This window comes from Pagrus major, chromosome 6 (genome assembly GCF_040436345.1).
Source record: "Pagrus major chromosome 6, Pma_NU_1.0".
NCBI lineage: Eukaryota > Metazoa > Chordata > Actinopteri > Spariformes > Sparidae > Pagrus > Pagrus major.
The window spans coordinates 29,174,753-29,457,652 of NC_133220.1; the positions used below are offsets into that span (position 1 = coordinate 29,174,753).

Consider the following 282,900-nt stretch of genomic DNA (forward strand, 5'->3'; position numbering starts at 1 on the left):
AAATGACATGACTTTCTTGAAACTTGCAGTTTGAGTTTATAAGGATTTTAAATTTTTATAAGGTCATAGTATAATTTTAGGGCAGAATTTATGGTGGAGACATGTGCTTCTAGTCTCAGTAACTACACTGGACACAATTTACTTTCTTATTTGTACATGCTATATTTGGGCTGCAACTAAAGATTTATTATTTTATTTTGTTCTAGATGAATGGTTTAGTGTGTAAAATGTAATGTAATCACAATTTCCGAGGGCCCAAAGTGACATCTTCAAATTGCTTCTTTTTTCCAACCAAATGTCCAAAACCCAAAAACTCTTCATTTACTGTCATGGATGACGAAGAAAAGCAGCAAATCCTCACATCTAAGAAGCTGAAAGCAGCAAATGTTTGACATTTCTGCCTGATTAATTTACTTATAGTTGCAGCTCAGTATATACTGAAAGACGTCAATGCGATAATTTTATGCCGCGTGTGCACAGATGTTACGTTGGATGCATCCTCTTTTATGGATTCAGAAATGTAAAATATGCTCTTTGTATATTGTGAGTATGATTATTTAAAAAATGTTGGAATAGTGGAATAATTATGACAAATTACAATCCAGTGATGAAATGGATAATTGTGCATGTGAGGTAAGTGTTTCTCAGTCGTAATGTAATTCCATCAGCAGATGAGACACGGTTTTAAAAAGTCACAATAGGTTTATTGATCCATAGTAAATGAAAAACATAGTAGATGAAAAACAATTTGCATAATTATATATATTATCTTAAAAAGAAAAAGCAAATGAGGAACACATCTGTCCAGCAGAATCAGCTTCATAAAAATAATAGAAATGTCATTTCTAGCATCATTCTTCTTCTCAGCATGTTTTCTATTTTAAGGAAGCGTGAACACAAAATATCATTTGAGCTACAAAAACTAAGCAAAGCAAAACAAATCACCAAAATGAAGATTGAGCAGTAACTGTAGCAGAAGGATTACAGCTGTATATTCATAATAAAAAGGGAATATTCTCTGATTTCAAGTATCTCCTGTATAAAATAAACACATCTCATACATGTCCTGCATGCATGCATTGTAATTTTTCCATTCATAACTTGTTGCCTAGTTGTATCTATTACAATTATTTGAGTGAAGTCCATCGTTAATTAGAACTTGGTTGAATCCACGGGACTGTTTGTTAAGGAGCTGTCATCATAATGCCTCCACATGGAAAACCACCAGCTCTGCAGGAAATTAACAAACTCACATTAAATACTCTGGTGAGGAGGGATTGTCACTGGTGGACCCAGTTTCGTGGTAACAGTTTGCACCGGACAGTTTCTCGCATTTGAGTTTGTACGCATCCCTCTCCCGGGCCAGTCTGTTGAGTTCATGTTTCAGCTGCTCCACCTGTGACACCAGGCTCGTCTTCTCGTGCTCCAAAATGTGTTTCTGCTGGACGCGCTTGTGACGGCAGGACTGTGCGTAACCCCTGTTTTTCAGGGTCCGGCGCTTCTGCTTCAGACGCATCACCTCGTCCTTGCTGAGGCCTCGGAGGAGCCGGTTGAGCTCCCTGACGGACATGGACACCAGCTGGTCGTCTGAGAAGTGGGAATCGGCGTTGGATCGCCTGTCGTGGCGGCTGTGCTGCTGCTGGAGGTGGTGGTGCGCACCGAGGACCTGCTGGTCGTCCGGAGACTCCGGGGACTCGCACCCCATGTCATCTTTTAGATAAGGGTCTTGGCAGTGACTGCTGGGGATGCCTTGCATGTCGGGGTGACCCGGGAGACCCGGGTAGTGCTGGACAGGCTCGCCCAGGTGGCCGTACCCGTCGTACTCAGCTTGGAAAGGTGGCTGATGGTGGCTGTGGGGCGCAGATGGGTGTCCCTGCTGCGCCGTGGCGCCGATTAGGGCCTCCATCGCGTCCTCGGGTGTCAGACCAAAAGCTTGAGGGTACATTTGCTGAGGGTAACCCCCGTTGTTGGGTATCCAGAACTGGTCGGGGTTATTTCTCTGCTCGTTTGGGTTCAGGTTTGGCGATGACGGGACTGAGTTGCAAGGTGTGCTGCCAGGGGTGGAGGAGACGGAGTCTGGTCTCTGGAGCTGGCTGCATGGCCCGATGAAGGAGCGGTCTATCCCCTGCATCGCCTCCTTCTTGACGCCGAACTTCATCAGGTCGAAGTCGCTGACGAAATCCATGGTGCTTTTCTGCAGTCCCAAATGTGAATGCGCCTCAGCGGTCATATTAAATAACAAGCTAGTCTCTCCAAATATCCACAGCTAGTTCATGCAGTCAGTGACAGCGCGCTTACTTCAGAAAAAAATAGTAATTCCAAACTTTGAATTCAGCTCAGAAGGAAAAAAACATGCGTGCGTAAAAGCCTCCCACCTTCTCAAACTCGGTGCGAACTGCTTGTTCTTCACCGCGCAGCCTGTTTGGCTTCAGCAGCCTCACACTGAAAGTCCACAGATGCCAGCGGGCTGGACGCACCTCTGCCTGTTCAGGAGAAGCGCACTTTCTTCATAAAGCTGCATTGGCATGATGTCACGCCTTCCGGACTACACCTCCACGCTGCTCTCCAATGAAAACACGCGCAAGAGGGCCATTTGCATAAAAGCTGCTACGAGTGTGTCCCCACGAGCTGTTCGTGACGATCATTTGACCAAAACCTATAAATGCACAGCAGCAGCACATTATCATCTGCAGTATGTTCTTATTTGACCCTCCATTTTACATTCAGGCCTCTTTATCCCACAGTGCTGTTAGAATGACTACAGTCAAACACACACACATACACATACACACACACACTTGTATAAAACTACTTTTAATATTTTCAAACAGATTCACTAGGTATATGGGAACATTGTTTGCTCACTCCAAATAGCACAAACAATATTATTATGAATTAAGTACAGTAAGAATGTATCTTTCAGCCTTAATTTGATTTATATATTTATGTCTCAATTTGTAGTGATTTCGACATGTCGTCATAACCACCTAATTTAATTTAAACAATAAAAAAGAGGCTGCAGACAAATTGTTTGACACCATTTTTGTTGCTGTGTCCCTTGTGTGTTAGTCCACAGGAGAATACTGACATCTTGTGGCTGTTGTTCTACACTGCACGACATCCACTCAGCTCTGAAAGCTTGAACCATCACAGGCCTTCATGAGTGCAAGAAAGTGCACAAAGTAAGTGTTTGATTATAAGCAGAACATTCATGTTGTACAATCAGGTCAGATGAAAACATTTTAGAAATCATCATATCACATGACCCAACTCCAATGATTTTTTGTGTTTTGTTGTTCTGTTTTTGAATAAGTTACAGTGCTATGAATTCTGGGTTACTCTCACAGTCTGTAGGACTGTGCTCATACTAAACACTGATCCAAGATGGTGCTGGAGATGGCGACCTCTGTGCCGCACTCTCCCCTACTTTCTGTTTTCATTTATTTGGTGCATCCTTGTTCCTAGCTCTATGTCTATTTTCTGTCTAAGCACACAGAGCAATGTCAAATCAGAGTAAACTTTCTTGTACATGTACACACACTTGACCAATAAAGCAAATTCTGGTTCTGAACATCTCAAGGGGAGCCTTCAGACTTTTACAGTAGGTTGGCTCTAAGCCCCAGCAGCCAGAGAAGTGGCTGAAAGTTTTAACAAAGCCTCCCACCAGAAATCATGAGCCCCCTGACAACAGCTCATCTCTGAAACAACAAAAACCTCTGGCATGTTCCAGGATCTGCTGTCTGATTCAGGAATGTCACCCCTAGTGGTGTCCAGAGGTGACACAGGACTGCACAGGATATCGAAGGGTTAAGCGACGCTCGTGCCCTGAGCTGACCTTCTCAGGCAGCGCTTGCTCCAAAGATAGTGAGCACTTCGCTGACAAGATAGAGGACTGAAGCCAAAAGCAATAGAAAGTGCTGTCTGAGAACGCAGTGGCATTGTTTCAGTCCGTTTTAGTTGCTGGGAATAAAGGAAAAGAGGAGACAGTGTGACTGAGTGAGGATGGCTCAGGGACACATGTTGGGATTCATGCCAGCAGGGCAGGGTCACACTATGTGCTATAACTTATGCTAATGATAGGATGCTAACAGCTTAAGTGCACATCACCAGCAGGGACTAGGATCATATTTCATCACAAAAACACATGTAGTAAAACAGTCATACCTCCTAAATGTACATTTATATTTATACACACAAGAACAATCAATAATAATCATGATATGTTTACAGCTCTTGGAAACAAGGACTCACTTATTTGCACCCATTAGACAGATACGGATATGAATTTGATATCAACCTCCCTACAAGCTCCAGCAATCACATAGCTACTTTATAGGTGGCTAAGGCTGCAGATAGTTGGGGTATAGATCTGCCAATTCTATTAAAGTAGGGAGGATTTATATGTTGCTGAGAGGCTGGAAGCACGGATGCTCTCACATCCTGAGGCCCACTTGACACTATCTGTGTTGCCATCGATTACGACAATGCAGAAAGCTCATACAGTATAAAAAAACACATATAACAAAAGACTAGCACGGTCACTAGCATGTTTTGCTGTTGCCAGACGAGGATATGACGCGCTAACAGGCTGATTGTCACATTCACAGACAACCCAAATAATCCTGAGTTTCATCTATTTATTATTTTAAACTTTCTTGAAAATGATTGCAAAATGCTTCTTCAGTGCTACTTTTGGTACAGAATTTGACACTCAAATGAACAAACCATTCAGAAGCAGTCGGAAAACACAGCCTGGATCACAACATCCTGTAGCTGGCTGATTAGCACCATGAAGGCAATTAGCAAAGGGTAATCATGTGGGCATCAACAGTCATTTGTTTGTTTCTCTCAATATCCTTTAAAACTGTGACTGCTGGATAACAGGAGGCAAACATGTGCTGTGTGCTGTCACAACAGGCAAGAAGAAAACCAGTGTTAGATTCAGCCTTAAAGGAAAAGTTCACCCAAAAACGAAAATTCAGTCATCATCTACTCACTCTCCTGCGGATGGGAAGTCGGATGAAGTTTCATAGTCCACAAAACATTTCTGGAGCTTCACAGCAAAACAGGGTTGCAGCATTCTTCTAAACGACTGAAAGCGATGAAGGCTTCTTGTTTTAATATGTAAAAAAACAACAGCGGTGTAATCCAAGTCTCCGGAAGCCCTGAGATCGCAAATTGCTTTGAAAAGAAATTATTTACACCCTTGCAGTTCATGCACCCACGTCAGACGGAGTGAACGCTAACGCCTCTAGATCAACAACAGTGAAGATTTCAGCTTTTAAAAGGGTGTAAACATATTTCTTTACATTTGAAAACACGTCCCCACATGCTTCAGTTGCTTAAGAGAATGCTGAAACGCTGTTTCAAAATGAAATGTTTTGTGGACTACGAAACTTCATCTGACTTTCCATCGGCATGGGGGTGAGTAGATGATGACTGAATTATCATTTTTAGGTGAACTTATTCTTTAAAAAAGGAAAGAGAGTTTATACTACTTAAGAATTCTAGAAAATCCATTGATATACAGTAGCTCTTGCTGTTTCCAGGATGCAGTGATTTGAATTCCCCCTTTCTTTCTTCAAAATGGATATCAGAAAATCACCTTTGTCCTTAAAACAGATATGATGAACACATGGAGACACTGTCACCTGCAGACTCTGACACTTTGAACTGGCCAATGCTAAGATCTAGGTGCAGTGGTTGAGGTATCTCACTAACAAGTATGTCAGGACACAACAACTGTTTTTGTTTTAAAATGTAATTATTAGCATTACTACTGTTATTATTTATATATTTTATTTTACCTCCTTGTTCCGTTGTTGCCTCTGTTCTGTATTATTCAGTTTGTAGTGGGTATTAAGCTGTACTGTTCTTGCATATTTGAAAACTATTACAAAGAAGGAAAACATGAATTTCAACACTGAACAGTTTTCTTTGGACGGATGCCTCCGGCCTGTGGCATCCTGACAGAAATGTACCATGTCTTTCTCTCTCTCTCTTGCTGTATACACAACATCTTTCCCACATGGCAGTGGAGCTCTGTGTGTTTCAGCTGCTATTTTGTAAACACAAAGGGCCATAACTAACAGTTAGCTTCACTTACTTTCTAGTCCACAGATAACAAACATGGAGCGAACAAGTAGCATTAGGAGAAAAGCCATGGCCAGACAACACAAAGGAGAAGTCATGATTGCCGGAGAACAACTCAGGTATGAGAGGGAGAGGGAGAAACATGATGGTCTCATGGTCAGGTTTTTAGGAAATTTGAGTTTAAAGGTTAAATATATGTGGCTGATTTTAAGTTTTGAGTTCAGGATTAGGGTTTCAAAGGCAGGTGATTTTCACAGTCTGATAACCATCTCTGTAAATATCACGGTTTCATCATATCACTGTATTTCACAATCATTATTGTTGTTGTTATCAGTTGCAGTGACCTTAAAGGAATGATGAGTCGGATTTCTTTCACAAAATATCATCCTGACAGCCATGAAACTTGATATAGCTTGAAATATTATCTTTAAAATTACACTCATACGGTAGAATTCAACACTGTAGATAAGCAAATGTACTCAGTATGATAACCGTCAGTTTTCATACCATGGCATACCTTGAAAACGACATGTATCGCTGCAACCCTTTTTGGCATTGCGGCTAATCTGAATTAAATTTGAAGGTTGAGGCTTCATGACGGGAAACTGATCAAGGACAGACGCTACCACCTGCGAACCTATCCCAACTGCTTCGTGGCACAGGAACTTATAGACTGGCTCGTGAGCCATAAGGAAGCTCCAGATCGAGCAACTGCTGCCTGCCTTGTGCAGCACCTCATGGATCACGACATCATCCACCACGGTAAGAAGGAAGGAACAGCACAAGCTTCAGCAAGGGCATATTGAAAAAAAAGGATTGTAGCTTTATTAAGAGATTCACTAATTTTAAAAAGTTATTTGAAACTGTATGTTGCCTTTTCTCAGTCTGTGATAAGAGGCCAGTGTTCAAGGATGCCAAACTGCTGTACCGTTTCCGCAAAGATGATGGCACATTTCCCTTCAGTACAGAGGTGAAAATCTTCATGCGAGGACAACGACTTTATGAACAGTAAGAGCTGCAGTTTGTCTTTGTGCTGTGATTCTGTGGTTTGAACAGCTAACCTTGAAGTGCAATGTCAATCACAGTCATGATCACACACACTAATATGATTAAGATAGGACGGGGTTACAGTTTCACACAAAGCAGCAAATATATACTGTATGTATTGGTCATTTGAAGAAATGCTGCTTTCAGTATTTTTCAGAAGTAATTTGCATGTTATGAAGCATTTGATTTGTGTTCTTCAGTCTCATAGCAGACAAGAACTCCATCCTGCAGCTGAGAGAGGAGCACGGTGTTGCATTTCAGCGCTCCTTTCCTGGCTGCCAGTTGATTGACTGGCTCCTTCAGAACGCAGAGGCAGAGAGCCGGCGTCGGGGACTGGAGCTGTGCCGCGCATTGCAGGAGCATGGCATCATTCAGCACGGTGAGGAGCGTCCTCATATGCCCTTTGATGTATGGCAACAGCAATGAGTTTTCTGTCAGTGGCTGCAAGCAGTGGGTGGCCAGCTGGGACTTTTGCAATCTGAAGCAAATATACTCATCAACCTCTTTGTGAAACATCCCATTAATCTGAAACCTGTTGTTTTGTGCTCTTTTGCTCTCTTACACTCCCATCACTAGTGGCAAAGAAACATGACTTCTTTGACAGTGGACTGCTCTATCGGTTCTGCATCAATTTCCGCCGCCGCCGCCGTCTATCTGAGCTTTTAAATGAAAGTGAACAGGACGAAGACGAAGGTGTGGCAGTGTCGACACCCGAGGACAACCATCCTGAAAGTCCATTTGTTCTGCGCAAAAGACGACCTCAGGGGGGCAACAGTGCTTTCCAGTCTGGTAAAAAAAAAAATCTCTGGGCTTTATACACTTTGTTTTGGACGCTGATTAATCGCATGATAATTTCACTACTAATTTATAAACAGTGGAGTCGAGTAAAGACCTGAAACAGGTTACCAGTGGGCGTCGAGGCAGCTTGAATTCCCTTCAGCTTCACTCAGCTGGATTCCCACCTCTTGTCCAGTCTTCAACTTCAGTGGTGAGATGCAATCCTAAATCAGGCAAGTGTGTGATTAATATTCATGGGAAAAGTGTTTCAAAATGTCTTTGAAGCATTTGGCGTTCTGAGGCCTGCTTGTGTTTCATTGTCCCACACTGGGAAATGTTGAAATCTTTTCATAATTTTACAGTCCTTAGAAGAACTTTTACATGTGAAGAGTTACTGGCACCTGGTGCACCCTTCATCAAGAAAGTGTTGACGGTGAGTTACTGCAAAACCATGGCTATTGTAGAGCTAATCACACTGGTGTCATCTCTAGGATTTGACAGCATTAATCAAGTATAACCTGGACAACATCCCCCCCAAAGTCTTACAGTGGATGACTGAAGTATGGGACAAAACTTAAATACTCCTTTAGATTGGGATCTTACCTGAGCTTGTGCCTACAGGTCTGTTATAAAGGAGTGACACATTTAGGCCGTTTCATACTTCATATGAGAACAAAGACATTATTGGAGAGGTTTTTCCATGTGGACTAATGATGTTGTATTTGACCAAATCATTTCTACAGAATGTGTAATTTACCTCACCCATCCGACCACCACAGGTGATAGGAGATGCCCTGGGCTGGGGCTTTGTTGTCAGAGGCGTGGCTCCCTGCTATGTGCAGGCTGTTGACCCTGGAAGCCCCGCAGCAGCTGCTGGAGTTAAGGTTAGATAATATGTTACACACACGGCACTGAAAGTCAAGATGCTATTTTTTAACTATTAATCTGAATTAAAACCCATGTGCCTCCTGTTCCTTAGGTGCGGCAGTTTGTGTGCCAGGTGAATGGAACGTGTGTTCTCTACCTGGACCACAGGACGGTCTCCAGACTGGTGTTGACAGGAACCCGCATTGTTGTACTGGAAGTAATGGAACCACTGGAATGACAACAGCAATAAAACTGTCTTTAATTATGTCAAGCTCTTGTTTTTAAATATTAGTATATAATCTGTCCTCAATTGTTCTCTAGTATGTGCTCGTTTGTGGGAATCAGTCAATGAAAAAGCATAAGTAGGCTAGATAACAAAGGGTGTGTGTGGTATTTTCATGAACCTAAATAAATAAATGTTAGCTTTTTATGACTGAAAATAAAAAAATATATTAATACGACCACAATTAATACTAACTTTTGGCCATCCAGCCATTCCCCAGCTCCCTGATACGACTTCCGTTGTTCGGTCGCCGCCATTTTGGATCGAGAGTTGGCTCACTTGTAAAAGATAACATTAGCGAACACTGGCCTGACCACCGGTGAAAGTACAAGAATTGCTCAGAGGACACTGGCTGGTCCTGGCACTCATTATCTTTGGAGTATACTGTTTTAATGAGATGTGCACCACTTTGTCCTGCCATTCGTTCTTCCAGCCAGTTAGCAGCTGCAGCAAAGCAGATGTGACAGCTAACTAGCTAGCTCAGTTAGCTAGCTGTGTTGGAGCATCAGCACCGGCTTTGAGGAGAGCGAACATCACCATCAGTCTGCACGCCCCGACCAGCCAGCCAACTTCTTTGTTCGCCTTTTATATGGTGAGGCAACCAGTGTAAAGCTATTCTCCAGACTCATCATACGGTGAGTAAAACGCATCGCTTGATAGTCAGTGCAAATGAAGAAATAAATAACGCTAACCGGCTATGCAGCGCTAGCTTTGATGCTAAGTACAGTAGGTGACCAAGCCTGCAAAAGCGGGCAACGCAGCTAATGTTGGCTAACACATCAACGCTAGCACACAGAGCTAACAACATGTCCTGTAAATCGCTGATCCCCGAAATCGGTGGACACAGCGGAGCAAGAAAGGTCACAGATATGTTTCAGTCTCAGTATTTGTGGTCGAACCAGCACTTAGTCAGGAATGAAAGCTAACTTGCAGCATGGCTACTGAAAAGGCATGTCCGCTGACAACAGTACCGTTACTGGGCCCCCGAAGAAACAGATGTCTTGAACAGATAATGATATCCTGTCATCATAAGTAAATATGTTGACTGTGTGTTATTGAATGGAAATGTGCTGAAGGGGCGTGCCGTCTCTTGTGATGTTTGTGATTATTGATTAGCTACTTACAACATCATATTGAAGAATTGAGTGGCTGTGATTTTCCTTATTAATCATGACAAACTAATAAGCACTTCATCTTCTGTTTGTCCGTAGAGATGTATCAGCTCCCAGTGAACAACCTTACAAGAATCAGGAGAGCGAGGAAACAAGTGAAAAAGGCACTTGGAGACATTGGACTGGAGTTCTGCAAAGAGGCAGCAGAGGTGAGTGGGATTCTGTTGCATGTGAGTAGAAAGTCATAATTTAATCAACAAACTTAACTTGCAGATGATTGTCATTCATGTTTCAAAATGTAATTGTAAGTGTGAAGTTATTACAATATAATTATATGATTTTATCTCAAATGTGAAGAAAATATCAACTTGATTCTCTGTCAGCTCAGGAGAATAAGTCTAAAGCTAGTGTGACATTTTATATACACATCACTGTAAAAAATATATTTTACTGTATATTATAACATTTTATATAAGAATATATTTGTCTTAATCTTTCCGATTCCCTCCACAGGAATTCAAAGACTTTTGCCCCAATGATCAATTTGTAAAGGGCACTCTTTGCCTTGACATCTGCGGGTGGGACCCATCATACTCTAAAACACAGGTAAATCTGACTACACTGTTCAAGGCCTTTTCAACTGCTTATGCACAAATCACATTTGTCTTAATCCCATTGTTTTCTCCCATGATGTCTTTTAGGAATACCGATCGAAGCCATTTTGCTGCACAGAGTGCCCCTTTTCTTCCAAATACTACTCAGGCTACAAGAATCACTTCCGCAATGTGCACAGGAAAATCTTTGACAGCAAAATTTTGCTCAACTGTCCGTACTGCACATTCACTGCAAGCAAGAGAACTCTGGAGACGCATGTTAAAATATTCCACATGCCCAAATCAGCACGGCAGAACTATGGAAACTCACAGGGAATTGCACTGGGAAAGAATGACAAAACCTATCTTGATAGAGCCAGACAGGGAAATGGTGTGGAGAAAGCAATGTACTTTTGTAAAAAGTGCACGTTCCGGGACTCTCTCTACAACGTTGTGAGAAGGCACATCTACAGGGAACATTTTCAGCACATTGTCTCACCATATCTTGGTATGGTTTCTGAATCATTGGTCAAAAATGGTGCTAATTCTGTCAATGGCAACAACATCCTATGTAAACGCTGCCAGTTCTCCACTCGTAGCTACGAGGCTCTAGTACAGCATGTTATAGAGTACCATGAGCGCATTGGTGCGCAGGTGACCACCATGATTGGACATGCTAATATTATTGTCTCAAGACCCCAGCCCTTACCAGATGTGTCTCAGAAAGCACCTGTGATCGTCAGCAGGGGGCTTACACATAGAGCTGACCCAATACCACAACCAGTAATCGGCTATTTAAAGCCAGTGGGCCCTGTTGTAAAAAATCAGTCTTCCATTGCAGCCAGTAAGGTGCGTGTCGCAGTTCCTGGCAACCCTATTGTGGCTGAAAATAATTCAGCAGGTGTAAACACAGCACAGACACAGAAGTGGAAGATATGTACAGTTTGCAATGAGCTTTTTCCTGAAACCCTTTATAATGCTCATTTTGAGAACGCACACAAGGCAAAGAAAGTGTGGGCTCTGGCCAAGTACATCATGAAAATCCACAACTTCACCAGCAAGTGTTTGCTTTGCAACCGCTATTTGCCCAGCGACACGCTGCTTAACCACATGCTAATCCACGGGCTCACCTGTCCACAGTGCCACTCTGCTTTCCACAATGTTGAGAAAATCATGGAGCACACGACTCAGGCTCATCCCGATGACTTCGTTGGCCCCCCAGGTGCATCACCTCTGACCTTTGATCTCACCATCAAACAAGAGAAGTCCAGTAACGTACAGCTTGTCGTTCTCACTTTTAACATGAAGGAGTCCATCAATGGTCAGGATCAGTCTGCACCTGCTCAGAATCCTGCTCCACCGCTGGTCAAAGTTAGCGCTCCCAGAATGATTGAGAAGAAGACTGACCCACTTGCTGGTAGAAGTTTCCCTGCAGTTACTCACAAGAGTGAGGTTGGAAAGACTCTGTGTCCGCTGTGCTTCACCATCCTCAAAGGTCCCATCTCCGAAGCTTTGGCCATGCATCTGAGGGAGCGACACCAAGTGCTCCAGACAATGCATCCTGTAGAAAAAAAGATGACATACAAGTGCATTCATTGCTTGGGGGTGTACACCAGTAACATGGTGGCCTCCACAATCACGCTGCATCTTGTACAGTGCAGGGCAGTTGGTAGGACCCAGGCAAGCCAAGGCTTCAAGTCTGCCTTGACTCTCAACTCGTCCGGTGCTGGCTTCCTCAAGAGACAGCCACCACCACAGGCCATGACCAACCCTAAGAAATTAAAACTGAGCAAGGAGTCAAAGATTTCCACCACAGCTGTTGGAAATCAGTTTGGATCTGATGGCCTTGCTCTGGATCCTAGAAGCTACGAACACAAGACGTATGAGGCCAGGAAGAATTTCCTTACGGCCTACTTCAACCGGCGACCATACCTTACTCCTCAGGAAGAGGAAAGGCTGTCTGCAAGTCTGTGGCTGTGGAAATCTGACATTTCTAGTCACTTTGCAACCAAGAGAAGGACGTGTGAGAAACTATGTGAGACCAAGAAGTTGTCTGTGCTGCTTGGCTTCGACATGCATGCAGTCAGGAAAGTTAAGCACGACTTAATATTTGAGGAGAGCAAGTTAGACGGCACCTCAGTGGGGAGACCTGGAGGCCTCAAGTTTGGTACTCCAACCACAGACCAAAACAGGCAGTGTGAGACTCTAAACTGTACCTTAAAACTCAGCACATGCACAGAGACCATTTCCATTGACTCAGACAGTGAACCAGAAATAGAAGAGGGACCTACTGAGAATGGAAATGTTGACACGAACCAACAAGAGAATGTTTTATCCCAGGAGCCGGTAATCCTGACAGAGGAGACAGAACCTGTGAACATTGACGACTCCCCTAGAGAGCAGGAGAGCGCTTTGCAAGATGGGGAAGCAAATGCTGGGACGACATCCTGTTAGTGTCCCTGCTTAGCAGTGTGCCTTGGTTGAGTAACAGTTCAGTTTTAAAGAAGTGTATAAAATTAAGACGACAAAGAAAACAAAACAGGTCGACAGACCATTACAAACCTCGAAAATTTGGCGTGAGTCATGAAAACTCTTCAACTCCAGATGTTACCAGTGTTGGAAAGAAGGACAAACAGTTACACTATAGTGCATAAGTATATGGCATATGTAAGTGACATTGTATATATTTTAGCCATTGTTCTTTGTTAGGATCTTCATACAATCTGTGTTATTCACCTTTCAGCTGTCACAAGATTTATGAAATGATTATGCCAACTTCCCTACTTGCATAGTTTTGTTATCTCAACTGTGACAATGCTGTATCATACTGTTATTTCACATTTAGAAAGTGTAGGATATGCTAATTGCTTATGTACACGTTTTAATAAATATGTTTGTTTAATAAAATCATTTGCAGTTCTTTCCTACACCAGTCTGTGATAATTATGTGTTATATCAATATCTAATTGATCCCTAAATTTCTACAGGACAGGAAACGAAGATAAGCCTCAGTCTCACTTTTAGTTGGATGACTATTTACAGCAAGCACATAGAGGAAGTAAAATAAATAAAGTAAAAGTAAATGTTAAGTGGACTGAACATTTTCACATTGAGCCTCTGTGTCTATTCATACAAAAATAAAAACAAGCTTTCATCATTTGCAAGTGGTAGGCTACATGAACAACAAAAAACACTGCAACTTTACAAGCTATGGGGTTAGCCTAAGTCAAATGAATATTCTAAACGCACAAACCTCACATCTTTAATCATGGTGCTTTACTGTTAAAATAAAACGACCAAGAACAGACTCGTGAATGTGGGATTTATCCACAACAAACGAGCTTTTACCAATGAGTTTGCTTTCATTTCACGGGCCCCTGAACTTCCGCCCTCCCTCGACGTTGATTGGTGCAGAGGCCGCAGGAGGCGGGACTTCTCGCTGGTACAGTAGCAGAATTGGCCAACCGCCAGCGTGCATCAGTGTTGAGGCCACAGAGTCTGCAGCTGCAAAAATGTCCATATTGTGTCTGTATTCACAACTACAGCTTTCTGTAACTCCTTAGCTGCACTCTTAAAGGGAAAACCAGCTTTTAGCAGTCGTGAGTATACCTGTCAATAATGATAATCTCATATTAGCCCCGTGGCTGTAGTTTGTAGTTTTTGATGCGTTTCCTACACACTGTTTATAAACAGCTAGTTAGCACCTGAAGCTAAAGCTGGTGGTATCTACGTTGTAGCCAGAGCTGTCAGCGGTGGCAGGTTGGCATCCTGACGCACATTATTGACTTGATATACATCGTAATTCATATATGTTACTGATTTTTTTTTATTGCTGAGCTTACAAAGCTGCTATTAAGCTAATGTGTGTTAGCTCCTGTTTATTTACGAATGTTTGCTCCAGGGTTAGTTTCCTGACCATCGCAGGTATCCATCAGTTTCCCATTTATTTCTGTACAGTAGGTTAAATCTATCATCAGCATGCTGAATCATGCAGCACACTTTTTACATAAAATCATTGTGTGCTAATACAGTGCAGATATATATACAAATCCGTCTCCAGTTAAACTGTGATGCAGACTTGATATTCACTGTGATGGATTACACTATATTACAGTATAGAGCCTCCTGATAGATTTGTATAGTCTGCAGAAGTGAATGTAAACCGATGGATGCTTAAACACAGCAGCATGTGATGCAAAATGTTTCTGAATGTCACTTTTCTCTGTGTTCTTCCAGGATGCTATTGTGACAGCTGAGAGGAATGGCACGAGAAACCACAGGGTTTGATTAGGCTGGCTGTGTGTTGGAGGTTCACAGTGTGTAAATAATGTCGTACAGTAACAGAGAGCTTGTGGAGTTCTTTATAAGCTACAAACTGTCTCAGAGGAACCATCCAACCTCCCTGCTGAGGCCAGAGGATGCTGGTGGAAGGACTGAGGCAGACAAGGCCAACCCAGCTGCCACAAACGGCCTGCTGGCCAACAGCAGCAACGGGGGCGACCAGCCAGGTGCTGACATAGAGGCTGTTAAAGCAGCTCTTCGGGACTCAGCTGAAGAGTTTGAACTGCTCTTCACACAAGCGTTTAGTGACCTCTCCACGCAGCTCGACATCACTCCTGACACAGCCTACCACAGCTTTAAGAGCGTGATGGACGAGGTGTTCAAGGACGGAGTCAACTGGGGACGTGTAGTGGGCCTGTTTGCTTTTGGCGGTGTGCTGTGTGTGGAATGCGTTGAGAAGGATACGAGCGAGCTGGTCTCCCGCATCGCAGACTGGATGACCATGTACCTGGATGAGCACATCAATCCGTGGATCGAGAGCCAAGGAGGATGGGTGAGTCAGCAGGGAGGAAGTAGACACGCAGCTTCATTTGTGGTTCTGTGACGATCAACATGTCGATCTGATACTGATCAGTATCTTCACCAAAACTCATCTGTTTTGCAGAATGGGTAATGACCATGACACGATTAAAACAATACAACTTCTTTGTCAGTGCTATTACAAAATTCTGTGCGGTGCTATAAGTTACAATCATTCACTTATGGCGGGCTGTGGAATCATGTTTTAATGCCACAGCTATCTCCAACCTCATGTTACTTTGTATAAAAGAGTCCCACACAGTGAGGTTAACAGATCACTACTACTGACCCCGCTATCGGCTCAGTAGTAGTGATTAGCAGATACCCTGAGTTAAGGTATTGTAATTATCTGGAGTGAAAAAAGTTGTATCATTGTATCCCTAACTGTATCAAAGATACTTCTGAATATCTAACATTTTTTGTGTATCAAACACTCACTGCCTGCAAAGGTGGCTCTGAAGAGTCTGTAGATTGAGTTTCACTGAGGAAATCAGCTGCACTGAGAAACTACTCAAAGTAAAGGCACAAAACTCAAAACATCTCTGAAAACTTCTCAAGCTACTCCTGTAGCATAGTGCACTTTGCTGCTGTTGAGCTATATTTGCATGCTAGATGAGACTATTTCTTACATCTTCAAAAAGGTACTGTAGTTTTGATATAATACATCATAGGATTTCTAAATATAACATTTGTTGTATTGAACTACTCCTTGTTCATATCTCAGTCATAATATGTTAGATAACAAATAAAATAATGTATAAGAAAAAAAAGAAAGAGAAATGTATGTACATTTATGCACGTACATTATATACAGGCATAAATACCCATATACTGTGTATACATGCATAATAGGACTGTCAACACAGTGGATTTTAACTAGATGATTATTGTGGCAAAACAAATTAATGATAACGATTTTACTGCAAAATCTACCACAATTTGAAAGAAATATGCTAGTAACAATCAGACCTATCTTCAACTTTGTTTACTCTGTGTTTTGTCTCTTTTTTTGACAAATAATTTACCCTCAAAATACAATTATAGGGAGGTGGAGGTAACCATAACTGTAAACAAAAAAAAGTGGACAAAAAGAACAATTACTATCAACTTCTCAATTACTAATAAAAAAGGAAACCAGATAAACTCATAAACAAAAGAGGCACAAGGCTGAATATCTTTGCTGGATTATTCACATGATATATTATCATATTATTATTAACATATCAATATTTCATTGTCTATATCACTGTTATCATGAATATTGTGATATTGCGACACCCCTAATGCATACATATCTATAGTCAGTAAAGATATATTAAGTACTACACTGATGACAAAATGCACACATGCAAAATGATTATCTAATATATTGTAGTTTTGTAGGAAGCCACTTTCATTACTATTTCCTTAAAGATATACAAACATTTATTTTTTACAAAAGTGTCAATACTTAGATTACTTAAACTACTGATGTCAGTGCAGTATTCCTTTAATGCGGATGGAAAGAAGCCAAGACATTGTCTAATTACAAAATTCCTCTCCCTCTCCCTCTTGTTTTTGTTTTTGTCTGAATCCATGTTTGATTCCAGGACTCCTTTGCTGAGGTTTTTGGGCGAGACGCAGCTGCAGAAGCGAGGAGATCTCGGGAGACTCTGAGTAGGTGGCTGCTGGTTGGAGTAGCGCTGCTAATGGGAGTTGTGCTCGGTGTCCTCATCGCTAAGAAACAGTGAAGGTGCTGCATCTCGTCCACCGCCGCACACCCTGTGTAATGCCAACAAAAAGAAAACTTAATAGTTGATGTTTACAAAAAAGCCCAGTCTGCTTGTGCACTGACAGATTGTGGATTGGCTGAAGCCGTTTGTGGGAGTATCCATAATATGTAGCTTGGTGAGCTGTTATACTTCTCACCCCGCTTTGTCCTGTGTCTTTTATTTTTTTAACACACAGCAGAGATTATCACTTGTTAAAGGGTGTTAACTCTTCAGACTGGAAGTGCTTTAAATGAACCTGATAAGCTAAAAGACAGTGAAACAGATTCAGCTGGTTTGATGAGACTGCCTGTTTTTTATTTTTCTCCTTTGTGCGTTATCCAAGGACCAAATTTTACTACTTACAAACTAAAAAGCTGACAGAGAATATAAGTAATATTTCCTTTTCACTGTGTAATGCTCAGCTCCTTCTGTTGGCTGTACTGGAGTTTTAGGCATGCTTCAAAAATAAATATATTTATGTTTTTCTTGTGTCTTTTTTATTGGTTTCTTTGCCAGTGAAAAAATACATTCACATCTGCAGTGCCAAGCTGAGTCGAACAAACTGTAATAAGGACCCACAGCACTGTCCCTGTTAGTTCCTTTGTTTTTACATCGAGAAAAGTACTAGTCTGGTCTCTCAGATTTATTGAGCAAATTCAAAGTCTTAGAATGAGGTGAAACGAAATGGCAATTCAGTTTGATCATCCGTCTATAAAAGTCCAACATCGTGAGCCCATAATGGCTCTTTTCAGGTACAGAGGAATCAGATTTACGTGTAATAACTATGACATTTTAATGGGAGCAGATGAAGTATTACGCATCCTTTGGGAGATGTAATGGATTATCAAGATCATCTATAACACTGATGCTTTATCTAATGGATCAATTTATATTGAGAACAGACAAGAAGAGCAATGCCTGCACACTGACTCCAAACTACAAATGTATGTTTTGATCCCAGTGAGAGCTGCAATTAGTCAAATAAATGATTAGTCAACTGAAAGAAAACTAATAATTGATTAATAGGTTCTATAATTTCTTTCTATCATAGCATTTGCTGGTTCCTGCTTCTTAAATGTAAATATTAGCTGCTTTTCTTTGTGGTTTATGATAATAAATGAGGAGATTTTGCGTTTTGAACTGCTGGTTCAATTTGAATTTGAAGACGTTAGAGCTCTGGGAAACTGTGATGAGATTGTCACAATTCTTTGACATTTAATAACTAAACAGTGATAATACATCAGATATATCAAGGATACCAATAGGATCTTAATTATATCAAATATATCTCAAATATTTGCGAGTCACATGAAGGGGGACATAGAGACATAATGGATATATTGAAAATATTATTTAACCAGGTGAGAGCCACTCATGTACTGTACGTCATACTCTTTATATACATGTATGTTATTGTTGAGACTATACAAGAAACTATGACCAAATATGTTTGAATTTACAGAATCTCAGTTTACAGGAAGTGTTTTATTTCATTGTCCTGGTTCAGTATCTTGGTATCGTGGTCTGAAGTGTAAAGTCTTCCTCAGATCATATTCAGTTCAGCTTCTTCATGATGTGCATCAGCAATGGACATGACAATATGAACGACACACATACACATAAATGCTGTTATCTCTGAACTGCAGTGTTCAGGGTTTTACATCCTGTGGCAGTTGGGGGTGGGGGGAACTGGAGCTGCAGTGTTTAGTTTGTACCTTTTGGGGGTGCTCATATACCACTTGTTTCAACAGGAGTGTATTATACATCAAGCCGTGGTAGGTGCTTTTAGTTAACAGTTCATTCTCGCTGTGGATGGAACCGTGTAGTTTTATCATGTGTTCTGTCAGTAAGAGATGCATCTGTTTCCTCCTTCAGGAACACAGAATCAAATAAGCCCAAGGATGGTTATAGTCTCCCAGACTGTCACTGATGAAACAACACATCATCAGATCACTTGTGATCTGTTAGTTTCCACCACAACTAATGACATAGTACAACTCATAATGCAGGATGAAACGGTCTGAGTGGGAAAAGTGGCAAGTTTCGAAGGGGTAAAAGAGAGAGAAGGCCACTAACGGATGGCTGTGTGAGCTGGCCTGTGGTTGCTAATCTATCCCCGGCATTTGTTACCATTTCCCCAGAGCAGAGCTGGCGGCTGCAGCAGATAAACAGAAGATAGAGACAGTTAAGGAAAAGAGTATAAATTATGGATGTGCCTGCCAAATCATCTTTCATGTCTTTTTTTTTTTTTTTTACTTATTATTTGTCTCATGTTTGTTTTCCTAATTCTGGTCATTCAGTCGAGGTACACATTGTGGATTTTAAAGGTTTGTCTTCTCTAGAGGGATTTATGGTAAACTTTAGGTAAATGGTTTCAAATAGAAAACACCATTGCTTCACTCTGTTTCACGGGCCATTGCATTCCCATCATCAAGGTGGAGGGTGAATCTAGAGAGTTTGGCCCAACAACGGTTGACTGCCACTGACATTAAGCTTTATTAAGAAGAGGCTATTTTAATTGCTCGATACATAACCCGGCCTAAATGCGTATAGTCAACATTTGTGCCTCACAGTTGGTTTATCCCCAAAACACTCAAGGGAGTGACCCTGTGTGTCCTGCAGTGTCACGAGTGGGTGGCGTGCCCAGATGTTCACAGGGTCATGCTCACTAAGCTGAAACCAAATGCATAAATGAAAGCCCTTTTCCCCCCTTAAGTCTGCAGTGAAGCATGTAAAATGTACTGCAGCAGTGTGTGCGATCATTTATAGCTTTGTCTCAACTGAAGCGTTCTGTGTGCGTCCTCAGATTATGAAACCTGACTGGATTCATTTGAGCTGAACATGACACACTGATTTTGAAAGTATGAGTGAGGAAAACAGATGGAGTTCTTCGACCCGCAGCAGTGTACTCAAATGAAAACAGTGATATGTTTATTGTGTTTGTCCTCACTCTTTTGGTGCCCCTCGCTGACTAACTGACAGGGAGTGTGAGAGTGGCGGTGCCAGCAGCAGGTGGATAGTTTGGGGTCTGTGGACTCAGTGATAACATATCAGTTATCCCCCAGTCTTGAGTGAGCAACCCCAGCCCTGCTGCTTGGCATGAAGTAACTGCAATGCACATACAGCACATACCACTGCACTACTGTCTGAATGTCATAACGGAGGAAATGGAGGGAACACATTTGTTTCCTATATATTTTCAGTTGTCCTTTGCTGCAGAGGTTTGTCAATGAAGTTCCGTATATAGTCTAATCTAATCAGTTACTGAGCCACTTTTGATCAATATGAAACAGTTATCTGTGCTCCACTGAGTAGGATTACCTAGATATAGACAATCACAGTAGCTCAGCATGTCTGCGCTACACAACTAAAGTACTGCTGGCAAGTTAAACATATTCTTTAAAAAATGTAATATATAATATAAACTCTGAGATGAGGCTTTCTGCTTTATAATAAATGAATACAATTGAGTAATTTGCTGATTATATTTAAAGGTGCAATATGCCACCTGTTGAACTCATACTTTCAACAAATAGGGGCAGCATATCACCAGAGTAGCTAACTGCTGCTAACTGTATTCTGTTTATAACTGTTGCTATTGTTAGCTTGTTAGCTCAGTTAGCCATCCAGCTAGCCAGGGAGTTGGTGTTTACACTGCTAGCACAGGACCTTTGGAGCGCTGTGAGAAAGACGTTTTAAGGCCTGGGGCTAGCTAGTTAGGATGCTAACTACAGGAGATATTTCTAATAATAATAATTAGAGTATGAATAATAATACATTCGAATTGTATATTGTTTTTGTAGATACTCAAAGGCACTTTGTAAAGGAAACAACACAATACATAGACACCTTTGACATTACTTAAACAATTCTCTTGATAATCTGAGTTCATTTTTGAGTCTTTTAAACAAATATTCTCATATGTCACACTATAAGTAAGATTTAGGACTTTTACTTGCTTTGGGGTATTTCTACTTGGTATTAAAATGGAGATATTGCTACTTTTACTTAAAGCGACTAAAAGGAACTTTAATTTTTTGGTGATTCTGGCATATCTTTAACGCTCCCCCATGAAAAATGGTTTCATTTTCTGACTTATCCGACCTGGATAAGTCAGAACCTGGTGACAGGCATTAAGATTAACCATAATAATTGAACAGAAATAGATAATTTGTCTCACTGATGATCTTATTTGCTTCTGTACGTCAGATAGAGGCATCGGTTTTAAATTAAGACTGTTCCAGTAACAGTTTAAGTTACAGGATGTGAATATTTTTTCCACTGCTGCTCATATCTGCTTCAGTCAGAACAATGACAAACACAGTTCACGTGAAGACTTTCAGTGTTCTGACTCAATCCAGACTATTTTTTATCTTTTTACTATCATGTTACATATCATAACTCATCATTACTTAGCAGGTTCTCTGTAGTGTCTTGCCTTTTGCATTCAAGCATGAAAGTGGAAATTCTTTGCATGAAAAAAAACCCCCTTGTGTGATGAGTAATAACAAATACAAACATGACCTTGTGTCTGTGTGTGTTTAAACTTGAAGCCCAGTTGCTCATCAACTGGCAGCTCTGGTCTAAATATAAAAACTGTGGCGTAAGTGATGCACTTTAGTTAAATGTTTGTCACTTCTGCAGAATGGAGAATTTGCATACATGTACAATGACACTGTCAAAGTGGAGCGCTGCCTGTACAAAGGGACCAGTGTACCTGAGCAGGGGAGTACAATAACAGCAGTCAGGAGGCCTCGCTGTGGTCAGTTCACTGAGCTGAACGGATAAACCCGAGAATTCAAATGACATCAGAAACAGAAGCCTTCATAACTCCAGCAGAACCAGTCACACATTTTATTATTATCTCTGTAGAGTTTCAAATATCAACTTTGCAAATACAAAACCCATCTCTGTAACACAAAAAGTACAATTTCACATTATGAATAAAAGATGAGGGATTACCCAGACAAGGCAGTCAAATCAGATTTGTGTTTGTATTTACAGCTGAAACAATTCCCTTAACTGACTTCAAACGAGCACTGGATTAAGATAACATCAACAGAATTAGTGCTTCCTCTTAAAATACAGTTGAAATAAACAGAAAACCTCATTCGTGTGTAGAAACACATATGTACAAATTCACACAAATAACTGACAAGCAAGCAAACAATCTGGTTCCTTAATATTCACAGCTTTCAAGTCAAGCCTTCTTTGTCATTTCACACCAGTGTGGGCACCATGCCAGAGTTGAGGTGGTGTGCGTAGGGTAAGGATGCAGAGGGATGCAGGGGTGATTGTGTTGGGATAAGGTGTGGCGTGTGGCTGTAGGTGAGGAGGGTCCCGGGGCCGAGGGAATAGGGCCCGCCGTTGGCGTCCAGGGAGGATGGCTGAGTCATGTCTGAGTATGACTCAAACATGGCCGCCTTCTTGTTCTTCTTGTTCTTGTTGGACACTTTCCTGTTGCGAGTTTGGATACCGTCCTTCTTCATGGTGAGGGGACGGTTGACCTGGAAAAACACAGAAATCAGCTTCTTAGAAATGTTGTGCAGCAGCATGTGGGTTATTATTGAGAATATAGTTATGACTGACTCACATTGTGCAGTTTAAAATAGAGTCCACAGGCGTTACACACAGGCTCTCCATTGGCATTGCGTCTCCACAGTGTTGTTGTGCTGGTGTGACAGTTGGCACACAGTGTGCCGGCCCGCTTGCTGACAATCTGAAACACAGAAAAGAAATCATCTTTGGCAACAATTTATTATTTGTTGAATATATCACAAACTAGTTTGCCACCCAGAAAAGTGTGTTAGTGTGTGTGTCACTGGGTCATACCAGTCTCTTCTTGGGTCGGATCAGCGGTCTGTTCTGGCCATTCATCTTGTGGTACAGTCCACAGGCGTTACACAGGTAGTGGCCTGTACCATCCCTGCGCCACAGAGGGGTAGCTGTGGCTCCACAGTTAACACACTCTCTGGCCTCTGTTTAGAATTAGAAAATACACATTTATCACTGCACATGTAGCATTTTGTTATCGTTACAGAATCATATCTGTACATTTAAGTGACAAATTGTACCTGAAATAAATTTGGCAATATTGGAAACGGCTTCTGTCTTTAAAATAATGCCTCATAATATTGTGAATATGGGAATAGCTTATATCTCATTATTGAACAAATGTATTTATTTGACAAAACTATCAGACATATAGCTCACATTTTGTCCATTCATCTGCTCTTCTGGAGCTTTCAATCATGATCTTCATCAGTGGATGGATTTGCCCAGTTTTCATGTCATTGTAGATGATCAAATTGTGTTTTTTCTTTTCTGTTTTTTTGTTTGTTTTTTTTTTGCCCAAGTTTGATTAAAAGTTCATTCTTGGACCTGTTTTGTCAACTGCTGTTTCCAAGGTCAAGAAAGAAAGAAAGTTTTGATCTTAAAAGTCTTTAGTTTTCTCTGACTGACCTGTCATGTAATTAAATAATGGACTCAACAAAATAAAATCAAAGAAAATGGCATATCTCAGTGTATTTTCACCTGGAGTGGATATCCGCATCTTATTGTGGAGTTTGGGCGAGTATGAGGGGCTGATCCAGGACCCAGGGCTCGAGTAGAGGGCGGCAGAGTTGTAGTCCTGTGGGCCTGTCATGTACGAGCTGTAGGGGCTCAGCATGTGTGGGTGGGAGTGGGACGAAGGAGTGTACACACTCCCAGCAGCAGGGGTCAGGTTCAGGAAACTGCTGCTGGCCCCCGAACCCCCCAGGGGGCTCAGGCGCTCGGCCTTCAAGGCCTCCTGAAGCCGGGGGCTCTCCCTGCCATCTCTGCCTGGAGACGAGTATCCGTCTCTGGAGGTGGTGAAGGAGGAGATTCCAGGGGTGTAGAGGGATGTTGGGGTGTGTGAGTGCAGCTTGGTGCTGCTCCAGGTGGAGGCTGAGGCGCTGTAGGGTGAGCTCAGAGAGTGGCTGACCGGCCCGTCCAGCAGCTGGAGGTTGCTGAGGAGGCTTGGCGAGCTGAACACCTGACGGACTTTAGACAGAACAAAGTCATGTTATTTTTTGGAGGCTGGACAAGAAGATGGATTTGATGGGTTACAGTGGGTGGGAACACTGACCCGAGTTGTGTCTGTAGCTGGATGGCGCTCGGCTGTGGCTCGGGTTGGAGAAGAAGGAGGGCAGGCTGGCAAGGTCATGGTCCTGGCTGGAGAAGAAGGCCTCTCCCTCTTCTCCTTGAGGCAGCAGGCCGGGCTCCGAGGAGAAACTGGCCAGAGGATCTGAGCTGAGCAGAGCCGGAGACACCCAGTGGGACTGCTCTGATGAATCATCCATGCTGACAGAACAAAGCTCAACCTAAAACACTGCCAAAGCAGGGATGTCAGAAATCTACAGTGCCATCACCTCAGGACTCTTTTTCAAAAACTGAGAATGGGTATTTTTGCCAGCCATGGAAATTCATGCCACCATCAACAGTTTGTGATTTACTGTAACTCTGATTGAAGCAGAGACATTATTACTACTTCACCTCACAACAACCAATCTGGGACAAGATCTCTCGACAGCAGGCTTCTTTAAACTTCCTTTTCTAGGAAAAGGAAGTTTGACAGTGGCTGAAACTCAAAACTAAAAATAATTGGGTCTATAATTGTAGTGATGCAGTCAGTGACCAAACGGTTACTAGGTGGCCTTTCTACAATAGGTGTGCCAGTTAGAAGAATGCAAAAGACGTGTCCTCAGGGACGCCCCAGCAGGCAAACAACACAACACTCCAAACAGCTGAGCTGCGCTCGGAGGCAGACTTTCTAAGTGAAAGTGTGAGCAGAATGTGACAATTTCACACCTGTTTGTGGCATTCATCAAATAATTCTTCAGTGGTGTTTTTTCTTTTTTTATTCAATAATATAACTCAGACTTGTGATACAAATTTAGACATGAAAAGCTAATTTGTAAAAAAAAAAAATCCTGCCTCACAAAACTGATGAAACTTGCATGAGAACTGAGAACAGCGACAACAGACCAGACCGCTCTGGCTCCATATCTTTAGAGGAAAGAGAAGAGGCTGATAGTGTCTGATAAAGTCAGAAAATCTGATAGACGGCATTATTATAACGCTAAATATATCCAGCTCCACCGATACAACATGACCCTAATCTCATCTGATTAATAGAAATCTGTTTGAGACTAGAAATGTGACAAATGTAAAACACAGCAGAGTGAGACAGAGACGCTGATCACGTGAGATTGTATTGAGAAATTAACAGCCGGCAAAAATCACATTTAGATTTAATTGTTTTAGACTTAACAGTTTTTCAGATATAAGCTTCACACAAAATCATGCTTAATTAGCTTGAGGTTTAATTATTATCCTAATTGAGAGATTGATCAGTTGACATTTAGCACAGTTATTTGTATTAATACATATACATACATATAAAGTAGATGAGATATTTAATGAGACATTAATTCATTTGACCCCAGGTCACCTAAAAGCATGACGATCATAACGACGATTGAATAAATCAAATAATTAAATAAATTAGATAAATTCGACCATTCAGTCACATAGACCGATATAAGAAAAAATAATGATACAAAAATGAAAAAAAAATACACATCAAAAAACGCTTAAGTTTAAGAGAAACCAGACTTTTTGTTGAGAAGGAAACCTGGTCAACCCAAAGCCAAGTCCTCACCTCTCATATCTCTACAAGTCACAGTCTATCAAGCTATAAATGGCCTAAGATAATATTAAACCTCAACAGTAAACGTTTTCAATGCATAGATATGCTTTCATAAGCCAGATATTGTTCAATATACTGGTGTCTAGAGAAGACCAACAGGAGAGACAATGAGCCGAGGGGTCACCTACCTGAGTGGATGCCACAGATGAGCGAGGTGAGCCGCAGGACTCTGGGTTCGAGTTATAAAGCCAGGTGGAAGGTGTCACAGCTCGCGTGTCTACCTCAGTATAAGGCTGATGGCTACGAGTACTACTTCTTCAACCAGCAGCAAAGTTCAGGGCTAAGAGACAGTCCGTGGGAGGGGTTGGGGACAACTTTTTGAAAGACACACCTCTTTGGTCCAGGGAGAAACAACTTGTATGAAGGCAGATGAGACCTATTGGCAACTTTAAATGTAAAAATGATGTCTAACTGTGTTATTTATGTAGAAATAGTATAAATAATTTCTGGTTTGTCAGAGGGTTATGGGACCTGAAGCAAGAGGCAAAGGTGAAGGTGTCAGCTTTAAATCTTGCTTCCTTCCTCTTCCTTTATGGCTGACTGTGCTGGTGGTGTAGTATTGATAACATGTCTGAGAAGGCATCATATATAAGAAGCATATCAGCACCAACTTATTATCAAACAATTAGTTGGTAGATACAAATATCAGACTATCACATACATGTAACATAAAGAACATTACACAGCTGTGGCAGCAGGGCCGTGAGCCTGCAGGATGGGTGCTTTTTGTCTGTTGATGAAATGTGCATACAGCCCCTGATAAGGCCGAGCCCACATGGAAAAAAGTCCACGGACATTTGAACAAAGCAATTATAAAATGCAAAGACCCAATTTCTTTGTGGTCCAGTAAAGCTTAGAGTGGAACACAGTAATGCAAATCGGGAAAGTAGCTGCAATCATGGGGGAGAGATATGGTCTGGACACGGCCTGGCTGCGCACAAGCCCGACACTGTCCCAGTCATTTGATAGTCAAAGCAGCTTCCCAACTTTCCTCTCTCTTTGTTCATTTACAGTTTTCAGGGAAATCAGGGGAGGAAAACAGTTGGAAAAAATTAGGCCTTTTTTTATTGTGCATCACTGGGCTTTTTTCTGCTACTTAAGAGTCCACAGCAGTTAAATGAAAATTGAAATTATATCCTGATCAGGTAGTGACGGAAAGATAAACTGCATCAGTTAGATGCAAATCAGAATACAGGTCTTTGGAACAAAAATTCTAGTGGAGTCATCTATTTCCCTAAACATGTCACTCTTTCTACAGCTGCCTGGAGTGAAGTTTACGTTGTGCACCAACAGAAACAAACTGCAAAGTACAGGTCACCGAGGTCACAGGAAGCACTGAGCTGCACTAAGATCTCCTCTTCATCAGGGCTGTAGCTGCCATGAGGACACTGAGCTCATGTCCTTAGTGTGTGGGGGAATGTGAGGGAGTTACATTTTTAAGGGAACTCAGATGTGAAAGTATTCTGCCAGCATATTGATCACTGAGTGTGTAACTTATTTTCCTTTATGTCAAATCCTGTAGCACACTGTATATGGTCTCATCTAATCATATAGATTATAATGAAATGGTCATTTTGAGAGGGTTATCTATGCTTGCATTTTTTTGCCAAATATATATATATATAGCAAATAAGGAGCACCATATCACAACCGCTAACTGTCAATAACTGTAGCTGTTGTTAGCTAGTTAGCATAGTTCGCTGTGTAGCTAGCGGTCTGGACTTGGAACTTGGGGTCCAGATGTGTGTTGGTGTTTACACTGCTAACGCGGGAGCTTTAGAATGGGACGGCTGGGGCTAGCATGCTAACTTTTCTGTCAAAGCTGTTTTTACTTCACATTCTGATTATGATTTAAATAGATTTTTTTTCAAAATTCTTACCTATTGCCCCTTTAACTTTTACTGAAGCTCAACTTTTGGGTCCTTTTTATAACACGGGCAGCCTCAGTAACAACATGAAGGTCATGGGTACAAAGTTTGCAGGTAAACTGAATATTGCTCTCAACCTGTGCTGACAACCCTTAACAGAAAATAAATGAAAAGATGGTTGTTGATGCTAAAAATATTATCTACTTCTTCAATGTCCATTTTCCACTTGCTTTTATGCACTTGTCTCTCTCCTTTCAGAGATTAAGTGGGGATGAGCTGAACTGCTCGTGGAGCTCATTGGCCTGTGTGAATGAGAGTGATATTATGAGAGTGAGAGTGAAATGAGGTGGCAGTGCGGACAGCTGGGCAGGGATGTGGCTGCTGCCACTGTGTGAGCAGGCTGCTCTTCTCTGATAAGAGGTTATCAAGATGAAAGGAGGAGGCCAGGAATTACAGGCCCCCCGCTCACTGTCAGACAGAAGCACAGACATACTCACGGACATACAGGACATTGCAGCATGTCTGTGGTCGATACATATAACTCATAAAGCTTGCACACACACAGACAACATGCGTGCTCTGTTGACAGTATCTCGACAGAAGCAGTTGGAGGTGACACTGGAACGTCTTGTTGGACAGTTGGGAGGTTGTGTGAGCCTGTTGTAGCCGGCTGACGGATGGTGTTGTGTGTCACCAGTGGACTTTGGGGACAGCTTTCTAATTCCCAAGAAACAGGCTTCTGTGTAGGCGGTGGTCTTATCTCTGCCACACAGAGCTGCAGAGACATACCCAGGAGAGCTCTCTCTCTCTCTCTCTCTCTCTCTCTCTTTCTCTCTCTCTCTCTCTCTCTCATACACACACACACACACACACACACACACACACACACACACACACATGCTCTCACACACACTGTCCTCTCCATCGTCCTTTAGTTTCATCAGTTACTAACATTTTCAGTCCACAGAGAATAACTAGTATCAGTGTTGCTTTCTTGGCACAAACCTCTGAGTTGCAAGTGATGTTTAGTGTGTCAGGCAGTGTATGAGTGTGTATCTCTCCAATGACTAATAAAGTGAAGTGGCTGAGTTGCCAGAGTTTGCCACTCCAGGTTCATTCCCTGAGATATTGTAGCTTTTTATATTGCTGATTTTCTGTAATCTTAGTGCTCTGCTGCAGCTCTAACAGCTCCCCCATGACACAGATATGCAAAGGCACATAAGCATCATCTCAATGAATGGGACAGAAATTAGTTTTCTCTCTGTTTTTGACTTGTGTATTAATTTGTTGTCAGTGCAGCTCAGGGGTGCCAAAACATTTTCTCTTTGAAGGACAAAATGAACAGCTGATGGTGGGCCACAGGCCAAAGCCAGCAACTGTTGTATTGTATTAAGATGCAGAATGGTACCAAGTCACTGACTGTCTGCCACGCTCAGATTATGAAAACAAATCTAATAATAATAATTATAATTAAAGAGCATTTTTGTCTCACAAAAATAAAACTGCATAACATTATTTCACTTTTTTTTATTTCTTGCTGGAAGCATCTGGTGGGCCAAACTGAACCTAACGCAGGCTGACTTCGGCCCACGGGCACTACTCTGGGCAGTGCTGGTGCAGCTGCTTGTTCTTATTACTTGTTGAATTACCCTCACAAAAAGCAAAACACATTAGGTTCATTTCTTTGAGTAAACTTGAGTCAGGTTCAAGAAAAGTGTACAAAATGTAACGAGTACACTTATATCAGTGTACTAGCAGTAAACTTGTAAGTGGAGGTACTTGTCGGGACTAAATTGGCCAACTTTTTAGTTTATGAAAGTATACACTCATCACACTCAAACTACTAGTTTAATAGATTTATACTGCAAGTATACTTGTACGCTTTCTTTAAGTGTATCACACTTACTAAATAGTTTTAATATTTATTATGTTTATAACAGAATATATGATAATACATTTCTTCCCCAACACTACATATTGCACCTTTAAAGTACACTACCAGGTTATTATTGAGGTATAATTTTTATACTTGAAATATATCCTTAACTGTACTTGAAGTAGACTCTAAGTGGTCTTGAAGTAGACATTAAAACATTTGTTTTCTTCACTTTATCTTGAGCAAATTATAAAGTAGATGTATAAGCTAAATATAGCTATACACACATTTGAGTAAACTTATTTAACATATTTTTGTCTTTACTTTTTGAGCACCTAGAGTCACTATTTGAACATTTCATGAATGTACAATGTATTATATATCTGTATGTCCATGTCTGTGTTGGTCAATCTTATTATTCTATGGTATTATATATTATAATTTTATTTTATTATATATTATAATATTATATTCTATACTTCATCTAAACCCCACCTTTAGTACTGCTATAACACTTATATACTGTACAAACTATCTTCCTTTAGTACTGCCAGTAATATTTATACACTGTACATACTGTACCTAGTCCTACTACACTCTATTTATTTATATACTGTACATATTGTAATATCTGTATTTGCTGCACTATTTATACTGTACATACTTTGCACTTTACTGCTTTTTGCACTTCTGGTTAGACGCTAACTGCATTTCGTTGTCTCTGTACCTGTACTGTGCACAGTGACGATAAAGTTGAATCTAGTCTATTATTCTCGTCTCTTCATCCAGTTTTCCACTTTTATTTATCTGTAAGGATGTTAAAATCATCTTCCTCCACTTAATCTGGCAGTATACCATATAGTGTATATGTAAATTGGCTTGTTCCAGCTCTTCATTGAAGCTTTATGATGATACAAAACAAAGACTCAACATCATTACATCAGATGGAAATATTGTAGATGGCACCTGCGCCATTTTATAAACACATAGTTGTGGGTATTAACAATGTTTGACTGCAGAGGATGACTTTGATGGTACACAAACATTATTAACCTACTGAATTTTCAAACACATTTTAAGGTTTTATTATGACATTTGTGTAGTTTTATACCAATGATTTAAAATAAAGTTACATTTATTTTGTGAAGGCATATTCATTAGAATGTATTACTCGTGACTCTGATTGAGGGGAAATGCTGAAACAACACAAAACAAAGTGTGAGTAATTCTAGTATTTGAACTTGAGGTTGTGTTTCCTGCTAACACGGCTTCACATTCAGTTTGTGAACAGCATTGAATCACTAGACACCCTGTAGATAACAGCACCTGACTGCTGCAACAGAGAGGAGACCCAGGAAGACAGGAGAGTCACCTGAGGCATTTCTGCCCCCTAGTGGTAAATAAAGAACGTATTCAATATAATATATAGTAGACTGACATGTTAATTGATTTTATTTATTTATTTATTGTATTGTATATGTATAATAGGTTATAAAACTAAATCAAGCAAACAATATTGTCTGGTCTTTTTTTTAATAAATGCACATTTTTAAAAGCAACAGTCTCAGGTTCAAATTAAATACTATCTATCTATCTATCTATCTATCTATCTATCTATCTATCTATCTATCTATCTATCTATCTATCTATCTATCTATCTATCTATCATTATGGGGGTATTAAGTGTTATACTCTGTGCTTTATTCAATTGTTTATGGTCATTTTTTCACCTTCATTGTATAAGGTGTGTCTCCAGCTGTGACTCAGAGAGGACAGAGGTCAGCTCCTGTATGTGCCAACAGGACACAGCGACTGTAATATGGTGCCTCCAGGGGCTGTTTAAAAAAATGGAATTATGAAGACAGAGCAACGAAGGACAATGACACCTGAAGAGATCAGGTAGTCTTGGACAGGGTTATCTCTGAAATAAAGCATTAGCCACCAAAATGCTCTAACTCTAACTTTGTCTATTAAAGACACTGAGGACACGGACATTTCTCCTTTTTTTAAATATATCTTTTTGTTAGTTTAGTTTAATTAGTTTGTTTTTTGAGTTTTAGGGACTAGAGGGAGATTACACACACACACACACACACACTATATATATATGTATATATATATATATATATATATATATGTATAGATAGATAGATAGATAGATAGATAGATAGATAGATAGATAGTATAGTATAGTATTTTGTTTTTTTAGAGAGGGCTTTGACACAGCCTTTGGACTTTCATGTTAGGATTTTTTTTAAAATGTAAAATACAGTGAAAGAGTTTATCAAATAAAACAATAACAAAAGGGTAACTTTGAAAGTGGGCCGCACGGCAACTAACCGAAAGGCAAATTTACGAGGAACACTTAAAGGCAGCAGCAGCAGCAGCAGACGCTCCGGTGAACCGAACCCTGACAGACGTGAACATGACGGAGAGGAAAAGTCCAGTTACACTTAAAGTGATCCTCATAGGAAACTCTGGGTAACATTAACCAGCTTGTGTTAACTTTTCTTTCACTTGTAATGACAATGTTGTTGTGTTTCTCCGGAGACATCTGTTTCACTTTCAGTTAACCCTTGATTTTAATCTGTCAATCTCGGTAAATCCTGATGTATAGACACAACAGTGTTGAAGTATTTGACAGAGCAGTGAAATAACGGGTCAATAAAGACAGATTTGAGTGTTGTCCCTTTACCCGTGTGTGTGTGTGTGTGTGTGTGTGTGTGTGTGTGTGTGTGTGTGTGTGTGTGTGTGTCCATACAGGGTTGGGAAATCCTCCTTCATGAACAGATTTGTGAATCACCGCTTCACCAACATGTACCGCAGCACTGTAGGGACTGACTTCCTCTCCAAAACAGTCAGCATAGACAGGGACACAGTGACCCTGCAGGTAATCCTCAGTGCACCTGCTCAGCCACACTGCAACACACCATATACACACCATATATGTCCATGTATGGACATTCAGAGCACTAACACATAAATGTCCCTCAGATGTGGGACACAGCAGGGACAGAGAGGTTCCAGTCTCTGGGCACTCCTCTGTACAGAGGAGCCCACTGCTGCATGCTGGTGTTTGATGTCACATCCAGAGCCAGTTTCTCGGCCCTGGAGGGCTGGAGGAAGGAGTTTCTGATCCAGGGCGAGCCTGAGGACCCAGCTGGCTTCCCCTTCATCGTGCTGGGAAACAAGACTGACCTGAGCGACAGGGAGGTCAGTGGAGGTGTCATCTTGTAAAAGAATGAACCACAGACAGGCTGCTAGGAGTCTGTGAGGAGTGGAAGTCTTATCCAGTGACAGTTTATCACTCTGTTTTATGATTCACAATCATTTTTTGCTTTTTCCGCCCTTGAGGCCACATGCTTTAAATGATAAATAACATTTTTGTCTTGTGAATGATGAATGTAAGACGGGGAAAATGATGAAACATGGCTGTGATTTCATCATACCAAGACTGTTTTAACCAAATCTGCTTTAAAGTTGCAATATGTAAGAATTTTAGTTTAAAACCTTTAAAAAATGAAGTGAAAGAAAGATCAACATCCATGTATTGTGTTGCAGACATATCAATTGACGTAAGCATGCTAACCAGCTAGCCTTTAGCCAGTCTGTACCTCAACAGGTGATAGTCCAGCCAACGTTTCCCCGGTGCTCCGAACTCCCATTTGGAACAGAATCAGCTAATACTACCGCTAGCTGCATGGTTAACTGGGCTAACTAGCTAGTTTTGCTCTTTCACGTCAGGGATTTCCTGTCAAATTTTGGTCAGTGAGCTCCACTCTGATAAAACTGGATGCAAAACAATTAGTTTATTAATTGATGAGTTAAAAATGAATCAGCAACTTCCCTCAAAAATTGATAATTACAGTCATTTTTAGCAAAATCTGTGATCATTCTCTGGTTCCATATTATGCAGTATGAGGATTTGATGCATTTCTCTATTTCATTTCATTGTAAAGTGGATGTTTTAGGGTTTTGGATGGATTAAGGGATTATTTGAGGAAGTTGTAGGCAGATTAATCAATAATGAAAAAACTGTTGCAGCCTGCATGGCTAATGTCGAATCCAGGTAATATCCGTTTTCAAATGGTTATTTCTAAATGGCAAATTTCACTAACGTTGACCGGCTCTGTAATTCTTTTAATTCTTAATTTTACCAGGCAAGACATTTAGACCCATTTCATTTTCACAGTGACGGTCTGGCAAGTGCCAGAAGACACACAAAAAAAATAAAATAAAATAAAAGTGACAAATTAATTAAATCTAACAAGTAAAGCGATTACAAGTATAGTTTAAAAAAAAAACAACTAAAATCCATTAGCAGGAGCCTGTGGGAGCAGTCACTGAGTTCAGTTTTATTGTTTTTCTAACAACTTCCAATCATTAGATTGAACTGGAACGACAACAGACCAAAGGATGTAGAAGACTTTTTACTTGGCCACTAATATTTGCTGCAGTCACTGATATAAACAGTGGGTTAAGTATCCAACAAGAGCTATATAAATAAGTGTATGTTAGAATTTTGTATTTGTTGTTTACAATACTCCTTTTAAAAGCTTTTAGAAGGTATTTGAAATGTTTCTGTTACACTGACAGCAGGTAAAGTAATTACTGGAGCTCACTGCTTTTCACCAGACTTCTGTAGAGAACGTAACATCTGATTTTGTTCTTTTTTATTCAACATCATGTTTTCTATCCTGCCATGTCAGCGCTGTTTGATGTTGGTGCTATGATCAGTGTCTTTGCTCGCAGGTGTCTGGCAGGCAGGCCCGGCAGTGGTGTGAAGAGATAGGAGCAGAATACTTTGAGGGAAGCGCCAAAGACGATCACAACGTGGAAGAGCCGTTTCTGAGAGCGGCTCAGGGCGGCTTACAACAGGTGATCCACCGTTTCATTAACCTTTGTGGTGAAAAGAAGAAAGACACAACCTATCTCTATGTTTAACATGTTTATTTTTTGATGATAAAAGATACATTACTCCCTACAGTACAAAAAACACACATTGGAAAATACAGGACATTTCCAGATAACCTGCAAACAGCCGAGAGAAACTCGCAACACCTGTGAGTGCTGAGCGGCACTCGTCCCAGTGTGGGAGGGAAAGTTCAGAGAGACCTCGGCACTGCTGATGATGACCTATCTAACGAGGGTGCAAAAATAGTGACCCAGCAAAGGTACTGTGGAAGGAAAGGACACAATTGTATACCACATGGAAAGAGGAACAAACTCATTAAATGTTTTTTCTTTTTTTGAGAACCTTCAGCTTATGGTCTAACTTAAGGCATCACTACTAAAATACACTGCTTTTGCATGCATGTCTAGTTTTGTTCAACAGACACACTGACACGCACAAAAATCATGAATGCATATGAAGAGAAAGTTCATTTCTAGAAAGAAATCGGGAGAAACCACAAACGGAGACCAAGGTGCCGGCCGGAGAAAAAGGCGGCAGGCGAGAACCTTGGCTCTGATCTTCCTGGCTGTTACCATCACAACTGAATCCGCCCTTACAAAGTAGATATACACTCATGTCCAGTCAGAAACCTACTCCCTGTACAAGTTTGTATTGTAATGAACCTAGCAGTGATTCAGACTCCTACAGTGAATCAGCTTGACAGAAGCAAATTAGAACAATCAGGGAGACTATATATATTTATATATATATATTTGTTTCTTTTATAAGTAAAGACACAAAAGGCAATCAAGAGATGACCAACATGTAAAAACTGTTTGTTACAGGTAATTATATAAAAGGCCAAGATGTTTTTTTTGTTTGTTTTATTCTTGCTCTATGAACGAACTAATTTACAGGTGAGTACACTCCGGCTGTGTAAGCTTTCTTCCCAAGACACCCCCATTCAAAGACATACGGGTTTACACGTCACAGTTAGCTTGCACATCATCTGTAGTCTGAAATACAGAGCCGTGGAAGGAAAAAATTAAAATTTATTAAATGGATTCACATACATCAATAGGATAGGGAAAATATGTCTACTAATATAATTTGCCATTCTAAAAATTAAAGAAGAGGTGAGACACCACATTCATGAGCATAAAAAGTGTAGGACAACTGATCAGGATATTAGGGGGGAAAAGGTATGAAAAGATCCGATGTTATTTTTCCACATACCCCTGGAAATTCCATGTTTGGCAAACAAAGCAACACAAGCATTGAGTAGTAAACAAAGTAAAAACTCTCCTCTCCCTGGGTCCACTTCAAAGTTCCCTTCAGTCCTATAACCTCTGCGGTTCTACTTGGAACAAATACAAAAGTCTTTCTCTCTTTCATCACCATCTGTTAACAACAAGAACATACAACCAACTGAATGAAGACTTTTAAAAATATAGTGGCAACCTCAACACAGCCACCCATCTTCCCACAAACACAAACTATGGGGATGAACAACAGTTAAAAAAAGTGATGTTTTTAAAAATGCACACAACATACACATACACATAGGAGAAAAAAAAGCTTAAAAAATACAAAAATAAACTACACAAAAGATCTTCTGCGTCATTGCTTGCTAATTTTTTGGGAAGATTTTGCAAGATTTTTTTGTGTGTGTGCTGCAAGTCTCAGTCCTAGCAAAGTCTGTCGTTCATTCTCTACAAATCTCTTCCTTTGTCACTCTTTGTCGTCCACTTTGAAGTGTCGGCCACCAGTCCTCATCTTGGGGTAAAAAGCGCACAGTGATGACATTACCAGGAAACTGGAGTCCAGTACGATGACTATAGACTTGGTTCTCGATGAAGCAAATTTGTTTTTGAGCAAAAAAAAAAAAAGAAAGGAAAAAAAATGATGTCCTCTGTCTTTGAGGACAAGTGCTTTATTTGTTTCCATACCGATTTTTCCTCTCATCTAAACTAATGCCTCCACAGCCTTTTTCAACACTGTACATGTAGTCTCTCTCTACATCCCCCCAGGATTCACAAAACAAAAGACAAAAAAAAAAAAAAAAGGGTAACATTGCGCTCAGGCTGGCTCCCAGTTTGTGAAAGATGTAAATGCTTCTCTATACTGCTCAACTACTGAAACAAGCCAAAAAATAGATGTTAAACGATGGAAGGGGATGTGACTGAAAAAGATAATGTGCTTCTAAGTTTGTGTTGCTCTAAAAATAGTACGACCAACAGAACGAGGAGGAAGGAGGGTTTTTATCTACAGAAAACATCTCTCAGATTGACTTTCATCTCTGCTTCATTTGCTTGTTCTGCCTCCGTTGCTGTCTTGATCTGAGACTTGAGGGTGGAGGATGAGATTAGGATGAGGATGAGGAGGTGGAGGAGGGGTGAAGGTCAGTCTTCCTGATAAAAGGACAGCGAGTGGAAAAAGGACAAAAGACTGGGAGGGGTCTCTGGGCAACCTCACTGGTCCGTCCTTGCTTTCTTTGGACCAGTAGTCTTACTGCAAGAGCACACATAAGACCAGAGTAAGTACTGTTTCATTCATCAGTGTCATGTTAATGTCTGTTCCTGCGTGCAGAGTGAAACATGAACACTATACTTACGTATCTGGAGAGGTGCCTGGTCTTTTCGGGGCCGGTTTCGCAGAGGCGGCATCTTTCCCAGATTCTACAAAGCAGACAAATGGTTAAGATATGTATTTTTCTTTTTAATTAATGCACTGCTCACTTATTAAAATCTGAGTATCGATTTGTTATTCTATGTACTCACCTTGGAGCCATCGGACTTGGGTGGCAGGACCGTAGCCCTTCTCGTTGCGGGCGGCGATGCGGAAGATGATGGCTGGCTTGGTGGTGTAATCGATGTGGGCGTTGGAGAGGCTGGACGACTGCACCAAGCAAGAGGGGTTGGGCCCACAGTACACACGCATGAAGGCTAGCTGTGCCGGGGTGGAGGCCTTGGCTTCGGCCGTCTGGTTGCTCTGGATGGCCAGGTACACGGAGTACTCGATAATCTTCCCTGAAGTCACCGAGGGCGGCTCCCAGGTCAGGTGGGCACCGTCTGGGCTCTGCACAGGGACAGTGACAAATGCTCATGAGAACAGCTGCTGTTGTGGTCATATTTTACACACTTTTATGTATTATGTACATCTACAACTAAATAAGAAGATGAGAAAGTGCTTTACAGCTATGTTTACCTTGCTGATTTTGATGGCGCAAGGTGCCCCTGGGAAGCCTGGTAGGCATGTCTTGAATGCGGATATCTCTGAGAACGATCCGCGACCACAAGCATTGATTCCAGCAACACGGAACTTGTAAGCTGTTCCAGGCTGCAGCTCCATTTTCTTCATCTGGCTGTAATCTGGCATGATGCCAGAGTCATCCTATCAAAAAAACAACAGATTAATATTTATTGAGCAAACCCACATCCAGGCCTCGAAATGTGAAAAAAGCCTCCTAAGACACTCACATCTCCATGAGAATCATCGGCTGGCACATAGAAGTGGGTGACGACCATATTTGTCACTTTAACAATTCCAACATCAAACCACTGGTTCTCCTTCTTTACAACAGGCTTCACTGGGGTTGGCTGAGGGCCTTGCTTCTGTAAGACAAACAAATAATACATTGTCACATTTATTCAGTTCCTTTGACCCAGCAGAACCAGCCAAATGTTCAGTAATACTACAATGACTCACCTCTCCCTCTATGCCATTGGCGACCTCTGCTAGAGCGGCTGCTGCTTGCAGTTTGGCTGGGCTTGCTACCGATACAGACGGTGCAAATGTGCTTGATGGAGCGAGTGCTATGACGTGTAAGGAACAATACACAAAAGTCAGTCTACTGTACAAAAACACATCCAGAGTCATTATCAAAATAACCTCAAGTCTTACTCTCAGCAGTTGTACGTGGCAGCAGTGACGCCACGGCGCTGGTGACAGCGGCAGCCATCTCGTTGTGTCCATTGCTCTCGACAGAGGGGTCGTTGAGGCTGTCAGCGGGCGCGAGGCCCTCAGTGGGTAGGCTGGTGTCTACGCTGGCCTGCTGTGCAGCAGCCTGAGCCTCCTGGAGCTGCTGCTGCTGTTGGACCAGTGCAGCGAGCTCCTGCTGGGTCAGCATGATGGGGATGCTGGTGGGTTGCTGGCTCTCTCCAGTGGAGTCACCCTCATCTGTTAACAGAAAAGATTTAAGAATTCATACAACCACAACATGAAAGCATCGAGACAACTAGTACAATCACTGTAGAGGTTGCAGTAGCTTCAGCCAACCTCTGACATTTCTGCAGACGCTATGCTAATGTTAATTGTTTGGACCATCACATGTCCCCAGTTAACTACAGCCTGACCTTGATCCTAACACTATGGTTCATAATAAATAAAAAAACAAGTGAGCAATCAGACCATACAAGACTATGGTTGAACTCACTCATTACGGCTTGCTGAGCTGCCTGGAGGACAGCCTGGATAGCGAGGGCCTGGGCTTCTTCAGTGGCTGCAGCCTGAGCAGCAGCCTCTGCTGCTGCAGTCACGGCCAGCTCCTCGTCCGACAGTCCTGTCACCATGAGCGTGGCCCCCTGACCCTCAGACATCAGCTCTGAGGGCAGATTCAAGGCTGTTGCTGCGGCTGCCTCTCCCTGAAAGAACAAATTACAGCTCATATACAAACTGAATTCATGTTTGATTGAGTAGCCAACAGTGGCTTTTTGTGTGACATCACACTGTATCTACCTCTGCTTGCGTCTCCATGGCGGTGGCTCCCTCCTCTGCAGGTGCAGCTTCTGCTGATGCTGTCTCATCAGTCTGCATGGGTTCCTCTGTGGAGCTGGCAGCAGTGCTCACACCCTCTGTGATCGATGAGATTGACTGCAGAGAATAAAGACAAATCATCATCAGACATGCAGCCAAAAGACAGACATTTGCTCCTTAAAACTACTCAGCAGTGGTGGTCAGATCATTTGCTTATTCTGAAAGTACATTAGTGCATTACTTACAGGTACAGAGGGTCCAGGGGCGGGTGTAGACTGAGTGACGGTAGTGATGGCCCTGCCCTGGGTGGTGGTAACCATGCCAGTGGCTGCAGTGGTGGAGGCTGCTTCTGTGCTGCTGGTATCTTCTGCTCCCTCCTCTGTCTGTTGCGCTGTTGATTGATACAAATACAGAATTTAAGTTTGACATGGCATGGCATCTACCACCTACCAAAATAAGCACTTTTGGATGTGAAATTATTTCAATACTCAGATAATAGACATTTAAATTACATCAAGAAAACACGATGACATGTATCCTTGTGAGCAGTGACAGTTATAGTATATGTGGTGGGGTACCTGTGCCTTCGCCTGTCTCCATGTTGCAGGTGGCAGTGGTGGCTGTGTTGGTGGTTCCAGTCTCGTGTGTTTCACAGGGCGGGTTGGAGCAGACTGTCTGGACCATGCCTGTCGCAGTGCTGGTCTGGTCACCTCCCATGCTGGAGGTGGCTGTGGACGGGGTGTTGGTGGTCCCCGTCTCATGTGTTTCACAGGGTGGGTTGGAGCACACCCTCTGTGTGGTGCCTGTCTGGCCTGCGTTCATGCTAGACGATGCCTGTGTGGCTGTGTTGGTGGTCCCTGTGACGTGGGTCTCACAAGGTGGGTTGGAGCACAGCTGCTGGACTCCTCCCATGCTAGAGGATGCTGTGGTAGCTGTATTAGTTGTCCCAGTTTCGTGGGTCTCGCATGGTGGGTTGGAGCACACACGCAGGGCCGACATGTTTGAAGATGCAGTCGTGGCTGTGTTGGTGGTGCCCGTTTCATGGGTCTCGCAGGGCGGGTTAGAGCAGACCTGTCCTGCTCCAATTGTAGCAGAGGAGGTGGTGGCCGTGTTGGTGGTTCCGGTCTCGTGGGTCTCGCAGGGCGGATTAGAGCAGACCTGTCCTGCTCCGATGGTGGCAGAAGAGGTGGTGGCCGTGTTGGTGGTGCCTGTCTCGTGAGTCTCACAGGGTGGGTTAGAGCAGACCAGGGTGACGGTTCCAGAGCCCTCTCCAGCTGCTCCAGCCTCAGTGGAGCTGGGCTGCTCAGAGGTTGGTGAAGCCAGGATGGACACTGGTAGATCCTGCACTGGTTGAGCTTCTACACCGCTGGGAGTTGTTATTAGAGTCACCTGGGTGGGCTGGTTCTAGGCAGGAGAGAAAAAAACGATTACAGTCACAGCATGCTTTTAATATCAAATCCACTCTTTAGCTTTTATCCCGTTGTTTTTCTCATTGATCTGTCGTGACAGAAATAGGCATTAATGCCCTAACCTTTGCAGTATGGCAGGAGTTCTTCCTGGGTTGTAATGGAGTAAAGTAAGGCTTATGACACACAATGCTGCCATGATTTACTGTCCTCATGACATTGAATATAAATACATCTGCAGGGACAACAATCTGTGGGGTTTTACCTGCACTGTCATGGTAGAGGAGGGCAGTGTGGAGGCAGAAGTTAGGCTGGTCTGAGCGGTTGACACAGTTATGGCAGATGGGCTGATGACCTGGCTGGACAGGGTAGCGATGGTTCCCAGTGTGGTGATAGGGGTAACCAGAGAGGCGTTGGAACTGTCCACAGCGCCTCCTGCCAAGCTGGTGGAGACTGTACCAGTGACTGTGCCAAGAGTGGTGACACCTGGAAGGATGACGAGGGTAATTCAAAAATGAAAACCAAATATTTCTGAATGCAAAGTAAAAAAAACCCAACTGAAAATAAGATGTCATCCAGTGTATATCACAGAAAACAAATCACAGGAACATGGCATCTCTTACCAGTAGTCCCCTTGACAACCAGAGTTGTGACAGTGGGCTTAACTGCAGACACAGTCACTGGTGTAACAAGTCGAACACCACCCACTGTGCTCATTGGCACAGTGCGCAAAATAGTGCCAGGTTGTCCAGGAGCACCCTTCAAAACCACCTAGAGAAACACACAATACAGGATTAGACTCCTAAGTTTAAACATAAATGAGCAGCACAACAAAGATGAAATCTATAAATACTATTGTACGAACAGAGTCAGTTACCTGTGTCAGTCCCTGCTGGCCGGCTGCAGTGGCAAGTTTGGGCACTGCGGTGATGATTTTACCAGGAGTTCCAGTGGTCATCACCTTTGTGGTAAGAATTGTGATAGGCGTTTTCATGCCCGCACTGCTTGTCACACCTGCAAGAACAGAAGCGTGTGTGAAAATCAATTTTCAGCCAATTACGTCAACAAGACACACTATTCTCATACCTATTTTTTTTTTTTATTCACGCTAACTGCATAATATGTTAAAGCCATTGTAGGAAACAATAATAAAACAATCAAACACTACAATACTATTTCTGTTATGCCATCATGCCATCAGCACAGTTGACAACAGGCACAGAAGTTCATTTGGTTCAGATTTCATTTAAACTACAGTAATTGTATGAACATCACTTATTTTGAAGTACTGATCTCATTCATAAATGTGTATGCTGAAGTAGTTGTGACACTTATGTGAGTTTAGACCTGTAGCGCCTGGCTGGGTCATGATGGCCGACATTGGGATGGTCTTAATGATGGTGGTTCCCTGCTTCGTGGTGGTAGGAGAGACCCCGCTGATGTTGAGGATAGTGGGCTTGTTTCCTGTGCCTCCTGCCTGGGAAGTGGTGATGATGGTGGTGGGCTTGCCATCTGCGGAGGTCACCAGCTTCAGGATGGTGCCGGCTGGGAGGGGACCCTTTGTCTGGAAAAAAGAGGCTGATGTTATGCAAACCATTTGCAGAAAGACATCTGGTGCCTGTCTCAGGAGTTTTAAGCTACCTCCTGTTTTTTTTCCTGCACTCATGCAGATAGCTGACCTGTATGATCTGTGTGAGAGGGTTAGTGGAAGCCTGGCCTGTAACAGCTGATGTCTGCACTGGCTTGGTTTGTACCACAGACATCATCTTGCCAAGGTTGGAGATCTGCCGACATAGGAGAGAGACTCAAGTTCATGAGTCACCAGAAGACATCTGACAGCACAGGGGAGGTGGACCACCAAACTGGTGGCTATATGAATCATCCTAGCACTAAGTGACTGACAGTCATGCAGATCACCAACATCATGCTCCCTGTTTTCTTAGAAGAGTTCTCCAACAGTCACTGTAGGCCAACCTTTACTCCCTCCCCCACTGGTTCATGCTCAATTCAAGTTGTCACCATCTTGTGACAAGACTTAAAAAACAAAACACACACACATCCAGTGTGAAAAAATATTTACAGATCCCATGATTTACAGCATGTGTGTGAAAGCACCAAAGGGTGCTCTCAGAGTGTCAGTTTGACATTGTGTTATACAATTTCCACTGAGTCCTGTTTTCTTACCAGGGTGCCACTGCTGCCCATGGTGAGGGGACTCTTGACCAGGGTAATGGTCTTGGTAACTCCTCCCACCACAGTGGTTACCACCTGGGCCTGTTGGGCCACTGTGACGGCACCAGATTTGTGCACGGTGATGATGGGTCTGGTGGTTGTGGGAGAGGATGCAGTTGCTGTGCCCACCTGGGCTGCTGCGGTTTTCAGCATCCGGGTCGCCGGGTTACTGACCTACAAACAAAACATTATTTATAGAATTGACCTTGACACACTGAATGCATACAATGTTAGAAATGAGAAGGTTTAGTTGGAGTTTTACCATAACTGGTGAAGCCATTTTCACTGTGGCTGTGCCAGGAGAAACAGCTACTGTCTTGAGAATGGTGGCACCTGCAGGAACATTGAGAACAGTGCCTGCAGAGGAGGGTGGGATCTTCTGTGTTGCTGCAGCTGCTGCTGCTAAAGCTGCCATGCCACTCATCTGAGGGCTGCTGCCAATTGGCTAAAAACAGAAAAAGTAAACAATTGTTGAACACAGTCAGACTCCACGCAGAATCTTAAACAAGATAAAGTGAAGTGCAGAATTTGTCATACCGATCCTTGTGTAGTCTGGGCAGGCACAACCATTCGGACACCTGGAGGAAGTGATGTCACAGTGAGAGGGGATTTCCCGGGCTGGCTGGGGCGGACTGTGACAACAGATGTGCCTGTGGCAGACTGTTGAGCTGCAACCTTCAAAACAGCTGTAAAATAGGGTAACCAATGATTAGACTGTTGCAGTTGGTGAGCTTACTTTTGTAGGGACAACAAAGGACATGGAAGAGTTGGAAAAGAGGGATCATTGGTCACTAGTGTAATACCTGTCTGTGATAGGCTCTGAGCAGAGGGTGCTGCAGCAGCCGGTGCGGGGCTCTTCGGCGAGTTCAAAGGCTGTGAGGGAGTTGCACTCATGGCTGGCGAGGCTGCAGCTGGAGTTGCAGGGATGTCATATTTCTGCAGCTGCAGTAAGTAGGTGTCAGCAGTTGAAACGGCACCCCAGCTAACCTCCAGGGAGTTTGTGTTGGCACGGACTAACTGCACTCGGGCTGGTGCGTGAGGCCGCTCTGGAGAGGTGGAAGGCAAGACATTTAACAACAACATTTTAAAACCTGAGCCACTTAAATCACACTTAATGACAAAACCAATACATTTAAAGCAAACTCACCTGTTTCCAGGTACCACAGGTCTTTACAACAGACTTGGTTGTTCCAAGCTTTACGGTAACCGTCACGGCCACTCCAAACATAGAGTCTGGAATTAATGGCCACAGCACAGTGGCCAGCACGGGCCCTGGGGATGTTGTCTTCAAGGGTATCCATCAACACGGTCTCCCAACACATGGAGTCTACAGACAAACACATGGTTCAAAAATTAACATAAAGCCCATTTTACTCAAACCTCTTCAAAGTGAACTAGTGTAATAGATATAGAGTTTCACAAACCAAGATTTAGGCAGGCAAGAGTGTTTGTGCACTTCCACTCCTTCTCATGTGTGGCCACTTTGACATCGTCCATTACCAAGGGTACCCATCCTCCAAAAACATACATCCTGCACATTGAGAAATTAAATGAGATGCTGCTACTAAGCACAGCGTGCTCTACTGGGAATTCAAACATGATTAAAAACAACATTCAGTAAGTTATTGGTTAGGTGCAGCAGTTCTCTTACTTGTTTGTGATGGTGGTGGCAGAGTGAAGACTTCTGGGGAGTGGTGCTGTCCCGCTTACTGAAGGTTTGTTCCATGTCAGAGTATCTGGGGACAAACATCAGCCGTAAGATGTTAGACAACATGCAACCAGGTAAAACATGGCATCACAGATGAGGCAAATTCAAACACATCATTGTCAAACATGGACTTTTTATCCTCTTTGAAAGTTTGATGATGATTCAGTCTTCTTTAGTCTGATTGGGTGTAAATAGCAACAGTGTGTCTGACTGGCACAAGCAGGGAAATTATAATTCTGCGCTGTCATTTTGCCATTCACACTTTTAGAAACCTACCAATATCAAGTGTCCACAGATCTCCGAGACGACAACCGCTCATCCCTCCATAGATTATCAGGCGAGATTTCCTGCTCGTCTTTTCTGTGTATACCACAGCAGTGTGGCTCTCACGGGGAGGAGGCAGAACTCCGTATGTGATTGGTATATCCCATCCAACAACGCTGGAACCCGCACGAAGCTCAAGTGTGTACAGATCATTCAGGTATCTGAGAACAACAACAAAGAAAAACCCCAAAGACATCATGAGTCAAACTCGCGTTGTAGATTCAAGTACAATCAGTCAGCGGTCGCAAGCGGCCCCAGAGGCTCCTGCTTGAAAAAATCTGTACCTGGGAATGTTGTTTTTTGGGTCCTCGCTGTCATTGGCCAGTCCACCGAACAGGTAGCATTTGTTGCCAACCAGGGAAAAACTGTGGCCAAGACGAGGACAAGGAGGGGGTCCATTCTTTGGGTTTTTTGCTTTCAACTTCTTCCATTCCCATCTGCTGGCCTGTAACAGAAACCAGGGTCAAAACATCATAGTATTGATTTTTTTAGGTCACAGCCAAAGCTGTAACAAACAAGTCATGACTTGACCTCATTCCCTATTTAGACAATCTGATAGTGAGGGCTTTATTTTACTATTAACCTTATCTTACAGGTTGCATAATTATGTATTTGTTATTTCATTTCCCAGTGACCACCTGCATTAGAATGTACCTATATCATAACCAGAAACAAATAGTATTTATAACTTTAACTTCCTTCACTGTGTACAAAGTGAAGCTTTTGTAAGTAGAAGAATTTAAGATATGTTCTGATAGATAGATAGATAGATAGATAGATAGATAGATACTTTATTGATCCCGAGGAATGATTGGTTAATTAAATATGGTTAAACTAAAAACAGGCATCGACTCCATTAGCTCTTCAGATTCCCCCTTCCTCATCAAAATGCAACTTCACTGTAGTTTTTACAAGCAGCAGCTGAGTAGTTTGCTGTTCTGCTGGAACTGAGTGAACCATCTGAATTCTGAATAAGGACATTATTATTATGCAACTTATTTCTGAGAGAACCATGACACATCCAAGAATAGACTATTTTTCACACCCATAACAGTGTGAGATTCTTAACATTATCATTTAATTTATTTTTTTAAAGTGCACATTCAGAACGAACACATTCAATGGCACCCCAACAACTATTCAACGCATCCAACTACATGTAGCATATTCACTTAACATGCATAGTGAAACTTGAATCAAGATGGACTTAATTACTTTGATTTACCTGCCCTGTACTTATGTAAGCAACTATTAAATAACATTTAAACTATAGTGACTTCACTTGCAGTATCACCAGGACAATCTCGTGTTAAAGGTTTGTTAGGTTGGTCTTTGTTGATGTTTGCATGACAGTAACAGTTATTTTTAAAATACAACTAACATCTGGAATAATTCTGGTTTGAGGTGAACTATATTTGAAATGTTCTATTATATGACTAAAACTGTACTTGCTGCATGACACAAATGTTCTGAAAAAATGTGTTTATTTCTCATGTGTCTCACTCTAATACATTTATCTCAGTGTTTTACTTCCCTTATAGCACAACGTTGCCCTGAGGCAGATGTAAGCGTGAAACTTTTGATTACTGATATATTATCAGGGAGTGTCAATCTTCCCAAAAAATATATGAGGGAATTTAATTTAGAAACATTTCATAATTTGAATGCAGACACATTACCTGTAGTTCATAGAGATCGTTGCTGTACTTCCCATACTCCACCATTCCACCAAACACCAGCAATCTTGTGCCATCGCAAACAAAACCATATGCAGCACATCCAGGGGGGATATCACCACGGACGGCTGGGATAAACCACTGGTTTGTTGCTAGAAAAAATAAACACAATAATGGCAGTGATGTTATCAGTTAAGGCGTACGAATAACAAGTCATTCAAAATATGAGAGAAGTTTGTTATGACCCAAACAAAGCTGTTAGTTTCTGACTAGTATAACTCTCTTTTTAACAATGGAAAATAAACCAAAAGTTGTTATAAATGAATGGGACATAAACTAGATTTGCTGAATGTTCCTGTGCTTATTGGTTTAAGTGCAGGAAATTGGGGCAGATATGCTTAAACCAACCAGCATCATCCATTTTATTTTAGCCCGCCTTTTTTAACGTGCATTACAAGCCTTTCTCCAGTAGAGGGGGCCAGATTTAATCAGACACGATCAGCCTGGCCTACTGAGGCCTATACACTACTTAGTTCTGCACGTCACGAATCGATCATTACAAATCAAATTGAACTGTTTCAAGATGAAAATTCAATGTGAAACTGCACTGTATGTTATTTTATAGTAGCAGATTAGTTCAGTAAAACATCATGCTTGCTGCAAATAAACAGTCAGTAAAGTTACACATACAAAGTTCATCTTACCAGTGTTGTATACATGTAATTCATCAACAATTCCTTCGTTTCCACCGCCAAAGACAACCATAAGCTCCTTTATAGCCACAGCTCTGTGTCCATGTCTGGGCCGGGGTACAGGACCGGACCATCCGAGGACCCGTTTCCACCGCGGCTGCAGAACCGACGCTGTGGTCCCAGACACCGCGGAGCCAGGGGCAGACATGACTTCTGTCAGAAAAAATAATCAAAGCACATTTGTCTTCACCGCCACAATAATCGTGATGTTTCACATCAACTATCGTAGAAACTCAAAAGCAGCATCTGATCGTGCACTGTAGCTAACTTCTTAAACAGTTAGTGCGACCATAGCGGCTGAAAAGCTTAACTGTTAGCGTTAGCCGCTAGCCGCTAGCTTTGGCTAATGCATTCAATCAAAGGAACACAATCGAAGAAACTTTGTGGAAATTAGAGCGAGTACTAGGTCGCAATCCTTCAGATACAATCGACGTTACAGTTGTGCTAAGGGATACAGAACATCTTCCCAACATATAAGTTGTGTCTTAGCTAGCTATTAGTTGTTTCTAACCATTGAATTCAATCCATGGAAGCAGCCATCTTGCAGCCAAACAAACCCCCGCTAACGCTACTGCCAGTCTGAAAAATGGCGGAAGCGAATGAGAAAGAAAAATACATGATAGCTAGCCAAGTACACCAGCGAAGCGATACGTTACAATAAAAAATAAACTCAATACAATAGTAGCGGGGGGACAAAGCAGAACAATACATACTTCCAACACAGAATTAACCCATAGGTGAAACCGTTATCAAGAGTCGGCTATTTTCATGCTGCTCTGGGAGTCGCCATATTGTAGCTATCAAGCTAAGCATTCTGTGCAACCGCTTTAACGCAAATAATACCATAAGGAAATAACTAAAGCTTACTTTAACAGTCAGAACCGTGTAGAAATCACATGTCCTAAGATCAGTCGAAATAATTTACTGAAATATACTTAAACATTTGAGTGTAATCGCAGTATTCAAATGGTTTCTAACGTTAGCTGTACTCCGTTAGCACTAGCGGCTAGTCGCTCAACCTAATTTGCACAAGCTAACAGCGTTAGCTTTGCGGCTGGCATCTGTCAACGCGTCGCCGTATTTTACAATTAAATGCAATGTGATTTCGTCTTAGTCTGACATGCATATTTTACCTGATACAAATGTAGTTGCAACACCACTCTTTAAACGCAGCTAAACTGAAATAAACTGCATAAACAGAGTGTTATTATGTTTCATGCCGTCTCTGGAAGCAGCCATCTTTTCGACATCGGCCTAGTTCTACAGCTCCCACAAGAAAAATGGCCGGACGGTATGCAACAACAAAACATAACAAACCGAAAAAGGCGCAGATATTTCAGATCTCTACTTACTTCTTTCGATGCAGTGATCGCAAAAACACGGGTATGTGGTCTGATCTTGCGGTAATAATCCAAATTCATTCGATTTTTGAAGAAGTATTTCCTCTCATGCCTGCCTGGAAGCTGCCATCTTCTTGACAACCAGAGGCGGAGGAAAATGGAAGAGAGTTGGCGTCACCCAAAGTAAACATGGCGACAGAGACCCGCTCGCTAATCATTTCAGACAGAAACACACATGCAGTTTTCGTTATTTACCATTCTGAATAGGCCAAATATGCTATGTATAGTGAGGTGCTTCAAAGGACACTTGAAATATCTATAAAGCAAACAAACAGCAGTCAGTATGAGGAGTTTCAGCAAATTACAACAAGTTGTGTTACAGCACTGGGCTTATTGTCCCTTACTAAAGATGGCGACATCCGTACGGTAACAACTTTTATTTTAACACCGATGCCGGTGATGCTTTTAATCCGACATAAACCTACTTAGATATGTCCATACATGCACAATAATAGTGTACAAACACTAATTTACAGATTTAACGCTCGCACGTATTAAAGTTGCCACGCCCACATCCACCATCAGTGCGCCCTCCTCTGATACAACTACTGCATTACTGGAGCACCAACATCAATAAACCACAGTGCAGTGTGCCTCTGTTTCAAAACAGTGTGTGTTCAGCCACATGTCTCTGTTAGTTAATTTTGGAAGATTAATACATTTCTCTGTCTATTTTAGAAGTAATAGAAGAAAATAGATCCAATTGTGGTCCAAGGTCTGGTTGTGTAAAAGTGTATGTTAAATGGCTTTCAAGATAATCCACATTTATTTTAAAACTGACCTCTTTGATGCAGAAAGGATTACAAAAGGCAGAATCTAATTTAGATACACAGAAATTAGTACCATTATTGTGGGCCCCAGTATGGGGATGTTTGTTTACAATTGACACATTATTAGAAGGATCTGCATCCTGCCTTCATGTCACTGGTAGATTCTCAGCCCCCTTCACTGTTTTTCAACTCACTCAGGCAAAACCTGAACTAATATATAATCCACATTGCTTTCTGTTATTCCTATCCTCAACTCAATCCTCAAAATATTGAATTAAAAATATTGCACAGAGCACTTGATGCTCTTCTTCTTCTTCTTTTTCTTCTAGTCCTCCTTTTTCTTCTTCTTACGACAGAATAATTTTAATAGTCTTATACTATATGGTATAAGTATATATAATTATAAGTAAATTGTTATTATTATTATTATTATTATTATTATTATTGATAAAAATAATAGCTTGTAATGAATGTGCTTGCAGTATTTAGCACAGTCTCATTCAAATGTTTTAATGTGTAATTTTGTCTGGAAAACAAATTTGTCCTTTTATGCAATACAGCATGTGTCCATTAGATGACACACTTGCAGTGTTTTGTCCTGCTTTGAATGTGGTCTGCAGCTTGAAATGAACATTTTATGTATAAATAAACAGACATTGGCAAAGACTGGGTTTTGGTTCTTATCATTCACATAATCTTATTAATGTAAATAGTCAGTTGGAGTTTAAAGTCCCTGCACGCCCACTCAGATGTTGTCACTTATTCTGTCTGATTATACTTGAAGGTTGAAGATGCACTGAGCTGTGCTGGGAGTTGGGCTAGGTGAGGTCACCAGACTCCATGTCCCAGTAAGACTGATTGCTGCATATTTTTGTCCTGACCTATAGGTGCAACAAAGTTAAAGGGGAGTCATGCGGATGTCAATCAAGCACAGTCTGTAGGCAGCTCCATAGCCCTGAGAAGAGGTCTAATCACTTGTAGAAAGAAATCACATGTATGGGTATTCGGTACCTTTGGCGTGGTTGTGAAGAAGTAAAAGCAAAAGCATGTCACAATTTACTCTATACTGACTGAAAGTTGAAAAGATCACAGCAGAACTGAAGACCAGACAGCAGCTACATTTCATGAATTCTATTATGTAAAGATCTGAGCCACTCCTGGCACCTTCTTCAACCCATCTCACATAACCAGAGAAAAAAATGTCTGCATTGTGTCATTTTATATATTGTGCTATGGTTGGCACTTAGCTGACCTCTGACCTGCTGAGTCTCAACCTAAAGACACAGCTGATTTCACAATAAAAGTCAAAACAGGTCAGGAACAATGAAATAAAGCAGAGAATAAAAAAATGAATACCTAGATAGATAGATAGACAGACAGACAGACAGACAGATAGATAGATAGATAGATAGATAGATAGATAGATAGATAGATAGATAGATAGATAGATAGAGCCTAGTTAAAAAAGCAAAGCAAGGTTATTAAAAAGAAAGTTTTATGATCAAAAACAAAATTAAATACAACATTACATGTAGTTTTATACAATGCTCTTTGCAACATACAGCGTGCTGTGTATAATTTCTCCTGTGTCAGGCTTCAAGGCAGCTCAGCTCAAAGCCTAATTGAATGACATTCCTTCCCAATTAGGCTGCAGCCTCATAGCTCTACAGCACCATCAGACGGGCACTCTGAACCATTACTCTGATCAATACTTGATCAATCCTTCATCAATAAGAATCAAAAAAATCAAAAAGGTTTATTATGCCTATACTGATTAATTTACTGAAAAAATAATACACTATTCCAATAAATGTACAGATGAAAAATGTCAATAGATGAATTTTCCAGCCGGTCGGCTCAAGGACTTGTGACATGTAGTTCTATGGAATGTAATTCTTCTATTAAAATATCTCCCTCCTCTGTTACCTTTAGTAGAAACAAAAGACCGGAAAAGAACATGAAATAAACTTTAGATTACTGGTCAATCGTCACCTTTTTTCTCACTTCATAAAATGTGTTCATTACAACATGCTTGTTGTCAGACGCGGATTAATGCACAGGCTTCCCTCACAGCCATTTGACCAAACCCACTAGTCCCGCCCCCCGGGAAAGTAAACACTTACATGTAACACGGAGCTGCCGTCACTCGCTGCCGCAGACAGCGAACAGAGCAGAGGTGTGAAACGGTTATTTAACTAGTTAATAATGTAGAATTTTGTCTGTAAATAACTAAACTATGTCTTGCTTTGTGGCATGTCCGCTAATATTAAGCAAGCCAGGTGGCAAACACAGTTAATGCAAGCCAGGTAAAGTTAATGGTAACTGACAGATAGTTTTCTAGAGACAGCCACTGATTTTGATATTATTCAACATTATCATTATTCTTTTTGTTAGGAATGCCAAACAGGAAGAGGCAGCAGAAGATTGACTTCTTTTTCAAGTCAAGTTGTCATTTAATTGGAGTTATGTGACAGGAGGGAAACAGAAAGCTAGCTTTCAATCCATAAATGCACTAGTTCAATTTTATGGTAGTACATTCATATTCTTGCATTAATGCCATGTAGGTGTTCATTTACGTAACTTAAAGCTATTTGTTGGAGCTTAAAACCTTCTTTTCAATGAAGAAAATCTCCTACATCAACTCATCCCTGTTACTGCTCTCAGAAACTAGAAAGGAATAGAAATGAAGACAATGACATGCAATAAAACTATTAAAATCTTAAATAATAAGAGGAATAAAATAATATAGAGTACAATAAAGGCTAGGATGAAAGATTAGTTAAAACAGATTAGAACAACAAAATATATGTAAAATAATTAATAAAAAGCAGATAAAAGAACAACAAAAGAATTGAATGTTTCCTAATCAAAATCAAGGCTGTTTGTTCTAAGTTTACATAAAATATTTCAACACTTCCATGTTCAGGAATATTAACATTGAGTTCTTTATGTAGGATGTTTCTGAGGAAGGGAAGTTCAGGAGTCAGGACAAAGGAGAGCATGGAGAAGATGAGGGAGAGAACAGGAGAGAAGTTGGAGAGAAGACAAGAGGGGGAGAACACAGGAGAAGAGAGGGAGAACACAAAAGAAGGAGAAGGGGAGAACATGAGAGAAGGAGAGGGAGATAACACAAGAGAAGAGGGAGGAACACAGTGTTCTTGCCAATTTCACTCACTCACACTTGTTCTTTAATAAGACATATACATTAATTTCTTAATACCATGGTATGTGATTGCTTGTGAATATATAATATCTTAGGTTAAAGAGCGTTGTGCTGTAATGTACATTTTGAATGCAATATTATTGGCATATCCTAGTGAAGAAAACCTAGAAATGCATCGCATTAGTTTTGGAGACTGAAACAGGGGCCAAAGGTGGTTGTGGTGCTCATGTGCTACCCCAGAACCCCCCCACATTTAAAATTGCTGCTCCACCCCTGTGGAGGGGTCCTTGAATTGGTCAGATTATTTTTTAAAAATTTAAATACACTTGTATAATTATGGTACTTGTACAATAATGGAAAAATTCATTGACCTCTATTGGTCCATGGGGTAATAAACAAACAAAACAGCACTGATTGGGCAGACACGGGTCACCTCATCCAATCAAGCTCATCGATTAGATTTGACCTACCTGTGTGCTAACTGGAGTGTATGTGGATCATGTTTGCCAAATATTCTCCTGCACTGTTACACATGGTGCAAAATTACATTTTTTCTGGGAGAGCATTATGCATAAGGGGGGGCCCACATAAAAAATAGCCTAGGGGCCCATGACTACCTTAATCCTCCTCTGCTTGTTGTAATGTTAATGTTCAGAGTTCCAGTGTTTCGACCATGCCACATACAGTTTTGTCTCCTTCTCAGTCTTGTAGCTGGTGGATGTGTGTCCCTGGATCCACTGACTCCACTGAGTCAGTAATAAAATGGTCACCGCTGGGTCGCTGGGTGTGACATTGCCACAAATCTGGTTGAGATTTCTCTTCTCTTCTCTTTCTCTTCTTCCTCTTTGGTGATTATGTTATGTTATGATTTTGTAACATAGTTTACATGTTTTGATTTCAGATGAAGTCAAGAAAAGCATAAACAAAACTAAGTTGGTGAAAACATGTCAGTGTGCTTCTCACATGCTCTGTGGGAAAGGGATTTCTTCTGATGTCTTAAAAACAGATTGGAGAGTCATTAGTCACGTCATTGAGATAGTGATTGGATTAGTGGATGAAAAATTCTAAGCGAAGCAACCTGGGGTGAGTCTGTCTACAGACAGAAATGGAGGCAGTATAGAAACTTAAAAAAAAAATACATAAAAAAATAGGGCACCTTTACCTTTAACTGAGTGAGCAGTCTATACAGTTAAAACCTTCTACTGTAAATCATTTTTAGTCATTATTATCATTATTATGACTGATTGGACATCATGGCACACTTGTCATTTTCAGCAATTCGCGTATTCAAGTATTGGTGATTTAAAAAACAAAACCCAGATTCATTTGTTTTAATTCACAGTAATGTAGCTCATCTGTCCTATACTGAACCTATTGGGATTTGAATCAAGGTTGTGCATGCGTCATCCAGCGAGAGCGAGCACAGCAGAGTTATACAGGTCAGTATATCTCAGACAAACACCTTGACCTTCACCACTGATCTGAGCTGCCTGTAATGGTTTATACTCAGTAAGAGTCTTAGGAAACGGCTGGAGGACTGAACATTGAAAGCCTAAAGAGATCACGATGCTAAGCCTCACAAGTGGCATGGTTCAAGTATTATAGCAGCAGGAGGTGGAGGGTTTTGAGGAGGTGTATGTAGGGTTTCACCCACCATAGGCATCACAGCTAATCAGTGTGTCAGCTTTTTCTAAAAGCAGCATTTTCTTGTGTGATATAGTGTTAAGTTTGGATTACATTTTGTGGCTATGTAGTCAAATGATGTAGGGGATTTGTCATAAATGAAAGCACACTAGATGGCCAAGGTTGCACAAAGAGAAGTCTTAACAATTTAATCATCATTATACACAAGTCAAAACATGGTTCCCGCTCCACTTGTCACTGCAGATCTGTATGGAGCACCTGTCTCAAAAAATATACATAAAGGATTTTGCTCGTTAGCCACTTACCTCTCTGACGCTGACTGATGTCATTGTGGAGGCGACTGTTTACTTTGCTTTTGACATTTGTGTAGTGGTGTATGTATACCATATAAACTCAGTGGCAGACTGTTTATGATAAGAGAACAAACTTCCACCCTAATGCTCTTGTGAGCCTGTGTTTTCCTACTCTACAGCTCTAAATGCCTATTATCCTACATGCTTCTGTCCTCAACCTATTTGTGATGGCGTCATATGCAAATCCTCAATAACCTACAGGAAGATTTGGACAATGACGTACAAATATTTGCTATATTGATGATTGACTGATTTTCTTTTTCACTTGTGACTTTTAGGAATAAAAACCTTCCTAAAGTTTCCTGTTAGGTTAACATTGTAACATAATCATCAATTATAGTTAAAACCACTTCTTTGTTGTTTTTGTCCACCTCATAAACCTATTTCAAATATTGTTAAATGAAACAAGGTTTTTACAGTCATATTAGTTTTCCTAACCAACCTTTTATTCTGAAAGTCTGTTGCCTTTATGATTACAGCGTTCATCAGAGTGATATTTAAGGTTGCAGTGTGGTTAGGCCTGAAGGGGTGTCTTTTGCATTTGTAGTCTCAAGGCACTATTATTTTTTTCTCTTTAATATAATCTACTATACCTTCTAACAGACTGAAGTGTATATCAGTTAGATTTTCGGACAACATACTGAGACCAGGAGCTGAATCAAACCATGTACATCTTCAGGAAATCACTATCCAGCTGAGCCATTTTGGCTTTCCTGTCCCATTTGACCCTGCTCACTCTCAAGACCTTGTTGCTTCATAACATAGGCCTACTACAATAATATTAATAGTAATGATGGCTGACATCATTGATAGTAATGATAATACTACTACGTCACAAACACTCAAGTGTCTACCTTGCAACTTTATAGCTTATTGAAGAATGAACCATCCAAAATCAAAAAGAGAGATAAATAAATAACTCAATAAATATGCTGTTTAATGCACCAAAAATAATATGTTAAAACGTATATGAAGGTATTGATTCATTTATAAAATTTGACATGAATTGATATTTCTGTTTTATTTTGCTTTTGTATTTATTTATCATTTATAAATATATTTTTGTGCATATTTTTTTCCCGTTTCCAATTTTCCCTTATTCCCTCTTTTTATTATCACAAACATGTTTATTTCTGTGTTTTATTTAATTATGCAAATGAAGTGTTATGTGAGGTCAACTTTTTTCTTATTGGTTGATTAACATGAGAGTGCATAGATTGACTGCACATGCCTTGTTTTATGGCATACTTGTTTATTTATTCATTTAGTTAGTTAGTTAGTTAGTTAGTTAGTTTACTGGGGACGTTTTGATCCTCCATAACAGCTAACTCTATCACAGCAGCAGCATTTTTCAGAGTGCATCTCCTCTTCACCTTCTTGTGCCAGTCCTCTATTAATCGGTCTTTCAAAATGGAGGAGGAAAATTGGGCAAATTCCCTGTACACGTGTTGCATTACCTGTCTGATTCAGTTCGTGCTGGAGAAACCTTTCTACTCACTATGTAAGCTTTTGTTCGGCATATAATTTGTGTTTATATCCAGTAGAAACATGTAGAGCTCCTCGCATCAGAGTTACAATATGGTCACACAGAGGCGGCCCCCACTTCACATATTAATAAGCAGATGGTCACAGAATATTCCTTACTTCATTTAACACGTCACTGTCTCCAAACTGAAGTTCAAAGTTAACCTCAAAATCAAGAATGACCTTTGTGTCTAATTCTGATGTGGAAAAATGGAAATGCCCTTAGATGCTTTGTACCGAGGGCCACGCTCAACATGGAGTAATCCTTTCTTGATCCTGATACGATAACGAAGGTAGAGATCATCCATCCTAATGCTAACATCAAGCAGGTTACCCAAGGCCAGATTGAATGTGATTAGCGGTCGTAATAGCTCTGATGACTGGATTATCAGAATCCAAAACAATGCTCTTCCTTTCCGACTGCATCCTTTCTGCCAAAATGCTAGCTAGTAATGGGATCGGAACAGGATACGATAATATCCTGGAATCCTGTGTTGGCTCCTGACCACTGTTTTATATCACATGTGCAATGTGTTCCTTTGCTTCCCGGGTATCTAATCGCCTTGAATAATGTTGGGGGCTGTATTTGTTGATCAAATTAGGCAATTAATTAATCAATAGTTCAATTAAGTAAATGTCCAGTCAAGCAACCCTATAAATTCACTAGCAGTCCTCTTTAATGGACTGCCATAGACAGACAAAGTGCACCTGCAGGAGACACTGGCAAATTTAAATTTTTATTAGTTACTTTCGTTATTTATATAGAGGACAAAATGAAGCACGGCCGAATGATGGAGCTCCCAGAGGACTTCTATATCCCAATTCCTCTGGATACGGACAACATCACGTCTCTCAGCCCCTTCCTGGTCCCCCAGGACCATCTAGCAGGCTCAGGCACCTACTACGCAATGGCAGCATTCATGTTTTTTGTATTTGTTGTGGGCACTGGCATCAATGTGCTTACAATTGCATGCACCGTCCAGTACAAGAAGCTGCGGTCTCACCTCAACTACATCCTGTTGAACTTGGCTGTGGCGAACCTTCTTGTGTCCTGTGTGGGCTCCTTCACTGCCTGCTGCTCCTTTGCAAACAGATATTTCATCTTTGGAGCGCATATGTGCAAGATTGAGGGTTTTATGGCAACACTTGGTGGTAAGACAAACTCTGAGACACAGATTTATAAGATTATGATACTTGAGTTTTAATGAGCTAAAACATGGTTTTAATCCTACTTTATATCATTCCAGGTATGGTCAGTCTGTGGTCTCTAGCTGTGGTAGCTTTTGAAAGATGGTTGGTCATCTGCAAGCCACTTGGTAACTTTGTTTTCAAGCCCGACCACGCTATAGCTTGCTGTGTGTTCACCTGGGTTTTTGCACTGATTGCATCAGTCCCTCCACTCTGCGGATGGAGTAGGTTAGTATTACACACGCACCTTTACATTTGCCCTGATCGTACTGCAAAGTTGCCATGCATACTTAATGTGCTTGTGATGATCTTTCTAGGTACATCCCAGAAGGCCTGCAGTGCTCCTGTGGTCCAGACTGGTACACCACAAACAACAAATACAACAATGAATCCTATGTGATGTTCCTGTTCTGCTTCTGCTTCGCTGTTCCTTTCGCCACCATCGTCTTCTGCTACGTTCAGCTGCTCATCACACTGAAAATGGTGAGGGCAATAATCTAGGGATTGTGTCATTGCTGCTCAACTACCACTAAACATGCAGAACCCAGAAGTCATTAGTCTCATAACGCTCCTCTCACTCAACAGGCAGCAAAGGCCCAAGCTGAGTCTGCCTCCACCCAGAAGGCAGAGAGGGAGGTGACCAGGATGGTGGTCGTCATGGTGCTGGGCTTTCTGGTGTGCTGGATGCCTTACACCTCCTTTTCTCTGTGGGTCGTGAATAACCGCGGGCAGCCTTTTGACCTGAGATTTGCATCTATACCATCCATCTTCTCCAAGTCCTCTGCAGTCTACAACCCAGTTATCTACGTTCTCCTTAATAAACAGGTCAGCTGGATGTACTGTCAGGTTGAAAATGCGTTACAGTTATGGACAGGCACTGTGTAAATGATGCACAAAAAGACAGGTTAATATGCTTTGTGTTTTGGAGGCACCTGGGAAGTACAGTTAATGGCTGTTCCTATTGTAAAGCTGCTAATTTATGATCTACTCACAGCAAGCTTAACTGAAAATGCCACAGCAACTTACCTAACTGCAGTTAAAAGCAACAATTCTGCTAAATACAAAGAGGCATTGGTATAAACAGCTCATGCTTAATTGTTAAAAAAGGGAGTGTAGAAGCCTGACAAGCTAAACATAAAAATAACAATTTGGTGCTCGATGGCCAATCGATTTAGCTTTTTTAGCATAAAAGAACAGATGTATTTCTAAGCGTGTTTTTCTTCTGATGTGTTTCAGTTCCGCTCATGCATGATGAAGATGCTGGGGATGGGTTCAGGTGAGGATGAAGATTCATCAACAACATCTTCAGTGACCGAAGTCTCCAAAGTTGGACCCGCTTAGACTGAACAATGAGACTGTTGACCTGTCTGCCGCCGATGATTGTGAATTGTAAATAAGAATAAATGTACGTGTTTTCTCATATGAAATGATAAATATGTTTTAACGGAAAAGATACTGACATTATAAATAATCTGCAAAGTGAAAAATAAAAAAAAATATACAAACATGTATGTTTGTGTGTGTATGTTGTTGCTTCTGGAAAGCAGCACATTCACTGGTTCGGACTACTGTTTCCTTTGATTGGTTTTGTGCTGTAAGGAACACCTTCACTGCCACATATAAGTTACACAAACTGTGTTGTCAAAGTAAGTCATCCTTTCCTGATAAATTCAAAGGTTATTTTTGTCACTGTTCATGATTTTAAACTCATGATTTTATCTCCCCCCCCCCAAAAAAAAAAAAAATAATTCAGCTGCACATGCGCCTGATCATTTGTGAACTATAAATATGCCCACATGATGATGTTGTTCTTCAATGGATTGCACAGATATTGAGTGTTACTCCTTCAGGTGATGATCACGTGTTCAGATCAAATTGTTTATCAGTACCAGATTATTACTGCTGTTTTGTATGATTGCATGTGTGAGGCAACTCAACACAAACAGCACCTTGTGGAACAAGACTATGTTCTCAATGTCATATGTGCCCCCTTAATCTCAGGGAAGGAGGCAAAATGCCAAACAGGTAACACAAAGTTTGAGTTAAACCAGGGAAGTGGATTACAAAGGGCTACAGTGCCTGAGATTACCAGACTTAATGTAATTGGAAACCAGATTAGCGAGCAAAGACCTGCTGCGCTCTTCCTGAAGAAAGAGGGATTAATCTGCTCAACCAGGTTTTGATGTTAAAAACAAGTGATCATTCAGTGCACTGTGTACACATTGGTACAGTTCATGTATGTCCATGTTTGTGTGTGTGTTACCTGTATGTATTCACAAATGATCAAATCTTGATATTCGTACTATGAGCCCTATGCGTTGAGGTTCTTAACAGACAGGATGTGTGTAACAATCAGCGTTCATATTCATAATTCAGATCATCATCTGAAACAGCAATCTCTTACAAAGACCTGCTGAACCTCAATCTTCTGCATCACACATGCTCTAACCCAACCATTAGCACATGAATGTGTGTGTATTTACCAGTGACAATAAGACTTAATATGAAATTTGCAGCTTGTGATGACTGTTTTCTGAAAACAGGTCACAGAGGTTGTCCTCAACTCTTCTCCCAAGCTGGTGTGCCAATTATGGGAGTGCAGCCAAGACAGGAATCTACTAAATGACTTATACCAATTAATACAACCCTAATCAATCATTCAATTATGGAATTCATTAAGGTTTAAATGGGGCTGAGTGGCATCCTGGCTGGCTTTATAAAAGTCAGTCCTGCACAAGAGCTGTTATCAGAGATGTTAGGGATGCAGACTTAACAGCTTCCATGTCTGCCTGTTGAACATCTATTCCTTATTCTTATTATTTGATATAAGTGATATAGGGTAGAGCGAAGACATCAGCGAGGAGTATTCTTGAAGTATAAAGATTGTGATCAATAGTCATATAAAAATGAAGGCAAATCGCGGCATGGAACTCCCGGAAGACTTCTGGATACCCATCCCTCTGGACACCAATAACATCACGGCACTCAGTCCCTTCCTGGTGCCTCAGGACCACTTAGGGGGCTCGGGTACCTTCTATGCAATGGCAGCATTCATGTTCTTCGTATTCACGGTCGGCACTGCCATCAACACCCTCACCATTGCATGCACCATCCAGTACAAGAAGCTGCGTTCTCACCTCAACTACATCCTGGTGAACTTGGCTGTGGCGAACCTTCTTGTGTCCTGTGTGGGCTCCTTCACTGCCTGCTGCTCCTTTGCAAACAGATATTTCATCTTTGGAGCGCATATGTGCAAGATTGAGGGTTTTATGGCAACACTTGGTGGTAAGATTTATCTGTATCTGTTTTGAAATAATATACTAATTCAATCTGAGCTTGAATATAATGATTTAAATGATCTGTCTCTGTCATTCCAGGTATGGTCAGTCTGTGGTCTCTAGCTGTGGTAGCTTTTGAAAGATGGTTGGTCATCTGCAAGCCACTTGGTAACTTTGTTTTCAAGCCCGACCACGCTATAGCTTGCTGTGTGTTCACCTGGATATTTGCATTGATTGCCTCAGTTCCTCCACTGTTCGGATGGAGCAGGTAAGCAACAGAAACCAACCTGCCCGCTGAAACTCATCTCAAAACTGGGAAACTGGATACACACACAATGCTTTTGTGATGATCTTTCTAGGTACATCCCAGAAGGCCTGCAGTGCTCCTGTGGTCCAGACTGGTACACCACAAACAACAAATACAACAATGAATCCTATGTGATGTTCCTGTTCTGCTTCTGCTTCGCTGTTCCTTTCGCCACCATCGTCTTCTGCTACGTTCAGCTGCTCATCACACTGAAAATGGTGAGGGCAAAAAATGTAACAACATCGAGCTCAAATGTAGTTTTGAGAAGACATAATTTTTTACTTGTGACACTAAAAAAGTCTTCTCAAGATTGAGCAACATTTATATTTGAATGCACGTCTTCTTATGTCTTATGAAGGATGAAGTTTATCAGAACAAATCTATCATCCCAAAATACTTATAGTACATGTGCAGGCACTGCAATTGCCACTGGTATAAGTGCTGACTTAGTAAGAACTCCTCTCTCCTTCAACAGGCAGCGAAGGCGCAAGCTGAGTCTGCCTCCACCCAGAAGGCAGAGCGTGAGGTGACCAGGATGGTGGTCGTCATGGTGCTGGGCTTCCTGGTGTGCTGGGTGCCTTACGCCTCCTTTGCCCTGTGGGTTGTGAATAACCGCGGGCAAACGTTCGACCTGAGGCTGGCGACCATACCCTCCTGCTTTTCGAAGGCCTCTGCAGTCTACAACCCAGTTATCTACGTTGTTTTAAATAAACAGGTCTGTTTTACAAAATACAAAAATTAATTTTACAAAAAGTACAAATCTGAGGTACTTGTACTTTATTTCTTCCTTACCATTTTGCACAATTGTATACTTCCACACCACTACATCTCAGAGGGCATTAATTATACTTTTTAATCAACTACATCGCCTGACAATTTTAGTTACTAGTTACTTATCAGATTGCAATTTTCAAAAACTTCCTTTCCAGTGAAAAACATGTATTTCCTAATGTGCTACTGTGGTGATTTTGAATGTGAGTGGAATGAGAAAAACTCTCCTACTTATTATGCTAAAAAAAACCTCTCTTGGATTAGTGGATAAATGTATTGTCACAAAGCTGAAAATAGGGCTGGCTTTCAGAGTTCATGAAAAGTTGACTGCGGCTTGTTGAATCTACAGTGCTGTAGATTCAACAACCTGTCAGTACAGTTACATTAAGTAGTTTACATAAGCTCAACCTTAAACATTGACATCAGTTAAATGTAAATACACATTCATGCCTCAGTAACATTAGTCCAAAACATCATATACCATATTTTGATATGTTAAGTACATTTTACTGATTATACTTTTACTTAAGTAATGTTCTGAGTGAAGGATTTTTACTTGCAGATGTTATCGCAGTGTGGTATCACTACTTTTACTTAAATAACGGATCTGAATACTTTACCCCTCCTGATATGGAAGCCTTGAGGCCTTAAACTATGGGGCTGAAAATGTGCTGAAATAGTCTATGTGCATCAGATATGTACTGTATCTTATTATATTGTGTACTTGTGTGTATTTAGTCTGAGGCACTTGAGTGCGACTTTTTATGTTACATAATGTTAAAGTTTCCTCCTCTTAGTTTTTAGCAGACCAAACAATGACAAAATGACTTGATGTGCAGAGGCTTTAAGTCAATGCTGTATTATATTGATTTGAATATACCTACAACATTTTTATATCACATAAAAAATAGGAATGCTAAATCATGAATTCATCCACTAGAACTGCTATATTGTAGAAATATTTAGATAGCACAAGTTTTTGTTTGTAGAAAATGATCCCACTGAAAACTGGGGCCTTATTGATACAACCATTGGAGTGTGCACATTTAGCTTTTAACCTCTCAGTTCTCTAAATGGATGGTGATTAAAAAAAAAATGGAGAAGAAGAAGGAGCAAGATGCCAGATTTTGCACTAGAGCTGCAATGAATAATAGAAAATTATTCACCAGCTACTATAATCAATTAATTGTTTCATTCAATTTAAGCAAAAAATGTCAAACATTTTCTAGTTCCAGCTTCTTAAATATAAGGATATTCTGCTTTTCATTTATAACAGTAAATGAAGCGTCTTTGGGTTTTGGACTGTTGGTTGGACAAAAGACCAATTTGAAGCAGCACTTTGGGCTCTGGGAGGTTGTGATGAGCAATTTTTAGACATTTTATTGACTAATAATGATATATAATCAGCAGATGCACCGATAATTAAAATAATTGTTAGTTGCAGCCCTGTCTTGCAGAGACTTTTTGTTGTCTTGTTGTCTCTACAGCATCAATGACATTAACTTCAACAAACTGTCTTTTCCCTTTCAGTTCCGCTCGTGCATGATGACGATGCTGGGGATGGGTTCAGGTGAGGAGGAGTCCTCAACAACATCTTCAGTGACTGAAGTCTCCAAAGTTGGACCTGCTTAGACTCAACACTGTGACTGTTGACTTCTCTGCCACTAATGATTGTGCATTGTAAATAAGAATAAATGGAGTATTTTGCCATATGAAAAGATGTATACTGTATATGTAATGTTGCAACTCAAGTAAGAAAGCATACTATCTGCAAAGTGAAAATAAAATAAAAATTACAAACACATATATATATATTGTGTGTGTGGTGTTGATTTTACAAAACATCAAAATCACTAGTTTGGAAACTAACAGTTTCCTTATGAAGGTGATTGTGTAAAAGGCTTTTACACACCCTGTGGTGAAAGTATGTCATTATTTTCTGAGAAAAGAAAGCTATGCAGTGACAAGAAGTTTTGCTAATCTGTTGCAATCTAAGTTTCCAGAAGCCCAGAGGTCTTAAATTGATTTGTTCGAGTTATGTTCCCTCCTCACGTTATTTGGTTTCTGGCTTATCGTCAATAATTTCCTCTTTCTGCTTCCATATCAGGCAGTATTTTGTCATATTACTCCCACTCTCAAACTTCCTAATCTCCTCTTAAAAGACTAGGATACCTCTAAAAAACAGGGAAACTGTTTCTTTAAAAATATATATAATGTGAGGTGAGGTAGACTGGTACAACCTGGACAACAGAGGGCCAAATGCATGTGACTGACCTCCTGAACATCACTGATGATCAGATTATGTGTTAGATGAACAAAAAGGCTCTACAGTAGGATGTAATGAGATGAAGCCGGCCAGTTCTGGTACTGAGAGACTTATCTCTATATTAGCTCTAATGTGACCCATGCTGTTATAGGAGTGCAGGATGTGTGTGCAGGTACACAAATGCAAGTATGTGTGGTTTGTGCGTGTGTGGTCTGTAAAACAAAGCTTTGTTGTTAATCCCTTCCTGAGCCAATTATGTTTAGCCGGAGTAATATTCAAAGTTCCTATAAATGCGGCATTCAACCCCTCCATCAGAGAGACAGCCCTCTGTTAGAAGACACTCAGGACATCAGTGTTACTTGAAATTAGATGTCAGTTATTTGTGGTTTTACACACAGTAATACTGTTTAAACAGCTTTTTGAGAAGTCCTTGATTTTTTTATTTGACAAAAATGAGGGGGAATCGTCCGACAGAGTTCCCAGAAGACTTCTGGATCCCCATCCCTCTGGACACCAACAACATCACATCCCTCAGCCCGTACCTGGTTCCCCAGGATCACTTAGGGAGCCCTGGCATCTTTTATTCCATGTCAGCATTCATGTTTTTCCTATTTGTAGCCGGTACAGCCATTAACACCATCACTATCGCGTGTACTGCTCAATACAAGAAGCTCCGGTCTCATCTGAACTACATCCTGGTGAACTTGGCCGTGGCGAACCTCCTCGTCTCCTTCGTGGGCTCCTTCACCTGCTTCTACTGCTTTGCCTTTAGATACATGATTCTTGGTCCACTGGGGTGCAAGATTGAAGGATTTACAGCAACTGTTGGTGGTAAGGATTTTAACCAGATGTACAAGATTGATGCTTATGTGTGTTGTAGTGTGTGCATGATTCTTTTATTTATTTATTTTTATTTTGCCAATGGTTATTGTTCATAAGTACTCTTGTATTAAAACTGTATCCTATTTGGAACTGGGATCTTTCTTGCAACCCCACTGTACTGATTTAATTGTCAGGCAAAACAGCTTCAAATAGCATGATGTCATGTCGTCCCAGGGTAAAATAATCTATAATGTTAAATTGTGTGGTTAAACCATCAGCATAATGGTATTACATGTCAAGATATATATGTCAATATATATTTATGAGAAAACAGTTTTATTTTATTTTAACAGCAATTGGAGCATTTTTAGTTTTTAGAGTTTGAACCAGGAACAACACTCTGAACTTCGCTTTCTTATCTTGTACAGTTTCTTCACTATTGGTTTCCTGTAGATTTAGGAAGTGGGATGTACATTTTTCATCAATCTCAAAGCAATGCTGGCTCTGCTCAATTGTTGAACTTTCACTTTCACGCTTATGAAGCTGAGTTTTTATTTTACCAGGAATTTTCCCAATGAGATTCAAAATCTCTTTCACAAAGGAGTCCTGGTCATGACAGCAGCATAAAACATTTCACATAAAGTAACATGCAACAAACTTAAAATTAAGAACATTAAATTTTACATATAAGAAACAAGGAACAGACATAAAACAAGCAGCAAATTACACCAAGACAGTTGATTTACCAGTGCTCAGTAACAGGACATGCATTCAATGTTCAAATAGTCCTTAATTCTATTTTTATGATCTTACACTTGTCAAGTAATAATATTTGAGGTGTCTCTATAGCTCACACCAAGATGAAGGCACGCAAACTTTAAAAGATTGTCAACTGTTGTGTAAGTCTTTTATATCTCTTCTGTCTTGCTGCAGGTATGGTCAGCCTGTGGTCTCTTGCTGTGGTAGCACTTGAGAGATGGCTCGTGGTCTGCAAACCACTCGGGAACTTTGTCTTCAAGCCGAACCATGCTATCGCTTGCTGTGCAATGACTTGGGTCTTTGCCTTGTGTGCTGCCGTTCCTCCTCTGGTTGGATGGAGTAGGTCAGTGTATAAAGACCAAACACACAACAGTGTTTCTATGGTTTTAAAAGTTGTTATAGTAATCCTGTTATTTTGAGATGTACAACTTCTGCATCTGACTTTTTTTATTCCATAATCTTTAAGTACAAATCTTTCTTACTCATATGAGAGCTCTTGTGAGGGTAATGAGTGACATTTATTTATTTTTATTTATCCCCTGCCCCTAATTCCAAACCACACAGGCACCTACATGACATATGGCTACAGTACTGATTCATGTCTGTCTCTCCAGGTATATCCCAGAGGGCATGCAGTGCTCCTGTGGACCAGACTGGTACACAACCGACAACAAGTATAACAATGAATCCTATGTGATGTTCCTCTTCTGCTTCTGCTTCTCTGTCCCTTTCTTCACCATTGTTTTCTGCTACTCACAGCTGCTCTTCATTCTGAAATCGGTAGGTCTCAAGTTAACGAGGTTGATTGTATGATTGCAGATAGGAATAATATCTCACCTGATTTCATAGAGCTGAGACCAACATGTATGTACTTCTTCTTCAACAGGCAGCGAAGGCCCAAGCTGAGTCTGCCTCCACCCAGAAGGCAGAGAGGGAGGTGACCAGGATGGTAGTTATCATGGTGCTGGGCTTCCTTGTGTGCTGGATGCCTTATGCCTCCTTTGCTCTGTGGGTTATCAACAATCGGGGGCAACCCTTCGACCTGAGACTGGCCACCATACCATCCTGTCTGTCTAAAGCCTCCACAGTCTACAACCCAATGATCTACATCCTCCTCAACAAACAGGTTTGTTCATTCACTCTGATATGAAAAAGCTATTTGTAGACAGGAGGGTAACTTTGTATTCACTCAACTGAACTGAGGCTGTACTGAGATTAAACAGAGTGACAAAACAAGAAAGAGCTTGTTTTATTTGGACTTTATCACTGGCCAGTGGCGCCCTCTAATGGTGGCTTTAAAAACATACACAAAGCTTGCTCCATCCTTGGAGGGAAAACCTGATACCACATTAAAACTTCAGATTTTCAGTCCTGGTAACACTTTATTATAACCATCATTAATAAATGTATAGTTAATGAAACTTTAGTTAATAGTTCCTTGACTGTTAACAAACAATTAGGTGTTTATAAACATTTATTGTATTTGTATTTACATGTGTTTAATAACTATTTACAAAGTATTGTCAACATCAGTTGCAATACAATAAAAAGATAAGCAAAAAATGACTCAAAGGTGAATATGTAGGAATTTTAGTTTACAACATTGAAAAAAAAAGAAATATCAACAGAATGGGAAGAAATAACAGTTTTGACATGTTATGGTGTCGAGAATTGTCCTGCAGAGTTACACACAATATAAAGACACAAATGTTCTTCTGTTGTTTTTCTCTTTCAGTTCCGTGTATGTATAAGGAAGATGCTGGGGATGAGCGGAGGAGATGATGAAGAGTCATCAACAACTACATCAACCACTGAAGTCTCTAAGGTCGGACCTTCTTAGTCAAAATCATAAGTTACATATTGTAAATAGCGCTGAATGGACAAATGATATGACAAATGGATTATTGTTATTGTTACTGATTATTGTCACACATAAGGAGTTATATGCAAAGAAAAATGTAAAAAAAAATCAAATTTTTATTACAAGATATGAAGATGGTCACTGAAAACCCATAGTAGTTTTTACTCAATCAGCCTTTGAAAGCAAAGACTTATAAGAGTATATTAGACATTTTTGTGAATGAGTTTGAAAAGTTGTACTGCATGTGCATGTATACAACCTGCAATTTAACAGAGAATCAATAAACAGTTGACCTACAACTTTACAGCTTACATCTGTGCTTGAGAAACAATCGCAGACATTGTGGGCAAACACTCTGGGATCAGCTGATCAGATAGTTTGTGAGATTAGCAGGGTTTACTTGTGACAAAGTAAAGCCCACAGATTTCTGCTCTGTCTACAATCCCTGGATTCATTTTGGTGTTCAACAAAACCCCCAAGCAGCATCATTTTCCTGTGAATATTTTGAAACTTAACACTGTGGTATTAAATTGAGTAATTCCTAATCCTAATCCTTATCCTTCTTATCTATATTAATGAATTAATTATACTTATTAATCATTAATAAGTATTTAATAGCATTACATTCAGAACACATGCACAATAATTTGACGAGTGGTCTCAGCCTTTTTGACCCTCCTGTACGTTTCAGAAACATCAGCAGTGAGGACAAGAAACTACGGAAACCCTAAAGGGCCATGCATTCATACATTTTATTTCCTCCGTTTTCCCGTGATAACGAGTTAATTTCATTTGTTTTCTCGAGATCTCGAGTTATTATCTCAAAATAACAACTGCCGTTTTCCTGAGATAACGGGATAATTTTCTCAAGATCTCGAGATAACGAAACTTTGTTTTCCCGAGATAATGATATAATTAATTCAAGATCTCGAGATAATGACTGTGACATGATAGGCCTGAGATTATGGAGATGCCCGGGATCTCGTAGCTGATCAGCTATGTAGTTAACGACGACTTCAGGCTCACTGAGATTGCGCCGCCGACATAGCTGAAGCCTTGCTAACGTCTTTTTAGATTATGCACACTAATGTGTGTATTATCTGTAATAGCAAGGCATAATGCTATTTCAGCCTGTGTCAGGCCTTGATTGAAAAGATATGTGACGCGGTGATCGATATGCTCCTGCTCCTCTGACATTGCTACACTTAATGACGTTTCCTGCAATGATTTAATATACTACACTATCATTTTGTTTTCTCAAGATCTCAAATTAATTATATCGTTATCTCAGGAAAAAATAGTTTTGTTAACTCGAGATCTCGAGACAATTATCCCGTCATCTCGTCAACAGCAGTTGTTATTTCGAGATAATAACTCTCTAAAATCTCAGGCCTATCATATCACAGTCATTATCTCGAGATCTCAAATTAATTATATCATTATCTCAGGAAAACAAAGTTTCGTTATCTCGAGATCTCGAGAAAATTATCCTGTTATCTCGGGAAAACAAAGTTTCGTTATCTCGAGATCTCGAGAAAATTATCCCGTTAAACGGCAGTTGTTATTTCGAGATAATAACTCGAGAGAGGAAATAAAATGCATGAATGCATGGCCCTTTAGGGCTTCCGTAACAACATGACAGCCAAGATAATGAAGAAAACACAACGTACAAAACTTATTACCGTTTCAGAGTCTAAGTACAGGTATGTAAATGTTAAACCGACATTGTTCACACTAAATCTTTCCATTTGATCGCGATGCTGAGGAAGTTGAGACGAAGGCTACAACTAGATTTTATGGAGATGAGTGATGAGATCATTAACAAACCGTTGGCCTCTTTGCATCATGCAAACTCTTTAGCATGCAACAAAACCTCGTACCAGGTCTATTCCACTCTCCCATCTGAACACCGTCTGTCCATCTGGCACCGTTGCTATTGTCAGTAGGTCCTTCAAATCTGTGTAAAATTAACAATTCAATCAATTAATTCAGGTACATACAAAATACACAGTGGTGTGAAGCTGTCTTTGTCAATCCTGGTCCTGGGGGCCTCCAGCCCTGCATGTTTTAGATGTTTTGGGTTGTTATCAGGCTTCAGGAGCGCTTGATGATGATCTGTTCACTTGAATCAGGTGTGTTTGAGCATGAAAGCAGGGCAGGAGGCCTCCAGGAACAGGATTAAAAAACACTGGTGTAAAGGATAAAAGTCCGACATTCAGCCTACAGATGGCGCCATACTTCAAAATGAACAAGCCTGATACACAACAGTTCCCATGTGTGCTGTTGGATCAGTCAGTCATTCTTACCTGTTGACCACAACACTGCAGGTATGTGGTTCACTAGTTTACTCACCAAGCAGAAACTTAAAGGCTTTACCCTGCAGAGTTTAAAGGATAAACTGACAGATAAACACACACACACACACACACACACACACACACACACACACACACACATCATCTTTGCATGGGTCCAGTTTGATATGTGATAGTAAGAGCTAGAGAAATAAAATGTATCATTGTTACTATAAATCACAGTTTAAAGTAGTTACATGCAGTTGTTGTTCTCAAATGCATTAACACAATGAGCTAAAGACGGTTAGCTTAATAGGATTACCAATTAACCTCCGTGCTGGAACTCACACATTGACACTGTGTTGGCAGAGATCATAGGTTTAAGTGAATCATCTCTACTTTATGGGAATATGCTTCATCTTAATGTCAGAAAAACGCTGTATTTGATCTGAAACACCATCCTTCCTCACCCCTGTCACCAACACCACCAGAACAACATATGCACAGAAATCTGAGAATAGGATTATTACCTGATGTAAAGTGAACACAAGCCTATGTGAGCAGAAATGGTGGACTCTGTTCACCCTACACCAGTGTAATCATTTACAGTCACTACACATTTAGATCACCTGCTACTCAAACGGAGACACATAACCCACTTGTCTCCTGGTCAGGGGGAACGTGGAGAATCTCGTTGGTAGTCGACAGCAAATCCGAGTTCTGCTAGTAGTGAACTTTTACCAAAAATGAATAGTTCAGAACTAGCGGAATTCCAGACATACCCTCGAAACATCACAGCATCGCATCCAAAGTCAGATTCAATAGTTTCAATTCCACCTGCATGATCAGGGAATTAACATTAAGATACTGAAAGCAGAATACTCTCCCCTAAGACATTAGTTAACTTTACAATTAAAGAAAAATCTTCTTCTCCCTTCTTTAGTTTTTGTCAAAAGGAGCATTAAAGCTGCTAAATGCAAATTCACAAAATAGTCAAACAATTTAAAAATACCAGTTTGATACTTATGTAGATAGAAACATATTTGAGAATAAAGGAAAATGTAAGAAAAGTTTACAGATTTCTTGAGGTCCAGGATCCCTCCTCCTCTTGATGTGCAGTCCTCGTCCCACACAGAGTTCTTATCAAATCTGCGGTCCAGCTACCTGTGCAACAAGTGCACTCGAGAAAAACACAGAATCAACAGATTAAATAAACCACTATAGCGACTTTTGTTGACCTCTGCTTTCTCCTGAAATGAACTGTTGTTCCGGAGAGATTAACGTGTTACGGAGTGAGCATGCCAGAAGTAATTACTGTGCTCTGTGTTAATCTGTTTTGTGGAGGAACCTGAGTTGTCCGTATAATCTGCTTTGGTCTACTGGGACACGTTTACCTTAATTTCACTTGATCAACAAAGTTCTGTTGAGACGTTCAATATAAGATAGATAAATCCATATAGTGTCAGTTTGATCAATGTTATATCAATGCTCATCAATAATCTCATTAACGATGTTGAAATTCTACCCAATTTGAGACACAGGGGAGTCTCAAAGTCTAGAAGTCTTGCATGTTTGGTCTTCACACATTCTTTCTGAACAGGACACAGTCACGGTCTATTGCACAACCTTGGAGAACTAATTAATGAGTCATATCTCGACAGCAAAGTACAGTAATGCACTTAGATCCTTTGTTATGCACAGGATGGTTGTTCAGGGTCCATTCCTCTTCTTCCACACTCAGATAAGATGAATGAAAAATGCTGTTTACGATTGATTTCATGTGGAACAAGGGAACGTTTCACATTACATGCAGTAATTTGTCACAGGAAAATACAGTTTTTCTTGTGTAGCATTGAAGGAGTATTGCTTGCATTTTGTGTGCAACCCTGTGTTGCTGAATGACAAAAAGGTGAAGTTTGAACCTTGCACTGGACCTGTTGGAAGCTACCTCATTGCCAGCACCAGCTGGTAGCTTGGACCCAGTGAGTGTACGGGTCTCAGTTAATTGTTAAAAGTTAGGACACCGACCCTGGAAGTGTACATTGTTCTAGCCTTTCGCAGCTTACTAGCTGGGGTTAGCCATGTATTTGTGTTCATATAGCTACAGATATGATATCAACACTCCAACAAGGTTTCCCTTCGCGGACTGCTGATCGGTGCAGATAATCTTCTGTTGAACAGTTGTAGTCTCTGATCTCATTTTTACTCGGTCTTGTCTCGGTCTTGGTGTTTGTTCTAAGACCAGTCAAGAACACAACTGCAGTGATACCTCAGTGGAGCATCATTGATGTTGTCAGTTCCACTTGTGCTTTTCCTGCTGTGACAAGTCAAAATGTCTGCCTTGAAAAGGGCCCTGAATGTTTAGCATCACTTGTAAATTTGTTTGCAAGGTGAGGCCATTTATAATATCCACTGCTCTGGTACACCGGTACTTAACATTGCTGGTCAATATGGTTGTACCTTTTTTAACTTAGCTGTTAGCCGCACATATAGTAATATTTCATGAGGCAGAGGAGTTGAAGCGTCAGTATGATTGAAACAAACTTTACACCCTGCCACAAACAGTGGCAGGGTGTAAAGGTTGCCATCATAGCCTCCTCCTGGCTGCGTTTCACTGGCTGCTAATATGACCTCTAGCTTTCTGTGTCTTTTTATGTCTTTGTAGTCTCTACAGGATGAACAGCAAAAATAACAATAAGAGCGCGTACTTTCGGAAATACAGTCTTTCCTTCAAAACATCCATGTTGTTGCCCTCGGTTTACATGAAAAAGTGGCAGAAGTAGTTTTGTGAAGAATTAGAAATGAGAGCAACGGGAGAGAAGAGAAAACTTTTACACTTAAACCCACCTGGTTAAATGTCTGCCTAAAGCTGGTGTCATAGCAGGATTACGTGTTTCACAAGCATTTTTACTGAAGAGGACATGAAATAAATCCAATTTTTAAAGACCATTGCTGGGACCATGTGACATTACATGCTCAAGCCATGTATGTTGGCTTGTTGGCTTTTACTTCAAATAATTGTAGATAGGATTTTAACTGAAAGCATGATTTAAATGGTCTTTTTAATTAAAGTAGAAAGCAGCACGTGCTGGCAACTATGTCAGAGTCCAAAAGAGTGGCTACTCTTATCCCCTAAAGACATCCTCTTGAGAGTACTCAGAACTGAAGAGCTTTGGACGGATGCACCTGCCGCTCAGAGTCACACTGCAAAAATGTGTGCATAGCGGATGTATCCAAAATTCACAACTGAAAATATAAAATACACTATGTAGTGGTCCAGTGTCCCATTTCTCACAGCAAGTAAAACAGCTTCCATCCGACTCAATATTAAAACTTTGATTATCCGGTTTCCATAACCAAAATCAAGCCTGTGCTTTAGAATAAACCACAACAATTAATACAAACAGCAATAAGATTCTGACAAGACGTCATGGACTCCACTCCAGTATCTCACATGACTATCCTCCCAGGGCGGCCAATGCATGACCTTGGCCCTTAATCCTTGCCACAACGATATGACGTGTTGTAGGATCAAAAACAAAAACCTATATTCTGAGGTGAACTGTTATTTCTGGTGGGATTAAAGGTGACTGACTTCCCTTACATGTCAACAACTGCTGTCCACTAATGCCCATCAGGGTCCACACGTATACCTATCAGGACCAACATGTCATACATAATATGAAATGTATCCGCAGTTCTGCTGTATTTGGTTTAATTTCCCAAATGAACTTAATATCAAGCAACGGATACCATTCCTGATATTAAAGTCTGAATGTGGAGTTATTGTTGTGGTTCTAATGCACCAAATTTACGTGTTAGCCAAAGGTCTGCAGCTAATCCCCCTTTTGAATAGAGAGGACAGAAATCCGCTTTCAAGCAAGATTATTAGGTCATTTTGTGTCTTACCTTGATAAGCTGATAGTTTTAATACAGTTTAAAATAAGTTTGCTTATGCTTGCTTTGCCTCTGAGTATCCCTGCCAAGCGGAGCACCACGGCTGTAATTCAATTGTGACCTAATCCCATCTAAAGTCTCCGAAGTGTAAGTATAAAAGCTAAAATCGTGTGGCACCAGTCACCCGAGGAGGCTGCGAGTGACAAGAAAGGACCTTCTTGTAAGATCAATATGGCAGAGGAGTGGGGTAAACAGGTGTTTGCTGCCAGGCGGTACAATGACGAAACAACAAGGGGATCTGCGTTCACTTACACAAACAGCAATCATACAAAAGGTACAGTACTATCATTTTAGTATTTATTTAAGAATGTTATGGGCATGTTACAGTAATTATAGTAAATGTACAGTGTCAGACATACATCTCATTTTATTCATTATTGAGATATAGTACCTGCAGTCTTTCCATTTTGGTGTCTTTTCACCTGAGACAGAACCAGAGTTTTTCTTTTTTTCCCTCTTTTGCTTCCAAGGACTTAAACAAGACAAAGGAAACTTGGCCAATCTTAATATGCGATACTGTATTTTTCCAATCCTTTGGATGACCTCTTAACACCACATTCTGACCACACCTTGAAGCATTTTCTTTCCCATTGTGATTAATGCCACAAACTGATTAAATTGCATTTCAGTTAGTATTGTTACCCAGGAAGAGGATTAGGGCCACTGTGAAAAATTTGAGTTCTGACTTTTTTCTCAGAAAAAAATAACAACCCTCACAATTTAGTCTCAGAATTCTGGGAGAAATTCAGAACTCAAATACATTTTTCACATTGGCCCTCACATTTTACAAAAGATTCAATCAGTTGGCTGATGAGGACTTTACATCTTATTGTACAGAACTGCTTCAAAATGGCAAAGAATTTGACATTTGTCTAATATCTAATCTATCTACGTTATATTAGATATCATATATTTAACAATAATAATATATAACTGCTGTCTAATATTGCTTCCGAGACCCTACAAAACTACACAATGTGGACTTGTGAGATGAGATTGTTTTGTTTTGTTTTCCCCAGATCCCTTTGAGGGTCCCAATTACCACATCGCTCCACGATGGGTTTACAACCTTTCCACATGCTGGATGGTTATTGTAGTCGTCCTATCAGTCTTCACCAACGGTCTCGTGTTGGTGGCCACGGCAAAGTTCAAGAAACTCCGACACCCTCTGAACTGGATCTTAGTTAATCTCGCAGTTGCTGATCTAGGAGAGACAGTTTTTGCCAGCACTATTAGCGTATGCAACCAGTATTTTGGTTACTTCATTCTCGGACACCCAATGTGCGTCTTCGAGGGCTACACTGTCTCAGTTTGCGGTAAGTGGTCACAGTTTTTTCTACTTGATGGACTCTTGGTGCTGCATACGTTATCAGGCTGTGAGTTAAGTACTGAATATCCTGCTTCCTCACACAGGAATTACTGCTCTCTGGTCCCTGACGATCATCTCCTGGGAGAGGTGGATAGTCGTGTGCAAACCTTTTGGTAACGTCAAATTTGATGCCAAATGGGCCATGGGTGGAATAGTGTTCTCCTGGGTCTGGTCAGCAGTGTGGTGTGCTCCCCCCATCTTTGGATGGAGCAGGTAGGCTAATGTTACTCTTAAAAAACCTACGTTTTGAATTTTTCAATCGGAAACATAAACTTAACATCTTCTCGCATCAGGTACTGGCCTCATGGACTGAAGACTTCCTGTGGACCTGATGTATTCAGTGGAAGTGAGGACCCTGGAGTCCAGTCCTACATGATTGTTCTTATGATCACATGTTGCCTCATTCCTCTGGCTATCATCATCCTCTGCTACCTCGCAGTCTGGTTGGCTATCCGTGCTGTAAGTTATCTTCCTGCAGTTTTATACTGTATGTAAAGTAGACCACAGCTTTAGACTCACACTGGGTTGTTTTGTCCATCACAGGTTGCCTTGCAGCAGAAAGAGTCAGAGTCAACCCAGAAAGCTGAAAGAGAAGTATCCAGGATGGTGGTTGTCATGATCTTTGCGTATTGTTTTTGCTGGGGTCCTTACACCATTTTTGCCTGCTTTGCTGCGGCTAACCCCGGATATGCCTTCCATCCCCTGGCTGCTGCCACACCTGCATACTTTGCCAAGAGCGCCACCATCTACAACCCAATTATCTACGTCTTCATGAACCGACAGGTGGGTCCCATTGATCCCATTTTCTTTTGTCTAAATAATGTGTTTGTTTTACATTTGTAAAATGCTTTTTCTTTATTTCTTCGATATCAGTTCCGGCAGTGCATCATGAAGCTGTTTGGCAAAGAAGTGGATGATGGCTCTGAAGTATCCACATCAAAGACAGAGGTCTCCTCCGTAGCTCCTGCATAAACCTCCATGTTCCATGAGTTGGCTCCATGAGGGCCTTTCTGATTTGTACAGTAAATATTTATTTATTCATTCATTCATTCATTCATTCACCCATTCATTTTTTAGCAAATATAACTTTCTGGCAAATGAAAAAACAAAAACATATATATAAAAAAGAAAATTGTGTGATAACATCATGGTGTTTTTCTGATATACATAAATAAAAAAAATCAAACACATGAAAAGTTTTGGTCTTTTGGTGATTCTTTTATCGAATGGTTCAGTGAAAGAACCTTGAACATTTTCAGTGGCGGTGTTACTGTTTGGCAAAAGACCTAGCAAAACATTTTATACAAATTTTTATAAAGAGGACTATGGAGCAGCTCCAGATTGTACATCTTGGTAGAAGCTCTCCAGTTGAACCCTACAGGGGTTGACATAGTATCAGTCATGTACAGTGGCTTGATTGATTCTGAGAGTCAGAAGAGTAGCCCTCCAGATTTGTTTTGTGCTCCACCTGGGAGTTGGCTGAGAAAAACGGCATGATTTGCACAACCTGAACCAAATTGAATTTTGTTTTAATTTGTAAATTATGTTTAATTTCAGGTGTCAGTTCTGTTTGTTTTTCTAATAATAACAAGCTTGATTACAAGTCGAGGGTGTTAATAACAACTTTTCAAATTTGGGGTCTCTGGGCTTATGGAGACTTGGATTTCTCCAGATTTCATCAGTATGGAGCCATTTTATGTTTTTTTTCCCCTGTTGTTTTAAAACAGGTCCCATGTACTTATATTGATTAGGAGAATGCTGCAACACTGTTTTGCTGTGAAGCTCCAGAAATGTTTTGTGGACTGTAAAACTTCACCTGACTTTCCATCAGGATGAAGGTAGACAATGACTGAATTTGCAATTTTTGGTTGGACTTTTCCTTTCACAAATATATGGGGTGGTTTCCCTGTGTGGAAACTGTACTTGATAATAGCACTGACACACCAGATTAAACCATTATAGCAGCGTTGGCAAACCTCTGCATTCCCCTGAAGTGAACTGTCCCTTTGGAGAGATTAAAATGTTATGCGGCAAACATGCAGCAGTTATTTGGGCCAATCAATTTATTGGACAACCTGAGGCATCCCTCTTATGTCATTTAGTATGTGGAGCTGTGAGAAATCTTTGCCTACCAGAACAGGAAGACACCGCTTCGGCTGCTGAATACCCAAAGGTATAAACACACACAGATCTTTAGGACAAAGTTGACAAATCTCAACTTTACCAAATTATTCTGGCCAAGTCAACAAACATGCTATCGTTTTGTCAGTGTGGCCTTCATCAGAGCATGGAGGAAAATGGAAGTATAAACAGGAGTTGGCAGGGGGCTGTCTTAAAGGGTAACATAGTAACTTCCTAGGGTCCCATTTTACAGTAAATCTTCTCTTGACAATGACTGAAAATGGGTGAAATGGTAAATCCCATACAACTTAACAGTTCAAACCAAGTTTACAGCTTCTATAATATATATTCTATGTTTCCAAATTTGGAAATGTGGTCAGAGAAAGTATTTGAAACTGAAATCATCAGTCCAGAAGGTGCCATAGTGTCAACACAATACATCACTTCAATAAATCAAATGCTGTTACGAAGGACATCATAAAACATCGTCACACAGCATGGTCTGAAGATTAAAAAGAGAATGATTTCACCAGTATTCAATCTGAACTGAACATTGCAGTTTTGTTTACATCTTTTCCCGTTCTTAAAAACAGTGGTGAATCTATTTAGATCCTTTCCTTAAGTAAAAACATTTAAAGTAAATAAGTAACATTTGCTAATTACCACTATAAACAAAGTACAGATGAGGCTGATTCATGTATGTGGTCATAAACCAAGTACTCGACAAATTAATTTTTGTTTTGATGATGGTACTGAAAGGGCAGAGCATCACCAATGTTATTATTACAAATGTCTACAAAAATCAAAACAATTCAAAACAAAATAAAAAATCAGATAGTTCTTGAGATATTTCAGTCAGAACTAAACTGGAGGACGGACAGACCGACATAAAGCAATTCAGATGTTTTGTGTGTAAAGTGTTCTTCTGCAAAGTAACTAAAAACTTCAGCTGTTGGATTAATATAGAGGACTGAAAAGTACAATATTTGCAACTGGGATATAGTGAAGTATAAAGTCTCGGGCCTCAGAATTGTATTTAAATAAAGCACTTGCTTAAATCTACTTAGTAACTTCCCACCAGTACTTATCATATATCTTTTCATACATTGTCGTGCTGCCTGCCATATTAACAATTACTTGAACTACTTGAAAAGTGGATTATTTGTTAATGCATGATTCCTTACAATCTATTTGTTGCATTTGATTCACTAACACTTCAGATTTTAGCCTATACATAATACATTAAGGGTACCAGTGGATTTGCTGGGTATGGAGGCTACAGGTAGGTGCACGGGACTCATTGGTAACAGAACTAAATTACTCTATAAGTACTAGCATCAGAGCCAGCGACACTAACAGACTTGATAAAATCATCAAGAAGGCTGGCTCCGTACTCGGTCTCAGGTTGGACTCTTTTGAGACAGTGGTGGAGAGGAGAACGCTGAAGAAACTCTTATCCATCATGGACAATGATCAGCACCCTCTCCATCACACAGTAGACAGACAGCGGAGCACCTTCTCACACAGGCTGCTTCAGCTCCGCTGTCGAAGGGACAGATACAGGAAATCTTTCCTGCCACATGCCATCAAACTGTATAATAACAGCTGAAACTCTGGTCATAACACACAGTCACTACGCACTTTATATGTTTTTTACACTGTTCTGCACCTCATCTGTTCACTGCACCTTATACTTTATGTTGCACTACCATTAATACTGCTTGTGTATACACCAACACTGCTCATTTATACATTTTTATACATATTTTCTGTATATATACATACTTATATTACACTTTATATTGTTATGTTAATATGTCTAGGTTGTTCTATTTTTTTTTTTACATTTTTTTATACTGCTATGTTAATATGTATAGGATATTCTCTTTATTTCACTGTGTTGTCATTCGTCTCTGTGTGTAATGCTGCTGCTACACCTCAATTTCCCAGCTTGGGATCAATAAAGTATATCTATTCTATTCTATTCTATTCTATTCTATTCTATTCTATTCTATTCTTTTTATGTACCTGGAACATATATATTAAATACCATTGGGGGGGTTACACACCCTGTAACTATGAAGTAAATACAGTCAAAATAATTTAAAAAAAAGATGAGCATGAGGTGATGGTGTGGCTGTCTGTAATGACTTTGTTAATTGCCTAAATGCCAACATCAAAACGCGCTTTTATTTTGATATTTAGCCGGATGTTATGGCTGACGTCACTTTGTGCGCATGTCCAGCTTCATGCCACACACGTGAAGTCAGAAACAAGACTCGGGTGAAGTTATGTCGAAAGCTAGTACGTATTTTATGGTTATTTGCGAACTGTGTTCACTCATTAAATAACTGTGGCTGGTTTTAAAATGGATTCTGTCGTTTGTCACTTTTCACAGAACAAAAACGAGCCAAACGTCTCGGCTTCCTCGGGAAGTTTAAGGTAAGCTAGCGAGCTAATGTTGTCTGTGGCTAGCTGTTAGTGCTGGAGCTACATGTCAGCTCCTCGGTTGTCATCTGGTGTGCTGCTCTTGGTCTGACATTTTAAACAGAGGTGTGTTTTCAGTAGATAACAGCTGCCAAAACGACACTTTTAAACATAGTTCAGTCTTTATTTTAAATAAAATCTCAAAGTCTGACGTCAGGACAACCCAAATCATTGAAGGCGCAGTTATTGTGAGAAAACAGTTGTATTTTCCAGCTACATGTTAAGTCATATTGTAATGACTGCTCAGAGTTATGAGTAGCACTGACTGGTACCAGTGTCACTGTGCATTTCTCCATAAACAAACTAAAAAACTATACAGAGTTTATGAATCAGAAACTGACATACAATGACGTATCTCATGCTAAAGCATACACACACACACACTCCCCAGGGTAGCAGAGTAACACTTGTCTGTCTAAATGTGAACTTAATCCTTGTTCAGTTCACATTGAGGCATCTGTTCTAACAGACATGAAATGTTTAGCTCCCCATCTTGCATTGTGATGCTAACGATGATCTAAAAGAAAAGACGGTGCACAAAACATGACATGTTTTCCTGTCTACAGAATACAGATGGACGAAAGGCTGATTCTTCGGGGCGGCCAAAGAATTCAGAGCAGTCATCTGTGCAGCAGGTCAAAGCCCACAGAAATCCAGAAGAAATCAGGAAGCAACGGGTGAACATTTGAAAGCCTTGCTTATGATTATATTTTCATGGTGACGTTGCTGATATTTTAACCAGTCTCTCAATTTTGCATATTTCCTAATTAGCTTCAGGAACTCCAGGAGAAGCAGAAAACCTCTAGAGAACGAGAGTTGATGAAGAGGAGGAATTTGCAAAGCTTTCAGAATGACATCCTACAGCGACAAAGAGAGTTTGAGCAGAGGGTAAATATCAACCGATTCTGTGGCCTCCAATCAGAACTGCTGCACACTATGCAAATTTCCAGTGTAGTAATTTCTGGGTTTTCTTTCTTTGTATTCACAGGAGATGGAGATGCAGAGTTTGGAGAAGCATGTTAATTTTGAAAATGAGAATTCAAGAAAAGCATATTACAGAGAATTTAAAAAGGTATGTAGATGCCCCATACATGCCACACACTGGCTGTTCTGTTGAATATTAAAATGAAAGAGGCATATACATAGAATTATCACCAACAATTTAAGCACTTTTTCTCTTAACCTTTTTTCGAAGCAGTCAAAAGAGAATTAACTATGGAGGAATAGTCAATAACCCACTACCATAAATCAGCATCTGCCGCTGCAATCTCCAGTCAAAGACATCCTGCACATGCATCCACACACAGACATGTTCTGACTTATAAATCACCCTGTTCCTACTGCTATGAGCAAGGTGGGGTGGACTTTCAAACATGAACACTGTTTTTTAAAAATGTTTTCAAAGGTAGTCGAGGCTGCAGACGTGATTTTGGAGGTTTTGGATGCACGTGACCCTCTTGGCTGCAGATGTCCTCAGGTGGAGCAGGCAGTCATTCAAAGTGGAACGAACAAGAAGATAGTTTTAGTGCTTAATAAAATTGGTAGGCTAGCTAAACACATTAAGAAAGTATACCTGCATATATTTTATTGAATCACAAAGTGTTTTATTTATCGTGTGAAATAGTCTATGCATGACATACGTGGTTTTGCTTTGTTACAGATTTGGTGTCTAAGGAAATCGTGGAAAAGTGGATTAAGTATCTTCGTAACGAGTTTCCTACTGTAGCTTTCAAAGCATCTACCCAGCAACAGACAAAGAACTTGGTATGCAGTTGAATATTTGTCGTTATTATATATTTCCAAAAAGTGCAAATTGAGATTTAAATAATTAGAACTACAGAATTACATAATTTCACACTTTTCCTTTCGTCTTGTCCCACGCACAGAAACGCAGTAACGTACCAGTGACACAGGCCACCACAGAGCTTCTCAGCAGCAGTGCTTGTATTGGTGCAGATTGCTTGATGAAGCTACTGGGCAACTACTGCCGCAACCTAGACATAAAGACGGCCATCACTGTAGGTGTTGTAGGTAAGCACCGCATCCAGCAACATGCCTTATTCTTGCTGTATTTAAGTCGATGTTGTCTAAAGCGAAATTAATTTGCCACTCCTGTTTTGTAGGCTTTCCAAATGTGGGGAAGAGTAGTTTGATCAACAGTTTGAAACGAGCACGAGCATGTAGTGTCGGAGCCACTCCTGGTGTCACCAAGTAAGTAGACAGGAAGTTGTTGATCTGTGAAGTCCTTCTTGTTTCCAGCCAGTCTCGCTGATTGAGTTTGATGGATTTCAGGTGCCTTCAGGAGGTGCATTTGGACAAACACATTAAGCTGTTGGATTGCCCCGGCATTGTCATGGCAACTTCAACAACTGATGCAGCAATGATTCTTCGTAACTGTGTGAAAATCGAACAGCTTGTCGATCCCCTACCACCTGTTGAGGCCATCCTTCGACGGTGCAACAAGGCGCAGGTACGTCAGGGCGTAGTTATAACCTTTTTGTATTTTGCTTAATTATGTTGTACTGCTGTCACAGTGATTTATTTTGTGTGGACAGATCCTGGAGCACTACGGCGTCCCAGACTTCAGCACAGCGCAGGACTTCTTGTCTTTGCTTGCTCGACGTCAAGGCAAACTAAGAAAGGGAGGACTGCCTGACACTGACAAAGCAGCTAAGAGTGTGTTAATGGACTGGACAGGGTGGGTAAAAATACATGTTTTGGAAGTTTAACAAATGACAGCCACCCAGTGTGCACTGTGTTAATTTCAGCCTGTTTTGTTATTTAGAGGAAGGATCAGCTACTTCACGCACCCTCCAGAGACGCACACTCTTCCCACACACGTCAGCGCTGAGATCGTTACAGAGATGGGTAAAGCTTTTGACTGGGATGAGTTGGAAAAAGGAAACCAGGAGGTGCTTGCAGGTAAAAATAATGGGTCTCTTCACCCAAATCACAAAAAATATATTTTTTCTCAGTTAGCTCCCGTGGTGTGTAGAAACAATGTCTAGTTGAGATTACCTTGGTCTTCATTAAAATACCCAACAAAAGCGTTCCTCCAATGGTTAATTTTTTGTTGTGTTTCAGTGTCATCTTGTCCTGATGTCCAAATGGGATTCTGCATGGAAACTACTGGAATGACTCAAGGTGGACAGGGTGAACCACCCTCTGACCTGGACATGGTGGCAGGGTCCTTGGAAGAGCCTGAATTTAAAGACGAAATTGAATCTATGGAGGATGAGCAGGATCCAGAGGTGTGAAACATGGCAGTCCTTTCAAATTAACTTTATACTTAAAGTATGTTGTGTGCTTAAAGATTTTAAAATGTGGTTCATTTAACTAATCATTGTATCTCCCGCTCTAAATAGTTTGGACCAATGACAGTGGAGATAAAATCCCAGAAGTCAAAGACTGACCAACCTGCAAATGATGCTGCCCCAAAGCTTCCAAGTTTGAATGATATCTTGAATGTAGATCCTCTACAACAAGGACAGGCACTTCTGGCTGCCGGCAAGAAGAGGAAAAAGCAGCAGAAAAGAGCTGGTTTGTATAAATATTGGTCCTAGTCCAATACCCGATATCATTTTGTCTGTGGTGTCTTCAGGCTGTTTCTTAAAATTCAGTCTAATCTAAGAAAAAGTAAACAAAGAACGATCTCCTAAAAGACTTGAAGGTGGCTTCATCAGTTGCTGGTTGGGACATGAAACCCCCGTGTTAATGTTCAAAGTTGGCCTGAGATGTGGCCTTTTCTGTCTAAAATGTTTTATAGGTTTGTAGTGTTTATTTTGCCTACCACACTTAGCCTAGCATCAGCATGTAATCACAGACAGGCTTCTGTTATGAGTATTGTGCTGTTTCTAGACTTTGCGCAGATTATATGTAATCATGCCAATGATTTTCTTTTCCTTGTTTTTCCCTCTGCAGATAAAATTGCCACCAAACTCTCAGACACCTTGACAGCTGCAATGGACTTCTCATTTTCAGATAGCTGAAAATAGATTGAAATAAAAGATTAAAAGAATAAAATATTTGTGTTTTTGTCCTTTTTGGATACAGCTACAGTATTCTGGTTTGTGTAAAACGTCATCACATTTCACCTGCAAAAGATTAAAAACCAATACTTCTGATCTTTGATCATTTCTCCATTTTTGAAACTGATTCAGTCTTTCATGAGGGTTATTCTCTTGGTAGATTGTATTCCTGTTCAACCTCTTTTCTCCACAATCACTGGAAAAGGTTTTTCTTAGTACAAATGACATATTGTTTTTCCCATTTGGCACCAGCAGCACCCTTGAAGCCTTCACATGCAGGAGCTATATTTAAATTACACTTTAACTCGAGAACAAATAAAGCTTTTATTTTATTTTAAGATTTTGTATTATCATTATTATTATTATTATTGTTGTTTATATATATATTTCAGTTTTACTAGTTTGCATTTGAATACCTTAGTTTTATGTTACTCTACCTCAGGTAAACTGGCTCTATGAAGGCCCTGTTGAAAATGTAGGCGCCTCACAGCAGTCAACAAGTTCCGGGTAACTTCCGTCAGATGACCTCAGCCCATCGGCCCGACATAAACAACACTGTTAGGAGCGGTGTGTAGCGACTGCTCGAAGATCTTGTATTCACCGACCTTAAAATGGCTAAGAAAGCGGAGGACTTCGGAGATTTATGGCAGTGATAACGTCAAACAAATCTATTGCAACAGTACGTGTTTATCTCCACTCAGAAATATACTGTTTAGCTTGGTAGCATTAGCTTTAGGCAACTATCGGATGCTAGCTAGCATGTTAGCTAAGCTGCCACTTCCTATTTTTACTTTGTCTTGTGTCGTGATACACCGCTTCTTTCAACACATATAGCCAACTTTCTCACAGTTGCAGCTGATAGGTATCTTAAAAGCCACTGTAAGTCGTTCACGGTGTAAATATTAGCTTTGGTTGTGTTTCCACACTTAGCATGTTGATGTGGGCCCGTTAGCCGCTCTGAGCTGTCAAGTGAACTGCTAACTCATGACGCTTCATTAGAGCTCGCCAAAAATAGAGATTACGAAAACAGCTAAAGGAAAAGCGAGCTAACCAGTTAATGTGCGTGTTATAAAGACTTGTAATACTACCCAAAAAAGTGACATGAAGTAACCCAGCCTTTTTAACGTGACGGTAAGTTGTCAGTGTGGTTGTCATTAGATATAACGACCATGTTAACTAACATAACGGCGCTGACAACTTAATTTCGCGCAGTGATATGACTCCTGGGATGAAGCCACACTGACAGCCAGCTGTGTGCTCGTATTTTGAGTCGTTTTGGAAACGTAGTGAGTAAACCTAATGTTATTTTTTATTTTAGAGAGTGAATATAACGAGAGGTCGCGTTGTGCAAAGTGATAAATCATGAGTGTGTAGATGCACAGACACTTACAGACATGCAAAGTTATGTAAGAACCGCTTCACACTGTTGAGAAGGTAGGATAGAAGGTACTGAAGGTGGAGGCAGCTGTGAGGTTGTAATGAGTGCACACTACATATCAGGAAAGGTTTAGTAACAGAAGAGACATAACTATACAAGATGACAGGAGATGAGATGATGTACAAGTATGATTAAATTGAATAGGAATTGAATAAAAGTATGATCAGTGCATGAAAAATAATTAAAGATAAATGAGAGATCATAGTGAGATCATGATGATTATTATTTAGGACCTCTGGAAGTAATTCTATCATTTTCAGTAATGTTTTTGAAATACGTTTTCATAAGTCTGTAAGTTTCAGCAGCAGTTTAACTTGCTTAATTAAAATTGGCTGATACACATTCAGAAACGAGAGCACTATTAAGAAATGTGGGCATATTTAGGCCAGTGAATGTGGTGGCGCTCAAAACCATTTTAAAACGCAGGATGTTTGGCAGTTGTTTTGAGGAATATTTAGCTTAACACTGTATCAGGCTCTCTGAAGTCTCAAATTCGGATAGAGAAAGTTTTAAAAAAAGCATTGCAGACAATAATTGTGGAAGTGAAAGTCACTGTTTCTGAGCCAGTGGTTTCCTGACTAGATCTTCATATCTTTTTCCCATAGCTTCTCAGTTTACGCAGAGAAGAATTAGTCGTGTATTAAGCCTGAAAAGCCTCTTGTCTTGGTGTATAATGTTAATAAATGAAAAAAATGTATTGGATCTGTCCCGATGATATCATAACCATTTTATTTATATAGAATTTATTTTCTTAAATACATTTTAACCAATCACTAATTTCAGTTTATGTTTTCAGTCTGGTTCCATACATTCAAAGATTTCTCTGGATTCTTTGAATTTTTTATGATATTATCAATTGTAGATAGTGAAATCCCTAAATTCCTTGAAAATGTGTGGCAAGAAATGTTCTTAAACTGTTGGACTGTTTGCTTTTCCAGTCTTTTGTTGGCCTTTTCCAACTTCTTTGAAATATGTTGCAGGCATCAAATTCAGAGTGATTGTATATTTACATATATTAACAGCTCGTCCACTGTTTTCTTCTCTGCTCTGCGTGTGTAGCTCAGCCCCACCCTCAATCAAACAGACACACAGATCTGCAGCTCTTTATGACAGACTGAGAGCAGAGGAGAGCGATAAGACAGCGATATAACCTGTTCACTACGTCTTTACAGTCACCGGCATCATACCCTGCGTTCATTTATTTCCCAGTGGCTACTCGCCACTGCCCAAAGGTTGATACCCAGAAAGGTCCCAAACACAGTAAAATACTAGGAAACTAAGACAATACTGGCTGAGGGACAGCGTCTCTCACACACTTCTAGTGTGTCACACTTGATGATAAAGTGTGATTACTTTTGAATAAAGCTATACATTGTTTTGTAGGAAAATACTGCATAGTATAACCGTGGACTACAGTTGGATTTTGAAAGGGGCGGCCTCGTCCAGAGTAGATAAACATTCCAAATCCAAAGAACAAATCAACCGTCATCTGTATCTGAATGATTAGACATAGTGTCACTTCTGTTTAAAGGGGAGAGCAGCATTCAGGGTTGCAGGATGAGCCATGTCTTCCACATGAATAATACACACAAGGAAACGTTTCACTCACAGTCTTGAGTAGTTTGTTTTCCAGGTTGCTGGATTTGCTGGGTCAGTGAATGTGGTGGCGCTCAAAACCATTTTAAAACACAGGAATATTTAGCTTAACAGTGTTTCAGGCTCTCAGAAGTCTCAAATTCATATAGGGAAAATAAAAAAAAGTTTAAAAAAAGCATTGCAGACAATAATTCTGGAAGTGAAGGTCAGTATATTTGAGCCAGCGGTTTCCTGACTAGATTTTTAAATCTTTTTCTCATAGCTTCTCAATTTATGCAGAAAAGAATTAGCTGTGTATTGTGCCTGAAAAGCCTCATGGCTTGGTGTATAATGTTAATAAATGGAGAAAAAAAAATGTATTGGATCTGTCCTGATGATATTATAACCATTTAATTGCTATAGAATTTATTTTCCTAAATACATTTTCACCAAATACAACATTTCTGTTGGAACCCTGCTGTAGAACAGAGTGATGGAAATAAAAATCTGGATAGGCTTGTTTTAAGTATTGAGTTGTGTCATAACAACAAAACATTATATACTTTGAAATATTGCTCTGTAATGCTTCTTTGTCCTGTGTTTGTTTTCCAGCTCCATCCCTAGATCTGGAAAACACTCTTCAGCCATGTCTGGTCGTGTGTTGATGCGACAGCAGCTGATGCGAGAGCAAGCCCAGGAGCAGGAGAGACGCGAGGCCCAGCAGCAGGCCTCTGTCTCTCAGCTCCGGGCCACTGACTCCACACCAGCCATTTCTGTCAGTCTGCCCCCAAATGCTGCCCGTCCCCCTCCAGCACAGGTGCCTGTGGAGGTGCTGAAAGTAAGAGCATTGTGTTCTTATGTTCATCACTTTTGTTCTTAATTTAGTGAAGTCTGAATTTGTCAGAACATTAGCCCTTAACATCTTTAAATAATTAGGTGCAGACCCACTTGGAGAACCCCACCAAGTACCACATCCAGCAAGCACAGAGGCAGCAGGTGAAGCAGTACCTCTCCACCACTCTGGGCAACATGGCGGTTACTCAGACCCTTGGTGTGTCCCCTGTGCCACAGTCCAGTTCGGCCCCTGAAGCCGCTCCTACTGCCAGCAGCGCCCCTAACAGTCCCATGGCTTTGCTTAATATCGGATCCAACAAGGAGGAAGTATGGGAAATTCCTTCTTTAATACCACTGGTTTAACTTCTTGTGTGTCGGTTTGTGTGCTGGTACAGCAGATTACACAACCTTGTCAGTAGTTGCCTTTCTGCAAACATAGGGTGCATTTTTGGAGAAGTTGAATGTCTAACCCTTCGCTCACTTCTAGCTTAATAACTTTTTGTTTGCTCTGCAATGATGTGGCCGAAGGTCCCACTGTGATGGTGCATGCCTTTTGTTATCGTACCCTTGTTGGCCTGTTGTCACAATAAGATGTTAAATACTGCACCTACAGTTTAACCATGCCAGCACTTCTTCTGAACACCCCTCTCTCTTTGAAATCAGGCCTCTTTCCAACTGTTACATTGCTTTACATTTTCTGTGTTGGCTTTCAGTGTTCACAGAGTATACCTGAGACCCTTCAAGATAACAAAGCACACTTTAGACACACCTGTTGATTGCTTTCACACATTTAACCCTGAGGGAATTGACACAGGACTACTGGTGTTTTCTCTCATCTGCTTTATCTAGATTGACGATGTGATCGACGACATCATTAGTCTTGAATCCAGTTTTAATGACGACATCATCACGTTGATTGACTCAGGTCTTCAGTTGCCGAGCACGGTATGAAGAACAATGTATTTATTTAACCATGAATGCTTCCTCTTTAGAGTTTCCTCTAGAGTTCACAGGTTCTTCTTTACATGTACAAGATAACAGTAGATTTCAGACTAGTCTTGACTAACTTATTACACCCAAAGTCTTTTTCCTGTGAATGGACGGTCTCTTTTCTGTGTGGAATTCTGAAGTTGTAGGAGTAAATATACACTTTTGGCACTCAGATACTATTCGTCACAAAAGTGCTGCCTGGGCGGGGCAAAGCTATCAGAGGATACAAGACCGGGAGAAGCGAGACAACGTGGATTGTGCTCATATAGAAAGCACATATATAGAAAGCTGCTAGGTTGACAACAAATTTGTCAGATAGAGAGTGCTTGACAAAAAAATGAGGATTATGGTGATGCTGTTGGAGGAAAAGAAAAAGAAGCAGATTGAGGTAAATTACTTTTGTGATTTTTGAAAAAGCAGCAGGTATTCTTGTTCACCATTTTAATATGCAAACGTGATGTTAATGGATGGATTTTGTCCTTTAGTCTTAAACAGCACATGCTGTTTAAGACTAAAGAAATGTCACAGAAACCAGCTTTGAACTCGTGGAACTGGTTGCGCTTAACATTTAAACAGGAATCAGGAAGACATCCTTTTTACATATTTGCTTCTGGGTTTCTGACAATCAATGAGCATTTATGAAATGACATTTTAACATGTTTTATTTCTGTAGCTCCCAGGAAATCTGTTGGATGTGTACCATAGCCCTGGAATGGCAGCACCTACTCTGACTGTTAGCAACTCCTGCCCTGCTGATCTTCCAAAAATTAAAAGGGAAATTACTGGTACGGTAACTTTTATAAACACGTGTCTTGACTTTTTTAGTGTTCAGGATAGCTTTTATTTAAAATTAATAGGGTTTTAATTGTATGAAACACTATGATTTTTTCTTTCAGATACAGATGCCAAAGCACTTATGAAAGAAAGGCAGAAGAAAGACAACCATAACCTCAGTGAGTCCATCTTTATTTCAACCAGTTTGACCACTTGTGACATACAGTGAAGTGCAGATTCAACACCACATCCTTGCTCCGTAGATATGCTTTTTTGCTTTTGGTTTGAACTCATGTTGTCCATGTATATCATGTAATGCTTGCTTAGTGACAACCGACTGGTGAAGGTGTTTTTCTTTCGCTTTCTGCCTCATCATTCTTGCTTGTCTACAGTTGAGAGGAGGCGGAGATTCAACATCAATGACCGCATAAAGGAGCTTGGTACTCTGATACCCAAATCAAATGACCCGTAAGTTTTAAGAATACTTGTTTTCCTTTTCTGAATCACTCAATAAAAATGAAATTAAAGTATTTAAATTTTAGAGTGGAGTCCCTGTAACTGTAAAATTTTAATTTTGTTTTTGTGTATCGTTTCCTTTCTTTGTTGCCTCTACAATTTATGATTACTGATATCACAATGATAACAGTGAGATGCGTTGGAATAAAGGCACCATCCTGAAAGCTTCCGTAGACTACATCAGGAAGTTACAGAAGGAGCAGCACAGAGCCAAGGATATCGAGATGCGGCAGAAAAAGCTGGAGCAGGCAAACCATACTCTAATGCTGCGAATTCAGGTCAGTGTAAAGCAAATGTGTGGTGGGAATAAAGTTGAAGTTAGGATGTAGGTGCCTCTCTGCAGGCTCTACATGTTTTGATCCTAAAGTATTTAATGTCTTTAGGTTGTATGACAGTCATGTAGTCCCATATATTGACAGTTGGTCACATAATGCACCCTAAATCAGGGTGTGCCAATAAAGGAGGAATAAAAGATGTTTACCAGCTGATAAAAGGTCTCTTCATTCTTAAAAACGTAGAATAACAAAGACCAAGACAGTTTTTAAGGTAATGTTTATTGTAGTGAAATTACCTGTCACGTGCACAATGCATTGGGTGTTGTAAAATAATGACTTTATCAATCATTCCCAGATATGGCATCTAAATGTAAATGTGCTGCTCTTCTTTTCAGGAGCTGGAGATGCAGGCACGACTCCATGGCCTCTCCTCCCAGGGCGGCATCGCCTCTGGTCTGACGTCTGATCCCTCCCTTCTCCAGCAGCACCAGGTCCAACAGAGCGGCCAGTCTATGCCTCACAGCGCAGGAGGAATCTCCTCCCAAAACCTCCTCAGTCTGGGTGTGGCAGCCATGGGAGAATCTCTGCCAGCCTCCTTCCTGTCCCCGCCTTGTTCGGACTCCCCTGCCGGTATCACCATCAGCAGCCCCCTGGACCTGGGCAGCCTGAGCTTCGCCGAGCTGGACGACAGCTCCGCCTCAGCGCTCTACCCCGACGTGGGCTTGGGAGACATTCTTATGGACGACGGGTGCACCCTGTCTCCAGAGAGGGTGGCCGAGCCGCTGTTTTCTCCTTTGTCACCAGGTGCCTCTAAAACCAGCAGTCGCAGGAGCAGCCTTGAAATGGACGAGGACTTGTGATGAGCTGTGTGGCAGTCAGAGACTGTCTGTAGGGACAAGAATGGCAGGAGGTGCAGTCTATCCTTAAATAACAAGAGGCTTATTTATAGGACTGTAGAATTGAATTTAGCAGAAATAGCTAACATTAAGATCAAAAACTAACAAACATTATATCTTGGATTTAATTGCCATACAGACCGAATTATTGTTGTTCCTGTTTGGAGCTGGTCAGATGATTATGTCTGGGTTTATAAATGCAATCTTATTAAATGGAATATTGTATAATAGAGGCATGGACTTTATGAAATTATAAGAAATATTACATTCTTAAATAGTTTTTAAGATTTTTCTTCAGAGATTTAAGAGGGATATAAAGTTTGCTTGAATTTATTATGTGCTCATTTATAGGGACGAAAGCTGTGAGGTTTGTGTTTCACAACAACAACATTGGCATAACAAACTGATGCTGAGATGCCAACACACAGTATATTTTGTTTTTTTTTCTGTTTTTTCATCTGACTGGAATCAGGGTTTGTTAATAGCAGTCGCATGCTCATCCATGTTGGGTTGTTTCACCAGCAGCTACAGAAGGGATTTTTGTAAAGTGAATTGGCACATTGTGAAATATTTACTGCATATTGTATATAAGAATATTTTATTTTGAGCAATTTTATTGCACCTTATTTTATGGCAGTCTATGCATTTTATGAGAGCTTTTTGTCTGTTTTTTATTATTATTACACACAGTGGACGGCTAAAGCCCAGGTTGCATGTCTTTGTAATAAACCTTAAAAGCAGTGGAGAATCACGCACTGCTGCAGCTAGTTAGCCAAAGCAGGACTTCTTCCAGAGTAGCTACGAATTACATACAAATCAGCGTTTTATTTTTAAATATATTCACTCAGTCAATGGAATGCAAGATAATATGAGAGATGCAGAACAATTTTATCCTTTTACAATAGTACTGTAGTTCATTACATATTTTTTTTGATACCTAAATAATAGTTTTAAAGTAATTTCTCCTGACTAATATCTGTGTTGTCAGTGATTGTGTCTGTTCATGAACCTTGGTGGTCACTGTGTGATTTTACCGGTTAGCATGATCTACCAGGATTATGTTTTTTGTTTTTGTTTTTTCTTGACGATCGAGAGAGATATATCTAATAATGCATTATTGCTAATTGTAGTATGAATTGAGAGGGCTTCGACCTCCTTTTTAAACCAACCACTAGCCTCACCTCTAACAATAAGATATAACTGTTTGTTGTGTGAAACCTGCAATGAAGTTTTTATTCTGTAAAATAGCCACAAACTTTAGAAAGGCATTTAATTTGTCAGATGCAACCTTATGTACAGTTAATGAATGTGTGTTTGGAAAAAGTACCTGCATAAGTGTAGTTGTTTTTTGTTTTTTAACACTGACGCACTGTATTTTTTATTGCCTCCAACACAACCTCCAAGTTATTGATATGCTTACATTTTAAACTATTCTTCGAGTTGTAAAAACAAAACAAGTTTCAGCAGACGAAAACATCAGTGCTTTTTGGTGGTTACAATGGTTTTAAAGCGTTCTCTCCTGTTCATTCAGATCTTACCTACTTTGTTTTTGAGCTCTAAACAGTTCGACTCCATTACTCAGTGCTCCTGGTCAGCTTTTTTCAGCTCATACACAATATTAACCATGTCCTACCCTGACATATATTTGAGTGCTAACATCGACTGTTAACCAGAAACCGGTAGCATTTATGTCTTGTCCCTACAAGTTGGCTTTCAAAAGATTTTAACAAATAAATGATTCCCATTGGTTCGTGTCTGGGTGTTGTTTTTTAGTGGTAAAGCATTTGCGAGATTTCCATAGCGAGGTCCAGGCACTCTGTGGCCTGGAGGCAGATGTCGCAGACGGGACATTCGCACTGGAAGCAGCGAATGTCCAGACAACTGCAGACGTCACAGTGGTGGGTGGTGTCCAGGAGAGGCTGCAGGGTGGTGGGCTCGCAGCAGCACAGGGACGAGCACAGCGACGAGCACAGTGACCAAACGCAGTCATTACACCCTCTCATGGTGGCCAGTAAACAGTCCAGTGGTTGACAGAAGAGACAGGCCAATAGGATTGCAGCACACAGGTCTCAGGAAAAGGAAGGTGAAAGAAGAAAACTTCAATCTAAGGAAAAAGCATTTAGGAAGGAGGGGATCAAGGAACACACAATAGTTTTGCATCCTTACCGTCATCATCTGGCTCAGTGTTGACAGTAGTGGTTTTGAGGCTCCCTTGACTCTTCCTGATTTCATAGACTGGGCAGGCCTCCTTGGAGGATGGCAGCAGGGCACACAGAGGCTTCGGCTGATCTTTCTCCACAGAGCAGGGACTACAGATGGAAACTGCTCTGGTCACTCCATGTTTTGTGTCATCATACAAGTTGGTTTCAACAGAGGCTCCTGCACCGGATATGGAAATTAACAAACAAAAAATCTTGATAAAAATGTCTTTAAGAGAAAATATCTATTCATGTATATGCATACGATCAGGTACCTATTGTTTTATTTTGGAATACGTTCACAGAGATGTCAGCTGAAGATAATTCAGTGTCCTCAGTGGAGATCTGCTCCGAACAAGTCGTAGCCTCAGCCAAAGATTCTATAAGACAAGAGAAGAAAGTTTATCTTTCTGAATAACTGCAATTCATGACTTAATATTCTGTAAACATACCTGTTTGATCTGCCATGGATTTGTCAGGTATAAGAGGTGACTTTGAAGCGGTGGTTAGTGAGTTGTGGAACTTGTTGTCATTTGCAGCATCCATCTTTTCATTCACATCTGTAGAATTCAGTTTGGTCTCCACTGTGACATCCATTTACATGTCACATGCTTCTGTCTCTTGAATTAACTGAAAGACAACCAACCAGAGTAATGAGGGAGGTCAAACCAAAATAGTGAACCTGTTAATCTAAGAAAATGAAATGTAATATACATTTAAATTCACTTTGCTTTAATTTTATATCTATTTTCTTCTTAAACTTAAATAATTTCTTTCTGATACTGGAACGTCATATTAAATGCCATCATCATTCTCTGTACCGCAGACCGACAGTCAGAACTGTAGCTGAGGTTTTGAAGCTGTTAGTGATGAGTGGACATCTTGGAAATTGCAGAGAAGTTAATCTATTATTAATCGCCATTTGGAAAGGATTTATAATGTAGATGAAAGGCGGCATGCACACATCCTGACAGTTATATGAGAATGTAATATCTTGATTATACTATGCATTAATAATTCATGTTCTCAGGTAATACTTACTTTACGTTTTTTTTCCTTGCAGATAAAACAAAGGAGAAACATTTACTTCAGCTATCTGAAATATTTTGTAACAATTTTAAATTATTGTTATTGTTTGACAAATTATTTCTAGGTGTACAGTCTTCAGTTATAGACAATACAAGGGATGTAAGCGGGGTATAATATATCATTGTGTCAAATTGAATGAGTCTTATCAAAATTATTTACATTCAATAAAATTCAGTTAATCTATATATATAATCAATAGCCACACAGCCATTTAATCTCAAAAACACTTTATGTTATTCATTACATTAATGTTCAGAAATTCAGAAAGAGTTTTGTAAAAAAACTAATTGTACTCACTTTTCAAGGCATATTTTCAAGGTAGACGTTCCGGCATGCAGCCTTAATCACAGATGCATCCTTATGTGACCCGTCAGATGTCAGCAATGAAGGTGTAACTGCATCATACAGGCTCTCTCTCTCTCTCTCTCTCTCTCTCTCTCTCTCTCTCTCTCTCTCTCTCTCTCTCTCTCTCTCTCTGTGTGTGTATGTAAAAACACAAAAACAAGAATATGAGTGGTTGTGTTAATATTGTTAATTTAGTTATTTGTCATCCATCTAGTAGGTAGTAACTAGTAAGTAATAGAAGTATCTAATTATCATTACCGTAAATACTGCCCCTTATCCTCTTGCACCTTATGTTCCACCTACCTTTTCTCTTTGATACCTCAGTATTTTATTTTATTTTATTTTATAACTACTTAAGCATTTTATTGTATATAGTATTTTATTGTTTTTTTTGTATATTGTATATCGTATTTTGTTGTTTCTATATTTGCCTTTGTATTTTGATTGTATTTGTACTTAAATCTATCTATTAATGTGATTATAAATAAAGCAATATCATTTTATATTGTATATACTTCATTTATATATCACATTTTGCTCTGCAGGACACAATTCTGAGCCTGAGTAATAGACACACTAATGTTTTGTTTATGAATGGGGTATTTTTTTTCTTTTAGTAAACGCAGTTTGTAACACACCCGACAGGTGGCGACATTGTACTCTTGGATGTTAATTTGTCACTAGAGAAGAAGAATACTGACCAATGACAGATGATTATTTTCCGAGTACTAACGAGTTTAGCCGAGTACGAACGATGTGACGTCAGTCTAAAGCGGGTGTAAACCTGAATGCTAACTGATGTTAGCTGTCGAGCTTACTGGCTCAGTGTTTCGCGTTTCTTTTCCACTGTATTTGTAAAACTACCAAAGACTGTACAAATCTTACAAAATGGTAAGTATTGAAAATAAAGACTTTTATGCCTGCGAAATTCAGTTTTAGCAACTAATAATAGGTTACACGGCGGTCACTTTCAGGTAGCGATACATCCGTCATTAGGATGTTGTGATCCAACTCAAGTTAGCTATGGTTATATCGTTTGAATGTATGCCCTGTCCATACAGAATGTCATGTTGCCTAATTTAAATTTGTTTCGAAAAGTGTGTACTTAGCTACGTGGTACAGCAAAGTAACGTTAAGCTAGCTGGCTATCGTTTATTGTAAATTTAACAGATGCTAACCGACTACTGTGCGAGCTAACCTTAGCATACAGTAACGTTAAGCTAGGTTTGTGTGTAAACAAAGCAACTGTTAATGTTACCAGGAGTTTTCCTTTAACCACTGGTGCTGGTTAGCTGACCAGCACCTTATTTTTCTCTTTTCTTTTCTTTTCTCCTTCTAACATTACACGCAATGATGATATAGCAAGGTAAAATAAACTGGCGCTGAAACTGTGCATCATGTAATATGAGGTGCAAGTTAGCAATGTTAGTTTTAGTTCCAAGTGCTAGACACCATGTCTTGGTCCTTATAGTGTAATTAGCATGTTTTACATTTTCTAAATAATGTAGGAGTAGGGGGTGATATTAATAATGATGGTCTGTTTCACTGTATTTGAGCGTAGTATGCTGATTACGCACTATTTACCTTGTATGATTGGGAAACTCAAAGCAATGACCAAGGTAGGATGAATCTCCAGACTGCAGAGCTACTCTGCAAACTAAAATGGCAAGAGGCTAATTGCTGAGCACAGCGTCTACTTTAGAGACACCCAAATCATTCTGCTCTCTTTGAGTAAGGTGCCCTGCAGCTCAGCAGTCAGTGGCCATTGATGTTTAATATATTTCCATCAGTTGTTATGTGGTTTGTGATCCATATGACATACTTCCTTTCCAGGACAGTGAAATGTCTGACGCCGACCCTGCACCAGGGCCTGAGACCAGCAGCATGGAGGGGGAGAACACACCACTGTACTGTATTTGCCGCAAACCAGATATCAACTGCTTCATGATGTAAGTGCACAACACCAAGGCTGTTGTTTCAGTAACTGTATTACTGTCAATGGATGCAATGATGCTCATACATTATTTTCTTCATTCTCCCACTGACAGTGGCTGTGATAACTGTAATGAGTGGTTCCATGGCCACTGCATTAACATCACAGAGAAGTCGGCAAAGGCAATCCGAGAATGGTACTGCATGAGATGCAGAGGTAAGGAAAACAAATCTTCATTTGTCACATTTAAGACTGCCATGCTAAACATTAAGTATATCACAAAACAAATCATCAAAACAAATATGATGTTGTTTCATTTTTTTCTCTGTCACCAGATAAAAACCCTTTACTGGAGATAAAGTATAGAACAAAGAAAAACAAAGACAAGGACGTTGAGTCTGACAGAACTGAAAAACAGTACAGCACCCCGAGTACTCCAGACTATAAGAGTGAAAGACGGCGTGGATCTAAAGTAAGTTGTACTTCTGGCTTAAATATTTAGATTTGACTTCAATATCTGAAGGGCATAAAAACAATGGAATGATTGTTGCATATGAAGACTAACAGTGATCAAGTTTTCTACAAATATACCTGATTTAAATGTAAGTGTAAGCCGGGTAATATGAATTAGGGGTCCAGAAGTCACATAAAAATGACATTACATAGCAGACTACTTGAAATGAAGATGATGGAAAATTTGATGTTGTGTCACACCCATTTTCAGGCAATAGGTAAATGTGTAGGATGTAAAGCAATGCACATTTCTTCAACGACTGTCTCTCATTGCCCACTGCTTGATTTTCCTCAGGTGAAGCGTTCAGTCCGAATGTGTGGTGAATGTGAGCCCTGCAGACGGACCGAGGACTGTGCTCAGTGTGACTTCTGCAAGGACATGAAGAAGTTCGGAGGCCCCAACAAAATCCGACAGAAGTGCAGGTTCAGGCAATGTGAGGTTCGAGCCAGGGTAAGTCACCTTGTCCTGTTTATAAAATCAAGGCACCAAATTGTAGAAGAACATGTAACATTTCTGCCCTGTGCATTTTTATTTTTATCTGACTGACCCTTCTTCTTGTCATTAAATGATCTTGAAAGTTGTAGATTTAGGGTTTGAAGATTTACTTAATATACGTATGCCTTTACAACAATCCTCTACAAGAATGTCTTTTTCCAATAATGCATCATTCATATTGTATCTTGCAAGGTACCTCTTAAAAAGAGAGAAACTTAAAAGCTTTGAAGCGATTCGCACTTCCTGTTCTCTGATGTGTTTGTGCAGTCTCTTGTGGCCGGTATGGAAATGTCCAACCTGTAGCTTCTTGTTTTGTACAGAAAATGCTGCGAGTGAAGGATGAGGAACTCTCTTTACAAGAAAGGAGGGACAATTCCTACCACAGACGAAGACGGTACTCTGATGACTACGACAGCGAGGCGGATCTCTACCAGCAGTACAAGGCAGCAGGGCTTGACAACAGCATGGTAGCGGATCATTTGACACCATATTGTTGCATGTAAACCTGCTTATTTTAGATGACGTTGAGTCATTTGTTTGCTCTCTTCTCTCCCAGGCGTGGGGTAGCGATGACGACGATGAGCCGCCTTTCAGTCCCGTCATGCGTAAGAAAGCTGTGAAGGTGAAGCACGTCAAGAGACGAGAGAAGAAGTTTGACAAGAAGGTAAGACTTTTTTCTTCATAGAAATGATCATTATTGCTGCCAGGCTTTAGCATGATAAATGTTAGTAATACTTATGGTAATGCCTGGTGAACTAACCCCTCTGTTTTGAACAACGTAGAAGGAGTCACGACGCCACAAACAGAAGCAAAAGCACAAAGACAAAAGCAAATACAGTGAGAAGGGTGAACTGCGTGATAACACAGGGCAGCGTCAGTGTCTGGGGCCGAGCTGTGTGGAGGCAGCAAGAGCCAACTCCAAATACTGTTCTGAGGACTGTGGCATGAAGTTAGCTGCCAAGTAAGAAATATTACTTTCACCTTTCACCTTGCATTAGTGCACTTCTGTTAGGAGAGATAACTAAGTCTGCCGAGAACAACAAAAGCAATTTGAATATTAGTTTTTTCCCCATTTTAGAAATTAGATCCGACACCTCCCAACCTCCACTTGTTATTGTTTTAAATAACTCTTTTCATTCAATTATTTTATTGTGACTGTTTTACATAACTGTACTTACATTTTACAATTAAACTAAATTCCATAATTGCACATTTTAGGGCATTTCTTATCTTATCTCTTATTCTAGATTTTATTCATTTGAATTGAAATTGAAAGGGAAGGTATATGTATTGATTGATATTGCTCCACCTAGTGCTAGAAGAATTAAATGCAAGTGAAATGCTGCAGATTTTGATTACTTGTATATTGTTCAATTTCTTAGTGTTGCATTAGCCTCTGTTTGGAACTTATGATCCAGTTTTTAAACTCACAATCTGATTTGTCACATAGTATCACTATTTATTTCTCTACCTCTGTCTTTCTCATCAGTATCCTTGGTGTAGGCTCCCGTGGTTAGTGTTTCTTAAGCTTTTCCTTTAGCTGACTAAGTAACGATCATAGGGAAGTCCTTATCCCGTTTAGTTTTTTTAACATATAAATTAATTAATATTTACGCATTTTGATCCACAGCCGGATCTATGAGATCCTCCCTCAGCGTATCCAGCAGTGGCAGCAGAGTCCCTGCATCGCTGAGGAGCACGGCAAGAAGCAACTGGAGCGCATACGACGGGAACAGCATAACGCCCGGATGCGCCTCACAGAGATGGAGCGACGCTTCCTCGAGCTGGAAGGCATCATCGCCAAGGCCAAGCAGCAGGCGGTTCAGCAGGACGAGGAGGTGAGCAGCCCTCATTCAGTTACACAACTCGTTCTATTGTAACTGCTTTTTCATGGTAGCTCCCTGTGGGTCCAGTTAAAGTCAAGGACATTCTTTGTTTTTTATTAGAAGCTGCTGAAGGAGAACTAAGGTAAAATGCTTTGGTTCTGTTTGCAGGTGAATGAAGGTGACAGCGAGGACACAGATCTGCAGATTTTCTGTGTGTCTTGTAGTCATCCTGTCAATCCAAAAGTGGCACTGAGACATATGGAGAGATGTTACGCAAAGGTGATTATTCTCTAGATTTCTGCTTCTAAGCCTCAAATATAAACACAGAAAAGCATTCGGGCTATTTGTAACATTTCTTTCCCTAATAATCTTGACAGTACGAGAGTCAGACCTCCTTTGGATCCATGTACCCTACGAGAATAGAAGGGTAAGAAACAGAAATACTCTGAACGTTTATAACAATTTTGCTAAGTTCACTTGCCTTAACTAACAATTTTTTTTGTTCCACAGAGCAACCAGACTCTTCTGCGATGTGTACAATCCCCAAAGCAAAACATATTGTAAGAGGCTTCAAGTTTTGTGTCCAGAACATTCCAGAGATCCTAAGGTCAGTGGAAACCCGTCAGCCATTCATAAAACATGACATGATTCCATCACATACGTGGAGATGTTTTATTCTGTTTTCTTTTGTGTGGTGGCCAGATCCCAGTGGATGAGGTGTGTGGGTGTCCCCTGGTGAAGAACGTGTTTGAGCTGACAGGAGATTACTGCAGGGTCTCCAAAAGGAAATGCAACAAACATTACAACTGGGAAAAGCTCAGGAGAGCAGAGGTGGACTTGGAGCGAGTGAGAGTGGTAAGTCAACCTTCATGAATGTCTCTTTGGTTTGTGATATTTATTGAGAATTCTGCAGATTTTTAAATGGAAACATAATTGTATTATCTGTCCAGTCAGATGTAGGGGAGAGTTTCTTTTTATCTCTTTCCTGAACTTACATCTGTTCATTGTGTGCCACAACCAGGGAAGTGATAATGATCTAACCTGTTTTTTTCTTCCTTTCTTCTCTTCACCCACAGTGGTACAAATTGGACGAGCTCTTTGAACAGGAGCGTAATGTCAGGACTGCGATGACCAACAGAGCTGGTCTGCTCGCTCTAATGTTGCACCAAACTATTCAGCACGACCCCTTGACGACGGATCTCCGTAGCAACAAGGATAGGTAGTCGACCTATCTGCATCTGTGCATCCCCAGTACATGATGTGAGATTTGAGTGTTCAGGATTTAAACTTATAGAAGCATTATAGTACCATTTGGATGGAAACTGTTTTTCTAACTAGATAATTATTTTAAAATCTTTGTATGATTAATACGTTTAAGATGTAAATGGTTATATATTTTTCCTGACTGGTAGATGAACTACTGCTTATTGAAAACTGCTGTTTTTGGTATGATTGCCTTGAATAAACCTGAAATTTGCCCCAAGTAAGGTGTGTGAATGACGTACCTATTATTTATCGCATCATTTTGATTGGCTTTTTTACACATACACCATGTACACATTGTATGACTATTGCAACTAAAAATAATATATACTTAATGTATGCTTCTTTGTCTTTCACTATGATGGAAAAGGGAACAATATAAAAACAGATTAAATATTTTCACCGTGCACTGACACTTCTCTGACTGGAAAAATCAAGGACCAGCCCCGATGACAAGAAAGTAAAGTGCATACTTGGACTGTAATTCAGGCTGACAAAACATATATTGACCAGATGTGTTCAGAGCTCCACTCCTCTGAGGTGAATCTGGAGGAAATTTGTGCAAAATGTCAAATTAGGTGTAAGAGCTAAGAAGAATGATTTCAGTAACTCATAAAGTGATCACTCAATGACAGTAGATAATGGACTGGACTGGTAAAACAATGCTACAAGCAACTGTTTTAATCTTTTGCACTGGTACATTTATTATTATTGTAAAGCAAAGGTATTTGAGATATGATATATGAGTAAAGGAGCAATATGTAAGAATTGGCCACCTGTCATTCGTACTCCGGCATATCATCAGAGTAGCCACTAACTGATGCTAACTGTAGCTGCCATAGGCTAGTAAGCCCAGTTAACCATGCAGCTCACAGTCCTATTAGCCGACTCTACCCAGACCAGGAGTTTAGAGCATCGGGGGAGTGCTGGTGCTGTTTACTGTCATACTATCACATCTTACTACCTACTAATAATTATAATAAAACATTTTATTTATACGGTATACAGTGTGCTTTATAATATGAACCAAAACATGAAAACACAGATAAAACTAAGACAATAAATTACAAGTAAATTACTAAAAGGAGAGAATGCCGTTATGATGTCCAAGCATTTACAAACGGATATTAAACAGTATCAGAGATTTGAGAGTGCGCTCAAACATTGAAAACCAGTTGAAGAGCTTTGGTCCAGCTCAGGTCTGTTTCTTTACAACTCTGTTTTGCAGTGTGCCATTTTCCCGCTTTACTGCAGCTACACTACTTGAGTGAGAGGCACAATGTGTTTGTCATGTCAATCCCCAAATGTTCACCTACTGCCTTTAAAGCAGCATTTACAGAATGTGGACCATTGTCACTGCTGAGACAGAGAGATTTTGAGATTTTTGCCTTAATGTAGCCAACAAGAAGCATATTCCTTTTTAAGAGTTACTATTTATGTGGGGGGGAAATACAGCCTGAATGAGCAGAGAAGCTAGTGCCTCATGAGGATAACTGTATATTAAAAAATAAATAAACTGGTGGCTATATTTTGGTTCCCTCATTATAAGAACATTACAAGAGGTTCTGTTGTTGGTAACGTTGATTCCCAGGAACCTAAAACTGTTCACCTGCTCCACCTCAGCTCCACTGATGTACACAGGTGTGAGTGTTTACCCCTTTTTTTCTAAAAACAACAGTCTTGGTTTTGCTGACGTTGAGCAGTAGATTGTTCTCTGTGCACCATTCTGCAAGACTGTTGCTTTCCTCCCGATGTGGAGTCAAACAATGGAGTTAAACAATATGTGTAAGGCTGCCAATGTTGGTGTCGTCTGCATACTCTACAATAGAGTCCTCTTGATGTCTGGGTGGGCAGAGATGGGTGCACAGTATGAACAGGAGGGGGCTGAGCACACCGCCCTGGGGGGCCTCTAATATTGAGCACTAAAGCAGAAGAGGTGTTACTACCAATCTGAACTGTTAATACTGTGCTTCAATCCATATTTGCTGGTGTTTAGGCATTCAACAACAACATCTTCAAAACAATTTCCTCTGACCTGAATTGACGGGGCGGTCTAGTAGCAGGCACCATGAATTACATTATTCAACCACAATAACAAAAATCTGTTCTGGCTCAACAACATTTCAGTAAATTACTTATATCGGGACAAAAGAAAACATTTTATTTAAAGCTCCATTCGATGCAGGAGGGGCACATAGAGAAAGCCTCTGTCCTGGGTCCAGATGTTTGTGTTACACCCCTGAAATATTGGTATGTAGTAAATGAAAGTACATGTGATTTGGTCCGAACGTCGAAGCATACAATATTGTTTACATGAAGGTCCACTCTACATGATATTACAATTCATTTTAATGGTGGGTGGGTGATGTTTTCCAAGCTGTGTGTCCGCTAAAGTCACGCATAGACGACTCTACCCGGTCCTGTGCGCTCACTATTCTTTCTAATGACCCGTGAAGGCATCATAGTTAAATGACAAAGATGAAGCGTATTATCAAAGAGGATGAAGGCGGGATGAGAGAAGTCGCTCCATTCCGTCTCCACGTCCATACTCATCCAAACACATTATAACTTGTATAAGTTTTACTTTTCTATGCAGTCCTCTGTGTCTCATTCTGCTTTTCTCTGCTGGGAGAACATAAGTATGGAAGGAGTAATATGTGAACTATTGAAATGTCTCATAAACAACAAATAAAATCATGTGGGGGCTTTTATGGAAGCATGGCTATCTGATAAATTATAATTCCACAGTCACTTAAACTTAAACTTAAAAAAACAATTGAGTAATTGTATTTGCTAATGGAGAGTATGTGTTGTGTACTACAGCACTGTTACAGCTGAAATGCTGGTCGTCCTTTCTGTAGGCGGCGTCGCAGCCCACATCCATGGACTGGACAGATTTGCATTTTGGTGTCTCGCCTTCCTTTGTCCCGCCACTGTTTCCGTTAGTGCTAGTTGCATGGTAGCTAGCAAACATACGTCAGCTCCAGCTTACCTCGAAAAGTGTTTTGTTGACTGTTGTGAACAGAGTGTCAAGCATCTGGGAAATATAAGCCTAAAGGTGTGTGTGCGTGCGTGTATTGTTGGCCCACCTATAGGGCAAACATTTGTAAACTGGTAGCGATACACAGCTCTCAACTATCAGCATAAGGCACAGGGACCATGGAGGTACGCTAACTATAGCTAGAGATTGCTAACGTTACTTACGTTTTCGGGTCCAGTGTTTTTAACACCAGCTAACCTAACGTACGTGGCATTAACATCGCACTACTTATGCCTTTGTGGTATGTCGCAAAACTACGTATTAAAAAAAATACGCGGTGCCAATATCAGAGCATCTGAGCATATCCAGCAGTTGGTTAGCTAGTGTCGCTAACGTGTTTGCAGGCTAAGTATTTGCTACATCTCAGTGCTAGCTAATTAACTATGGATAAACTGCAACGTTAGCTAGCTTCATATTTATGGAAGCTAGCTACCAACGTTCACTAAATTGTGACACACATACAGCCTGTATAGTTATATTGAAATGGTGTGCTAACTATACGTCAATGTCTGCTCGTTAAGACTACAAAACAGCTTAGTAACATATCCAGCGAGCTAGGTTAACTGTGTGTGCCGTAACAGTTACTGGATATATGGCGTGTTTAATCACTATTTATAAACAACTTGTTCTTTTTCCAGGTTACCGGTCTGTCATGTTAAACTGAGCAGCTGTCAACCCTCCTGACAGTCAGTCCATACACCTGCCACAGACCTGTGCAGCCAAGGTCAAGTGGCTCCATCCACGGACAGTTTGAGAATGCACCACTTTAATGGGATGTAAGATCAGCTGTAGAGGATATCTTATTTGTCTCCAGGAAAACACTTTGGACTGTTTGCAACCTAAACAGGTGCATCAATGAACGAAGAGACTCTTGAAGAACCTCCCAAGAGCCCGGTCCCTGGCAAAGAGCCTGTGGAAGAAGATGTGGGACAAAGCACAGAGAAGAAGAGCAGCGAGGCGGAAAACACCTCTCAGACAGCACCAGCTCAGGAGCCCATGGCTCCCCCAGACAGCCTCGATACAAAGGAAAACCCCAGCTCAGATCTAGTAAAGGAAAACAAGAAAGAGATCAAGGAGGAGGCGAAGGACGACATTAAGGTCACTGCTGGTGAGCCTCCTGTTGACTGGTTTGAGCCTCTTGAGGAGGATGATGATGATGCCGATAGTAGGAACGATGCAGAGGAAGAAAGCCTGGCAGGAGAAAGCGAGAGGAGTGAGAGCGTGCCAGGCAGTGAGAAGACCTTCAAAAAGATTTATCAGTAAGTTGAATAATGTTGTTTTACTCCAGTTGTGCAAGCACAAGAGCCACAACATTATCATCACCATCATGGAGCTGGCAGTGGTGATGCAAATGTGTAAAGATGACGTACTACTTTTCTGACTGAGATTAACAGGAAAGTATATTTAATTAAAAGGAACGGTTACAAAATAATGTACACTAGCAACAGGATTACAGTGTATTTGCGATTCTTTTGTTAACGTCTGTCTCAAAGGTTGAATAGTAATATTCAGAGGAACTGCCAATGAAAGTCAGAGGGCTATGTTCCCTCAATCTATTGAAAGAAACACAACATAACTTTGCATATTAACATTGTTTTGGCATCTTGTGCAGGCTTTTTTATCCCATGTGTTATAAATGTTTCTTACATGTCTGATTCCCATCTCCTTTCTTAAATTTAGGCTTAATGTTCCCCGCCGGAAGCGATCACATCCTGATGAAGGATGGGTCGAGTGGCCAATACTTGGAGAGGGGTGGAAACGCAAAGAAGTCGTTCGACGCTCAGGTTCCAGCATTGGACAGAAGGATGTGTATTACTTGGGGTAAATACTTTCTGTTATAAATTTAAACAGTTCAAATGGACAGCTGTTTTTCAATTTAATACATTTGATAATTTCTTTAAGTACTTATACTGATATTTATACTCCGCCTCCACTGCTTTCACCTTTGTAAGCATTTATAGTGGTCACACGACTTGTTGTGCATTAGGGCTCGGCAATAAAGCAAAAACAACCAATATCAGAATAACATTTCATATTTATAACTAATGATAAATTGATGATGATAAAGGATTTTACAGCCTGAACAGAACTGAAGTTTCTCACCAGAGCTGCAACAGTCAGCCAATGAACGATTCATTTTGATAACTATGATAACTATTTGAAGACATCATTTTGGGCTCTTGAAAATTGTGTTGAGCAATTTATTCAAGTTTTTAAGATTTTATATACTTAATGATTTCTTGATTAATTGTAAAAAATAATGAGCACAGCTAATGATTGACTGATGAAATGCTGTCCTAATTTTGTGCTTTTTTCTTCTATAGGTTTGTATTCAGAATGCCTTTCGTTTCTGAACTGATTTAACACAAAAACCTTTTCCCCCACATTTTATAGATTAAACAGTTGACTATTTATTAAGAAAAAAATAATGAGCAGTTAAATCAATAAGAAAAATAATTATTAGTTCCAGCCCTAATCCATTCTGTGACTGTATGACAATAGGATGTTGTAGTTTTTTTGTGCTTGGCCTCCAACTCTTTGCAATTGTAATTGTTTTGTTTGATTTTCCTTTGCAGTCCGCGGGGGGATCGAGTGAGAAGCCGAGTAGAACTGGTTTCAGTGCTGGAGGGATTTCTTGACTTGTCAACATTTGATTACAAGACAGGAAAGTTCTACGAAGGTGTAGCACCACCTACAAGAGCTCGAAACAGAGCGAAGGTATTGGCCTCTTTTAGCATTTAACACTTAAAACATTAGAGATATAATAATAATAATAATAAATTTTATTTGGAAGGCGCCTTTCTGGACACTCAAGGACACCGTACACAAAGGAGATAAAAGAATACATCTAGAATAAACATCAATATCAATAAATGAAAAAATAAATAAAAAAACACACAAAATAAGAACAATTCCAATAGATTCAAGGGATGGGACAGGGCAAGTGGCATCAGAGGGAATAGGCAGTTTTAAACAGGTGTGTTTTGAGTTGTGATTTGAAGTTGGGGAGTGAATCATTGTTTCTGAGTTGGGGTGGAAGTGAGTTCCAGAGGCGGGGGGCAGAGCGGCTGAATGCTCTGCTCCCCATGGTGGTGAGACGGGCGGAGGGGACAGACAGGTGTATGGAGGAGGAGGATCTGAGGGAGCGGGAGGGAGTGGGGACATGGAGGAGGTCTGACAGATATGGGGGGGCGAGGTTGTGAATGGCCTTGAATGTTACCAGGAGGACTTTGTATTGGATACGGAAATGAACCGGGAGCCAGTGGAGCTGCTGAAGGACAGGGGTGATGTGGTGGATAGAGGGGGTTCTTGTTATGATGCGGGCAGCTGAATTCTGGACCAGTTGAAGTTTATGGAGTGATTTGTGAGGAAGGCCAAAGAGGAGAGAGTTGCAGTAGTCCAGGCGGGAGGTGACAAGGCTGTGGACAAGGATGGCGGCAGTGTGGGGGGTGAGGGAGGGGCGGAGGCGGTTGATGTTTCGTAGGTGGAAGTAGGCAGACCGGGTAATGTTATTGATATGGGATTGAAAGGATAGTGTACTGTCAAGGATGACACCCAGACTCTTAACCTGGGGGGAGGGTGAAACGGAGGAACTGTCAATAGTGAGTGAAAAGCTGTCGGTTTTGGATAGAGTGGATTTAGTGCCAATGAGGAGAACCTCTGTTTTGTTGCTGTTTAGTTTAAGGAAGTTTTGGGTGAACCAGGTTTTTATTTCAGAGATGCAGTCGGTGAGGGAGGTGGGCGGGAGAGAGGATGAAGGTTTAGTGGTGAGGTAGAGCTGGGTGTCATCGGCATAGCAGTGGAAGTGAATGTTAAATTTGCGGAAGATGTTGCCGAGGGGAAGGAGGTAGATGATGAAGAGGAGGGGCCCCAGGACAGAGCCCTGGGGGACACCTGAGGTGACAGAGGAGGGGGTGGATTTGAGGGACTTGAGTTGGATGAATTGAGTGCGGCCAGAAAAGTAGGATGTGAACCAGTCCAGGGGAGTGTGGGTGATGCCAATGGAGGATAGCCTGCTGAGGAGGGTGGTGTGAGAGATGGTGTCAAAGGCTGCACTCAGGTCGAGGAGGATGAGGATGGTGAGGAGTCCAGAGTCAGATGCCATGAGTAGGTCGTTGGTGATTTTGATGAGTGCTGTTTCCGGTATGTATGTCTTAAGGTAATTTTTTCTTCACTTTCAAATCCATTAGAGAAAGATCCGGGAGCGTTCTTCTTCAGAGTCCAGCTGGGTGGAAAGAGGAGAGGGGGCTGACACACCAGACTCCCACCACAGGCTCACCCCCAGTCAGGTGCCCAAAAACCTCAGCTACAACCAGACAAGTTTCTCCTCAAATAGTACGATGGGAACCTCAAACCAAGCTCCTCGCAATGAGGAACGATCTTCGGATGTTAGAATTAAACTTCCTCCTCCCTCGTTACATTCCAAACCGATCCCGATCCCTTCCATAAATGGAGACGTTATGACGGAGGACAATACTCTGTGAGCTCCTTATTACTTCAGTTCATACTTGGAGACTTAATCCTTTTATAACTGCTGGTGTTATTAATAAGACAAATGTACTGAGCTTCATCATGTTTCTCTGCAGGTTCTGTGCCAAATGTGGCATTTCCTTCATAGGCACATGGTATGACAAACAAAGGAAGAGGCCCTGCTGTCCCGGCTGTTGGGGTATGTCACTTTATGAGTGTGTAATGTCATAATTGTGGGGTAAACATAGTGTTAGATATAGGACAACATCATGGAATTGACTGAGGTGTGGTAAAAGCGACGACCTTCTGACAGCTTTACTCAACCTGCAACGTTTGTTTTGTTTTTCTTATTACAGCGGCATCGAAGACGAAAGAGCATCCAATGATTCGTTTCAGAAAGGTAAAGCATTATCTTACAACAAGCTGTTTGAATGGACTGAGATATTTTAGCTACTTTAACTAGCTTAAACTTAAAGGTAAAGTCCACCCCCAATCAAAATACTTGTCCTTTTACCTGTAGTGCCATTTATCCATCTAGATTGTTTTGGTGTGTGTTACTGAGTTTTAGAGATAAAGGGAACTAGGTGGCACTTGGCTTGAGATGAGAAGTCATGACCAAGTTAGTCCACAGATCTTGTTGCTGAGCAGTTTCACGTAGGAACTATTTTTATGCATGCATTTACTCATGGACGAGAGGCAAGCTAACATTACATCTAAGCCGAGGAGGACGGCATGAATGTTTACATTCTGTGCAAATTGCAAAGTGACATTGCAGTTTATTTTTTCAAATGTATGCCATCTTGAGTGCCATCTTGTTCCATATATTGGAGAGAAGGCAGTAATATCTACAGCCAATATCTCTGAAACTTGAAAACAATCTGGATGGATAAAAAGCCCTACAGGTAAGAGGGGGAAAAAAATTCTTTTTGATTTTGGGGTGAACTGTCCCTTTAAGCACATGGTCCTTGGGGAACTGATCAATAAAAACAGTATTTGAACCATGGATTCAGAATTCCCACATTATTTCAGTTTTTAATATAAGTGATCACTTTTTACAGTGTGAAACTTTTTTCATCAGACGTAAAAAAAAAAGGTGAAATTTGGGGCGCAGTAGCTCAGCTGGTAGAGCGCGCGACCCACACACAGAGGCTGTGTCCTCGCTGCAGCAGCTCAGGGTTCCAGCCCGACCTGCAGCCCTTTGCTGCATGTCATCCCCCTTCTCTCTCCTCCCATTTCCTGTCATATCTCAGGCTGTCCTATCAAATAAAGCCATGAAAGGCCCAAAAAATACTTTAAAAAAAGAGAAAAAGAAAGAAAAGGTGAAAGTTAAGAAAATATTTTTCAACAGTGAGAAGTCACTTTATCTATACTGTATGTGTTTCAATAATTATTCTGATGAAAGTGTAAAATGTATAAAAACAATATTAAAGTGCTTTGATGAATAAACAAACCTGCTTTTCTTTTCTTGTTCGTGGCATCTGTAGTGGATTCCTTGTGGACAGTGTGTGGGATGCCACAACAATGTAAACTGTGGGCTGTGTGCCAACTGCAAGCACGGCCTGCAGAGCCCCGAGTCCCGGAAACGCATATGCCGGAAACGGAAATGCATATGTCCCATTCGCAAGGTAAGTTGATGAACAGTTATTGTTTATTTTGATGCTTATTGTTGTGATCTTACATTTGCATTCATTTTCATTTTTTCCTGTATGTTCCCCCAGGGCCCTGGAAGTGCAGGCTACATGCCACCGACACCTTATAATGACATTCCTGACACATTTGATGACCTTAGTTTCCAGGTAATAAAGGTTTGTACAATTGAATTCACAGTTTATGTTTACTGTGCCTGCTGCAGGCGCTTTGCTCTGAGCTTTTTAGATTTGTTGAAATTGTGTCTTTGTTCTGTGGCAAATTTGACACAATGTTCTAACAACAACTGTTTTGTTTTTCAGAGTGAAGTTACAGAATCACAGGTAACTTTTGTAAAATGCAAGCAAATTATGTTTATTAAAGGGGCTCTGTGCAACTTCTGTGTTGTGCTAGAAGCTGGTTGTTGATGTTAGTGGACTCCATTTCTAAACTAACATTAAAACAAATCATCCACAGGCTTGTATAATCAAGCGAGAGAGACAGGGAAGGTCCCATTATTTACGTTTCCTTCCAATCTGCTCACATAAGGCCAATAAAAAAGTGATTAATACATGTTAATTGATACAAACTGGTACATAAAGCCCCTTTAATAATACTCCATATGATTGCTTTTATCTGCTTTTTCCTACTCTCACTGATGATGTTTTATTCACACAGCACCTGAGTCTCAAAAGCAGTGACACAGAGAACTTCTCCGTCAACGTGGACGTTGATGATGAGGATGACTTGTCAACCGACGACGATGATGATGTGAGTGTTTTCTTAACCCACTCTCCTACAGACAGGACGACATGATCACATCAAGTGATACAGAATCAACCAAAATCTGTTTTGTAACAGTGGCTCAGCCCTTTAAGGCCTGAGGTAGTGGCAAGTGAAAGCTGGCATAGTTCTTCTTCATAGAGAATAGCTTCAAGTCATAGACGGTACAAATTGGAGTGAAATCTGTTGCGCAGTGGGCAGCCACTGTGCGGCGCCCAGGGACCAACACTCAGACCAGTGCCTCGGTCAGGGGCACTGACAAGAAAATTGACATAACATGCATGTTTTTGATGTTGGGTGAAACTAGAGCACCCGGAGGAAACCCATGCAAACACAGGGAGTACATGCAAACTCCACAAAGAGGCCCTGCCCTGAACAGGAATTGAACCCCTGGTTAGCTTGAATTCATGTTAGTTGCTGTGTACCCCAGCAGTAACTATTCATGTCAGGGAAACAATGATCATAGAGATTCACAAACCACATCTGCAATATTTTTTCATGTTTGTATGCTCAGTACATTTGTTAGAATAGGGCTCATTATACACTTTTTTTTTTTATCAATAACCCACATTGACTGTCACAGCAATGCCAAACAGGGTGAGGTCTGTGGGTTTTGACAGGGTTTATATATGAGTAATTGTTTTTGGAAGGGTTACTAGTTGTACATTCACTAAGCAAAGTTTGCATCCAAATGTAGCCCAAATTTTAAGGGAATTCCCAGAAATTCGGTACAAAATAATGCAATTGAACGCGTGTTTGTGATTTAAAAGTGTCATTCACACCTCAAATGATAGAAAACCACTTGGAAAATGTGATTTAATAAGGCATTATTTGTTTTCATGTATTAATGTGAGGAATGCTTCAGTGGAGCTGATACATGCTTTGTGTACGTTATGATTTATTCAATGATTTGATTTATTCCATTGCACCTAGTCACATCCTCACACCATCTTTCTAATGTTTTTACTCAGGTTTTTCATGCAGAAATTCAAAATATGTATAAAAACAGGTGGATGGATTTGGGATGAGTTACTGTCATGAAAAAAAACGTGCACATCACATTTCAAAGGTGTCCCCCGTCCTCTTCCTATATAATTGACAAAATTATAAAATTATAATTGCTGCTCATTTTTTGACCTGTTACATAATGCCTTTATATTTGTGCTAAGATTTCTTATTATTCTTGTTTTCAGTGGCATAAGAAGCGGAAGCGGCGATCATGTGGTGAATGTAAAGCCTGTCTCTGCAGGAAAGACTGCGGCACATGTGATTTCTGTATAGACAAACCCAAATTTGGAGGCAGCAACAAGAAGAGGCAAAAATGTCGGCTACGGCAGTGTCAGAGACAGGCAATGGTTGGACCCTATCAAGTTTGAGTGAATTAATTGTCTGTTGCATTAATGATGTAACGGTGCAGTTTTTAAAAAAATGTTCTCTGCTTACATTTGGCAGAGACATTTGCTGCCTTTCCAGATGGGACAAGGTGACTTCGGGCCAGATGGCCAAATGCTTCCGGGCAGGCCTAGACCTCACTACACATACAGTCGGAAGTCAAACTTCAAGAAAAACAGAGCGTCGGCATCAGGCTTGGACTTCACTGACAATGAAGATGATGACAGTAACTTACCAGTGAGTTCCCTGTGCCTTTAATGTTCAAACCTTTTATTGTTTCTTTTTGCTTGTAGTGGTTGTTTTTGAAGATTGTTGCAAAAAAAAAAAAAAAGTCAACACATTAGCATTTAAAGGTTCAGGAAGAATGAGTGGTTTCTTCTTACCTTTCTTATGTTCCACTGTTAAGATGAGTTGGATCTCTGAGTCTGCCAGTGTTAGCAAACACTCCTACGAATTGAGTTTGAGAAACCATCAATCATCTATGCAGGTTAGAATAGATTATTGTCTGCATGTTTCTGTCACTCAACACTCTCACCAAACTGATGTCAATGTGCTTTTGTCTTGCAACAGTTTAATCATTTGGATTTCGGACAGAGGAATGGATTGCCTGACAGAGTCCCTCACATCGGCAACCACAACTCTGAACTGGTAAATTTACATTTTTCTTTTTTTTAATGTTTTTCTAATAATGCACATTTTTTCTTCATCAGGTGAAATGTGTTGCATTCTGTAGATACTTGTAGTCTTCTGGCTGATGGTGTACGAATCCTTGCTGCACTATGTTTAACAGCACTGATCATGTGTCATCACAGCCTCCTGTTTACACTTTCCCTCACAAACGCTCCTGGCGCCTTGTCTATTTCCTTCTGTGTATCTGTTATCATGCTGTTCTGTGGCCTGTGGCTCAGTGTGATGAATCCAGGCCTGGCTCCAGCTCTGTTTGACCAGGTTTTTTGCCAGTCCATAGTAATGGAATACATATGTCTAATTGTTCCACTTGATGAATCCTTTTGCTAAGGGTGTGCATACATTGATTTGTGTTGTCTTGTCTCAAGTTTGGGTGGTCTTTTCCTCTGTTATCTTGTCCATACGACAGTACAGAGGGCATAGATGGGCATAGAGGGAATGAGTATATAGACAGGAAACATGAAGAGGGAAAGAGAGAGGCGTATGACATGCAACAAAGGCGGAGGGAATTGAAATGGGGATGTTGCAATTATAGGATACATGCCTTAACCACTTGGCACTGAGTCCCTCCCAATAGTTAATTTGATCTCCTTATAAAGGATGCATATCACTGCCAAGTTGTTTGCTCTGTGTCCTCATCACCCCTCTCTTCTTGGCCGTCCTTCAGTTTGTTCTTGTGGTCACTTGAAAAACATCTGATGCTTTGTGACCCATCATCAGTGCTGTAGCTCTCAGTTACTGTGTTTCTTGAGCTCTGCCTAATTAAAAGTAGGAAAAATGGAGATTTTCGTATTTGACCCCTTAGCAGTTAGTTTTTCCTTTCATTTCCCCTTAAGTATAAACAAGTCATTTGTATTCCACATTGTGTTTCATCAAAGCTATACTGCATGTTTACGCAGACTGCTTTTTGTTATGGCTGCACCATTACATCTAATAGAAATGCCCTGTAGGTTACGGTAGATGCCTATTGCAAAACCTTTATACACGTTTTGCCAGATATATTTGGCATCTTTGAAGACTTCTCACTGGGATTTATAATACAGTTCTCCATTGTGAACAATGTTTACTTATACAGCTTTAATTTGCAATTTCTGACCCACAGGCGCTTCATTGGGGTTTAAGAGTTAAGTGGTGTTTGCCACATGTTGCACTGCTTCTCGCAAAGGCAAAACTATTAATGTTGTTTAGTAAAGTGTGCAAGAGGAGGCCTCACAATCCTGGTTCTATTGCATTTACTGATACTGGACAAATTACTGTTTTTAGGATTTTCGTTACGCAGAATGTCTTGAATGCTGATGAGGTAGAAATGTAGAGACTCTTAGTTTGGTGATCTCGCTTGTTGCCCAGCTGCTGGCAAAACCTGTAAAGCATCTTGATCTTCTCTACTCTTCTAACACCCCAATGGCTGCTGAGACGTCAAGTTTTATAAACAGACAGATAATGATGATTTGGCACATGGTCCATGATCGAATCCAAACAATAGATACAATCATCACATTGCACCCTCATTTTTTGTAAAGCTGATTTGATGCACCTAAAATTCAGTTTCAGTTAAGTGTTGGTTTGAAATGATTTGTATGACAGATGAGTTTTTACTGTCAGTAGTTATAGTCAATAGTTGAGCTCATGAAATCACCTTTGTCAATCCAGGACCAGCTAAGCAGATGGGATGCAGAGAGATCACACTCAAAGTATGTTGATGATGATGACGATGACGAAGAGGAAGATGAGTTGCCCATGGTAAGTTTCGGGCTGAGACTATTCATAGTAGATTTCTAAATAACCACAGATGATGCAAACCTTTGTTGTGTATTTATTCTCATTCTGTTGCTCCCTGCAGATCACACAGATCTTCAGTTTGGCTGATAACCCGGCTAGCAGCGGTGCAGACGTAGAAAACCAGCTGATGAAGCTGTTACACTCTTTGCGCTCCTCGGTACTGCCAATCCTTTGGTATGCCATAATGGTGGAGGGACCGCAGCTGCAGCTCATCCAGTGTTCTAAACAGTCCACCATGTCCGACACCATAGTGCTGATCGACCCAGGCTTCTGCTATCAGGTCACCGTCCAGAAGCAGCCGCTGCTCCCCACCCATTCGCTATACGACATGTACCCAGGACGCCTGACCTCAGTGACCGAAGTGGTCAATCTGCTTTTGGGCCTGGAGAAGTACGTTATGTGCCAGGGACTGCCACCCAAACAGCCATCATCTAATAAAGACCCAGTCATACTGGCGCGGGCATCAACGTGTGATTTCTTGGTAAAGAGGAAAGTGAGCATCTGTGTTAACTGCAGAGCGCTAAGAGGACTTTAACGCCAGTAGAGACAGAAGCCCACTGGTTCTACGGTGCAACTTTGTGCCATTTTCTTGTTTTTGTTTCTGTTGTTCTTTTGGTATAACACATATGACAATTTACAGATTTACCTCTGGACTGCAAAAGTATGATTTAAATATCTAAATCACCAAAGGCATTCCAGGAGCTGTGACATTATAATCCAGGCGTGTTCCTTCTCAGATGTTTTCTGTTACGTTGGTTTAGGGCTGTTCTTCATGACTGTTATGTCAGATTTTGAGCAGTGTGATGGGTAGAGCCCACTGTGTGGTTATTGTGCTTTTAGTTGATTCACACTTTTACTTGAGGAATCTTTAACCCTCACCCACTCAACCTTATTTCACTTTTCGTGGTCGTTTAACCCCAAACTTTGCCTCTTTTCCCAAAAATGAAAGTGAAATTGTTAGCTCTTAACCCTCTTAACCCCCCTAAAGTAGCAATTTTGGGCATGGTGTCAACAATGTTGTCATGCTACCTGTTTATTATGTTCCAAATTGGAGGTAACAAGCAGACTGATGGTTTATGGTCCAATTTAAAAAAGTTTTTTTTTTTTTATGTTCACTCATTTCAATTTAGCAACAATTCTGAGATATTTTTTTTTGTAGAATACTGACACTAACGTTATGTTAAAACCTCGAAATAAGCAGTATGTGCAGTTAAAATAATTGGAAAAGGAGACTGTGAAACATACTAGACTCTGATCTCATTAGACAGATCAGTGTACTTTTAAAAAAAATAAAAAACATAAAGAGCAAAAGGGGAAAACAAATCTCTACAGATACAAACAATTGAGTGAGTCACACAGCGTTGAATAGAGATCACCTGTGTTACTGAACAGCACCAGTGGAGTAGGATACTAGATCATCTTCAGGGCGTGGAGCTGAAAGGTCAGTCTTGATGACCCCCATGGCTCCATGGCTCATGTGGCAGACAGTGTTGAGACAACAACTGTTTCTTTAACAGTTGCAGCTGCATGTCAGAGAGGCAATGCTGCTATTAAAACCTCAAGGCATCTGAGGTTGTGATTGTCATGTGGGAGACTGAAATCAAGTTAAATAATGTTCTTTAGTCAAATGGGTTTAAAAACAACAATGCTATTGTCTGGACATAAGTTCTCTCTGACATTTATTGCAAGAATAAATACCTCCATTTAATATTGACTCGACAGGAGTTATGCAGTCGTTACGTTTGTGTCATATATTTGTACTAATTTAAATAAATTTGATCTTTTTTGCAGATAACATCCACTCAGACCCAGTTTTTTAAAAATAGCATTAAAATGGGTGGGATGCTTTGTTTAAAGCACTGTAATTACAATGCAGTAAAGCTGTTCTGTTGTCACATTTAACAACAATTGAACATTTTACAATTAACAAACATGTAATTCTTTGGTGCTTAGCAAACGCTCCTCTGAGACAATAGCATTTTTAGTAGAAGCCCAAGAAGAGATGAGAATCTTTTCCTCATTCAGCATCATTTCTGGCTGCGTGAGATGGTTTTGTACTTTAGAGGACGTATGCTGGTTTCGGCAGATTCAACACCGGAAATATGCTGAAATGTAACAATACTGAGATCAGAGTGTGTCACTTCTTTATGCTTGTAGGATCAAGTAAGGTTCTCAAATGAAACTGGTAGAGGTGGTGAACTTTGTTAGGTCAACACAAAGTGTGTTAAACCACACCCTCACATTTTGCCTGATAAAATTGGTTTGAATTGGTATTTATTGTTGTATTTCAAACCTTTTGAATGACTTTTGGAAATTGTATAATAATTGATTTTTTTCTCCCGTCCACCGCTTCATTAGGATATTTATGGAGTAAACGAATAACTCAAACAATGTGAGCATTTTAGCATTAACATGTATCACATTTATTTTGTTATCTTGATTTCCTCAAGTAATTGTGCCGATGTTGAAATGTTTGGGATCCGTTTGTTATTCTTTAAAAAGTTATTGTTATTAAGCCTTTGAATTAAAACATTTAAAGAAGTGAAACAAAGGTTTTCCATATTTCCTGTCTGTGTGTTTTTCTGAAGGCAGCGTGCAAATAAACTTTGATCGCTGACTTGCTTTTAATATTTATCAAATCTACCTGATCGACTCACTACATCTGATACACATTATGAGAAGAACTAAGTGTGAGCTGACTCAGAAAGAAGACGTGAAAGCCCAATAATTTATATTCAGTGACAGCCGTTCATATCTTCCACTACTTCATGTTTATAAGGAGCTATTTCATCCTTGTTTGTCGGGCTGCATGACGTGATGGGACAACAGTAAACTGAGCCAGATACTGTTTCACTGACTGTCAGAGTGGTTTACTTGTTGGCTGAGTTATTGGTTTTAATATAAAGCATTGTTTCTGTGGGAACCACAGCTAGTGCCTTTAAATGAAGCCAAAGCTATATTTTATATTGCATAAGAGACTCTGATCTGTAGTCCACTAATGTCTGTATGTTTGACGTGAAGCATCTCTGATCCCCACAGAAACTAGTTTAATTGATTTACATTAGCCAGGCTTGTTATGTAGGCATGCAAACATTTGGTATGCTTGTGTTCCTGTAAACCAGGGCTGTGCAAACTTTTTCCCTTGGAGGGCCAAACTAAAACTTAATGGTGGGCCATGGCCTTAAGCAAACACCTTTTGTATTGTATTGTATTGTTGAGACTCACTGGTATCCAATGTTTCCTTTAAGCGTAACTCCACCCATTTCACACATTAAAGTGTGTGAACAGGTCTTGGGGAGAACTTCTGCATATGTGGAAAAGTAATATAAAGCGTTTTATGTGTCTTGCAGAGGCTGCATGTAATCTTGCTAAATTGCATTGTGGGTAATGTAGTTGCCAGGTTCTGAAAAAAAGTCACACTGGTCTAACATTGCACTCCTGTAAGACTGTTGGTCTCATTATGGACAGTTTAAAAACAAATGATCAAAATCAGGAGTACAGGAGAACCAGAGATATCGCCTTTTTATTCCATGCATTCTTCTCTCTTTTCAAAACCTGGTGCCTACATTACCCACAATACAATTCAGCTACATAGTGACATCACTGGAGGCAGTTTAGTGGATTACATGCAGCTTCCTCTGGAGCTACAAAAGGCTTTCATCTACTTTTTTCACATATGCAGTAGTACTGCTCAAGACCTGTAAACACAGATTGTTTGAAAGTGGTGGAGTTACCCTTTAACTGTCTGACTTCCTGTTCAAAGTGTCACTGCCCACTGTGCTCAGATTATGAAAAATAATAATAAGGATTAGTTAGGAACCCACATAGTTAAAGCTGCTGATAGTGGTATATACAGTATATATATATATATATATATATATATATTGTAATCCATCAGTAATCACGGAGTGTTGGTCAGTAACCGACATCTCTCCTCCACCTGCTCATGCAGTAACAGAGAAAATACATTATCTGGTATCCCTGCCAATTTTATCCAATCAGGACAGAGAATTCGATGGCGAGGCGGTCCTGCCTGCTCGGATGACAGGCAGAGAGCAGGATCCTCAGAGAATAAGTCATAATAATAAGACAGGAAAAAAAACTAAAAAACCTGAAATGTATTAAAATACATATTTATATTTTTTTTCGTAGAAATATCTGGTGGGCCAAAGTGAACCTTGTGCTGACCAACATTGGCCCCAAGCCCCCAAGCGCTGTGTGCAGATTTTAATGTAACGTCCTCGGTTGGCCTGCGGGCCTCACTGTGGGCAGTCATGCTCTACAGGAAAGAATCAAATCCAACCTAAAAACATTTTAAAATGTCATTATAGAATAACGCACTGAAACTTATGTTTGTGATGCAATTTCTGTAGTTTGAACCACACAGTATTTGAAAAAGGCTTATGGTGTGTCTGCAAAGTTTTCATGGTAAGAGAGTTGAAATAAAGTAGTTTGTAGATTTTAAATAGAAATTTTAAAATTTTCAGTAGAATATTTCATCACTTACTTATTTAAAAAATATATTCATTTAATTTTCTTTTGGCTACCTGTATACACAACGTACCAGCGTTAGCATGCTGGCTAATTTTCACTATTGCGGCTTTGTTTTTATACACATATGAGGGTTTTCATGACAGGATAAGGAGGTTTTGCACTTGAAACTGATTATATCAATATATTTAAAGTCTTCTTCACAGAATAACTGGATAAGGACCGAGCAGGGGGACCACATGAGCACCACATACCAATCCAAGCTAATGTGCCCTCTCCCCCTCTTTACTATTGAGCGTCCCTGAACGCAACAACTAGGTGAGCATCGCGGACCTGTAACCAGATGAGGATACCTGTGCCACAGGACGGACTGGCGCACATTGAAGGCATGTAACATCTGGGAGGGGCGTCGCTGCTGGCTGTGACAGTGTGGAGTCAGTGTGGAGTCAGTGTGCTGAGAGAAACAGAGGGTTTTCATCCGGCGCAGAAGGGAAAAGCTTTCTTGTCTGCTGAGCTCAGATGCGCAGAGGCTCCGACACAGCGGAGAGGTCGCGACGCTGCTGGTGAATTACAATCGGGACACGAAGCTGCCATGAACGAGGGGGGAGACCTGTTTCTCGTGTAGCACGAATTGCAGCACGTTTAACTAACCGAAGCTTTCTTCAAGGGGGGGGGGGGAGGATTTTTACACCGTGGACCCCAACGCAGGAATGATTTTCCTCGGCTTGGTTTTGCTACAGCGGACCGTGGAGACCTCGGAAGGCATCGGTCATGCTCTCTGGTAAGAGGAGGATTCAAGCTCCAAGATGTCCTTCTTCATCCTGACTGGGGCGTATTAATGAGTAGCCGACAACATAACCTATATTCTCTGTCATGAATTGCTTGGCCTACATAGGAGACTACAAGACGTTATTTTATCTCTCAGTCGGACGTGCGTTTACCTTCACGACTGACACACCTGCGATATGTCTCCATGAATTAGTCCGGCGTGTTTCATTATGAGGCGCCTGCACCGATTATGCAGATGCAAGGACGGCTGTTGTTGCAGCCCCAGAAGCCGGGCTGTGATGTAGGGGCACATCATGCTCTCCACGCTGAGCTGAGCCGAATAACACGCCTGTAAATGAAATGCAAGCACCGGAGGAAATAAAAAGCCCGGCGCCTCTCTCATCTGTGCCATCTCTGCAGCCTGTAAACACAGCAGCGTTGAACACATCCCGGTGTCTCAGCAGCCATGGCTGTGGATGCAAACAGGCAGATTTTAACGAGTAAATGAAATGTGTCACGCTTCTTGTGAACACACAACTTCTCCTTGCTGCATTGTTGTGGAGCAGAGCAGGCATGTGTCTGCTGGGCCCTATTGATTTCACTGTCCTCGCATATAAATCCTGCTCGTTCTCATGCAACAGTGTTAAGCCCCTATTATTAACAGATTCCTGAACAAGGATGTCTGTCTGGATCTGAAAAACACTCATCCGCATGTGTGTGTGTGTGTGGGTCAGTCAGTGCCTTCAGTCAGGGGTGATCACTGCTAGCCCACCGTTTGGTGTATCTGGGAAACACCTCTCTGTTTTCAGAAGAGGATTTTCCACTTTGCTGCCAAGCATTCTCCAAAGTGCTGATCGCTCCTATTTTGGGGTTCTTGTACTTTGCAGAGGGCGTTGAGTTTCTCGGACCATCAGGCCATTTGCAAAGAGGTCTGGTGAAGTTGTTTTATTGCAGGGGAAGCCTGGAGGCCATTCATGCTCTGTTTTGTCTTGTTCAGGGGGGGTTTTGACACGTGTTGGTGTTTGTTTTCTCCCCTCTGTGTTCCCTGTTATCTTCAAATTGGTAAGATGGCGCTCGCCTTTTCTATGAAGCAACTCCCTGTTGTTTTCATGCCACTTTGGGTGTTACAATTCAATCAAACACCATGGAATTGGACCATGACCCAGATTGGTGCAAACACAATGGTATTCTTTAGCCATGCTGTTGCATCAAGGAGACACTGCTCCTTTTATGATGCCCCCAAGACATGGACCGACATGATTTTAGCATCTGGTTCAGGAGTAGTTGACTGACAAGCATGCAGGTTTATGATCTGACCCTGATCTGGATCCTGGACCCTTCAGCAAAGCCGTTTTACCTGTACATTTGCATGGATTTAAAATGAAAATAAGCTTTCGGCTCCGTCCAAAGTGCTGGGTAGCTGTGTGTGTGAGCTCAGGGAATCAAATCCCAGACCTTATCAAGTGTTGAAAATGTAGCAGAGCAGCACGGCTTCGGATAAGGGAATTCACCCACATTTCTTTTGTCGTCAAGAACAGAAAGCAGAGAAGAATCAGACTAGGCTGTTGTACATGTGTAGCAATGAAGTGACTGGCTGTGGCTGCACATCAGAACCAAACAAGGCGGATTACAGCCACATTGAGACATAAAAACGACAGTGGGAATACATACTGTACAGAAATCCCTCCAGGTGTTACGGAGCAAAGGGGAAATGCATAGGAATAATCCCCTCGGACGTTAGAGCCACATTCCTTTCTTTATTACTCCCCCCGCCTCAGCTTAGCAGAATCCAGGTGGATAGCAATCACCAAGATTGCTCTGTTTCACCCGCGGTGGTTGTGTCAAATGTGCAAAGGTGAGCGTCAAGGCCGGGGAGGAGGAACGCTGAGCCCCGCGATTGGTCTGTCCGAGCTAAGCTGCCCTGCTGTATGCCGATAAGCGTGTTATAAATCAGTATTTCATGGATATAGAGAGCACAAGAAGAGATCATATTAGCGTGGGGGGTGGGGAGTAGGGTCGCCTGACCTTCTATAAGCCCTTCCTTGGTTGGGGTTGGTCAGGTGGAGGTAGTTCAGTAAATCCTCTGCACTGAATCAGCTGTATGTCAGCTGATCTCCGTTCCAAACAGAAAACTGAGTTGCATCCCCCTTTTCTCATCACTTCACCTCACCAATGGGGGGAGAACATCCTTGGAGTTTGATGCTGAATGGCAGGGAGAGCGCTCAGATAAAGGTCACATTATCGTTCTCTTATAAATGAACAAAGCAGGGTTCAGAGGTCAGACGCATCACAAAAAACCACCGGAAGCCACTGAAGTCATCGTGCGAGCCGACCTCGCAACGTTTCATCTGGATTTTTTCAAACCCACACACTCTGCAACGCTATTGGCCTCGTTCTGACTCCTCCGAAACAGAGCGTCGCCCGTCTCTGTCAGGGCTGGCTGTATAGTGGTAACCCTGCCCTGGTTACCATGTGTAAGTTCACAACAGCAGCAGCTGTGTCAACACCAACAGTCAACATGCGGGCTGCCAGCCTCACCTGTCTGTAGAGAGCAGGAGGTGATATCTCAGCTGCTCTCTTACATCTCAGCTGCTCTGTGCTGCCTGTTGAAAGAGACTAACAGAAGAATCTGCTGCTCGTATTTAAGACAAGCTGCGCTGTAAGTCATGAATATATCTGTTATATAAATGCTGTTGACAACAGTAGCCTGTTCCTGGGACTCTTGGGCCAGATAAAAGCTGACAGCAGACAGAGTGAATCTCTCTGAGAAGCTGGGAGGCACCGTGTTTATCAAGGGATGAGAAAACTGGATGTAAAAACTGTTGCCTATAGTAAATTAGCTTTGCTGTGAATGTTGCGATCTAATATGTATGACTTCTAAGCCTAAGAGAGAGCAGCGTGGACATGGCAGGATTGGATCTACCTTACAGGCTTCGGCGTTTAGCCCGTCGGACCTGAATATTAAACCCCCAGCTGATTTGCATTCGTGTGATGCACGCTGCACAGAGACAGCTCACTCTCATCGCACGGCTCATGTTTTAATCAACATGGCTCCCACATTGCTATCTACACCCCCATCACCACCCAGAGCCCGTCCCTCACCCCCGCCTCGCACATGCTAAGTCAACATGTGTTTGATGATCGCGTTGCGTTCGTATCTCTCGGTGCTCGTTTCGCCTCTGATCCCTCCTTTGATGCTGCTCTCAGTGACTCCGTTTATCTGATTCTTCATTGTCCCGCCATCTCTCCTGCAGGCTTCTCTCTGGAATGTGATGCGGTCTCGTGTTATGCTACCTGTACCTCTGCACACATCTGTACACCAGATGTTTAAAAGCAGTTAGCACCCCGACTTGAGCCGGTGAGACCGCTGATCCTGTCAGGTGTGTTATTTGTCAGACTCAGTAGTGGTTAGAGGGGGACTTGTTGCAGTTGATTGATTCACCCTCGTCTTTAAGGGATACTTGAGGGAGCCCTGGGGAGCCTTCATGTGTGTGTGTTTTCTTGAGTGTGTGTAGGAGAGTGTATTTGGCATTAAGCACCGACTACTGTGGTGTTTTTGCTCACATATCATGTCAGAAATTGTGGTATTTTCTTTTTTTTTTTACTTTGTTTTTTCTTCATGTCAATTCTCTTTCTATACTTGGCTCATTTTCTCCTTCAGTTTAGATGTTAACTGAGCTGTAAGTGTTGCTGCTAGCTCGCAAACTAAATTCATCTTCTGTTCATTCCAAACAAATAGCAACAGCTGTTGTTGGAAATCTGTCACACACAGACTTACAAGAGTGTTGCAAGGAGCAAATGTAAAAAGCCTTCATGAGATGGAGAGTAAGACTTATGTGTAACCTGTTGCGCAGCCTTTGCAGAACAACAAAGCAATTAAGGGATAATGGTAAATGCAAAAAACACAGTGTGAAGTGCATCACACGCTGCCTGTTTTGTGCAGCGTCATGTTATTTCACATGCGTCAATTGATGCCAGTGGCACTCAACCGAACGCATGACAGAAGGAGTTGTGACGGTACAGTAGTCAGTGTGTGTTGGAGTGATGAAATTACTGTTTATGTGGAGGGCTGATGTGCGTTGACGCCACAGGTGTGTGTTGCCCTATACAGAAGTACAAATCAGAGAGTTATTAAGTTAGTTAACTGATTAAGTTACTCTGCAGTATTTACTTGCTAGTGTTGGTTAACATCAGCTATTGGCCTGGATGCTATAAGGAAAATATGCAGTGTGCCATAACATGTGATTAAATGAAAAAGACAACAACAAATATTTAAAGTGTGAACAGACACAAGCATTTCCCTGTAGTATTACTGTTGGGGCTACCGTCGCAAAGACAGTGTTAGCAACATGGCTACAGCTAGCAGCCTGAATACTGTCCGAAGCAAAAACAACTGTAAGAATCCCAAATTGACCAGGAAGTCCTGATTTCAGTGCTTATGTAAAACATCCGGTTGTATTAATAAGTTGGCTTTAGAGCGTTGTTTTGCTGTTAAGGGGAAACACATATCAGCATATCTATCACTCTCCTTCTTTGCCTCCTCCATCGGGGCTCTTTTTCTTTTGCAGTGTAGAGTTTCCACAGTTAGTCCAGTCGTTCCAACAATACCTGGGGATAGCATCTGGGGAAAACAATGCCTCTTCCTGTTTTGGTTGGAAAAGGCTCCGGGAAAAATCAAGCCCAGGAGCTGACTGAAAATAGCATAGTGAAAGCGAGACTTGGAGTGAATCAATCTATATTGGGATGGTGTTATTTATTCACAGTCATTACACTGTGCAATCAGTATGTACTTAAGAATGATAAGTTATAGAAAAAAAAGTTGACTGCTGCAAGTTTAATCGCTCATATTAGCCCCTTTCTCCTTCAAGCCATCAAGCTAGCTAATCTCACAGTGGCCACCAAACTTACATCAATTAGTCTGACGGTTGCTAACGGCTATACGGGGCTTCATCTGATAGGCCAATTGAGATGGGTGAATGGGTGAAATGTTAGCATGATAAATAAAATGATTATATTATTATTCATCATCTTCAGTCTTTTATGATGCATTTCTAACTAATGTATTATCAGGATGACGACAAACCACAAAAATATCGTTCAGAACTGAAAGCTAATGTTCATACTAGACGGAGGAGGGCTGTAGCAGTAAAACCCCTGAGTTTGTTGAAGAAAACAAAGGTTGGTTTCATTGGTAATGCATTTAACATTTCATGTATAAGAGGAGGAACCCTTTGTTTCTTTCTTTGAAAGGTTACATCACTATTTTGTAGAAGCATAAATGAAACATTAGTTAACCCAGAGCACTAAAGTCAAAGGATTGTTAGTTTGATAAAGAGATAAAGGACACATTTTAGTGGGTGGAAAGTATAGCACCACTTTCTCAAGCAAATGTTTTGTTTGCTGAACAAAGCCATTCGTGAGAGGCATGGCAGCCTTTTGGCTCCTGTTCTCAGCTGCCCAGCGACCATCCAGATGAATACCAAATGTCTCTGTCTGTCTTCTCTTGACTGCTTCTCCCAGAGGGTTTACTGCTCAGCCTCGCTGTTCAGCAGAGACCAGACATGACACACTGCCTTGTACATTCCCAGGTGAAAGTCCTTCCCGGCATATTAGATTAACTGAAAATCTGATTATCACAGACTCGCTTGTGTTTAACGAGGTTCATGTGATGAGCTTTTGTCCGAGTGGCGGTCGTTACTCTGCCACTTGTTTGTGTGAAAGGCTCCTACTTGTCTGTCAATGGGAGGTCAAGCATGCTGGGGGTTTTCACACATACAGGAGCAAACAGCAGCTACTGGTTCAGCTCCAGCACAGGAGCAAACTTGGTACAAGTATTTCAAGTATGTCCTCACACAAACTAGGCCTCATTCTCTATGTTGTTTGAGTAAGGAAAACAGAGCTGTGTCTTTCTGACCTGAAAAGCACAAAAAAAGCTGGCCAGCTGTGTTCAGAGCCTCGACACAGCCGCTCGGTAACTGATAGATAAATGTTTCCTTTTTGAAAGATGTGATGCTGGCAGAAGCAGTCTTTGGATGGGTAATTTTGATTCAGCCCTTGAGGCCTTCCGTCTAGATTTGTGGGTTGAATGGAGTCGTTTTATGATTTACTCGACTGGCAAGATGCTTGTTTATGGCAGCGATTTGTGAGCAGCGTTGAATGAGAGGCTTTTGGCAGAAAACGCTGTCGCTATTTTTGGATGTCAAGTCTCCACTGGGTATTAGGGAAGAGGCTTTGTTTGTAATGAACCTCCATTATGTGGGGAGAAGTGCACATGAGAGGTTGCTCACTTGCTACAGACAAGTGAAGGCAGCATTTCTTGTCATTTTTTAAAAAATTGGCCACTTGTTCAATTTTAGGCAGTAACGGTTTAATTTTTTTCTTCTCTATCCTGGATGATTTGATATGTAGAAGCTATAAGAGATAGTAAAAGTAATTCCATGAACAGTGGATTTCATGTAACCCTGCATATTTATGACGGCTGCAAAGAGGAAACTCCTCTGAACGCTGCTTTTATTCCCCGCCTGTGTTATTTATTCCATCACTTTGCTCCTGGCTCTATCCCTCTGGCTCCCTCTCTTGTGTAACTACTGAGACATAAAGCACACAGGGATTAGATTTCTCCCTCTCTGTTTCTGTCCATACATTATTAATGTTACTTTTTCTGTCTCGCTCTTCCTTCTCTTTGCAAATTAATTGGTTGCTAATTGTATCTGAGAGCTAATTTTAGACCGTAACTCATTTTCAGAATGCCTCGAGGAGCAACTTAAGTTATGCTCAGACTTTTGATATTTTCTAAATGTTCTATAAATCCAACTAAATGCATCTGATATGTTTTTAAATATGGCTTCATATATTGTCAAATCTGTTTTTATTAATGCTTTTAGCTATCCTGATAATTATCTTTACCACATGCAGTTAGACAGATCAACTCCCACCTTGCTGAGTCTCTGTGTGTATGTTACAGTCACAGAAAAATAAAAATATTGTTCCACTATTCCTTTCTTTTTAAGCTCTATTACTAATGTTTTTGTTTTTTTTATCTCTTTCAAGGATTCAGCTATAGACACCTGAGCAGAGGTGCGGTGGCTCCCCCTCATGGTACCTGCTGTAATCTGATCTAGGAGAGACCAATGCTTATCTACTGCTGACTTGCCAGAAATGCAACCATTGACTCTCCACCTCAAGAAAACACATGGCTGATACTGCAAGGTTAGAGAGGGAACAACATCAAATCTGTGCACATTTAGTCGTTGCATCTCGGCAGCAGTTAATCCTCAGTTTGTTTTTCTTTAGGTGAGGGCGTGGCTGGGAGCGTGAGTTGTAAAGTCCCCAGAATTACATCACATGGAGGTCAAAGGACATCTGATCACATCCATGGGTTTGGGGGCTCCTGGTGAGTAGTAACGACTTCTCCCACTGTGAAGGCGGACACTTTCATGTCTGGACGAGCCTGAAACGGCCTGGCAAATCTATCAGCTTGTGTTTTTTCTAACAGTTCAACAGAAGGAAAACAAAAGTGTTTTTCTCAAGGGAACAGCCAGCTGAAAAAACAGCTGTATGTGTGAAGGCCATTTGTTGACGTGCTGTCACCACAGCTGTCAGATAATCTTATCAGAGCACTGAGGAACAGACACAAAAAGCAGGCATTGTGAAACAGCTCAAGCCAAAACACTGCATTTGAAATTAAATAGTGACATTTCTTAGTTCTGCATTCCTGATTTGGTCTTAAAAAAAAATTTTGCTCATGCTGTTTAAGAAGAAGTTTGTATTTTTGTGATGGCCAAAAAAATTCCATTCCAAAAAAACCAACAAGGTGTTCACCCATTTCTCAAAACATTCTGACTTCCCTTCCCTGTCTGTGACTCTTATTCTGTTTCTTGCTAACAAAAACAAAAACATAGTGTTATTTTTCTTTTTTAAAAGTGCTCTGTAACTTCTGAAAAAAGCTGGGCATTGTGACTTTTAGTTAAAGGTGCCAAATGTTAGAATCTTAGTTGAGAGATTAAAAAATTGAGCAAAATTATCAACATAAAGTGAAGACATAACAGTTTAGATGTTATGTCAAAGACATCTATGTATAGTGTTGCAAAGGTATATACTGAAGTAGCATGCTAACTAGCTAGCCCTGTGTCTGAAAACCTCGGTCAAAGCTGGCTGGCTACACTGCTAAGTGAGCTAACTAGGTCAGTTAGCGACAGTTAGCAGTTACTCTGGTGATATTTGTTGGCAGTATGAATTCAGCAGGTAGTCAGTTCTTACATATTGCACCTTTAAAACAGGAGACTCAGACTCAAACAGGAGAAAGTTGAGTGAGTGAGTATTTAAGCAGCAGGTCAGTTTGTATGTGCCTGACTCAAAATAAACCAGTTTCAGTGTAGACTGTAATGGAGGAACAGCTCCAGGAGCTCTGTGGAACAGAAGAATAAGATATACATGTATATCGCTTTAGATACAGAGACATTACGTGACAGTAGGATCGACTCATTGGTGGTCTTTTCATTGGATGTGTTGACAATAAAAAATATAGAACATTGCCAGCTTTAAAATGTTGTTAAGTCTTTCTGAAGATGCGTTGCATGTGCTGTGCTTTGTAGATGTTCAAGGCTGCCAGGATGGCAAGCTGCAGGCTGAGAGGATTGCAGCTCTGCAAGAGAGGAAGCAGGCCCTGGAGGCTCTCCTCAACTCCAGAGTGGGGGAACTCAAACAAGTCTGTTTGCAGGAAGCAGTGAGTAGCTCTCACTTCACTTTCAAAATGTATTCATCTCATCTCACTCTATACTCACCCCAACTTATTATGACAACTGCAGTTTGTTACTGCAGATATCGCAGTGCATTACGAATTAGTATGTAAGTATATTTTAATATTCTGTATATTTGAACCTCAGATCTTAGGAGCAACTTGTAAGGAAACCGTGATAATCTTTAGAGCCCAACAGAGACATCATTTGACCGATATTATCAGCTGTTATTATACTGTATCATATACAGTGCATTGGTATCAGCGTATCTGTTGTCAGGCGACATGAAAACGTTTTGATTTTAAAGAAAACGGTGCAGAAAGCGATGCCTGGGGTGATTTTATAATTATTACATTTCAAGTGAAATTTACTGTTTCAGTGCACTGATTTTTTTGTTTTTTGTTAAACTATAAAATATCCCGCCTCCATTACATAATTTTGTCACAAGTGTTCGATAACCAGATTTGAGGGATCACTGCAAAAAATGTGTGTATATCAGCCGATATATCATTGAAATTTTTTACTCCCTTTAGTCGGCCACAAAAACTGCACATCGGTCGGGCTCTAATAATTTCCTCATATAAAATGGACTACAGATTTATATTTGCTTGATAGCTACACACAACTTGTCCACATGTCTTTATGAAGTCACAGCTGCCTCAGCTTTTCATTAAGAGCTCTTCAAAACATGTTTTCACCTCGATGTATGTGAGTGACTCACTCTGCTCTATTCTAGGATTCACAACTTGTCTAATTCGTTTTCAGTGTAGCTAATTTAAAAGTGTGAATCTCTGCTCATCTGTGCAGTTATTCTGTTTGTTTTAGAGCAAAATTATGATATAAATATTATTTCTTTATCTTTTTTCAGTGCAGTCGACTATTTAAAGGGTGTTTTTATTGAGATTTAAAGTAATCTCTTAAGTGGTCTCATTTTATACAACACTTTGGAGCTTACAGGCCAGTGAGAAGATGGATTTTAGTTACTGAGGGCTAATGAATGTCCTCTGCAGGAGCTGACCGGGAAGTTGCCACGTGCTTTCCCCCTAGAGACGGGAGAGAAACCCCCAGCGGTGCAGCGCAGAGTTGGCCTGGCGCCCAACACCAAGGCAGAGGTAAGTCAACACCTTGAATATCAATAGTGTTTACGCAGCAGCTGTACCTCTATCTGTACTTGTGTACTAACACTGCATGCTGTCTCTGGTGTCAGGATGAGGCTGCCCAAAGAAAGCAGATGAAAGCTATCTTCACTGGTGCTCTGTACAGACACTCAGAATCAGACCGAAATGTCCCAAATAGCAAGAGGACAGTTCATCGAGGCTGTCACACAGGTATGATTTCAACACACCCACTTTAAAAACAAATATATCTATGTTGTTGTTAACATTCTTTGCCTCTTTAAAACACACTGAGCCTTGCACTTGTGTCAGCAGATGTGTCTAAATCCATGTGTCATCATCTGTGACCTGTGCATGGTTTGTTTTCTTTCAGAGGACACTGTCATGTCAGAGAGTACAAGCTCCATGTCAGATTCAACATCCCATGACAATGGTGAGTCAACCGAATACAAACTGTCTTTCAACATCTATCTGTGTCTCTGGTGGATGTACAGCATCTCCATATTCATGATGAGCTTAACTGGCGCAGTAGTAGGCAGGCAGCAGAATTAGCTCAATGTATTTGCATCACATTCAAAATACATCACTCACACTTAGCGGGTGGGAGACTCATTTGCACTTCTGGTGTTTAGACACTGAATTCAAATATGCAGTTGCATCTCAGTTGTAAACCCAAAATAGCACGCTTGGCTCTTTCTGTTGTTAATGGACGTGATCAGTTTTTTTTGTCATCTGTGAGAGGGCTTCATTAAAACATAATTTCTTTGTTTTTCTTTCCCCAAAAGAGTCTTCTCCCAGCGTGGCCGCTGACCAGCGCTCTCTGTCTCAGCCCCGGCTCACTGTGGGCAGCCCTGACCACAGGATCAGCAGGAAGCTGTCTCCAGTCGAGATTTACTACGAGATGAGGACACGCCGCAACTCTGTCACAAGCTCTGTCAGGTACTTCTCTTAAAGTGACCCTATACTGCAAGCTGTGCAGTCTGCTTTTTACACCAACATTAGCATGTATATGCAGGTTTTTTAAACATTGGTAATCCCCCTAAAACTAGCGGATTCACTCCCTCCAATTATCAGTAGACGAGTTTGCCTTTCTGTGTTTTTTTTTTTTTTCTGGTTTGTCACATTCACTGCCACAAACACACTCTTTCAAACTCAACACAGACTAAAGTGCTGCTTGAACGGAGATAGACAGAAAACCATCTATGCTGCAATGTTCAGAACTTTAATTTGTAACATCACACTGGAAAAGGGGCAGAAATGTCTTGTTTATCACTGCGGATCAGTGCTGGAGCTGATAAATATCCATGTACAACCCGAACTGCAGAGTCACTTGACCCGGGAATGAATGCTGATTGAACCTTTTTCCCACTGAAGACAAAAGCCAGATTTTAGTTTAGCAAATGTTTAATGCACCCATGTCTTCTTGTGTTGCTTCTCACAGCCCAACTCACTCTTTACCGAGAAGTGCATCTAACGTTGAAGGCAGAAGTGTTCCGGCCACTCCTCTCTTGGCCCGAACTGCTCCAATCAGCGTTCACGTCAGGTAACCTGCGATACAGAGCTGCTTCTGTCTGATGAATCACAGCTACAGCTCCCTCCCACTGTGATAACTGTGCGCTGGGAATTGGCTTAATGACTTAGTTGAATGCAGACACAGAGTCAGGGTTGTTACAACGATTAGTGTCAAATTTAGCTACCAGCAAGGGCTTGAGCTCGTCGTTTGCTCTTTGAGCATTAAAAATTGTGTCCCGTCTTAAGTGATTTTCTGTGAAATGCTGTTACATGGTTTTGATTAAAATTGCTTTCACTCTCTTTTCTTTATCCACAGTTGCTGCGAGTCCTCTCCTAATGTAATTTGTTGTTGTGCTTATCTCTGCCTCAGGTCGGATGCGTCAGGTGGTAATGGGTTGAAGCAGTGGTCTGGCAGTCTGGATGTTCCATACATGATTCCACTGGCCCAGGAGGGCTCCTCCTCAGACCGGAGAAGCTGCCCTTACAGTTCCCGGGCCAGGCGTAGTAACAGCTCCGAGGCCCTGCTGGATAGATCGAGCCTTCCTGACGATCCTGCTCCCAGAAACGGGATGCCTCCCCGAGGAGGGCCCTACAAGAGCTCTGAGACACTGACTGATGGCAAGCTGCGACACATTCACCTGGGCAGCCCTGAGAGACACGTTGATAACTCTGTGGAACAGGCCAAACTGCGTCTGTCCATGGGTGGCAGAGGGGCTGGTGGAGGCTACAATGAGCTACTGATGGACTATATCTGGGGGAAACAGCAGAGGATGCAGGTGCAGAACCACCTGTACCAGTCCACAGGCAGGATCTGGCAGGACATGTCCTCTCCTCGCTCCTCCACTGCAGCGGCGCCTCCCCATGCCAATGGCTTTTCACATTCCCAGGTGCATCTCCCCAGCGCCGCACCTCCTTATAGCCCCATGGTCCTCCGAGGGTCCCAAGCTGAGCTGCGCAGGGTCAAAGTCACCAGAACCAAATCTTGTGGACCCTTTATTCCTTTGCAGCCACATTCCCAGGATGCCATCCTGCTGTCAGCGTACGAGTCTCCCCTTCCCGCCTCTGGCACCACCACGTCCTCCATCCCCAACCTGCTCCCCTACCAGACCGAGCTGTCTGGCCCCTCCTTCAGCCGCAGACCCCCACAGTTCTCTCTCCCGACCCCAGAGGACTCGACACGAAGTTTGCATAAAGCCCTGGCTCTGGAGGGACTGAGGGACTGGTACCTGAGGAATGCTCTCGGCTATCCTCCTGCTGCCTCAAAGAGCCACGAGGCGGGGATCTCTCGCCTCTCACACCCCCATCCGCTGGTGCACCAGGCCCAGTCTGTTCAAGGTGAAACAGCCAACCTCCACAGGTCTTCGATACCCCAGTCAGCCAGCTTCCATGGTCACCCGCTGCATGGAAGGTCAGTACTTTTGTCATTTTTGGGTCTTATATATGTATAAGTCTTAAGTGGGAAGCATCATGAACGTTGTGACATGTTATCTGATTTCAAGGGACACTTTGTATGTTTTAGCAGCTATATAAGAATATATTTAATTAACTACAAATATCAAGATGCATGTTTGTAAATACAATCACTCAGTCAGTATTTACCACTGAGATTTGCCTAAAGGTGCAATATGCTGTTCCCTCATTACCATCTACAACGAAACTGTGGTTTATTTTGAGTCAAACTGACCTGCTGCTTAAATACTCACTTACTCAACGTTTGAGTAAACTTAAAGGTGCAATATGTAAGAACTGGCTACCTGTTAAATTCATATTGACAACAAATGAAGGCAGCATATCACCAGAGTAACTGCTAACTGCAGCTAGTTAGCTCATCTCTGCAACACAATACTTGGACATCTTTGACGTAACGCCAAAACTGTTATGTCTTTACGTTCTTTTGATTGTTTAGGTTAATTTTTTTTTTTTTTTATGTTTCAAACTAAAATTCTTACATATTGCACCTTTAAATATGTTTCTCACTGGAAGCCTGGCAGCTAGTCCTCCAGCAGAGGATGGTGCTATTACTCTCACTCTATTCCCCTCCAATCCATCGATCACCCTGTGACTTTTACAATCCTTGCTGTTTTATTTTTGTTTGTCTTTGTATTTTGTGAGGTCAGCATTTCCTGCTGCTGTCTGCCTCATGCCAACATCCAGCCACTCGGATGTCTCCTGATAAAAAACACTCAAGTTTTCTCACATATATTCCTCGAAGTGGTCTGTGAGAGACAGTAGTTACACATGAACTTTCAAGGACATCCCTCCCCAAGCTCCCTTCTAGCCATGATCCATACTTTATATTTCATGAGCCTCACTGTGGCTTCCTGCCTCTGGTTTGTGAATCACTGTATTGATTTGTCTTTCCTCCCCAACAGGTCGATGGAGTTCTCTCTCTATCAGGAGACTCCACAGATGCAAGAAGCGACCCCAAAGGAACCCAGTGCAGACCCAGGCACGCTAGTCTGAAGCAGCAGAACACACACACACTACACTATATGAGCAAGAACACTGTAGCCTCACACACACACACATTCACTCAGACTCACACAGATAAGTTGATACAATGTGACCTCAACAGCAAAGCAAAACACGGCAACCTCAGCAGAAAGAGACTGGAATAAATGACAAACTGTAGCTGTACAGTGTGAAAAAGCCTTGGCAAGTCCCCCCTGTTATAACTAATCCCACCAGTATATGAACTTCAAACCCAGTGATCCCATGTGGATGTGCACTGGGACTCACTAATAAACAATATGGTCATGCTGTACTTCATATATCAAAGCAGTAAAATCTTTCCTAATAACCCTGAAAAATCTCCCGAGATATACTTTTTTACAGAATATATACAACTCCAAATCACTATTTTGTATCTTCTGAGATATAAATAACAGTTATATTAAAGAGGTAATTTATTGCTCATTAAGCGTGTGATATACGAAGATGTTATATGAGCTCACATCATTTGAAAAAGTATTAATACATGCCGGTGAATGTGTGTTTGTAAAACTATGTAAAACGCAAAAAACATGCTTCGGTCTCCATCTGCTGTTGATTTCACAGCCATTTGTATTTTTCATGTTTGATAAACGAAAGGGGCCATTAACTGTAGCGTGCAGGTGTAGCGGATGGGAGTGCCTAAAAAGTTTTAATATAAACCTTGGTTAGAAAACTTTAACGTGCTTTCTATTGATCTGAAATGTTAGCAGTAAGCCGTGTGAGCTTAGTCTAATCAAATAGTGAGAGCAGTTTACGATGTCACTAAATTAGGGTATTCGGAATGATGTCATATATATTGTGATTTTTCAGTTTGTTTTCTAGATTCAGCTCGGTGCTGGCCGATAAATGTAGCTTTCTCTGTGCCGACCTTCACAGAATAATTAGACCAGTTTTAGGACAAACCTGAGGGCTGTTGTGAGACCTACTGTGTGGCAGTAGCACATGTCTGTATGACAAGTATTTACTCATATCAAGATGATTTTTTCTGCAGTTGGTTGTGGAGGATTTGAGTGTCATATGGAGCACTTTATGAACATCTTAAGCCTTAATTCCCTATGAAATTGTCTCCAAGAGAGATGAGAGGCAGTATGAAGCTTTTGACAGGGTTTATAATTGGGGGAAAGTTCAAGGAAAGTGAGTTTTATCAACATCTACTGAAGGTCTATCTGAGTCTGTATATAGCGTGGATTGTACTGATGAGTTTCAAGCTGATATTTTATTCCCGTACTAACAATGTAATTTCTCAACTAACGACATGAGTATTTAATCAGAATAACCTCCCCAACTCATTCCACCCCCAAGTGAGCACTATTTAATTGGTTGTAAAAAGTGAGGTTGGTGGTTTGAACAGAATAGGGCTGCTGCAGTTTTGAATGATGGTGTGAGCAGGTCTCATGCCAGTAAATTTGTTAATGAGAATTCATGCTGGCTGATTTTTTGTATTTGTAATGATTTCAACTCATTTCATGTGCTTGTTTGTGTGTCATTTAAAAAAAGAAAAGAATTAACTTTACATTTTTAAAAAATCAGAGTAGTTATGTGTCATGATATATTTGTAATCAGAGTTTTAACAGCTGCAATGTTCAGAAAAATCAGAAGAATAAAATCCTCAAGGAAGCTGAAAGTATTTGTCTTATTGTAAACAGAAGTTAACATAGTTTTAAGTATTTTTCCATCGGCCATGTTGGGACTCATTTGAATGTAATTCTTTACGTTTTTCACTCATGATGTTGTTTTCTACTCTGTTACAAACTGTAGCACACAGCGAATGTTACCTGGTTTCTTCTGTTACCTGTCTGATGTGTTCACATCCTCTCAGTATCCAGCTTCATGCAGCTTCTTACAGCTGGCTAAAACCTGAAATCAAAGACCAAACTGCTGTGCACTGGGGGTCGTAAATGTATTTTTCATATAATGTACTCTGTAAGTTTAAAGTAAATGATATAAATTTAGCTCTGAGGCAAATTTATTCAAACTATATTATATTTATGAACCTATAACATTTTGTAGCTATCTACTGTAGCTCTTTCTCATCAGTGCGAGAATCGGTAATGTGTGTTAAATTTCATTTCATCCAGCAGTGTGACGTGTTAATATTTGATTCTTCTTCTTCTTCTTCTTTTTTTTTTTTTTTTAGATATTTAAGTGCAGCTGTTTTCTCTATCCCTCCTCTCTTTATAACCAGGCCTATGAAATAAGACTTTAGGCCCGCCCTATACTGTATGTATGAGACTGTGCATTCATTCTACTAAATAAAGTGTCATGTTGAAATCAACACAGGTTTATAACGTTTATTTGTTAAAACATTACGTTTTCCTGTCTGTTTCTGTGTCTTATTACTCTTTATTCTTTGGTCTGTGTTCTTTTTCTGAAATAAAAAGGAAAGCAATTTGACTCACCATAATAAAATCTAAATGTTAAAGGAGAAGTTTACTATTTATCAAGTCTGTCATTAAACAATGCACAGACGATTGCTTGCTGAAATGATTCCTGCTGTTTAAAGTGGCCATTAAGACATTCCTTCTTAATGTGTTTCCAAAGTAAGAGATGAAAGACAAAAGTCACAGTTTTCTCTCTCGCTCTCTCCTTTTGTTTTAACTTTATGGGCCCTACACATCCATACAAGTGTTTTCAGTTTTTCTGACTACTACTTTGACTCATCAAAAACAATGTTGACTCACCAAGAATGATCCTAACCATTAACCGGTTCATATTTTTGGCATTGTGCACATTTTGGATGTGTACCTTATTGAAATTGTATATTTGCATAATATCTTTCTTACTTTGTACTGCATCATTATCAATCTTCACAGCAAGCATTTTGTTTTGACTTGTCAGAGTAGGAAATGCACAGGTGCAATCAATACTGTTAAGGATGGCTCTGTTGACGGTCAGCCAGTATACACTGTTGCAGGGTCCTGAAACTAACACTAAATGGAGCATGGCATTTAAACTTGGTATTACTAATCACGACTGTGGTTTTGCTGCTATCAGTCAGCAATGTACCTGGTTTGAGTTCAGCCGGGACGTGTGTTTATTTTAGACCTATATAACAATGGAGTGGAACAAATAATGAGGATTAATTATGTATAGAAATACGTAAATAAAAAGAAAAAAACAACTTATTCTAGTAATTACTTCATCTCACCAAACTGTATATAGGCCTACTTGTAAAAATACAAAAGGTTTAGGAGAACTCTCCTCCATTGTTATTGTGGCCGCCTACATCCCACCGTGGGCTAATGCTAAGCTAGCATTAGAGGAACTCTACTGCCTCATCAGCGGGCAGATGAACGATAACCCGGAGGCGGCTGTGATTGTGGCGGGAGACTTTAACCACGTTGAACTAAAGGCGGTGTTTCCCAAATTTTACAAGTACATCAACTTTCCCACCAGAGGCAATAACATTCTGGACCAGGTCTACTGCAACATCCCTGCTGCTTACAAGGCTGTAGCAGCTCCACACCTGGGCATGTCGGACCACATCTCAGTGGAGCTTATACCGGCCTACAAGCCTCTGGCCTGCAGAACAAAGCCGACCACCAGGACAGTACAGGTTTGGACTGAGGAGGCCTCCTCTGCACTCCAGGACTGCTTTGAGCACACAGACTGGTCTGTGTTCAGCGAAGAGGCAGACCTGGAGGAGTATACATCATCTGTACTGGCCTATGTTCAGTTCTGCACTGACGCTGTCCTCCCAGTCAAGACCATCACTGTGTTTCCTAACCAGAAACCATGGCTGGACAGCACAGTGAGGTCCCTGCTGAAAGCCCGCGATACTGCCTACAGATCCGGAGACAGGCTGGCTTACAGCAGGGCCCGAGCAGAACTGAAGAAAGGAATCAAACAGGCCAAGCTCCGGTATAATGACAAAGTTGAAGATCACTTCAACAACAACAACCCCCGGAGCATGTGGAAAGGCATCAGAACCATGACGGACTATAAGCCCAACACTCAGCTCGTCAGTCACGACTCCACCCTGCCTGACACCTTAAACAGCTTCTTTGCTCGCTTCGACACACCAGGCAGCAGAGAAGCTATACACCTATCCCGGCTGGAGGAGCAGCACCAGCCCCTCGTCCTGCAGCAGCACCAGGTGTCATCCACCCTGAGGAGGATCAACACCCGCAAAGCTGCGGGACCGGACATGGTGTCAGGTCGGACTCTGAGAACATGTGCCGACCAGCTGGCAGGAGTGTTCCTGGACATCTTCAACCTGTCCCTGCAGCTGTCCATGGTTCCTGAGTGTCTCAAGTCCTCCACCATCATACCGGTACCGAAGAAGACATCCCCCACCTGCCTCAATGATTACAGGCCTGTTGCTCTGACCCCTGTAATCATGAAGTGCTTTCAGCGGATTCTTCTCAGGCACATCAGAGGCCTCATCCCCACGGACCTAGACAGCCTTCAGTTCGCCTACAGAGGGAATCGGTCCACAGAGGATGCTGTCTCCATCACCCTGCACACGGCCCTGACCCACCTGCAGCAGCCCGACACCTACGTCAGGATGCTGTTTGTGGACTTTAGCTCAGCTTTCAACACCGTCATCCCAGACAAGCTGGCGCTGAAGCTACACGCCGTGGGTCTGCCTGCATCACTGTGCCACTGGATCAGAGACTTCCTCACCAACAGGCCGCAGGTGGTGAGAATAGGGAACAAAACATCATCCCCTCTGGTCCTCAGCACGGGCACGCCACAGGGGTGTGTGCTCAGCCCAGCCCTCTTCACCCTGTTCACTCACGACTGTGCTGCCATCCACCCCACCAACACAGTCGTGAAGTTCGCGGACGACACTACAGTAGTGGGCCTCATCTCAGAGAACAGCGAGACCCACTACAGAGAGGAGATACACCAGTTCACACAGTGGTGTTCAGCCAACAACCTGGTGCTGAACACAGGGAAGACCAAGGAGGTCATTGTGGACTTCAGGAGGTCCAGGAAGACTGATCACGCCCCCCTCCTCATGGACGGAGAAGTGGTGGAGCGTGTGGACAACATCAAGTTCCTGGGCCTCCACATCACATCTGACCTCTCCTGGTCCATGAACACCTGCCGCCTGGTGAAGAAGGCCCAACAAAGGCTCTTCTTCCTCAGGAAACTGAAACGGGCTGGACTCTCCTCTCGGTTGCTCGTGAACTTCTACAGAGCGACAATTGAAAGCATCCTCTGCCACAGTGTGACAGTGTGGTATGGCAGCTGCACGGCACAGGAGAGGAAACAACTGGCACGGGTGGTTAAAACTGCACAGGGCATCGTGGGCTCCCCCCTCCCTGACTTGGACTCTATATATGCAGGCCGAGTCAAGAAGAGGGCAAGAGCCATCGCCACGGACCCCAGCCACCCGGGCCACAGACTGTTTGTACCGCTTCCATCGGGAAAGCGGTACAGGAACATCCGCACCACCACCAATAGACTGAGGGACAGCTTCTTCCCCAGAGCTGTCAAAGCTATCACCCCCTGCACTGCAGGAAAATAGACTATAAGCTGCTGCACACTGCACTTTGTCCAACAGACTATTTAACTGCACCTTAGTGTATATATTACCACCCAACCGCACCAAATGTATATATATATATACAAACATATGTATATACACATACAGTTCCTATGTACATACTCTTTTATTATATTTATACATATTCTATTTTTTTTGTTGCATGCTCTTTCTTATTTTACTATTTTATTATCTTATTACACGGGGGTTGCAATGAAAATTTCATTGACATGTTAATGTCCAATGACAATAAAGGCAATCTTGAATCTTGAATCTTGAAAAGTATTTAAATTAATTTCTTTTAGATAAATTATGTTTTTGGCAAACCTTATTTCTATACAAGAGTGAGTTAATACTGACCTTCTGTGTTTATTATTATATTTCCTGGAGCATTATTCTCTCATGGAGACCTGCAGCACTTCTAGAGGCTGTAATTGGATTATAGGAAAGTCAGTCACAGATAAAATAATCAATAGACAGATAACAGAATGACCTCTGGAAACAGAAGTGGTAGCTGCATGGTGACAAATGTCAGAAACACAGGACAGCAGCGGCAGCAGCAGCAGCGGCAGCAGCAGGTCTATTCCTGGACCTGACACTGTTTTAAAGTCACGCTGACCAGAGCGAGGAGCAGAGCACGCGGGCTGAGGGACCCTGCTGACCTCGTGCCAGAACCGTTTTATTTCCCGCGTTTCAAATATTAAAAGTGGATATATCACACACGGGGGTAAGTACTGTAGGCTCCTCCTCTGGTGTTGATTTCTATTAATTACGAGCGAACAAGACTGAGTTTCAGTTGTCTCACCGTTAAAACCGGCGACAGCTCGGGACAGCACGAGAATAAACTGGACATCCTGCTGAAACCTTCACAATAAAACTATAGTCGCTGCGGGAGTGTGAAGCAAAATAAGTCAAGCATACGCGGTAAAGCTAGAAGTAGACTATAGGCTAAACATTTAAAAAAGACTTGCTATAGTATAAAGCATTACCGAATAATGTAAAAAGCAGGTGTAGATCTGTAAAGTGTCATGAATTATAGACAAGCCGCCCGTACAACCGGCTGAGGATAAACAAAGCTAGCTTACATGAATATTCGTGGTCGTTTTTATTAACTTGAACGCCATTGCTGGATTTTCTCTCCACAGGCAAGGCTAATACGGTATGTTGTTAGGTAAAAGACAATGGTTTTGTTCCTGGAAAAAACGTGTTAAATATTTCCTTACTTTAATATCAAACAACATGAGAAAAAGTTTAACTTTTTAGCCCGTCAAGCTACAGATAAACAAGCTAGCTAGCTGTTTGGTGTACAGCTGTTAAGTTTTTATTGTTTAATGTATTAATATGTGACAGGATATGACGACCTCTCAGATTTCAACAAGCAAATTAAGACACATGTAGGCTAATGCAGGGCCAACATTTAGACTTTTATTTTGAAGTCGCAGTAATACTTTGTATTTTCCTGTTTTTATTTTATTCAACATCAGATAACTTGCTCTCTTGTAGCCATCAGCACCTTTTGACAGTCCCATGACACAGTGGGTACAACCACACAGAAGTAAGCCCACCTCACCGATTACTGAATACAGTTAGAGCTGTATGAGAGACTGTCACTGTACTGTCTTAACAAAATAATTTCTCTTGTCAAATAGCCCTTGAATGGAAATGAATTCATTTGAATTGCCAGCCGTTCGTGTTTACAACTGTGGCGCCCACACTGTAGTCGTCCATACAAAATCAGAGAGATAGAACAGAGTTCAGTTGCAGCTGGGCCAGTGACAGGAGCTATTTACGTTGACATGCCATTCGTCCAGCTAAAAATAAACATACACATCCACTGGCCCATTTGAAATGTCACCGCAAACAACCTCCTGTAACAAACAAGCTGGCAGAGACAAACAGCTAATGAACTCTTGTTTCACTGATGTAAGCATGATTGAAGAACTCCTTCTGCAAATGCATTTTTCTTGTAGCTTTCTCCCTGAGAGCTGCTGTCATCTGGGCCCGTCTTCAGCTGTGCCTGAACTCATCAGGCTCCAAATAAACATGTCATCTTCATATGCTGCTGCTATATCAGCCCTCCTTACAACAAACTCCCTGAATCCACCCATCAAACCCAGCCCTCACCCCTCCCCAGACACAGTGGGGCGTCCCAAACCTTCTCCCCTGCCCAGCAAAGCTGCTCACTGCCCTCCAGCTGCACAGAAACATCCTCGTTCCCCCGAGCCTCTGGGATTTTACGATGAGCAACAGGAGAACCCTGAAGACTATGGCATTGGTAGGCTGCAACATATCAACACCAAACTCCAACACACTGGTTGAGATCTTTTCTTTGATGCAGGCGCTACGTTGTGTTGCAGGTGGCTACTATCACGTAGAGATTGGAGAGATTTTTGTGGACCATTACCAAGTGGTTAAAAAGTTGGGATGGGGTCACTTCTCTACTGTGTGGCTCTGCTGGGATATGGAGTAAGTACAGGCTTGACTTTTTGACTTTTTATGTGACTTAATAACAAAATAGTGATAAATGTAGTGATATGATATAAACATCATTTCATTAGCTAACTTCCATAATTGTTTGCATGCAGGAGGAGGCGTTTTGTGGCTCTGAAGGTGGTGAAGAGTGCTCAAACATTCACAGAGACGGCACTGGATGAGATCAAACTTCTGAAATGTGTCAGTGTGATCAGATTGCTTTTGATTGAGATGCGTTCTCAGTAGGTTTTGATCATGTTAGAGTACTCTTACAATCCACTAATCTACTAAGTGTGGATTGCAAGAGTACTTTGAAAATAAGTGTCTGTTCAACACTAAGAAAATATTGTCTTTACTGTGGTGGTCGTGGAGCAAGATTCACTAAGAAGCAGGCCCAAGAGTTTTTTTCCAGTTTTCAGCAAAATGAGAATGAGAAGTATTTAAGGGAATGTTTTTTTTTTTTTTTCTTTTTTACATGTAATGTGAAAGACAATATGCATTTTAGATCGCAAAGATTGTTTTTGAGCAAAAATCAGCTGACACGATACGTTAAAAGAACCTAAAATTACCTCAAGCAGGCTGAAATAAATATTAAGTAGATTTTAGAAGGAGTTGTTGTCTGAATTCTGCGGGTGCAGATTCCGTGTGGGCCTGCCAATAAGTGAGACTGATACATGTGGCAAAAATTGATGTCATGCCATGTCTGATGTCAATTTAAAATCTCTAATAAGAAACACGTTTGGGCTTGTATCTGATATTGAAAGTGTGGGGGAAGATGATCATTCTGATTGTGTGTGTGGGAGACAGGGTGAAGCAATTTGAATTACAAAATTAATATACACACGTACTTTGATAATGTTGAGTTCAGTGCTCTCTGGCTGCTCTCAGTCTTGATAATATTAATACGACACCACCAGCATCTCTCACAGTGGCTTATATATCATTAAATCAAAACAGTCGCCATGTTATTGCATTTTAGATGTTAGCAAGTCATTTGATAACAGTGTGATTGTCTTTATCATTTTTACATATTTCAGTTTTTGTTGATATTGTAGTATGTTCACTCTATGACGGGCAGGTCAGGGACAGTGACCCTAAAGATCCACAACGCGAGAGAATCGTGAACCTCATAGATGACTTCAGGATCACTGGAGTTAATGGAGAGCGTATCCTTCAAAGAGACTATCCATCCATACATCCATACATCCATACATACATACATCCATCCAACTAGAAACATGCATGTTTAACAGTATGAAACAAGGTCCTTCACTGCTCACCAGACGTCTGCATGGTTCTGGAGGTTCTGGGCCATCAGCTGCTGAGGTGGATCATCAAATCCAACTACACTGGTCTCCCTCTTTCCTGCGTTAAGAGCATCCTCCAACAGGTGATGTGCAACCCTTTAGTCCATCTTAAATCAACCCCCACCCCCCCCACCCCCTTTCACCACTGACTGAGCTCTTTTTTTAAAACACATTATCCTGTATTTTTGCTCCTCATTGACCTGGAGTGCAGTGACAGTCTTTTCATTCCTTATTGCAGGTCCTGCAGGGTTTAGATTACTTGCACACTAAATGCAAGATCATCCACACAGATATCAAGCCAGAAAACATCCTGCTGAGAGTGGACGAGGTTTACATTCAGAAACTGGCGGCCAACACCAAGCTGTGGCAGCTACCAGTGTCGCCTGCTGTCACCAGCTCCTCAGGTTAGTGACACTGCATTAGCAATGTTTAGGTGCAATTATAAAGAAATCTGCGTGTACCAGGCTGACGGAGGCGTTCTTGATTAAATGCAAGAAAATTGTTTGCTGCTGTTACATTTTTTCACTTAATTTCACATTCACTCCTCCTCATTACCTGCTGGTGTTTTTACTCCCTGCCAGTGAACAGACCCTCCAGAGAAAAACAGGTGTGCAACCTGAAATTTATTCTTCTGTTCATTATCATTGTGTTCATTTTAGTAGGACATTTGTATTTTTGAATAATTGCTTCATGACCTGTGCATTTCTGTTATGATTTCCTAAGAGTTTGTCCAGCTTGTTGGGGAAGCTGACTGGGGTTTTCCACACTCTTGGAGAGTGGGTAAGATAGATGTTGTGTTTTGCTTTTGTACTCGAGCTTCTTAATTGCATCTTATTAACATGTGGAGTGTGGAACTGACTAAAGGACATGGGAAACCATGAAAAGGCAGGGCATGAGACATGTACCAATTGACTCTGTCAGATTACAGTCCCAGATGAGCACATCGCATTGAGATTTATTGATTCTGTTTGATATAATCATGACTGTGATGCTCAAGATGGAAGAGACTTGAATCCTTAATCTACACACACATTTATTTATGATGTTAATATTGCAGCAATTTCAACCAGCCACCGTTATGTGACAAAAATAACTAATTTTCACAAAATATTTGAGCAGAACAGCCTTGTTCTCAAATAAAAAAGCAAACCGCTTCATTCTGGCTAAAATTGGGATCTGTATATACAGGGTTTTTTTGCATTTGCACTTACTTACTTGCCGCTAGGGATCTCTCAATCAAAACAATTAAAACAAAAGACGTACTTTAAGGATGTCGAGAAGTAGCATGGGTTCATGGGAGTTGTTGTCTTCATGGTTGAACAACCATCATTGCCATTGAAAATCTATCTTACGTGATTCAGGCAGGTCATTCAATGTTCATGGACAAGGTAATGTATTAAAGTATAATTCACATTATGTTTAGTTACACTTGCTGACTTCCTTTCTCACTCTCAGACTCTTACTTGGAAGTTAGAGCAACCAAATGAAATACATTGTTACTTTATATACAATTATCAAATTTCTGTGTTTGTGTAGTACACACTTATTATATCTTGAAGAAATATAGGTCCAAAGTAGGTGTCCACCATACTGATTCTGTTGTACTTTTGCAATCACTTTTTGATCTTAAAGAGACAGTGGAAACACCTTACAATATGTATTTAATGTTTTTGGTTCCTATCTCAAGATAAAGGAAGAGGAGATTATCAGGGTAGAAAACAAGAAAATACTTATGTGTTTTTACTTTCTGGTCGGCTTTATATCTGACAATAACCTAGTATCTGTAACTATCACAATTAGAAGCTGGAGACAGAAACACTGAACTAGTCCCTGATTATATTTTGCATGGTGACCTGTGCTCGTGTTGAATATGTGCTCAAATTGACCAGCTTGCTGATGTGGCATTGTTGTGTCACTTACAGGATCCCATAGTCCAAAGGGCTGTGATACATGGGGGTAGAGGGGGTTGCTTGTTGTGGAGACACAACTGCAGATTTTGATGTCCTTCCAACTACTTTTGTTTTGGTTTCAATATATCTTGTTGTGAGCAACTTACTGTTTTACAACAAGAGCAGAGTAACAGCCTCGCAATTTATTTTTGAGTTTTTGATACATGGATTTCATGTAAAACTCTATTTATGGGTCTTTTGAACTACGGATGATTTGTGTTAGATGTATTAAGTAAAGAGGTTGATAAAATGTAATTCTTCTTTAACATGTCTATGTTATGTTGAATGTTTTTGATGCTGCCATTAGGGGGCTCCAATGTCATTTTCACTTCTTACACACAGTGGCTTTAATTTGACTGATTTTCTTTACTTTCAAAATGATGACAACTCAGTGAGTACTTTTCAGATAAATTGTCTTACTCAGTGCTCACCTCTGATGTCACCCATGCAGTCCAGCAAGGTGTCCAAGAGCCCCATTAAGCGACTGACGAGGAGAGACAAGAGTCGACGAGGACAGGAGAGTGCATCTGACTGCCATCAAAAAGACAAACTTAGTGTGTCCCTCTCTGACATCACTGCTCCCTCTGGTGCCCGTAGCTCCACCTGTCGCTCTAAACTCACAGGTCCTAAACTCACATTGAGGAGGCACACCCTGCTATTTGAAGACCGTCTGGACTCAGCTCCACGCAGTCACAGAGACGCCACCTGCTCATGGACAGACCTCCACACAGATGCTCCTGTCTCTGGCTCCAGATCAGTGTTATTACATCAGACTGGAGACAAAGAGCTGTCTCTACCTTCACCATCCTCTCCCCCTGGTCAGTCTCATGACATTGTGCTTTTTTTCTAAACTGTGATGTCAGCAGTTGTGCCTCTTCCTGAGAGTTAATGTTTACCATTTTTCAAATGTCTGTACCTTTGTTAGCATGTTTACATCAGCTAATATGTTACTATATAGATAACCTAGCATCATCAGTACACTCAAAGTCATATCCTAGATCATAACAGGTGTCACATTGTTTCCTGTATTTTAGGTGACTCGGATGTACTTCTGGACCTACTGAAGCCCCAGAATGCTGATAAAATCGTCATCAAGATTGCTGACCTAGGCAACGCCTGCTGGGTGGTGAGTGATTATTTAACAGGCAAACTAAACCTGAAGATCTATAGTATCATATTTCATCTTCAAACTACAAGACTGTCAGTACACGCCTCCTCCATGACATCATAATCCATCATTTTTTTTGACAGAGCATTTCTTAATCTGAATTTTTTTATGCATTAAAATATACACAGTGAGCATCATGCTGATTGGCCACGTATTTGGGTAAAACCTGAGTCCAGCATCAGAATCTAGATTTATTTCTGTTTATATTGATCATGCTGTCAAATTTTGCAGGATTTCTTAGAGTTGATATGTACTATGTCATCTAAATTCAGCTGCAACTGCTCAGTGTGTTTATGAGTTACGTGAAAATACCAAAACACCAATAAGAATTGAGCAGCCAAAGCTTTTTAAAATAACAAATAACAAGTTGATAACTGCAATTATTTTAGGATTTATAAAATAGCAAACTAAGTGAAGATTAGATAAAATTGGTTAAATTAGACAAGAGTGGTTAAATAAATCCAAGTAATACTAGAATGGCACTCAGAAGAGCGCATACCTCAGCCAAAATCCAACAGTCCCCTTAAATTTAATCAATCCCAATTCAATATCAAACTCGATCAACTGGTGTCACTCTAAACTTTAAACAACCCATAACTGCTTAACCATAATTTAAGCCCACTCATACTGTAGATAGCCACCTATCCATCCATCCATCCAGCCATCCATTATCTGAAACCACTTAACCATTTCAGGGTCACAGGGGGGCTGGAGCCTAACCCCGCTGACATTGGGTGACGACGGGGTACACCCTGGATAAGTCGCCAGTTCATCAGAGGAAATAGCTACCTATATACGCCTGATTTTTTTCCACCAAGATCTATTCATTATTCCGTGAGAAATTAATGAAAATGTTGAATAATACCCTCATCTCGCAAAGAGAGAGAGAGAGAGAGAGAGAGAGAGAGAAAAGATCTGTCTCTCCAAAAGACAGGGTGTATTCTGGGCCGAGACCCATCCTCCATGCAAGTTTCAGGGAAATTCCATTGTGTGTAATCCGACTGACAAAACGAAGAACAAATAAAGGGACACGTGTGAAAATCTCATTGGCAGAGGAACTAAAAATCTGTTCAGCTGGAAACGGATGAGGCTTATCTTGACAGATTAGTCCTAAATCACAGACTCCAGGATAAAAAAAAGAGTTTTGCTTCTATGTCTCACAGTTGTCAGAGCCATGAAGCAAATTGTGGTGTTTTATAAATGGCCATATATCTAGTTCAGGAAACCCCTTCAACCCATCAGTTATACAGAACTGAATGCAACAGATGGTTTCTGTAGAGCAGAGTATGAAAGCATTATTTACTGTGCCCTCCAGTGAAAAACACAGCTGCCATATGTTTCCAGTGAGACAAGACTGTGTAGGCTGATTTGAAATGTAGCTTGAGAGAAGCATAAAGCATGATGTGGTGAATTTCAGTGCTACCCAGTGGTGGTTATGCACCTTTTTTCATTGGCAGAGTCAGGGAAAGATGTTATTTTCTCTGATGACATTTTTTTTCTTTTCATTTTGAATTATTTTTAGCCATGCTGCCGGCATGGCTTTAGGAATGGGAATATTGCAATATTGCACAAAGTTATACAAATACTTTTTTTCTTGAAACATCTAAAAACAACTTCAGTGCAAATAAAATGTATTTAGCATATTCAGCATTTATAGTCAGTCAAATCAAATAACCCTCACAAAAACAGCACTGGCACAAACCACAGCTGTGCTGTGTGTTTTCTACAACATGTCGGATGCTGTTTCTTTTGTGTGCTTCTTCAGATTTGAAGTCCATCTTTGCGGATGACAGCACCTTTATTTTTGGCTTGCAAAGTTTGCACTGGGCAGAGGCTGTTTTGGAGGGATGTCAGAGTCACTTTTCATGGGTTGATAGAGCTTTGGTCATCATGAAAACAGTAAAAAAAATTAAGTGTATAATCAAAAATGTATCAAGGAATCCTCGAGAATGTCATTTTAATCTGATGACACATTTTTTCAATTGTAACCTGGATTGATTATAGTTACTTATTTTTTGTAATCTGAATGCATAACATGTGATCCTTTACTACCCAACAATAAAAATACTTTGTAACTGTAATTGTACAAACATTATCGGTCCACAGAGGATCAATCTGACTAACTTTTGATGATGTTTTCCTCTAGCACCAGGAGGTTTAGTGTTTTTTAGAGAAGCTTTTTGACAGCTATTAGACTGCTATGAAAACTGGTACAAACATTCACGTCCCCCTCAGGATAAATTTCAAATATTTTTGTTGATATACTGACTTTTAATCATCTGGCCCAAATTTGTCAAAAAAAATTTGGTGTATGACCAAATACCTTCAAAATGAATGACATTCCAAAAAGCTTTATCTATGTGTTATCACGCTCACATGCTTAACTAAGCTAGTGAACATGGTTAACATTACACCTGCTTAGTTTCAGCATATTAGCATTGTAAGAATGTTAGTATGCCAATGTTAGCATTTAGTTGAAGCCTGAGGTGAGGGGAGGGATTGTCAGGATTAGAACATGTGAGGAATTCATATGAGGGGCAGCAAATCTCTTTGTGTCAGGTTTTATCAGAAAGTTAGATGAGCTGACATTTATTGTCCTGCAAAACATCAGAGTCATTGTTTTGGGGAAGGCATGATTAACAACTATCATGAGGTACGTAACCCCTGTTCTGTTGTTACCTGACAGTATAGACAGTAAGTCAAGACAATCTGGAAGACTAGAGAGAACATTGTGCTACATGCTGCATGTATTAAAGAGATCTGATCATCATACCAAGTCTGATGTTAGTTCAGTTTTGTAGTCATGATACTTAAGTCATTGGTAACATACCACATATAATAATTATTGAGATAATATCCTATCCCAACATCATTTTGGGCAAGATAATCATGTGCCACATAATGAGTACACTTATGTGGACAGATGATAGTCATGTAGTTCATTAATAGTGAAACATTAAAACCTCATCTCTCCTGTTGTCAGCACAAACACTTCACTGAGGACATCCAGACGTGTCAGTACCGCTCTGTGGAGGTTCTGATCGGCGCTGACTACGGCACACCGGCCGACATCTGGAGCACCGCCTGCATGGTGAGGCGAGCACCTGCACAGATGTTCTTCATCTCTCCTTTCTGATGATGTTTCATTCCAGCATTGCTAGTTCTAGATGTGTCACAAGCATATTTTGTCCCTTAATGTGTGCTGTAGGCTTTTGAGCTGGCCACAGGGGATTATCTGTTCGACCCCCAGTCAGGAGCCACATTCTCCCGCGAGGAAGGTTTGTCTTCTTTACAACATCCCTTTTGTCCTTGATCAAACTAAATGTGCTTATAATACTGTATCTGCTTGTGTTCTCTCAGATCACATTGCCCACATCATTGAGCTGCTAGGACAACTTCCATCCCAGTTTGCCCTCTCAGGGAGAAATTCCAAGCGATACTTCAACCGAAAAGGTAAAATGTACTAAATTCTTACTACAGAGTAATACTTGCTAGTAATACTGCATCTTGCTCATCATACAACCAAATCACCTGCATTACTTGAAGTAAGAGACAAAATTTAAGATAAGTTAAAAACTTGATATTAAAGAATTCTTCGCAGAAAAGTATTTAGTACAATAAAGCAGTGTATCAGTCTAATTCTTACCCTGTGCAGGACAACTGCGACACATCTCAAAGCTGAAGCCATGGAGCTTGTTTGAGATCCTGCTGGACAAGTATGAGTGGCCACGGGAGGAAGCCGCCCAGTTCAGCTCGTTCCTCCTCACCATGCTGGAGCTGCAGCCAGAGAAAAGAGCCACAGCTGCCCAGTGTCTCAAACACCCCTGGATCATATCCTAGATACGCCAGTTCTGTCTTGTTCAGAGCCCAGTGGACTAGCTCTCTCAGGAGCAGGCTTGGACACATCACACGTGACATGGGGACTCGGACTGCTGTGGGATGTACAGTAGTAGTCTGGTGCTGGCATCATGAGCACAGCTTTCATTAATATTTATCAGCCTGAGTGAGAGCCGTTTCCCAGTTGGGTTGCTTGGACTTTTAGTATTGTAATAGCAGTCACATTTAATTCAGGCACAGAAATGACAAAAGAGAAGTCGTGTATTCTTGGAAAACCACCTTATGACATGATCACAACATTTTTGAATGTCAATAAATTTGCATAAGATTGGCTGATTTTTTATTTTTTTAAAGAAAGCTGAATCAAGCGCTCACCTTAAAGAAATGCTTGTTTAAGTACTGAAAGGGTAAACCAGTCTGAGGCAGCGATGGAATGTAACTAAGCACATTTACACAAGCACTGTTCTTAAATACAATATTGAGGTACCTATAGTTTACTTTAGTATTTCCATTTTCTGCTACTTTATGTTCCAATATTTTGGAGGCTAATATCGTACTTTTTTTGCCACTAAATATACATATCATATCACCAGAGTAACTGCTAACTGCTGTGAACTGTAGCTGTCTTAGCTAGTTAGCTCAGTTAGCTGTGCAGCTGGTGGTTGTCCCTGAGACTGGGAACTCAGGGGGAATGCTAGTGTTTACACCTGTAGCAAAGCAGCTTTGGACCAGGATGAGCCAACGCTAACTGGTTACACAACACAATACGTAGACGTCATAATGTCGAAAACTGCTATTTGTTCACATTCTTTTGATAGTTTTAGTTAATTCGTTAATTTTTTTCATACATATCCCCCTTAAAGCAGCTACAAGCAAGGTGCTTTAATTTATTGTTGATTCTGGCGACCCCTGTGAACAAAAGTATTATGAGCACAACTGCTTCATCAAGTATTTTTAATACTATTTTCTTCAAACACAGCTGTTTTCAGGATGCATGGCAATGGGGTGCTGTATGTATTTGTGGCTGTGTAAGATTAACAACTGAAATTTGACGATGGTGAAACTAATTAAAATTTGTTTTAGTGCCGTACCACCAAACTACAGCTTCTTGTCTGAGGCTGTGAAACCCGTTCATCCTCAGCACTCCACTATATAAAAAAGCTTTTGTTTTATGACTAATCCAAACCATATCTGTTGGATCTGTCCTGGTGATGGACATTAAGAACATTATAGTAGTCATTAGGAAATGGGCATTCTTCTCTGTGATAGTCTTGTTTCCTAATGTAGGTTTAAGTACATTTATTGCCAGAGAATTACTTTAGATATTGTAATTACATAAAACACTAAACAAAGTACTGTTCGTATGAGTGACTCTTACTTTTACCAAAGTAATATTTTGATTGGTTTGTATGACTTCTGGGTACTTTTTTGTAACACTTCTACCTCAAGAAATGGAGGACTACCTCAATGACTCACGCAGAAAAAGGCAGTTTATTTGCTTTATTATTCAACAACAAACTGATAGGAACCTCATTTTAGGTAGTTTTGAAGAAAAAGCTGAAAATGTAATAAAAATGGAAATTAGACATTTCTGACAACTGGTTGCCACAGCCCTCACAGTTAACCCGAAGAAATCACTAAATGGCAAACAGAAATTACTCTGTTTGGTTTTTACGCCCACTGATTGTGTGTGTATGTGTGTGAGTGTGTGTGTGTGAGTGTGTGTGAGTGCTGACCGTAGAGATTTAGCTGTTGGGCATTCCTTGCATGCTTATATTCAGCAGAGCTCCCAGTGGGGGATGGATGAAAGGAAGAGGAGGGAGGAGTTAGCCTCACGTAGATGCAGCCATATGTCCGGCTGTTAGAAAACTCAGATTTCCTCCAGCAGCAAGAGGAGGTAAGAGGAGGACAGGGAGCGCCGCCTGCACGTAAGTCTTGTTTTCTGTTAAATTTTAATTAGAGACTCTTTAAGAATGCATGAGTTGTTTTTGTTATTGCCTAACAGGTGTTTGTTCCAGTGTAGCTCAAGTAAACCATGGCTCAGTTTGGTTTTAATTCCTGCTTTGGACAGAAGAGTGTGTGCACATGTTGTTCTGTGAGATGTAGTGCCAAACTGTTGATACTCAGTCAAACCTTTTTTACAACAAATAAAAGTATTATATCTGCAATAATGAGCAGGTTTTTGATATTTTGATAACCTTTAAATTCTTCCTGTTCTTTTATTTGAAAACTTTTTGCTACATTTGATGTAAAATTTAAAGAGAATGAATTCTGTTAGTATGCACGGCATGTAACCTGTGCAACTGTCTCACTACACAATGATGAGAACTACAAGTATATGTGTTTATCAAGGCATGCCGTACTGTTCTGCATTTCTGCCTTTGAATCTCCTGGTTGTATGTACGTTACGATGAAGCCAAAGTAAAGGTTAAAGCCACAGAGCTGTGTCTTTTGTGACACAGCTCTTAACCCTCAGCCAGTTGCCACGCAACGTTAAACTCCAAATCAAAAGGAATTACCTCAACCACCACTGGTCTTCCACAGTTGCATTATGAGTGCAAGGTAATGCCGTTTTCCAGCAATGCTTTCCCACAGAAGGAGCCCTTGTTCAGAATCCTGGCTGTGCTTTTCTCCTGTTTTTGTTCTTCACAATTCATCTGTGCTCAGGATATCTTAACAGACTAATTGCCTTGGAGAGTGGGAAAGCTGCACATAAAGCACTGTGCTGTGTGTTTTCCAGGGCTTATTGCAGTTGATATTAAATGATATTCTACAGTGATATCATCTTATTGAGGTGTGTGTTTGTGTGTGTGTGTGCAGCTTGGACCTGTCAACAGCAGCAGCTGATAATGGAAACAGCAGCAGGGACAGTATTGTACCTGCATAGTAAACACCCATCTCATTAGCCCCACACAAAGGGAGAGGTAGAGTGGAGGGAGATATGAGAGCTTTCATTTATCTCATGCAGATGTGTTGTTGTTGCACTGTGTGTCTGAGGTCTGTTTATCACAGCCTCTTCCCATAATGCAGCACCATATTGTGAATTGATGCTCACGGCTCTCTGTCTTGGTTGCAGGATGTGGCTGACTCTTTTTTACAGTTGCACCGGTGGAGCAGCTCTTATGTACACTCTGTATAGATGGGTGATCCCTGCTGCTGTTCAGTATCACGGAGGATTGGCGCTCATGTGGCATGATGTCATTGTGGAGCGGATGCTGGACACACTGACCCAGTCCACACGACCTCAGGTGTGTCTTCATTCAATACACAGTATTCATCTCTAACAAGAGCAGCACCAACATTATTGACTAGGTCTATTGCAAGTAGAGGAGACTGAGTGATGAAGACTATTTGGCTGACAGAATATAGGGCTTTGTAAATAAAACAAGAAGGAGTGGCCACGCTGTGGGTCAAATGTCAACACCACTAAAGTACATTAATACTTGTAAATACATTGTAAAGCATAACACAAATTAAATTGACCTTTAATATATATACCTAAACAACACAAGTTAACAGACAAGCTAGCTCACAAGCTAGCTCTGTGAGGCTGTATTCAGGCACAGTGGTGCTTCGAGCTGAATGCTAATCTTATGGTGCTTTCCATTTGAGCTAAGAAGTGGGAATTTCCGAGTTAGCAGTTGGCAGTTTCACCCAGAACGCCCCCCATGTTGGCTCAGTGTTTGTAGCGCAAGGTACCGCGTAATGCGTTGTTATCAACTGTGATTGCTACCAATTGCTAACAATAGCTAACCTGACAACTAGTTTTCTGACTTGTTGTACTCGAATGCTGTTAGCTCAGGTACAACTTCTGAGGTAAATCTGTTTGTTGGCACTAGAGGGAAATACTCCCTTTTCATACAGTGATGTTAAATCTTTATATCAGATGAGATCTTATCCAGGTTAACTAAGCTTTTAGGAAAACAAGTCAGGTGCAGGTCAGGACTAGATTTAATATGAAACAACAGACCTTTCACGTGTGTAACTAATACCATTCACACAGCTGCATTCCATTTAGGTGTCCCGGTGCCCTGCGATTGTACATGCTGTACTTTCACAGCTATGACAAGCCAAAAACCTTTAACATGCTGATGAGCAAAAAATAATCTGTTCCTAACACACTGGTCAAAACTCAACAAATCAATCAACTATCTTTCTCCAGAACCACTCACATGCTCTAACATGCACATGTGGCTGTCAGGACAAATAACGGAGAAACTCAGATTACAGCGCACACAAAGAGAGTCACTTCATTCTCTGCTCAGAATGCCTTAACTCCACTATATCTTTACATTGCAAGTAGTAGTTTGCTTTATTAATCATCAGACTCATACATTCAAACTGTAAAATAAGCATTTTATCTGCTGTTGAACAGCACAGAGATTTATGGATTTTGTGGTTTCACGAGCAGATGTTACAACATTCATGATAGATGTACTTTGTCTCATTCATAAAATAAAACATATAAAGTATACATTATAAAAGGAGAGGCAGATAATATCATTTTGATTTACTACTTGACAATGAAGCCTTTCATATAGTAACGTCAGACCCAGTATGTGACGCAGCTATACACCCACACAATAGGTATGCATGCAAGCGTACAAATGTATGAGTCCACGCTTGGTTATTGTTTCCTGAGAAGAGCTCCTTCTTTTCTTTGTGCTAATTAATTGGGGCTGATGCTTCCCCATCTGTCCCTAATAAGAACAAGAAAAAAAGAGGCTTTTAGCGCTGTTCGCTTTTGATCATGTTTTGACAACGTGGTTCAGTAAATGAACAAATACCAACAGCAGAACATTTACAAACCTGAAAGGGTAAGTTCACCTAAAAATGAAATTTAAGTAATTATCTCCTCATTCTAATGCCAAAGTTTCGTAGTCCACAAAACATTTCTGGAGCGTCAGAGCAAAACAGTGTTCCAGCATTTTCCTGTAAAGGCGAAGTAGGTGGGGACTTGTTTTAAAGTTTAAAAAAATCTGCCAAAAAACCCCCGAAACAAAATACAGCCCCATACAGCTTGTGTAGCATTAGAACACACCCTGTCTGAAGTGGGTGTACAAGCTCAACAGTGTGTCAAGGGTATGAATTATGTCTTTTCAAATCAGTCTGGGATGTCTGGGCTTGGATTACACCATTTTAGGAGAATGCTACAACTCTGTTTTGCTGTGAAGCTCCAGAAATGTTTTGTGGATAAGGAAACTTCATCCAAATTTCCATCAGCATGAGGGTGAGTAGATAGTAAATGTTCACTATGAACTAATCCTTACAATTGACTTACAATTGTAAGGACCAAATGTGCAGATGTACAGTAAATATATTGTAACCTTTAATGTCAGTATCGCAGAGAAACTGCTTTCTGTTGTGTGCGTGTGTTTAGTATGGCAGGGTGTAGCTCACAGGTTGGAGGTGGTGGAAACCCTGTGAAAATTGTTGAATGTGAGAATCTCTTTGAAACACTTAAACACACCCAAACTCCTGAGAAGAGGTTAGGCAACATAAGTGGAAATATTGAAATATGTGGGTGTATCATGGGTGTGTAGGGACTGCAGATAACCAGAGAATTGCTGTAAATTTAAGAGCTGTCCAATGCAAAGTGCCTTATACACCCTTACACAGGCAAATGTCTGTGCAGCTGTTAGGAGATATATTGTATATATATTGAGTCATTAGGACCGGGTCAAGGTGTAAAACAGCCAGAATCAGACCCAAATTAGATTTTAAAAGACACTTTGGTTCAGCTAACACAACTTTGGTCACTGTTAAAGCAAACAGTGAATGAGCAACAGGTAGGCCAAAGAATAAACAGACAGACAACTAGCTCGAAGGATGTATTGATAAGATAACACGAGAATCTGTCAAACTCTCTTGAGAAGGTGCTGCCTGTACAGAATATCCAGGCAGCTTAACAAGCAAACAAGAAGCAGCTGTGAGGACAGAAACAGGTCACGGTGGTGATGAGCTGATAGGAACCAGGTGTGCAGGAGCAGAAAACATGCTGTGGGAGACGAGTAAGAAAAAGAAACATAGCCGACATATGCCTCATATACGCATAGGACATTGCAGCAGCCTTTGTAAAAAGAAATGGTTTAACTGGACAATAATAAGATTATCTTTTTTCATTAGGCTTCCTATAATTTCTTGATGATTACTTAATAAAAACAAATGGTAATACTTATGGTAAATGTATAGTTAGTTAAAACTTCAGTTAATAGTTAATTCACTGTTAAACATTGAAAAGCTTTATAAAACATTTATCAAGCTGGCAGCCAGGTAACTGAACAGAAAGCAAGCTTTAATGCAACCAAAGCTCCATGAAATCCAAAAAGTCCAAAAGTCCAAAGCAAAAGCCAGCCAAAACCAGCTAGCAGCAAAACAAGAGTTATCCACAAGGAAAACAAAACACACAGCAAACCAGTACAACACGAGGACTCAGGCAGCAAAGCAGGAAACACACAGCAAGAACATGGGACAATGAGACTAACTCATCCAAAAATGTACAATACATACTCTCCACTTTATTCCATATTGAAAGAAACAGTGTCCAGCCTTGTTTCCAAAGTGTGCAGGCTGGAGCTGGAACGATGAGTCAATTAATCTGTTTCTCAATTAGTCATTTAAAAGAAAATTCATCACCAGATATTTTTATAAATGATTAATTGTTTTAGTAATTTTTCCAGCAAGAATATGGAACATTTGCTGGTTTCAGCCTCTTAAATGTGATTTACTACCTTTCATTGTCATTTATGACGTTGTCATTTAATATCAGTTCATTATTATTAACCATTGTTAGCATGAAAAACACTGTTCCAGTCACAAATTCATTCAGTAATTCCTCTGTACCTTTATGGACAAGAAAACAAATATTTATGAAACATATACAAATGAATGCTATGAATGATTATTATTATCACTGTTATTATTAATGAAATTAAAATGAAAAGATAACACACTCAAAACTGGGACAGGTGCAGCATACAAACATCAGTGCAAGTAGAGAGGCAGCCACACACTGGAGTCATTGCTGGTGACACTTTAACAATGACTGGTCACACATTGGAGTCATTGCTGGTGACACTTTAACAACGACTGGTCTTCAAAAACTCACTTGAAGAAAGAGGAACAGAGCACCTTTGTTCAATGTTTATTTAGCCAGCAGTGTTTTGGGTGACAGTTAAGATGCAAAAGGGAAAATTGCAAGCTCTACACACATTATTACTGCTCCTCAACAATATTCTGTTGAATCTCAGGAAGATCCACATTAAAAGAATCAGCAGAACAAGTGGACAGACACCCTCAAATGGGACCTGTCACTTAAATATGTGGTCACAACCTGGCAACGCAAAAGTTCTTTAAGTATTCTAATTAATAATCTATTAAAGCATGAAAGAATGAATAGTTAATGAGGGGCTGTTCATGACACCTCTTGGAAAACTATGCTGTTTTTTTCTCCTTCAGCGGCTCCTGGGTGCAGTACAGAAGAACGCCACTAGAGGAGACCCTCGCAGCGTGGTGAGAGCCATCGATCACTTCTGCAGACACAAGGAGTGGGCCATGAACGTGGGCGATGAGAAAGGTACTGACTTCTCATTACGTGACTGTGTGCTTTCATGTATAAAATCATTTCCTTACTTGACCCCGCTGTGTGTTTTGGTATCCACTTTTTTCTGTTTTTGCCCCCAGGCTGCATTCTTGACTCAGTGGTGTCCGAGGTAAACCCAGCCACTGTGTTGGAGCTGGGGACCTACTGTGGCTACTCTACGGTGCGCATTGCCAGCCTGCTGCCCCCTCACGCCAAGCTCATCACTCTCGAATTTAACCCAGACTTTGCTGCAATTGCACGTCAAGTCATTGCTTGGGCAGGAATGGAGGAAAAGGTAAAGCCAGAAGTCTCCACAGAGACAGAGAAACAAAGATTTACATCATGTGTGCAGGTCAGGACAGAGTGTGTTTCTGTCTTCTTTCTAGGTCCAGTTGGTTGAAGGGGCGTCTGGTGACTGGATCCCAAAGATGACGGAGCAGTTTGGGGTGAAAACATTCGATTTGGTTTTCCTGGATCACTGGAAGGATCGCTACCTTCCTGACACAAAGCTGATGGAGGCAAGTCAGTTGTGCTCATTTTATAGTTGGGCTGCACAGTTGATTGAAATGTTTTCAAAATTACAATATTCAATATCCAAATCACAGGAGCTGCAACTTTTTAATAAAGGCAAAATGTGTCACAACATACACATACAACATTTAAATAAAGCATTGTGATGCTACAGAGATGCCCCAGCCTACAAATCAGACAAGGGCTTATTGATAAGTTCATGGCCTAAGGTAGGAGAAGTCAATTTCAGAAAACCTGATCCGTTCTTAAACCTCCAGAAAGTGGTCCACAGCAGTGATAAGTCATCATCAGTGTCAAAATGGCAACCAATTAGCTCCCTCTTCATCTCGGAGAAGAGAAGTAGTCTGAGGGTGTCAGGTCGGGTGAATAGGTATATGACAAATCTACATTCCTGGACAACAGCTGTCACCACTGTGGATTTGTGGGCTTGTCCATTTACTCAGTGATAACTTCCAAATTCCGTTACCTGAAGATTCTGTTTCTGAAACAACTTCAAATTTTCTGCATACTCACTCAAACAGCTGAGCTGCATATGTATGGAACAAGAGCTGTATAACTCCTGTCCTTCTGTCTCAGGCTATGAACTTAGCAATCACCCCTTGTATTCTCCAGACTGGGGGTGTAGCAATATCACAATATTCATGTAACAGTGATATTTAAAAACATGAAAAATTAATAATGTGTTAATGCACATGATAATATCTTTACTTGCCAAAAAAATGACAATAAACACACAATAAACAAAGTTTCAGGTAGATTTGATTGCCAGCATTTTTATTTTCAATTTCCCATAGATATTGTGGTAATAACAAATATGATGATATTGTGACAGCCTTATCCAGACGTAAGGGAACATACTTGTTTGGTACAATTCCCAGCAAAAATTACAAAATAATTTTTCATAAATGAAATGTGAAAATGACCATTTCCATGAAAATTATGTCTCATATCTCTATCTGTCAAAAATACTCGCAATATCTTTTTTTTGCAGCCCTATTTTGTACTGATCAAACTCTTGATTTTCCTACTATGACAACCTTTTTTCCTTTTTATCTAGGAGTGTGGCCTCCTCAGGAAAGGCAGCGTCCTGCTGGCCGACAACGTCATCTGCCCTGGAACTCCTGACTACCTGGAATATGTCCGCAGCAGCCCGCGATACGACAGCCAGTACTTCAAGTCTCACCTGGAGTACACCAAAGTGGAGGATGGCTTGGAGAAGTCTGTCTTCTTAGGATAGTTTTTCACAAAAAAACACTGGTACTAGTTAATTTCCGACCTCTGTTGTGTTGGATTCACGGAGCAAACTTGAAATCACTTAAATCTGTTTTTCTAATACGTCATTTAGTGTTTAAACTTGAAATTAAAAGTGTCACATGAAGGGAAAACAAATCATCTGTGTTGTGTGCTTTAATTTTTCTAACACCACATAGTTGAAGTCTCATACTTGATGCACTCTCTGAGATGTCTATAATGTCAGGCTACAGCAGGCGGCAGCAGTGATGCTATGTCGGAGCATCTAATTGACAGATGAAGAGCTGCAAACTGATCCGAGGGGCTGCATTTCCCAGAGCATCGACTCAAATCAATAATAAATCTAATCCAGCTGCATTCTGTGGTGCAGGAACCTATTTTGTGCTCTCATATTCTCCACCATTGTGCCAGTGTTGACAGGTGTGTGAAGAGTGTGTGTGTGTGTGTGTGTGTGTGTGTGTGTGTGTGTGGCATTTTAGTGTGTGTGTGTGATTCAAATTGCTGCTCATCTAATCTCTCAAAGTGACAGAGTTCCATCATGCTGGGGGGGAGGGTTCAGCATTTGGTCCAGCTGTATGAAAAAAAAGAAATGGGCTCGTCCACCTCGTGCTTTCTTCACAGACGCCTGCATGATAATCCCAATCTGTGGCCATTAGTGCGCCGAGAGAACGAGCGAGGAGAGAGTTCAACAGAGAGAGAGGGAGAGAGAGAGGGAGAGAGAGTGAGGGGGGGAGTGCCTGGACAGAGATGCACACAGAGGGAAAAGAGAGAGAGAGAGAAAGAGAGAGAGCTTTTAAGGGATTTGGCAGTGATTTGTAGAATCTCACTGCTGTAATGTTGTGCTTTTCCTGCACTTTTCCCTGATTCTGCCATGATACTATAGCCTGAAGCAGCAAAAGTCAGTGTTTTTTTTTTTTTTCTTTGTGTATCACAACTACTTCTTGTTCAGCCCTGTGTTCTCAGTGCGTCCAGGTTATTTTTGAGAGTGCACGGCGGCTGTCTGAGATGATAGAGGATTTATTTTTGGTGAGGAGAGGAGAGCCTTGCCTCTAGATAGATAATCACATTTTGGACCATGGATGGAGGCCTATTTGGAAGAGCTCATGTGATGGAGAAAATCAAGACCGGTCAATGAAGAATGGGCAGGTAAGTGTTTTTTCCTACTTGCGCATCGTCTGTGAAGGTATTTTAAAAAGGGAAACTGTCTGCAACAGTTGTTTGATTAATGCAGATTTGTGATGGTCTTGTTGATTTTGAGAACGTTTTAAAGAGTTTACATAAAATCAGACTTCACAAGAGCTGTACAGGAAAAAAAAGATTTAGCATCATGAATTTCAGTATGCACTGCTGTTTGAAAGAAAATCAGTCTGAAAGCTTTCAGGTTGTTCCGTTTAGATTTAATGTTATATCAGATATTTGGATTTAATACTTAGATTTCAATAAAATTAAAGGAGCACTATGTAGTTTTTGGGAAGAAATTTTTAATCGGAAGAGAAAAATCTTCATTGACTGATTTTCAGGCTTAAACAAACTGAATAAACAGACTTTCTTCGTTTTTGTGTTGACCTTAAAGGACAACACAATTTCATACTGTTTTACTGTGTTTATATGTGGTGGACCCTGCCACCTTTCTAGCTTCAAACAGTGTTCTGGGACCTTATTTTCCTCTGAGAACAGCTTGTTTATTCAGGCATGGAAAAAATTAATATATATAATATTATTAACTCATTAATATTGTAAATATGAACATTTGAATTTATTCTCCAAAACTACATATTGCCCCTTTAAGTTACTCCATAATAAATATTCTCTATTCTGCCTGGAAACATTAAATATATTTACACTCTTAATAATTTAAGTCTGTTGGATCTTTTGTTCACTGCTGATTTCTGATGATCCGCGTATAGATAAAATTAACCTGCCTCAACTTCTGGAGCATGAAATGCTGTGAAGCCTCAGTTGATGTTTTCTGTTTTGCAAAATTTATAGTGTTTTCCATCATGGGCTCTCAGCTCTGCATGATAAAAGCCTCCAATATTCACTCTGTGTCATCACGCATGCTGACTAAAATCTTCTCAGCTTCCTCCCTGTGTATACACGGCTTCTGTTTTGTTTTTCTGTTATTTTGTCAGTTTGGGTTTAATGGACCAAAGTAGACTACAGCTTCATTTCAGAGTGTTTTAATTCCGAAGATTTGTGGAAAATCTTTAAAAATCTATACATTTTGTTACCTGATACGGGTATCATTTTAGCATTTACCACTTCAATAATACACATCCATTAGCAGGTATAAAATTACACTGTAATGTGTTGAATATGTTAAAGGTAAAAAAAACAGAAGAGCTGAACTTCTCATTTTATTTTGTAACATTTTAAAATTGCATACTATATATTTTACATTATCATAGCTTCACTGTGACATTATTTTGTGGAAAAAACCTGATTTGTCGAGCTTCAAAACTGAAGGGCTCACATAAAAATGTAGCAGCAGTAGGTGACATCACGATGAGGTGATAGTCAGACCTTAAGGCCTCTCTGGCTGTCCTCAGGTGCCAAAGGTAGAGGGAGTGGCCTGGTGCTGTCAGTACCTCTGCTGCTCATCATCATGACAACAGAGGCCCGCTCATCCCATCAGTGCTGCTGGCCTGCTTCACCTTCCAGACACCAAACATGGCATCAGCTGATGTGGGTGCTGCTGGTGGCTATCAGCCCGGGCTCGTGGGCTCAACAGGGCACCCAGCCCCAGTCCATCAAAATCGAGGGCGACATCACCTTAGGCGGACTGTTCCCTGTGCACTCTCGGGGACCTGCCGGGGTGCCCTGCGGGGAGGTCAAGAAAGAGAAGGGGATCCATCGATTGGAGGCCATGATGTACGCCTTGGACCAGATCAACAGCGACCCGGACCTGCTGCCTAACATCACTCTGGGTGCCCGGATCCTGGACACCTGCTCCAGAGACACCTACGCCCTGGAGCAGTCGCTCACCTTCGTCCAGGCCCTTATCCAGAAGGACAACTCAGATGTGCGCTGCTCAAACGGAGAGCCTCCCATCATCCCCAAACCAGAGAGGGTGGTCGGGGTGATCGGGGCGTCTGGCAGCTCCGTGTCCATCATGGTGGCCAATGTGCTCAGGCTGTTTGCGGTGAGTTTTCTTTCACTTCCCAACTTCTAACTTCTTCATCAAACACTGAAAGCGAAAAATATTTGGGACAGTTCCTCTTTTCTTAAGTAAACTGATGAGGTGAGGTGAAAACCATGCTGATTTTTTCTTCTTTTGGGTCCAAAGATGTTTAAAGATATAATATGGAACATCTTCTGCATTAAAATGTCTAAAAATGATCACAACTTTTTAATTTATTTTGCTGAGTTGTATACTTCCATTATCTAAATGTTTCTAACAATGTTCAAACCCAGAGAAATACCTCATTACATCCACAGAGGAGGTCACGTTCTCACCCATGTCTGTTTCATGGTTGGTTTGTCAGCAGGATTACACAAAAACAGAACAGATTACCATGAAATTTAGATGAAGGATGTGTGTCGACCCAGGATATACCCCATAAACTTTTGGTGCAGATCCGGATAAAGGGCCAGAAGCAGGAATGTTTTCTAACTTTTTTAAACGTTGAGAGTTTTTCAGCATATCTCAGGGGAAAATGCATGAATCTTGAAGGAAAAAAGCAGATTTCATCATATTTAGGTGGCTGCTATCTATGAGTGAGTACAACTCGACGACTGTTTCGGCATTGGCAGAGGTATGCGCTCTACTGAGTGTCATTCTAGTTTTATTCACAGTAACGGTGCTTTTCATTTGGTCATCAGATGATATGTCAGAGAGTGAGGAAGTATTAAAAGTTAAGGTTCACAATTATCTCCATTTACGCAGCCTGGTGTTTAAAAAAATTTTAAGAGCTGCTACAAAAACACGCGTGACGCCCCGAGGTGTTTATGTAATGTCAGTGCTTAAAATGGTTTTCAAGGATGTTGACGATCACGACTAAATGTAACGTTAAAAGAACTCTAATACATTACCTCGTCTGTGAACACTTCCGCCTGGGTCATGTAGATAGATTTTTATTGGCAATGGTGCTTTTCTAACAATCAACACAACACCTGCCAAGACCCCACGCTACCTTAAAACTCCATTAAACTACATCTGTTGCTTTCATTGTTTTGAATGAGAGACCCCTTGTGGAAAAAAAATGACATACTGTGCCTTTAAAGGGATGGGAAGATTTAAAAAAGTCACACCAAATTACGCTTATTTTATCTTTTATTTGACTTATTTTTGTTTTCTTCTTTGAATTATGGGATCCTTGGCGAGTTTGGGACGTGCGCCTCATAACCTCACCAGTTTGATTCCAACCAGAAGCCAAAAGTGTTTCCTGTCTGTTGATTCTGTCGTACTATCAAAATAAAAGCATAAATGCCATGAATATTAAAATATATATACAGCACATATTCTGGATCCTTTCATTTGAAGGTTTTTTAACAATTAGAGAGTTGGCCAAAAAAGTGTACAACTATCAGGTACATCTCTGATAGCTTGCGTCTTTAGTTTTGAATATCTTTTAGTGATATCTGCGACCAGCCGTGCTCAGAAAGAGAACTCCTGATGTGTCGCACACAAACAAAGGTACCTACGACTGAAACTTTCTGAAGTTGAATCTTCTACTTCACTGAACTCACTTCATGTTCATGTTTGTACTGTTCAATTAGCTCACTGCTGATCTAGTTGAGATGCACTGCTGCACACAAAGGTCTCATTAATTTGAAGTCCACTCTTTGATGATGTGAAACCTAATTACTAAGTACTCCTCACATTTAATAACATCATCTCACTGGATCCGTAGACTGATAATATTGCATATTTCACTTTATTGCTGCAGGACAGACATGTTCAGCTCATAGTCAACCTGATATGATTGTGAAGCAAGTCATTTAAAACAATGTATCAATGAGTTTCTGTGCTATGGTTGGTACACTCCACAGGATTTTGAATCCATTGTCATGGTCGGCCTCGGCGGGCTAATCCGTGTGATGTGTTCACTGTAGAGCACAGTGTTTTTTATAACAGATGATTGACCTTTGATAATTGATTACACTGCTTATAGCGATGATGGGACACTGAATCTGTGTAAATCCCACATGATGCCATGTTCACATCGACTTACCGACATCGTCTGCCAGAAATGGAGAATCTAAAAATAAACACTAGACTGGGGTCAAATTGGCCAAATTAGTTTTTCATGAAAAATGAGATATGTGCTTGGATGCTTCTTGCTGCAGTGGTCTTCAGAGTGAGGATGCTGAGTTGAGAGTCAAGGAGGGGCTGCTTGCATACAGGGCAGATGTTAACTACAGAATTATAGATCCCAACCTCCGCTAAGCCCCTCTCAGCAGCTCAGGACCCTGGGCTGAAAATAGAGCATCAGGGCAGCGGGATGACATTGGTTCTAGGATAACTGCAACTTATAGCCTGGACGGTGTGGAGTAGATTTAGCTAAATGGTGTGTCTCCTCCTACCGTCCATATGTGCTGCTCTCCGGACCGCGGATACTTCTCCGCTGATGCTCGCTATACATTGAACATCTGCTCTAAGCCGAAGCAAGGGATGCTTCAGCTTCTACCACACGTGCTGTAGTCATGTTGGCTACAGCAGGTTTGAGTCATAATATTTAATCAGAAGTTTAACTCAACGGCAGATGATGAAATAAATATCATATGTATCACATCAGTTCAGCATGTTAAATAACAGGATATACAGTAGATTCACTCAAACCTTTAAGAAATGGCCATTTAGTGCTGAAATGTTCATCAGTCGATCAACAGATTATTATTATTAAAGCATTTAATTTGCTGATTTTCTCTTTTTTACATCACCGCAAACTGAATATCTGATCGGACAAAATGAGTGATTTGAAAATTTTCATTTATAATAATAATAATAATAATAATAATAATATTAATAATAATAATTTTATAAAACAACTTCAAAATATAATAGTTAATCAAATTTGTAGACATATGTATAAAAATGTGATTTGTCTGTCATAATGGCTGAATTTATAGTGAAAATAAATTACATTGCGATCTTTAGGACAGATATTATGACCGTGATATGATTCACGATTAGTGGGAATCATCATTTTTGCATTACAATTTTCATTTACACCGAAAAAAGCAGTTAAATTCTTGATGATGTGACATTTTGTTGGGGTCACATGTTTCCTCACATCTGGAGAAGAAGATTTGTGGACCAGGACACTTACACCTACAACTACAGTACTTCATTATGCTGCTAAAAAATTACAGCTTCTGCAGTTTGAATATTGCTACATTATATTATTGCAATTTCAATTAAATTTTGATTAATGTTGATTGCTTGTGCAGGACTATTTCAATACACAGTACATAATCTGACAGACTGCGCAGTTAAAGTTAATTTTCTCAAACTTAACCCCTCAACTCTGTTACAAAGTGATAATAATTGAATCAGTACAAAAGAAAAAAACAAATGAAACCCGTCTATTTCCTTTCAGGGCACATGTTATGCTTTAGATGAACACTGGACCACTCCAGTCTTGCCAATCATAAAAGTAAATGTAACATAAATACACGCTTGTCATCACATCTTGGACTTACACACACTTCGTCATGACTAAGCCTCAATCATATTTCCTTATCTTGGATCCTGAAATAACTTTGTCAGTTTCAATCATTAAGTGATCGTGAGAAAGATTTCAGCTGTGCCGGGCTGTAAGAGGATCCTTGTGTAACTGATACGGCTCATTGATTTTACAAAGTCAATTGGTGCAGATGCTTCTGTGGGATTAATTTGGAGAGGATTATGTGTTTTCTTGTTCGTTACAAATTTGTATGCAAACAGTTGAATCACCTCGCTGACACTGACAGACTCCTCCGGACACTGCTGTCGCATGTCACTCATCGGACTTGTCAAAAAAAGTGACGGAAGAACCTTTTTTTGGGGGGGTGGGAGACCACATCCTCCCCTGGTTGAGGATGCGGTCCGTTACATCGAGGCTGACCAGTAAACTCGAGCCTGACGAGGTCCACGCAAAGCAGCGAACTGAAGCTGCATGTGGCCATCAGAATTAAATATATTGTATGGCTTACAGCTGAGGAATGCTAGCCTTTTTCTAGTCTCCTGATCTCTGTCTCTCCCTCTGTGCTTAACGTAATTTGACTAAAACCCCTATAATCCTTCCAGATAATCTGTGAAATGGTTCTCTCGCTCCTCTCCTTCTCCCTTCACTACCCCTTGTGTCTACCTTTCTCTCCTCGTCCCCTCCAGAGGGCCCAACGCTAAGCCACCCTGGGCGACCGGCATTAGCAGGGTCAGGGTTGATACTGTCGACATAAACTGTGTCATTAAAGAACTAGCACACCAGTAAATTAATCTTCTCATCCATTTTTTTTTCCAAACAAATGCTTTTACAGCTGTGTTTCCAACCATCTGTATTTCACTGTGACGTTATACTCTCAGTACAGACCAGCTCCAGGCAGATCGCACTGTGATGTTCTGAGAATTATTGAGAACACAGGCTGTTCAAGAGATGAACGCTCTCTATGATAGTCCAATTTTGGGATTTTAATGCGCTACAACACATCAGTATTAATGTGGAAGAGTTCCATTTAGACCCTGTTAAGGTTTTGGTCTGTGAGTAAGTGGTGCATCATCCTCTGACATGGTTCGCTGCTTTATTTAGTCATTCTTTTTACCTTCTCATATATTGGCCTAATAATCAGCGCTGCTCATGTCTTCCACTCGACCTGACCCTTTTGTAACCACTGACCCATCCCGTGTGTCTCAGATCCCTCAGATCAGCTATGCCTCCACTGCCCCGGAGCTGAGTGACAACAGCCGCTACGAGTTCTTCTCCCGTGTGGTGCCTCCTGACTCCTACCAGGCCCAGGCCATGGTGGACATAGTTAAAGCCATGGGCTGGAACTACGTCTCCACGATAGCCTCCGAGGGCAATTACGGAGAGAGCGGGGTCGACGCCTTCCTCCAGATATCCAGAGAAGCAGGTCGAGTGTCTGGCTGTATAAATGTGAATTCACTGCTGTCACAAAAAGGGATTACTCATTTATCAAGCCGCGTTGTTCTCGCTCATTAAAAGGGCTAAAAGTGGAAACAAAAATCCTTTAATACGCAAGACGAAACAGGGCAAACAGAAGTCATCACTTCAAATGGGTTGAAAAGCTCAAATGATGTTACTTGAGTTCAGGTTTTATATTGTCAGAACTCATACACGTACTGCACTTCAATATTTGCCAACCCTGGACAGCTCTATGAGCATACTAGCAGTGCAGTTGGTCCGCCACTTTAGTCCTAACTGAAATATCACAACAATTATTGGATTTGCCACTTTGGATGAACGTTCATGGTCCCCAGAGGATGCATCTTTTCCCCTAGTGCCACCATGAGGTCGCCATTTGTAGTTTTGAGTGTAATGTCTTGATAACTACAAATGACTGCCATGAAATTTGCTACAGAAATCCACGTTTCCATCAGAATTGCATTCAGCTTCAGCTGTAGGCCTACTTTCCTCAGTGCTTATCAGTGCTAAATGTTAGCATGCTATCATACTAAGCTAACATTACATACCTGTTTAACAGAAGCATGTTAGCATTGTTATTGTGAGCGTATTAAAGGAAACATTTACCAAAAATGAAAATTCAGTCGTCTTATCGATTAAGAACTTTAACTTTAACATGCTAACGATAGCACAAGTCTTAAAGCTGCTAGCTTGGCTGCAAACTCAATGTAGTAATTTATTAATCCTTGTTCAGAGAATTATTTAGTCATTTAAACATGTTTCTTTGTTTCAATATTGGATTCATCTGATGCTTGTTACCTAGAAAACAATCTACAGCTATGCTAACAGCTCGAGACCTACTTAGCACAGGGGTGCTATGAGCTAAATGCTAATGACTGCAGGCTAACACACTCACAATGGTTATAGTAAGGAAATATCACGTTCACAAAACCACCTTGAATTAGCCTGTTAGTGTGCTAACCATAAGGCTGGTCAGGCCATTAGCTTTGAAGGTATTTTGCTAGATGAAATTCAGAATATCACCATTTATCCTTTAATCTATAACACACTTTGTGAGGCTTCAGCTATGATATTGATTATTTTAAGTATTATATCTCCAATGTCTCTGACACAGGGGGGTTGTGTATCGGACAGTCCATAAAGATTCCCAGAGAGCCCAGACCAGGGGAGTTTGATAAGATCATCAAGAGACTAATGGAGACCTCTAATGCTCGCGGGGTCATCATCTTTGCCAACGAGGATGACATCAAGTGAGTCAAGCTCTGCTGCACGCCATGTTTGAGAGAGGAGCCAGATGATAAAATGTGCACAAAAATACTGTATTATATTTGTCAAGTCTTCTGTAAGATAAGCGGCCAGAAGCAGAGGACTAAAGTAGGCAGTAAAATCTGTCCTCTTTCAGACGGGTGTTGCAGGCTGCCAAAAGCGCCAACCTGACAGGCCACTTCCTGTTTGTCGGCTCCGACAGCTGGGGGGCCAAAAGCTCCCCCATTCAAGACCAAGAGGATGTGGCCGAGGGCGCTGTCACCATCCTGCCCAAAAGAGCCTCGATTGATGGTAGGGCATATCAAAATATTACATTTAATTATAACCAACTGGATGTAGTGTGAGCATCTAGCCTGTGACACAATGATTGATGAGTCTAATACCAAGACACAAATAAAGGAAATGAATGATGTTTGATAAGTCTGCTCGTGATACTTCTATCCTGTCACTTAATATAGATTTAATCGAGCCATAGCCATATTTTATCGTGGAAAAATTAGATTTTTTTGCTGATTTTAGCACAGTGTGATTATATGCTCGTATCAATCTTAGCACATGACATTTTCATGAAATGAAACAAAGTCTGCTTTGTGATTCAGGGTTCGACCAATACTTCTCTTCACGATCTCTGGAGAACAACAGAAGAAACATCTGGTTTGCAGAATTCTGGGAGGACGACTTCAAATGCAAACTAACCCGCCCTGGCATAAAGTACGAAGCCGGTAGAAGAAAATGTACAGGTGAGCAGGCTGCAGTTTAACGTCCAGGAGAGTCCTTGAAAATACAGTTTTCAGAGTTGTGTTTGTGAGCCGCTTGTTGTTGCATCATCGCCGCTTTTGACACTTTTGTTGTCTGTCAGGTGAGGAAAGAATCAACCAAGACTCTCAGTACGAACAGGAAGGTAAGGTGCAGTTTGTGATTGACGCTGTGTACGCCATGGCCCACGCGTTACACAGCATGCATCTGGACCTGTGTCCTGGCTACATGGGTGTCTGCGAGAAGATGGACCCTGTGGAAGGACGGATGCTCCTCCAATACATTCGCTCTGTCAACTTCAACGGTGAGCTTTAGACTTTCAATCTGTGTTCTTATTTTCTTTCATATGCAATCTGTGATGATTTAGATTCAAGAAATATGAGGGACTTATGCTGGCATAACAGCTGCTGCTCTCCATCACTGCAGAAGGTTTGAAAAGAAGCATATCTGAAAAGAAAACAGAAGAAGGGAGGTCAGGTTGAAGCCTTGAGATGTTCCTGCTAATGTACCTAGCTACAGAGCACAGCACATTTCTTCAAAGCACGTCCCCTCCCTAGGGCGGCCTCCTCGCTCTTCCCTTTACACAGCGCGCCCCCTTTTCATCCTCATCTTTCATAAAAAAAAAAAAAATCACAGTTTGGAAAAAGAGAAAAAAAGTGTTTTGTGAAAGCATCCTATTTACTGCTCTCTTCTTGCTGGATGACCTTGGCTTGTATGGAAGATTTTCTGAATGAGCGCCTGCAGGGACCTGAGAGGAACATTCAATCACGTTAGGGCAACAGAGCAGAGTGCACTGAAAGACTGTACGTGTGGAGGAGAGCCTTCACTAAAGAGCATCCTGCGCTGAGCTTCCACATGACTGCACAAGACTGAAGAAAGCAAACACGAGCTGCATTCGACGTGTGTGGGTGTTTTCGCCATCATGAAATGGGGGCGCATGACTCCAGCTTACAGACTTTGAATGCTTCATCCCCTCTGACTCACTTTGCTGTTTTGATAGCACACAACACATTAAAACTCTGTTTCCATCAAACAGGCAGCGCAGGAACAGGAGTGATGTTCAACGAGAACGGAGACGCTCCCGGTCGTTACGACATCTTCCAGTACCAACTGTCCAATGTCAGCAACCCTGGCTACAGGCATATTGGCCAGTGGACGAACCACCTCCGAATCAATGTAAATATTTTTTTTTAAACTTCTGCTACTTCTGCTAACAGTTTGACATTTTGAGAAGATTGATACCACTTTCATGTCTGTGGGCTATTTATGTAGCTAGAGCAAGCAGCCAGTTAGCTTAGCCTAGCATAAAGACTGGAAACTGGGGAAAACAGCTAGCAACTCCAGCTCTAGCTCTAGCTACATAATTAGTATATGAGCATGACAGTGGTCTTAGTCTTCTCAGCTGAAAATGTCAAACTGTTCCCAATTAATTCATGTGTCAGGTTCCTTCTTCTCTTAGATCATAGAACACGAGCTGGTAAACATGGAGCCCCTGTTGCTTTAATCCATTAACAGTTTCAATAAAAATACAACTTCAGCTTCTTCCTGACATTTTAAGAAGATTGACACCACTCTCATGTCTTTATACTATGTAGCTAGAGCCAGCAGCTAGTTAGCTTAGCTTAGCTTAGCATTAAGACAGGAAACTGAGGTAAACAGCTAGCAACTCCATCCAAAGATCATAAAGTTCCATTATCTTGTTTGTTGAAGTGTAAAAATGTCATGTTGGGGTTTTATGGAGGGTTATGTTTCGGACTATTTCCTGGCCAGGTGCAGTAACTTCCTGGAACTAATAAGCTAGCGGTTTCCTTGCTTCCAGTCTTTATGCTAAGCTAAGCTAACCAGCTGCTGGTTCTTGCTACATGACAGTGGTATTGATCCTTTCAGATGACTCTCGGTAAGAAAGAAAGTAAGCAAACTTTACCAAAATGTCGAACTACTCCCAATGAATTTGTATGTGTCAGGTTCCTTCTTCTCTTAAGTTGTGGTTTATCTTTAGCCGGGGAAGACGAGCTGGTTAACATTCCAATATAAGTACAACTTGAACTTGAACTTCTACCTGACACTTTAAGAAGATTAATACCACTCTCATGTCTGTATGCTAACTGTGTAGTTAGCGCCAGCAGCCAGTTAACTTTGCTTAGCTTAGCTTATACCGCTTCAATAGCCTTAAAACAACCACTACTGTTTAAAATGGATCTTTTGACATCAGCCATGTTGAAATTCGGACCATGGCACTGCTCCAACTTCAATTTAGCTGACCAAAATTTCTGACCTGCCGTAAATCTGAGTGATATCCAAGAGCCGGATCGTTGATCGTTCAGACAATGAGTCAGATGTCATGACCCCCTCAAACTGCCCATGAAATGACAACCAAGCTAGCAGAAATTTGGCCTGATTCTGAAATTAGACGTGGGTGACCAATTCATGGTTTAAGTTTAGCTTAATCTGAACCGTGTGTCCACTTTAACAGCAGCAGTTCTCAGAATTTTACAAATTCTTAGCCAGAGCTCGCTGTATTTCAAATAAAGTAAGACCTTCCTTGTGTGTTTGTACACCCTAGCAAGAGGAGATGCAGTGGTCAGGTGGTGACCATAAGGTCCCAGAGTCGGTGTGCAGTTTCCCCTGCGAATCTGGAGAGAGGAAAAAGATGGTGAAGGGCGTTCCCTGCTGCTGGCACTGCGAGCTCTGCGATGGCTACCAGTACCTGCTGGATGAGTTCTCCTGCGATATGTGCCCCTTCGACATGAGGCCCTTAAAGAACCGCACAGGCTGCCGGCCCACACCCATCATCAAGCTGGAGTGGAGCTCTCCCTGGGCCATCATCCCTGTCTTCCTTGCCATCCTGGGCATCCTGGCCACCACCGGAGTCATCGCCACCTTCATCCGCTTCAATGACACGCCCATCGTTCGGGCCTCCGGCAGAGAGCTCAGCTATGTGTTGCTGACCGGCATCTTCCTCATCTACCTCATTACCTTCCTCATGATAGCCGAGCCGAGCATAGCCGTGTGCGCCTTCCGCAGGCTGCTGCTGGGACTCGGCATGTGCATCAGCTACTCTGCCATGCTCACCAAGACCAACCGGATCTACCGCATCTTCGAACAGGGCAAGAAGTCAGTCACGCCCCCGAAATTCATCAGTCCCACCTCTCAACTGATCATCACCTTCATACTCATCTCAGTGCAGGTACGCATGTATGTTTCTTCCTCACACGCATCACCTACATCCTTTGTAGCACTCTAACTAACTCTAACTGCAGGTACTCGCTGTGTTCATCTGGTTTGGCGTGATGCCCCCTCACACCATCATCGACTACGAGGAGCAGAAGCCCCCGAACCCAGAGTTCGCCCGTGGAGTCCTCAAGTGTGACATGTCTGACCTGTCCCTGATGCTGTGTCTGAGCTACAGTATCGTCCTGATGATCACCTGCACTGTGTACGCCATCAAGAGCAGAGGAGTCCCTGAGACCTTCAACGAGGCCAAACCCATCGGCTTCACCATGTACACCACCTGCATCGTCTGGCTGGCCTTTGTACCCATCTTCTTTGGTACAGCGCAGTCTACAGAGAAGGTGGGAATTGTAACATTTCTATAGGAATGACTGATCGCTGAGCACTACTGTAAGCTTGTTAAAACTAGCTCCAGCCAGCTAAATCATTTAAATTCAGCTTACATATTAAAGCTGCTGTAAACGTTAGCGATCCCCTTCCTCCTCTGTGTCACCACACATGCACAACTACTTTCTTTTCCAAGGCATCTCCGCGCCTCTTTCTTTTCTTCAAGCGTTTTCCCTCACTTGGCCTGTGTGTGTAAGCCGTCACTTGGAGCGCTGGAATTGATGGCTTTCCCTGTTCCGCCATCGTTGGTGTCGGTACCAGAACAGGAGGATCCTGCTCTCTGCGTTTACCCTGAGATGACAGGACCGCCTCTTTATGGAGTTCTCTGTCTTGATTGGATAAAGTGGGCAGGGATACCAGAATCTTCTTGTTTCACTTTCACTGTATGAGTGGTGGGAGGAAGGACATGGATTACTGACCAAACACTCTGTAACAGTGATAACTGTTGGAAAATAAAGCAATCTAAGACTTATTTTAATAGAAATATAGCACTTGCAGGAGCTTTAACACATCAGAAATAATGATTCAATAATAAGATACTCTTACAGGGGACACTTTGCCACATAAAAATGACTTACTTTCAATACTTTATACTTTGCCTCTTAACATTTTTGTACATCTATTTCTGTAAAATCCTGAATGCAGGACCTTTACTTGTAAGAGTATTTTTAATGTGATATTGCAGATTATTTGCCCAATTTCCAATTTTTCTATAAATTGTAAGGAAATAGTAAAAAAGATCTATTCCCCCCCCCTCATAAAAACAATTATATGATTCCTTTATAATCTATCAATTCACAGGCTGATGGATTATTTTGAACAGTGTAGTTTTGTAATAGAATCAAATATCATATGAGCATCAGTACATTAATTTCTTAACAGTCATTTGAGGCTCTTTACTGTAGACCCTTTATACTAATGGGAGCATTTTAAGTCATCTGGTGAATCAACATTATGCAATACACAATAACTCGCGCTAACAGTAATAGAGTAAATGATTCCCTCAGATGTTCTAAGTGAAATCTGAGTTTGTTGCCTGTCATATCGCATTTGCTTCCTGCCGTACTCGGAGGACATCCTGCCTCCACTGTACTGAGACTTTCATTTAGCTTGTGGGCTCTCTCTGCCGCCACAAAGTACGAGACTGTTGGGGGAATATTTGAAAAACAGAGATTGGCTTTGACTAATAGAGAGCAGTATTATGAATCAGTCAGGCTGAAACAATTAAAGCCCGAGGTGCTTTCAAAGTCTTTTCACCTCCTCCGAATGGAAATGAAGTGAATTAAGAAAAGTGAGGGAGGGAAAAAGGAAAGAGGTCAGATGAGCCGAGGGACGGTGGGGACCCGTCGTCGACCAATTCAGCCATCCCATTCAATTAATCATCACTTAGAAAAAGAGCTAAATATAGACAGTAACTTTTGTCTGGCCCGTTGAAATGGTGGCTGTTATCCTCTCGTCATGTGTGGGACCACGTGTGGGAGGAGCTGATTTACCTGCTTGACGTCTGTATTTACATATGGATGAACCAGGCAGTGCTCCTGCGCCGGTCTCTCTGCTCGCCGGGGGCCAAGCACATGAATACAATCCACTCTGTGCTCATAAATCACCACAGCTCCTTTTTAGAGATGGAGCGGCCACTGAGAGGAGCCGATAAAAAGCTTGACAGGGATGATAAAAGAAACTCTACTGTATGAACATCCGCCTGTGAGATATCAGGATGTGCTGCCGCTGAGGATAGTGTACAATTTATGACTTATTTATGGCACAAATATATCTTATTTATGGCACATGTGTCGTGATTTATTTATGAGCTGTGAATAATGAGTTCATAATTTATTGGAGGCGGATCTCAGGAGAAGTCCCCTCTCATTATTACTGTTGTATTTGCAAGAAGAGGAGGAACAGTGAGGAGGAACAGTGAGGAGGAGAGGTGGTCAAAGCCCAGAAATAGAGTCTTCTTTCCTGCCTACATACACAGGTCATAAATCATTCATCAGGGGAAAAACACTGCCTACTGTGCTTTGAGATGAAAATTGTAAAGACTGCTTTGTGACAACCTACCAGATGATATATAGGGTATTTTCTCAAACCAGTGTAATCAATTATTAACTGCACACTGATGGATGCTCGCAGAATTCTGAGAAATGAGCAGAATTGAATCGATAATTCACCGTGTCCATCCGTTTGCAGATGTTCATCCAGACCACCACCCTGACAGTGTCCATGAGCCTGAGCGCCACCGTGTCCCTGGGCATGCTCTACATCCCCAAGGTCTACGTCATCATCTTCCACCCGGAGCAGAACGTCCAGAAGAGAAAGCGTAGCTTCAAAGCTGTGGTGCAGGCGGCCACCGTGTCCACGCACCTGTCCCAGAAGTCCAACGACAAACAGAACGGAGAGTCCAAGATCGAGCCGGACAGATCACAGTGAGACACATGAAGCTGGGCTGATCAGTGAAAAATCAGCGTTTTCTGTAGTTTTGGCTGAATTGTTCTTTTCTTCCCTTTAACTATGGATTGAAACACCAGCAAAGACGTTCCTGGATGTTGTTTCTTCTCACACTTATTTAGTTAACTTTAACTTTACTAAACCTGGAATGAAGCACAGAAGGAAACAGAAATGCTCACCCTTAAAACTGAGAACTGGAGGGGTTCTGAGCTGAGAACATTTAAGAGTTTTATTTTATTTTTTTGGTAACAACTTCCATATATACACCTCAACTTGACAAGGAAGTATTGTTAGTTTTAACTTTCCCTGGGAAATGCTGTTTAGGATAAAAAAAATAGAAAAAATGTTTTGAAGCTTGAACAGCGACCTTTGCCCTACAGGAAGATGTACATCTATGTGGAATCTCATGGGGCCAATGAAACGTTAGAGTTTCCTGTCTCCAAAAGCACTGCATGGATTGTGTTGTATGTGTACATGAATGTTTTTGAAATATCGTTTGTATGAGGTGCCACGACTCTTTCTTCTGATTGCAGTGGAAGGAACTTGCTTTTAAAGACGCACCACCATGTCCTGTTACTATTTCTGATAAACTCCCCTGAGAAAGGTTTGATTAATCACTTAACTAGAATCACTCACAGGAGAATCATTCAATGTCCAGTCACTAATGCAACAAAGCAATGAAACAGTTTATTAAATTAGTGTCACGTATGCAGCTTTCATGGTACAAGCTGGGTTTTCATGGTGGAAACTGTAAAATGGTGAGTGCAGACAGGATACAAGTGATTGTGAACAGGATATTTATGTTCTACCTGGTACTTTTACTCCACAGTGGGAAACAATGTTTGGCATTTCCCCATATTGTCTGACAAAATATCAAGCCATCTCCTCGAAGGCCAGTCTGTAAGGCGACACGCCACAATCATGGACAAGCTACTGTTACGGTCATGCATGGGAACCTCGTCAGAAAGCTTCACCTCATCAGTTGTATTTGATAGATTTAGTGCCATGATAAAAGTTCCTCCATCACGACAAGTTCTCATTTCTGCAAACATTATTTAACATGAGGTTACTCCTAAATTTGACGCTCCTTTATTTGCCAGTATATGATTTGCAGTGTACTTTTTGTTACTTGATCACAATGTACAACTCAGGTTTTACTGAAGGTGTTTTTCTTGATCATTTCCTTTTGTACTGGCGCAGCCTTTTCAATGTGAATGGATTCAGCAGTCCCCACGTGCAGCGCGTTTGTCCTCGCAGTTGAGGGGGGCTGTGAGATTCATGTCCTCATGTGAGAAAACACTGTTTGTACTGCCCTCTGCAGGAGAGCACACCTCAGTGAAATGTTTGTGAATAAAATCACGGTCCAGAGGGAACTGTTTGTGGACCCCACACACACCTTAATAAAAAAATATGGTTTATTATTTGAGTTGGTTTACATCTGACAGGACCATTTCCACTAAAAATACCAACAGTGTGTCCACATGTAGGCGTTAAGGTTTTTAAATAAGTGCGAAAAATAATAGATCATTTTTCAGAGCGCGGAGAATAGATGCAGCAGTGACTGAAATGACAATACAGAGCACATTCAAATGGTCTGCAAATATGTTGCTTTTTCACACACATACAAGACAACACCACAACAACAACAAAAAAATGCTGGTCAAGACAAAAAAATCTACAGCAGGTTTGCTGGCATCATCGAAAGCTCAGATTCTGAGCTCTGCTTTTAAGTAAAGTTCAATCACAAAGTCCTGTTTGGTGCCGAGTGGCAGAACTGCTGCCGGGCTGGTTCTACTTCACACACAGCATCCTGAACTTTGACTCCACATCCCAGGAAGCAGAGGTCAGCTTTTACTCGAGGAAGCTGTCCAGAGTCAGGCAGGTTGCAATCTTGGGTGGAGGCCTGGCGACCTTTTTCCTTTTAGCTTTCATCAGTGGGCGAATCTCTGACAGAGGAGACTGCAGTGGAGTGCATGGTTAAGGAATGATGGAGTATTTATTGATGTTTTCTTCTTCTCGAATCATTTTGAATATGTGCTGATAGATTTTCATTTGTTCCCCTGATTATACTCTGCACCAAAAAATGTCCAAAATGACTACTAACCAAATGCATCTTAACTTAAACGCACGATAGGCAACTGTTCGGGATATTTCAATATAGTTATTGTAATTATTCCTAATGACTGTCACCGGGTCAGATTCTGACTTTTCCTGGTAGAATAAGTCATAAAATGAAAACAATTTTTTGTGGTGGAGAGCTGAGGATGCATTGAGGAGTCTCTGCTCTGTAATCTGGTGGTACAGCACTAAACCAAACTTTGTTTCACCATCATCATATAACAGTTATTAATCTTATATAGCCACAAACAGATACACTTCCTCATCGTCATGCATCCTGCAAATTGCTGTTTATAAAAGAAAAATAGTATTAAAAATATGTTACATCAATCAACCTAAAAAGAAGCTGCTTTAAAAAGGTGCACTATGTAGTTTTGGGGAGGAAATTTAAAATCAGAAGAGAAAGATCTTCATTGACTGATTTCTTACTTAAACAAACTCTTCATTTTCATGACTGAATAAACTGAATACACAAACTGACCTTACAGTTTAATTTTTACTTTGTTTATATGTGGCGGACCCTGCCACCTTTCTAGCTTCAAGTGTTCTGCGGACCTTATTTTCCTGAGAACATCTTGTTTATCCAGTTATGAAAAATAAATCTTTCTGAGTTTGTATTATTACCTAATTTATATTGTAAATATTAAAATTCTGAGTTTGAATTTCTTCTTCAAAACTACATAGTGTCCCTTTAAAGCTGCATTCATTTTCGCCAACTGGGACCAACGAACAAAGTTAAAACACAACATTGACATATTATAACTACATAAAGTTTTTACATGACGAAAAAGGATACAGGTTGGAAGAATTTAGTTCGTCCTCCTAAACCATCATAACCAGTTTTCACCTGAAACAAGAAGAAAATTCCATCATCAAACCACCAAAATGAAAAGTGACACGTTAAAACACCGTGATGGTTGTGTTGTACATACGGCTCCAAGTTTCCTCTGAGGGTCCAACATGCTACCAAAAGTCTTCTTTCTGAAGAGGAGGGAGTTCCTAAAAAACGGATCCATGGATCCCTCCTCGTCTCGAGCCTGAGGGAAGACAAAATCTTGAGGAACATGTACAAATAATTTGCAAATGGATTGTTGAGGGATGATTGCAAACTTACCTTGCTTTGACAGGAACTTTTCTCGTTGTGTTTGGACAAAGACGAGCTGAAAAATCAAACATTTAAAAGCATGTCTACCTTCTTCAGAGTACAAAAACAGAATTTAAAGAAAACATCTGAGATGACCACACACATTCCCTAAATGAGCCACGTTAAACTTACGCTGGATGGTCAAGTCGCATCTTCTTGGATGGGACCTGCTTCGGTCTCTTGGCCACATCATCTGGTGTAGTGATGTCATAGGTCATGTTGAGGTCAATGTCCTCGCTTCCTGCAGGGTGGTGGAGGTGAGGCTGCTTAAGCTCCATCGGGGCCGGGCTGAACGATGAGCAGACAAACATCATGAGTAAAACTGCACATAGTTTATCATCTCAGATGACTCAGAGCATGAAGAGATTTCAGTCCAGTGGCTGGATGACGCACCTTTCAAAGACAAGCCGACTGAGGGCTTCATTCGTCCGTGTCGGGGTGCTCAGAGTCTTCTGAAGAAACTCCACTTTCTTCTTCAGACTCTGTGGACACATTTACATGAAGGATTCACAACCGTGCAGTTCTCTGATACTGAAAGCAAAAGCATTTGGTGGATTTGCCTTACAGAAATCTCTTTATCAGCCCTGGCCAGATCGTTCTGCAGAGACTTCATTTCCTCCTTGGTCTTGCTCACTTCCACTGAGGCTTTGTGAAACTGAAATGACAATTAGAACATTTAATAAAGAGATCACACTTTCAAGAATCAATTCGTCTGGGTGTGATGACTTAATAACATAAAGTTACCTTGTTGTTTGAGGCAAGCACTTCTCTCTTCAGCTTCTCACACATGTCATTTGAAGACTTCAGGCTTCCTTTGAGATTATCGTACTCTCTGACGCAGGAAGGGAAGACATGAATGCACAGTGAATGACGACAGGGAAGCTCATCCGTGTGGTGTGAAAATGATCCATCACTTAGTCATCAACACCTATTGGGCTCCTTACTTTTTGAGTGAGATGCAGTAGATGGACAGCTGCTCCACCGCCGCCTGGCTGATTCCCATATCAGTGATCATGGACTCCACCTCTGCTCTCTGACCCTGCAGCAACACGTCCAGGCTGTTTCCAAACAAGCAGTGTTAGTGCACAGGATGAGTATGACGTTCTTTTATGAGTAAGTCTTTTGTTCTTGAAACAACTTTCTCCACTGAATCAAATTGTCAAATTCTTCAATATTTTTCTCCAGTTGTTGTTGATATGGAAGTGATGACGTCTTGATGGAGTGCAGAGCGAATGCACATACATATTATGATCTCTTTTTTTTATTACGACTAGAGATTTAAATTTTAAGCACTTGTAGTTGCTTAATCATTAATAATATATAAAATATGTTGGACTTTTTTCCATTATTAAACAGAGCAGGCAATACCAGGAGTTCAAAGAATGGGTAAAGTGAACACCGTGTTACTTGAATTCTTAATGGCGATTAATCAATTAATGATTAATCATTAACACCCCTAGTCAATACTTTGAAAAAAAGTCTTGACATGACATGTAGTTATATGACTGCAAATACTTTTCATAGGTTTTCATTTTGTTCCTGAGTCTCCGGGCCTCCTCCTTGGCAGCCTGAACTTCGTTCTGTTGCGTCTCCAGGTACGTCATCTGTTTCTGTGACAATTCAAAGAAAAACGTACAAATAAATAAAAGACGTTACAGAAACAATGAGATATGGGTCATTATAGAAAATCAGTTCAAATAGTAAAGAACAGACTCTTACTCTGAGGGCAGAACAGAGCATCTCCTTTTCCATAACGTCTTTACGCATACTGTCCAGGTCTCTCCTCTGCTTGTCCACAGTGTCCTTCAAACTGTCCACCACCTTCTGTTTGTCTCTCCATTCTCGCTCTGCATATTTTTTTTAGACAGATGACGATGAGCTTGTTGCCCTTGCCTTGTTTTAACAATCAAACATCACAGCATGGTCAAGTTTCTTACCTTTAGAGCTTAGAAGTACCTTCATTCGATCAACGTCATTCTAAAGAAGGGAGAAAAAACACAATCAGAAAAGAAATATGACAATCGAAATCAAATCCTGATGGTTTAATGACAAGGAAGGATGATCTCTAACATCTTTCTGTAGTGTAAGAGCTCCTAGCTCACCTCTTGTCATACAATTTCTCTGTTAAAAACAACACTGACATTTTGTTTAGATGCTCTAAGTTTGGTACCTGCAGGCTCTCTGGGTCCGCTGAGGCCTCCTCCTCTCCACCAATGTCAAAGTACAGCTTGTTGATAATGTGTCTGGTGCTGACCTACACACAGAGCACAACAATATGTATTTTTCTTCTGTTTGGCACGTTGGTTCTGTCAGCTGGCAGCAGTCTGGTGGTGTTAAGAAGGGTAAGTTACTGTACCTGTTTTCTACATTGTGGACAGGTTTTTGTGGGCGCTGTCTGAAACCACTGGAGGAGACTGAGAAGAGAGAGGGGAAAGGTAACAATTAGCCTTTTAAAACGTAAGGAATGTGTGTTTGTTGTAGAAGATTTGGTTTTCTATAACAGCTTACCATTCATAGTGGAAAGTGTGTCCGCAGTGGATGGCAGCAACATCTCTGGAGTGATCGAAGAAATCGGAGCAGATTGTGCAATATGCTCTGATAGGCATCTTACTGACACAAGGATCGCCCTGTTAGAAAAAGTATAGAATACCTGTACATGTTAAGTGACGTAAAACAGCGTACGTCTCCACATAAACATTGTTCGTGTACACAGTGTGTAGGCTGACTATCATTGCTGGGCTAACTCTGTAGTGGCCTCGCACTCGCCAGCTGCGCTAACGCTAGCTACCTTTGGTAAATGTTAGCTGTCTTCACAGTCGCCAAAACGTTACTTACAAAGCGAAGACGTTAAGTTACTCTGCAGCTCTTCGTAATGAAATCAAGCATGCCTATTCTTGTGTATAATATGACATTTTGACCGAGTTAGACTGACACTAACAGACAGGACCCGTCATTAGCTAACACAAACACAATGCTCCTCCATAGCGGCCCTGTTGTTTCCCCGCTGTACGTTCAAACGCAAGTCCCGCCCCTTCCGCTGCATTCAGGTACTGCACGTAAACGTGGTCGCGATTCGTGGCCACAACTAATTCTAAACAGATTTTTCTTTAATTTAAAAATGACCTGACGGGGTGTTTTAAAATGATTAAGTTGCAACAGAGCCTCTATTTTAAATTGGTGATATCTTCACCGGAGAGGCTGAAATACATTGAGACAAATGTATCACCACTCATTTGCAATAGATTACATTTTTTATTACCATCCCCATTCCCATATATCTTACGCACGCACACTCACTTTGTAGGGATATGTGAAAGAAAAATAGCAGTTTTACTTTACTTTAAATATAACTAGTGTCTTGCTTAAGATAATGGAATGTACGTTTCGTAACAGCTGGAGATCACTGTTCTTTGATGTCCGAAGTGCTCTGAATGCACCATCAAGATCAAATAAGGAATTGCCGGTAAATTAAACAGCGCCAATTATTTAATGAAATATGTAACATGGAGCTACCAGACTGATCCACAAATGATTCAAAACCAACTGTCTGATTTATTTTTTATTTTATTTGAGTCAAGTCGGCTTGTTTACTACTCCGGAGCCAATCTCTGGCAGAGAACTTCACATCCCACAATTCTCACTTCCGCAACCGAGCGGGGCATGTTGACTAGCAAGTAGTACTTCTGTCATGTCCCTGCTTGTTTAGCTAGCTGCAGTAAATGTGACAAACGAGTTGTGGAGCACAACGATCAAATGCAGACAGCTCCGGAAATGAAAGGTAAAGATTTGTTATTAAGTTAAAGTGTCCTGAGAGCTCTGTGTTTAATGAAACCAGAGCGAGCCGACGTCACATACTGCTGAGTGTCTGCTAAAGTTAGCTATCAAAGCAGCGTTTGAAGTTCTTCATCAGTATAATAGACGTCTCTCTGAGACTGAAGGGTGTGACATTAGAAAAGACATGACTTATATAAAGAAGGAGGATTCATACACGAAGCAGAAATGTTATATTATATCAAGAGTCTCTTATTTTGTCTTCAAGTTCAGTGTCACACCAGCCATTGCTAGTAGCAACAAGACTGAGACTGAAGTTTCTCAGGAAATAAAAAGGGTTAAAGTCAGACCATAAAATGTTAACGACTCATGCAGTGTTTTCCATGTCATAATGACAATACTGTATATCACCACCAGCTTGTCTCACTCTGAAGCTGTTGACCTTTGGCCCCTTGCTCTCTGTCTGTCCTGCCAGGTGTGTGTCCCTGCCATAAGTAGCAGTGATGGATGGAGGACCCCAAAAGCCGGCTGTGGCATGGGAGAATGGCTTGCTGGTTCCTGTGGACCGCCTTCGCACCGAGAGGGCGGACAGCCCCACGCCAGGTCTGGTGGAGGGAACTGAACCAGGTGAGGCTGCTCCATATTCAGCACCGTGTGCAGCTTGTCAGTAAGCCGTGAGACAGACCTACAGGGAAATTTAAGTTTAATTTAAAAGTTGATAATCTGAACCACTGCAGAGCGGTGGTCTCTCTGATAGGATTGGAAATCTCAAATATACTGAAATTGTGCTGCGTGTCAACTCCCACTTTACGCTCTGAGATAATGCCTTCAGTTGCAGCAACAAGTAAATCCAGCAATAAGCAGCCAACAATTGGATATTTACCACCATTTGCTCTCTCACGCTTGTTTTAAAGAGTGTAGGTCTTCCTAGACTAGGGTTGCAACAGTATGAGATTTTTTTGATTTTGGAAAATATCACAGTTTCATGCTATGACGGTATTGCAACAATTGTTAATATTGTCACTTTCAATGACCCTTGAAAACAGAAGGGATTTTTCTTTGGTTGAACAAACACACTATTATAATTTCACAACATATTGATGAAACTTAACATAAACTTGTAATATATTTAGTTTTAAAAAAACTAATACAGTAGAATTCAATATGATAAGCAAATCTAAATGGTACGATAACCATTCATTTCTTACCGTGGTATAATCTGAAACCGGAATATTGCTGCAGCCCTCGTCTAGACATAATTAGGCTTGGGTAATGAATGAATAAATGTAATCATATGTATGTAAGTGTCATGCCATCTTGTAGCCCATCCCTCATGGGATTATATTACAAAACATCAAAAATGTTTACAGTACACGGGTATAACGTTTACAGTACACCAGCATCTCTTATTCAGAGAACCAGCTTCCAGTTGGGCAGGTCATGCTTGAGTCCATGTATAAGTAGATATTCAATGTCCTAAATCCTGAGTAATAACTCCTATGTAAAGTGTCATTGATGCTGTGTTATTTCATTGTGTTTGACATCCAGTCATAATGTAGGTTCTATGATTGCTGCTTAATTTTGCCACATTAAAAAAATAGAAATAGAAAAAACTGCAGTAATAATGATTTTCAATAGATACGTAACTGTAGCATAATAAAACATGTTTAAAGATGGTACTACTGTTCTTTAACTTCCCTTATTGGTGAAAAGTGTTTCAAGAGAAGACTTCCTACTGGCCAGCTGTTGCTAGGCACCACTTGGGCACTAAAACCAGACTTAAAACCAGACTTGATTCTATCTTTGCAGCAAACCATTTTAAAAAAATAACGTTATTCATTTGACATTGTTATAAGCATGCAGTCTCGTGTGAAGTGTGTGCGTGTGTGTTTCTGTGTGTGAGAGAGAGAGAGAGAGAGAGAGAGAGAGAGAGAATGAGTATGCACATCCTGTTTGTATAAAGAAATTTTGATCACAAAAACGTGCCTTTTGTAATCAGCACACGACTTAGTTGGCTGTTTGAGGGCAATGTTTTATGATAGTAATTGATAAAAAACGCATGAATGCATCATTAATTTGGGGCTCTGTGAGAGAAGGCTCTAATAATAGCACTAATGTCTCTGAATTAATGTGACCTTGCCATACTACCAATATAAGAAGACACTACCACATACTCTTTCAATAACTGCAATAATACAGAAAGCTCATGACTGAACTCTTTCAAAAAAACACCCACAAAACAAGGCTGATTTTGTCATGGTGAAAGTATGTCAACAGCAGCACAGGTCGGTCACATCCAGCTTGAACAAATCCAACTTTGACGGGAGAAATGATGAAGCTCTTCCTGGATTTAGTCTAAGTCTTGGGATAAACAGGACATTTTTGCAGTGTTGTCTAAGATGACTCATCACCAGACTTGTCATTTTCTTCTACTTTTCCTTTTTCTCTATGAGATTAGCTGTGAATTTGTTCATTTCTCTCTCTGTGACTCATTCTGGAGTCTCGTTGGAACTATATATATATATTTTTAATTTTTTTTATACTTTAACAAGCTAAACAACTTTAAGAATGAGAACACACTGGCTGGTTTGGCAAATGTACGTCTGGTTAACCACACCACCCCCATGAAACAGTACACAGCTGCTTCCCTGAGCTTTTCTAAGGGAACTATTGCTGACTGTCCCCCACTCAGTGGATCAGACAGACCTGTGCGGGGTTAAAGCCAACAAATGCTAAACAACTGAAAAAAACATCCCAAACAGGGCTTAATCATTTTTATAAGCTTAATTATTTATTCCTTGCACATCCATGCATTATACTGGCAAACACGCAGTAATCATTTATCCCTCCATCATCTCAGGTGCCGGGCAGCAGAGTGCTATGTTCGTCCATGCACAGTCTTTCGAGGATCTGACTGCTGAGGCTGAGGAAGAGGTCGAAAGGGAGGCTGAACTGGACGAATCAGGAGAGCCTGCAGAGGAGCTCAAGGTGCTGGTGGGAGAGAAAACCATCGAGGAGCAGCACAACAACGACATCTCATCAGAGAGGGGGGCTAAGGAGGAAGATGTGTCCAGTGAGGCCTGGAGGAGCCACAAAAAACACGTGTTTGTGCTGAGTGAGGCTGGAAAGCCAATCTACACCCGCTATGGCACGGAGGAGGCTCTGTCTAGCACCATGGGGGTGATGATGGCACTCGTGTCCGTCGTCGAGGCTGAGAAGAACATCATTCGCTCCATCCATGCAGGTCAGAATTTACTCTAGGATTTGTTTCATTACTAAAATAAATGGTTTTAAAGAGCTTTCTGAAATGTGTCTGTAAACATTTTGTGTGTCAGATGGCTGTAAGGTGGTTTTCCTCGCCAAGAGCCCTCTGGTCCTGGTGGGCGTGTCTCGAACCTGTCAGTCAGACAAGGAGCTGCTGCGGGAGCTGCAGTACATCTACTACCAGATCGTCAGCCTTCTCACCCTCACCCAGCTCAACCACATCTTCCAGCACAAGCAAAACTATGATCTGCGCCGCCTGCTGGCTGGCTCCGAGTATCTCACCGATAACCTGCTGCATCGGCTGGACCGTGACCCCGGCCTGCTGCTCAGCGCCGTCACCTGCCTGCCTCTGGCCAGCTCCGCCAGGGACGTGGTGTCAGCGAGCCTGCAGGCCGCCAAGGCCAAAAACCTGGTGTTCTCCATCCTGCTGGCGGGGGACCGCCTGGTCACTCTGGTGAGGAAAAAGGACCAGTTCCTGCACCACATAGACTTGCACCTGGTCTTCAACCTCGTCGGCTCCTCCTCTTCCTTTCGTGAGGGTGAAGGCTGGACGCCGATCTGTCTGCCAAAGTTCAACACTGCAGGATTTTTCCACGCTCACATTTCTTACCTGGAGCCTGCATCCGAGCTCTGCCTCATCCTGGTCTCAACCGACCGAGAGGACTTTTTTAACATGTCCGACTGCAAACAACGATTCCTGGAGAGGCTGAGCAAGCGCAGCGCCTACCAGGCCATGAAGGAGGCACTTAAATGTCCCAGCTACTCTGTGGAGCAGGTCGGCATCCCGGAGCTCAGGCACTTCCTGTACAAATCAAAGAGCTCAGGGCTGTACACCAGGTGGGCAAGACGTCTTGTGTTGAATATATCTTTGGTTCTTTCAAGAAACATGCTAACTGCTTCAACTCATTACAGTTTTTCTTTAATTCTTGATGTCGCTGTGTGCAAAATCTCTTTATTTTTATTCCTCCAGTCCAGAGTATCCTGCTGTCTACCAGTCTGACGAAGAGCAAGAAAGGATGATGGGGTTGTACCAGGAGCTTCACAGCCACTTGCATCATCCAACCAGACCTCTCCGGTCCTTCTACCGCTGCAGTGAAACTGAAAACCTGCTGGCATGGGTAAGTCTGGCATTGTGACATGAGATGCTATAATTGCTCTGGCTCAGTTTTCACAACAGAGTTAGAGTTTCCCAGAACATGAAATTAGGAAATAGAACTTGAACAAAGTTTACCAAAACATCACAACATTGTTCATGTTCGTCTATAAATTTAGACTATTGTTGCATTAAAGATATTATATGTAACATTTGTGCATTAAAATGTCTAAAAACAACTAGACATTTGTTTATTTTGTTGAGTTGTGCTCTTACATTATCCCAAATGTTTCCAACAATGTTCAATCCAAGAAAAATCAGGCGATCAATTAGGCGATTCAGTTCAGATTTTCATCAGCAATGCTGATTGTTCAACAATTAAGACAACAACTCTCATGATAACACCCAACTTCCGTCTTTCTTTTTGTTTGATTGAACAGCGGAAAGTACATTTTGTGCATTTAAATAACAAGGTGATCATCAAATAATGTTCTCAAACATTAACTACTTCTCATTTATTCTGTCTGCAGTGACCATTTCCTGAAGATCATACAGATAGCACGGATAAAAAAAGGAAAATTTTAAGCAGAAGTTGTTGTGAAAGTAGCGCTAATATGAGATGGAGTGCATTTTGTCTTTCAAGGTGGTAGTTTAGCAAATCAGTTTGACTCTTTGCATTGAGGGTTTTACATATAAAAAAATAAAAAATACTGTAATACAGCCTTGTCATGCCTTGTCTCGGTCTACCCTCTGTCCTGCAGGTGACGAGCGGCTTCGAGCTCTACCTCTGCTTCAGTCCGCTGGGGACCAAGGCCTTGGCCGTCTCTGCTGTCAACAAACTGCTAAAGTGGATCAGGAAGGAGGAGGATCGCCTCTTCATCCTGAGTCCGCTCACATACTGAGCCCTCGCTGCCTGCCGGCTGACCTCCTGGAACAAAAAGCTTCACCCTGAACTCCGACAGGCCTGGTGCTACTAACAGTGGTGGATGATGCAGCAGTCAGTTCAGTGTTAAGAATGATTGTCAAAGCAATTTTTTCTTTCTTCTTGCTTCTGGGTTCCTCCAATCTAATTCACAGGTTTGTGATGATGTAGATTGCACAATGAGGGTAAATTAAAGCAGTATTTTATCTGGCTAGATTTTTATAACTTTAAATGTTGGATCAACAGATGAAGCAGCAGCATCATCATCGACGACACAATAACAACAGGTGGTGTTTGTATGCTGCTGAAGTTGTTTCACAAATGATTGTTTTACTGTAACACGCCTATTACGCCTCTCAGAATATGAAAAATGCTGTGTTTGTTTTTTAAATGCTACCAGTTCTTAAAAATGAAGATTAAATTTGAATTTAAAAACTGGAATTGACTAAAGACCTGCAGTAGAATGTATTTTCTTGTTATAAGACATACTGTCACATGTGTCAGCCACATTCCTTTATCTTTACATGACCAACAACTGTAAGAACCATTATTGTTTTACCTCTATGCACTTTCTTTATGCAAAACACACTCCAAGAGAAATGTGTGGATGAGTCTGTAACCCGTTTACTGCTGTTTGCCATTTGATTGTCTTTACATGTGTTGTTCACGTCAGTGTAAAGGAATCTGAATGTGAGTCCATTAATCTTACATGGTCCATCAGACACTTATGTTGCATTTCCCATAATAATTAAGAAAATGAGTATGTGTGATATTTTAGATGCTTGTGGTTAAGTGCATTTCATGGGATGCTGCTTTGCATAAGAAATCAAATGTTGCCACATCTGCCTCCACTAATCATGCCTTAACTAACAGTCATTGTGCGAAGCCAATAGAGGGTTGCAACAGTGCAGATTTACGGCTGCTGCGCAATTACACAATTATTAAATATGATTAAATAAATGGCTATAAAGAAAACCAAATCCTTTTCAAGTTCTGTGTCTTGCTTGAATGTGTGGTGATTGCTTACTTTTATTAAAGTAACATAAAGGTGCCATAAAGGTGTCAAGTAATATAAAGGTGTCCCTTTAAGATTACCTTAAAGGGACACCATGTCGTCAAACTCAGAATTTTAATATTTATAATATTAATGAGGTTATAGTACAAAGTCAGAAATGTTTATTTTTTCCATCGCTGAAAAAACAAGCTGTTCTCAGAGGAAGAACACGGTGAAGCTAGAAAGGTGGCAGGGTCCGCCAAATATAAAGAAAGCAAAACATGAAATTGTGTTATCCTTTAAGGTCGATTTGTCTAGATTCAGTTTATTCAGTCATGAAAACAAAGAGTTTGTTTATTTACATATTTTGTTTAGGCATAAAATGAAGATCTTTCTCTTCTGATTAAACATTACATACTGCACCTTTAATAATATCAACACAACCCTATTTTTAGTCCCAGTATAATAACACAAATATTATTATTCAGTTATTCCAGCTATTTACTTACAGTTCATCATATTTCAGGGGACCAACATCAGATGAAGCAGTAGACATGCAGGTTTGTTGCCTAAACAATAAGAAAACTAACTACACTGGGAGCGAGGCACAGTGAAGAGGGGTGAAGTGTGCAGTGAGTCATCTTCAACTGGTTGCCAAAAGGACAGAAACAAGCCACATAAAAAACAAACAGTAAACAATCCAAAAATGCACAATCATGTGTGTCCTGGTTTGTTATGGTCATCTGCGTCACCGGGAAAGGTGAGTTAACCAATCCAGCGCGTGGGTTCACTGGGTCGGTGTGTATGTGTCAGTCTGGAGCGGTGAGGAGGAGGAGGGGGAGGAGCCAGCTGCTGCAGCCACTGAGGCAGAGCACACCGACTCATACTGGGAGCTGAAGTTAAACCCGCTACTAACACACTTCACACGTTGTAGCTGTTTGTGAGGACGGACAGGCTCTAACTTTGAACACAAGTTTATTTTATCGTGTTGTCTGAGGAGGGATCAGTCATCTGAAGTCAGAGAAGGACCAACCCTCACTGCTTCCCTGAAGAGAGGGCAGTAACTAACCTGTGCAGGTAACCTTTTCATAACACTCACAGCTGCATGTACTGTACATGATGTGTTTGAACAAAGTAGTAAAGAAGAATCCACCTGACACTGCTTAGTATTTCAGGTTTCACAGTAAACATGCAGCCACTGTAGGTATACAACTGCCACAGAGACATCATACAGTGAGACTTTAACAGGGACATTGTAACTTCATCTTGTTTCTGTACATCACTTACAGAATTCAAATCAATGACAATAAGGGGGGAGCTGGGGAATTGTCTCATTTAATGTTCCATTAATAATGTGAGAGTGATGAAATGTGAGAATTTGCATTTATAACTGGATTTATTCTCAGTACAGTGTGTAATGGACCACATTACCTGACAGTAACCATTCATAAAACTCACAGAGAAAGGTGTTCCTTTGTTTAACCTTTCATATCTGGTGCAGCTGAAGGGATATCAAATGCCATCAAACATGTGAATCAGAGCCAGAATGCACTGGCACGATTTCACAGGACTTAAGGAAGACTGGGAAGATAAGAAAACAGAAGCATGAACATGGAGATGGAGATGAAATTAAAAACAAAGGCTACGACCAAAAAAGATGAACAGAACAAAAACAGAGATGAAAGCTAACAGAGGCTAACAATGATGCTGCTTCTGTACAATTTTTACAATTGATTGTCCATTGATTGATTGAATATATTTGAAGAATAAGCCCAAACAAAGAAATAATTCTTTATCCGAATACTTTCAAAATAAAGTAAATGCTGAGCTGTTGTTTCTCCAAACTGGTGGGTTCTGGTGGTTCTGTAATGGTTTGGGATGCATTTCCTGCCACTGAATCGATACATGTGTCCTTGGGGTCCAATGTGTTTTCACCATTGATTGTATGCACAGCAGATTGCCTCTTCAGATCCCTGTGGATATCTGTGCAGTAATTCATTATTGTGAGGTGCTCTCTTTCACTCTAATTAACTACCACCAGAGTACCTGTGAGCCAGGCACTGATCCAATAAAGCTGTTGCATTCAGTCTGCATCCCTCTATCTGTAGCCTTGCAGGTTGTTGTGAGTAAATGACAGTAAGGAAACAGTGTCTTCTATATAAGATTGAATAATTTAACAGTGACTATAAATCAGAATCATATATAATCTGGTTTGATATGTTCTAATAACAGGACAGAGGAGGCTGGTATCCTCTTTACTTAAATGCACTGATGCGGTCTGTAAATAGCACTATAGTACAATGAATGGAAACTCAATTTCAACCATTTGCTTTATTAACCATGAACATGAAGAAAGTCAATCAGTGCCATTACTATGTATACCCATGTCCTCTCACCTTAACCTCGGCCTCACAAGAAGGTGCAAATGTTAAAATGTAACACAAAGTTAGTGCTCTTCTATGAATTATTGATGTAAAGACACCAGACTCTTGACTCCAAACTTTTTTCCACATGACTGCTTACAGTGAGAATAAGTGCCGGTTTCTTGAAATAATTTTGGTCAAAATAAAGTTTCTCTCCTGCGAAATAATTTCATCAGTGTTGATGAAATTCTTTGGCACGAGCAGGCGAGTCGTTTCTTTTTCACCTGGGACTTAAAAAGGCACATGTCCCTATATGACCATCAGTCCGTGCACATCTTTCCCCCTGAAAGGCACGTAGTGGCTGTGACAGGAATCCAAAGTAGAGAGGCCGGGGTTCTTGAATACAGCCTTACTGTGATGTGTCTAGTTAATGATCCACCCGACAACGTCTGTTCAGGTTGAGGACCCCGCTAGCAGTTTGAAACATGGTTCCATTTGGTTGGTTGGTTGTTCAGAGACTGATGAAGATGTGCCATGGAAAAATGCTGAGTTTTATATGATACATTTACTGCAGTATAGTTGAACTGAGGCCATAAGCTTGGTTTTTTTACTGCGTGTAACTCTCTTGCATGAAAACAAACACGACTCATAAGGGAAGTAAAATAGACAGACTTTGGGTTAACCAGAATAAACATGACCAGGCAGATATGAATGAGTTGTGCAGGAAGTCACAAAAATAGTTTTATCCACTGTCTGCTGTGCGACATCAGCACAGTTCTCTGTTTGATTGTGTAAACACTTCTCAGTGGGAGTCAGAGGAAGCTTTTATCTTTATGACTGTATGTACTTTTATCATCATCTGGCCAAACCAAGATGATGATTTTTGTCACCGCACATCTATTGAGGTTAAGTACGGAACATAACTAAGCAGACTGAAATGATGTATACTCCCAGATAGCACCATATCCATAAAACAACATATCTTCTGTGAAAACTTTGGGTTTGGACTATTTCTTTACTGGGAGCACTGATTTCCTGCAGTCTTCACTGGGAGCCCCATGGTAAATACAGGACTGAAGGAAGTCAGCGCTCTTAGCAGCTTCAGATGTGCTGGTAGGCAATGTCTACCAAATTAACCTATGACGATGTCCACAGTGAAACATTGTGATGGACGATGAAGTTGTTGTTGGCGGGGAGACGGGGGGCTTATTATGGTCCTTGATTTGAGATTCTGTGTCCCCTCAAAGTTGCCACAGTGCTGATCCCCACTGTCGCTCTGACCCACTGTTCTCACCTTTCCTGCCGACCAACATCCATCCCCGTGTGGACTTTTAAAAGGGTCTTCGTTTCCGCACCACATGTCCATAACTTAGCTTTGTTTCCCCCATTTTCCACTATTTATGCTAAGCTAAGCTAACTGTCTCCTGGTTTTGTACTTAATTTACAGTGGTCATCTAGCTCTTGTCAAGAAGGCAGATGTTTTCTTGCTTTAAAGACTCTGTCATCTGTTTCTTTCAGGTATCAGCGGCTGGTGTTAAGGATGATTTGGCCCCGACATCAGACCTGGAGGTAGCCCCACATTGTCTGTGCTGTTGCCCCCCGTGCACCCCGGAGTGGAGATGGTCCACTGGATCACACATTGGGGGACAAGTGTCTGGCTCCAGACTCTGCTGGCCGTTGCCTTGGGCAACTGTTCCTCTCTTGCCCCCAGCCCTGCCAACTTCTCTGTTGTTTATACCATGCCCTTCTTCCAGGCCAGGGGCCCCATCCAGAACATAGTCAACAACTCATTTTACCAGGAGGTGTATGTTGCCTCTCAGAATGTGATCGAAGCTGTCAACAGAAGCTTGGAGAAGGTGTGGGAGCTCCAAACAGGACCGGTGGGAAGCCCAGAGTGTCAGATATGTGAATTGTGCGACGTTGACAAGGATCCCAACTTCTTGGAGGACACTGACAATCAGGTCTTGCTGCTGGATACTCTCTTTATGTATTTATACTCTTGTGGAAGTTCTCAGTATGGTGTGTGCTATTCCCATCAACTAAACCAAGATGGAGAGCCGCCTTCTCTTTCAAAGTGTTTGTTCAGAGAGGATTCGAACTCTGCTGCCTACTGTCCTGACTGTGTAGCAAGCCCTCTAGGTACCAAAGTAACCATGGTCGAAGAGGGTCAGACTGTCTACTTCTTTGTTGCCAACACTGTCAATGACAGTGTGACCCAGCGTTATGGAAGGAAGTCAATATCAGTGCGTCGACCTCTGGCCACAGAAGATGGTTTCTACAGTGATGTGCGAGGCCTGACTGTCCTCCCGGGCTTGCGGAGTACATATCATATCGAATATGTCTACAGCTTTTTCACTCAGGAGTTTGTCTACTTTCTCTCAGTTCAGAGAGAGAGCCCAGATTCAGACTCATCGCCATTTCAGACTCGCTTGGGTCGTCTCCCACGGAATGAATGGGAGATGAAGCGGTATCGTGAGGTGATCCTGGAGTGTCGCTTTGAACCAAAACGCCGGAGGAGGAATGTAGCCAGTGAACCCTACAAGGATGTGGTGTACAACGTGGTCCAGGCAGCCCATTTTGGTAAGGCTGGCAGGGAGCTGGCAGAGGAGTTAGGGGCGGAGGAGGAGGATGACATTCTCTACGGGGTCTTTGCGGTTACTGACGACAACGGGGTCACAGAGCACGACTCAGCCCTGTGCGCTTTCCCCATGGACAATGTGAACATGGCAATCGTAGATGGGGTGGATGACTGCTGCGAGTCGGGCCCAGAGCAGCTCTCCAGAGGGCTCTGCCATTTCCAGCCCTGTGAGAGCTGTCCGCATGAGGTGAGCCTGTCAGTCCAGGTGATTAATATGATCTCAGGTCTACCTTTATTACCTAGAAAGAATCCCTGTTTGATTTTCTTCAAGATTCTGGTTGAAAGGCAAATTCAATTGTCAGAGTTGTGATTGATTCTCCTAAGAATGAATGAATGACATGTATTTCAGACATGTGAAAACAAAACAAAAAGTTAAATTAGTTCAACAAATGAGCATAATAAAAAGAAAAGCATGTTACAAAGTGTATTCCATTAACAAGCATTGACATGCCCGAAAAGGAGTGGGAAGAAGTGCACACTTATTTAATCCTAGCCCTTCTCCTGCTAAGAGGGAAAGTATTTGGAGTCTACTGGATAAAATGACCCACTCCCTTAAAATAAAAACATCTCAGGTATATTTCTGAAGTGCACACATTTTCATGGATACTTATTTGCTGACTCAGGGTGCAGGTATCTTGATAGGGCCTGTTTACCATGTTAATATGTGGGCGTGGAGCTATAAACTATGCCTCGTGTCTGTTCTCTTACCATTTGTGTAAATATTGAAAGTATAGTAAACAAAGCCAGGCCACTGAGACCTTGTTGTGGCTGAATGAACTCATTCGGAACCATAGTTTGTTTGTACATGAACAGTGGAAGATAATATCCAAACAAGTTAATTAAATTAGTATTTATAGGAATTCCTTCCAGAGAAATATCAGTTTATGGAATCATGGACACCCCTCAACAAAGCAACAGTCTCCCCACAGTACTGGCAGGAGCAGCGTCACTGTGCAGTTGTATGATGACAAAGCCAAACATGACGAATGAAATGAGAAACAGACTGACTGTAAAACGGTTTGATCATAGCACAGAATTAGCTCCAGCTGCATTATAGTCTGACTCACTGTTTTCCATGATAGATCTGTCAGCCAATTATTGTGTAAGATTAAAGGTGAAAATGAAAGTGAAGTTTTGTTTTATCGGAAATGTGAATTAAACTTGCCCTTGAGAGCTTATTCATACTGCATGCATGAAGACTGTGCTCTGGCTTTATATTGAGCATGAACACATGAGAGTGGTATCAATCTTTTCATCTAATGTTTGGCAAGAAAGTGACGAAGGCTATTTCCCTAAAAGTCAAACTTTTACTGAATTTATTTTTTCCTTTATCATTACTATGGGTCATACAAGGTGACACATTAAACAGATATAGGTATACATCTTTCAATAGACCAAGTTCAGACAGACATCGGGCCGTATTTCAAGGTAAAACAACATTTTTGATAAGAGCTTCCTATAGATAACAACTAATGCTAGCATTCAACCACTTCCTGGCTAATGTTAAAGTGTAAATTAACTCTACAATATCAACACACATCTCAACACATGCATGCTAACGTTAGCTAATGGGTTATCAAATGTTATTTTCCCTTTGAACATGGCTCGCCTCCAGATTTTCACTTTCCATCACCTTTCAAGTCGCTGACCAATCGAGAAGTGCTGAAACGATAATAAGTTGACGTAATCCCAACATTTGAGCTTCCCTGAGCGTGACAGAGGAAAATGGCTGCCATGTGAGGTCTATTATGCCCATGAAAGGGAAATTTTGTGCATTTCCGTGAAGTACCATTCAGGTTATTTGTATCCCAGCCGACAGAAGAATGCAACTACAACTTGCATCAGCTATCAGTCAGCACTTGCTGTTAGATCCAAGAAAACAGGGATACAAATTGCTTTTTGGATTGGAAAATAAATATGGAAAAAGTCGGCTTACACACTTATTATTAGGAACCAGTGGAATGAAAATTGGATGGAGGCCAGCTGGCAGTGAGGGTAGATGGCATTAAGACTTGTTTTCTGTATCAGAGTTAATATATCAGGTCAGACAGGAAGACAGGAAAAGAAAAACCTCAGAATTTATCTCCTGTCAGTCAAAAACATTTTCCTCATTCCTTCCTATTATATTAGTCTGTGTATAACTGGCACTGGTGTTGTGAGTGTATTCAGTATCCTTTTAAGGCCATAGTGTGCATTTGGATATATATTTTTAAAGGTCTTATGATAGCTTTGGTTTTTTTTGTGTCGACTCTCTTGGGAAAACTGCTTTTTACCACCAGATCCCATGCATATTATCATATTAGATTTTTTTAATGTTATTATATTCAGTGTTGGCTGCTTGGAAGTGGAGGGTTGTGGTCAGACTTCCTCATCCCTATTTAGTAAAAGTCAATTCTAGCCAGTCTGAGAGTTCAGAACTGAGTTGCTTTCTTTGCAGCCATGATTTCATAGTTTGGATGTTGACTCTTGAACTTGTAGCAGGAAAACAAATGTTGGTTCTCAGAAACAACCCCGTGAGGTGAAAGCTGGCTTTGATTTCCGCTGTTAAAAGTTGGACCTTTTATGAAGTTTGAATGTTCTCTTTTGGATGTTCTTTCGTCTATTTGTCTTTGGAGACGCACTTTCTACTTGGAGTAGTGAATGTTTCTCCTCTGGCTCCTTCTGTTTTGTTACTTTTGGCTGCTGGTCTGAATGTTGAGTAACCAGCCGTGGGGATTGTCCAACAATCTGAAATCCTGGTTCTTCCATTTCTCAGCGGATCAAAACACCTGCCAATTTCATCTCTGACTCACAAATACTATGCTTTTCTGAACGTCATTGAATTATTTACGCATTAGGAAAGTAGTAAAAAAAAAATATTCAATATGAGTTTGCAAATCTGTTGATCACAGGATGTTTATGGCTTATGTGCTCATATAAATATTTAGCACAGGATAGGATAAATACATCAGATTTTTAATAGTGCTCTCCTTCACACTTTTTCTCAATATCATTTTAGAGTTAGTCCTTGGAGATATCTCAACCTTTTGACCTTTATTAATTTCATTGGCTAGTTATGTACAAGCCTCCTAAATAATGTTGTTTTTTTAATTAAAGGTCAGTGGAATTTGTGTTTTAGAGTTCAGGAAACAAAATTATAACCAAGATTTTGTGCACATCTGGAGTATGGAGGTTCATGACTTCAGTCAACAGCAATGCTGCAGTGTATTTTTCCTTAAGCCCTTGGCCCTTGAGACAGGACGGTGGAGCCGAATAACATCTTCCAATATTTTTTTGCATTCATTTGATTGAATTCCCAGTTTCCTGTTTTCACTTTTATATGCCAAGAAAGCAATTACAAAGTGTAATTTCTTTGTTTTCATATCTTGGCATCAGAGATATTAGTCAGTGTTTACAGGAAGACTCTCCTTTAATCAAACAGTGATCCAACCGGCTCAGTGTCTATAGCTACAAGGCAATTCCTCTGTCAGTAATGCTGCACATAATCATTTGTCACGGCCTCTTCAATTATGTAATGATCGTATTATCATGACCGTTTCACCTTGTGCCTCTGGTGTTCCAGGGACTGTGTTTCTCTTTATTACCTTGATAACCTGAGCAGCTCATACCACGTCCTTACAAGCAAACAGCTGGTAATACATCTGTGCATTTTAAAAGATGGAAGATTTTATTTAAGACATTTATACATGGATGATGGTTCATCAGTTTTAGAAGTGCATTTTTACATGAATATGAGCAGCAGATGGCGTTTGCTTAGTTGTCATGAATGTGGATATACTGACTGCAAGCTTAGTAACTGTTATGACGCTATCCATAGCACTCAGGACACGTCTGTCTTTACTTGTAAGTTCAGGATGTGAGTTCATTCTTGACCTTAAGGATGGCAGTTTAACAGAACAGTTTTAATTCAGGGTCTAATTATGGGCTCTTTCCTACAGATCCATTTCCATGATAACTGAGGAAATTGAATCCACTGATAAAGACAGTGTGTTACCATTGAAAGTGGTACGTTTGAACAAGAAGGGAGGACCCAAACGCAGGACACTCAGGAGCTAGGCAGGGTAAAGAACAAAGAGCGAGCACACTTAAAATAAAGCTGTAAACCGTAGTCCAATAAATACAAAATACAAAGTCCAAGCACAAAAAGCTGGCAACAGAAACAGAAGGAGCAACACATGGAAGAGAAAAACACAGCCTTAAATAGACTAATAAACAAATCCAACACAGATGAGCAGGAAAAACAGGCAGGAAAGCAAAACACGATACATGAGGAGAGAACTTACAAAATAAAACAAGACATCACTAAACCAAAAACTCAAACAATGACGAGTGTTAGACTCGTGTGATCCAAACATTTTCAACAAGTCCAGAGCATCTACAAGTCAAATGAAACAATATTTAAAAAGATAGATAATGTTGAGTGTATTTTCTGCCTCACCTTCTCCCTCATCGTCTCATCCTCCTGTCCTCTGCTGCCTGTGGCCTTGGTACTAGAGCATGGAGAACAACGCCACATGCAGAGACCATCCTACCATGGTGTCAAAGCCCTACTACAGAGTGGACCTCTTCAACAGGCAGATGACGGATGTCCTCCTCACGTCCTTGCTGGTCACAACCATAGAGAACAAGACTGTTGCACATATCGGCACCTCTACTGGACGCCTGCTGCAGGTACACAACATGATGTATCAAATACCTGTGTGACTTGACTTGACTGTTGTATGATCCACTACTAATAATCATATGTTGTGTGTGTGTTGGCAGCTTGTATTGACACGATCCAGCCCTATTATCTTTGCCAATTACTCTTTGGTAGAGAACCAGAGGGTCTCATCCATTGCTGCTGTTTACTCATCAGAGTATCTTCTCTTTGTGGTTGGAGACAAGGTACAGTAGCAATCCCATGTCTTTAAATGTGTGAAACAGTTTTTCTGGGCAGATTTTATGTACACGTACACTGGTTTAGTGGATATTACCGTCATCTAATGGCAGGAGGCTCTTAGGGTCGGCTTTCCTCCCAGAGTACTGTGGCAGCCAGGTCAGATTACATTACAATTACAAATGAGGTGGGAGTGTGATTGATTGGCCTATGAAGCTCTGGAGACCTCCCCTGAGTGTTATCCTGCCTTCAGCCCAGTGCATGCTGGGATGTGATGACTCTAAGAACTAATAAGTGGCAAAAGGAAATCGATAAACTTGATATGGCTCTGTAGTTTGGGGCAGGGTGGATATTGGAGTCTGACACTGGATCAGTAATCACATCGGTCTTCTGGTGTTTGAGATGTTGAGACAATCAGCAACTTAAGCATTTTTTCACGTGTCTGGTTATGCTAGGTAACAGTTAATGCCATTTCCTCCCAGAAAATGACACATCTTTTCTTAAAAATCATGCAAATAAACTGTAATAATGAAATATCATGCGGCATCTTTCTCCTAAAATGGTTAGCTCTCTGTTGCAGATGATCCAGGTGCCCCAGAGAGGGCCGGGCTGCCAACACTTCCTGACCTGCGCCAGTTGTCTGACAGCCCCAAAGTTCATGGGCTGTGGCTGGTGCTCTGGAGTGTGCACCTGGGAGAGCGAGTGTGAGAGTCGATGGAGGAACGAGTCCTGCCCACCAGGGATCACTGGGGTGAGGTTTGTTCTGTAAGCCCAGATGCATCTCTTTGTGCAACTAACAATGACATTTCATTTCAAGGTGGTACTATACAGTATATTCTGCTTTATTGACGCAGTTCTTTCCACGGACTGCTCCTCCTGATGGTCAAACAGAGCTAACGGTGTGTGGATGGGAGTTCCAGTCCCCCATAAGGCCTGCCATCAGCTCCAGAACCCACCAGGTCCGACTGGGACAGACCGCCTGCACTGTGATTCCAGCCAAGAGCAACAACACACAGTGAGTAACCACACAGATCTTAATCTGGCTCTGAGTACAATCTGTTAGTACTATTGCCATTTTGGTTTTATTTTCAAGGGGCAAGGAACTCCCAGGAGTGGATTTCAAATAAAAAGCTTGTATATTCTTTCTCAGAAGCCGTCTGATTACATGAAAACAAACAAACATATCTCTGCTGCAATGTGATCTGGTCTATTGAGGCTACAGTTTGTGAAGAAATTGATATCTCAAACTCTATTACAATGTCTGACTGTATAGACAAGGGGTTTACAACATTTTTCAGTCCATGGAACCTAAGCTGATAGTAAGACGGACAGAATATTGTATAAAATTCTGTTGCATATAATAAACTGGGCCTATGATAACATGTAGAGCGGCCTATTATAGTGCCATGTATGAACAAGTTAGCAGCATTGTCAGTTTGTCAGAGTCAGCAAGTATTTTCAGTCATAAACTTTTGAAAAAAAAAGAAAAACCTTTACAATATTATCAAATGTAATTTGCGGCAGTTTGTGACACAATGTAGCCAGTTTACATTCACCAAATACAGCTACATAGCTAATATGTAGGCTGTAGTTCAAAAAGACAAGAGTCTACAGTCATGCTAACGGTTTTGCGAGGCTATCGTTAGCTTGTTAACATTCTCACAATGACAATGCTGAAACTGACAGATGCTGATGCTTACCAGGTTATTTTTCACTATGCGTACCATCTTAGTTTAGCGTGTTAGCATGCTATCATTAGCTAATTAACACTTGACACAATACAGCTGAGGCTAATGAGAATGTCATTACAGTTTTGGGGAGTTTTGGGTCAGTTAGCTTAGTTTATTGATACATTTAAGGTTTGAGAAGATATTTTTCGATAAGGGATTCAACAACAAACTAATTCTATAAAGACAATGTCGTTTTTGATTTATGCTAACTTGAAAGCTGTATCTTAACAGCAGAGCTAACTGTTGAAACTACTAGAGTTAAACAATTTGAGTTGTGATTCAGTTGTCATTGGCGTTGCTGCAGTAACTAATGTTTTATTGTGCTGCTCTTCAGCCTGGTGTGTAAGATTCGCTCTGGGGCAGCTGAACTGTCCAAACCTGTCAACATTACAGTGGAGGTACATGAGGGCAAGGTGGAGGGACGCTACTCCATTGACGGGAAGGCAGAAATGCCAGGATTCACGTTCGTGGTAACCTTTGCTATTATCAAGCTGTACATATTTTATACACTATTTGATTTCTGGAAACATGTTTAGCTAACCTAATACTATGACAAACTGTCACTCCAGATCCCCAACATCACTGAAATCCAGCCAAACTACGGGCCTCGTGTTGGGGGCACACTCATCACAGTGACTGGATCCTATTTAGATGCTGGGAAGACCAGGAGGGTCACTCTCAATGACGTGCCCTGTCCCATAAAGAGGTGTGCAAATGTTGTGTTGTTGCTTTTTTACACTGTTTCCCTGACAGCGTTGTGTAGATGCCCTACTTTGTAGCGGTTAAGATGATGAGATGCTGCTCAGAGCATTTTTATTGCCATGACGTATCAAGCAAACACGTTCCAACTTGTGTGTAGATAAGTGAGGTTTGGGAAACCACAGGCTAACACACAGAAAGGTTTTGGCATCCAGAGAGTGACTCGGAGCTAAACTTTTTTGCCCTGTTAATGCTACTGAACATTAAAAGATTTTTAAAACCGAAAGCTTTTTGATTTATGACAGTTTATCTGTCTATCTAGCATGTAATTAACATACTTCTGTCTTTTTACAGAGTCACAAAGCCTAAAGGCAATGTGTCCTCCATCATCTGTCTGTCTCAACACATCTCCGAGGTGAGGGACGTCCCTCTGAGTGTGTTCATCGACAAGTCTCCTGTCCTCACCACGAAGGTGTTTTACTACAAAGAAAACCCAAAGATCACAGCTGTTCTGCCTGGCTGTAGCTTTGACAGGTATGCCAGTGAGACCTCAAAACAAACAGCTGCTAAATCATCCTATTGGATCAAGACAAAGAAGACAGTCATAACAGGAAATAGTCTTACTTTCCCTAACAGTCTGGAAAGGTAACCATCCCTCACTTTTCGTCTGAATTGCAGGGGGTCAAAAGTTGTGATTGAGGGGGAGAACCTGGATTCTGTTTACCGCACCATCATCCGCTTCAAACCCAATGAGAGCCACTTGAAACCTGTGACAAGGGTACAGTGTTCATCATAATGCACAGGAGATACATTCAAATGCATTATTTTTAAAATTACTCGACTTCCCTCGGAGGTCATATACATTTTACTGTCTAGTGCTCAGCATTAAAGTCTGATCACACTGCTTTGTTTCAGGAGTGCATAGGCAAGTCCTTGCCCAACAGGATGGAGTGTATTACTCCCGTGTTTCCCAGAGATGAGACCGAGGAAGGAGAGCTTTCTTTCGACATGGACGGAGCGTTGGGACTTTGGGACAAAGGGTTCTCCTACCATCCTTACGGCGAGCCCATACCTTTTGAAACAGAGGGACACGTGCTGAATTTGTACCCTGGGTTTGACGAAGTGTCTTTACATGTAAGAGATAGCTCTGAGGGTATCTGCTTTTGAATTAATGACAATTTCTTAATTTTCCAAATCCTGACACATCAATGTAACTGTGCACAGCATCAGAAGCTGAACCTGGTGAGCTCCTGTATGACCATCATTATGACGGTGGCGGGTGTTAACTGCGATGCTAAAGTCCTGGATAACGAGATCACCTGCAGGATCCCCAAAAACATGACCATCCCCAGTGAGGGACTGCCGGTGAAGGTTAGTCAGGCTGGAGGTTTGGATGATCATTAACTGACTGACTTACCTGGATCCAGCATGCAACACAGGGCCACAGGTCATGTATGTGCCATCACCAAACACTCTTGTGCATTGTGCAAGAACACTGTCCAGCTGTCGTTGGATGGGATAGGCGAATAATGCAAAAAGCAAAAGCTGAATATACAGTATGTCCGCTAAAGTTAATCAAAACAAGTAGATTACACACTCTTCATTTTCTTTACACAAAACAAGGACATTTGTTTAAAATGTTTTCCTACCCCAACCCACCTGATTCAAATGATCAGCTCGTCATCAAGCTCTGCTGCACCCTGATAATGACCTATTCATTTCAATCCGGCGTGTTGGGGCAGGGAAACATCTAAAACATGAAGGGAACACTAAGCTAAATACGTCAGTGTATAAAATCACAGACAAACCAAACGTTGACTTTAGACAGTTAGGGTGCGTTCCAAATCACATGCTTTTTCTTTTTGCTTTTAGTACACACTGCAGTTGTGTGTACTTACAAAGTACACGTCAGAGTACATGTGTCATCGGCCAGTGAGCTCTCAAATGTTTGTGGATCCAAACAGCCAGAAAAGCATGCTGGTTTGCATACTGGTATTTTTGGCACACTGCTTTTCATAGTTAGTTTTAGGACATATTAAATCTTTTTCTGGCTTACTAAATGCAGGGTTGCTTCTAGGATTTTGGGGTTTTCGTTGTAGAGGTGGGTGTGACGACTTGTGTTCATTTGGTAGCAATCTACACACACACTGCTAGATGTCACTAAATCCTCCACTCTGGAGCTTTAAGTGTTTGTCAGGAACTAGTTACCTTTCGAATGAATCATGAGCAAACCATCAACAATGCTGACGGAGAAAAGCAATCATGATTTTCATGATGTGTGTTTGAAGAAGTCATCTAACAAAGAATCATTTAACTTAAATTTAAATCGAACAGTTGAGGCACTGAAGTTCAGTTATTAATGTATTTTTTCTCTTTGGGACCGCTACAAGAAAATAATGCAATAATAATGGTATTCACTATGTGTCTGTTGGACTCTGTTCCTTAGATCTCCATCAACAGGCAGGTCCACAACGTTGGCACGGTGGTGAGGGTCAGCAACCACTACATGGTGGGCATTGTTCTGGGGATCCTGGCTGCTCTGGTGGCGGGAGCTGTGCTGGCCTTCGTCGTCATGAAACACTTGCGGAAGAAGAAGAAAGGTGGGCTCCTCTGTTAGGTGGACCTTGGTCAGACCTGTTTATACAACTGCTACTGCTACCGGGAATTTGGGATGAAGTCTTTCAACTGGAACATCCCTGTTGTTGCGTAGGATGTACAGGTGTCCTTCTCCACGGGTTGATGATTAAAATATGTTGTGAAATGTTTTTCAGCCTCCATGGTAGAGACCCGTTTGACCCACAGCGCTAACCGCTCTGGCACAAATAATGTGGAGCTGTCGCCTGTTGGGGACTACAGGAGAGGTGAAACAAATATCATACTCGCTCTAATACTTCATAGCTAATTTGCTTCTCATTAATAAACCCCTCTCTCTGGACTTTTACCAGTAGTATCCCTGAATCCTCCGACCCCGCTGGTGGGGCCGGTGGTGTTCCCCAGCATGGCCTACGCTGCAGGCAGCATAGATCCTACACTCACCCCCCTCATGCCTCCAGAGAAGATCTCCATCTCCAGTTTCAGGCCAGAGCTGCTGGAGGAGGTGAAGGACGTTCTTATTCCCGCTGAGATGCTTCTTGTGCAGCACCACAGGATCATAGGGAAGGGTAAGGAACGCCTCTCTCTGATACAAAAAACTTGTTATGCAGCCTGTATCATATTTTTAAGGAACAGCAGTAGTCATGTCTCATTCTTTATATGTTTTTCCTGCAGGTCATTTTGGCACCGTCTATCACGGCTACTTCACAGACCACAACAACAGAGAAATCCACTGCGCTGTCAAGTCTTTGAATAGTGAGTAATATCTGCCTCTATAAAGTCTCCACTTCCTCTTCTGTGGAACAAAAAGCCACATGATTTAGGATGTGTTCAATTCCTCAAAATTGTGATTTCAGTGTCTTTCTTCCTTTTTGCGTGCCATCAGGAATAACAGATGTGGAGGAGGTGGAGCAGTTTCTGAAGGAGGGGATCATCATGAAGGGTTTCCACCACAGTAACGTGCTGTCTCTTCTGGGCATCCTCCTGCCGCAGGAAGGGCTCCCTCTAGTGGTGCTGCCGTACATGAAACACGGGGACCTGCGGCACTTCATTCGCTGCGAGAAGAGGGTGTGACAGCGACATTAAAACAGTGAAAATTAACCATCTGATTGATGCACAACTGTCTGTTTAGTACCTAGCAAACTATGTAACAGTGTTTTTTTTTGCTATGTGTCTTTTGGATTTGTTCAGAACCCCACCGTGAAGGATTTGATTGGCTTCGGGCTGCAGGTTGCCAAGGGGATGGAGTATTTGGCTCAGAAGAAGTTTGTGCACAGAGATCTCGCAGCACGCAACTGCATGTGAGTCACCGAGATGTGCAGAGCCATCAGCAAATTTGTTTCATGCTACAAATTGAGGATGTTACATCACAGTACTCAGTTACGATGATTTGCAACAAAAACATCACCTTCCCTTTTCTGTCTGTAGGCTGGATGAGTCGTATACAGTGAAGGTGGCAGACTTTGGCATGGCCAGAGATGTTTTTGATAAGGAGTATTACAGTGTTCAGGACCACAGGAAGGCTAAGCTGCCTGTCAAGTGGATGGCCATCGAGAGCCTGCAGACACAGAAATTCACCTCCAAGTCGGATGTGGTGAGCAAATGAAGATCTGCTGTAGTGTGATGACGGTCGCTGAAGTAGTTGTCAAGATTTTGGTTCTGAGGGTGTGCAAGTGTTGTAGGTATTATAGTGAAAAATAGCATTATCTGACAAAACTTTGTTTGGGGTGTCGCAGTATAAGCTGCTTTTTCACATCAATTCTTACCATTTTAATTTATGGAAATAATCAATACACTGTTACCTGCTGTCCTCTGCATCACTGCTTCTTAATCTATTTCCTTAAGGGACCTCTATTTTATCATTGAGTAGACTTGACTCATATCCCCTGAACAAGTGACTCACTTTATGGAACAATTAACTGTACAATTAACTCAAATAGTTAACATTATAACTGCAGGAAGTTTATGGAAATGAGCAATTTGGATGAATTCTGAGATGATTATTTCCTGTGATTATTGCTTCAGTGAGATATTTTTGGAACTTTTTTCTACAACTCTCTGTCTGTATTATGTATTTAATAATATTTAACAATCACACATGCTGAATAGATTCGTTTTTGACAAGATCAGTGTTTTCTTTTCACTGATGTTTGGCAGCTGTTCTATTAGCTCTTTGTTTTAAAGGAACTTGGGGCAGGATCAAGAAATAAGACTCAATAATGACATGACGGCCGTTGCGGCCGTTAGGGTAACTGCAGCCATCAGCCAAGCCGGCGCGGGAGCGCGCATGAACTCTTCACAGCAGTGCAGCTGATGCCTTATCCCCCCCACACACACGAAGCAGCCGGGAAGCCGGCTCGCTGTGTGTAGCGACACACAAGCGCAGCGATTTACCGTTACGGTTGATGCAGTCTGAGAGGCACAGGCGAAAGCAAAGACGGCATATTGGGGGACAGAAATATCGTCTCTGATACGGGATTGCTGTGTGTTAGCGGCTAATGTTACTACACAGACACAAACAAACCGTTAGCCTGTGGCTACATCCAGCTGCTAATATCACCTCCTCGATAACAGGTTTGGCTTTCGGTCCCATATATAAAGGGACATATTTCTAACTATTCGCTTTTAGACTAGGACCGTGAAAAATGCGCAGTCTGTAACTATTCAGTGTTACACAACGGTGGACTAAGTTACATGTTTGCAGCTAACGCTACTTTGCACGTTAGGTCACTCCGAGTCCTTGGTGATCTCATATGATTTTCAAATCAAGCTCTAAACATGACCTGTAATGTTTTCTTACCTGGTTACTAGGAAATGAGCCATGTCAGCACCTGTTCTCAGTCCCAATTCAAGTTGAAGCTGCCATCATGAGTCGAACGCGTATCTGATGTGTATTCGGGTGCCAGCCCGGCTTTGCTTGTAATTTCGTTTCGACTCACAACATGCCGCTGATAAAACCTTCGTTTTCTTCTTAGTATGACTTTTTAGTGGACTTTGTGTGGTGGTGGGTCGTTTGCTGGCCGTAGCAGAATCCATTACTACCCAAACACTAGTGTGGGTCCACCGCGCTTGTCTTCTTCCCGTATCCAAGGACGCGCATTCAGCGTCACCTTACGTCACGTCCGCAGGACTGCGCGGGAAATTCGGACACCGAATTGCAGTACATTATGCAGCACACAGCCTGTTCAAGGCAATGGAGAGATACGTGGGTGGGCTCATTCTTTTTGGTTTTGAATACTTCATTACCCATTAGCATTAAAAAACTTAAAATGCGTGTTTATTTTTTCACAAATCCTGCCCCAAGTTCCTTTAACTGGATACTTTTCAAATGCTGGAGGAGGCAGTTTATAAGAAAGTGAGGGCTCTGTGAATAAAGCCCAGCTTTTAAAGATTGTATCTTAAATAAAAACTTTAAACTTTAAAAATAACAATTTATGTAGCTTTTGTCACAGACATGAATGAAAGGCAGAGATGTATGCCTACTGCATATTTTCAGTCAGTCAGTTAGTTTTCTTATACCTTTTTTGGGAACCAGTGCTCAACCTCAGTGACTGACCCAACAGATTTACCTTGCACTAAATCACTAAATGATTAACAAGATAGAAAAGCAGAGAAAAAAAACATTCTTTTTTAAATTTTTTTTAAATAAAACATGATTCAGTTTTTGGTTGAAATGGTCCCAAACAGTAGACATACTGTATGTAAAGATGGAGACGTGGCTTTAGCTTAAGGGGTCACACTGGTCTACATAGCATTTTACATTGCATGACACTTGGTTGGAATATTATTGTTGGACAGGTTTACTCCAGTCCACCATCCTAACTGCAGAGCTTCTACTCTACATTGGCCTTCATTCTTAGGAGCCATATTTTTGTTTCCAAGGCTGCACAGTTTCTCATAGTGATACTAAGTATGGTTGGGGAGACAAAAATCGACAAAAATGTAGCACCTTTAAAGTTGTAAATAGTTGTTTAACTTTTTTTATGTGTAAAACACAATGCTGATTTGTAGTCGACTGGTCCTTGCTTTATCTCGTGCCTCTCCTGATGCAGTGGTCCTTTGGTGTGCTGATGTGGGAGATGCTGACCAGAGGAGCGAGCCCCTACCCAGAGGTGGACCCTTATGATGTAACACATTATCTACTGAAGGGCAGGAGGCTTCCCCAGCCTCAGTACTGTCCTGACCCTTTGTAAGTAGCAGGAGAGTAATAGCATTATGTTGTTTGTAACTGTTGCTTAATTTCTGTATATCCATTGTAAAACATCACAGAACCAAAGGCTGCTCTACTACGAATACTAAAACAGCAGTGATACCAACACAGATTTATAGTTACAGGATGGTGACAGAAGGTCTTAGGACAAAGTCCAAGTAGTCAGAACAAAAGATGTTTGAATGGTCACTCAGTAGTGTAAAACCTGTAACTTGTCCACTATTTGCTATTCCAACATGGTTAAGCAATGCACTTTGGGAGTTAATGTGTATGTCCACACACACAAATGCACGCAAAACCAAACACACACACACACACACACACACACACACACACACACACACACACACACACACGCTGGTCTTCACAAGGAATTAGCCGACAAGTTTTTTGCTGTTTTAATGTTAAATCCTTTGGACTGGAAGCTTTCGCCCACTTACAGATTGATGGAGAATAAATCAACCATTCAAATCTGGTGTACACTGAGGCCTTGTCATATATCCAACTTGGGAAAAGTGTCACCCAGCGACCCGTGTAGGACACACTGGACATTGGTCCATGGTTGGTTAGACGTTTTGGGATTTGATCCTATTTGCCTCTGATGAAAGTTAGATGAGATACAACTCTCATGTGTGTCCATCCAATATGAAACTAGAGCCAACAGATGGAATGGCTACTTTTTTGACTGACTACGTCTGGGCCGGGAACAACTTCCTCGTTGCTTGGCAACTGGTCCTAGCCAAGAAATAATTTGGCACATAACACCCTCATAAAACGGCAAATTGTCAGTTTTACACTTCTGTTTTTGTTTGGATGGAACAAACAAAATGTGTTAATTTGTGAGCTTTAGAGGCGTCAGTAGGTAGATTTTGCAACCTTTAGCCAGAGCCAGGCTACCTGTGTCCCTCATCTGTTTTCATTCTGCTTCCAGCCTGTATGCTAAGCTAAGCTAACTGCTGGCTCCAGCTACATATATACAGTACAGACACATCAGTGGTATCAACCCCCTCATCTAAGTCTCAGCAAATAAAAGCAAATAAGCATTGCTGGCAGATTGTTGGAATATATCTGGCTGAACATCAGCCAGCTGTAGGACTTTTGGCTGATAACACTCAGTTACTGACCACAGAAAAACACTTTTATCACAGCTCACCATTACTTAAAACTAAGTGTTTTTAGGCCTCCAAGTGAACTGATGTGAATACCTTTCTGGCCATTATTCCAACCAAAGTCGGCCCTAAACAAGGTTCAATTTTGCCTGCGTGCAGCAGCTCTCTATCAGTCCTCTGTGGCCTCTGTTTAATGAAAACAGCACGTTCCTCACTGGAAATTGTCCACTGGAGTCATACATATCAGTACATGTATACAGTGAGAATCCCTTCAAAGTCATCACTACATACAGTGTATTGCATGAGTCTGTACACACATGGATTTGAACTGCAACCTGTCTGTTTGGCGGCAGCATGTAATCAGGAGGTGGTAATTCTGGCTGGTGCAACATAAATAACAGGTGGGTCAGACTTCAGGCACAGTGTCTACATGCCCACACAGTCCTCAGAAGATGTTTAATCAGGCATAATAAGCAAAAACACTTATGTGGGTGGACTGTGGCTGCATCGGGTCTGAAAGATCCAGTAACCTTCAGACAGAAAACATAACACCCTGAACTTCTGCTCATCACTTCTGAAAGGAAACATAAATATTTTGTTAAGTGAGTAAGTATAGATTATTTTGATGCTAGAGTTGACCAACCTCTCCCTGCTTAGACACACACTTTGTCCATGTGTTTCCAGGTATAGCATTATGCTTCAGTGCTGGGACCCTGATCCGGAGTTGAGGCCCAGTTTTGCCACATTGGTGTCGGCTGTCTCCACCATCCTGTCCAGCCTGGAGGGAGAACACTACATCAGTCTGAATGTCACTTACGTCAACCTGGACCAGCCGCGGCCATACCCGGCCCTCACAGAATCCGCTGACGAGTACGACTCCACAGATGTTGAAGACTCTGGCTCGGTCTCCTCCTGATCCGCTCTTCATCCTCTCTCAACAAACTCTATCGGTGCTAACAGCGAGAGCACAACGAACCACTGCCAGGTCAACAGTGTCTCTTACCACAAACAGATATACTGCCTAATGTTCGTGTGCACAAATGTAGCAGTAAGATGCTTTCAGCTGACAAGGCATCTCTTTGGGCAGCCATATTGGAGGCTCATCCATAGCTGAGTTAGCTTTCAAACTTGGTCATCTGAAAAGTATTGAATAGACGTTTAGTTTCTGCGTTATTTGTCACCGCTGGCAGATGTCACTGATGATACGTACATCAAATCAGTTTTGCAGTTTTTAAGTCTTTTTGTAAACAAGCTAATTAGACTTAGGCCTGCAGGTTAGCCAGCTAGCTAACGAGCGAGTTTGTTCAAAGTAACTGAAGTGAGGGGTTTCAAACACCAAAGTATTGTGCAACAAAGCTAGGTAACCAAATCTGATTCACTGCTGTTCACACTGTTCCCACACTGCCGTAGGAGTCTCTTATTGGATATGTGTGGGTTTTTTGCCCAGTAGGTGTTAATGTAGACATAAATGTAAAGTCAGTTCCTCCATGTCTAACAGTGTTGGCTGCAGTATTGAGGGAAAGGAGTCATAAAAAGCAGAGATACGATTCACACAAGTAAAATCCATGTAATTCAGCGGCACGCTAGCTTTCTTATACTACCTACAACATAGAGTACTGTAACAGCAGCGGAGCCCATGTGTAAATACGTTTAGGTTTGGCATTCCTACATTTGCTTTTAATTCTTTTGCAGTGTATTGATTGTTGTCTGTGTATTTTGGATCATACTTCTGTAAGGCACAATGTTGACCACAATCTGACATCACCCTGTTGCTTGTACTTCTGACACAATGTCTTTGAGATAGTGTAATAAATTAAAATATTTATTTGTTTATAGATTTGTTCTCATGCCGTTGACTTTGAGTAAATATGAGAATTTATGCAAACTCTGCCATTTGAAGTTGATTGATGTATTTTCCCTCATGGCTGCTACATAAGCTGCCTCCAGATGTATGGACACAGGATGTCTGTGACTGCTGAGGGCCGTCCAAACCCAAAGTTCAGTCAGACTTTCTGCAGACTTCCAGAGTCTATGCTGGGGTGCAGACTTCACCGGACTTCACTGATTTAATTAGCCACAATTAATTGCAATATGGACACCACATTGTAGAAGTTATTATGAATGTCCTGAACATTTACTTTATTAACTCTTCTCCTGAATAATGTAGGCCAGAAATAATATTCAACCACATCATGATGCAGAAATATGAATACAAATATTTTATTACTGTCGTCTTTAGGCCTGTCTATCAGTGGCTAATATTAGTCTTACAGATTTGACGTGATGACAGTGAACACATCACAGCACGTCCACCCTCTGGGCGTCTGAAAGTCCAGAGGGTGGACATTTGGATTTAGCCATAAATTGACTGAACTCACAGTCTATTGCTGCAGTTCTCCACTAGAGGTCAGCATTCTGTTAGAAATCCTCTTCATCGCCTCTGATCTGCTCCTGAAGATGTTTCCAGCAACATGGATGCATGCTCTGTACGTGCATCATTTTTCTAGTAGCATAGCAACATGAATGACCCAATCTTTCCCCCTATATCTGAAAACCAACCAATGAGCCCCCTGGATGCCACATGAGATATTGAGATACAACGGACCCACCAGGCATGTCTTCCTCTTTTCCTCCTCTTACATTTGTTCTGCCCTCAGAAATGTTGGCAGGAGGAGCAAACGACTGCATTTTCAATTAAATGAGTTGAGGAAACAGCCAACATGGACAAACAATCTGTCAATCTTGCAAAGAAGGCAAACAAACGTCTCACTCGTACAGTAGCAACTCCCCGTGCTGCGAACAGTCGTCACACACAACGAGCAGAGCACACTTCCCCCCACAACACAACCCGAGTCAGATAAAACCAGAGGGAAATAAACATCATAAAGTTTTCTCTTTTTTCACGCTGCCAAGAACAAAAGTCAATCCTCGCATGGTGGGGCCTTTGATATAGACAGAGAGGGAGTGAGCCCAGCTTACGTTGTCAAAGTGTGTGTGTGTGTGTGTGTGTGTGTGTGTGTGTGAGAGAGAGAGAGAGGCCACATTTTGCAGGGCAGAACCCACAGGATCCACAGTGGAGAAGATTCAAGACAGCCATGACCCCCGCTCTCTCTCTCCCTCTCTCTCTCTCTGTGTCTCTCACTCCCAGTTGTATTATGAGCTATAAAAAGTGCCGAACCTGTGAAGAGTGCTGCTGTCAGCTGTGTGACCATCTCAAGCTTTATTGCATTTCTCCTGAGCCGGGGTTCACCATCAGGTCTCGTACTGTAGGCCCTTCAGTGTGTATCTCAGATTAACATCCATTTTCTGCCTCTCTTCTTCTGTTGCGATGGTTTCAAACAGTCCATGCTGGTTGATCGTGATGCAGAGAGTGTGTGCGATTTATGTCTTTATACCGTATGTGTTACATGGCAGCCTCATCACAGGGAACATGAATAACCAGTGCTTGAGTGCTGTGTCAAGTTTGGAGGGAGGGAAAGCAATCTGTGAGATTGGCCATCTGAGCAAGACTTTCTGAAAGCGGTAGGCTAATTATTTCCGTTGCTATGTGATGATGGCAGACCCTCACAAGTGCCAGAGCCAAACTGGGAGCTCTTGGATTCTCTTCCTGTAGGATCTAGTGTTAAAGAAGTCCTGTGAAAAACCATATAGAGACAGCGAAGCCAAGACTCTCATCATATGTTACACTGCGCAGCAGCAAAACAGCCAAGATGACTTCAGAGAAAAAGGACTTTTGTCCATCCTCAGCAGAAAAGTACCACTGTGACATTACAAGTAAGTCTATTTTAGGATACTGGGGTGACGTTTCAGTTGAAGATCACACTGCGGTCCTTCACACTGATCTGTAAACACACCACAAAATGAACCAGAACAAGTTACACGCTGTTAAATTTTGCAACCTTGCACTTTCAGCCCCGAGCAGCTGTGGTGAATATGGAAACGTATGAGCGCTGCGCAGAAATCATTTAGTCTTTGGACCTTAATGTTTCTGTAGTGGCTGTTAGAAGCAGACATGAAGAGCAAAATATTTTTGTACCACGCTCAAACATAATTGATGCATCCAGTTCTACCTGTTACGAGCACTAAGTGCTGTATCTCAAGTTATTACTTACTGTGTGCCGAGAAGATTTCCATTGACCATACAACACACACCATGAATAGCACTTAATGCAGCAGGTTATTTGAGCGGGATGCCGCCCCACTTGTGAGCAAAATGACTAAAATGCATCCCCCTTCTCCATCTCCTTACAGCAGAGAGACTGCAGGGGCAGAGGGGTTGTTTAGTTGGATATGTCTGCCTGACTCCTTGATCCTTTATCTGACTGAGGTTTGTGCAAGGTAGAATCTAAAAACCCCGACCACGGCTCTGAAATAGCAGTAACTGTGCTGTGTATTGATAAATCCATGGTGCTGACTGTGGTGCTCAAGTAGCAGACAGGACTGTAATTGTGCCTTTTTATCTCAGTTCTGTCCTTCTGTCCGTCTCATCTCGGATCTGTAATATTCTCTAAACTAAAGACTAGAAATACTCAATTGTATACTATATTGTAGCCTGACAAGTAGAAGAGCGAGAGGATCATAGAGACACACTGCTGATGTTTTATTCCTGTTACATTTCTATGATCATTTAGACGGGTCTGTCCTGCTGAAGATACACCCACGGACCAAGCCACCCTGAATATATTTTAGGGGAGACATGACTTCATGTTTTTTGCTACAGATGTTTGGTGTCAGGTGTCCTTGGAAAACTGAACATATCACAGACTGACTTACTGAGGTTAATGTATGTCTCCTAAGTGACCATGACCGTTCCTCTCAGTTGCAGCAGATTTTGTAGTCATTTTGTAGATGTTCACGTTTAATTGCTGCAAATGACCTCTTAACTGTTAAAGCATCTTTCATACATATGACGCAGCTCACATACAATCTTATGAATAACATTTAAACATAAACTAAAAGGCAATAGACATTTTTTTTTGTCTGCTTCAACGTATCATTAAGAATTAAATGTTGATTGCACAATGTAATGGATGTAGAATAATAAAACCATCGCTGTTTACATTGGTTCCCTTTAAACCTCACTATAACTATACTATTTTGTCACCCAGGACAAGGTTTACTGCTGATCCATTGCTGTTATAGACTTAATGATTGAATAAACTCACGTTTTGTCCCGTGTTGTTGTTATTTGGGACTCAGTTCCGATCCAGTTATTTTTGCAACAGCAGCGCCAACAATAATTCCACTTGGAAACGTTATGGGGGTTGAGTTGTCTATTGCCACTTTAAGTAGTGGCACATTTAATGCTGTTGTGTTCAATGACCTAAGGTAACGGCTCGCAGTATAGAGGTAGAGACAATCTGCTAACTCTGATTTTTTGAGGGGTAATCTAGTTAAAAGTGCATTGATCTAAGCGTGAAAAGACCAAAACGGATGGAAAACTGCATTCTGAACATAATAAATATGTTTACTGAGGTTTAAATCAACATGATGGTACCAGGTTTGCTTCAAGTTTCGCCAGAATTTAAGTCTCCTTAGAACTTCATCTCTTTTAAACTAAGCACCAACAACAGTGTTTCAGTTTTGACATGTTTTAATGACAAATAGTTGTCGCACATACAAACTTTTAGATGCGGTCTGTTTTTTATCTGTTTGGTTCATCTGCTATGAAAACATTATATTGGCAAGTGGAAGCACATCTTTCTAAAAAGCACAAATCTCTGTCTGTCTTTCTGTCTGTGGTTTATATATCTCAAGAACAGTTCATCCAATCTGCTTCATACCCACAGCCATGTCGGCGCTGTTTATACCTAATCGGGATCCACATGTTAGTGTCGACCTGGCTGGAAGTCATCAGGAAAACACTGAACTCTTTTCTGTGCACCTCCCTTTACACACTCCTCTTGGCCTTTATCATTGGCCTGTTTGTTGTGAGTCTGTGCAACAACAGCACTGTAAAGGAAACTTGTAGGAGTGATGTGGACTATAACCTGACAGTGTAGATGTGAGCCATCCATCCAGCCTATAGGCAGCTGAGCAGTCATGCCCAGCTCCGCTGAGTGCAGCCCCTCTAGCTGAAGAAGATGAGAAACATGCAAACTGTTGCTCGGTCGATGTCGGTTCTGTATCAGTAGAAAAAACTTCACTCCCTTGAGAGTTCTGGCCTGCATCTGTAATGCAAGCCATTAATAATTTACACATCTTTTTTTACAGAGAGAAGAAAAATCTAACTTTTTTCTCCCCAGCCTGTGTTGACAGCAGAAAGGAGATGCGCTCTGTCAGCCTGATATCGGTCCAGTACCTGAGCTTGAAATATAGTGATGTTAAAAGCTATTGATTTTACAGCATCATGCCTGACTTATTTCACCCAGGCGGTAGAGTATGAGGTCAAGACAGACTGCTGATGTTTTTTTTTTTATCTGGGGGACTTAGCATATATTTGAAAGTAGGTGAAGAGAAACTAATGTGGAAAGTGTGAAAGGCCTTTTCTATCAGGCAAACTTTGTCCACCTCTGCCAAAAAGTGGATTAGAAAAATACAAACACCAGCAAATTCAGTCTGCCGTAAAGCAAATCATCTCTTCCTCATGGTCATCAATTTATTTTACAAGTGCCTGTAAGTATACATCATACTTTGGGAAATGGTGCCAAGCTCCTTCAGCAGTTTTCAACTCATCTCTTTTTTTTTCAATACAGATCAAAATAATTAAAATGAGATTGAATCGCACAGTTCTTCTCAACACTTAGGCACTTGTTCTGGGACTCGCAGCTGTGTCCTAATCGAACATGGAGCAGGGGATTAATGATTTCCTGCCCCCATTAATCTTTATCAAGCTGTGGCAGGCTTCTCAGCTGTCCCTGGATGGTAGTAAATTGTAAACAGGAGAGCGAAGAAGAGAGTCCTTTAGGTCCATTCACACCTCTGGGCGAGGGTGCAGAGTGTATTGAATCACAGAGGTGTGAACTGTGTGTTAAAAGTGGTCAGGGGTCCTTCTGGAGTACAGAAATGACTGACAAATGCACTTGCCGGATTACTTTGACAATTTGGTTGCACCAACAGAATAATTAGTTTTTATCCACATAGTGAATAAATGGTGCAATGCAGTCTGGCAACACACCACATTGAGCTGTAATTTGAAATAAAACAATGACCATGAAGTCGAAGTGCTGACATTTAGGAAAGTTTAGAAACTTGAGCTGGTTGTTCATTTAGTGACTCAAACACTTTGGTCCAGACTGAAGTACTGTGTTTTAACTATCACTGGATGGATTACTGTGACATTTGGCACAGTTATACATAAGCCACAGAAAAGACATAATGACTTTAGTGATCCTCTTACTTTACATTTAGTGTCACCCAGTGACAAACGACAGAACCACTGTGACATCAACCACAGATTTCTGAAGAGCTAGAATGAAGCTCGACAGGTGGTACCAGCCATTGCCATCTTGGCAGCGCCTGACTCGCATAACTCCCAGGTAATCAAAAAAGGGCAAAGACTGGGAGTGTAGGTGGAGCTGAAGCGGGCCTAGGTAGTTAAACAACCCCAACAAATGTGAGTTTGATCGTGGGATCATTTGTGCTTATTCAAGTTGCTGGCCTGAGTTTGAGAGCTGTTTTATTTGCCCCAAACATACAGAATACCTTAATGTCCATTAGCCGCAAGATAGCGAGCAACAACAGCACAAAGGTTGTGTGTGTCTGTGTTTGTTCAGTTTTGTCTCTGACCAAAGTGAGCACTCACCAGATACTCAGTTTCTTTGTGCTACTCTGCAGTGTCTTTTCTTTTTCCCATCTCTTGTCTGTATGTTCTCACATACATAAAGTACATTTCCTTCCATTCAGGAGTCAAATAAGAGAGAATTACAGTACAGTGGATTTCGGCACTTCTGCGGCTCATTGCGTCAGACAGGTTGAGAAGCCAGAGGGAGGCTAAATCCACTTTTTAATCCTCAAAGTTTAAAAGATAAACTCTGTACTCTCCTCAGCTCCAGATGTTTATTCCTGTGTAAATTAGCAAATATTAGCATGCTGATACGAGGTGATCAGATCTGGTGAACATGGTAAACATTACCTGAAAAAAATCAAATCAAGTTTTATTTTCACATAGACAATTATACATAGTACAAAGCAGCAGAACGTATGGTGAAATTATCTGTGCCCAGCTCCAGAACAAGTCTAACTAGTAGATAAATAAAATAACGATTATTCTAACAATAAAATGTAGAAGAATCTAAAAACATCAGCATGTTAACATTACCATTGTGAGTCTTTTAGCATGTTGACTATAGCATTTAGCTAAAAGCATGGCAGCCTCTCCAGCACGGCTGTAGACTGTTTAGTCTTGTTTGTACATAGACAAGAATTAATTGGACAAATTAACATTTACATAGATTAAGTCATCATATTTGCCAATCATTATTAATCAATGATTGTCTGAAGTCTGCAGGTCTACCTGTTGGCATCAGTGTCTCTCCTGGTAATGCTCTGCAGTCCTACAGTACAGCCAACATCACTACTGACTTATTCTGTGGGCTTTTGGCCTTGTGACTGGTCTTCCTCAAGTGAAACACATGCTCAGTCAGTCAGTCGGATTCTGGTAGTTGAGGATATCACATTATAATCTTGATTGGGATACCAGCACCCAACAGCCACTGAATGAACTTACCTTCTTAAAACCACATTAGAAGATGATCTAACAACATGAAGGAAAACTCCCAGCTGCGTACCTGGCCTGATAGCTATTTACCTTGTAGTCTTTTATTCAGCTAATCTATTATTGATGAAAAGTGTTTCAAATACTGGGTTGATGGATGCTCTTGAGAGAAAAGGAATATAAGACCAATAAATTATCGTAAACACCCTCGACATTTAATGTAGGGTTTTGACACATGGTTTGACTTAGAGACCCAACAGCTCATGTCAGGGGTGGAAAATTGTTTCAATATGATTTTCTGTTCACCAAATTCTCAAACATGGTGTATGCAGCACTGTCTGCACCTGACTTATAGTGTGCTGGATTTTAGAGTAGAGTTCGAGGTGTAATGAGATGTGCTATCATATCCAAAGATGGTTTCCAGCCCAAGAAGATGTAACAAGATAAAAAAAAACGTGTGTCTACTCACCCCCCAAAACACAGCGTCCACACAAATGTACCTCAAGTAGTAAAATGAAGCATGACAAAGTCCACATGAGGTTTAGTGAAATTACATAACACTTGAATAATTCATTTGTCCCAAACAAAACATTTATCTAATGTGATCTCGATCGTAAGCTCGTCCTCTCCATTAGGAGCTTCATGTAATATTCAAAAAGGCATTACAGCTGTCCTTCAGAAGAGAAACCACCTTGAGGCATATTGAAAGGAGCATGGTCATGATTTGAACTATCTATACACAGACACAAGAGCTTATAATCCCCAGATCTCGACCCTTTGGGCCCATTCGGGAGAAAGTAAGATCATCATCATGGACTGGAAGTCCCTGTGGTTGGTTTCTGGCACCTTCCTGAGTCAAGGCTTTAAATAATTCAGCCTTTTCTGAAGGCTAAAGTAGCTTCTGCTTAGTAAAACCAAGGTGTGCCTAATAAAGTGGAATTCACTGCAGTGGGTTAACAATGAACTGTGGTTAAAGGTGAACTTCCTGCTGGATGAGCATTAGCATATGTCTTTGTCCTATGTCATTATAAGTGGTCTTATCATCAGGTGCTGTAGAGCAGGAGCTCAGTGGATAATCTACCAGACCCAGGCTGACTTGAGCAGTGCCGGTTCCTTCTGTCTATACAGTATGTGAAGGCTGAAGGAGAGGAACATCTACAGTAAATCTTCCCTGAGCAAATAAATATTGAGAAAACTTTTCGCATAATACATCACAGCCTTCGAAACATATTGAATTAATGATACCTTGCCCACAGCAGAGGACGTTTGGAGAGTTCTCTTACCAACAATACTCGGACCACCTCGACTCTGGCTCGAGGCACGTTCATCTTCTCATCTCATTCGGCTGTCATGGCATTAATTACATTTATTTAGCTGATGCTCACATTCAACCATGTGGGTACAATCTTATCTACATAAGTACATGTCTTATCCTCGAAAGGAGGGAGTCTGCTTATTATTAAAAAGAAACAGGATGATGAAAAAAGTTCAGGTTATTAATGATGAACAAAGTCGTTCCAGGCAAAGTGCTCAACAGGCCCATGTGGTGATGAATTCTTACGGCAGACTTCTACCTCTAATTCACCACAATCACCGCCTTCCAGTGTTTACCTCATTACATCCATCTCCAGGGTCAAGGAAAGGTCAACCTTTCCCCAAATGCCAAAACCTCTTCTATTCATTAGCAGTTAGGCCATTGAATCGTCTTGCACGGTTGACACAATGCAATCTTCAAATTACACCGCCATCAATATTCCTCTCATGAAATCTTCACTGCCTTATTTCTCTAAAGACACCAAGCTGGTTGCAAAGTATAAGAGCTGAGGATCTAGCTGAACAGAAATACTCCCTGTGTTGAACATTTAGCCATTCACAATCTCACCAGCTAACCTAAACAGCTAAGAGCTGCTTTGTTTGGCCATCAATATAGGAATGAGTCACCAAGAATAGCCGCCTGTGGGACAATGGTCTGGTACCAGCAACCGAAGGCAGAGCTCAATTATAGCCGGCTTTGTGTGAGTCCCTTTCCTTGAGTCCTGCATTGTATCTCTTCGGTACATAGCAAAATTAATGATAAGCCCATCTTTTTGGACACCCGTGTCACAAATTTGTGCCTCGGGGTGTACAGGGTGATAACACTGCGGCACAATGGGAGGCGAGAGAGCACATATTTGGCTCATCTGTGTAATTGTCACACTTGGTAATGGGAGTTCTCAGCTATTGTGCCTCCTTAACTTACTTTGATGGAATTTTCTTTTCACCCCCGTTATCTCCTGTGTCCTCTATCTTACAGGAAACTGATGATGTGATAGAGAGCCTAATTTTCTCCAGTAATCATATTATCATAGCAGTTAATCAGTGGCGGCAGGGTGCACGTGTAAAGCTATTAGGGCTGGTTTAGGTTTATTGGATAGGATTCAGCCTCTCGGTAATGGCTTATTTGAAATGACATGATGGAGCTCAGTGATGGGGATATGTTTTTGCTCATCATAAATCCGCTCAAAAAACACTAGAAAAAATTATAGAGAGTAGTAATACAGTGTATCAAAATGTAGCCAGTGTAATGGATTGCAGAGGATATCGACAGCAGCTAGAGGGGGTTGTTTTGTTTTTTTTGCTCAAGGGCACCTGGCCAGTAGCCAGGAGGTTGACAACTACAGTTATTTGCTTTGATAGATTTGGATTTTAAATGCAGAACATCATATCTTTATTATAATCATCTCATGATAAATAATACAGACCCAGCCATATATAAAGTAGTTGAAATTAGCTGCATCTCGACCAGCTCTGTCAGAAATAAGTAACTTATTTATAAATCTTCTTTTAAAGAGTGTAACGTCACGAGTGCTTCATAAAAATAATCAAGGCGAGAAACGTAACTGCAAACATGCGAAGTGAGTTAAAATAAAATAAAATAGAAAACTACAAAGGCAACTCTAAACAGTTGGGTCTTCAACTACCTTTTAAAGGATATTATGCTTATTTTCAGGTTCATAACTTTATATTACGTTACTGCTAGAACAGGTTTATTCTCCTGTCTTTTCTGATTGATCAGCTCACACACACCTGAGTCAGCACTGTTCACCATGTCTCCGGTTGGCTCTGTCGTGTTTTCAGCTTCCAGTTAGCTTTACTTCTACCATGAATATTGGCATATTTTATGCAAATGTGTGACATAGTGACATAGTGTGATGTCAAGAAGTCACCGAATGAAAGGTCGGACTGCTGAGGAGACGTTTAAGGCATTTCAGGAGCAGTGTTTTCTGTGGGAGAGAGGAGCTTCGATTGCCGCGGACTTTGGACTTTCTAACTTTCAAGACTTTTACATGCACAAGAACATACAGTATATAACACACTGAAGGGAAGGGAAGAAAATGGAAAAGCATAATAGGTCTCATTTAAAGATGCCCAAAGTGTCTACAGATCCTGAGTCCAAAGAGAGAAAGTTTAAAGAAACAAGTAGTGAACATGACACTGACACATGAACCTTTTAAGTTGATCTGGAAAACTTGTTAGCAAACTGTTGCCTCCAGAGCAACATTGTGAAACTAAGTACACAGTTCACCCCTGTTTTAGCTGTGTTTCGGGTCTCTACCAGCTTCTGAGGGAAATATCTGATTCTTTAGCTGCTAATTGCTACATTACGTTCACTAGGTCGTTGCTGACTGTGGCTGTCTGCTGATTGGTGCTGGGCAGGTAGTGTATACGGTGGGAGTTAATGCAGTTTGTTGCTGAAAACAGCTGCCCGGTGGGGTTGTGGGCGGGATGTGGGCAGCATTAGTTTGGTTGTTCAGTTAAGGTAGTCTGGTGGGGAACAAAATCCCAGGCCATGAATATGCTGTACATACATTTTTATATATGGTTATGAACCTTTGAAAAAAATGACTCCAGCCAACTCTTTGTTTGTTATTATAGAATATAAGCTATAGCTGCTTTAAGTCTTTTTCTAACAATACAAATGTCTACATTTCTCACCAGTGGATGTTTGCATGTCTTTGTGTGTAGCAGTCATGTATTTGAGGCCGGTGCTGCAAATAATACATATCACTGAGTTCCTATCTTGTCTAAGTCAGCATTGCACCACATTTTCAGATTTCTCCCTCTAATCAGAAGAACCTTGTGTGAGACCGATGTCTGCATATACAAACTGGCTGCGACAGCTGAATTTCTCATGCATAGAAACTAAAGCTGTCCTCTCCTCATATCTCACACATGGAAAGATTTGATAATGAGGAACTATTTCCTAGTCATGCTGCCATATACTGTATGTAGGTCTACAGGTATTCAATATTTTAGAGACCACATCTCAACAACTTTCCATTTATCATCAGGTACAGTATATGTCTTTTTTCTGCTGAGCTGACTAGTTGACAAGCACGGGATACGAGCCTCGTAAAGAAGCATCAATCATGCAAATCCTCTCCGGGGAGCGGCCTGTCTCTGAGCGCACTCTGCTCGCTCCATAATCAATAACCAGCCAATGAGCTCCACAGCCAGAGACAGCAATCTGACTGCTTTTTTTTATATGAGTGTGTTATGGCAGCATCATGCTGACATTCTCTCTCGCATCAGCATCCATTTTTAATCACGGTATCTGGCCTCACTGCTGCTCGTCAAGTGCCTCAGCCTCCTGTCAGAGTTTGGGCTTGCAGAGAAGGATAAGAGCTCTTACTGCTGCTATGTGGAAATAGATGTGCTGGTACAACTGCCCACCTCTCCTGGACCATCTGTGGAGTGGCAGTGCTCGGTGACTATTACATAAGGCATTCACAACAGGCCCTCTCTTTCCCACATTATGTTAACAAGTCCTTCAAACCATTTGAATTTCTGTCTCCAATTGTCTTTAACACCATTTTGTTATTCAGTGTCTAGGTCTTCTGCTAGAAATGAACCCTTTCCTCTTTTTTTGTTTGATGTCTTTCTTTCACATAAACTGAGTTCAGGTTTTACATTGAGTTGCTCCTCTATTGTACAGAAAACCTCGTGTCATAAGATATTTTCACTTACAATTCATAAATGGCTCTCTATGGCACAATGAGGATGGGAAAAACTTCTGTAGAGAAGGTTTTCGCTAACTATGCCTGATGTTTGACGCAGTCAAACAGGAGGAGAGACACGACTCAAGATTATTTTTGGCAAATTAACAACCCCATATTAACGACCCTCACAGGCATCATGGCTTCAAAAGCTCCCAATAGTCCCATTAGAAAATTACGTAGCTAGTTAGCTTATCTAACAAAACTTCAGCAGACTAATGACTTTCACATGTTATTTAGCAGCTGTGCATCGTTCCTCCTGTTGTTTTAAAGATTAAAGGCACAATCACTTTTTCAAAATAGGCCAAGCCAAAGTGGTAAACACTGAAATGTGGGGTGAGAGAATGTTGACTTAGCTATCTGATCCAATCACACTGGGAATTTTTAGTAATGTAGAATGGTGTATATAATTCATTATTACCATTACCATACCATTATCTTACTTTGGGGCATGGTGGGAGAAATTAAGCCCTGGAGTCATATTAGGTATTCACTTTATTTCCAAAAACAGCAGAAGAAGTGAATGATTTTGCCTTGATCAGACCAGACGGCAGCTATCAGATGTAGCGTTATGTAATATTAATGACCAAGTTAAAGCCCACCTTAAAGGGCCAGTGGGGGTTAAACCAGAAGCCATCTCTGCAGCAACAGGTGAAAGTCAGAAGGTGGAGCCTGATATGCATTTTCTTTCTTTCCACCAGTCTTTCCTATTGATTGTTAGAGTAATTTTTAGAATATTTCACAATCCAGAGTGTTTGTTCCTGTGCAGCTTAACTTGAAGATGGTCCTTGAACCAAACAAGGACGAGGTAACAAGAGGCGGGTGTTTAATTCTACATGGTATGAAGAATATCCATGGATGGACTTGGCCCATTGCTTTACATACAGACATGTTTCACTCCCGTCTGCCCCTCCATCTGCTTTCACGTCACTCACTTGTTTTGCAAACTGGAAATAGCACTATGAAAGGATTGTGGGATTGCAATACATTCCAAATCAGAGTACCATGGAAACGGCATATTGGCATGGTCTGAGCACAAAAAGGGGAGCTGAGAGTAACATATGGATAAACAGTAACAAAAAAAAGTGAAGGAGAATTAGGACTTGTGGCAGATGTCTTGCTGCTTACTGATACACAAAAATATTCCCCAATGAAGTCATCTTTAGTAAGACGAGTCAGATATAGTGGGAACGTTCTGGCCATATTGGAATATATAGAAAATCATGATCCATGTGAAAAAAAAAACAGGAAGGCAGTACATGACAAGCTGATAATTCAGATGCTTCAGGCCCGAGAGAAGATCATCAATTATCTACAGAGATATGGTCTGGAGTACAAAACCAATCTTATGTCTATAATGAGCGGAAAACATGCGGGTGTTTCTGCAGTGGCCAATCATGCATTCTGTGTGCACTTCAGTGCACATTGCCTGAACTTATTCTAGCTGTCACTGTCAAGTCAGTACCCGAGGCAGCGTCGCTTCTTTTTGTTTCCACAAAAGCTATACGTCTTCATGCTGGGCTTGTACGTTCACCACCAACGGCTCAAAGTTCAGAGCTTCAGAACGATTAGGAACACCAGAGGGGCATGCAGTCATTTTGAATGCCGTAACATGATGGACAGGCTCCAAGCAGGGCTCTGTGTCCGTGAAGATATTGCTGGAAAGAGAAGTGAGGAGAGTTCTGTGGAGGCACAGGGCCAACCTTATCTTTCACTGGACTTCTAGCAACAATGTGTAAAGTGTTGGTTGATCTGATATGCTTCATTAACTGTCAGTAGACGTAGCAAGAGATGTTGAGCTTTGTGAAGAACTTCAGGACCAGCCTGTTCTCACGCCCAACATGTCAAATACAGCAGCCTGGTCAGTGGCCCTACGCGTCATTGCTTCTAGCATCATTGCCAGAAGCTCCCCTCTAGTGTATGAAGAGCAAGAAAAGTCTGAGTTGGGGGGTGGTCGGGGTAGGTGGGTGGTTCATATATGGGACTTTACCCAAGGTGAATGGGGTTTGTGGCCCATGAGTGACTGTTAGGAGTGATAGGGGGTTATTATTCCCCTTTTTTCCTCCTTTCCTGTCCCTTCTTAATATTGAACTGGTTTTCAGTGAGAAACAAGCGTGGGGGTGTCATAATGATGTCCGGAAGTCTCTTTGTGGTGCGTGTGCAGCAGTTTCTGCAACTACAGTAACAAGGCTCAGGTGTGAAAACTCAGCCGCAGTGTGTGAAGTTGAGTCACCGTAAGTTGGAGACGCCAGTTGTGTTGTGACATGTCATGGGACACCATTGCAGCTACACACACCTACTACTCATGACCTTTGTGGAAGACCAGTTTGGGCACGGCGTTCACATATTGAAGACCAGCGCTGCGGAGGCTTCCTGCTTACATGCCAACAGACCTGCCGGCTGCCGCCTGGTGAAATAGCTGGCGGGTGTGCTAAGCACCAAATTACCTCTCTAGTCTTCCAACCAGTTCCACCCACTTATATTTCTGTCCTCAGTTTGTTTCCTTCCCTACACACTCTTGGACTAGTATTATGTGAAAACATCCTCAGATCTGACCCGTCTGGCAGTGGCCAAGTTAGCTTTCATATATCCTGTAATGTGAGCTACACAAGCAACATGACTGAACCTTATTTACCACAAAGCAGGATGTTTTCCTTAACCTAACCAAACTGCAACCACAAAATAATAACAGTCCAGATCTTTATAATAATCATAATCAGTCATAAATTGTGAAATGTTTGTCAACAAGCTTTATTTCGACAGGCTAACTGGTCACTGACCAAGCTGGTGTATCTGACGAGATGATAGTGAGAATCTGTTGTAAGGACACGTGTCAAATTCACAGAGGAATTAACAGAGAGGTCCTAGATATAGCTAAAAAATACAGCTGACGACCAACTCTAGACTGGAGGAATCTGTAGTGACATTCACTGTTGGCGAGCGTAAGACTGACCAAGATAACAAGGATGTTTTTTGAAAGAACATCTTCTATTCAATCCCTGACGCTTTGATTATTGTGTTACAGAAACGGTTCTTTAAGCCCAACTGCGTCATGATGAGAGACGTTGTTCCGTTAGCAGAGATCTACGAGTCAACCATAAATGATCTGAGGCACGAGCTGCACCGAGCCAAAATGACTTTGAAGAGGAAAAAGGAAAGCAAATTGGAGTTTGCTGTCTTCCTGGAGCGTTTCAAAGAGGTGTTCCATAAACTCTTCCAGTTGTGCAAAATTGCTCTTGCAACCAGTAAGCAGCGCTGCTTGTGAACAGAGTTTTACCACCGTGAAATTGATCAAGAATCACCCACGAAAAACCATGAGTGATGAGCAACTGAGTGACCTGAGAGTGCTGCTCAGTTTATTTGAGTTTTTAGTAGCCATCATAAAAACCGCAGAATGCAGCTGTTCTGAGGCAGACCAAAGCCTGCATGTGTGACGGTGCCATTAACCCACATTAACAGACCCAGATTTCAAGCGTAGAACATGCAACCACACACACACACACACACGCATACTCACACACGCACACACACAATGCAATGTTTCTCTTGAAAATCAAAAAGTAGAATGAATAATTGATGCCTGTAATGTTTTTTTATTTATTAGAACAAAACTGTGTTGTTCTATCTATGCAAAACAGTTCAATGCACAACGATTTTCAGGCTCTTGGGCTGTGCTACTTTTAATGTAATCCCCCCTCCCGAAGCACGGGACACTGCACAAGAGCCTGAAAGGTATTTTCTAAGCCAATTTTCACTGCTGTATTTACTGTATTTCTGATACAGTCAACCCCCTCCACCCTTTACTCCCCACTGCACCTCATTAAAAGAAATCCTAGAATTACCCATGGGTGCCGAGCAGTAGTGTACGTGGGCTTTTTAGAGTTATACTCCAAAAACAGCTGTCACGATGCAGCCATAGCTGAGACTCACTATTAAGTTCCGTCAAGCCGAGGGGAGCTGCAGATGCAGTTGAGTTTTATCAGTTCACTACCACGATTAACTACTGTCACATGCACATATTCATGTGATCCATTGTTAATGGATCATTTTGAAATATAAATTATTGTGGCTTCCAAGTATTGTCTGTTTTACCTCGTCTTTACTTTCGATGGGGGCTAGCTGTTTCCCCTTTTTGCTAAACTAAGCTAAACACATGAAACTGATATTAATATTATCATGCAGCTTTCAGTAAGACAGCTAAAAAGCTAAATTTCCCAAAACATTGGAGTATTATTACAATATGTAATATGTCATTTATGCCACTAGGGGTCTCTCTATGAAAACAAAACAAAAAACATTTGCAGAGTGTTTTGTGCAGAGGGCCAGCTCTGGAGGAGAGAGTTGAGAGCAGAGCCAGAACTCTTAATGTAATAAACACGTCGGATTCAAAGACGACTTTTTTACTTTCGGGATTAAACGCTCATTTAACCTTCACTCTAGTTTATCAACGTGACTGCAGCAGCGTTCCGCGTGGGTGACTTCTGTTGCCTGCTGACTGAAGCTGGAGAAGAAATGTACTTTATGATATGAATGCTGCGTTAAAGAGAGGAGCACAGGAAAAAGAAGGGACAGAACCAGAGGCTCCGGTGAGTGCTGAATTCAGTGACTGACCTGAATTCAAACACACTGATGCACACACCCTCAACGCGTGCTGTAGCATTGAAGTAATCTGGCTGTTTGGGTCGTATTAACACTGACGTGACTCAGGCAGAAATGCTCACGGACGAGGTTGGATGTTTTAAGGTTTTATTCAAGTTACATTTAGTCTCATTCGCTGACTTCCTGACTCGCTCTCTGACTCTCTCCTTGGAATTATAGTGACAGGTGACCAAATGTCAAGTGAAGTCATTGTTAGAAACATTTGGGATAATAAATGTACACAACTCAACACAATATCTAACAAGGTCTAATTGTTTTTACACATTGCAATGCGGAATTCTTACATATTATATCTTTAAAGCTAATAAAGTACAAGCCGAATCATATATGAGTCCCATATGGTCGCCATCAGTTATCACTGAGATGCTCCCTAATTATTTCAGTACTAAGTAGAACACAGTGAGTCATTGCAGGGCAGTCATTATGTTTAACGTCGATTAGTTGGTGTGTGTGTCTGTGTGTGTGAATGTTTGCATATGTGTTCCTACGTCCATAAATGTTCACCCTTGACATGATCTCAAACGCATAATGTCTGTTACCAGCTGCTAAACATGGCGGCGGATCTGTAACGATATGAGGAGCCATCTAGTGAGTCATTACATGTGATAATTACACTGCATAGTTGTATATCAGCCACAGAATATGAGGCCATTTTACACAACTAGCAGCACCCCAGGGTGCAAACAATGTTTCCATCATGATGGTCTCATCTTTCACATGATAACGCTCCCATTGAAACTGCAGAAGTGGTTTCCTGGAACACCACAGTGATAATGGCTCTGGAGGGCTTTCTTCTTGCTGAAAGGTCCAATATCCACTAGGCACATTTCAGGATGCTGTGTGACAGCTGTGCCAGGAAGGATGAGGCACTTGTGAAGAAAGACCGCATCTCTGCTTATTTATTATGAGATATTTATAATGATATTCCATCTAGTCAAAGCGATCACCAGTTAAAATAGTTAATAATACTCAATTCTTTCTCATTTCTGCAGAACAATTAAGCTGTTAAGTAGAAAAATGAGGCTACCACAGTGGAAATGTATTAACAAAGACTAAATATTAATTTCATATCCACAGTAATACACCTGCGAAGGAGAAATATCATTTTCCTCACTGATTTTGCTCACACATTAATTAGATGACTGAAGGGGACTTAAAAGAAAGCTAAGACAGTGAAATATGCACATAATCAATAGCACCACATAAATCAACAGATACTTAAACACATTATGCTTTATTTTAAATGATTTAGCCTGGAGCTGGTTCACTCTGACAGTTTTCCAACGAGTCCACTGGGAGAGAAGATAGTCACAAAGCAAAGAGTGTAATTAAAAACCATGTCTTTCAAGCATAGATGCCAGCCAATGCAGCGGGAGCCAGAGACGGCAGTGGGCGTCATGGAAACCGATGACGGATGGAGACAGACAGCATGATAAAGACAATGACCTGTCAAAGGGCCCTGCTGTGTGTGTGTGTGTGTGTGTGTGTGTGTGTGTGTGTTTCTTCTTAATCTCTGGCTATAAAGAGATGTTAAACCGGACAACGGCAATGATTACGTGCAACCGAGATCTGTTGTGTTCATTCACAATGAGGCTGCGTTGACTTCATTCGCATCATCAAAGCTTCATGAAGGGACCAATTACACATTTCTTTCTGCTCCTTGGGAGTAACAGTGTCAGCCCACGTCTTTGTAAGAAAAAGGCAGTTGTGATCCATCACTACACAAGATAAGATACGCGAGGCTTCCACCCTTTTAAAAAATTAGCACTCATCTCCAAAACTAATGAAAACCTGAAGCTCCTCAATCCACTGCAATGGCAATTTGCATAATAATTACAACACAGCGAAGACAGTGGAGGAGGACAGCAAAACAAACCCCTGCCAGCTGAATGAGTATAATTCAACGTACAGTAAAAATAGCTGTGGCTTCTTCCTAATACAGTCAGCCCTCCATATTTTGTCTCGCTGCTTGATTAATATAGCTGTCCACAAGTGTCTGGAGGGATGTCCGTGTCACTGTGGAGTTTAATTTTGCTTATTAAGGCTGTGGTTTTAAAAAGTGGGGTCAAAATCAATGCAAGAAAGGCAGAGATATCTTTATGTTTAGTCCCTATTATGGGTAAAACCACAAAAATACTGGATCCTACACTTCCCATGATGGAATGAATCATAATTAGAGCCTCCGTATCATTCAGCCACTAACTGTGTCATTACATCTCCCCCTTCCATCGCATTCAAGTCACAACACCGCTGTTGTTTGAATAATTTGCTCCATCAAGTGGTTGCCAGTTTGTTGCAGTATCTTATGTTGCAACCCCTAGCTGACGTTAGGTTAACCTCGCTAATGCTAGCTAGCTAACCTGAGGCAGTACAGTATGCTGGGCGCACACTGTAACCCACCCAATTTTATATTTGTATTTCCATAAACTTGCAACCACCTAGAGTGTTGATCACTAATGAAACACAAGTACCACGTGAAACAAACAATAAAATAAAAAAAGATTTGTCTACTTATCAGTGTGACCTTTGAAACTTCATGCTTCCATTTTAAAACATAAGCTTGCTGTTTAAAGTTACAGTATCCAAATGAAAGCTGAGGAACTTACCCAGAAGACATCATCAGGGCTCTTTTTCCCTCAGCCTTTTGAAAGCTCCTCCACAAGTGTTTCTACTGGATAAACAGGACTCCTAATTGTGAATTAACGGATCTTGATTCATACAAAAATGGTGTTTTAATCATACATGAGCAAGAGTGGATAGTTTTATTGCCTGGTACTGTAAATGCAAAGTATTTATCACTGACAGATGCCATTTATATTGCAATCTCTATCTTGCATTTCAGTGACAAATGAAGTTACTTGGCAGCCTGATCCTGGAGCTCTGAATCACTGCCAACATTTGATTTTTGTTCAGTGATCACTTCCAGCCACTGAAGAAACAACTGATCAATGACAACTAGGAGGAGTAGTATGGATTAAGCATAGGAAGGCCATCTTCCTAGATACAATACATTCATGTAAAGATAGCTACAGAAAAATGTTAGCAAAAGTGGATCAGATCAGCACAGCTGAACTGAGATATTTCTCTCATCAAAAAGCTCAGAAAAACACTTTGATCAATAGAAATGTAAACTAGTTGTAGCAACCCGAACGAGTTTCCATGTCAACTGAAAATGCAGCCAATAGCATATGCCATTGATTTGCAACTTAGGAAAGAGACCATAAAAAACACACATAGAAGCTATTTTTTCTAACACGTGATTAAAGGGGCTCTATACAACAATTTGTAGCAATTTAAATGTATTAATCACTTTTTAATTCGCCATATGTGAGCGGATTGTAGCGTGACATGAAAAATGAGACCTTCCTTAACAAAACTCTTTAATTTAGTCTGATTCTTAAGCTAGTTGATTCGTGGTGTATTTTTACCAGGTAATACAGCTTGTGAAATGTAGATGATGTATCGTCAGGTGCACATATTCCTAGCTGAACTACAGTATAGCCTGTCAGTGATGAAAAGAAGCAACCCTAACCATCAACAGTAAATGTCAGATGTGGTCAGTCCTACAGAGTCGCAGGTGAGGACACGTCATTGGTGCAGAGGCTGTAGTTTAACCATCAGAGACTCAGACGACCAGGATTAAATTCTTAGTGAAGGATGACTTTTTAACAACCGGAAAACCTCAATTCACCCTCAGCGTACACACCCTTACCTTCAAATATAATGTAACAAAAATAACAGCCAGCTCGTATCTGTCTCTGGTGGTTGTTAAAAGGCATTCTGGGTAAACATCATGAACAGACGCCAAACTAGAGGAGGCAGAATGAGGGAAAGTAGATTGTCCAAAACCATAAATCATGACAGCGGATCTAAAAGACGGGTCAGCATACAAATATAATGTCTGTTCCGTGTCTTGTACAACATTCAGCTCTTCCTCATGTTGGTCCACCAAAACCTCTCCTACAGCACGCAGTCAACTGGCATTAAGTTTAAGCTACAGATGACACCAGATGGTTTCACATTAATCGGTGATGAACATCGAATATTTAACTGCACAGCAGGACAGACAGACACTCCAGCTGCATTTTGCTTTGGGTGCTGTGTTGGCTGCGTTGCCTCTGTCGTCTCTGTTGGACTTAATGTTCCAGCTCCACTGACACCTTGCTTCACGCTGTCTCACCTCTTATCTCCCACTGAAAACCCTCCTGTCAGTCATCACACAGATGAGGAGCTGGGCGCTCAGCAACCACAGCCACCTAAAAATCCCCCATCATCTCTCCTAATCTATTTCAGCCGCTTTCTCTTTTATGGCAGACTGAAGCAAAGAAGACAACTGTTGTTAGCTATTTAGTAGGTTTTCCCATGCTTATTCTTATGGTAATTGTAGAGGATTTGTCTAAATGCGTGTGTTTGATCCATGACTCATCGGGTTTTATTCTGAGGGGAATGTATTGTAAAATGCTCTGGCTTTTGAAAAAGTGCAGTTCCAAAAAGTGCAAGATTTTTACCTTCTCAACAGCAAAGTGACCATAAAGTATGTGAGGATTTGAAGAGCTCATAGAGTGGAAGGAACAGGACATTTCCTTCCTAGCATCAGCCTTAAAGATGCAATTTGAAAGATATGGCCAAAATTTTAACATTCAAAAAATGAACTAACATTATCAACAGAATGTGAATAACAGTGGTGAGGTTCTCCTTCAAATGAAAATACAGGCAAAAAAAAAAAAAAAAAAAATTAGGCTGGCTACAAAATGGCAGGCAAAAGAGAATCCAAAAAAAGATGAAGAATACAAAACTAAGAACAACCAGAAAGTCACCGGGAACAAAAGCTGGACACAGAGAACATGTGAGAAGCAAATCCAAACACAGGGAATGAAAATGAACTGACACAAGGACAAAAACAGACAAAGACAGGAAGTGTACAGCAAAACATGACACACGAGGAGAGAACCTACAAAATTAAACAGGAAATAACAATTAAAAACCCAAACCATGACAATTCACATGTTTGCTAAAATAATTCTTCAAGATAATGTGAAAATACCACAGTTTTAATTAGATACAGAGATTCATACACTGGGGCTTTAACAGTATCAACAGAGAGTTGAGCACAGGTCATGCTTTCTGAATAGCTACAGTATGTTCAAATGATGAAATAATGTGGTAATATTCCTGCTGCGACAGCTACACTTTTTCATTAACTACACATTACTGTTTCTACTCACCAGGACATATTTCAAAGAAACAAATAGTGGAGAGATATCTCTTCAGCTGCTAGTTTATTAGGTACACCTGGCTGGACAGATGCAGTCTAATACAGCAGCCCTGCAATAAATCCCACCTTCATTCAAGCTTATAATGTGAAAATCTATCTCTAGGTCAGTCCTCAGTAGATTTCCAGCTCTGCACTTGCCGACCTTACTCAAGTTTGTCTGCCAAATCCACAACTGATTGTCACAACTCTTTCTGCTGTCTTAACCAATGTATGAGCGAGTATACTGGGGCCACAAAGACACTTGAATCATTAGCCGTTGATGGGCCCAAAAGAGATAACTACAGTGTCCATAATTTGTTGCTACGCCCCTGTAAGAGTGTAAACAGTGATTTTACCAAGTCTAGACAAGGCAACAGACATCTACAGTTGGCAGTCCAGCCTGTTCCTCAAAGATGCCTCAAGCAATTTGTAAATCTGGCTGCTGATATGTTACTTACAGAGCGCTGGGAGTTCGTGTTCATCTGCCTGCCTGCTTCTCTCTTGCATAAGCCAAAAAAAAAAAAAAAAAGAAAAATTAAAAATGAAAGAGGAAAACAAAAAGTGTAACAGTAATGCAATGCTGTTCTCTACCTCCAGCTTGCAAAGGCCTTGCACAAGGAAAACATAAGTGAAAACTAGACTTCACATGATTGTCTGTCCCCACCAACTTGATTCATTTTCCCCTTCTTGGTGCTGTCACAGAGGTGTCTCCCCACACTTCAAATTGCTTGGTGGGAGCAGAGGCATGTAATATAGCTACACTTTCACAGAGGCTTATCAGCTCTGGGGGATAGCAGGAGAATTCTGCTGTAACACAAACACATAATTCATGAGGTAACGCTTCCAGAAAGAGATACTGAAGCAGAAGAAAGGAGCTAAATGTGTTGGTTTTATGTGTGCTGCTGATTAGAGTCATAAAGTTGATCTTAAGAACTTTGCACATGATTCATGTTCATGTGTGTTGTGGTGTTGCAGTAGCCGGCTGCTGGTGCTTCTTCCAGAGAGGAGAAATTCAGTTTCACTGGGGCCTCAGGATTCTGCTTCCGGCAATGAGAGAATCAAAGAGCTGGGAAACATACATTTTTCAAGGGAGGAAAAACTGTTCAGAGAAGAACTGCCTTCAAAAGGTATCACACTGCCGATGTTGAATATGAACACTGGCTTGTTATTCACTGTATTCTTCAGCATCTTTCCAACCATGGGCTTCCTCTTTTAACAATTTGATAGCTGTAGGTGTTCAAGCTGCGCCAATATTTTTATTGTAAGAATGAGTCAAGTGACTCACTCGACTCTGCAGTTCCTCTCAGCTCTGCAGGGCATTTAAGCATCTTTCAGCCTATTATATTTGTTTAGCTGCCCTGTCACAACCTCATGTGAGGAGCTGTCTGATCCGAGTGGACGCGCAACCACACAGAGCGGCGTTAAAACTGGAAAGGGGACATATTTAATTATTTTAAGATTTTAAGATTCTTAAGATAAGATTTTATTTTGGGTTACTACTAGAATTGGTCTACATGCTTTAATACAAAAAAAACAAAACACCCCAGCACGTTTTCTCCTACTGTCCAGTGTGGCAGCAGCAATGTATTTGCCCTCTGTCTGAAACGCTCTGTTTTAGCTCCTGACTCTTTAAGGCCCGCCTCCTGAATACTCAGTCTGCTCTGATTGGTCAGGTCACACACATCTGAGTCAGCACCATTCACTGTGTCCGGTTGGCTCTGTCATGTTTTCAGCTTCCAGTTAGTGTCACTTCTACTGCCATACCTAGCTGTCCAAGATGGCGGATGTGCTCGTGCAAAGGACATTACATTAAAACCTGGACACAGCGTTGGAGACGGAGCCCATTCACGCTGAGAGTTATAGAACGTGAACTTACATTATTTCAAATGTTGCAAACAATGTTCAAACCCAGAGAAATACAATATTTTTTTCCTGCGTAGCGGTCTACTTTTCATTTGATCACCTGTCACTATAACATGCAGGTAAACACTTACATGATTTATCAGAGGAAGGAAGTCAGGGATGTCACTGAACATAACATAAACCTTTAATACATTACCTTGTCTTTGAGCCTGATATCTGCCAAAAGACAACAATCTCTAAATGATTACTTTGACTCATACCATGGTATGTCCATTATTGAAGACACACTGCTTATCTGTGAGGTATTCTAACAGAAAAACCCTTCCTGCTTCTACAGTAATAAATCACGGGCTGAACAGGAGAAGGCCGAGCTTAGAAAAAAAAAGCTTCTTGATTAAAAGGCCTGTGTGTGAAAACGATGAGTGTTGCATTATGTATGAAAACTACCATAGTATAACGTGAATTAAGTTAAATTACACACTGTATAGTAAGACTGGCAACCTGAGTTCATAGGAAGGACTTTTCAAGGAAACACTAAAACTTTTTTTTATTTTCAGTCCCAGTCCAGTGCTGATGTGTCTTTCTGAATCACGTTTTAGCTTTCAGTGACAGTGCGTGGTTACAGCTCATCTAGCATGCCATTGCACGACATTGAAGTGTGCCCTATATTCAGTAGTGATTACTGTAAATGTGGATGCTTAGTGCAGACTAATGCTCGGAAATCTGGTTCATTAACCACAAGTGAAAATGAGACTTCATTTCCCGACGCTGCTAGACAGACAAAAAGCAAATGATTCCCACCATGAAATGACATTTCTATGAGCGGCTGATAGATTCAATCAAAAAGCTCAGCAGAAAACCCCACTGGGAATCAGTCCTGGGGTTCAGCGTTTCAGAACTGCAGGGTGGATTGAGTGATCAGATCATGGGAGGGGAAGAGCTGCTTGTCTGCTGTCGCCACAGGATGGATCTGTGGAAGGAATCTCCTCAAATCGCTTTGGACATCCAGGCCTTTCAGTACCCAGAGGGCTTTGCTACCTGGAAATAGACTGAAAATGTGAAATGCCATCTCAACATATTCTTTATAACCTCTTCATTGATTTCTGACATTATTGGTTTTCCTCTGTCTTTGCTTATCTTTGACAATCCTGTGACAATTTAGAATGACAGAGTTTTAACCTCGCTATCAGGATGGCTATATGATTATACATTTCTTGTATAGTTTATTATAGATAATATTTGGGCATTTTTATAATCAATTTAGGTGGATTTTGAGAGATGAGTTTATCCTTTTAGGTCCGAGGATGTCTGAGGTTTTTGCTCTGTTCTGACATGAAGGCCAAGACTTCAAATTTTATTTCACGACCCCATCTGTTACTTTCAGTGCAGTTTGGCATCTGTCTGAATAGTTTCTTTCATCTGATGGAGTTGCAGACATTTTACTGAGTCGATTGTGGATAATAGATATTTTCTTCATGAAACTCTTCATGCAGTCCCTGAACCTGCTGCTCACTGCTCGTGTGAGCCAAAAAAAGAAGCCTTCATCTAATGCAAATGTGCAGTGTAAATGCTCCCTCTTACTGTACCGTGTAGCTGCTCAGCTGATCACTTTGTCTGTTTAGAGACTCAGTGTTGGTGCATCGACTTCAGCATGAAAGTAAAGTAAAGGAGCCCACACAAACAGCCTGGAGTGGGACTAATAAATGAATTACAGAAAAACACATAATGAGCAGCTGGCACAATATTGATAAAGAAAATCGAGGAGAAATTTCTCACTGAGAGAAAAAAAATCAAATTAACATTCATGAAATTCATGCTGTTTATCCAGTGATCCCTTTTTTCCTTGTAATGATTCTTCTTTCACAGAACAGGAAGTGGCAGAATGTAACCGACAAATATTCCATTTTCAGCACTGGCAGGTTCAGCACTGTGGACAGCTCCACGTCTCTTTCATCCAAGACTGTATGTGATGGTGATAAACAAAACAGAAGAACAGAGGTCCGCTCCGTCTCATCTGTATATTCCGACTCATCCTGCTCGCTGTGCTTTCACAAAATTGTTGTTGTTCTCCACATGAGCCAATTAAAACACTGTCTTCATCCCGGCCAATAAACTCAAACCTTCCACCAGCTGCCGTGTTTACTCACATAGCAAACTGTCCAGAGACTCACTATTACGCTCGCTAAAAAGATATTATTCTCTCATATTCATATAAATTCCAACATAAAATGCTGTGTTGAGAAGAATTCACAGAGAGCAAATACAATCCAGATTTGTATTCCCATCTCGTCAGTTATATTATCTCCTCACTGTTCTGCCTTCAGATGAAGCTGGCTCAATAACTTATGTTGTGCTTCCACCACACACACACAGGCTGCATACTTTGGCTGTTTTACATACATATACGCACATTTTGTTTTTCTCAAAAATGCCAGGAACGTGTGACTCATTTCTACTTTCTGTAAATAGACCTGCGCTAAATATGTTTGGCTGACTTTGCCGGCGTGTTTCCAAAGTGCTTCCAGTCAGATCATGTTAAAATAAACTGTGCAAACAAGATAGAAAAACCTCTATACATCGCACCGTGGTCAGGGCACTGTATATCTGTCGCCCCACAACAACGATTGAATTAGGTGACAGTTTTATATACAGAGCAATTCTACATGTTGTCACTGTCATAAAACCAATTTAGTTGTGTCTTCAGGGGCTGAGGCTTACACTGTAAATCATTTCACCTCGTCAGACTGGAGGCTTCTGATTACTGATACACAGCTTGGAAATGTGGAATGCACTCAGGTATGACAGTGTATATGTGTCAGAAACAAATTCATTGCCATTTATGCTTGTATTTCATTTCCATAGCTATGTATCTGATCATATAATTTATTCATTACTTTATTCATGGACTTTTATTGACATATTTGAGGGACCATGGACATCAACAGGTTTCTGTCAAATCATATGATGGCCTGTGATGAACTCATTTCAAGGCACACATTGACAATGTCATGGCTGCACAATAGCGATATACAACTGAAATATCTGGAAAATAGTTAACACTGGATGATTGAAGACTAAAGGTAACAAACAGAAGGCAGCACATCACCAGAGTGAGCTCTTTAGCTGCTGCCAAATGCAGCTGCCGTTAGCTACTCAGCTCAGTTAGCTGTGCAGCTAGCGGTCCAGACTGGGAGCTCAGGGCACCTGGGAAATGTTGGCGCTCACACAGCTAGAACAGGAGTTTTAAACCGGAACGGACGAGGGCTAGCTGTTAGCATGCCTTATAACATAATAGAGAGACACAGAGATCCCGTTTGAATTGTGCTGTGAGTTACACATATGATGTTTGTGAATTTGAAAGATAATTCAATAAACAAGGAAAGAATTTCACAGTTTGTTGTAAAGATAGTAAAATACCATTTAGTTGTGTGTGAAACTGCTCAGTGAACTACATCGTCTTGCACAATATATATTACCAACCCCACAACTGCCATCACCTCAGAGCTGAAAAAGTATTAGAAAAGGTGAAAATCACAGTAAGTCATTTTGACAGCTGCAGTTATGTGAAAGGAGAGTTAGTCAGTTTTTGTGAGCTAAGGACCGCCTGAAGGTTTCGGGGATTGTTAAACGAGACGTCACTGTTGTCGATGTGCAGTCTTTCTAACTACCTTAACAATTATCTTCACAGTCTTCTCAAAGAGTTGTTGTTTAAAATGACAAACATCTGTGTGTAATTCATGGCAATGAAAATCAAACAGGAAGAGAAAATTATTTGTCTTTTGCTATTTACTATACCATCCATATACATATATATATTTAAAATAAGGTTCCACATTTATTTTAATTTTTAAAAAATCACCTACAGCCGCTTTAATATTTGCGTCACATGCAAAGTGGTGTATTGACACTCTGTATGGAGCCTGTTTGTTCCTCTTGGAAAACTTAAGCCATCAACATAAAAATGATACGACTAACTCAGAAAGAAAAGGAAAAAAAAATCTCCTCATGGCAGAAATGTGATAATGGGTTGAAGATGAACTTTCTCAGTGATGGAGTGCCCACAGACCAAATCCTGTTTGCTGCACAGAGGAGCAAGGTTGGTGGTAATTAGATTTTGGTTGGGTGCTATTCCTTCAGGCACACTGAATATAAGTTGTCAACATTCATCTGAGCCAGTTTCTGTGGAGTGAGGCCACTGTCATGGCTCCCTTGTTACTGGGACATACTGTATGTACACACACACACACACACACACACACACACACACACACACACACACACACACACACACACACACACACACACACACACACACACACACACACACACACACACACACACAATCATAAAGTCCACACTACATGATTGGCCTCTACTCAAGCCCACTATCCAGCAGAAGTTTGATAAAACCCATGTGAGTAGAAACCAGAGCAGCTTCCTGGCTTGATAACACTGACAGATCCAAACCCAGGGAGACAATTCCAACTGCTTGTAAAAATAAAATGTCACCAAAAACTAAAGCATAGCAGTACAGGCTGTGACAAATCCAAACCGCAAACATGGTTCCTTCTTTCTTCACAAACCCAATGAAGCGAAGCAAGACATCCAAATGTGTGAAATTCCTCTATTGAGATAACAGCTTTCAGATCTCGTCTAAAGTCTTCAGTTACCAAATAAACCTAACAGCTGTGATTGCAGAGGAACATCTGTTGGCTTAAGAGAACAAACTCATCCAATTACCCCCATCAAGACTGCCCCGGGCGAATATGCATGAGGAAAATACTGATGTTCAGTTAAATTGTGGAGGAAACTTTGTCACATCTGTTCGAGTCAATGCTATTAATTTATTCCTTTGTTTGCTCAACTCTGGAAAGGCTCCAGTGAATTAACGCTGGTAGGTGAGAATGAAATTTCTATGAGCGAGGTGTTAGAGGAGAAAGAAATGTGTCCATTTAACAGAACACCCTCCATGGGTGTTGCTGTTGAGATGTTCGAGATCACAGTGAGAGTGGCTGTACAGTAAATGTCCTTGATTATGTAAATCTATCACACGGCCCCAGCCTCCACGGCACAGCACGATGTGTTTGTCTCCTAAGATGCCCTTATTGTGGTGTGCTTGTTACCAAGGTAACTGCTGTTTTCACAATGAGAATGTGTAGGATGCCAGAAGCAATGCCAGATTTTGGTTCAATATAGATAACCCAGGCTTTACTTGTACATTGCAACAGATTTGTAGAAAAATGGATATGTACTACAAATGGCTCCAGTTATAGTAAAAACATGTCGCCAAGTCAGTTGACTTCTACTCAAAACAGATTTTTTTTTAAAAAAGGGCTGTTCTGATTGCTCCTGTGAGAGGAGGAAATGTAAATAATGGATTAGATCAGTATGAGACGTATGAATTGTGTGTGCCATGAAAATCTGAACCTCAGGCGATATCACACCTCTTCTGAAATGCTAATGTTACATACATAAGCTCCAATGGGTCATGAAATGCATTTTTGCTAACAAATGTAGAATAAATGGGAAAAATGACAAAGAGAACAAAGCAGTCTAGGAATACTACTTGTAACAATCTCTTTGTTGCACTGTAGGTAAGTGTTCATATATTATGAGGATAGAAGAAAACAGCAATTATATCTGGGATTAAGGAACTGGATTTTAATACATTTTGCTCTTTATTTTATAGTAATTACAAGTCTATACTCATGACTAATGGAACAGATTGGCATTTTGGGAAATATGCTAAGTCACCTTCAAGTTTGTGGTTGATTAAAGAGCCATGGCCAGGAAATGATTAGCTTAGCGTAGCATACTCAACGGTGGGAAACAGCTAGCCTGGTCTTTGTCCAATGTTCAGAAAGATTTCTCCCAGTCCCTCTGACACTCACTTAATAACACTTACCTGCTTTTTTCAGAACATAAGTGTAAAAATGAAAAGTTGTGGTTTCACAGGAAGTGAAAAGTTGGACGTCTGTTGTCAAAAAAGGGCAACAGGGCACAATGACTTCATGAGTTCAGTGAAACTCAAAAGAAAATGTGTCAGTTGGCTGGTAAAAGCATCAGTCAGTGGCTCCTGTTGTATTTCATAATGATAAAACTGTGTACAAGTGTGTATTGTCCTGCTAGACACAGGAAACTTGCTACAAGCTTGAATAAGCTATAGCTAGTAGGCTACATTACTCATTGTAATCTCAAATGCCCTTAATCTTCCATTCAGGTAAGTAAACACTTTATTGTCACTAGTTGGTAAGAATGCATTTTCATACAACTTTTATAGTAGTAGTATAAAACAGCTTCAGTAATAGAGGAAACGTTCTTTTACTCAAACAGAAAACAAACCAAACAGACCTTTCTTGGGGCATGTGCAGTGTAAGCTAACCAGTTGCTCACTTTAAAGCTAGTTAACTCACTTACTTTGTTTGCAAGCTGATTTGACAACTGCAATGAAGTAAACACTTACCTACTTCATTTTTTATATGGCTTTTGGTGAGTGTTCCCACTGTGAGCGTTCACAATGTTGTGAATAATGTCAACAGACATTTATCTACAGATCAGTGCCAAGGTAAAAGAATGGATTTGGTGGACTAAAATGCACCCCTGATACCTTTGACCCTTGTCTTCACTTTTTGGGTTTAGACAGTTTCCCTGTAAATCCCATGGTGACAACAAGCCACTGACTAAACCACAGCTACTACATCTGCCCATGTAGTCACATAGACTCAGACCTGAGGACCAAACCAACAAGAAGGTACTTACTCACAGAGGACGAGTGATTCACTGAATAATTCAGCTCAATCAGGTCAGTTTAAACTTTAATGGGTGAGTGGGAGTTCCTCTCGGCACCTCCCTGGGGACATACAGTAGTTGAGGAGACACTCTAATTGCTAACTCTTGTCCAGTAGAAGTCTTTAATTAAAGTGAGTGGAGAGTGCTGGAGCTTTCCTTGGAGCTCAGCCCGTCGACCTTTGGAGCGAGGCGGAGGGTGACAAGCAAAGTGGTCCCCCTCTGGCCTCCACACTCTCTCAGCCCTTAAAATTACATGGAGGGATACTGCCTTCGATTACATTAAGGCATATTAACTGAGTCAGAGCAGATGTTTGAGTCAATTCACACCAAGTATTATCAGTTGACATGTGCTACTGTTGGTAAAAGGCAAATCCTAAGGTCCCTTAATTTCCTTAGTAGTAGTTTATCTTTTCAAGGGTTGCTTTACAATAAAGAAATAGATCTTCATACACATTTTTATCGGACAAATTCTAAAAAACAACAAATGTTTTTATATAGTCAATGAATGTAAGAACAAGTACATTAAATCCTCATGAATGTGATAGAAAAAGACCCAAAGCTGATTTAACTTTTTACAGATAACATTCCCTCTATAACAGCCATGGTGTAGTGATTCTCTGATGTTCACAGTTTCCTGTTGTGTAATGTATGACTCTGGTATGCAGTGCTTACTGTATGTGTGGGCGATCCCCCCGAATATTGTTCCAATTAGATATCAAGTTATAACAGGACAAGAAACAACAAAATATATACAAATGTAATGTAAAATGATCAGTGCTCCTCACTGAAACTTAAAACCATGCATTTCTACATTGTGTGTGTAAGGCCCAGCTAGAGCCTAAACAACACAGTGTCTCTCCTCAGCACTGTGTGAAAGGCAGAGGCATCATTCAGTGGATACTTAAACCAGGTTCCATCTTTTAAAAACCCATTAACAACACAAACCACAGCTCATAAATTAGACGCCATTTTAAGCCAGACACATAAAATGGCAATTTTTTTCGTTGTCGAAAAAAATCCCATCCGGTAATGACAAAATCAATACATCATCCATTATCATGCAGCTGAACAGTATCAGTGGTTCCAGGATATGACTGAAGAGGGGTAAGAGTTGCAGATGTAGGCATTTATCAAACATTATTGCTGCACCACACATCACAAGAATGAGCTGGGTTGTTAATTAATGGAAGCTGTGTTAGAGGCGCTGAATAAAATATAAAAGGATGACAGGAATATCAGAGCAGGACATACATTCTTGTAAGTGAAGGGAGCATGTAAGTTGCTGATTAGTCACACTGGTCTTAGTTAGATTTCATACGGAATATTGTAAATAAGATTTTTTTTTTATTTGGCTTTTGTATATTACATTACTGTAGTCCTATTAAGAAAATCAAGCCTGCATCTAGTTTCCAGATAGTTAGCACTGGTATGAATGGATCATTTCAGATAACGGATTAACATATGTACTCCAGTTATTCTGTGTTGCCATAGTCTTTGCTGCTAACTATGCATTTATCCAACCCATTCTCACTCCCAACACGTCAAATACAGCAGCCTGGTCGGTGGTTAGTGGCCTCTAGTGTCACTTCTATATATGTAAGATATATGTAAGAATTGGCCACCACTTACTGCTGCTAACTGTAGCTGCCATTAGCTTGGTTAGCTGTGCAGCTAGCAGTCCTATTAGTAAGTGCCCACCACCTGAGGTCTGAGCTACCAAGCGACCAAGCGACACACAAACACAAGAAGGATCTGCCTGCACTAGTGATTTGAAACTTTGACACTCACAGCAGGATGTAAATACCGGTGTGTATCTATCGTGAGTCTCATTCATCTTGTCTGGCACGGCTTCCGTAGTGCAAACGCTGTGAGGGAGACTCGCGTGAACGCGGAGCGTGCCTCCAGGCAGATATAGCATAGTGACTGTTTAGGCTAGAAGGCTAGTCGTTTCGAGTAAACTCTGGATGTCACCACTTCAGGACACTTGAATTGCAGCGGACGAGCAGCATGGAGGAATATTACAAAGTTTTTGTGTAGTTTTATGGACCTTTTCGTCTCGGACGCCATTTACGCTCATTATATGGATTATTGCTGCCGGAGGGTACCCCCGCGGGTCTCCAGCTGCACTTTGAGGAATAAGAAACTACACCGGACTTCTCATCAGAATGAGGGTGAGTCGATAATGACTGAATTTCGTTCTAGAGTGAACTATTCCTTTAAGAACAATCCCAAAATCATAATATGCCATAATATGTGAACTGTTGTGAACATATTATGTGAACTGTCAGCAAGCTTTATTTTCAAAGTGTAACTGGAAATTGCACATTATGTATTATTGCTAACTTGATGTAGAGAGGGAGGGAGGGGATTGTGAACGAACGCTTACAGCAGCTTTAACTACACCACCTCTCTGTCCCTGCATTCTCTCTTCTGACAGGAAGTGGAGGGAGGGGACGGCAGGTTAACAGGCAGGATGCAGTTTAGTCATTTTGCTCACAAGGGCAATGACATCCTCTCTCATCCCCCTCAAATCGCCTACTGACCATTATTATCCACTGCATGTCACCAGCTGGATTCACAGCAACAGGACGGCCACATTTAGCATCCAAACCTGAGTGGTGGTTTATGTAACTGTGTGGACCAACCTGAGTAATCACACTGTGGAGTCATTAAACTGACAGAAGTGCGATGAAGAGCCCTCACACCAACCCTCCCCCCTGCTGAAAAACCATTAGCACCACAATCACCTCCTCCACTCCACAGGTCTGCCCACCATCCGATCCTCTAACCCACCCACCTGCCCACCCACCCCACACCTCCGTGCACTTTTGACCCCGCTGATGTCAGCTGTTTCCATGGCAGCGTACAATAAAATTGAATGCAGCCCAAATCTATTTTTACAGAATGTATTGATCCTCATCATCTTCATCCTCTCGATCATCATCATTACCATCATCCTCATCCTCCTTCTCTTATTCCATATGTGGGCTTTAGAAGACACTCATCTCCTGCTGCTTTGGAGTGGCCACTTTATTATATGGGCTGATGTGAGAGTCTCTCTTGAACTGAGAAAATAATCAGTGAACACTGATGCTTGGGAGAGGCTTCAGAGCCCTTGATTAGGGAGGCTTCTCAGAGGTCATTGAAAAGGGTTATCAAGTCCCTCGCTGGTCCAGTGCGTATAAGAGGAGTTGGAGGAGTCGTCCAAAATAAATGATCGTTCCGAAATTAGATGTCAGTGATTGCAACAAAATATCAACAGATGAGCAAACACGTAGTTTACTGTGGAAAAACCTCAACAAATTCTTTAACTTTCTCTAGTTAGAAACATGCCCACCCACAGCTCCCCCTTTTTCTCCTCTGTTTTCTTCTGGCATCCAGATGTTTATGTGAAGGTGTCAGTATGGAGAGAAAATTCACTCGATCTTCAGTAAGCAGTAGTTTAGATCAGTCAATTCCTCATGTCATGATGTCTAGCTACCCGGATTGGTTGCATACTCAAATGACTTATACCAGAGGGGGTTAGAAACAGGCTTATTAACTTGAAGCTCCTTTTGGTAAGCACTGCTGGGTAATGTTAATTTTAAACGTAACTCATTACGTTACAAGATTACTGCCATTAAACAAGTAACTTGTTACGTTACTGCATTATCTAATGAGAAAAAGTAACGCATTGGAATATTTTTATATATATTTATATATACAAAAGGAAAGGAACATTTTCCTATTGCATTTTTTTTCCAGAAACGGATTACTTTTATGAAAAACTAATTAAATAACAGATTACTTGAATTGCAGAACTAACGGGTTACGTTACTTGTTACAACAAAAAAGTAATCTGAGTGGAGTTTTGGGGAAGAAATTCTTATCAGAAGAGAAAAATCTTCATTCTGATTTTTCTAATACCCAAACAAACTAAATAAACAAACCTTCTTTGTTTTCATTACTGAATAAACTGAAGAAACAAACTGACCTTAAAGGACAACACACTTTCATACTGTTCTACTGTGTTTATATGTGGCGGACCCTGCCACCTTTCTAGCTTCAAACAGTGTTCTGGGACCTTATTTTCCTCTGAGCCCCTTTAAGCAACAATGAATAAAACGTTTATTTTTGTAGTTTTAATAAGTAATGGGGAGTATTTTGGCTGAGGCTGAACATGAATTTTTGCTGACTGGTACAGTTTTGCTATCTGGGTTTTGTTTTAGATCTCACTTTGTGGTCCATATTGTATATGGTGTGGCAAGTGGTTTGTTTATACACAGCACATAATCACTGGTAGCTGAAATAGAGATTTTCCAAGGCTGAGTCTTAGTCTTCAGTAGCTGTCAAAGGCATAGTTGTTGTGTTTTGGGAAATATACATTTATACTCTTTCACACACAATAAGATGAGACGCTATCTAAAAGTACACTTACCGACACATCCAAAATACACTAACAGGATGTATGTCATTTGTGTAATCTGTAAAAACAACACTAATTAAAGAGTGATTTACGTGCTGCCACTGTGTCATGACTAAAAACAGCTGGATGCAGTGACTTTCCAAGGTTTTGTTGTCACGGTGAGGTAGCCAGGCAACCAGCAGAGATGCTGCACAGAAGTACTGGGTGCATGGATAACCTGCTGTTTGACAGGAAATAGTCAGGAAATAAACCACATTTTTTTTGTTTGTGTACAGACTATATGAGATACAACATGCTAACCTCTTAACATTAAGCCGTTTTCTCATTTTTGTGAATAAGTATTCCTGATTAGTAATTAGTAAAATAACAGAATCATAGATTTAGATTTCTTGTCCCACTGGGAGATTTGTTTTCACAGCCAGTATAAGACATGACAGGCTGAGCCCTTTTTGATCTGATTGACACCTTCATGACTTGATCTCAGACTGAGACCAAACTGAAGCTGGCTGCAGGGTGAAATGACAGCCAGCAGATTCAGCTACCTCAGTAGTGTTCAGTGAATAATGTTAGTGTTCATGTTGAAGCATAGAGGGCATTGAAAATGTGCATCAGTTGTGCAGCATGTGCAACCTGCATCAGTTATGATGGAGCAACATGGAACAATGTGAGTACAAAAGCCCATGTTTTTAACTTCAGGGTGAGCCAGGCCAGCTATCTTCTTTTGATTTATGTGAAACTCGACTTTTTGTTTTCTGGCTTCAGTTCGATAGTTCATGAACAGACATATGAGAGGTATTGATCCTCTTATCTAACTTTCAGAGGACAGTAAATACACTTGTTACCCTGAGGCTGAATTATCAGGGTTTATTTTGCTTCAAATGCATCAATAATCCAGGATTTTCTGCTAAATTTGAAGCCCTTGTATAGATGAGTAATTTACACTCATCATCCAAATGGGAAAAAAGCAGAAAGCTGTATTCATGTTGACCACCTCCAGCTCTGCAGATCTTTGTTGCCTTATCAAACAGTGTTGTATCTGTGTCAAGAGGATTGGGCTGCAGATTACTCTATTGTTTTTTCAGTTCACACAAAGAACAATCGGTTCTCACTGAGGCATGGATATCGGTTTTAAACATAAACCTCAAATAAAAAGAGGCACTGGGCACTGTCTGATGAATCATGCCACTTTGAGTCTTGGATTAAGGACACAGTTGAAAATGTCGCCAAAGTCTTTCAATAGAGGGGAGGACATTCAGAGTTCCTGCTCCACCATCCATGTGCCCCAAAATACACTCATCTATTAATAAAATACCAAATGGACAGCTTCCAAAACAACAACTCAACTAGTATTTTTATGCAGCTATGTAATTTTTGTATCCACCGTCTTTTGTCTTTTTATAGGCAGGATGTTATTAGCGTACTCTGCTGTGCATGTGCGCAGGCGAGCTCAACGCAGGAGACTTGTTTTGTTCATTTATTAATAATTTCGTCATTCAGCTGTGTTTTTCCACTGCCTCCCATAACTATGGCAACCAGCCACAAAGTCTTGAGGAGACTGGGTCTAATATAAGGAAGGAAGGAGGGAAACATTTTTTTTTCTAACAGCAGATATCCACTTGTGACTTTTGGCTTTTGAAGGCAGTCTATCTTCCCAGTCAATGGAGAGCCTCTCATCTCCTTGAAAAAAAACTTACAGACAATCTGCCCACAAGCAGACGTCAACCACATCTCACCACCTACCAGCTGCTTGTAATGCAGACACTGTGTGGGGTGCAGCGAGCAGCAGGCAAGCTCGGGAAGCTTAATTCACATCTCAGCTCGGCTTCCACTCGTTATTACAATATATCTCATCTCCCTATGATGTCGATTTTTCTTCATGTGAGTGTCCCACATCCCCCACTGGGCTGTTACAGAACTGCATTCGTCTTTTCCAGCGGTGGTGGACATGTTTTACTTCAATCAATGTGCATTTCTACATGCATGCTCCTGGGTCCTGAGGGGAACTGCCAACCCTGTGATCAGTGGATGAATCCATGTCTACCTGCTGAGCCACAGCTTCCCAAAGAGATGTGACATGATTTCAAAGAGAGACAACATAACTCCGGATAGTCACAAAATGACCACTCAGGAAAAGAAAATGGCTACAATGAGACACAAAATGACCACAAAGAAAACAACACAAAGGGACACAAAACAAACAGGAAGAGACACAAAACAAATACGAAGAGACACAAAACAAACACAAAGGGACAAAAAAGTCTATAAGAGACAGAAAACAACAACAAAGCGACACAACAAACACAAATAGACACAAAACAAACACAAAATGACACAAAACAATCACAAAGGGACAAAAAAGTCTATATGAGACAGAAAACAACCACAAAGAGACACTAAATGACCACAAAGAGATAAAACAAACACAAAGAGACTAAAAACAAACACAAAGATACACAAAACAAACACAGAGACACAAAGTCCATAAAGGAACAGAAAATGGCCGCAAAGACACACAAAAAGTCTATAAAAAACAAAATGACCTCAGAAAGATGCAGAATGACTACAAATGTGATTTTGTGTCTCTGTCAGTCTGGTGTCATGCTCCTATGTAGAAGAAGTTGGGGGTCTTTTACCTTGTCTCATAATCCGTCCATGCTCTGAGGGGTCTGGTAACATTCAGAGAGTGATGCACATCAGAGCTCTCACAGGTAGCGGGGGGTCCACTTGTTTCGAGGATGAGCTCCCGGTGGAGTTTGTCTGTCGGGGTTTGTACTCACATTTTAAAGCACACAAACATCCTCGGAGGATGAACACAGGGAGGCTCTCCATAGAATCAAAATTCATACCTGAAGACAGAACAGCACCTCCTGCGGTTGCCATTTGCGCGTTTCCAATCTCGGCAGGTCACTGGCTGTCACTTCGAACCTGCAGCACAAACGTCACACACCACATTTGAAATTCAATGCTCAGTAATTTACTTGCAACAGGAAGAGTGGCCACGCAAGAGACATGGAAATACGCTGCACTGAAATTATACATTATTCTCAAAGGTCAAAGAAGAGTGGGTGTTGTATGCAGCGGTGCAGGTTAGAGCGGTGCTGTATGACTCAGATATAATCATTGTTGTTGTTTTACTCTGGTTTAACTCACCCTCCACCTGCCTCATCAATATTCATTTGATGTTAAATATTTTACTATTTCTTTTCCAACAAATCTCTCTCTCTCTCTCTCTCTCAGCTGGAACGGCACAACAAATACCCAAATCCTTATCTCCTGCCCACGAGTCTGGCACCGTCTCATGAAAACAGTTTGCCCATTAGTCTTAGGTATTAAAAAGACAGGATGCTTTTTTTTTCTCCTCCTGCAGATCTGGAGCATCTTGTGTTTACCTCATTATAAATGCTTGCGGTTTACATTATAACAGCTTTAAGCTTATTATCTCTGAGAGTTGGATAAAGGAGTTAAGATGCTCCTTTATGGTTTTGTGTGTCTGCACTGTATGTATCCAAATTGAATCATGTTTATGCACTGGTAAAACATGCTTTGAGGAAATGGTTGAATATTATTAATATTAGCAAATACCGAAATGTGTTGAGTACAGAACATCCCACACTGTAACCTTAATCTTTTAATCAGCTCATCCTTTTTTAAGCAAAAGTGGAAATCACACGTGCGCGCAGGCATTAAAATTTCATGGTCAGCATCTGTGCTGGGTTTCATTCGCTGGCTTTATTTTGGCCTCGCATTCTCGATGATCCTCGTAACGAAACACTGGCAATGTTTGTGTCCGTTTGTTGCTAAATGTTTACACCAATGTCTTTCCAGCATGTTTTCACAAGCCGCATCTGCCCAAAGTTGAGCAACGCTAGACAAATGGTGATTCAACAGAATAAACATACAGCATGTGACTTGCGTGGTAACTAAAAATATGTTTGGAGAGAGTAGCAGAGCCTTATTTTTTTATTTTCTCCCACCACCAACACCAGTCATTCAGCAGCTGGACAGCCGGGGGGATCAACAGTAACAACAAGTCAGCTGGGTCACAATATCAGCAGAAGAGTCCTGAATCTGTGAAAACTGTGTTTGTTATGAGGCTTAATATAGATCCTGTCAGGGAGCCAGGAGTCAGAAAGCCAAGTGAGGTGATGCTGTATGTCGGTGTTGCATGTGTGGCTCATGGCAGAAATAGATGGAGAGAAAGAGCCGAGCAATAGAGAGAGATACACTGGATAATGGATGATGTTTCCCTGAAGCGTGCGCGATAACATCGCTGGGTCTAAACAACCTGCATTATGAATGGTTCTGTTCTGTCTGGCTTGTTAATGTGAACATTCTGACGTAATCTCAAAAGGGCTGAAAACAAGAGATGAGCCTTTGATTCACGGCTCCTCTGTGGGACAGAAAAGGTGATGATATTCACATGATGTTCAAAATTGTGAATATATGGTACTAGTTTTACAATAACAATGTTCTTCCTCTTCCATGAAGCAGAGGTGTGTTTGTGCGAGTGTGACTGTGTCTGGCCTCGAGGCCCGCTCCTCTAATGTTCCCAGTGGGGAACGTTCTAAAGTCCAGTGGGTCTCTGTGGGGAGTCGGTGACTGACACTGCTCACCCTGGGGCTCTGCTAACCAAGCCGTTGTGTTCTGCGCTCCCTCGGGCTACAGCTCCGTCTCTCAGTCATTTATCTTTGTGAGATAAGAGGAGATGAAGGCCAGCATAAGTGTTATTTAGCACATGAAGGAACAGTGCGTGAGCTGCCAGGTTAAATGGGATCAAGAAATCAATAATTATATTCAGCGTGAGGGCAGGAAATGCGATGACATTATGATTGTGCGCTCAGGTGAAAAATGGAAATAATATTACAGACAATTACGAGCAAACATACATATGCACCATGTCATGAATTCAATAGCGTCCTGTTGGATGTGTTTTTAACAACAATTTTATATTAAGGATTGCAATATGCAGCCCAATCGCTAGGATCCAATGCCATATAGATATTTGTACAAATGTGTCATATCAAGTTCACAAAAAACATGTTTATTACCTGACTGTCACATAAAGAGGTGGAGGGGACGGTGGTAGATGTTTTTGATGAGGGACCACAGCGTTTTGACATTTGTAGGCATGACAGCACTGGATATTTTTTAAGGAGACCTTGGGACAATTTCAAACCATGATGTTTTCCTAAACCTAACCAGAGCATAAGCGCAGTGTTGTGACGAGAGACAAATAGAAAATTGTGTGTAAATAAACTTTAAGTTTGAACTTATCTGGGTTTTGCAGAATGGTGCTTTGCTAACATTTATTCTGCCGATTGGGTTGTAATATATGTGACCGACTAGCAATAAACACATTTACACATTATCTTTGATTCACTATGATCTGACATTACATCGGTGACTGAGAGTCGAATCACTTTGCTGACTCAGATAGTTTTGCACGGTTCAATTGAAAAATGTAAGTTTTCTTTTTTCTAAGTTGAGCTTAGGGGCCTGTATGCTCCATTAGACACAGGCTGCTTACAGTACAAGAATGACTATAGTTTGTTTTTTTTATTTCTGTGTCATACCAATATCTGGCCCATTTCACATTACAGGATTACAAGACACCGTCACCTTACAAAAAATACATTGTCTTCCTGTAATACATAGAGAGCAAAATAATAAACAAGAGCACAGTTAATAGCGTAGCAGCTAACTACTTCTGCATTGCTTTAATAAGGATATAATAAGGAAGCAACGTACAGCCCTGATCCCAAATACATTGGGATGCTGTGTAAAACATCAGCTAAACAGAATGTGATCATTTTCTAATCTTTTCTGGGACTCAATTGAAAACAGTAAACATGACTAGAAGACAATATATTTTATGTTTTATCTCATCAACTTCACTTTTGTAGTTATATTAATTAATCTGAATTTAATGTCAAACAAGTTGGGACATACTGTGATGTGTCTGTGTGATTGTCTCCAGATGTGCTGGAGTCATGGTGGAGCCGCCAGCTCCACATCCTCACTGTAATCAGACCTCCTCGCCCTCCCAGATTTTTAGTTTGTGTTGCCAGTTCCAGCCTTGTTATCAGCTTTTTGCTCTCTGTTTCTTGCTCTGTTGCTGATTTCCGTGACTAACTGTGTTTCCCGTGTTCCTCACTGTCCTGCTGCTTCTGACTTCAGCCCTGCTTCATCCCACTCCTACAGTCACAATGGCCACATTTATGGGAAATTAAGATGTCCATTTATACGGCAGGAGCATCGAGAAGAAACATAAACTTGATGGTAAAAATAATACTATTCAAAACTTTAACGCTACAAGCTACATACTTAATGTTGTTTTGTTCAACAGATTATTATTTGATGCAGCACATTAATGACAGTGACTCTTGATGCTGATTCATTCATCTGCCTCAAGGAATCGACTCCAGCCAAAGCAAATGTTAGCTTCAGTGCAGAGGTTCACAGCACAAGTGGCTCATGATTGATGGTTGCAGTCTTGGAGTTCGTGCAAGTTGCTCCCCAAGAGTGAAGGACATGTTAAGAGACTTTGCTGGTGTTGAGCAGAAGTAAAATATATGCTTCATCATCCTGCATTAAACTTCCAAATCAGGGAATGTTCACTTTGCCCATTGTGATATTTTTGTGAATTCTGGTTGTATCTTATTTTTTGAAGAAAATAAACTGAGTTTCTGTAGTGTCTCAACAAACTCCAGGAGTTGTCTAGAGGCTAACAAGGACAGGGTGTACCGTCTGATTCTGGTGCATCAGTGAATCTGGCGAGCCCCTAAACCCCTGAGTGTTATCTTCAGTATTGTTCAGCAAACAGGGAGCGGTTCGGCAGGTACAGGCTGTAACGCTTCCATTTCAAGTGTAGAACAGAACAAGAGGCGGTAGAGTGTGAGTCACTGATCAGACAGATTTTGTAAATTTTACCTGAGAATTTAAGTGTTTGAGTGTAAATGGTTTACATGCAACCACATTCCCTGGATAAAATCCACGAGGAAGCAAACATTCATATATTAATATGTCTAATCGTGCAATTTTTATTCCCCATTATGTATCTAACCTTTTCAAAACACACACATACAGTAGTAGCTTAAATGTTTGTAGGGTTACAAACACCAAAAAACATTTTCCAGATATGTAGCTTACAACATTGTGGATAATACATAGAAAAAACAGTTAACTTCCCCTTAAAATGTGTTTCGTTGCAGAGATTCGGAGGAGATACTGTTGCCGAACACTTCATCCATCTTTCTTTGTGGGTTCACACTTTTTTAACTCTCCATATCCGAGGCTGCTGCCAGATTCTGCCCCGAAGGCTTTCTGTATTCTGGAGAAACACAGAGCTACAGCATCTCACTAAGACATTTGGCTGGAGGGAGTTTGGAGTCCTACTGTACAGTTTGCTGACAGGTAAACATGCTGGACTTCTGCAGGATGGAACGATCAATGAGAATGAACAGCATGTGAGACAGGTTTCCTTTTGGGCCTGTAGATTACAAGCGGGTGTGTAATGAGGACGGGCATTATTTGCCAACTAGCTGTGGGAGAGCTTTAAATCTGCCGTGTGGGTTTGTACATTTATTTTTCCCTGCTGTCATGGGAAATATCAGATGTCTCAGTGTATGCTAATTTTGTAAAATTATCCAGTTTATGTTCCCTGTTGTTCAAATGAACTGTGCACTTTCGGCAAGTATAGAAAAGTGTATGAACTATCCTGTTAACAATTTTTGCTGCAAACCAGTGATACATTTCTTTGTGTCATAGGCTACGTACTGCACCATATCAGCATTTCTACAAAATGTGTTATTTCACGTTCATGTTACATGTTTATGACCTGACTTGCATATCAGGAGGTGAAATCGATGGCGGTAGGGTCGGGTGTGGAAGGCTGCCAAACCAGTGACTACAGTTCAGGACTGTGTTTCAACATTTGTAAGTGTGACACCACTGTCATCAGGACACAATCCAGCCATTTTTGTGGCTAGAAAAAAAACAGTGTTTTTAACAAGACTTCAGGACATCTCCAGCTTTGTTTGTGTGACCAAAGCAGGTGTTATTGATAACATTCAGCCAGTAGCACCCTTTCCTTGAAGTCACATCAAAACACCGCTGTTGTCTGAATCATCTGCCCCCTCAAGTGGCTGCCAGTTTGTACCTTAAATTTGCTGATGCTAACTACGCTAACGCTAGCCATGCTAACGCTAGCTAGCTAATGTGAGGCAGTGCAGTGTGCTGGGTGCATACTCTAGAACTCAGCCATTTTTACATTTTTTTCCCCACAAACTGGCAACTACCAAGATTCTCAATGCCGATGAAAGTTTCAAGTGATTAATTCACAATCATAATAATGGTTTTATGGAAAAGAGATTTTTTTTTTCTTGCACCTTTCTGCTCTGTAGATGCTTTTTTTTTTTTTAAATGGACTTGCACTTTTATAGTGCTTTCCCAGTCTACTGACTGCTCAAAGCGCTTTACAACACTTGTCACATTCACCCACAGCAGAGGCTGCCATGCAAGGTGCCAACTCAACACTTCAACACGCGGCTGGGGGACCTTCCGATTATGAGACGACCCACTGTACCTCCTGAGCTACAGCCGCCCCTTTATGTCTACATAAAATGTTATCACTATGTCCTTTAAGTCTAAACATCTTTTCCTAACCCTAACCAAGTGTTCTTTGTGCCTTAACCTAACCAGACTATAAACACAGTGTTAACATACAATCAAAAACTGAACCTAAAGAAATGTTAACATAGTGTCAACATGTCTGTGGTTTGCAGAAACACACATGACCAACATTTATTCTGGAGACTGTGTTGAGTTCTAACACATTAATTCTGCACACTACATTTTAAATACAGATCTTTAACCCTATTTTGTGCAATGAGATTCATGGGAAAACCATTGTATATTGTCTGTGTCAGTGAGTGTGTGTGTGTGTGTGTGTGTGTGTGTGTCCACTTGGCCTGGGAGACCCCTGGGATGTAATCTCCTTTCTTCATGCCTACACCTAGGCTCGATGTGCTCGGGATTAACAAGCCAATAAAGGTTTATTGACGGAATAGCGGCACACTACCTCAGCGCGCCTGACTGCTTTTGGAAGATATGTATTTATAGACTGAAAATCCACCGCGAGCAGTCATTGTTGGACGGGTGGTGGCAAAATGAAAGATGCTCGTTCCCTTAAAAATTCAATTTCTCTGATATCTATAGGAATACAATAAGGGATTGCTGCCTCTTTCTTCTCTCACTCTCAATGTGTGTGTGTGTGTGTCTATGTGTGTGTGCGAGTAAGGATCAGCAGTCAAGCTATCTGAATCTCACCTCAAGGGGATGTGTTCGTGAAATTGGATTTAGCCTGTTATTATCTTCAGCGCAATTTGCCCTCACACTGATTCCACTTAGGGCCATATTGAATTTGTTTAAGTATGAAATATGTGTTGCGTGACAAGGTCAGCCCTTTGCTGAACAACCAGTGCAAGCTGAAATCTATCCAAAGCAATCTGCGCTCACATATTTATGTGTTTTTCCATCTGTAACTGCTCTCTAATGAGACTCATTAGGCTCCATGGGATGCTGAAGATGAGAAGCAGAAATGCAGCAAGTGGTGTTAATCCAGCTCTACATGTAGGAATCATTTTGGATGTCTTACAGTATCACTGCGAATAAAATCACCAATCACCCTCTACGACGTGCATCCAAAGTTCTCCCATCAACGAGATGGTTGACAGCTCCAGACCAGATTCGGGGAGGGTTGGGGGGGAGGGATTGGTTTTCCGCCAGCTCTGCCATCATTGGACGATGATGAGGATAAAGTGCTGATCCAGTCAGTCTTGGACCATGACACACAACTCACATACCTCTGAAATATTCATGAGTAATGCTGGAAGTTGGTGCAGGTGAAAATTCCAGTTTTTTTCCACAGGAGCATCATTAAATGAGGAAGTGACAAAAGGCTGAGGGTGCGTTTCAGCGGTGCAGTAAAGTGTTGAGGGTTGAGGGGGTGTTTGCGGAGCCGGAAAACAAGCGCACAGTGCTCTTGGCGCAGATGAATGTCTTTTCTCTCAGGAATTGCTGGTAATTAAGAGCAGAGAAACTGTCCTGTTCTGAGGTCAGCTCCTCTGCTCCCTGTTTCCCCTCGAACCAATGAATCCCCCCCCCTCTGCTCCAGCAGGATCGCTTCTTAATAACTGCATCCCCAAGCTCGCTGTGTATGGAACTATAATTGTCTTTAGTATCATCACTGTTAAACCTTTGAATCTCAGACAATGTTTAATTTGTCATCATTAGTCTCGAATTGTTAATAGACTCCTTGAGAATATATAAATTTGGCTGTCCTCTTTCATAATTCATAACACGCTTTAATAAAAAAATAAATAAAAAAAGAATCCATGCAGCATTTCTTCTAAGGAACCAAATGATAATCAGATTTTAAACGGGTGAAGCGACGGTCATGCGTTAGAGGGAAGGCACTGCATTTTAAAGTGACATTTATATTCTCATCCTCTGCTCCCCCATCCCCCAATACCCACCCACCCGCTGCCACCAGCTCCTACACACACACACACACACACACACACACACACACACACACACACACACACACACACACACACACACACACACACACACACACACACACACACACTATTTTCCCTCTTCCTTTCCTCTTCATGCTGCTGCTGCTCTCTCTGTGTTCTCTCTTCTTCTCTATGACGCGCAGCATAAACGGAGAGACCAGTTTAAAAAAAAATGTGACACAGTTCAAACACGTTTTATTAAAGGAGCACCAGATGGCTTTGACAGAAGCTAAACTCTCTTCGCTGCTCAAGTCTGCTGGAAGTAGTTTGCAAAGTTTTTTTGGGGGGGGGTGATCCACCCCGAACACACACACACACACGCAGATAGAAACTGACTGTCAATTTGTGTGCTAATTGTCCTCACTGCTGTCTTGCTGTGTTTTGTGTGAGCAGCACATAACATTATTAACATAACATGGAAATTCATGAAGTGGAAACTCGCTGCTGATCTTTGACCTTTTTTCCCTCTCGGCTCTCCTGAGTCACTTTTGCCACTCTCACCATTAAATGTAATCCCTTTTTTTAATCTGTCGGAACACATTACAGGGACATTCATCGCAGGTACAGAGATATAAAGAGGAACACATCAAAGTCAAGGTTGAGAGCATTATGCAACCGGGCTGCCTAGTCGCAGCGGCGACAGCCTATCAAGATGCCGGATCCTATTCTCCAGGTTGCCATGGTTGCATCAGTAAAAGTTGTGTCATCCAATCTGTGATCATTGAATGTAATTGTTGACGAATCAAATCTAATGCCGGGATGTAAAAACATTAAGTGTGTAATTTGTTTTGGGACGTCATAAGAAAGTGGCTTTTAGTGACGCAGAGACACTAAGAGTGCGTTTCACATTTCTGTATGTAAGGTCAGAGAACAATGAATGATGGGAGGAGAGAAACAGAGGTGGGGTGCCTTTTATTTTGAAATATCATAAGTAACACTTATGTGACACATTAGATCCTTGACTACAAGACTGTATGTGATGGATAAACACATCTCGACCCGTATGTTTTTGTTTAGATTTACCCTCAGCCTGATAAATAATCTGCTGCAAAAATATAAGATGTTGTAAAAATGTCACTACATTCATTATGTATGCTACTGTCTTCCATCCGACAGGCTCAACTGACTCCATCGCTTATCGTCATATCTCTCTGCGCTCATTCATCTCAGAGAACTGTCATTCACTCTGATTCCTCCTGATCTATTGTGACACTTCCTGGCAGCACACCAGTCGCACTACCTTGATATGAACGCTCTGTACGCCGGGTGCAATTGGATTCTGATTCACAAAGACATAATTGCCCTCCACCTGAATAAACCCCCTTTCATTGTGCAAAACTGGAGTCCAAATTGCACAAATAGATAGAGTTGCTCGCACCAGTCTATGACTTATTGAGTAGGTGGCTTTTTATTCCCCCCACTTTTGATCGCTTTGAGGGAGCTTATCAAATAACGTTGTCATGGAAACCATCTGTCTGTGAACCACCTCTGTTGGTGAGGCGGCTGTGATTCGAAAGTAGTTCACAGTAGGGCAAATCAGATTATCTGACTAGAAATGCATACATGACCTCAGGTATGAGGCGAATACCAAATGTAGGTCTTATTAGAGGTTTCATTGTGTCAAGAGAAGCACTGATGATCTTAACTGTAACTTTAAGATCATGACTTACCTAACTTCTTAAAGCAGGCCCGGCTCTAGACAAGGTGGCCTGGGGCAAGATTTTTTGAGGGGTCCCTCCTTATTTTGCCAGGAGCATTATAACACTGTATGTACACAGCCAACTGAGCATGATGTATAGTAACAGTTTGAACTGTTTCATGTCCTCTTTGGGTGATTGTTAGTGTGATAAGGTTTCACCGTCTTCACCAATTGTTTTTTTTTTTTCAAAATTACGTGAATGTTAGATATGTACAGAGTTGATGTTTGGTGCTAGACTTCGATTTTGTCACTCCCCACAAGGTAGCATCAAGCTCAGCACAGCAATGAGTGGGGAGTGAATAATCACTCCCCCCTTAGAGCCACAGGTTGATACTGGGGTGAATGTGGGGCTTATGAACTGCTATCCAAACAGAATGTCAGCAGTGTCAGCAGAGCTTTTAGGTGAATGGTGTGTCAGAAGAAGAGTGAGCGGCATACTAATAACTTTTAGTACACTGCCCTGTTCAGAAGGGTCAGTTGGATATATGTTTCGGTGAGATAGGTATGCCACGTAAGCTTTGCCTAATTAAATCAAATGTGTCATCTCTTAAGCTTAAACTTTAAAGAGGATGTGGAGTCACATCCCAGCAAGGAGCTTTGTGTATGAAGGTTTATTATACCAGCTGCAGACCCCACCCATCTTCGGTCTGGGCCCTGAGACCAACCTACAAGAGTCACTGAAGCCTTGACCAGACCCACTTTTCACCTGACGCACAAGAATGCCTTAAACTGAACCAACTGGGAAGTCACCGTTAGAAACAGTTTGGAAATGGGCAAGAAAATACATGACAGATGATGAGACCAACCATGTGTTTATCACCATCTATCATAGCTAACTTGAACCAATCAGATCCACAGTAGGAGATCGCTACCAATTACCTTGCGAGGCAGCTAAATCAGTACAATTGTAAACTGCTGGTTGCTGAAGCCTGTTGGTAAATCAAACTCTTAAGGTACGGCAAGGGAAAAGTAAGGTAAACCAACTTTAGTTAGTCCGTTGGTGCTGTGGGGGTCCTAAAAATGCACAGTCGTCCATCAAAACGTTAAACTTGGCTCAACTTTTGCCGCAATGCAACGTCATCAACGAAGATTCCACACTGGCCAATCATACACATGCAAGTTCACATTCCTAGTGCATTACTTTGAAACATGAGAGCATAACTTGTTCATCTACTACCTTGTGGTCGTTGTGACGAAAGAAACAGCAGTGTTTGCACATCTGAGAAGTCTTAAAACTCATGGATCTGTTACTCAAACTACACCTAATGGACTGTATTTCATGTCTCAAAGTACCTGAACCAACACACTGCCATCAACACAAAGCTTAGGTCTGAACACCTGCTACTGCACTCAGAAGAACATGATCCCTCACTGGCTTCCCAAACTCTGCCAATTGTGCTATTTGAAACGCAACAACCAAGCTGGAGGTAGTGTTGCCAAGAATCAAACTTGGTAGGTGGGTGCTTTGCTCAAGCACCACCCAGATGCCCCTGAGCTCTACACTCTGCTGTGAAAACGATGTCTCCTATTGATGGAAGAAGCTGTGATGCCAGGAAGTAGCAGCTACACATGTGCTTCTCTGCCCTGAGCAGTACTTTAGCAGCATGGCACGGAGAAGCAGCCATTACCACATGGCTGACCTGTTCTTCGCCTTGGGCCCTGCAGATGGTCGCCTTCCAGCAAGAGGCACCGCTTCCTTCACACAACCTAGCCCTCCCATTTACACTTCCGCACCACTCCACGATCACAAATCTGCAAATTCATGCCGGCGTAGGAGGATGTGGATATTGTGCAAGAAGATTTGATTGAGAAAGTTGAATGCAGGGTGTTCACAGAGGGCATTCATTATATTCAGCTCTGATTTTCAAAGCATTTAAATGGAAAATTGGGGCCCGTTAATCAATATTGCTTTAGTTTGCCAATGATCTTACTGAGGCATGAGATGTGAAGCAGCAATTTCAGCCTGTCTATTGACAATTGTGGCCTGGAAACAGTTCTGCAGTTGATTGTGTACAAAGCGTTAGGTCAGTGAGTGAAAGGCAACGTAATGTAATGTAACACAAGTGAGCATCTTTTGGGGCTAAAGTGATGCCTCTGCACAAGAAGACTTTGTCGCCTTACTTCTTGCGCATGACAGGATTACAACAATGTTGGCCTCCTTCCGATCCCGTTGTATGATCTCAGTCTGACAGATGGAGCCGAAGAGTCTGGCATGAGACACTGCTGGTGACTTTTACAGGAGCTCAGCAGAATTGCAGGGGACAGTTCGAAATCTAGACGTGTTGTGTCTTTTCAAAAAGGTATAGGACAGTAGCTTGTGTAATGACTGACACAGATTTGGAGCAGTTATCATGGGCTGTCAACATTAGGACATGGTGGGGGTCCTGTACTGTACCACTCCCTAATTGACAAATGTGTTTTTTTAAACTAGAAAACTACTCTAATGCATTAACAGTCACAGTGTAGTAGGATTCTCCATGGGAAGTCTTTTTATTACTAATTTGTCTCGATCACTAGCAAGTGTTGCAAACAATGAAGGGAAACTGCTCTGAAATGTAATCCCTGTCATGTTTAATGCGAGCTGAAGGAACCCTCAGATGCCCCCCCCCACACACTCTCTCACTCTCTCATTCTCTCTCACACACACACAGTTACAAAATGCACGTACATCATGACAATGTCCTTGAAACACAATAATCAGTAAATGATGAAACCAAGTGAATTACCATATCCCTCCTTACAGTCTGTATGACCCTACAAGTTTCAGTTCACAGATTTTTTCATACTACATCGCGGCTGCATGTTTTCACTGTATGCTTGTCACATGTTGTCACATCTAACCACATCACTGATGTGAGCTTGAACTGCCTCCGCTGGGAGCCTGAGGTCTGTTTACAGGTGAATGCCAGCGATGACACTGTCGCAGCGTCCTTGTCCATGCAAACCTGGCCCCAGTTGAAGGTTTGCTTCCTCCCATGTGATGCCAGACAGCCTGTCTGCCATGGCTTGCATAAGTGGACCTCAGCATGCATGTAAACAAAGTACAAACTGTGTCCCAAGCTGGAGTGATACTGAAATGATGCTTCTCTGGAGATGCACATATAAAGCCTCTGTTGATATATGCAGAAAAGAGGTGTTCGTGGTGGCTGTAGGTTGCAGAGTATTACAGAGAAGTAGGAGTGCACATCTCTAACATATTCAGGACACATCATGTCGCTGGATTAAACCAAACTAACTATATACAGGTATAAAAGAAACTGCCATGCCATGCCAGCCTAAGTTTTTTGCTTTGCAACATTAAAGTCATATTCACTACTGATTATTTATTCAGGTTTCTTTACAGTAAAAGGAAAATCTGTGATTGTTTCCTTTGTTGCACATTTATATAGACCAAATGAAAAGTCCTATTTGGGATCTGTGTCCAACCCGTCCTACAATCCCAGAGCATCAGTATTTGACGAGTTAGTGAATGAGACTCAAAAATAAACTTTTCTTACAGAGAGGACTTTGAAGGGATATTTTGTAAGAGTTATATGAAAAGATCATTGTCACTCTAATGTCTGTAAGATGACTATGAAGCTAACACCAGTGTTGGTTTGGCTTAGTGCAAAGACAGGAAACAGGAGCAGCAGCTAGCCTAACAGAATCCACCAAACACCAACACATTATATCTCTTAATCCTACAAAAACTGAAGAGCAAAAACATCACATTAAGGTTTGACGAGGGGTAATGTGCCACAGTCATAGATGTGAAATAGAGCTAGATGCTCGACTGAAAGATGGCGCCTCAGTCTAATGAGAATTGCTTCTCTTGTCTTGTTTGCGAAAAATATTTTTCTAGCTTCTGGGTTTTACTTCCTGGTTATGTTGCCCACTGAATATGCTCAGGAAAGTTTCTTCTGTTGACCTCACCCACGAATTCCCGATCGGCCCATAGAGTTAACATCGTCATGTCAAGGATTTTTAAATTGCTTTCCTTGGTGCGATGAAAGTTTTAAAAACTTAAAATCTCCATGGATCAAAAACTTTGAAGCAAGGCTGAGCGGCGCTATTGTATGCAGCTCTAAATACTTTCATGGCCGCACTTTGTCAGTGAGCTTCAGAGGTACTGGTAGGTGGGTTTTCATAACAATAACAACAACAACAACAACAACAACAACAACAACAATACTACTACTAATAATAATAAAAATAATAATATTTATTTTACCTACGTGCATATCAAGTCTTTATGCTAAGCTCAGCTGACTGTCTCCTTGCTGTAGCTTAATACGTATTTATTGTACAGACATTAAAGTGTCAATCTTCTCATTTAACTCTTGGCAAAAAAGTGAATTCACACCCTTTCTCTCTGTTACAGAAGTAAACCGTGGAGTTTTATCACAACACTGACCATCTGTATTCATTCACATAATCTAAACTAAGCCCTCAAAGCCTTTGACAAAAAAATGAGCTTACCGTGTTATTTTCGGGAGAACCAGAAATAGCACAGAGAATCTTGGCATGTACTGGTATACAGTACCTGCCGTAAATAAACAGACATGAAGACAGTTGAATGTTGGACAGCTCTCTCACTTGGCTGTTTGCCTGCATTGAAAAATCCTTTGAGCTCCGGCGCTCAAATGTCCAACACAAACACATCCACCTGCTGGAGGGTAATCAGCTTTATGAGGGAGGGATGGTTGGTATTACTCTCTTTGATCAGCTTTTCATTTTAGCATATCAAAACTCTATCAAATGTCGCAATCTAATATTGAATGTCTACACATTCATCATTAAAGTTGAAACCTCTTCGCTGCTGAGGAAACATCAGACGTACTGACACTCTGGGATTTGTTCAGCGTTCAGAGACATTAAGAGTTGGCATGTCTAATTCATTTGAAGGATTAAAAAATGTGACACAAGTCCTCCGTTTCTATTTTTACATTTTAACACCAGTTGCAACAGACAACTAATCTCCATCTTACAGTGTGTTTACTGTAAATGTATAGCAGGTGAAACATGTTTCATACACATCACAAGGTCAAGCAGTTCTCATATTGTTCCCGTTTTGCCACCAAAATTGTTCCAAAGCACTCTCCTCTGATGTATTTGAAACCAGATCCTACATATGCTATCTGCAGCCTCTCAGTTGTTCTAATTTTAATTTCAATTTCACCATTGGCTGTGATGCAGGATGCTAAAAAAAATCCTGGTAAGGGGGAAGTGGATGGATGTACAGGCTTTTAAAAGTCCTCTGAGTGCTGTGATGGGCTGTGATGGGGAAACATTCATCACTCCCTTCAATAGATGGGACTCGCAATAACAATGCCCATGTCATGGAATCATATAAGAGTACACAGTCCTTTCTCATTGGAATAATGTGCCAGTATACAGCATGCTGATGAGGAGAGGGAGATAAAAGAAAAACATGACAGTTATTGGTGAGAATGAAATTTCATAACATGCCAAAACAAAGAGCTGAGAGGTAGTGATAGGTTGTGTATGTGCACGTATGTGCAAAAAAGAGTCACACATCTAAATTTACTCATTAAAAACATTTTTTTAGAAAAAGCTCTGCATGTATCTGTGGTTAAACAGGTAGCCATCTGCAGCACTTACATACCATTACTACATATTATAAAATAATCCTTACATTGCCACCTTTTCTGACCTTTTTAAAAGTGACAGTGAAGTGACAGCAGCACCACCTCTGTCGGGCTGATATCAAATCAAGCTGTGCCCTTCATGATTTCACATCTCAGAAGGGCTTCTGTTGAAAAGCTGGTTTCAGGAGATGCTGTCATGCAGTTTAGTTTCTGCCAGGGGAGCCCTCCACTCATAGAGGGTCACCAAGAGAGGAAGGACACATCATAATGATTACATCAGATGTGATGTCCTGTCATGTTTCACTCAATGAGAAACAAAAACAGGTTGATCTTTGCTTCACTCTTACAGGCTGGTGTTTTCTGTTCTGGCGAGCAGTGGTGGGAAAAGTATACAGATCTTTTAGCGATACTAGGTGTAAAAAAATAAAAACCCTGTTACCAATAAAGTTAACAAAGAAACCCTTATTCACGGCCAATTAACAGAATCATATAGATAAAGCGATTAGACTTAGTGTTGCTTCAATGTGCACATCACTTCAGTGTTGCAGCTGGAAAAATGAGGGGCTAATTTTAATTACTTTATACACTGCTGGGTAGCTTCACCTACTGTAATGTGTCATCATTTATCAGGCAATTTATATTTTGCATTAATAATCGAAACGTGCAAAGTAACCAGTGACAAAAATCAATTATGTGCAATGGAATAAAAAGTGCTAAGAGTTATGAAAATGATTTTAGGAAAATATCAAGCAACAAGCTCTGTCGGGGTACGAGGACACCACTTGGACAAACATACACCTAAAACCTATAGAGCTGAATTTTAGAACAAGTAATGACAATAATTTGTTATGTTTAGTTATGATTAAGACTGAATTGGCTGATGATCATTTTGGACAGCTGTTTGCTGCCTCTTGTACCATAGCAAAGTTTTTGTACCACCATATTGGGCGGTGGGGACATTTTTTTTTAGCGAAATTGGACCATTTCAAATTGCAGCAATCAATAACGAGATGGAACCATGAAACTCATTGAGCACACGGTCTGTCATTATTCCTCTGCTCCTGCCAAAGAACAAACTGATGTCTCATACTTTACTATCAAAGTTTCGCTGCCAAGTCTCATTTTCTAAGTAGATTTCTAAAGTATTTTCCTCATGCTGTCTTAACCTTTAATGTCTATTAATGTTAAATCTGTCTAGTTTTGATGACCATTCTGTTGGCAGCCATTTGATATCTTTGTCAAATGTTAGTCTTGTTGTTTCCAGCCAGGGTAGCTTGTGTTATTCATGGTACAATTTGCGGGGCAATTGAAATGACATCACAATCCAAACTGATTATTTCTTTTGAAACAGGATGATCTAAGAACGTGGTGTGTGTTTGAAGGTCTATGTAAAATCTATTTATTATATATTTTGTGGCATAGTACGTCCAGTTGTTTAAGTCTTTTGCCTCTCAATCTAAAGATAATGCTTAAATTGGAGTCAAGAGTGAACTTCTCATGCCTTCAATATCATAAATGTTTCAACTTTTGATTTGTAATGGTGATGCACTATAATATTGGCATGTCATTGATATTGTACAATAAAGGCTTTAAAATTACATTTAAGTATCGGCCAGGAACAGACATTTTTGCTAGTTTTAGCATAGCATCATTTTATTTTAGTAGTAATTGCCCCCATATGCCGTTACAATCACCCCTGCACATAGGGGCTGATGTAACATTTGACTTCTAGTGTTTTAATCAAATATCATGAATCTAACGGTGCGTTTAGAAACATCTGATGATGCTGACAAGTAGAACTCAGATACAAAAAAATGTATAGCTCAAGAGGTTTTAGGAGTAGTGATCAAAACCAAAAATTGTTCCAATTGTCCCTGATCTCCCCCAGAGGTTTGAAGTAGCCCATGGAAACACTCATGTACAAAACATTTTGAGTATCTCAAACTGAAACTACTTAATGTTATATTCCACCACTGCTGGTGAGCACAACATGCTATCTAGCTGGTGACTGATTATAAAATCATCTTTCCCCCATCATATCCTCAATATGTTCACAAACACAGAAAAATAACCCCTCTGATCACGCGTTGCTATAGCAACTCCAGCTTGAGCACTGTGATGCTACAAGGCCATGGATGTCGTTGTGATATCAGGCGTTTGCAGTGAAACAGCACAGTCTGTCTGTGACCAATAGTACTGGGCATAAAAAGCATTGTGAGGATGGATAGGGACAGAAAAACAACAAAGAAACTTTTGAGGTAAAAAGTAAATCACAAATACAACAAATGTGATGTGAGGACTGCACCGAGTCTGCATCAAACAGACTAGTGAATAGAGACACTCTGTGGCTGGACTGAGAAAGAGATAAAACATGCATTACAGCCAAACCCCGACAGGAAGAACTTGTCATAATTCTGGAGCTGCTTGTCATTGAACTGATAAATAACTCTATCTTCTGTCTGACATGTCTCAGACCATGTGCCACAGAGAGTGCACTCCATCCACGAGAAACCATAGAAGATGAAGTGATCAGTGAACACACAGGTTCTCTAAGGCACATTTGAGACTTCTGCACGACGAGGAGCTGTGGAGCTGTGGGCCGGCCCTGAAGAACATGACATCCTGGTGACAGATCCCCAGCTGTCTCTCCGGTCCCAAGGTTGAGAAATGACAGCTGAGTCTACATTCTGCAATAACCACTGACTGCCTCATTACATCACTGATATGGTCGTGACAGGAGACAAAGTGACTGACTGTAGGCGCTGAACGTATCAGACAACGCTCTGTGCAAGCTTTTCAACTCTTACTAAATACTTGCATTGCTAATCTTGCCTTCTTTCACACTTTTTACAACCCTGCCAATTTGCTGCATAATCGGGCTTGTCTCGTGGACCGGCATTATTGAGGGGTACATGTGCTGCTTTATTTGTAGTGCTTAATACGACATTATCCCATCAAATATGTACTCCTTTTGCTGTCTGACTGAGTACAGACTGTTCAGATTTATGCAAACAACCAAAGTTTGAGGAAACCCGTATCGATTCAGACAGGTAAACAACTTTAATAGACCAATAGTACCAGTAACCCCCAAAATCCAACTGAACACCCCTGATCTCAACCCCAAAAACACCGAAGGCCCTCTCTTGGTTTACTGTTTGGTTTGTCCATTCAGGGCTGCTGTAGAAACATGGCAGTGTGACATACCAGACTCCCTGGAGGAGGCTCATTCTAAGGTATCAAAAACAAAATGGTTCTTATTTCAGGTGATTACACACTAATGAAAAGATAATTGTGAATATCTGACTTCCCATTTCTGCCCTTTAAATCCTACACAGTGGCCTAATGGGCACATATGAGTGGTAGCCTATCGATCTTGTAACTTTCAGCAAGAAGACAAAAATTCTTCTAAACCCCTTAGATGAAGGATAAAGGACCTGCACCAACTTGATCCTCTGCGCTAAGCTAACCATCTCCTGATGCTAGCTAACGGTCAAACATTAGAGTGGTAGGCTGTCACTCTTTTCTTCCAAAAAAGGATATTTCTGCAGGGCCTGCAGTATTTCCCATAACTTGGTCCTCTAAATAGTGAATTTCTTAACAAAGCCCAGTCCCTTAGAAACGAGTGACCCTGCTGCGTTGTGATGCTCGTCCATCACTCCATCATAAGAGTGGCCAAGCCTGGCGAGCACATCGTGAACAGCTGAAGAAGCATGAACCCAGTTGGCAGGAGCTGTAAATGGCCAGTATGGAGGCTTGGCACCTCTCAGTGGTTGCAGATGGCACCCAGCGACACCGGGGTCAACGTTCTGTCTGTGCCCCGCCAAAAATACTCGTCCTGGGTAGGAGGATCCGTCTTCACCTGCCTCAGCAGATCTCCACACATGTGGGTGAGGAGGCAGTCGTGTTCGGAGGAGGAATCCAGCTCTGTTTGCGGGAGGTGATAGAACAGAGATAGCTTATACATTAGTGCTAATTTATGCTTGGCAGGGACATAGTTTGAGAATGAAGAAATAGCATCCTATAATGCATTCAGACATGTTATCAGAAAACCTTGCCATGTGATTCCAGTTTGTCTGGTCGCTACTGGATTCTTTTGACCTTTGTTTGCATCGTTGTGAGCATATGTGGGGCATCGTACAGTATCTGTCACATCGGGTGAAAACCATCTGCTCTCTGAGTGTCCAATGTCTCGATCCATGAGCATCCACTGTTTCCAGGTCCTAGTTTTATGTATATGTTTCCTTTCATGCTTCATTGGTAATATGTGTGGACATGCAGACCCTTGAGGGGTTGGGTAAGGCGCAGAATGTTAGAGCATGTTTTCATCTCCGGATACAATCAGATGTCAGCTGCAGATGTATGCAGAGCTTCACCCCAATTACATCAAAAGCCTATATTCTCATGTACCACTCCAAATTGAGCCGAGCCGGTGTTGGTTTTATCTGTGCAGGTTTTGAGATATCTTTCTCTGAGACCTCTTCAGTCACAGCCTTTTTGATGTCACTGAACTACAACCCTGATTTGTAAAAAAAAGTGGGGATGCTGCGTAAAATGAATCCAATCCTTGCTTGTGAGCGACTGAACGATATGCATGGTTTGATACCAGAAGTGTTAGTGAGAAGACACTGTTTTTAAGTTTTCTGTTTTAACTGTGAAAGAAAGGCCGGATAATCTGACAGATGAAGAAACAGTTCAACAAACACTTACATTCCTGCATTTCAATCAGGAGAGACTTCACTTTGAGCGAACAATAAAGATTTTATTGCCATGTGCACAATAAGAGAATGTCAAAGTCTTTGGCGGTGAGACTGCATCGTGACGTCTTCATATTTGTGGAGGTGGTGAAGCCGTGTATAGTGTGGAGTCTAGACACTGGTGGTGGTGGTGGTGGTGAAGAGAAAATTGAGGATCTGATGGTAAGGGGGGCTGATTCTGGTGAGTTCGACCAGGCCACTGGATGTGAAGAACATTCACACGATTTCCCGGAAAAGACAGCTGACAGCAGCTGAGAGGAAAATGGATTTGAGGTTTGACTGGAGTGACATAATAGGATGATAATGTTCTTGGCAAAATCTGGGTGGTTAGGTGACAAGAGAGGAAACACATCTCATGTGGTCAGCTGATTAGAGGAAGCAGAGAGAGAGAGGTGAATGGCAGAGGTTGTCTTCTTGATTGAACTCACGCTAAGCTTCATTTATCTGAAGCTCATAAACAGATCAACATGAGTAAGCAAGCAAAGGCTCACAGTACGTGTTAAGGATGTAAAAAAACAAGTTGCTATAAATGAACATCGTTTCTGTTTCGGTGAATGAAGATGAATTTAAGAACCGCTCAGTTCTCCACTTGTACATTGATGTTGTTCCACTTTACGAACACGTCTTTTTGCTTCCTGTGCCAACTCTACAGTATACGTCTATAGTTATCTCAGTGTTTTTCATCCGTAATTTTGTTTGCTTCGTATATTCTGTTAATAGTTTACCATTCATTTTTGTATGTAGTATTTTGAACATTTTTCATCATTTAGATAATTACGTAGGTGTCTTCCACAAGAGTCATAGCAAACTAACGCTAGCGTGTGGCTAGCTAACATCGCTAACGGTTACCTATCTAAAGGATCAAAAATGTTGAAAACGATTGGTCAACTATTAACAATATCTACAAAGTGAACTGTGAAAAGTGAAGTATTTTAGTTAAATTATGGAAAAAGACGGAGATAACTACAGATGTAGAGTTGGCACCGAAAGGAAAAGGACATGCAGTTTGTAAAGTGGATCAACGTCACACTACTTTGTGCAAGTTGAGAATTAAACTAGCAGCACAGCAATGAGTCAGACACTGTCAAAGTACAGACAGACTGTTATAACTGACAGTTGATGGCCGGTCCATGACCAATATTGTTTAATTGTCAAACAAACATTTATATGCATATTGTGAGAAATATAATTGAAGCTGCTGTAAGCGTTGCTGTCTTTTTTCTCCCGTCGCTGGCATCGCTAGAATTGGTAGCTTTATAAAGCCCATAAAGACTTTTGCCCACAAGCTTCCATTGTGAAAGAAGCAGCTAAGGTGGATGATTTGTTTTGAGCATCACAACCCCGGTGAAATGACTTGTTTCATTGTCATAATTTGAGCCATTCGGTCCAATAAAATTTGGAAAGTCTAGAGGAGCGGTACAATGAAATCATTTTATCCCCATTCAAGTTAGACGGGCACTAAACCAGAAGCTAGCCAGCTCGGTCGGCGGGCCCCACGACACAGAAGATCCGGGTATTTTGATACCCGGGAAGTCAAAGCACCACTGTGCAGCCATCATATGAAAGAACAGGGCTCCGCCTCCAACACTTTATCCAGATTTAATCTATCTCTCTGCTTGTTGGCCGAGCAGGCAGGACCACCTCTTTATGGAGTTCTCTGTCCTGGTTGTCTAAAGTGTGCAGGGATACCAGAAATATCTTTTCTCTTTTACTGCATGAGCACTACATGATGACTGCTGGAGTACAGAGCTATTTAACACTTATTTTAACAAGAAATAACGCTCACAGTGGCAATCACAGTCACAATATTAAAACTGCCAGGAAACACGTTATTAATGTGTCCATCACTTGACATAGGCAACAATAGAGTGAGTCTGTATAATTACAGGCACACTAATGATGTACAGGTGAATGTGAAACGAGGTCTTTTCTGTTATTTAATGTTTTATGTTGAACTAATTTAGCCTTAATTGGAATTTTAACATTCATATTAGTGTTCAGGGAGGGATGAGCTGCACAGGTTAAGATGGTGGTGAGGTGAAAGTGAGCAGTGTGTGCTGGTTTATCAGATGGAGCCACAGGCTGCACATCTAAACTATAACACACTCTATACATCCGGTCTGCAGGGATCTGGACCGCTCAGATTGCCTCTGACCCTTCTCCTCCTGTACGCGCGCTGGGCTGGCTGGTTGTCCTATCCGCTGTGCGCACTGGACTCTCACCCTCCTCCCCTCATCTCCTCTCCTCCCCTCATCTCCTCTCCTCCCCTCCTCTCCTCTCCTCCTCACCGCGCGGAGCTCGACGCGCACAGGCACAACAGATGGTACAGTACTACAGGCTGCAGGAGCGCAAGAATTTGGTGTAGGAGAAGAAGAAGAAGTACTTTTATTTATCCAAACTTCACAGGAACGTTTAGTGTAGCAGGAGCGAGGGGGGGTTCTCCGAGGACAAACTCGACTTTGACAGTCACTGGATCTACGTTTAAGAGGCGGAATTTGGTGTCAAGGTAAGTTGGGATGTTTTTTTTGCTGGAGAGCCGTTCACATTTCCGAACCAATGAATGCGCAGAAGCACCAAATGCGAAGTGTTTTTCCGTCTTTATCGATGTATATAAGTCTATTATAACACTAACAGTTGAATATTTACATAATACATAATATTTTACAGAATGAAGAACAACGGATGAAATTGCGCTCCGGTGTCAATTAACCCACCATCAGATGTATTAAACTGGGGTCTCACACTATTAAAGATATTAGTTTCATGCTATAATTTTGAACTCTTTTACAACTCAGTGTTTCCAAAACTAATCTAAAGATATCCACATGGGAATTTCTTCAAATTGAGACACTGACATGTTTGTTTTAAATTGTCAAACTCACTACAGCATTAATGTGGGTTTGAATTAAGAACGAACAGACACATTAAACCTCCTCATGACCCTGATTCATGAGAGTCTTTTAGTTCCTGACTTTGTACAGCACCATAAGTCTTCTCTGTGGCTCCACAGGCGCACTCCGTGTAAGTGCTGATGCTGCAACTCTGTGGGGATCCTGCTGCTGATGCCACAACACTGAGCAACATTCAAATGATCATTTTTACTGACTTACTTAGCCCTCCCTTCCCCCTCCCCACGGGGCAAACTTTTGAATGTGAAAAACCACACAGGCAGCTCCGTGTCAGAGGTCAGTAATGCTCCCTGACAGTGTCTCTGGTGGTTTTTTCCATCTCTGGTGAGAAGAGGTGGCTGCTGAGGTTAAAGATGGTTTCAAACAGGGCGACCTCAGGCAACAGTGGGATGATGGCACAAGACCCTCTAAATATGAATGCAGGAAGTCTAATTATGACTTGTATGGAAATTGAATACCCCTGCTCGCTCTGCCTCGGATGCGTAATGAGATAAAAGCTTTGAGACATTTTGAGGTTAACAGTCGTCAAACACATTTTTTTTGTTATTCAAAACACATGCACTGACGACCTTTGTGAAGACATGAAAATTAATTAGCTTTATTTTGGAACGGCGGCATAATCAGTGTTTTGCACGGGGCCGAGTTCATCAGGAATAACTCCTGCTGCCATCAGCATGCAGGGAACAGATAAGGCTTTTTACTGTAGCAGCCTGTGAGACTCTTGACACTAATCTCTCTGAACTCTCGCATGTTCCCTGCTTTAGAAGAACATTAGAGAGCAGACACTCACTCTCACATTCTAGGATTTAATAATCAACTCTCAATCTGCCTCCTGACTTCATTATTATTAAGCCGCTACTTAGATATAAATTCAGGTCTGAACCTTTGGCAGCTGAGTGAGCCAGCCGAGCCACAGAGGAGGGGAAAAAAATGCCACAATGGGAGCGTTTCCTTCACCCATATGTCACGTCTTTAAGATGAGCCATGTGCGCCGGGTCACCACTGAGCTGTATCTAATGATTCGTTCCGCCACAGAGGAGGTCCAGACCTGCGGTGGACCCCAGGTGGCCCCGTGGCAGCAGCAGCTACAGGAAAGAGCAGCAGATTAGCACACAGCCTCGCAATTTGTACACAATTAGGTCTCCGGGGGAGAGCTGCTCCAACTTTGTGCTGCATCCGCTCTCGATTCAGCTGTTGGCACGATAGGAACATGTGGAAATGTGAGGATGGGTTTGAAAATGCGAGTGCAGATGTAGAAATGTGATAATACTCGTGTAATTATTAGGGTGACAATGAATGGAAATAAACAACTCAGACAGTGGAGGAGGTGCTCTTGGGATCAAGTCAAGTCTGCTCATTCAGATGTATGATTTCTCTAAAAGTGCTGCACCAGTACATTCCAGTACACAATGTAAATGTAATATATATATATATATATATATATATATATATATATATATGTATATATATATATATATATATATAATATATATATATACAATCAATATCTGCCTCTACTAGTCCTGTGGCTCTCTGTGAGGGGTGGACCGTGTGGTTTTTTCAGGGTTGATCCAGATACCCATTATGAGTAATCAAGCAGACCTATAACTGATTTTTGTAAAATTAAGGTCTTAACATTTCAAATAACCAGTGATGGAATGTAACTAACTATAATTTACTCAAGTACTGTGAGGTACTTTGCTGGAGTATTTCCGTTTACTTCAACCCCACTACATTTATTTGATTACTTTATAGTTAGTTACTTTGCAGATTCAGATTAGTCGGTGTTGATGGCAGGGTTGGGAGGGTTACTTTAAAAAAGTATTCTGATACAGTTACTAATTCCCTGTTAAAATAAATGTAGTCAGTAAAGTAATCCAAGTATCGCAATATTAAAGTGATGTTACTCTCCATTACTTTTGGATTACTTCAAAACCAAGCGTACGTTAGTAAAGACGAGAGGAAAGAAATATCAATAAGATGACTTTTATTTAATGTTACACAACACACTCTTGTGTATTCGGTTTCACTCGAGACCAGAGTGATTGTTATGTGTGCATATAAATGGTTACAGACTAGTATATCATTCTTTATTTAATAATTGTAATCCTGTTAGTAATCCTCTTTTATACCGAATGTATCAATAATCTAATCACAACTCCTTTTACTGTAACTTTACCAGAATACAGTTACCTTTTTTGTATCCTAATTATGTAATTCCATTACTTTATTCGGTTACTCCCAAAGCCTAAAACTGGTTATTAGTGATCAATATATACATTTACAGTAAAACTATAGTCTTAATGTAACTACAGTTTACTCAAGTAAGGTACTTAAGTACAATTTTGAGGAACTTGAGTATTTCCATGTTACGCAACTTTATACTTCCACTCTGTGACGTGTATCCAATCACATAGTGTTGTGGGCGGGACATTGAGTGAGAACACAGAATGGTTTTAAGATTAATTTAGTTTATCGGCGATCAGACACAAAGAACACAGGTACCGATAACTGGAAACATCGGTCTATAGCTACTCTCTGTATCCTTTGTCTCTAAGATATTACACTTATATTTTTCTCTCCCTTGCTTGCGGCTTTATCTGTGCTCATTAAAATTTTTATGGGACCTGTGAGAGCCCTCAGTCACTAATGTTTCTGTGCGAGAGCCACACGACAAAACTCATTTCACCATGTGTGCTCTTACACAGTCGAGGAGAGCACTGTGCTGCTGAGTACTAGTGCCTATCAAAACACACACAGAGCAGCAATATTGGAGTATAAATCGGTGTGTGCTGCAGCAAGGATATCATGTAGAGGGGGGCCGGAGAGATTAGCCAATATGTGAGATACTTTACTTTTCATTAATCAGAAAAACTCCAACAAGTGGAGGCTGTGGATGAGTGTGGAGAAGTTTCCTTGTTTGTTTGCCCAACTTCCATGTGTCAGCCTGGGAGTGCAGGGTCATTTTCTCTACGGAGAGTGAGGTACACATTTTGACACTAAAGCGCAGGAGTTGTCACTGTTGCTGACATTATTGCAGAGCCAGGTGTGCTCCTGATGTGGTATTTCATTATATTGTCGGTGGTGTTGTGAGGAAAATAAGAATAGCAGGCCTTTGAGTGTGAGCGAGGGACCCGTATTATACAAGAGAAGGGAGTTTAATGACTTAAGTCAGAGACAACATCCCTCAAGTGTGGAAGGGTTAGATCTAAAGTAATAAGATAGGACTGGCTCTTTTTATGAGAACTGTGGTGTGTGGACTGTGAGCGGAGTCTCTCGCTTTGAAGAGTGGAATCAAAAGCGTGTGGATACTCAGCCACTGCAGAGGCTGACTGTTGTATTGACTTTACATAACCCGCATGTGAGGTAGAGCTCATAAATACAGATTCCTGCCACACAAACTGTATATTGTTTATATATTTCCCAGTCTCAACAAACAGCCGAGCTTATAAAAATTGCTACGTAGCAGCAGAGGAAATTGAATAAAGTGATACATGCTTGCTCATTAGGAAACATTTCCAAACAGCCTGCAGATGTATTCTGTTTCATAAGTGTGAGGTCATGCAAATATGAATATGATGCTTTAAAGGAGCTCATCCCGTATACTAACATAATAAATCATGCAGCTCTATGTCTGTTAACTGCTGCCACCGTTAGCTCGGATTGAGTGTGGAATATTTTAGTCAATGGGCTCCTCCAGTTTTCCTGCTGCTCCTGTCCATCACACCCATCACCATCATATGCTGTCCTCATGTGACTCGGCCGGCCAGGCAAACATAAGTGACGCTGTGCACTCAGAGAATATCAGCGGCAACACATGGGTTATTTTTTGTAGCCGTTTGAGCGCTCTCCATTTACAGCTGGATCAATACCCTGCTGTGAGGAGCGAGCGAGAGTAAAAACGAGGGGGATACTACAGTGAATAAATCCTGCAGTGATACCTGTAGCAGCCGTTAAGCAGCCGTGCCGTGCAGCGTCTGACATTAAGCTACCTAATCTCAACATGAAAGAGAAGATGCTCGTGTTTGTGGACAGATGATTGATGCATTAAAAATGAACACACTAAACATACAGCGTGTGTGCATACATTAGTGGTTGATTGTCAACATCTTTGTTTTAAGAGCTCCTCCATGCACATTGTTCTCTGATGGTTATTTATTCATCACTACGTGTCAGTAAATGTCTGCTTCAATGTGAGCGATCATTCAGATCATCCTCTCTCTGTTAACACACCTCACAGCTGCTTATTAGTAACATTTCTACTTTCTGAGTCTCATTTAGCGATGAGAAAACGTAACTTCATTTTTAAATAGATTTTTTTAATTGGGGGATGGCCAAACAAGGTGGGGAGTAGACACTTCTCCCAATCAGCCAATTGAGCACTGCAAAAACTATACATATACATATATATATGTATATATCTATATATATCTATATATATATATATGTATGTATATATATATATATATATATATATATATATATATATATATATATATATATATATATATATATGTATATGTATATATATATATTTGTCTACTAATTTTAATATATTTAGTATTAAGTATATTGTTGTATATGTAGTGTGTTTAATATTAAGTATATTGTTGTACATGTAGTATGTTTAGTATTAAGTATATTGTTGTATATGTAGTATATTTAGTATTAAGTATATTGTTGTACATGTAGTATGTTTAGTATTAAGTATATTGTTGTATATGTAGTATATTTAGTATTAAGTATATTGTTGTACATGTAGTATATTTTGTATTAAGTATATTGTTGTACATGTAGTATATTTAGTATTAAGTATATTGTTGTACATGTAGTATATTTCGTATTAAGTATATTGTTGTACATGTAGTATATTCAGTATTAAGTATATTGTTGTATATGTAGTATATTTAGTACAGGTTAGGTATATTGTATATTGTTATTTATGTAGTATAACTAGTATTAAGTATATTGTAGTATATGTAGTGAATTAGGTATTAAGTATATTGTCTTTTAGTCAAAATTTCTCATTAAAGCCAACATAAAACACAATCATCTAGAAAGTAACATTTCAGTGAGATATGTGGACTTCTTTTTTCCACCTGTTTTTAGGTCGACATTTTCACTTGTTCCATAGCATTTTTTGTACTAATTACAAACAAGAAATGCAGTTATTGTTTTTTTAAAACATATTTTTATAGTGGCATTTTTTCCAGTGAGGAAATGCATGTGATGTCATTGGACCGTGGAAGTCGCCACACTCGCTCCCATTCCCTTCACGCAGGCAACACTCAGCATCTGCCTTTGGGCATTCATGTAGAAAAAATGAACATGAACACAAGTAAAACAGAGCTGCTGTGCAGTCAGATGCGCAAACGGATTTGGAAACAATTCAGGTCCTCGAAAGGTCCTCAGAAAAAGGCAAAAGAAAAAAAAAGCAGTGGGAAGTAATCATTCTTCTTCTTGAACCTTTATTTTACTTTGAAAAAACATTAGGGAGGTAACCTCATTCACAATGGTTACCAACAAAGACAACAATGTATTATAGCTAAATGTTAAAACACAGGATAAACATGCTAAGAAAATAAAAATAGAGATTAATACAATGTGTAAAAGAAATAGAATAGAAATTAAATAGAACAGACGTGACTTGAAAAAATACATTTCACCCTGTTCAGTTCAAATTAATGTGGAGCAACAACTTATTCTGTGAGCGAGGACCATGATTATGTGAGTTCAGACTTAAAAGGGATGAGCTACAGTATCGGGTGGAAGCATCCGTTTTAAAGACGTGTAATATTTCCGCATTAAAATTTATTAAAACAAGTCCTTTGTTCTATATTCTGTTGAGTTGTGCACTTACATAATTCCAAATGTTTCCAGTGACGCTCAAACCCAGTGAAATCCTCAGTTTTACACAAGGTAGTGGTGCGTTCCACTTGAGGCTCATTTATGCTCCGTTTACATACGATAATAGATGTCTGTTTGGAACGATACAATCATCACGGCCCATATACAGTACTTCCATGTGTTCTTCACCATTTTTAAAGCTTCTTCCTCTTGTCTGCTAGGTTGGTTTGTATGCGTAAGCTTTCAGAAAACGTGCAGAAATACGGATGAAATGAATGCAGAATACCAACTGAAGGCTCCATCCCTATCCATACAGTATGCAAATCTAACATAATGAATAAATGAGCCTTTAGTCGCCTGCCACTATAACTTCCTGGAGAGCATCAGGGAGTGAGGAAGGAAGTCTGTGAACATGTCTCAACATAACATGACTTTAAAAAATGACCACGCTGTGAATAATTCTGCCTCGGTCACATAGATATATTTTTATTGGCAATGGAACAATGATCCTACATGACTTGTGTCTTTTGTTTTGAATGAGAGACACCTAGCAACACATACTACATATTGTGCATTGAAACCTTTATGTATTAATTAAAAACCAATGCTGGTCCTGCCTCACAAACGAAAATGGCCAGGCAACCTTTTGGGTTAAAGATGCAGATGCTGAGTGCTGTAAGGATCACTAGTTACAAACCTTCAGGCTGAGTGGTAGATGGCATCCAGTGACTTCAATGTAGAGGCAGCAGCTTATCCATATATAAAATCATAATCATAATCATAATCCAAAACATATCTATAATTAAAGCTGCTATAAGCGATATTTTCTTATTAAAACAAGTGTTAAATAGCTCTGTATTCCAACAGTAATCACTGTTAAAGAGTGTTTGGTCAGTAACACGCCTCTCCTCCTCCTGCTGCAGTAAAAGAGGAAAGATATTTTCTAGTATCCCTGCCCACTTTACCCAATCAGGACAGAGAACTCCATGAAGAGGCGGTCCTGTCTGCTTGTGAACACACAGAGCGCAGGATCCTCCTGTTTGCTGCTACATTTGGCTGCTAACACTGCTGCATGTTCACGTGGTGACGTAGAGAGGAGGGAGGGGATTGATTGATTTAGTACTTTAGGAATGTATCTTATTACTAACTACTGCTCTAATACTGCTGCATCCTAAGTCATTAACAATTAATGCTGTGTAAAATTAAAAAAAACAATATTTTAATGGTTATACAATAGAACCAGCACAGTATCTATATATACACCTGTACACTTATGTATCAGGTAACTACATTTCTGGCTGCATTCCAACTTCCTCAAGACTATTGACTTGCCTCTACTTCATGTCGGATTCTGATCTTTACTTTTTAAAGATATTTGCTTTGTTCCTGTCTGGATACTGCACCTCTTCAGGTTCTCTGCAGACTTACAAAGTTTGTTTTGCCTGTCAGTGTTGTTTAGGGAGGTAGTGTCATCTTCTACAGGAAGGATAGATGTGGATTAATCACTCTCATCTGTGCTATTCTCTCCTGGCTCGTTTTTATTCTTGTCGCAGGTGCCTCGGAACAAGTTGCTGACTGTCATCAGTCATTATTAGTTGTATCAGAGGGAGCGTTTAACAGCAGTTATGTTTTAACAACATTTCCCACTGCCTGTGCTGTTTATGAGACGGAACAATTATTGTTGATTGAATATAATACAGCTAGACTGATTTAATCAATGTCGTCAATCGTGATGACGACAGTGGAAGCGTCCAGAAGGAGTGTTTCTGCCCTCAAACCTCATCTTTAGTGAAAGGGTTACTTGTGGCACCATGCAGCTTCAAAGAGCCACCCTGCCTCGCACCCACAAATAGAAAAATGTGAAGGGGAATTTTAAATGGAAGTGGATTAATATTTCACCTCAACATTGATTCATGCTGCCACTGTAGACATTCTTATCTGCGAGCAAGTCGCTTATGCAAAGGCATGCGGTGACGTTACCGCGGTCTTGATCTGGCACATCCTCTCCTCTCCACTGTGCATTAGAAGTAATGGGCCTCCTGTGTGGAGCATTGCTGTCATCACCACTTAGATTGTCACCCCAGCTGCCTGCTCTGTCATTTCCTCATTCACAACAGTGGTGGAGATAACAGGGGTTGAAGCGATAAAGACTGGGGTGGATGGGAGGTATTATTATTGACTTGCGGTGTTTCTGACTACGTCCTGAAGAAATACATGGCATTTTCCACGATATTTGAATGTGCGAGCAAATTTCTCAGGTGACATTTTGATGCATTAACTCAGGTCTGCAGAGTGGTTCTGCTCTGTGCAACAAACACTTGATGAAATGGATTGAAATTTCCATCTTCTGTTGCTCATCAAAATCTGTGAAAAAAACAGTCTACCTCCAGAAGATGTAACGCAGAGAAATGGGTTATTTTCTCAGAGAAAATTAAAGATTAAAGCTTCCAGGTTCTGTTTGTCATGTTTCATGCGTCAGTCCAGTTATTAAATTCTCAGCCCCTTTTAATACCGCCTCCTCTACATGTTGTACTGGTCTCCACTGCATGTTGCACAGGTGAAGGACAGGGGAAATCTATTTTCATTAAAGTTGCATGACAGAGGCTGAAAACAACCTGCAGTTGCATGACTACAATCGATGCTGCTCCTGCATGCTCTGGTATGTTGTCACCGTGGTGACGCAGGTAGAAACGTACTTTCAGTTGGCACCTTGAATCAGGACTTAATGATGTCCTGTCATTGGCTGACAGTAATATACTACTGCACTGTTTTTAGACACCTTGATGGGGAGGCTGAAAAGGCTTTATTGTCTGTGTTTTTCTGTTTTTTGGATGGATTTTAAGCACGCTTACAAGCTCAGCTTTGTTAGTTGGCAATTTTGAAAGGTGTAACAGTGCAGTTTTGGCTTCTGGCAAAGCAGGAGGGGAGGAGGGTGGGGTATAGCGGCTTGGTAATGGAGCAGAAAACATCTGTACAGACAATATGCAATTAAATCGGAAATGTTAAAGGAGGTCTGAGTCACCAGGGGGAGCAAAAAGGAATGATTTTTTATCCAAACAACAAAATTTAATCACAATGTGCCCAGCAGGCTTGATCACTTACAGTACTTTTTATATTACAAATGAGTGAATGAGTAGATGATTTGCAAATGGAAACAAATGATTTAATGGTTTAATTACCATTTAAAGTGCGTAACAAAGTGCATTTATGGGCATCTGCCAGTATCTTTACTGCCAAAGTAAAAGAGAGCAATAAACCTGTGAGATTATCATAATTATCACCTCTTAAGGTTATATAGTGAACTAATGTGTAAGCAAATACTTGTTTCGGCCAGTTGCAACATTTCTTTCATTTAAAACGATGCTTGTGTCTACCTGATAAATGTCAGTTTAATATTCTCTCTCTTTTAGCTCTGTTTTTGGTCTTTACCAACCCTGGAGTTAAATATCTGGCTCTTTAGCTGCTAAATGTTCCAATATGTTCACTAGCTTCTTGCCAACGGCTATTTGGTGCTGAGCAGTGAGTGTACAGTGGGTTTGAGGTCTGTGCAATTAATCAAAATATTATCGAAACTGCAGTATGGGTGAGTGCAACATCCAAAACACACGTGCTATAATTTTTTTATATAGTGTGTGACAGAACAGCATTATAATGGAGTACTGTAGCGCTGCAGCGATGTCCTGACCTTCAAATCCTGTTCTCCAGATGTAAGAAAACATGTTTGTTTGGTACATACCCCAGCAAATGTCACATCATCATGATTTTAATAGATTTTTCAGCGAAAACGAAAATTGTGATGCGATATGATCATTCCCACAAATAATTCAATTGTATCGCAATCGTAATATCAAAATAGTTGCATTATTTTTTTTTGCCATATCATGGAGTCCTCCTGGGTTTTTAATGATTTTTTTCTTTTTTTTTGTTTGCTGTGGCCAAAAACAACATCATGAGAGCAGTGAGAGTACACCAAAACAGTTGCAGCCAGACAGCTAAATAGCTCGCAATCACTATAAAGCTCAGTAAAGCCACGGGGAGTGGCAGATTCAGCTGATAATTCTCTGTAGGTTCATCGCTATGAGTGTCACAAAGGGTGCTCCGATTGATTGGGCACCGATCGTTATCTGCGATATCCTTTGTAAAAAGTTTGATCGGTGGTCTCTACAAAGCCCAATGAGAAGAGTCTCTGCTGCACGCCTGCTACTAACAGCTAACTAGCTCTCCCTTTGCCAATATCAATACGGATTTCAATTCCAGCAGTGTGAGAGCTAACAGCTAAAAGAGCTAATAGACGATTGAGCTTACCACTTAAAGCTGACTGAGCTAACAGCTGATGCAGCTAATAGCTTACAGCAGAGCTAAACACACAGCAGGACTGAGAGTTTCTGGTCAGAGGAACATGAAGTGTGAAACAGTGAACTACAGTTTAATTTGACCACACAACGAGTTTACAATAAATAAAAGTACTGAAGTACTTTAGTTGAGTACAGTTTGTAGGTAAAAGCACTTTGGGTTTGGAGTTACAGACACTTTACATCAGCGACCAGGTGGTGGAGTAGTGGCTTCAGGGCACAGACCTCAGTGCAAAGACTGTGATTTTACTATGTTGCTAATAACTAGCAACTATAGATATCAATAAAGTAAAGAAACATATTTCCCTCAAATGATGTAGTCAGAGCTTGTTGAACAGAAGGTTGTAACCTTTCGTTGCCTCAGTCTTTCCCGTATCTGATTCCTCTGGTAGCCTGAAAAGATCCCAAGCGAGGTTCAGTGTGATTCATAAAATCACACTGAACCTCGCTCAGCAATAAAAAAAAAAAAAAAAGTAAATTCTCACTATGTCTGCCTTTGTCTGTGTTGTAACAGAGGAAAAATGTTGGCATGATATTGTTTATAAGAATCTGAAATAAGTTTATGTTTCTGACCTGCGGGGGCTTCATTAATCAGCCTAAAGTTTAATTTAATGAGATGCAGCGATTTCACATCGAATGAGATCCACTTTGCAAAGTCTTTGTTGACAGATAAGGAGGAGGGAAACCAGGCTGAGAGAGCAGGTGGTAGACATTAATGAGCCGATCCAATAAGATTCATTCAAAGCGACTGTTCCCACTCCTTCTGTGGAAAGACACAATAGTCGCACTGATCCATGTGGTAATGCACATGAATATTTAATCAATACTTGCTGTTTGAAGACATAAACAAACCTCTTGGACCTCCAAAAGACGAACGTGGAAAAAAAAATCTTCTAAATTTAGCAACATGCAGCATTCAACATGCACCCTCCTCCAAAGCAAACGACGCTCCTCTCTGCATTGAGCAGAAATGGTACTGTACTATGATGCCACACTGAAGGACTTTGTAACCAAGGCAACTAACAACAGGCGCAGAGAATGGTCAGATTAGCCGGTGAAGTGTGAAGAGGAAGCATTTCAGATTTTACATAAAGCAATACGACGACGCCGTCTTACACCGAAATAGTGAAAAAAACATTTCATAGATCTTGTGGCGTTGTGGTAACACATCAGTCTTTCAAGTTGCGTAAAAGAATGCAGCAGCTTTTGCTTCACAACCAGATGTTTTGGAACAAAATCGAGATTTAATTCCAAGTACATAGTCACAGTGGAATATTTGAACACGGGGCTCAAAAGCTGAAGGCACGCAGCTGAACGCAGGGCTGGAGATAAGCTAATCACATACTTCAGTGAGAGAGCTCGGTGGAGGTGGATGCCTCCATTAGCGACAAGGAT

The 282,900-nt window shown here is 41.1% G+C and overlaps 22 protein-coding genes across 32 annotated transcripts; 18 read left to right on the forward strand and 4 right to left on the reverse strand.

The window, feature by feature from the left end:
- Positions 1-692: 692 nt before the first annotated feature.
- Positions 693-2,569, reverse strand: mafbb (v-maf avian musculoaponeurotic fibrosarcoma oncogene homolog Bb). Its single transcript, XM_073468388.1, has one exon. It carries the CDS (start codon positions 2,228-2,230, stop codon positions 1,250-1,252), a length of 981 nt encoding a protein of 326 aa, XP_073324489.1. The 5' UTR covers positions 2,231-2,569; the 3' UTR covers positions 693-1,249.
- Positions 2,570-6,129: 3,560 nt separating this feature from the next.
- LOC140998811 (DEP domain-containing mTOR-interacting protein) lies at positions 6,130-9,022 on the forward strand. Its single transcript, XM_073469198.1, has 9 exons — positions 6,130-6,212; positions 6,677-6,855; positions 6,978-7,101; positions 7,341-7,519; positions 7,717-7,929; positions 8,016-8,150; positions 8,280-8,350; positions 8,697-8,801; positions 8,897-9,022. The coding sequence occupies exons 1-9, from the start codon at positions 6,130-6,132 to the stop codon at positions 9,020-9,022; spliced, it is 1,215 nt and encodes a 404-aa protein (XP_073325299.1).
- A 325-nt stretch (positions 9,023-9,347) lies between these two features.
- On the forward strand, positions 9,348-13,699 carry adnpa (activity-dependent neuroprotector homeobox a). 2 transcript variants are annotated; one of them, XM_073469265.1, is made up of 4 exons: positions 9,348-9,702; positions 10,279-10,388; positions 10,693-10,785; positions 10,881-13,699. In XM_073469265.1, the coding sequence occupies exons 2-4, from the start codon at positions 10,281-10,283 to the stop codon at positions 13,224-13,226; spliced, it is 2,547 nt and encodes an 848-aa protein (XP_073325366.1). In that variant the 5' UTR covers positions 9,348-9,702; positions 10,279-10,280; the 3' UTR covers positions 13,227-13,699. The 2 variants fall into 2 exon arrangements, with proteins under 2 accessions (XP_073325366.1, XP_073325367.1); XM_073469266.1 differs by having other exon boundaries at positions 9,348-9,659.
- A 546-nt stretch (positions 13,700-14,245) lies between these two features.
- LOC140998387 (bcl-2-like protein 1) lies at positions 14,246-17,868 on the forward strand. Its single transcript, XM_073468661.1, has 3 exons — positions 14,246-14,371; positions 15,009-15,606; positions 17,222-17,868. The coding sequence occupies exons 2-3, from the start codon at positions 15,100-15,102 to the stop codon at positions 17,360-17,362; spliced, it is 648 nt and encodes a 215-aa protein (XP_073324762.1). The 5' UTR covers positions 14,246-14,371; positions 15,009-15,099; the 3' UTR covers positions 17,363-17,868.
- A 4,346-nt stretch (positions 17,869-22,214) lies between these two features.
- gata1a (GATA binding protein 1a) lies at positions 22,215-26,396 on the reverse strand. Of its 2 annotated transcripts, none has more exons than XM_073468658.1 (6): positions 26,243-26,396; positions 24,492-24,734; positions 23,918-24,406; positions 23,216-23,361; positions 22,977-23,102; positions 22,215-22,890 (listed from the first exon to the last, which is right to left on the reverse strand). In XM_073468658.1, exons 2-6 carry the CDS (start codon positions 24,703-24,705, stop codon positions 22,603-22,605), a joined length of 1,263 nt encoding a protein of 420 aa, XP_073324759.1. In that variant the 5' UTR covers positions 24,706-24,734; positions 26,243-26,396; the 3' UTR covers positions 22,215-22,602. The 2 variants fall into 2 exon arrangements, with proteins under 2 accessions (XP_073324759.1, XP_073324761.1); XM_073468660.1 differs by having other exon boundaries at positions 24,492-24,706; positions 26,243-26,357.
- Positions 26,397-32,240: 5,844 nt separating this feature from the next.
- Positions 32,241-35,624, forward strand: LOC140997495 (ras-related protein rab7). The gene is made up of 5 exons (XM_073467427.1): positions 32,241-32,339; positions 32,622-32,748; positions 32,853-33,071; positions 34,611-34,736; positions 34,846-35,624. The coding sequence occupies exons 1-5, from the start codon at positions 32,284-32,286 to the stop codon at positions 34,930-34,932; spliced, it is 615 nt and encodes a 204-aa protein (XP_073323528.1). The 5' UTR covers positions 32,241-32,283; the 3' UTR covers positions 34,933-35,624.
- On the reverse strand, positions 34,794-49,069 carry hcfc1a (host cell factor C1a). Its single transcript, XM_073467425.1, has 28 exons — positions 48,958-49,069; positions 47,558-47,758; positions 46,857-47,005; positions 45,462-45,622; positions 45,130-45,338; positions 44,797-44,881; positions 44,570-44,676; positions 44,293-44,472; positions 43,949-44,191; positions 43,683-43,831; positions 43,408-43,590; positions 43,098-43,319; positions 42,593-42,697; positions 42,261-42,477; positions 41,791-41,927; positions 41,537-41,684; positions 41,179-41,399; positions 40,086-40,911; positions 39,753-39,898; positions 39,490-39,624; positions 39,188-39,395; positions 38,656-38,931; positions 38,461-38,567; positions 38,232-38,366; positions 37,960-38,145; positions 37,533-37,830; positions 37,367-37,430; positions 34,794-37,263 (listed from the first exon to the last, which is right to left on the reverse strand). The coding sequence occupies exons 2-28, from the start codon at positions 47,751-47,753 to the stop codon at positions 37,224-37,226; spliced, it is 5,133 nt and encodes a 1,710-aa protein (XP_073323526.1). The 5' UTR covers positions 47,754-47,758; positions 48,958-49,069; the 3' UTR covers positions 34,794-37,223.
- An 8,163-nt stretch (positions 49,070-57,232) lies between these two features.
- LOC140997463 (blue-sensitive opsin-like) lies at positions 57,233-58,988 on the forward strand. Its single transcript, XM_073467380.1, has 5 exons — positions 57,233-57,611; positions 57,707-57,875; positions 57,965-58,130; positions 58,233-58,472; positions 58,884-58,988. Exons 1-5 carry the CDS (start codon positions 57,233-57,235, stop codon positions 58,986-58,988), a joined length of 1,059 nt encoding a protein of 352 aa, XP_073323481.1.
- Positions 58,989-60,541: 1,553 nt separating this feature from the next.
- opn1sw2 (opsin 1 (cone pigments), short-wave-sensitive 2) lies at positions 60,542-63,635 on the forward strand. The gene is made up of 5 exons (XM_073467381.1): positions 60,542-60,932; positions 61,025-61,193; positions 61,285-61,450; positions 61,708-61,947; positions 63,534-63,635. Exons 1-5 carry the CDS (start codon positions 60,554-60,556, stop codon positions 63,633-63,635), a joined length of 1,056 nt encoding a protein of 351 aa, XP_073323482.1. The 5' UTR covers positions 60,542-60,553.
- Positions 63,636-64,721: 1,086 nt separating this feature from the next.
- LOC140998100 (blue-sensitive opsin) lies at positions 64,722-67,690 on the forward strand. The gene is made up of 5 exons (XM_073468251.1): positions 64,722-65,100; positions 66,025-66,193; positions 66,465-66,630; positions 66,737-66,976; positions 67,586-67,690. The coding sequence occupies exons 1-5, from the start codon at positions 64,722-64,724 to the stop codon at positions 67,688-67,690; spliced, it is 1,059 nt and encodes a 352-aa protein (XP_073324352.1).
- A 6,443-nt stretch (positions 67,691-74,133) lies between these two features.
- Positions 74,134-76,303, forward strand: LOC140997510 (red-sensitive opsin). The gene is made up of 6 exons (XM_073467445.1): positions 74,134-74,236; positions 74,982-75,278; positions 75,376-75,544; positions 75,625-75,790; positions 75,875-76,114; positions 76,205-76,303. Exons 1-6 carry the CDS (start codon positions 74,134-74,136, stop codon positions 76,301-76,303), a joined length of 1,074 nt encoding a protein of 357 aa, XP_073323546.1.
- Positions 76,304-79,675: 3,372 nt separating this feature from the next.
- On the forward strand, positions 79,676-83,962 carry gnl3l (G protein nucleolar 3 like). The gene is made up of 15 exons (XM_073467444.1): positions 79,676-79,756; positions 79,851-79,894; positions 80,506-80,616; positions 80,711-80,827; positions 80,928-81,011; positions 81,345-81,480; positions 81,600-81,703; positions 81,826-81,970; positions 82,063-82,150; positions 82,232-82,409; positions 82,495-82,637; positions 82,725-82,861; positions 83,024-83,190; positions 83,305-83,479; positions 83,861-83,962. Exons 1-15 carry the CDS (start codon positions 79,744-79,746, stop codon positions 83,926-83,928), a joined length of 1,710 nt encoding a protein of 569 aa, XP_073323545.1. The 5' UTR covers positions 79,676-79,743; the 3' UTR covers positions 83,929-83,962.
- Positions 83,963-84,524: 562 nt separating this feature from the next.
- tfe3b (transcription factor binding to IGHM enhancer 3b) lies at positions 84,525-93,012 on the forward strand. Of its 2 annotated transcripts, none has more exons than XM_073468324.1 (9): positions 84,525-84,646; positions 87,593-87,818; positions 87,917-88,141; positions 88,664-88,759; positions 89,478-89,589; positions 89,701-89,757; positions 89,971-90,046; positions 90,207-90,372; positions 90,765-93,012. In XM_073468324.1, exons 2-9 carry the CDS (start codon positions 87,627-87,629, stop codon positions 91,227-91,229), a joined length of 1,389 nt encoding a protein of 462 aa, XP_073324425.1. In that variant the 5' UTR covers positions 84,525-84,646; positions 87,593-87,626; the 3' UTR covers positions 91,230-93,012. The 2 variants fall into 2 exon arrangements, with proteins under 2 accessions (XP_073324425.1, XP_073324426.1); XM_073468325.1 differs by having other exon boundaries at positions 90,225-90,372.
- Positions 93,013-95,661: 2,649 nt separating this feature from the next.
- Positions 95,662-101,152, forward strand: cxxc1b (CXXC finger protein 1b). Its single transcript, XM_073469210.1, has 14 exons — positions 95,662-95,788; positions 96,731-96,846; positions 96,946-97,046; positions 97,166-97,302; positions 97,639-97,794; positions 98,160-98,306; positions 98,396-98,503; positions 98,622-98,800; positions 99,470-99,677; positions 99,834-99,944; positions 100,043-100,092; positions 100,176-100,272; positions 100,368-100,520; positions 100,742-101,152. Exons 1-14 carry the CDS (start codon positions 95,786-95,788, stop codon positions 100,886-100,888), a joined length of 1,713 nt encoding a protein of 570 aa, XP_073325311.1. The 5' UTR covers positions 95,662-95,785; the 3' UTR covers positions 100,889-101,152.
- A 2,726-nt stretch (positions 101,153-103,878) lies between these two features.
- Positions 103,879-117,322, forward strand: mbd1b (methyl-CpG binding domain protein 1b). 3 transcript variants are annotated; one of them, XM_073468887.1, is made up of 16 exons: positions 103,879-103,986; positions 104,607-105,227; positions 105,649-105,789; positions 106,545-106,686; positions 108,159-108,448; positions 108,555-108,637; positions 108,795-108,838; positions 109,923-110,063; positions 110,157-110,234; positions 110,388-110,408; positions 110,743-110,835; positions 112,041-112,202; positions 112,300-112,476; positions 112,810-112,887; positions 114,577-114,666; positions 114,767-117,322. In XM_073468887.1, exons 2-16 carry the CDS (start codon positions 104,824-104,826, stop codon positions 115,238-115,240), a joined length of 2,418 nt encoding a protein of 805 aa, XP_073324988.1. In that variant the 5' UTR covers positions 103,879-103,986; positions 104,607-104,823; the 3' UTR covers positions 115,241-117,322. The 3 variants fall into 3 exon arrangements, with proteins under 3 accessions (XP_073324988.1, XP_073324987.1, XP_073324989.1); XM_073468886.1 differs by lacking the exon at positions 103,879-103,986 and having other exon boundaries at positions 104,733-105,227; positions 110,157-110,243; positions 114,767-115,337; XM_073468888.1 differs by lacking the exon at positions 103,879-103,986 and having other exon boundaries at positions 104,733-105,227; positions 110,157-110,243; positions 112,321-112,476; positions 114,767-115,337.
- Positions 117,323-119,686: 2,364 nt separating this feature from the next.
- Positions 119,687-136,097, forward strand: ccdc120b (coiled-coil domain containing 120b). Of its 3 annotated transcripts, none has more exons than XM_073467483.1 (11): positions 119,687-119,759; positions 127,015-127,173; positions 127,258-127,357; positions 128,559-128,689; positions 129,713-129,814; positions 129,910-130,030; positions 130,191-130,250; positions 130,603-130,756; positions 131,259-131,360; positions 131,700-132,737; positions 133,702-136,097. In XM_073467483.1, the coding sequence occupies exons 3-11, from the start codon at positions 127,309-127,311 to the stop codon at positions 133,790-133,792; spliced, it is 1,848 nt and encodes a 615-aa protein (XP_073323584.1). In that variant the 5' UTR covers positions 119,687-119,759; positions 127,015-127,173; positions 127,258-127,308; the 3' UTR covers positions 133,793-136,097. The 3 variants fall into 3 exon arrangements, with proteins under 3 accessions (XP_073323584.1, XP_073323582.1, XP_073323583.1); XM_073467481.1 differs by lacking the exon at positions 119,687-119,759 and adding an exon at positions 119,910-119,977; XM_073467482.1 differs by lacking the exon at positions 119,687-119,759 and adding an exon at positions 123,251-123,344.
- Positions 136,098-139,875: 3,778 nt separating this feature from the next.
- On the forward strand, positions 139,876-150,380 carry LOC140998345 (SRSF protein kinase 3-like). 2 transcript variants are annotated; one of them, XM_073468611.1, is made up of 15 exons: positions 139,876-140,043; positions 141,287-141,591; positions 141,674-141,782; positions 141,902-141,989; positions 142,867-142,954; positions 143,072-143,178; positions 143,334-143,499; positions 143,677-143,702; positions 143,819-143,875; positions 145,496-145,862; positions 146,079-146,170; positions 149,196-149,303; positions 149,421-149,490; positions 149,573-149,665; positions 149,868-150,380. In XM_073468611.1, exons 2-15 carry the CDS (start codon positions 141,360-141,362, stop codon positions 150,050-150,052), a joined length of 1,788 nt encoding a protein of 595 aa, XP_073324712.1. In that variant the 5' UTR covers positions 139,876-140,043; positions 141,287-141,359; the 3' UTR covers positions 150,053-150,380. The 2 variants fall into 2 exon arrangements, with proteins under 2 accessions (XP_073324712.1, XP_073324713.1); XM_073468612.1 differs by lacking the exon at positions 139,876-140,043 and adding an exon at positions 140,402-140,475.
- A 1,533-nt stretch (positions 150,381-151,913) lies between these two features.
- On the forward strand, positions 151,914-159,551 carry comtb (catechol-O-methyltransferase b). Of its 2 annotated transcripts, XM_073468994.1 has the most exons (6): positions 151,914-151,977; positions 153,126-153,297; positions 157,508-157,625; positions 157,733-157,926; positions 158,018-158,149; positions 159,220-159,551. In XM_073468994.1, the coding sequence occupies exons 2-6, from the start codon at positions 153,127-153,129 to the stop codon at positions 159,397-159,399; spliced, it is 795 nt and encodes a 264-aa protein (XP_073325095.1). In that variant the 5' UTR covers positions 151,914-151,977; position 153,126; the 3' UTR covers positions 159,400-159,551. The 2 variants fall into 2 exon arrangements, with proteins under 2 accessions (XP_073325095.1, XP_073325096.1); XM_073468995.1 differs by lacking the exons at positions 151,914-151,977; positions 153,126-153,297 and adding an exon at positions 154,802-154,866.
- Positions 159,552-162,018: 2,467 nt separating this feature from the next.
- Positions 162,019-175,567, forward strand: grm6b (glutamate receptor, metabotropic 6b). Of its 2 annotated transcripts, none has more exons than XM_073468480.1 (10): positions 162,019-162,555; positions 167,249-167,480; positions 168,612-168,747; positions 168,900-169,054; positions 169,363-169,503; positions 169,623-169,823; positions 170,556-170,695; positions 172,083-172,706; positions 172,780-173,091; positions 175,328-175,567. In XM_073468480.1, the coding sequence occupies exons 1-10, from the start codon at positions 162,019-162,021 to the stop codon at positions 175,565-175,567; spliced, it is 2,718 nt and encodes a 905-aa protein (XP_073324581.1). The 2 variants fall into 2 exon arrangements, with proteins under 2 accessions (XP_073324581.1, XP_073324583.1); XM_073468482.1 differs by having other exon boundaries at positions 167,249-167,465.
- A 901-nt stretch (positions 175,568-176,468) lies between these two features.
- Positions 176,469-181,840, reverse strand: traip (TRAF-interacting protein). The gene is made up of 16 exons (XM_073468792.1): positions 181,683-181,840; positions 181,356-181,474; positions 181,204-181,261; positions 181,018-181,101; positions 180,785-180,824; positions 180,567-180,694; positions 180,363-180,457; positions 179,792-179,905; positions 179,592-179,679; positions 179,413-179,502; positions 179,241-179,329; positions 178,980-179,135; positions 178,818-178,863; positions 178,636-178,740; positions 178,500-178,550; positions 176,469-177,544 (listed from the first exon to the last, which is right to left on the reverse strand). The coding sequence occupies exons 2-16, from the start codon at positions 181,451-181,453 to the stop codon at positions 177,437-177,439; spliced, it is 1,350 nt and encodes a 449-aa protein (XP_073324893.1). The 5' UTR covers positions 181,454-181,474; positions 181,683-181,840; the 3' UTR covers positions 176,469-177,436.
- Positions 181,841-182,536: 696 nt separating this feature from the next.
- Positions 182,537-188,877, forward strand: mon1a (MON1 secretory trafficking family member A). The gene is made up of 6 exons (XM_073469162.1): positions 182,537-182,625; positions 183,094-183,245; positions 185,479-185,862; positions 185,954-186,719; positions 186,853-187,000; positions 187,737-188,877. Exons 2-6 carry the CDS (start codon positions 183,122-183,124, stop codon positions 187,875-187,877), a joined length of 1,563 nt encoding a protein of 520 aa, XP_073325263.1. The 5' UTR covers positions 182,537-182,625; positions 183,094-183,121; the 3' UTR covers positions 187,878-188,877.
- Positions 188,878-189,913: 1,036 nt separating this feature from the next.
- Positions 189,914-210,078, forward strand: mst1rb (macrophage stimulating 1 receptor b). Its single transcript, XM_073468821.1, has 21 exons — positions 189,914-189,968; positions 192,773-194,079; positions 198,387-198,563; positions 198,657-198,779; positions 199,352-199,522; positions 199,626-199,786; positions 200,836-200,971; positions 201,071-201,207; positions 201,555-201,734; positions 201,879-201,978; positions 202,116-202,334; positions 202,425-202,571; positions 203,647-203,800; positions 203,972-204,061; positions 204,146-204,361; positions 204,468-204,548; positions 204,679-204,860; positions 204,984-205,093; positions 205,221-205,386; positions 207,845-207,981; positions 209,796-210,078. The coding sequence occupies exons 2-21, from the start codon at positions 192,874-192,876 to the stop codon at positions 210,025-210,027; spliced, it is 4,125 nt and encodes a 1,374-aa protein (XP_073324922.1). The 5' UTR covers positions 189,914-189,968; positions 192,773-192,873; the 3' UTR covers positions 210,028-210,078.
- The last annotated feature ends 72,822 nt before the right edge of the window (positions 210,079-282,900 follow it).

What these genes read in the sequence shown, in the direction of transcription:
- mafbb (XM_073468388.1), bottom strand. Translation starts at nt 2,230, where the DNA reads ATGACCGCTGAGGCGCATTCACATTTGGGACTGCAGAAAAGCACCATG.
- LOC140998811 (XM_073469198.1), top strand. Translation starts at nt 6,130, where the DNA reads ATGGAGCGAACAAGTAGCATTAGGAGAAAAGCCATGGCCAGACAACAC. An exon ending in TCACGACATCATCCACCACG is followed by an intron (nt 6,856 to 6,977) that starts GTAAGAAGGAAG and finishes GCCTTTTCTCAG; the next exon opens with TCTGTGATAAGAGGCCAGTG. An exon ending in CAGCAGCTGCTGGAGTTAAG is followed by an intron (nt 8,802 to 8,896) that starts GTTAGATAATAT and finishes CCTGTTCCTTAG; the next exon opens with GTGCGGCAGTTTGTGTGCCA.
- adnpa (XM_073469265.1), top strand. Translation starts at nt 10,281, where the DNA reads ATGTATCAGCTCCCAGTGAACAACCTTACAAGAATCAGGAGAGCGAGG. An exon ending in TCTGCAAAGAGGCAGCAGAG is followed by an intron (nt 10,389 to 10,692) that starts GTGAGTGGGATT and finishes TTCCCTCCACAG; the next exon opens with GAATTCAAAGACTTTTGCCC. An exon ending in CATCATACTCTAAAACACAG is followed by an intron (nt 10,786 to 10,880) that starts GTAAATCTGACT and finishes GATGTCTTTTAG; the next exon opens with GAATACCGATCGAAGCCATT.
- LOC140998387 (XM_073468661.1), top strand. Translation starts at nt 15,100, where the DNA reads ATGTCGTACAGTAACAGAGAGCTTGTGGAGTTCTTTATAAGCTACAAA. An exon ending in TCGAGAGCCAAGGAGGATGG is followed by an intron (nt 15,607 to 17,221) that starts GTGAGTCAGCAG and finishes GTTTGATTCCAG; the next exon opens with GACTCCTTTGCTGAGGTTTT.
- gata1a (XM_073468658.1), bottom strand. Translation starts at nt 24,705, where the DNA reads ATGGATGATTCATCAGAGCAGTCCCACTGGGTGTCTCCGGCTCTGCTC. An exon ending in CAGCTACAGACACAACTCGG is followed by an intron (nt 24,407 to 24,491) that starts GTCAGTGTTCCC and finishes TTCTGTCTAAAG; the next exon opens with TCCGTCAGGTGTTCAGCTCG. An exon ending in TCCGACCCAAGAAGAGACTG is followed by an intron (nt 23,103 to 23,215) that starts GTATGACCCAGT and finishes TCTGTGTTTCAG; the next exon opens with ATTGTCAGCAAGCGGGCCGG.
- LOC140997495 (XM_073467427.1), top strand. Translation starts at nt 32,284, where the DNA reads ATGACGGAGAGGAAAAGTCCAGTTACACTTAAAGTGATCCTCATAGGA. An exon ending in ATCCTCATAGGAAACTCTGG is followed by an intron (nt 32,340 to 32,621) that starts GTAACATTAACC and finishes GTGTCCATACAG; the next exon opens with GGTTGGGAAATCCTCCTTCA. An exon ending in CTGACCTGAGCGACAGGGAG is followed by an intron (nt 33,072 to 34,610) that starts GTCAGTGGAGGT and finishes CTTTGCTCGCAG; the next exon opens with GTGTCTGGCAGGCAGGCCCG.
- hcfc1a (XM_073467425.1), bottom strand. Translation starts at nt 47,753, where the DNA reads ATGTCTGCCCCTGGCTCCGCGGTGTCTGGGACCACAGCGTCGGTTCTG. An exon ending in CCTGTGGTACCTGGAAACAG is followed by an intron (nt 44,192 to 44,292) that starts GTGAGTTTGCTT and finishes CCACCTCTCCAG; the next exon opens with AGCGGCCTCACGCACCAGCC. An exon ending in GCGCCATCAAAATCAGCAAG is followed by an intron (nt 37,831 to 37,959) that starts GTAAACATAGCT and finishes GTCCCTGTGCAG; the next exon opens with AGCCCAGACGGTGCCCACCT.
- LOC140997463 (XM_073467380.1), top strand. Translation starts at nt 57,233, where the DNA reads ATGAAGCACGGCCGAATGATGGAGCTCCCAGAGGACTTCTATATCCCA. An exon ending in CCACTCTGCGGATGGAGTAG is followed by an intron (nt 57,876 to 57,964) that starts GTTAGTATTACA and finishes TGATCTTTCTAG; the next exon opens with GTACATCCCAGAAGGCCTGC. An exon ending in TGCTCATCACACTGAAAATG is followed by an intron (nt 58,131 to 58,232) that starts GTGAGGGCAATA and finishes CTCACTCAACAG; the next exon opens with GCAGCAAAGGCCCAAGCTGA.
- opn1sw2 (XM_073467381.1), top strand. Translation starts at nt 60,554, where the DNA reads ATGAAGGCAAATCGCGGCATGGAACTCCCGGAAGACTTCTGGATACCC. An exon ending in CCACTGTTCGGATGGAGCAG is followed by an intron (nt 61,194 to 61,284) that starts GTAAGCAACAGA and finishes TGATCTTTCTAG; the next exon opens with GTACATCCCAGAAGGCCTGC. An exon ending in TGCTCATCACACTGAAAATG is followed by an intron (nt 61,451 to 61,707) that starts GTGAGGGCAAAA and finishes CTCCTTCAACAG; the next exon opens with GCAGCGAAGGCGCAAGCTGA.
- LOC140998100 (XM_073468251.1), top strand. Translation starts at nt 64,722, where the DNA reads ATGAGGGGGAATCGTCCGACAGAGTTCCCAGAAGACTTCTGGATCCCC. An exon ending in CCTCTGGTTGGATGGAGTAG is followed by an intron (nt 66,194 to 66,464) that starts GTCAGTGTATAA and finishes CTGTCTCTCCAG; the next exon opens with GTATATCCCAGAGGGCATGC. An exon ending in ACATCCTCCTCAACAAACAG is followed by an intron (nt 66,977 to 67,585) that starts GTTTGTTCATTC and finishes TTTCTCTTTCAG; the next exon opens with TTCCGTGTATGTATAAGGAA.
- LOC140997510 (XM_073467445.1), top strand. Translation starts at nt 74,134, where the DNA reads ATGGCAGAGGAGTGGGGTAAACAGGTGTTTGCTGCCAGGCGGTACAAT. An exon ending in CTACACTGTCTCAGTTTGCG is followed by an intron (nt 75,279 to 75,375) that starts GTAAGTGGTCAC and finishes TTCCTCACACAG; the next exon opens with GAATTACTGCTCTCTGGTCC. An exon ending in CCCATCTTTGGATGGAGCAG is followed by an intron (nt 75,545 to 75,624) that starts GTAGGCTAATGT and finishes TTCTCGCATCAG; the next exon opens with GTACTGGCCTCATGGACTGA.
- gnl3l (XM_073467444.1), top strand. An exon ending in ATTACAGAGAATTTAAAAAG is followed by an intron (nt 81,012 to 81,344) that starts GTATGTAGATGC and finishes ATGTTTTCAAAG; the next exon opens with GTAGTCGAGGCTGCAGACGT. An exon ending in AGCAACAGACAAAGAACTTG is followed by an intron (nt 81,704 to 81,825) that starts GTATGCAGTTGA and finishes TCCCACGCACAG; the next exon opens with AAACGCAGTAACGTACCAGT.
- tfe3b (XM_073468324.1), top strand. Translation starts at nt 87,627, where the DNA reads ATGTCTGGTCGTGTGTTGATGCGACAGCAGCTGATGCGAGAGCAAGCC. An exon ending in TGCCTGTGGAGGTGCTGAAA is followed by an intron (nt 87,819 to 87,916) that starts GTAAGAGCATTG and finishes TTAAATAATTAG; the next exon opens with GTGCAGACCCACTTGGAGAA. An exon ending in GAAAGACAACCATAACCTCA is followed by an intron (nt 89,758 to 89,970) that starts GTGAGTCCATCT and finishes GCTTGTCTACAG; the next exon opens with TTGAGAGGAGGCGGAGATTC.
- cxxc1b (XM_073469210.1), top strand. An exon ending in GATATCAACTGCTTCATGAT is followed by an intron (nt 96,847 to 96,945) that starts GTAAGTGCACAA and finishes TCCCACTGACAG; the next exon opens with TGGCTGTGATAACTGTAATG. An exon ending in AAAGACGGCGTGGATCTAAA is followed by an intron (nt 97,303 to 97,638) that starts GTAAGTTGTACT and finishes GATTTTCCTCAG; the next exon opens with GTGAAGCGTTCAGTCCGAAT.
- mbd1b (XM_073468886.1), top strand. Translation starts at nt 104,824, where the DNA reads ATGAACGAAGAGACTCTTGAAGAACCTCCCAAGAGCCCGGTCCCTGGC. An exon ending in ATGACGGAGGACAATACTCT is followed by an intron (nt 108,449 to 108,554) that starts GTGAGCTCCTTA and finishes GTTTCTCTGCAG; the next exon opens with GTTCTGTGCCAAATGTGGCA. An exon ending in TTAGTTTCCAGGTAATAAAG is followed by an intron (nt 110,244 to 110,387) that starts GTTTGTACAATT and finishes TTTGTTTTTCAG; the next exon opens with AGTGAAGTTACAGAATCACA.
- ccdc120b (XM_073467483.1), top strand. Translation starts at nt 127,309, where the DNA reads ATGGAGGTCAAAGGACATCTGATCACATCCATGGGTTTGGGGGCTCCT. An exon ending in AAGTCTGTTTGCAGGAAGCA is followed by an intron (nt 128,690 to 129,712) that starts GTGAGTAGCTCT and finishes TGTCCTCTGCAG; the next exon opens with GAGCTGACCGGGAAGTTGCC. An exon ending in CCAATCAGCGTTCACGTCAG is followed by an intron (nt 131,361 to 131,699) that starts GTAACCTGCGAT and finishes TCTCTGCCTCAG; the next exon opens with GTCGGATGCGTCAGGTGGTA.
- LOC140998345 (XM_073468611.1), top strand. Translation starts at nt 141,360, where the DNA reads ATGTCATCTTCATATGCTGCTGCTATATCAGCCCTCCTTACAACAAAC. An exon ending in TGCTGTCACCAGCTCCTCAG is followed by an intron (nt 143,500 to 143,676) that starts GTTAGTGACACT and finishes ACTCCCTGCCAG; the next exon opens with TGAACAGACCCTCCAGAGAA. An exon ending in TAGGCAACGCCTGCTGGGTG is followed by an intron (nt 146,171 to 149,195) that starts GTGAGTGATTAT and finishes TCCTGTTGTCAG; the next exon opens with CACAAACACTTCACTGAGGA.
- comtb (XM_073468994.1), top strand. Translation starts at nt 153,127, where the DNA reads ATGTGGCTGACTCTTTTTTACAGTTGCACCGGTGGAGCAGCTCTTATG. An exon ending in GAACGTGGGCGATGAGAAAG is followed by an intron (nt 157,626 to 157,732) that starts GTACTGACTTCT and finishes TTTTGCCCCCAG; the next exon opens with GCTGCATTCTTGACTCAGTG. An exon ending in GGGCAGGAATGGAGGAAAAG is followed by an intron (nt 157,927 to 158,017) that starts GTAAAGCCAGAA and finishes TCTTCTTTCTAG; the next exon opens with GTCCAGTTGGTTGAAGGGGC.
- grm6b (XM_073468480.1), top strand. Translation starts at nt 162,019, where the DNA reads ATGACAACAGAGGCCCGCTCATCCCATCAGTGCTGCTGGCCTGCTTCA. An exon ending in TCGCTCTGTCAACTTCAACG is followed by an intron (nt 169,824 to 170,555) that starts GTGAGCTTTAGA and finishes TCCATCAAACAG; the next exon opens with GCAGCGCAGGAACAGGAGTG. An exon ending in CGAACCACCTCCGAATCAAT is followed by an intron (nt 170,696 to 172,082) that starts GTAAATATTTTT and finishes TGTACACCCTAG; the next exon opens with CAAGAGGAGATGCAGTGGTC.
- traip (XM_073468792.1), bottom strand. Translation starts at nt 181,453, where the DNA reads ATGCCTATCAGAGCATATTGCACAATCTGCTCCGATTTCTTCGATCAC. An exon ending in TACTGCATCTCACTCAAAAA is followed by an intron (nt 179,680 to 179,791) that starts GTAAGGAGCCCA and finishes TTCCTGCGTCAG; the next exon opens with AGAGTACGATAATCTCAAAG. An exon ending in AGTCGGCTTGTCTTTGAAAG is followed by an intron (nt 179,136 to 179,240) that starts GTGCGTCATCCA and finishes CTCATCGTTCAG; the next exon opens with CCCGGCCCCGATGGAGCTTA.
- mon1a (XM_073469162.1), top strand. Translation starts at nt 183,122, where the DNA reads ATGGATGGAGGACCCCAAAAGCCGGCTGTGGCATGGGAGAATGGCTTG. An exon ending in GGTGGAGGGAACTGAACCAG is followed by an intron (nt 183,246 to 185,478) that starts GTGAGGCTGCTC and finishes CCATCATCTCAG; the next exon opens with GTGCCGGGCAGCAGAGTGCT. An exon ending in AGCTCAGGGCTGTACACCAG is followed by an intron (nt 186,720 to 186,852) that starts GTGGGCAAGACG and finishes TTATTCCTCCAG; the next exon opens with TCCAGAGTATCCTGCTGTCT.
- mst1rb (XM_073468821.1), top strand. Translation starts at nt 192,874, where the DNA reads ATGGTCCACTGGATCACACATTGGGGGACAAGTGTCTGGCTCCAGACT. An exon ending in TTGACGAAGTGTCTTTACAT is followed by an intron (nt 202,335 to 202,424) that starts GTAAGAGATAGC and finishes AACTGTGCACAG; the next exon opens with CATCAGAAGCTGAACCTGGT. An exon ending in CCACAGGATCATAGGGAAGG is followed by an intron (nt 204,362 to 204,467) that starts GTAAGGAACGCC and finishes TTTTTCCTGCAG; the next exon opens with GTCATTTTGGCACCGTCTAT.